At 42.1% G+C, this 288,358-nt stretch overlaps 1 pseudogene; it reads left to right on the forward strand.

Annotated features, from left to right (window-relative positions):
• The first annotated feature begins 21,445 nt into the window (after positions 1 to 21,445).
• LOC126078559 (phosphatidylinositol N-acetylglucosaminyltransferase subunit Y-like) lies at positions 21,446 to 21,659 on the forward strand (annotated as a pseudogene).
• The last annotated feature ends 266,699 nt before the right edge of the window (positions 21,660 to 288,358 follow it).

Here is a 288,358-nt window from a genome sequence, read left to right on the forward strand (position 1 = left end):
TAATCACAAGGGGCCTTAAAAGTGGAAGATGGAGATGGAGGACATTAGAGTAATGTGATGTGAGAACTCAGTCCACTGTTGCTGACTTTGAAGATGGAGGAAGGAGCCATGAGCCAAGGAATACAGGCAGACTTTGGAAGGTGGACGAAGCAAGGAAGTGAGCTCTCTCTTAGAACCTCCATTAAGGAACAGAACTCTGGCAACACCTTGATTTTAGTTCAGTGAGACTTGTGTCAGACTTCTGACCCATAGAACAGTAAGATAATAAATAAATGTGTGCCATTTTAAGCCACTAAATTTGTGGTAATTTGTTACAGCGTCAGCAGGAAACTAATACAATACTCAAGAATAGGCTGCCAAGTTCTAGAAACCCCACTCACATGCTTAGGAGACTTTGTGACTTTGTAATGACAGTAGTATTTCTGCCATCTTTGGGGCCCAACTGACTGAGGCCAAAGATGTGAATGGGGTTGCTTGGTGAATTTGTCAGATGCAGATTCCCACCCCACCTGGTGAATAATATTAATAATCATAATAGTTAAGACATACTGAGTGTTTGCAATATGCTAAGTGCTTTTCATTAACTATCTCATTTAATCATCAAAACTGTCTATGAGATGGATTCTATTAGCAACAAAATTTTACATGGGAATGTAGGCTAGCAGAGGTAACCCGCCCAAGATTGGACAAAGTAAGAATCAGAACCTGGAATTAAAGCCAGAGTCCAAACCCCTAACAGCCTGGTTCCATTCTAGGACCAATGGAGGAGCTGATATGTTATCATTAAATGTCAGGTTTGAGCCCTCTGCTGAATTTACCCATACACAAGAACATGCCTCCTGCTGACCTGGCAGCTCACAACATCTAAGGCTTCACGACAGATCCTGCTGAAGAAACCAATGGGAGAACCTTCCCTTGTGTGGTGTAGTATAGTAATTATTACTAATCACAGGAGTAATGAACCTCATTCTCCTTGAGTTATAAAAATTAAGTAATAGTCATCATAAAGCTCTGCAAGAGTATCCTGGGAGGGCGAGATGTAATAAGACAGTGCTTTTTTTTTTTTTTGGAGCCAAGCTGTGCTAAGGTTGTTAGCCTCAGGAAAAGAGAAAAGTTAGAGAATGATACAACTTTCAAGCCAGGGACAAGGGCAGTCATGCAAGTGTTCTGGAGAAGGGACAGTGCTAGCAAGTCCCAGGTTCCAAATTTTTTTCCTCCATCAACTGCTGTTATGCTGTATGACCTTGAACAAGACACTTAATCTCCCTTCACCTTGCCTGAAAATGGGACCAACTGCCCCCAACACTTCCCCATCTCACTTGGCTGCTGTGGCAATCCAATGAGGTCGTGTTTGTGAACACGCTGTGGGAATTACAAATGCAGCACACCCTTGCTGAGTCCTACGGTGGCTATTACCTAATTTTTACAACTCACAGTGAATGAGGTTCATTATTACTGTGATTACTGATAATTACTACACTATGCTGTACTAGGTACTATTCTCCCACTGGCTTCCTCAGGAAGATCTGCTATGTAAGCATTTCTGAAAAAGAAAGAAAAAAAAATCAACAAAGTTGGAATGTCCCAGCAGGCTATTGTGCAGGATGGAGTTTTCCGCACTGAGTTTAGACCAGTCCCTCCTAGACTGTCTCTTCTTGATTCTGCTACAACAAGTAATTCAGAAATTTAGGTTTAGCATCTGTTTATAACATGGCATTTCATGGAAGAGTTAACACATTAGGTCACAGTCATCTCCAGCATCTTGGGGAAAATTATTGTACCAAACTTAAATCTTTCCTTCCTTCCTTTCTTTCTTCCTTCCTTCCCTCCTTTTCTTCTTCTTTCCCATCCTTCCCTCCCTCTCTCCTTCCCTTCTTTTCTTCCATTGGTCAGTCAGTCAGTCTGCAACATTTAACTAGAACGTATTGTATACCAGATGCTGCATTGCGTACAGGTGAGCCAAGTATCCTTCTCACTCTCAAGGGGTTTGCAGACTAGCGTAGAGACTGGCATTCAAATACTTGATGCCATTTATTGGCTTCATTGTTGTCACAACCTTAAGTGCAGAGTAAAGAGGCACTAGCCAGGCCAAAGGGAGGACTTTAACAACATTGTGGAGTCAGACTCTTTGGATTCAAGTCTCATGTCTGCTCACCCACCACTTGCTATGTGACCCTCAGTGAGTAACTTGGCCTCCTGAGCCTCAGTGACCTCAACATTCAGATGAGGATGATGCCAAAGTTGTGATGCTCCCATGAAAAGCCTGATGCAGTGCTCAGCATGTTACAGTGACACCCAGATAGCACATCTTATGCTGATGCAGGTTTGAGAACAGTGTGACAGTCGATTGACTTTTGCAGCCTACACAGGCTTGCCCCAGTCATTTAATAAACCTTGTCATCATGCAGCCCCATGGTGCACTAGATTGAATATTGAAGACCTCATCACTAGAACTATCAACGGTAGCAGTAATAGTAGCTGGTAGCGAAGAGAGTAGTAACATCCCCCACCCTGCTCAGGAGCAACTTCTCCCTCAGTTGTTATGAACTTATATTTGGTGGTCAATGTCACCTGCTTCTCTGTAATTCACCAAAAAGGTGACTGGGCAAATGTTACCTTATGTATGAGTCCTTGGGTATTCAAGAACCTTGGGAAAGTCTTTAATGAGCTTGTGCATGTTTTCCACCAAGCTCTGCCTGGCAGTTTTTAGTGATTCATCAACAGAGTCCCACATCCAGTTAAAAAGAACAGATTGAACAAGGATTTCTAAAATTTTGATACCTAAAATGTGTGAGAAAATGAACATTTGCTGCACTGCTGGTGGGAGTGTGGTTGGTACAACCTCACCAGAGAGTAGTTTGACGATGCGTTTCAATAGCCTTCCCAGCGTCTGTGCGGTAAATTTAACCCAGTGATACCGCATGTAGAAATGTATCCTAATAATCACAGATGCATATAAAGATTTATCTTCAAGTATATTTATATGTATTACATGATCATTCATAATAGTGAAATGTGGAAACAGCATAAACGTACAATAATAAAGTTTCACTAAATATACCATACTAAAATTTAAAAAAAGGTACATACTTGCACACTTGCAACTGCAAAAAAATTATCTCATAGAGGAATATCTAACAACCCAAAAAGATGTTTTTGATATATTAGTGGATGAAAAAACAATTTAAAAATCAGTTTGTATAGCATATGTTAACACTGTAAATTAAACAAAAAAAATGCTATCACAGGAAACTAGACATATCTAATCCAAAACGTTGTTGCTGTTGTTAGTTGCCTTCAAGTTGGTTCCGAGTCATGTTGACCCTATATACAACAAAACAAAATGTTGTCCAGTCCTGCACCATCTTCACAATTACTGGAATGCTCAAGTCCTTTGTTGCAGCCACTGTGTACTTTGAGTAACTTCCAACCTAGGGAGCCCATCTTTCAGCGCTATATTAGACAATCTTCTGTTGTGATCCATATGGTTTTGGTTGGCTGATTTTCAGAAGTAGATCACCATATCTTTTTTTCCTACTCTGTCTTGGTCTGGAAGCTCTGCTGAAACCTGTTTACCATGGGTGACCCTGCTAGTATTTGAAATATTGGTGCATAGCTTTCAATATCATAGGAACAAGTACCACAGAGTGACAAATTCTCAGATGGGTGGTAAATCCAAAACATTAGCAGTGTTTATCTCCAAGTGGTGGGATTTCTACTGGTTTGTGTGTGTGTTTTCCTGAACTTCCCAAACTTTTTACAATGAACATATTTCTTGAGCAGTGAGAAAAGAAAAACAAAATTTGAAAACTAAGGCTGTAAATTCAGTGAGTTTGAACTCAAATTACACTTTATTATGTGTCCTAAGGAAAACCTGGTGGTGTCCTAAGGAAACCCTGGTGGTGTCCTAAGGAAACCCTGGTGGTGTAGTGGTTAAGTGCTACGGCTGCTAACCAAAAGGTCAGCAGTTCAAATCTACAAGGCGCTCCTTGGAAACTCTATGGGGCAGTTCTACTCTGTCCTATAGGGTTGCTATGAGTCGGAATCGACTCGATGGCAGTGGGTTTTTTTTTTTTTTTTTATGTGTCCTAAGATAAACTACCTAATCTTCCTGAGCCTCATATTTTTTTTTCTCTATAAAATATTGGTAATTACTCATATCTATTTTTTTTTTTTATACCTCATAGGGTTGCAGGAGGGTTTCATTAGGTAATACACCTAAGGTGGCGCGCACACAATAGAAGCTCAGTAAATTGGTGTTGCCTTCGCTTCCTCCTCCATGAATAAAAGGAGAGATGACTGAGATAACCACAGGGAGTTAAGTAAGGCTTAATGCAAGAGGTAGGACCAGGGGTTAGGCCTCAAGTTAAGCCAGGTGGGATGATAGGGGTGAGGAGTAGAGGATGGGAAAGCATAACAAAGACATGGAAACAAGCAACCTGGGACACTGTTTCCCTATTCAGCTTCTGCAACTCCTATGGACAGTTGGTATGATACCTGAATGCTAGTCCCTCATCCTTTGCAGTTCTGCAGAAAGTTTTTCTTACTGCCGTATTAATCACCTATTGCTGTGCAAGAAATTACCCAAAGAATTAGAGGCTTAAAATGGCAATCAACATGCATTACCTCACACAGTTTCTGTGGGTCAGGAATTCAAGAGTGACTAAATTGGGTAGTTCTAGCTTGGGGTCTGTCATGAGGTTGAAGTTAAACTGTCAGCCAAGGCCACTGTCATCTGAAGTCTTGACTGGGATTGACAGATCTGATTCCAAGATGGCTCACTCACACAGCTGGCGAGGGTGTACTGTCTGTTGTCAGGAGACCCCAGTCCCTGGCTATGTGGGCCTCCCCAGAGATCGGCCTGCGTGTCTTCACCACACGGTGTCTGGATTCCCCCACATCAAAATGAGAGCAAGGAGGAAGCTGTAATGTCTTTTATGATGTAGCCCTGATGTCACACTTGGTTATTTCCACCATGTTCTTTTGATTATTCAGATTAGCTCTGTTCAATGTGAAAGGTGACCACAGTGGGGCAGGGATACCAGAAGGTGAGGAGGCTATCTTTTGTGGTGAGGCTGGCTACCACAGCTACTCTTACAGTTCCCTCTCTCTGGAATATCCTTCCCCTAGATGGCAATGTGGCTTACAATCTTAATCCAGCTGTCCACTTATAGGTCATCTTACCACAGTGGCTTTTCCTGAATTTTCTCTCAAATTGGCACCCCTTCCCATGCTGTCACGCTTCTTTTACCCTGTTTTATTTTTCCTCAGAGTACTTATAACATCTAGCAGGTTACATATTTATTTGCTTATAATCTGTCCCTCCTAGTGGAATATAAGCTTCACGAAGGGCCTGTCATGCTTCCTACTGTACCCAGTAGGAGCTCAATAAATATTTGTTAAGTGAATAAATAAATGAAACATAACATCATCTGACACTTCGGATGCCTTCCATGAACTGCTATACTTACCACCCATGAACAAATTACTAATTCCCTCCATGTTGCCATAACCCTTCCTTGTAAATTCTTCTAGAATGGGTAGAACTGGTCTTCTGATCCCATTCTCTTGCCTTGAACCCCTCCTGACCCAGCCCCATCACTCCTCCTCACCTCCCCTGCTCCTCCTAGTGCTTTTCCCTCTCAATACAGTCCCTGCTGTCCAGCATTTCCTCTCTCTGGCTGCCTCAATATTGGTCCTCTGACTCCCGCACTGTCGGGACTTCCTTGTCTGGGCTCTCTTCCTAAAGGCCTAAGGAAAAGTTTGGAAACTAAGAAGCACATATGCCACCACTCCTCCCTCCCACACCCATGACAAATATCACTAAGTGATTGGCTATCTCTGCCTACATCTGGGCCAATCAATGAGCTATTGACACTTTGCTGGGAGCCTTCTGAAGATAATTTTCTGGTCTCTGTTATTTAACACACTATCAGTTCTAATAGTAGACACTGTAACAAGCCAGTAATGGAGGTATTTGTAGGGGGGAGACATGGATAAAACCATAAGGTAACATTTACTAAGCATCAGTGAAGCAATTAAGGTATGTTATCTCTAACAATTAATCTTGGTAACCATCTACAAGGAATTTACTGTTAATATACTTATTTTAGAGATGAGGAAGAGGGCATTGGTGGTTCAGTGGTAGCGTTCTTGCCCTCCATGTGGGAGACTGGGTTCGATTCCTGGCCAATATACCTAATGTGCAGGCATTACCCGTTCGTCAGTGGAGACTTGCCTGTTGCTACGATGCTGAACAGGCTTCAGTGCACAGATTAAGAAGCAAGGCCTGGGGATCTGCTTTCCAAAATCAGTCAATGAAAACTCTGTGGATCACATCCGATCATGGGGATGGTGCAGGGCCAGGCAGTGTTTTATCGGTGGTTTTAAAGAATAGAAATTTATCTTCTCACAGTTCAGGAGGCAAGAAGTCCAAATTCAGGGCACTGGCTGTAGGCAGAGGTTCTTTCTTGTCTATTTCAGCTTCTAGTAGCAGAAGTCCTTGGAGTTTGTGGGCTTATAGACTCAGCTGCCTCCACTGTCTTCAGATAGCGTCTGTCTTCCCCCTGTGTCTGCTTGCTTCTGTGTCTAACAACAACAACAAAAATCCATCATCGTTAGGACAATTCCAACTTATGGCGACCCCATGTGTTACGGAGTAGAGCTGCTCCATAGGAAGTGGAGCCCTTTGTCCCACTACTAAGCTTTAGTAGTGGAGCACAAACCTTTTGTACCACCCATGTACATGGCTGTGCTTCGTCTGCTCTCTTTATATCTTAAATTGATTATTTTAAGACACACTCTACACTGGTATGCCCTCATTAGCATACCACAGAAAGTCTTATTTTCAAATGGGACTACGTTCACAGGTATAGGGGTTAGTATTCCAACGCATATTTCGGATGCACGCAATTCAATCTACAACACATATCGAAATGGAGAAGCTGAGCAAATGATGCCTCCCAGGAAGTTCACTTCAGGAAGGGTCCTCGCTCTGAGTAATGAGTACAAGCACTCTAGTTCTGTCCCAGTAAGGTAATGAGACCCTGTATTCAAATACCACTCACCTTGGCATCCCCAAACTGAGTTTCTCCAACTCCAGGGCTTATGAATTACCTGTCTCAAGTCCTTCCAGTTGTTTTTGATAAAAGGTTTAGAGAAGCTGTGTGGGAGGCCACAAAATTGACACTGTAGCAGGAAATCACCATCAGCCTTCACCAGCCCTTTTCCAAGCAGAGGCTCTGCAGGTCTCACAAGGGCTCACAGCTTGCCAGGAGAGTTGGACAGACACAGTAATGCATTGGGAAAGCTGTGAAGGCTAAGAGGTACATTCTTTTAAAGAGTTGGAAAATCTTCCAGACTTTCTAAAAGAAGGCAGACACGAAGCATAAATGAATGTGAAATTAGTACCAACCTGTCCAGGATGGACCATCAGAAGGCATGATATGGTGTCCTTTAAGTTGACACCTACATGGAATAAAACTTGCTGTGTACTGGCGAGAAAGTGGTGTGACCTTGCATAAGCACGCCCTTTTCAGGACTTTGGTTTCTTCATTGTAAAATGAAGGGGTTGGAGCACAAGCTCCCTTACTCCCTTCTTCCTCGAATGCTTTGATGGATTTGTATACTGCCTAAGTGACCACATTCAAATGAGGTGTCAGGCTTTACTCATTATTTTTAGGGATAAAAGTTGAAATATCAACTCTATAACAAGATTTTTTTAAAAGACTGATATAATAAGTTTTATTTGTTTACTCTAACAATAGAAATGAGAGGAAGCACCCCAGTCCTACTGAGAGCCTAAAAAAGAGCCTACAGAGTGAGAATCTGTCATTTATGATGTCATTCCAATTGCAGCTTTTACCCCAGCTTAGTGTCTTTCTGCTTCAGGATGTATGTTTGATTCACCTCTGTAGGAATCTCCCATTGCACTTTGAGCAGTGCTTGGCATAAGACAGTGCTTGATAAATGAACAGTGAATTGCATTGGATTGAATTGAAATCTACTTTGAGCACACTTTCCTATCAGACATCCTACTACATTTTAGGTGGGCTCAGAATATCTTTACTGATATAACCTGGCTGTCAATTATGAGGTGGGTTAGATGGGAACAGTGAAGAGGGGCTTTGATTTCCCAGAAATATAGGAAGAAATGGAGCCTGAAGAGTGAAGTCTCTCTGGGATAAGTTGTAGGACAAAATCAAAACCAGTTCTGCTGGACTCTAGAACCTATGCTTTTTCTACTATGGAAGGGGGACACTCTTCCATAGTCATGGGAGGCCAAGTTTTCTAAGTGTAAATCAGGGCTACAGAAGCAATTTAAAGACACCCAGTGCTTGAGGCATCCTATAAATGGGTTCTCCATTTATTTGGCAATACCAAAATGATCATGGGGTACAAAGCATTGGAATCCCAAAGAATTGTTTTGGCCACGCCCAATGTGAATAAAACAGGCCAGTCATCTCCTTTACACACGTTCTACTCTTTCTCTGGTCTACCTTGTGATACAGAGAGGGAGAACAGATTGACAGGCTTCCTAATAATTATTTTTCAGGAAAGATGTCAATATGCATGTTGCTTTTCTGTAAGGGATGAAGTTCATTGGGGTAACAGGGAAGACTATTGGTGGGCTCTACCTCCCATCTGACAGTTTGTTGTACTGTGGTGGCTTGAATGTTGTTATGATGCTGGAACCTATTTCAAATACCACCAATGTCACCCGTGGTGGACAGGTTTCAATGGAACTTCCAGACTAAGACAGGCTAGAAAAAAAAGTATGTCTGATTTCCAAAAATCAGACAGTGAAATCCTTATGGATCACAACAGAACTTTGTCTGACTCACTTGCTCCAGACATGTCATCAGAAAGGACCAATCGCTGGAGCAGGACACAATGTTCAGTGAAGCAGAGGGCCAATGAAGGTGAGGAAGAACTTAGGTGAGATGAGCTGACAGGATTGCCCCAACAACAGACTCAAATATGCCAGCGATTGTGAGGATGATGCAGGACCAGGCAAGGTTTCATTCTGTTGTACATAAGGTCTCCATGATTCAGAGCTGACTCCGTGACAGCTAACAACCCTGTGTTAGAAAGTGATGGACAATGCTGGCCATGGTAAATCGGTGTGCAGTATTGGGCAAAATCAGTACGGGGGCCCTAAAGCTACATGATTCAAGTTACACATTTTGTTAGCACTGACACATGTTCTGAAGAGTGGATGTCAGTATTTTTAAAGTCACAGTATCCCTTCTAAATAAAACCTTAATGAACCCCAATATATAAAGCAGATCCAAGATCCAAGCAGATATGATTGAAACAATGATGGGGAACCTATAGCCCCATTCTCCCATCCTTTCCCTTCCTTGGAGATAGGCCTCAAGCCATTTCCTTGGAAACCTAAGGCTTCACAGAGCACAGCTTAAAAACCCCTGGTGGAAAAGTTGCAGCTCTACTCTAAAGTGAATGTTTCCATATCAAGACCTAATTCCCTCTTGACTGTCATTATAAAATTTGAGATGCATATTTTGGTAGAAAAAAAAAATATTGGTACCAATATGTAAAAATGTCATACCTAAGAATGGGCTAAGGTTTTTCATTCATGTGTTTTTTTTTTTGGAAATCATTGCAAAGTGCCTGGGGGTATTTTCTGGTGGCCAACAGTTGAAAGGTCTAGATGAGATACTGCCAGCTTGGCTGAAGCACACACACCAGGCAGCAGAGTCCCTTGGCTTCTAGCCGTCTCTCTGTCCAACAATCAACAGCAGGGCAACATAGAAAGCAATTGAGTAAAGTGTTGACAAAATTAATCAGGCTCCATTTTCAAGCTTTCTTTTTCTCCCTGGGCTAAGAAATTAGAAGCCTTTGGCTGAAGCAGCTACACTTTGAGATTTCCCCAGAAACACAGTTTTCCTGGGGAAATAAAGCTAACGGAAAATGAGGTTAACTATGTTTGATTTCCTCAAAACCCACTGCCTGATTTTATGTGAGCCATCTGATTTCTTTTAAACCTTGAGCACATGGCTTCATGAAACTGTATTGCACAGAGAAGACAGAAGAAAAACATTTGTGAGCATACCACAAAGCCATAGATGAATGAGTGTCTCCAGTGCTGCATCCTTTTTTTTTGAAACATCTCAATTGATATTCCATCAATTCCTGGAGACTCATTTTTAGCCAATGCCTTTAGTGCAGCTTGGACTTCTTCCTTCAGTACTATTGGTTTCTGATCATATGCTATCTCTTGAAATCGTTGAATGTCAACCAATTCTTTTTGGTAAAATAACTGTATATTCTTTCCATCTTCTTTTGATGCTTCCTGCATCATTTAATATTTTCTCCTACAAATCCTTCACTATTGCAACTCGAGGCTTGAATTTTTTTCTTCAGTTCTTTCAGCTTGAGAAACGCTGAGTGTGTTCTTCCCTTTTGGTTTTCTACCTCCAGCTCTTTGCACACATCATGATAACACTTTGTTTTCTCAAGCCGCCCTTTGAAATCTTCTGTTCAGTTCTTTTATTTCATCATTTCTTCCTTGTACTTTAGTTATTCAATGTTCAAGAGCAAGTTTCAGACTTTCTTCTGACATTCATTTTGGTCTTTTCTTTCTTTCCTGTCTTTTTAATGACCTTTTGCTTTCTTCATGGATGATGTCCTTGATGTCATTCCACAACTCATCTGGTCTTCCGTCATCAGTGTTCAATGCATCAGATCTATTCGTGAGATGGTCTCTAAATTCAGTTGGAATATGCTCAAGGTCGTACTTTGGCTGTTGTCAATTTGTTCCAATTTTTCTTCAGTTTCAGCTTGAACTTACATATGAGCTATTGATGGTCTGTTCCACAGTTGGCCCCTGGTCTTCTTCTGGCCGATGACATTGAGCTTCTCAATCATCTCTTTCCACAGATGTAATTGATTTGATTTCTGTGTATAGTCACATTATATGTTGGTGAAAAGAGGCATTTGCAATAAAGAAGTCCTTGGTCTTGCAAAATTCTATCATTCAATCTCCGGCATTGTTTCTATCACCAAGGCCATATTTTCCAACTACCAATCCTTCTTCTTTGTTTCCAACTTTCCTGTTCCAATCACCAGAAATTATCAATGTATCTTGACTGCATGTTTGATCAATTTCAGACTGCAGAAGCTGGTAAAAATCTTCAATTTCTTCATCTGTGGCCTTAGTGGTTGGTGCGTAAATTTGAATAACAGTCATTAACTGGTCTTCCTTCTAGGCCTACGGGTATTATCCTATCACTGACAGCGTTGTACTTCAGGATAGATCTTGAAATGTTCTTTTGGATGATGAATGCAATGCCATTCTTCTTCAAGTGTCATCCCTGGCATAGTAGACCATAAAAAAAAATTGTCCAATTTGAAATGACTGATAGCAGTCCATTTCAGCTCACTACTTCCTAGGATATCAATCTTTATGCATTCCATTTCATTTTTGATGATTTCCAATTTTGCTAATTACCATTTATTGAATTATATCTAATCCTGGTCATGATAGACAAGTCAGATATTATCCCTCAGAGAAAACTGAGCCAGTACAAGAATAGAGGGCTTGCTTATAAATGGCACATATAGATTTTGAATTCAGGACTCTTGGACTTCAAAGTCCTAAGTCTGACCGCCACTCCTAGACATAGTGCAACATTATAAAATCTCCTTGGGAGCTATGGATTTGGACTTCGCTAAAACAAATTCTCTTCAAACAAGAGGCTGAAGAAGTGTGTTGACCTTCACATTTCATTAGGGGGCAGCTGAGGCAGCTGGTGTGATCTCTTCTCAGAGATGGGGAGATAGGCTCCCTGAGAGAGGTTAAGCTGGAGAGGAGTGCAGCTAGAGTGGATTTCAATTATTGGTAATGATTCTGATGACAGCGTTAAGAGTAGATAAGATGGGGTAAATACCATTGTTGTTAGCTGCTGTCAAGTCAGCCCCCAAATCATGGTGACCCCATCCATACACAACAGAACAAAACACCGCCCTGTCCTGCACCATCCCCATGATCAGTCAAGGATTGGACCATTGTGATTCATAGGGTTCTCATTGGTTGATTTTCAGAAGCAGATCATTGGTGATTCATAGGGTTCTCATTGGTTGATTTTCAGAACCAGGCCTTAGTTCTTAGTCAGTCTTAGTCTGGAAGCTCTGCTGAAACCTGTTCAGCATCGTAGCAACACAAAAACCTCCACTGACAGACTGGTGGTGGCTGCAGATGAGGTGGCTTGGCTGGGAATTGAACCCAGGTCTCCTACATGGAAGGCAAGAATTCTACCACTAAACCACCACTTTCTCCAGGGTTGTTGTTGTGATTGTTGTTGTTAGGGGCCGTCGAGTCAGTTCTGACTCATAGCGACCCTATGTACAACAGTATGAAACACTAGAATAAGATAAACCAGTAAGGAGGCTGCTGCAATATAGTCCAGAGATGGTAAGCACTTCAGCTAAGGCAGAGGAAGTGGGGTTTAAGAAAAGAAGGTAGATTCCAGAGACAGGTGGGAAGCTGGAGTATCAGTCAAGTGAAGCAATCACCCTCAAGCTCACAACCTAGTGGTGGAGATGAGTGAGGAAATGGGTGATTATGAAACAACCTAGGGTGTCAGGGCTCCAATGAGGTAAGCAAAGATGCAGGGAAACACAAAGGAGGGTCCCCTATGCCGTCCTGGGTGGGGAGGAAAGCCAAGGGTGATACTCTCTCTGTAGGAAAGGATGTCTGAGCACAGTACTGAAAGAAAATGGGGAGTGTTGCCAAGGAAGAGAAGGCACAGGTATTCCAAACCAAGGAAGTAGAATATTTGCCCCGAGGCGAGAAAGCATGGGCCGGGCAACTCTGCAGGGAGCTTGGAGAGGCTGCATGAAGAGACTGAGGGGCAACCAGGAGGTAAGGACAGGAGGCAAGGCAAAGCCTAGGTCACAGAGTGCTTCTGAAGGAGCTTGTCTGTAATTCTAAAGGTGATAGGAAGGGACTGATGGGCTTTACAGAGGTGCGGAACTAAGGCCCAGAAAGGTTAGTAAGCAGCTTGTCGGAGAGATCTGTCTTCAATCCTGGCCGCTCAATATGTGGTCCTCACTCTGCAACACTGGCGTCGTCACCTAGGAGCTGAATACCTACTGAATCAGCAATTCATTTGAACAAGCTCTCCAGGTGATCCATTATTGTCGTTGTTGTTAGCTGCCATTGAGCTGGCCTCATGCACAACAGGATCGACTATTGTGATCCATAGGGTTTCATTAGCTGATTTTAGGAAGTAGATCTCCTGGTCTTTCTTCCTAGTCCATCTTAGTCTAGAAGATCCTCTGATAATTGTTCAGCATCATAGCAATGCACAAGACCTCGCCAACAGGGGTGGTGGCTGGGCGTGAGGTGTATCAGCGGAGAACTGAGCCCTGGTCTCCCGCATGGAAGGTGAGAATCCTACCACTGAAGCACTAGTGCCCCCCCCCACCCACCTGTCGCATTAAAGTTTGAAGAGCACGGCTCTAAAGTATGCACCCTTTCCAGAATGCTAGGCCCCTGCCTGAGGTCAAATATAGGTGTACTTGTGCTTCTTGCAAACCAAAGGGGCACAAGGCAGGTGGGAGGGAACATGGAGCCTCACTTCCGAGTGGCTGCATGAACCCTCCTACAGACTCTGCCTGCCCCCACCAACCAACCAATTATCAGCTCCCAGACAGGTGGATCGGGAGCCCCCCGATTGCCCCGCTGGTGGTACAATACAGATTTGATTAATCACCGCTTCCAGCGGAGCCTCATCAATCATCACCTCGGGGCACCCAGGAGAAAGGGGTCCTGGTAGGTGAACACTCGGGGCTGAGGACCCAGACTCCTGGACTCCGATAAGATAGGAGAGCGCAGTAGGGATGAAGAAGGCCGGACTCAGGAGCATTATACATTCACCCCGGCTTCTCTGATTGGTAATTAAGTGACTCATCTACTGGCGGACAGTCCTGCATGGTCCCCCAGGCATCTGTTAGTTCTTCGAAAACCACTCCTGACAAAATGAGGTTGGCCCTTGGTACACAGATAATGAGACTGAGCTTGACAGGTGTGGCGCGATTAGAAAATTTCTACATGAAGCTCATTCTGCTAGCCACTCCACAGTAAACAGACTCATTAGAACTTGCAGGTCCCTGGAGGCAAAGCATGTTTGACATTATTAATTGGCTTTTCTGTATAAGGAGTCAAATAGATGAAAAGGTTTATCAAGCTGAAATAATTAATTTTGCCTGAATTCGCTGACAGTTCATTTCTCCTGTAAAAGACCACTTTAAGGTCCTTTTTTTCTTGAATTTCAAAGTTCAAAAGACATAATAGTAGCAAAAGTGAAGCTTTTTAGTAAATTATAATTAAAAGGAATTTAATTAACTTAGACCTGGGGAAAGAGGAAAAAAGGAATTGCTATCTGTCTCTATACAGAGGTCTAGATGGTTGAACATATCATGACTTAATAATGCATTAATTTTAATCTAATCGGAGTATAATAAAAGAGGTAATTATATGTTTAAAAATTACCAGGCTCCAATACTGTTTTTTTTTTTTTTTAAACACTTAATACTTACCCAGCTTCTTGTTAGCAAAGTTATAATTGTTGTTCTCAGATCCCACTTATTTAAAGATGGAGGTTACAGGCAAGAGGTTAATTGAATAAATCATTGTAAGAACCCGTGTTGAAACTATGATGAACTACAAAGTTCGCATTCCCTGGATGCAAAAGATTTTTTTCATCCCTTTTTCTCTATGTCTTTCTGTGTCTCTAAAAATAGCGAATTACTTCCAGCATTCCTTTATACGCGCTACTGAAGGCTCCCACGCCCACTCTCTGCCACACAAAGCTAAAATCCAGTTCACATGAGATTCTGCAAAATTTTCCCTCATCTTCCAGAATTTACCACTTTCATCTCCGATAAGGAGTTTTGTAGTTCCACTGTGAGACTTCCCAACCTAAATCAATGGTGAACAGTGTCTCTCTCTTCGCTGAGATTGGGAGCTTGGTGAGAAGTACAGTCATAATACAATGGGATTCTGATTTCTGGCCATTTCATTGACAAAAGATTGAGACTTGTTTTGCAGCAAAGAAGCATCTTGCTGCATAGGCCAACATACTAATTTGGTAGTTCAAAGTGAGTCCAGTATTTCCCAAATCTCCCTGACCCTGGAGGAATACAGTCTGGTGAAAGAGGAGGAAGAATCGGTAGAGAAATTATGCAAAGTGGTTCTTAAATAGTATGATGCCTTGGGCAGTGGTGTTTTCCTTGATAGAATTCTTGCCTTCCATGTAAGAGATGGGTTTGATTCCTGGCCAAGGCACCTCATGTGTAGCCTCCATCCATTTGCCAGAGAGGCTTGCATGTTGCTATGATGCTGAACAGGTTTCAGTAGAGCTTCCAGACTAAGTAAGACTGAAGAGGAAGAAAGACCTGACAATCTGCTCACAAAAATCAGCCAGTGAAAACCTATGGATCAAAATGGCCTGATCCACAACTGATAACGGGGATGGTGCAGGACCTGGCAGCATTTTGTTTCACTGTGCATAAGTCTGGGCCAACTTAACAGCAGCTAATAACAATTACGTCTTGGGCCAGTTCTTCCTGACCTTCATCTTTGATCACAGCCTCAGCTCAGGCAGCCTATGTACCCCTGGGGATGACTTTTCTCCTGAAAACTTAGTGACCATGATCATTATTTTCAGTTCTCCACTGAAGCTTTAGTAATCCAGAAGAATGTATTGGCTAGGCTCAATTAAACAGCAGGATGGTTAGGGAGCCTCTTCCCAGGTTATTCTCCATCCTCAGCTAGAAGCCAGACCTGGGTTCCCAGAGACCTATTTTTATCATTCCTTCAAGCAGTGTCTTACAAAATTGACCACATTCTGGTAAAAATCAATGCAAAAAACTGTACACCGTGATTGCATTATTTTGGAAAACCCAAAGCCAAGTCTGCCCCTTGCCAAAATATCCTTAGATATGCTTTTCTGAGTGAAACGGAGAGATGCAGAAGAAGCTAATGTTTACAGAAAGCCTAACATACGGTTTTTGCATTTGAACTGTGGTGCTGGCAAAGAATATTGAATGTATCGTGGAATGCCAGAAGAATGAACAAATCAGTCTTAGAAAAAATACAACCAGAAGGCTGCTTAGAAGTGAGGACAGCAAGACTTCAGCTTGCTTACTTTGGACACATCAACAGGAAAGACCAATTCCTAGAAAAGGGCATCATGTTTGATAAAGTGGGGGGTCAGCAAAAAACAAGGGGAAGCCCTCATTGAGATGTATTGACCCAGCATCACGACAATGGCCTCGACCATAGCAACAATCATGAAGATGATGCAGGACTGGGCAAAGTCTCATTCTGCGATACAGAAGGTCGCCATGAGTTGAAGCCAACTAAATGGCAACTAGCCACAACATATGGGGCTACTTTACAGCCAGTATCCCAATTCTCAGAACAGCTAGAGGAGATTATTCCCATACCAAAGATGAAAACACTGAGGCTCAACAATGGGAAGAAAGTTACCTAATGTCACACCTCTCTCTAGCAGCAGCAAAGCTGATCTGGCTACTTCAAAGCCCATGTAATTTCAATTAGGAAGGAATAGCCCAAAAAGTAACAGACATCAAATCCCCAAGCCATAAATACTTATAACATTTACCAAAGAGTTAACATTTGGGGTAAGAAATGTCATAACCCAAAAAGCAAATATCTACTTCCTTGCACAGAACACACGAAAAGATGTATTAAAAAATATATATCCTGGGAAACTTGAGACCTTCCAGTCCTCATCTTCCTGCCCCCAACACTCACAAACTTATTGTTCATCAGATTTCCCATTCCTGTTTCCTTAGATGAGTTCCTTAATTAACTATGTATTAATCCAGGGGCCATTCAGATGAAACAGAGGGCAGGACATGACTGGGGTGGGGATGGGGAGGAGGTTATTTGTCCCAAGATTCCTGGCTTGAACTGTCATCACTCAGCAGCGTGTTTTCTTCTGAAGTCAATATGTTGTTCCATTTCAAACATGCTTAAAGAAAACAGGAATTGATTTATTTGTAATTCTGAACTACTTATCAAATGGTAATGATCATTGCCTAGTAAGATAAAAAAGGCTAGAAATATGCCACGCAATGGTTTTTTTTGTTTGTTTTTTTTTGTTTTAATGCTTAGTTATTCTGTGGATGAAACTAACCATTCTTCCCTCATCCTCTTATTCTACCCTGTCTTTCTTTCTTTCTGTAATGCTGCCTGAGACTTAGCAACCCAGAAGGGGCCTGCGTTTGTGTGGTCAGTTCCAAAGACTCCAGAGAAGTCTCACATCTACCCAGCACCTCCCTTTCATTCATGAACCCACCAGGGGCCAAGACTAATTAGATCAGCCTGCTCATTTTGAGCTGATAATTGATTTAAATAGGTTGCTCATTGAAAATAGAAGAAAAGCCTGCTAACCATTTGGTGCTTGGATCTTTTTTCTTTTTTTCTTCTTCTTACCCTGCAACTTTCAATTGCTTGTGCAATGTAGCATAAAATGTAGAGGTCTCTCTTTTCTTTTCTCTCTCTCTTTTTTTAAAGAGGCCATAAAATTAATTACAATAAGTAGGCAGTGGGCAGGGCATGGGGTTAAGTGACGGTTCTAATGAGCAGCCGAGCTTCGGGAATGCTGGGACATGCATGCTGTTTGTTGGCTGAAAGGGGATCGTGGCTTCCCAGACAGCCCGGCCTGAGATCCTCCATCCTACTGAACCTGCCATCATGGCAACCAAAGGAAAAGCTAAGCTTCAGACAAAAGGAGGCTTCCTTTCTGAAATTGTCTCATCATTAAGCTTTCAGAAAGCACTTTCAAGAGGTCATTCCATGGTGTCTTCCCTAACCCCAGGCTTTTACAGGATTTGAGAGTGGGAAAGTTAGAGGAAGACTTGGCCTCAGGCTACATTCTGAAGACCTTTCCTTTCTCGAAGGGTCTTTCAGGATCCATCTTCCACTATATTGATTTATTTCAAGTTGGATCAAAAAAGTTTCAACTAGGCTCCTCTTTGGAAATGAAATGGCCCTGCTAGTTTATGCAGTTCAGCTGACTGTATCCCTTTGCCACAATGAAAAGGAGCTTTTGTCTACAGCCTGGAGAGCAAGAAAGGGAAGCAGTACTTGTAACTTGCTCTGTAAATTCTTTTGGCAGTGTTTCTTACGGAGGGAGCGGAGGGCCCGTGAGGGTTGCTGAGGAGTGTTCAAAATCTCTAAAGATAATTAAAATGACTGGAAATGGAAAAGTTGCCCCCCAGAAAGCACATACTGTATTTTAGAAGTTCATCATTCCCAATTTTGTAAAGCAGCATGATCCACATGGGAAGAACACGGGCCTTGGAGTATTGGAGTCAGACAGACAGATCTGGGTTTTCACCCTGATACTGTCCTTACTACCTCTGTGTGAGGCAGTTCCAAACCAAACCAAACCCACTGCCATTCAGTCCATTCCATAGAGGCCCTCTAGGACAAATTAGAACTACCCAATAGGATTTCCAAAGCTGTAAATCTTTACAGGAGCAGACTGCCACATCTTTCTCCCACAGAGCAGCAGGTGGAGCTCGAACTGCTGACCTTTTGGTTAGTAGCCAAACTCTTTCACTACTGAGCCACCAGGGCTAGTGAGTCAGTTACTCTCCTTAAAAGTCAGTCTCCTTACCTATAAATGCAAAGCCCCTGGGTGGTGCAAATGGCTAATGTGCCTTTCTGCAAACCGAAAGGTTGGAGGTTCAAATCTACTCAGATGCGCCTGCTAGAAAGGCCTGGCAATCTAGTTCCGAGAGATCAGCCATCAAAAACTCTATGGAGCACGTTCTACTCTGACCCACATGGAATTGCTGTGAGTCAGAATCAACTCATTGCCAAACAGTTTTTCAAAGTTTATTCTGGGGACTAAACATAAGGATTAGAGATAATGTATGTAAAGAGCCTAGCACAGGGTCTGGCTCTAACAAGCACCCAATAAACAGTATTTACAATGTGAGACTAATTTCTTCATAGCCAGGAAGAGTGACTCATCCTTGTTGGTTGCTTATTTGCGACTGGGCAGTTGAGAAGAAGGTAATCAGTGTACTGGACACAGGGCCAGCTTCAACCTGTGCAGTCACGCATGGCCCCAGACTCACAATGGCCCACTGTCACCGTCTTGAAATTCTTAGTGTTTTGAACAGAGGCCTCTGCATTTTCATTTTGCACCAGGCCCCGCAAATTATGTAGTAGGGTCCCGATTCACATTTCTCTCTGCCATTGCTGTCTGGGCCATCCTTATCATCTTGAAGAGCCAAGTTATCTGGGGCCATGTCTGTGTTGGTGGCACAGTGCCTTCACAGCTTTAAATTCCATTCTTTCTGCTTCTCCGACAAATTCAAACCAGAGATGTAGCCTCTCAATTCCTGTGGCCCAGGGCCTGATTGCCCTGAAAAACTATTCAAGAGCACTTGCTAGTGGCTGAAGGTCAGTATCACACCTCTCCAGTCACCTCCAGGCCCTGGGAGAGTGCATGCCTTTCACGTAGGTAATGGAGGCTGCCAGGAGAGGACAAGGAGCACGGAGCACCCCTCTGTTAATCCAGCGTCCGTGTGGCAGATCATTTTCACCATTAATGACATATGAATTGAATCCCAGGTAATTTTTTTCAAAGCAACCAGTTGTGAAATGTATTGAGAAAACACTGCCAATTTCTAATCCTAATGACAGAGACACTGAAGGTAAATAAGATGAATATTTATGGGATACCTGATTGCCTAAATGAGTTCCCTAAGGTATGAATAATTGGATGTGTGCATGCTAATTAATTGGGAAAAGCAGGGAGGTAACTCCTTTTTATTTACTGTCGCCTAGTTTTATTCCATTTTTTAGAATTATTACAGTTCCCAGTTACTTCTTATGCTTCAGTAAAGTTGATTGTCACTGAGAGAATTTTTAATAGACTTCATGATTCTTAATTTCAATAAATGTATAAACCCAGGTAGAATATGTAGTGATGGTTCTTAGAACATGGTAACTCAGATTTTGCTAACGATAAAAACTATCATTCACTGATTCACTGTGTCTAATGCACACACACACACACACACAAAACAGACCCCTTGCCGTCGAGTCAATTCCAACTCATAGCCACTGTATAAGACAAAGTAGAACTGCCCCACACAGTTTCCAAGGAGCGGCTGGTGGACTAGAACTGCCAACCTTTTGGTTAGCAGGGGAGCTCATAACCACTGCCACTCTCCTCTATTTAACCCTCTCCTCCATCTATTACATCTCTTCCATTTCCTCCTGACACTCATATTATAAGGTTAGATATCATAAACTTATCTCCATTTCACAGATGAGGAAACTGAGATCCACAATAGTTAAGTGAGCTGCTCATGGTCAAAACCAGAAACCAAGTCCGTTGCCATCGAGTTGATTCTGACCCATAGCGAGCCAGTACTGCAGCAGTAATTGGCACAGATGCACATTCGGCCTGCTTAAAATTTGTAAGTCTCTCCAGAAAATGACCATTTATTCTTTGTCAACTAAGGCTGGGCAGCAGTTTCCAGTGTAGAATGTGTATATCCCATGGTGTGGACAAGACAATCACAGAGGAAAACTGGCAACCAGGGCTGGAATAAGGCATGTGAGGGCCTTACACACTGATAAACTGTGGTGCCCCTCCTCTGCTTACTCACGCATTCAAACATGATATGTGAGTTATATGTATACATGTATGTATACGTGTGTGTGTCTTAGCTATCCATGGTGGAACTTCTTTTTAAATGCAACTATATTTTTTTTATAATGTTAGCATTGAACACTAAAGTGATGTATGCCATTTTAGCAGAATGAGATGAAGCGAACTATAAAATTTTTAATGCATTCAGGGTACTGAGGTTTTTTTTTATATACCACATTTTCTGCAAACAGAATATTCCACATATTCTACAACAAAGAAAGTGTGTCAATGAACTTAGTTGTTTCAACAATCAATGTAACATTCTCTTGATCTCCCGCAATGAAAAATTGACTTTCACCAATTTTGCTTTAAACGGCTCATACTTCATTTTTGAGGCATGTTTAGTAATAAATGCTATAATTATAGATGAACAAATGAAAAGATGTCATGAAAGAAAATTTAGAGAGCAGGAGGGCAGAGGATCCACCCCCCACCTTGGACCCGGAGCTGCTGGTGTGATCGTTCCCCAAGAAGCCACTCGGATACGAAGCATCGACAGATGAATTGATTGATGAAGAGTTGGGAATAGCATTCCAGTCACTGACAGCATCCCTAATATGACACCACAGGCAGCACGGATGACACAGCAAAATAAGAAGGAAGGAGACATGGAGCAGCACTAAACCATGAAAAAATACAACAACCAAATTCTCTTAATACTATTTACCTTTTACAAAGTCAGGGTGGTGGGTAATAAGTCAGGGAGAAGAATGTTTCTGTCTCTTCCTACATTGACTGTCCTTATTTCACTGGCTTCTTGAGCAGAACGGCTGTACTCAGCCTCTGTGGAAGAAAATTCCCTCAGGGCTGCACTGACACAACCAGCCTGTGTTTTTGCAGTCTGCCGTTGCCGATTACCACACCAGTTTTTGTGTTCTTCACTCTTGGACTTGGGTGGGTATTAAACTCTTCAGACATAATTAATGCAACTAGAGCCAAGATGCTATACATAATAATGACATGTTTTGGGCTTCTTTCTCTGGAAGTTCTACTACGGTGAAACACTAGAATTCCATTTAGTTTGCAGGAAAGATACTTTGCCTTGCTTCTGTCAGAGGCTTAGGACTATGGAAGGTTTACGCAGCAGAAATTTTTATTGTACTCTTGTTCTGACCTTATTTTTTGAAGGTTCTAATTTGTAACTACAACTGCTGTATCAGAAGAAACATTGTGACAAAGTATCTTGTTGGAGATTAACAGCCACAATCATTAGCTGATAATTATATTCCTCATTCCACTCATGTAAAAGTCATTTGGTCATTTGAAATATTGCTTGCTTGTTTAGATTCAAGCTCTCTAGTCAAGTCGCATGTTAGGAATGACTGAAACAATTCCAAAGGAGCTGTGGCTAGAGTAAACAAACAAAAACATTGCCATAGGGTTGATTTTGACTCATAGCAACCCCATAGGACAGAGAGGAACTGCTCCGTAAGTCTTCCAAGGAGCGGCTGGTGGATTCCAACTGCTGACCTTTTTGGTTAGCAGACAAGCTCTTCACCACTGCGCCACCAGGGTCCCTGTGCTCTAGCATAGGGTAGGTGTAGAGAAATGCATTCAAAGAAGTGTTATATAAAACATTACAATAAAATGGAAAATTTACATTAAAAAAAGGAAGTTTAATGATCAGAAAACTAATATTATGACAAATTACTATATTTCATTTTTAGATAGACTATTCATTTCTAATATATTATAATTGAAAATGTTTCTTTCTATTTTTTGCTCTTACAGATTCTTCAATGATTTCATCACAATTAATCTGCCAAACAATGTCTACTGCTATACATAACAAGGATAATGAATCACGAGGGTTTTTGAATCTCTTTAGGGATAAAAATGAGTGTTCTGTTGTACAGTTTGTTTGTGATCATTAAAGTTAGGAATATGCATAAGGCAATTTCAACATTGGGAAATACACATTGCATTTGATCTTCTACTATGGAATCATACATGCCTGTATGAGTAAAATTTGTCTTTCCTGAATCTGTAAACTTAGGCAAGAATGAAATCGTTGTACTTCTCTGTAAGGGTTTGTATTTAAGTCATCTGGCTAAGCCGGTACAGTTTCTTGGATGCCTTCATACATTCTTCATCAGGTATACGCACATTGTTTAAGAAGGAAGATCTCTTTGAAAGAACTTCATACACTTTCACCCTTCTTTTCATGCAAGATTCAAGTGTATCAATGATGGTGTAGTATGTGGTTATATGAATTTGATCTCTTGCTTTCAGGGATAACTCTGGAGCACTTTTGTCATTTACTTGCTTCTTTCCCACTGCTTCTGTAATGATGATAATCAGTATTCTGTTATTGTTGTTGTTGCATTTCAAAATTTTCAAAATCTCTTCTTAAATAATGTAAATACCCTATTAATGACTGGTAGATATCTGTGCATGTCTTTAAATTTACTTCTGAATCTTGGAGAGCTTGACTCATCCAATAAAAATACTGCAATATATTATTGCAATAACCAACATAAATATATACTCTCGTGTTTGCATTTTGTTGATGTTTTCAGCTTATGTTTTGGTATCTCCTTTCTGTGTCTAGTCTTCAGCAATATTCTCTAAGTCACCTAGAATCTGAGTGTATGATTCAGATGGCACTCATCTCCCCAACATGCATTAGAAAGACGTTTTAATATTCAATCATTGCCTAAATATGTTTTAAGAACTGCCCATCAGTGAATAGAGGTGGAAAAAATGTTAGAGTAACTGAATGGTAGAAAAAAAACAACCGCTTCCAGACAACTATCTATTGCACTACATCCTACAAGATTAAGTGAATGTGCAGAACATGGTATGAAAATGGCATACTCATTATGTTTTAAATTTTCTGTTCCGTGCCTTTATAACACCCCGACATACTGGCAGCATTGTCATAGGACTGGTCTCTGCACTTATAAAAATCCCCTTTATAAACTTCACATAAATAGTGAAGTACTTGATTTGCAATTTCTTCACTGGTATGATATTTAAATTAGCAGATGTGATAAATTGCTCAACCGGTTTCTCATCTTTTGGAAATATGGGTCTTAAAACAATACTTAGCTGATCTGTATGAGAAAGACCCAGGAGTGGAATGTACAAACTGAAATATCGAGCTATACTTATTTCACTGAAAATAGTTGGTCTAGTTTTATCACTTATTAAGTTTATTAATTTTTCACACATTGTTTTAGACATACGGACATACCTCGCTTTATTGTGCTTTGCTTTATTGCGCTTTTCAGATATTGCATTTTTTACAAAAGGAAGCTTTGTGGCAACCCTGAGTTGAGCAAGTCTATCAGCGTCATTTTTCCAACAGCACGTGCTCACTTCGTGTCTCTGTGTCACAGTTTGGTAATTCTCATAGTATTTAAAACTTTACTACTACTATTATGTCTGTTATGACGATCCGTGATCAATGATCTTTGATGTCACATGTCCATATAAGATGGCAAACTTAATTGATAAATGTTGTGTGTTCTGACTGCTCCACTGACCAGCTGTTCCCCTGTCTCTCTCCCTCTCTCGGGCCTCCCAATTCCCCGAGACAATACTGAAATTAGGCCAATTAATAACCCTACAATGGCCTCTAAGTGTTCAAGTGAAAAGAAGAGACACATGTCTCTCACTGTAAATCAAAAAAAGCTGGAAATCATTAAGCTTAGTGAGGAAAGCATGCTGAAAGTCAAAATAGGCCAAGAGTTAGCACTCTTGTGCCAAACAGCCAAGTTGCGAATACAAAGGGAAAGTTCTTGAAGGAAATTAAAAACTCTACTCCAGTGAACACACAAATGGTAAGAAAGCAAAACAGCTTTACTGCTGATATGGAGAAACTTCTAGTTGTCTGGATAGAAGATCAAACCAGTCACAGCATTCCCTTAAGCCAAAGCCTAAGCCAGAGTAAAGCCCTAAATCTCTCCAATTCTATGAAGGCTGAGAGAGGTGAGGAAGCTATAGAAGAAAAGTTTGAAGCTAGCAGAGTTTGGTTCATGAGGTTTAAGGAAAGAACCACCTCCATAACATAAAAGTGCATAGTGAAGCAGCAAGGGCTGATGTAGATGCTGCAACAAGTTACGCAGAAGATCTAGCTGAGATCATCGACGACAGGGACTACACTCAACAACAGATTTTCAGTGTAGATGAAACAGCCTTTTATTGGAAGAAGATGCCATCTAGGACTTTCATAGCTAGAGGGGAGAAGTCAATGCCTGGCTTTAAAGCTTCAAAGGACAGGCTGACATTCTTGTTAGGGGCTAATGCAGCTGGTGACTTTAGGTGACTTTAAGTTGAAGTATTGCTCGTTTACCGTTCAGAAAATCCTAGGGCCTTGGACGGCTTCACTGCAGAGTTCTACCAAATTTTCAGAGAAGAGTTAACACCACTACTACTAAAGGTATTCCAAAGCATAGAAAATGACGGAATACTACCCAACTCATTCTATGAAGCCACCATCTCCCTGATACCAAAACCAGGTAAAGACATTACAAAAAAAGAAAATTATAGACCTATATCCCTCATGAACATAGATGCAAAAATCCTCAACAAAATTCTAGCCAATAGAATCCAACGACACATCAAAAAAATAATTCACCCTGATCAAGTGGGATTTATACCAGGTATGCAAGGCTGGTTTAATATCAGAAAAACCATTAATGTAATCCATCACATAAATAAAACAAAAGACAAAAACCACATGATCTTATCAATTGATGCAGAAAAGGCATTTGACAAAGTCCAACACCCATTCATGATAAAAACTCTTACCAAAATAGGAATTGAAGGAAAATTCCTCAACATAATAAAGGGCATCTATGCAAAGCCAACAGCCAATATCACTCTAAATGGAGAGAACCTGAAAGCATTTCCCTTGAGAACGGGAACCAGACAAGGATGCCCTTTATCACCGCTCTTATTCAACATCGTGTTGGAAGTCTTAGCCAGGGCAATCAGGCTAGACAAAGAAATAAAAGGTATCCGGATTGGCAAGGAAGAAGTAAAGCTATCACTATTTGCAGATGACATGATTATATACACAGAAAACCCTAAGGAATCCTCCAGAAAACTACTGAAACTAATAGAAGAGTTTGGCAGAGTCTCAGGTTATAAAATAAACATACAAAAATCACTTGGATTCCTCTACATCAACAAAAAGAACACCGAAGAGGAAATAACCAAATCAATACCATTCACAGTAGCCCCCAAGAAGATAAGATACTTAGGAATAAATCTTACCAAGGATGTAAAAGACCTATACAAAGAAAACTACAAAGCTCTACTACAAGAAATTCAAAAGGACATACTTAAGTGGAAAAACATACCTTGCTCATGGATAGGAAGACTTAACATAGTAAAAATGTCTATTCTACCAAAAGCCATCTATACATTTAACGCACTTCCGATCCAAATTCCAATGTCATATTTTAAGGGGATAGAGAAACAAATCACCAATTTCATATGGAAGGGAAAGAAGCCCCGGATAAGCAAAGCACTACTGAAAAAGAAGAAGAAAGTGGGAGGCCTCACCTTACCTGACTTCAGAACCTATTATACAGCCACAGTAGTCAAAACAGCCTGGTATTGGTACAACAACAGACACATAGACCAATGGAACAGAATTGAGAACCCAGACATAGATCCATCCACGTATGAGCAGCTGATATTTGACAAAGGACCAGTGTCAATTAACTGGGGAAAAGATAGCCTTTTTAACAAATGGTGCTGGCATAACTGGATATCCATTTGCAAAAAAATGAAACAGGACCCATACCTCACACCATGCACAAAAACTAACTCCAATTGGATCAAAGACCTAAACATAAAGACTAAAACGATAAAGATCATGGAAGAAAAAATTGGGACAACCCTAGGAGCCCTAATACAAGGTATAAACAGAATACAAAACATTACCAAAAATGATGAAGAGAAACCCGATAACTGGGAGCTCCTAAAAATCAAACACCTATGCTCATCTAAAGACTTCACCAAAAGAGTAAAAAGACCACCTACAGATTGGGAAAGAATTTTCAGCTATGACATCTCCGACCAGCGCCTGATCTCTAAAATCAACATGATTCTGTCAAAACTCAACCACAAAAAGACAAACAACCCAATCAAGAAGTGGGCAAAGGATATGAACACACATTTCTCTAAAGAAGATATTCAGGCAGCCAACAGATACATGAGAAAATGCTCTCGATCATTAGCCATTAGAGAAATGCAAATTAAAACTACGATGAGATTCCATCTCACACCAGCAAGGCTGGCATTAATCCAAAAAACACAAAATAATAAATGTTGGAGAGGCTGCGGAGAGATTGGAACTCTCATACACTGCTGGTGGGAATGTAAAATGGTACAACCACTTTGGAAATCTATCTGGCGTTATCTTAAACAGTTAGAAATAGAACTACCATACAACCCAGAAATCCCACTCCTCGGAATATACCCTAGAGATACAAGAGCCTTCATACAAACAGATATATGCACACCCATGTTTATTGCAGCTCTGTTTACAATAGCAAAAAGTTGGAAGCAACCAAGGTGTCCATCAACGGATGAATGGGTAAATAAATTGTGGTATATTCACACAATGGAATACTACGCATCGATAAAGAACAGTGACGAATCTCTGAAACATTTCATAACATGGAGGAACCTGGAAGGCATTATGCTGAGCGAAATGAGTCAGAGGCAAAAGGACAAATATTGTATAAGACCACTATTATAAGATCTTGAGAAATAGTAAACCTGAGAAGAACACATACTTTTGTGGTTACGACGGGGGGAGGGAGGGAGGGTGGGAGAGGGTTTTTTATTGATTAATCAGTAGATAAGAACTGCTTTAGGTGAAGGGAAAGACAACACTCAATACATGGAAGGTCAGCTCAATTGGACTGGACCAAAAGCAAAGAAGTTTCCGGGATAAAATGAATGCTTCAAAGCTCAGCGGAGCAAGCGCGGGGGTCTGGGGAACATGGTTTGCGGGGACTTCTAAGTCAATTGGCAAAATAATTCTACTATGAAATCATTCTGCATCCCACTTTGAAATGTGGCGTCTGGGGTCTTAAATGCTAACAAGCAGCCATCTAAGATGCAGCAATTGGTCTCAACCCACCTGGAGCAAAGGAAAATGAAGAACACCAAGCCCACATGACAACTAAGAGCCCAAGAGACAGAAAGGGCCACATGAACCAGAGACCTACATCATCCTGAGACCAGAAGAACTAGTTGGTGCCCGGCCACAATCGATGACTGCCCTGACAGGGAGCTCAGCAGAGGACCCCTGAGGGAGCAGGAGAGCAGTGGGATGCAGACCCCAAATTCTCATAAGAAGACCAAACTTAATGGTCTGACTGAGACTGGAGGAATCCCGGTGGCCATGCTCCCCAGACCTTCTGTTGACACAGGACAGGAACCATCCCTGAAGAAAACTCATCAGACATGAAAGGGACTGGTCAGCGGGTGGGAGAGAGACGCTGATGAAGAGTGAGCTAATTATATCAGGGGGACACTTGAGATTGTGTTGGCAACTCTTGTCTGGAGGGGGGATGGGAGGATAGAGAGAGAGGGAAGCCGGCAAAATTGTCAAGAAAGGAGAGACTGAAAGGGCTGACTCAAGACGGGGAGAGTAAGTGGGAGTAGGGAGTGAGATGTATGTAAACTTATATGTGACAGACTGATTGGATTTGTAAACGTTCACTTGAAGCTTAATAAAAGTTATTATAAAAAAAAAAAAAAAATCCTAGGGCCTTAAAGAATTATGCTACATCTAGACTTCTGACTCTGCCTGTGCTGTATAAATGGAACAACAAAGCCTGGATGACGGTACATCTGTTTACAACATGGTTTACTGAGTATTTTAAGCCCACTGTTGAGAACTAGTGCTCAGAAAAAAAAAAAAAATTCCTTTCAAAATACTATTGCTCATTGACAATGCACCTGGTCACCCAGGAGTTCTGATGGAGCTGTTCAAGCAGATTAATATTGTTTTCATGCCTGCTAACACAACATCCATTCTGCAGCCCAGGTATCAAGGAGTCATTTCAACCTTCATATCTCATAAATTAAGAAGTGTATTTCGTAAGGCTGTAGCTGAGAGAGTGATTCCTCTGATGGATCTGGGCAAAATAAATTGAAAACTTTCTGGAAAGGGCTCACCATTCTAGATGCCATTAAGAACACTCATGATCGAAATATTAACATTAATAGGCGTTTGGAAAAAGTTGATGCCAAGGAGGAGTTCAAGACTTCAGTGGAGGACATAACTGCAGATGTGGTGGAAATAGCAAGAGAACTAGACTTAGAAGTGGAGCCTGAAGATGTGGCTAAATTGCTACAATTTAATGAGAAAACTTTAATGGATAAGAAGTTGCTTTTTATGGATGAGCAAAGAAAGTGGTTTCTTGAGATGGAATCTACTCCTGGTAAGATGCTGTTAACATCGTTGAAATGACAACAGAGTATTTAGAATATTACATAAGCTTAGTTGATAAAGCAGCATAAGGGTTGGAGAGGATTGATTCCAATTTTGAAAGTTCTAATGTGAGTGTTTTAATGTGAGTAAAATGCTATCAAACAGCATTTCATGAAAGCAACAGTCAATCAACACAGCAAACTTCTTTGTTGTCTTATTTTAAGGAATTGTCACAGCCACTCCAGCCTTCAGCAACCACCACCTTGGTCAGTCAGCAGCCATCAACATCGAGGCAAGATCCTCCACCAGCAAAAACCTTATGACTCTCTGAAGGCTCAGATGATGGTTAACATTTTTTTGCAATGAAGTATTTTTTAATTAAGGTCTGTACATTGTTTTTTAGACATAATGCAATTGCACACTCAACAGATTACAGCATAGTGTAAACATAAGTTTTATACGCACTAGGAAACCAAAAAGTTCATGTGACTTGCTTTATTGTGATATTCACTTTATTGTGGTGGTCTGAAACCACACCGGCAATATCTCCAAGGTATGCCGGCATATGATAGGTTGCCCATATTTTGAGATATGAACTGCTAAAAATAGATCAAACTGAGAAAAATTTCCATTTTGTGGGGACCCAAACACCTCCTTTCTTCCTTGAAAAGGTAGTTCACTTGCAGCAGTTGTTATAATGGCAGCACAACTTGTCACAAAACAGCTTTCCAGTACTGATGTTTTTCATTAATTTGTGTTTCCAGTTCATGCGTTAAACCAAACCCATGTTTTCGGTTTAAATGTGACAACATACAATCTCTGTGAATTAAACTCTTTTCATGTTTATCAATCTATTCCAGTTGCACCAATCCCACTAAATCCAAATCGAGAATTCAATAATTTAGGACTGAATAGTTTGCAAGCAAAACAATATACAGAGCCAGGTGATGGAGAGTACAGCAGCCACTCCTTCTTACAATTTTCACCGTTAGCTTTACACCCTAGAAATACATTCTGGCTACAGAGCCTTGTTTGTTTGCCATCCAGAAAATTTACTTAAATTTAAAATTTGTAAAATAAAATTCACACTCGAATTTGGATGTCAACACAAAAATTTATATTTGAAAATTAGTAAGTAAAAAAATAGATTTGGAACACATTATTTTGTTCTTCGGGTCTGAGATAGTCAAAAGAAATAGTACTTACAAGGCACTTGGAAATAATTTTTCATCTGTCGTACAATCTTTGTTGTCAGGCTCTTTGCAGGTCTCCATGAGTGTTTTTTTGGTCTTGAAATAAGGCTTAAAAACTTGTACACTCACTTTGATGCTGCGTCTTCACATTTCATTGGACTATTGCTGATACTCGATAGGGATAACAGAGACCACAAAGAGCATGATACAAATACAAGGGTTTGCTCAATCTGAAGACATGTTTTGTCCACTTTGCATGGGATCAGGTATGTCACGCATCACGTGATTATAGTGCCGCCGGTACGGTCATACGTGGTCAATGAAAGAGAACTAAATGTGAGGTTATACCCAATTGGTTTGAAATGAAAAGGGAAGTATAATTGTTATCCTGCTTATAAAATTAAAAAAAAAAAATAGTATCTGTTTCATTTGGTGCCCTACCACTTCCTTTCTACCACGACGCTTCCTTTTCCTTTTGTTCTGTCTGCTTGGCACCTATGGGTCTTTGCTTTGGGACAACTAGTGCCCCTCCTTTGTTACTGACCTAAGCACTTGCTTACCTTCCTTATTGGATAAGCCATCCCTGCTGGCAACCATTATTTATATTCATTCACTGTATTAAACTTTTTATTCCTTGTGCATATTCTTAATGAACACATTGTCATTAGCTGCACGTTCACCAAAAACAGAGATCTAGTATTTCTTGAAAAAACTGAAGTGAGATTTCCATTGAATACTGAATGTAAGGCTTAAAAACATTTCCATTGAGTTTAAGCTGAAGTTTTTAATTACACTATTTTAAACTGAATTTTTCTACTAGTTTGACAGGCTGGGTATTTCCCAGGGTAGGAGAATACTTTCAAGTGTGTTTTCAGACTATAGTTAGCATGGCCTCAGGTTTCAAAGCACCTTCGCTTGTTCCATTTCACACATTGACCCAGCGATTACGGCTATTCCAGATGCCATTTCGAAACCAGTTTTTGAGTATGGCTGAGAGGACCTGTGTATAACTAACTGACAACTCTTATAAAGTCAGTTCTACTATTATTTCAGTTTATAGATGGCGCAACTGAAGCTTAGATAATTTAAATAACTTGTCCAATGGCCCCTCAACTAGAATTTGGCAGAAACGTGGTTCCCATTGAGGTTCAGATGCTGGAGCCTGAGCTCTTAACCATTAGATTATACTGCCTGTGAAAAAAGACCCAGACAAGTTATATATCCCTGTGCTTTGCGAGGGAGGTCCTTGTCTCCATGACCTGGAGAAAAAATACACAGTTTGGCCAAAGGAAAAACAATATGTGAACAGCAGCATCAATGCACAATGTTTAAAAGTTCAAATATACGTATTTTTCCAAAACTGCATGTAGGCAGGGCAGATGCTGCCCAAAAATCTAATTGATACATATCCTGTGTGTTTGATGGGAAATACAAAGTATTCTTGGTATAGGCAGAGAAGATTTGAATCAAGAAGACCATACTGGTACAAATATCGTTTCTCACATCATGCAGGCAGCATAAAATCTGCCAAAAAAACACCAGGGAACAAATTGATAAAACCAGTAGGAGAAAAAGTGTAATTTTGGAAACCAGTCATGGGCCTGATCCTTCAAAATGAAATAGTAGTAAATGCTATCTCCAGTGTGGCAATTGAAGTCCAGAATACTCTAAGGACAAGGATCTGAAACCTTGGGCAGGATTTTCCCTTCCTCCCTCCCTGCTTCCTTTCCTCTTTCCTTCCTTTCCCCTCTTCTTTTCTAAAATAAGAGCAGTTATAAGGATTGCATAAATAAGAGAATCAATTCAAGAACCATTGGTCAGCAATAAAGGTATTGGAGAAAGTCAAGAAATAACGTACTTTCACAAAGCACAGGAGAACTGTTTTCCTGAGATACATAGTTTATAGGTGGGCTGGTCAGAATTTTAGATTTGGACCTATTCTGGAAAACTCAGTGAAGCATGGTGATGCAGTAGGCAGTCTTCAAATGGCCTCCAGTGACCCTCACCCTCTAATATCTCCTCCCTTGTATAGTCCCCTCCCATTTTAAGACAGGGCTGGCCTGTGTGACCAACAAAATACGGGGTGATTTATAGTGAGATGTCTTAGGCCAGGTCACAAAAGCCAACGCAGCTTTTGCCTCTCTTTCTTGGATCTTTTGCTCTTGGAGAAGTCAATCACTACGCTACTAGGAGACTCAAGAAGCCCTGTAGAGCAGCCCACATGGAGAGGAACTAAGGCCTCCCACCAACAGCCAGTACCAACTTGTCATCCCCAGTCAAGCTTTCAGATGATTGCCGCCACAGTCAACATCTGACTGCAGCCTTGTGAAAGCCCAAGTCAGAACCACTTAGCCATGCCTCTCCTGATTTCTAATCCACAAAAACTGAGTAATAACAAATGATTATTGTTGTTTTAAGCCATTAATTGTTAGGATGATTTGTTATGGAGCGTTAGATAACTGATACTATCAGTAAACCTGGAATTTTGGCCAGAAATACAAAGGATCTGAAGCGACCTAGCAGAGGGGTGATTCATTGGAGAACTAAGACATATGAAATTTGTTCCTGGAGCAAGTAAATGAAGTCAAGGGTGTCCTGAAGGCTGTAGATGAAGAAATGAATGACTATATTAATGTAAAAAGAGAATTGGAAATTTTTTTTTTCCATATGCTCCTTGGAAAGTGGTAGGTTATTAGATCAGTGAAAAGATAAAGAAGGGAAAGGAGGAAAGGTAAGAAATACAGGACATCCTGGGAGCATATCAGTTTTAACAATCAAACATTTCTCGAAATCTATGAATCAGTGATAGTTCAGGGGCAGAGCTCTCATCCTCTATGCAGGAGGCCCATGTTCAGTCCCTGGCCAATACACCTCCTAGACAGCCACCTCCTGTCTGTCAGGGGAGGCTTGCATGTTGCTATAATGCTGAACAGGTTTTAGCAGAGCTTCTAGACTAAGACTAGAAAGAAATATCTGGCAATCCGCTTCCAAAAATAAACCAATGAAAACCCTTTAGATTACAACAGTTCGATCCACAAAGATCATGAGGATGTACAGGACCTGGCAGCTCTGTGTTCCAATCCGCCTGGGGTCACCATGAGTTGAGGGCCAACCCAATGGCAGCTAATGACAACAATGTGGTTTTTAGACAATACTACTAATAATAAAGACAGTTCTGTCATTCCATAAAGCAAAGATTTCTAAGGTAGGTGGAAGGCAAGTTACCTGAGGATGTCAGGATGAAATAAATGGATCTGTTGGGAAATAGATGTCTCTTTGGGGATGGGATGCAGATTTTTTCCCCCGTGGGAGAGAGACAGATTCCAAAAAGAGTTTACCAGTGTGAAGGCATTGTTAGAATTTATTTTCTTGTATGATGTGTGGTAAGGGTTTAAATTTTTCCATATGAACTACCACTTATCCCAGGATTATTTCTCAAGCAGTCCATCCTTCCTCACACCTCTTATTCAATTCAGAGAGCACAGTTTAGTTTATAAAACCTCTTGAAAAATATAAATTTCCTTTCAGAATATAAAATAACAATTAAACTATATTTTGTAAGCACTGACATGAGAGTGTGATATACTCCAGCCCAGTGGTTCTTAACCTCTCGATGGAAGAGGTAGATTTTGACTAAAACTATCGACCTCTCTTTAAAAGGAAGAAATGCACAGTCACATTTAAAATGTTGAAGGTCATTTCAAGAGTTCATAGGCCACTCGGGAAATTGAGGGAATGGTGACATATTACCCTAGGACTCACAGGTAGTATGTGGCAGAGCCATAAGGAGAATCCATGTCCCCTGTGTCTGTACCCTATACCATTCCACATGTGTATTTAAAGTACAGCCATTAGAGCAGAATAGAGAAACATTACATGCTCAAAAGAATCCCAGAATTGTTGCCAAAGCATAAAAAAGAAAAATGTAGCGTAAGTTTGATTCCTGATCCAAATCCAGTAGTTAAGGTATAGATGACCAAAGGAACCGTGTGGCTGTAAAGAATCAATTAAATTTCAGGCAAGGAATTAACTCTGATTTGTTTATTAGCTTCATTTCCCCGTTTAGCTAGAAGGCCTCTAGTATCAGGTTACTTCTAGATTGATTTATGCCTTTGGAAGCCTATAAATAATCACTAGAAGACCTAATTTGTTTGTTATATGCAAATTACCTAGGTGAGCTTATTAAAGATAAAGTTGGACCAGTATCAAATATAATTCAGGAGAAGCAAGAAGGATTAGAGTGTTTTGTGATTGATTGAGCCAAGAATTCGAAAGTCAGCAACAAGAGAGATTGATGTGTTCAGCAAGACATTTTGAATCAAGAGCCATTGCACGTGAAATGAAAAGCTCAGTTAATAAATTAACCAAGAAAAGAACGACCTGACTTTGGAGGGATGAAATGACAGGAATTTGGTCCAGGAGAGTACCAAGGTATTTTTCCCTTGACGATGGTAAACATTAAAGGCTATATAAATAAACCCAGTTGGGCAGTGATTAAGAACCAATGGTTATGACAAATCTGTTGATGGTTTTGGTGATATTGATCCAGGTATTTCTCTAACCACATAACCCTGGAGGAAAAGAGTCAAGATACTCAGCACTTGGCTCAGCCAAAGATGCTGTATCCTTAAACACCTAGCTCCCATCCAATCTGGATTGATGCGAGGCTGTGTCCTTGAGAAGGCCCTTGACCTATATGATCTCTGAAATGGTTCTCAATTATTCCAATGAACCTGATCATTGAAAGAATGCTGCTACATCTTCAGGGAAGTGCTTTTGTGGACTCAACAACCCTGTTTCTCCAAACCATCCATTAGACGTTGGATCGGGCAAGCAGCTTCTGCATTTTTTATAGGATTGAGTGGCTTTCCCTCTGATGGAAATAAATTGTATTATGTTATATTTGTGACTCTTTATCATGTTTTGATTTGTTTCCATTCCCAGCATTATGCCCATCAGGGGACGAATTTCAGCTCTCCTTCATATGTTAATTTTTTTTTTCTTTTCCAACCTTACTCCTTTCACTTTTCTTCTGCCTTTTCAGAAAATTTTCCCTCTATCCCCCTTCACCTCCACCACTTAAGAGTCCTCTTGCTCCAGAGCTTCATTGAAAATTCTGCTCAAGCCTTTTGAGTTCCACTTTGTGGCCTTTGCTACACATTGGTAGTAATAGTATTACTAATAATGGTAGTACTAGCAGTAGTAGTAATTGTTATTTTTGTAAAGTCGCAGCAGCAGTAACTTAATTTTTTTTTTAAGATGAAATTCACTTTTTTTTTTTTTAATTTATTGGGCTTTAAGTGACAAATCAAATCAGTCTCTCATACAAAAACTTATACATACCTTGCTTTGTACTCCTAGCTGCTGTCCCCCTAATGAGACAGCACACTCCTATCCACCCTGTATTCCCCATATCCATTCAACCAGCTCCTATCCTCCTCTGCTTTCTCATCTTGCCACCAGAGAGAAGTTGCCCACATAGTTTCCTGTGTCTACTTGAGCCAAGAAGCTCACTCCTCACCAGTATCATTTTCTGTCTTATCGTCCAATCCACTCTGAGTCGGAAGAATTGGCTTCGGGATTGGTTGCAGACGAGCTAACAAAAGATCCGGGGACCGTGACTTCTAGGGTCCCTCTAATCTCAGTCAGAACATTAACTCTGGTCTTTTTATCAGAATTTGAGGTCTGCATCCCACAGTTCTCCGGCTCCATCAGGGATTCTCTGTTGTGTTCCCTGTCAGGGCAGTCATCAGTGGTAGCCAGGCACCATCTAGTTCTTTCCACCTCAGGCTGATGTAGTCTCTGGTTTATGTGGCCCTTTCTGTTTCTTGGGCTCACCTTCACCTTATGTCTTTGGTGTTCTTCATTCTCCTTTCCTCCAGGTGAATTGAGACCAATTGATGTATCTTAGACCTAGATGTCCCCTGAAATCATGGTCCCAGACCCCCATCCCTGCTACTCTGGCCTTTGAAGCGTTTGGTTTATTCAGGAAACTTCTTTGCTTTTGGTTTAGTCCAGTTGTACTGATCTCTCCTGTATTGTGTGTTGTCTTTCCGGTCACCTAAAATAGTTCTTGTCTACTATCTAATTAGTGAATACCCCTCTCCCTCCCTGCCCACCCTCATAACCATCAAAGAATATTTCCTTCTGTGTTTAAACTTTTCTTGGATTCTTATAATAGTGGTCTCATACAATATTTGTCCTTTTGCAACTGGCGTAATGCCTTCCAGATTCCTCTGTGTTATGTTTCACAGATTCATCATTGTTCTTAATCCTTGTGTAGTATTTCACTGTGTGAATATACTATAATTTATTTATCAATTCATCAACCAATGGGCACTTTGGTTGCTTCCATCTTTTTGCTATTGTAAACAGTGCTGCAATGAACATGGGTGTGCATATATCTGTTCATGTGGAGACTATTATTTCTCTTGATATAGTCCAAGAAATGGAATTGTTGGATTGTATGGTATTTCTATTTCTAGGTTTTTAAGGAAGCACCAAATCAATTTTGAAAGTGGTTGTACCATTTTACATTCCCAACACCAGTACATAAGCGTTCCAGTCTCTCCACAACCTTTCCAACATTTATTATTTTGTGTTTTTTGGATTAATGCCAGTCTTGTTGTGGGGAGATGGTATCTCATTATACTTTTGATTCACATTTCTCTAATGGGTAATGATCATGAGCATTTCCTCATGTATCTCTTAGCCGCCTGAATGCCTTCTTTGGTGAAGTGTCTGTTCATATCCTTTGCCCATTTTTAACTGGGTTATTTGTCTTTTTATTGTTGAGCTTTTGCAGTATCATGTAGATTTCAGAGATCAGGCACTGATTGGAAATGTCATAGCTAAAAACTTTTTCCCAGTCTGTAGGTAACCTTTTTACTCTTTTGGTGAAGTCTTTGGATGAACATAGGTGTTTGATTTTTAGGAACTCCCAGTTATCTGGTTTCTCTTCTGGTGTTTGTGCATTGTTAGTAATGTTTTGTATACTGTTTATGCCATGTGTTAGGGCGCCTAGCGTTGTCCCTATTTTCCTTCTATGATCTTTATCATTTTAGATTTTATATTTAAGTCTCTGATCCATTTTGTGTTAGTTTTCGTGCATGGTGTTAGGTATGGGTCTTGTTTCATTTTTTTTGCAGATGGATATATAGTTATGCTAGCACCTTTGTTAAAGAGACTACCTTTTCCCCATTTAACAGACTTTGGGTCTTTGTCAAATATCAGCTGCCCATATGCGCATGGATTTATGTCTGGATTACAATTCTGTTCCATCTGTCTATGTATCTGTTCTTGTACCAGGCTGTTTTGACTACTGTGGTGGTATAATATGTTCTAAAACCACATAGTGTGAGGCCTCCCTTTTTGGTCTTCAGTAATGCTTTACCTATCTGGGGCCTCATTCTCTTCAATCTGAAGCTGGTGATTTGTTTCTCCACCTCATTAAAAAATCTCATTTGTATTTGGATCAGGATTGCATTGTATCTATAGAGTGCTTTGGGTAGAAAGGACATTTTTACAATGTTGAGTCTTCCTATCCATGAACAAGGTATGTTTTTCCACTTATGTAGGTTTTTTTTGGTTTCTTGGAGTAGTGCCTTGTAGTTTTCTTTGTGTAGGTCTTTTACATCTCTGGTTAGGTTTATTCCTAAGTATTTGATCTTCTTGGTGGCAGTTGTAAAAGGTATTGATTTGGTGATTTCCTCTTTGATGTTCTCTTTGTCGGCGTATAGGAATCCCACTGATTTTTGTATGTTTATCTTGTATCCTGATACTCTGTTGAATTCTTCTATTAGTTTCAGTAGTTTTCTTGTGGATTCTTTAGGGTTTTCTGAGTATAAGATCATGTCATCTGCACATAGAGATACTTTTACTTCTTCCTTACCAATCTGGATGCCCTTTATTTCTTTATCTAGCCTAATTGCTCTGGCTAGGACCTCCAGCCCAATGTTGAATAAGACTGGTGATAAAAGGCATACTAGTCTGGTTCCCGTTCTCAAGGGAAATGCTTTCAGACTCTCTCCATTTAGGATGGTGTTGGCTATTAGCTTTGTATAAATGCCCTTTATTATGTCGAGGAATTTTCCTTCTATTCCTATTTTGCTGAGAATTTTTTTTATCATGAATGGGTGTTGGATTTTGTCAAATGCCTTTTCTGCATCAACTGATAAGATCATGTGATTCTTGTTTTTTGTTTTATTTATATGATGGATTATATTAGTTGTTTTTCTAATGTTGAATCATCCCTGCATACCTGGTATGAATCCCACCTGGTCAGGGTGAATTATTTTTTTTTATATGTTGTTGAATTCTGTTGGCTAGAATTTTGTTGAAGATTTTTGTATCTAATTTTATGAGGGATATAGGTCTGTAATTTCCCTTTTTTGTGGTGTCTTTTTACCTGGTTTTGGTATCAGGGAAATGCTGGCTTCATAGAATGAGTTTCGGAGTATTCCATCCTTTTCTGTGCTCTGAAATACCTTTAGTAGAAGTATGGTTAAGTCTTCGCTGAAAGTTTTGTAGAATTCTCCCGTGAAACCATCAGCACCAGGGTGTTTTTTTTTTTTTTTTGGTTAGGAGTTTTCTAATTACCTTTTCAATCTCTTCTCTTGTTATGGGTTTATTTAGTTGATCTACGTTGTTTTTGTTTTTGTTTTACCTCTGTTTGTGTTACTTTAGGTAGACTGTGATTCTAGAAATTCATCCATTTCTTCTAGGTTTTCAAATGTGTTAGAGTACAATTTTTCATAGTAATCTGATATGATTCTTTTAATTTCAGTTGGGTCTATTGCAATATCGCCCATCTCATTTCTTATTCAGGTTATTTGCTTCCTCTCCTTTTTTTTTTTGTCAGTCTGGCCAATGGTTTGTTGATTTTTTTTTTTTTTTATCTTTTCAAATAACTGGCTGTTGGTCTTGTTAACTCTTTCAATTGTTTTTCTGTTCTCTATTTCATTTAATTCTACTCTAATTTTTATTATTTGTTTTCTTCTAGTGCCTGAGGGTTTTTTTTATTGTTCTCTTTCTATTTGTTCAAGTCATAGGGATAATTCTTTGATTTTGGCCCTGTCTTGTTTTTGTATGTGTGCATTTATTGCTATAAATTGACCTCTAAGGACAGCTTTAGCTGTGTCCCAAAGATTCTGATAGGAAATGTTTTCATTTGCATTTGATTCTATGAATTTCTTTATTCCACCCTTAATTTCTTCTATAACCCAGTCATTTATTGAGCAAGGTGTTGTTCAATTTCCATGTTTTTGAGTTCTTTTCCTTGTTTTTTTTGTTATTGATTTCCACTTTTATGGTTTTATGGTCAGAGAAGATGCTTTGGAATATTTTGATGCTTTGGATTTATATTAAGGCTTGCTTTATGACCTAATATGTGGTCTATTCTAAAGAATGTTCTATGTGCCCTGGAAAATAAAGTATACTTGTCTGCTGTTGGATGGAGTGTTCTCTATATGCCTATGAGGTCAAGTTGGTTGATTGTGGCATTTAGATCTTCTCTGTCTTTACTAAGCTTCTTTCTGAATGTTCTGTCCTTCACCAAAAGTGGTGTGCTGAAGTCTCCTACTATTATTGTGGAGCTGTCTATCTCACTTTTCAAGCCTGTTAGAGTTTGTTTTATGTATCTTGAAGCCCTGTCATTGGGTGCATAAATATTTAATATGGTAATATCCTCCTGGTATATTGTCCCTTTAATCATTATATAGTGTCCTTCCTTATCCTTTGTGGTGGATTTAACTTTAAAGTCTATTTTGTCAGGAATTAATATCGCCACTCCCACTCTTTTTTGATTGTTGTTTGCTTGATATATAATTTTCCATCCTTTGAGTTTTAGTCTGTTTGTATCTCTAAGGCTAAACTGTGCCTCTTATAGGCAGCATATAGATGGATCCTGTTTTCTTACCCATTCTGCCATTCTCTGTCTCCTTATTGGTGCATTTAGTCCACTTACATTCAGTGTAATTATGGATAGTTTAGTCCTGTCATTTTGATGTCTTTTTTGTGTGTTGTTGACAGTTTCTTTTTTCTACTTAGTTTTTTGGGCTGAGCAGTTTTTCGTGCTGAGCAATTTTTCTTTGTAAAACATCCTGCTTTTCTTTTTCATTGTTGATTTTGTTTTTGCTGAGTCTTTATGCTTTTCTTGTATTTTATTTTAATGTGTAGGATTGTTAGTCTCCTTTATGGTTACCTTATTATTTACTCCTATTTTTCTAAGTTTAAACCAAACTTTTATCTCTCTATATCACCTTGACTTCCTTTCCATATGAAAGATCTATGACTACATTTTTTAGTCCCTCTTTATTGATTTAATGCTGTCATCTTTTACATAATGACATTGCTATTTCCCTGTTTTGAACTTTTTTTTATCTTGATTTATTTTTGTGATTTCCCTATCTGGATTGATATCTGGTTTCTCTGTCCTGTGTTCTAGTCTTGGATTTTTATCTTATGTTATTGATTTTCAAACCAGAGTACTCCTTTTAGTATTTCTTGTAGTTTTGGTTTGTTTTTTGCAAATTCTCTAACCTTCTGTTTATCTGGAAATGTCCTAATTTTGCCTTCATATTTGAGTGACAGTTTTGCTGGATATGATTCTTGGCTGACAATTTTTTTCCTTCAAGGCTTTATATATGTCAGCCTGTTGCCTTCTTGCCTGCATGGTTTCTGATGAGTAGTCCAAGCTTATTTTTACTGACTGTCCTTTATAGGTAACTTTTTGTTTATCCCAAGCCACACTCAAAATTCTCCCTTTATCTTTGGTTTTGGCAAGTTTGATGATAATAGGTCTTGGTGACTTTCTCTTGGGATCTACCTTGTGTGGGGTCAATAAGTATCTTGGATAGATATCTTCTCATCTTTCATGATATCAGGGAAGTTTTCTGCCAATAAATATTCAACAATTCTCTCTGTATTTTCCGTGATCCCTCCCTGTTCTGGTACTCCAATCACTCATAGGTTATTTCTCTTGATAGAGCCCCACATGATTCTTAGGGTTTCTTCATTTTTTTTTTAATTCTTTTATCTAATTTTCCTTTAAATATATCAGTGCCAAGTGTTTATATTCAGTCTAACTAATTCTGACTTCCATTTCCTCAGTTCTGCTCCTCTGACTTTCTATTGAGTTGTTGAATTCTGAAATTTTACTGTTAATCTCCTGAATTTCTCTCTATGGATTCTTACAGCCTATTAAATGTTTTATTATGTTCTTGAATAACCTTTTTAATTTCTTCAGCTGCTTCATCTGTGTGTTCCTTGGCTTGTTCTGCATTTTGCCTGATCTCTTTCATGATCTCTCGAAGAATCCTGTATATTAATTTCTGTATTTTACTTCTGGTAATTCCAGGAATACCCCATTCATCTGGAAGATTCTTTGATTATTTTGGGGGGAGCTTGTTGAAGTGATCACGTTCTGCTTCTTTACGTGATTTGATATTGACTGTTGTCTCCGAGCCATCTATAAGTTATTGTATTATTTTATGTTTGCTTACTTTGTCCTAGTTTCTTGTTTTTTTTTCTTGCTTAGTTTTGTTTTGATATACCCAAATAGGCTGCTTGAGTGAGCTAGCTTGGTTATTGGTGCCTATGAAGCTCTAATGTCTTGTCACCAGATGGCTAGAGCTATTACCAGGCATATGAGCCTAGGAGTCCATTCACTTTTCTTGGATTCAGCTTAGGTGACCAGGTTGTTGGTCACCAAGTGTGTAGTGCAGGCTCTCACCTATGGTCTTAGAGGAGCAGTGGTGATTAGTGTATTTGCACAAGTTTCTGGTTGCAAAAGGGGGTCACACTCTGAGCAAGGCAGAGAGCTGACGACTGTCGCCCAAGTATCTGTGAGGAAGGCGCATCCCTGTTCTCTAGAGCGCACAGGTAAGTGGGCTCTGCAGCCCTGTCATAGGCACCCAATGCTTTTAACTGTAAGGACTGGGAGGCACCACTTATGCTTGGACCCCCATCATCAGTGGCTAGGTGGCAAGGGTGGAGCCACCAGTCCTCGAGCCCCTGATGTAGGTAGGTGAAGACCCTGCTTCATAGGCAGAGTGGTGTCAAATGTCAAAAACTTGCTTCTCCACCACACAGCTGAAACAGCTAAAGTCAGGTCTCAGACACACATACCCTTGCACTGTAACAACAAAGGCCTAGCTGCTGAAATGGGAACACATGGGTTCACGGAGGGGAGAAAGGCGTTCGAAGTCCATGGACCACTTGCACCTGGACAGGAGCTGCTTCTGCCCCAAGTACCCAGCTTAGGGGAGCCAGCAGATTATTTTTTCCCCATTTGTTAATTTGTTCCGTCTCTAAGACCAAGAGAATTCCTTAGGATGTGCAGCAGAACCTATCTCACACCCAGGAAAATCAACTGTAACTGAAGCTGGCTTGGGGCCTGGGGTAGAGGGAAGAGGGATCAGATAAATTGGAGAGAGCTCTTTCGATAGGGGTGCTTTTAGATCCATGCAGTAAATTAGACACAAGCACTTAAATTTTGCCAAGAGCACTGTTCTTCGCTGATTCTTAAGGCATGAGTAGACTCTGCTGCTCACTCTCTGTGGCTGAGAAAACCACATCCAGTATGCCTACCCCAGCCCCACCCCAGTCATGCCAGGGGATAGGGGATGTGAGGCGCTGGTTCCTACCAAGTTAGGTCTGGCAACTCCTCGCTGCTTCTGAACTGTCTCTCCCTCCACCGCCACTGAGTTTGATTTCTTAACTTAGCCTTTGAAGTTCAGGGCTCCTAGCTTGTCATACATATAATCAATTCACTTGGGTTTTTTTTTGGGGGGGGGTCTTTGTTGTAAGAGGACCACTGAAAGTGCCTGACTACTCTGCCATCTTGGCCCTACCCACTTAATGCTTTTGTATAAAGCTTTTAACACACTTTCACATTTTTACCCCATTAGATCCTCCAAAAGTTACCCTCAAATACCTTTGGAGTGTCAGTCACCAATAAATTAACAAACGCTTTATTGAGAATAAATTAAATCACAAGGAAGCCCAGAGATGTATGAACTGAGGACCACAACTCAAAAGAGCTTCCAAAGAGCCAATTAAAAAGTCAGTTGACTTAGGGCCAAATAAATGAGCAGATTAGCAATGCTGTAAAATTTTAGAGAAAGTAGAGACAATTCTCTGGAGTGGTCGGGGAGGCTTCTAGGAGATGGTGGAGTCTGGTAGGTATTAGAGATGTAAGTGGGCATTCCTGTTATGGAAAATACAGTGAGGAAAGGCATAGATATGGAAAAGATGACAGAGAAAATGAGGAATAAGTATCAACCAAAGATCCTATTAGTGAAATTACAAAAGACATGACACAAAAATCAGTTTTTTTCCTAATGTATTAAAAAAAAATTTTTTTTTATTCACAATATTTTACAGGTACAGATTTTATAGGTAATAGAGATGTAAATGTAGATATTGTTATTGTTGTTGTTAGTTGCTGTCTTGTTGATTCTGACTCATGGTGACCCCATATGTGTAGATAGATATAGCTATAGATATAATTGTGTGTGTGTGTGTGTGTGTGTGTGTGTGTGTGTGTGTGTATAAATTCAGGTGTGCCAGAAACACTATTTGGAATTCATGATAATTTTCTAACTTAAAGACTCAGGAATTCCTTTATTTCTGGAAAAAATATGCAACTTACCCCAATCACTTTATTCTCACTTCCTGGAACTCTTATTAGACCTATGTCAAAACTTCTCAGAATAGCCCCTGTATCTTTCAACTTTTCTTTTCTGCTTTCTATCTCTTTAGCTTTTTCTGCTATGCTTTGAGTGAATTCTCAGATCTGGAATCAAATTTACTAATCTTTCTTTTTTCAGATACGTGTAATCTGTTGTTGAGTAGATCCACTGAATTTTTTAAATCTCTTTTATTTTGGTTTTTTATTTCTATCATTTCTATTCAGTTTTCTTTTCAATTATGCATGTTCTTTTTCATAGTATTCCATTCTTAACTTACAGACTTAATTGCCCCTTTTTTAAAAATCTTTTTTAACATTGTAAACATATTAATTTTAAAGTCTCTTTCCTCTTTCTCTATTGTCTATAGTTTTTGGCTATGTTTTTTCCCCCATTCATTGCATGTACTGCACATCAGTACATTGGTTTTCCTCATGTGATTTGAAATTCTCATCCATCAGTATATTTCAATAGCTTTTATCTTTTTGTGGGGAGGAGCAAGAGTCATAGATATCTGGGACCAAGCTGGTGGAACTATGAGATGGTTTCACTGTTGGCTTGCCCAGAGTCCCAATGCCAGTTTTCAGGTTTTGTTTTTGTTTTTCTTTCCTGTTCAGAGACTTTGAAGCAATACAAATAGGCTGAGAATTAGGTCCCCAGATTCCTAAACTATTCATGTATGTTTGGAAATTGAAATTTTTGAGATCAGCTCTCTGACCACCCAGGGCCCAGAATTGGTGGCCAAATTTCAGGCCATGGGCTCAGACAAATGGATAGGGATTTTTTATTTGATGGATCACCTTTTTCCACCTTCTCTACTTATATACTGCACTGTGACTTTAATTCTGTTTACACCTGGGCCTTATTTTAAGTCACCATATTGGTGTATTTCAAAAAAAACATTCATCATCTCTCATGAATCATGGATCAACTGGGCTTAGCTGGTTGGTTCTTCTGTTCTAGATGGTGCCAGCTGGGTTGCAGTTATCTGGAGACTCAATCTGAGAGGACTTACTCATGTCTGATGGTGTTGTCTTAAAATCTGGGTTCTGCTGCATGGTTCTTTGATTGAACATGGTATTAGCAGAGGCTGCAGTTATCTGAAGGCTTGACTGGTTGAAACATCCTAGAAGGATCACTTACTTGGCTGGAAGTCAGTGCTGGCTATTGGCTGGGAGCACAGGTGGGACTGTTGACCAGTATTTCAGTTCTTCTCCATGTTGTCTTCCCATGTGACTTTGGCTCTTCACAGGCTGGAGGCTGGGATCTAAGAAAGGACGTTCTAAGTGGCAAGGTGGAGGCTTCAGATCTCTTAAAACTCAGTCCTGGAAGACACACTGTATTACTGTTGTCACATTCTGTTGGTCAAACAGGCCACAAGGCTAGCCCAGATTTAAGGAGAAGGGAAGTGGATACTACCTCTCTATGGGAAGAGTGGAAAAGAATTTGTGATGGTCTTTAAGCCTTCGCAGCTTATATGTTAAATATTAAAGCTGTAATAGCAAAGACTCCCAAATAATTTCTTAAAAAAGATGAGTTTGTTTTTCACTCTTATAAGGAATTGACTCAATGACACTGTTTTTTTTTTTAAAAAAATGGTAGATCCAACAAAAGGCTGTCCAGGGCTTAATGGCAGCTTCATAGTGTCCTCAGTAACTCTGAATTCTGATTATAGGGTGATTATAAAAACTCCAGCTCGGGAGGCGAGGCCAAGATGGCTGACTAGGTAGAAGCTACCTCGGATCCTTCTTGCAACAAAGACTCGGAAAAACAAGTGAATTGATCACCTACATGACAATCTACGAACCCTGACCATCAAACACAGATCTAAAGAGTTGACCAGAGTGACAGAGACTGAGAACGAACAACCACGGGGAAGCATTGACTGTTTTTGGAGCCTGGAGCCAGCGTTCCACTCAGGAAACCTTGGCGCCGGTCTTTGGACTGCGCACAGGGGAGCTGAGCATGGCATCCTGAGACGGCGTAAACATGGGACGGAGCCCTAGCCCCCAGAAGTGACCTTGGGGGAAGCCCAGCCAGTGCACACAGGCAGCGCAGCAACACGGCTGACAGGAGGAGAAGTCACCGGGAGACAGTGACTGGTTTTGGAGCCTGGAGTGCGGTGTCCCAGCCAGAAAACTTTGGCACTGGGCTTTGGACTTGGAGCAGAGGAACTGACCATGGCTTCTGAGACAGCACAAGCACAGGACAGGGGCCTGACCCTCGGGGGCAATCTCTACCCAGCCAGTGTACACAGTCAATACGCCCTCCAGGAATCTCAGATAAAACAGTCATCCCAAGCAAGATAAGTAACTTTGTCTATATTCCTGGGTGCTACTCTCTCCTATTTATCTGATCCCTCTTCTCCCCTTCCCAGGCAGCTTCATTAACATTGGAATTTCCTGAGCCAGAAAGTGAAGTGCGCTATGGTATTTCTTTCTTTCTTTTTTTTGGTCTTTTCCTAACCCATTCTCCTGGCCTGAGAGAAGCAACTACAAAAAACCCAGGGACCAAAAAGCCTTCCCTAATTGGACTAAAAACATAACCAGCTACAGCCAAACATATGTGATCCGCAGTCTTGGGCTTTCATCCCTACAGGGAACAAGGTGGCTATTATAATGCCAAGGCATTTCTGATAGGGATCTGACTGTAATTGTTTTAGTGGACTACTGGAGAGACAAGTTTCCCAGGTCTGATATCTCTGGGTATTCAACAGAGCCCTCACTGACCCACAGCAGGGAATTGAGGGCTGAAGCTTCCCCCAGACCACCTAGCCTCCAGCCTTAGGGGTCTAAGGAGGGTGATACCTACCAATCTGTAGAGGTAATTGCATTGGGGGCCTAAGGTACAGCTGCAGAGCCCACCCACAAAAGTGCTTTAGGAATAGAGACACACCTACCTCACTGGCACTTGGGGGAAGACTGTCAGCATCCTGCCCCCGCTGGAGTGTGAAACCCTGCTGCTACTAGAATCTGGTGCACACAACTATCACCACTACTTCTCTAGGTGGATAGGTGACAGTCTGCACCACATACTTGATGACTGAAAATCAGATTCTACTCAAGAATACTGAACGGACTCTTAGGCTTATATATCTGGTAACAGCCCAAACCAGATGGTAATAGGACATAAGTGATTCAAGGGCTACAACAATCAAGACAGCACAATCTGGTAGCACATCTACGTATATTGAAAGAAAACAAAACAAGATAAGACTGATTGAGAAAATATAGAATAAATCATGGCAATATCTTAGTGATGGCTTGGAGACAGCCGTCATTATCAAACCACATAAAGAAGCAGACCATGACTGCTTCTACAACTCCCCAAACAAAAGAATCAAAATCTTTCCCAAATGAAGATACAATCCTGGAATTGCCAGATGCAGAATATAAAAAACTAATTTACAGAATGCTTCAAGACATCAGGGATGACCTCAGAAATGAAATAAGGCAATCTACAGAAAAAACCAAGGAACACACTGATAAAACAGTTGAAGAACTCAAAAAGATTATTCAAGAACATAGTGGAAAAATTAATAAGCTGCAAGAATCCATAGAGAGACAGTACTCAGAAATCCAAAAGATTAACAGTAAAATTGCAGAATTGGACAACTCAATAGGAAGTCAGAGGAGCAGACTCGAGCAACTGGAATGCAGGGTGGGGGATCTGGAGAACCAGGGAATTGACACCAATATAGCTGAAAAAAAATCAGATAAAAGAATTAAATAAATGAAGAAACCCTAAGAATCATGTGCAACTCTATCAAGGAGAATAACTTGCATGTGATTGGAGTTCCAGAACAGGGATGGATAACAGAAAATACAGAGAGAATAGTTGAAGATCTGTTGGCAGAAAACTTCCCTGACATCATGAAAGACGAAAGGATATCTATCCAAGATGCTCATCGAACCCCACTTAAGATTGATCCAAAAAGAAAATCACCAAGATATATTATCATCAAACTTGCCAAAACCAAAGATAAAGAGAAAATTTTAAAAGCAACCAGGGAGAAAAGAAAGGTCTCCTACAAAGGAGAATCAATAAGTTCAGACTACTCAGCAGAAACCATGCAGTCAAGAAGGCAATGGGATGACATATATAGAGCACTGAAGGAGAAAAACTGCCAGCCAAGGATCATAAATCCAGCAAAACTCTCTCTAAAATATGAAGGTGAAATTAAAACATTTACAGATAAACACAAGTTTAGACAATTTGCAAAAACCAAACCAAAGCTACAAGAAATACTAAGGGAAATTGGTCAGAAAACCAATAATATCAGATACCAGCACAACACAAGGTCACAGAACAGGATATCCTGATATCAACTCAAATAGTGAAACCACAAAAACAAATTAAGATTAATTAAAAAAAAAAAAAAAACGCTCAAAACAGGGAATCATTGAAGTCAATATGTAAAAGATCGCAATAATCAAAAAGAGGGACTAAATACAGGTGGCATAGAACTGCCATATGGAAAGGGAAACAAGGCGATATAGGACAATACAAGTTAGGTTTTTACTTAGAAAAATAGGGGTAAATATTAAGGTAACCACAAAGAGGTATAACAGCTCCATAACTCAAAATAAAAACCAAGAAAAATAAAATGGCTCAGCAAACATAAAGTCAACTACTATGAAAATGAGGAACACACAATTTACAAAGAAAAATGTCTCAGCACAAAAAAATTAAGTGGAAAAATTAAATTGTCAACAACACACATAAAAAGACATCAAAATGACAGCACTAAACACAGACTTATCTATAATTACGCTGAATGTAAGTGGACTAAATGCACCAATAAAGAGACAGAGAGTCTCAGACTAGATATAGAAACACTATCTGTCTATATGTTGCCTACAAGAGACACACCTTAGACTTGGAGACAAAAACAAACTAAAACTCAAAGGATGGAAAAAAATATATCAAGCAAACAACAAACAAAAAAGAGCAGGAGTAGCAATATTAATTTCTGAAAAAATAGACTTTAGACTTAAATCCACCACAAAGGATAAAGAAGGACACTATATAATGATAAAAGGGACAATTGATCAGGAAGACACAACCATATTAAATATTTATGCACCCAATGACAGGGCTGCAAGATACATAAATCAAATTTTAACAGAACTGAAAAGTGAGATAGACACCTCCACAATTATAGTAGGAGACTTCAACACACCACTTTCGGAGAAGGACAGGACATCCAGTAAGAAGCTCAACAGAGACACGGAAGACCTAATTACAACAATCAACCAACTTGACCTCATTCACTTATACAGAACTCTCCACCCAACTGCTGCAAAGTATACTTTTTTTTCTAGTGCACATGGAACATTCTCTAGAATAGACCACATATTAGGTCATAAAACAAACCTTTGCAGAATCCAAACATCGAAATATTACAAAGCATCTTCTCAGACCACAAGGCAATAAAACTAGAAATCAGTAACAGAAAAACTAGGGAAAAGAAATCATATACTTGGAAACTGAACACTACCCTCCTGAAAAAAGAATGGGTTATAGAAGACATCAAGGAGGGAAGAAGGAAATTCATAGAATGCAACGAGAATGAAAATACTTCCTATCAAAACCTCTGGGACACAGCAAAAGCAGTGCTCAGAGGCCAATTTATATTGATAAATGCACACATACAAAAAGAAGAAAGAGCCAAAATCAGAGAACTGTCCCGACAATTTGAACAAATAGAAAGTGAGCAACAAAAGAATCCATCAGGCACCAGAAGAAAACAAATACTAAAAATTAGAGCTGAACTAAATGAATTAAAAATTTGAAAGAATTAAAAAAGGCAAAAGCTGGTTCTTTGAAAAAATTAACAAAATTGATAAACCATTGGCCAGACTGACTAAAGAAATACAGGAAAGGAAACAAATAACCTGAATAAGAAACGAGAAGGGCCACATCACAACAGACCCAACTGAAATTAAAAGAATCATATCAGATTATTACAAAAAACTGTACTCTAACAAATTTGCAAACCTAGAAGAAATGGATGAATTCCTGGAAAAACACTACCTACCTAAAATAACACATTCAGAAGTAGAACAACTGAAGAGACCCATAACAAAATAAGAGATTGAAACGGTAATCAAAAAACTCCCAACAAAAAAAAGCCCTGGCCTGGATGGCTTCACTGCAGAGTTCTACCAAACTTTCAGAGAAGAGTTAACACCACTACTACTAAAGGTATTTCAAAGCATAGAAAATGACAGAATACTACCCAACTCATTCTATGAAGCCACCATCTCCCTGATACCAAAACCAGGTAAAGACATTACAAAAAAAGAAAATTACAGACCTATATCCCTCATGAACATAGATGCAAAAATCCTTAACAAAATTCTAGCCAATAGAATTCAACAACATATCAAAAAAATAATTCACCACGATCAAGTGGGATTTATACCAGGTATGCAAGGCTGGTTTAATATCAGAAAAACCATTAATGTAATCCATCACATAAATAAAACAGAAGACAAAAACCACATGATCTTATCAATTGATGCAGAAAAGGCATTTGACAAAGTCCAACACCCTTTTATGATAAAAACTCTCACCAAAATAGGAATTGAAGGAAAATTCCTCAACATAATAAAGGGCATCTATGCAAAGCCAACAGCCAACATCACTCTAAATGGAGAGAACCTGAAACCATTTCCCTTGAGAACGGGAACCAGACAAGGATGCCCTTTATCACCGCTCTCATTCGACATTGTGCTAGAAGTCCTAGCCAGGGTAATTAGGCTAGACAAAGAAATAAAGGGCATCTGGATTGGCAAGGAGGAAGTAAAATTGTCTCTATTTGCAGATGACATGATCTTATACACAGAAAACCCTAAGGAATCCTCCAGAAAACTACTGAAACTAATAGAAGAGTTTGGCAGAGTCTCAGGTTATAAGATAAACATACAAAAATCACTTGCATTCCTCTACATCAACAAAAAGAACATCGAAGAGGAAATAACCAAATCAATACCATTCACAGTAGCCCCCAAGAAGATAAAATACTTAGGAATAAATCTTACCAAGGATGTAAAAGACCTATACAAAGAAAACTACAAAGCTCTACTACAAGAAATTAAAAAGGACATACTTAAGTGGAAAAACATACCTTGCTCATGGATAGGAAGACTTAACATAGTAAAAATGTCTATTCTACCAAAAGCCATCTATACATACAATGCACTTCCGATCCAAATTCCAATGTCATTTTTTAAGTTGATAGAGAAACAAATCACGAACATCATATGGAAGGGAAAGAAGCCTCGGATAAGCAAAGCATTACTGAAAAAGAAGAAGAAAGTGGGAGGCCTCACTCTACCTGATTTCAGAACCTATTATACAGCCACAGTAGTCAAAACAGCCTGGTACTGGTACAACAACAGGCACATAGACCAGTGGAACAGAATTGAGAACCCAGATATAAATCCATCCACATATAAACAGCTGATATTTGACAAAGGCCCAGTGTCAGTTAATTGGGGAAAAGATAGTCTTTTTAACAAATGGTGCTGGTATAACTGGATATTCATTTGCAAAAAAATGAAACAGGACCCATACCTCACACCAAGCACAAAAACTAACTCCAAGTGGATCAAAGACCTAAACATAAAGACTAAAACGATAAAGATCACGGAAGAAAAAATAGGGACAACCTTAGGAGCCCTAATACAAGGCATAAACAGAATACAAAACAGTACCAAAAATGACGAAGAGAAACCAGATAACTGGGAGCTCCTAAAAATCAAACACCTATGCTCATCTAAAGACTTCACCAAAAGAGTAAAAAGACCACCTACAGACTGGGAAAGAATATTCAGCTATGACATCTCCGACCAGCGCCTGATCTCTAAAATCTATAGGATTCTATCAAAACTCAACCACAAAAAGACAAACAACCCAATCAAGAAGTGGGCAAAGGATATGAACACACACTTCACTAAAGAAGATATTCAGGCAGCTACAGATACATGAGAAAATGCTCTCGAGCATTAGCCATTAGAGAAATGCAAATTAAAACTACGATGAGATTCCATCTCACTCCAACAAGGCTGGCATTAATGCAAAAAACACAAAATAATAAATGTTGGAGAGGCTGCGGAGAGATTGGAACTCTTATATACTGCTGGTGGGAATGTAAAATGGTACCACCACTTTGGAAATCTATCTGGCGTTATCTTAAACAGTTAGAAATAGAACTACCATACAACCCAGAAATCCCACTCCTCGGAATATACCCTAGAGAAACAAGAGCCTTCACACAAACAGATATATGCACACCCATGTTTATTGCAGCTCTGTTTACAATAGCAAAAACCTGGAAGCAACCAAGGTGTCCATCAACGGATGAATGGTTAAATAAATTGTGGTGTATTCACACAATGGAATACTACGCATCGATAAAGAACAGTGACGAATCTGTGAAACATTTCATAACATGGAGGAACCTGGAAGGCATTATGCTGAGTGAAATTAGTCAGAGGCAAAAGGACAAATATTGTATAATACCACTATTATAAGATCTTGAGAAATAGCAAAAACTGAGAAGAACACATATTTTTGTGGTTATGAGGGGGGGAGGGAGGGAGGGAGGGAGAGGGTTTTTTACTGATTAATTAGTAGATAAGAACTGCTTTAGGTGAAGGGAAGGACAACACTCAATACATGGAAGGTCAGCTCAACTGGACTGGACCAAAAGCAAAGAAGTTTCCGGGATTAAATGAATGCTTCAAAGGTCAGCGGAGCAAGGGCGGGGGTTTGGGAACCATGGTTTAAGGGGACTTCTTAGTCAATTGGCAAAATAATTCTATTAGGAAAACATTCTGCATCCCACTTTGAAATGTGGCATCTGGGGTCTTAAATGCTAACAAGCGGCCATCTAAGATGCATCAATTGGTCTCAACCCACCTGGATCAAAGGAGAATGAAGAACACCAAGGTCACAGGACAACTAAGAGCCCAAGAGACAGAAAGGGCCACATGAACCAGAGACCTACATCATCCTGAGACCAGAAGAACTAGTTGGTGCCCGGCCACAATCGATGACTGCCCTGACAGGGAGCACAATAGAGAACCCCTGAGGGAGCAGGAGATCAGTGGGATGCAGACCCCAAATTCTCATAAAAAGACCATACTTAATGGTCTGACTGAGACTAGAGGAATCCTGGCGGTCATGGTCCCCAAACCTTCTGTTGGTCCAGGACAGGAACCATCCCCGAAGACAACTCATCAGACATGAAAGGGACTGGACAGTGGGTAGCAGAGAGATGCTGATGAAGAGTGAGCTAATTATATCAGGTGGACACTTGAGACTGTGTTGGCATCTCCTGTCTGGAAGGGGGATGGGAGGATAGAGAGAGTTGGAAACTGGCAAAATTGTCACGAAAGGAGAGACTGGAAGGGCTGACTCATTAGGGGGAGAGCAAGTGGGAGTACGGAGTAAGATGTGTATAAACTTTTATGTGACAGACTGACTTGATTTGTAAACGTTCACTTGAAGCTCAATAAAAGTTAATAAAAAAAAAAAGAAGTGGGCAAAGGAGATGAACACACACTTCACTAAAGAAGATATTCAGGCAGCTAACAGATACATGAGAAAATGCTCTCGAGCATTAGCCATTAGAGAAATGTAAATTAAAATGACGATGAGATTCCATCTCACTCCAACAAGGCTGGCATTAATGCAAAAAACACAAAATAATAAATGTTGGAGAGGCTGCGGAGAGATTGGAACTCTTATATACTGCTGGTGGGAGTGTAAAATGGTACAACCACTTTGGAAATCTATCTGGCATTTTCTTAAAAAGTTAGAAATAGAACTACCATACAACCCAGAAATCCCACTCCTCGGAATATACCCTAGAGAAACAAGAGCCTTTACACAAACAGATATATGCACACCCATGTTTACTGCAGCTCTGTTGACAATAGCAAAAACCTGGAAGCAACCAAGGTGTCCATCAACAGATGAATCGTTAAATAAATTGTGGTATATTCACACAATGGAATACTACGCATCGATAAAGAACAGTGACGAATCTGTGAAACATTTCATAACATGGAGGAACCTGGAAGGCATTATGCTGAGCGAAATTAGTCAGAGGCAAAAGGACAAATATTGTATAAGACCACTATTATAAGATCTTGAGAAATAGTATAAACTGAGAAGAACACATACTTTTGTGGTTACGAGGGTGGGAGGGAGGGAGGGTGGGAGAGGATTATTTACTGATTAGTTAGTAGATAAGAACTACTTTAGGTGAAGGGAAGGCCAATACTCAATACGTGGAAGGTCAGCTCAACTGGACTGGACCAAAAGCAAAGAAGTTTCCAGGATAAACTGAATGCTTCAAAGGTCAGCGGAGCAAGGGCGGGGGTTTGGGTACTATGGCTTAAGGGGACTTCTAAGTCAACTGGCAAAATAATTCTATTAGGAAAACATTCTGCATCCCACTTTGAAATGTGGCATCTGGGGTCTTAAATGCTAACAAAAGTGGCCATCTAAGATGCATCAATTGGTCTCAACCCACCTGGAGCAAAGGAGAACGAAGAACACCAAGGTCACACGATAACTATGAGCCCAAGAGACAGAAAGGGCCACATGAACCAGAGACTTACATCATCCTGAGAGCAGAAGAACTAGATGGTGCCCGGCCATAACCACTGACCGCCCTGACAGGGATCACGACAGAGAACCCCTGAGGGTGCAGGAGATCAGTGGGATGCAGACCCCAAATTCTCATAAAAAGACCAGACTTAATGGTCTGACTGAGACCAGAGGAATCCCAGTGGTCATGGTCCCCAAACCTTCTGTTGGCCCAGGACAGGAACCATTCCCGAAGACAACTCATCAGACATGGAAGGGACTGGACAATGGGTTGGAGAGAGATGCTGACGAAGAGTGAGCTGCTTGTATCAGGTGGACACTTGAGACTGTGTTGGCATCTCCTGTCTGGAGGGGAGATAGGAGGGTAGAGAGGGTTAGAAACTTGCAAAATTGTCAGGAAAGGAGATACTGGAAGGAGGGAGCGGGCTGACTCATTAGGGGGAGAGTACGTGGGAGTATGGAGTAAGGTGTATATAAGCTCATATTTGACAGACTGACTTGATTTGTAAAGGTTCACTTACAGGTCAATAAAAACTATTAAAAAAAAAAAAAAAACTCCAGCTGTTACAGCTGAGTTTTAGGCAGAAATAAGGGGAGAGAGCAGAAGAGCAAAAAGAGGAAATAACAACCAATACAGCCCATTTAAAGAGTTTTCCTGAAGCCTCCCATGACTGTTGTTTATATCTATCTGTAAGGTAACCCAAAATAATAATGTCAAAAAGAAAGCACACCCTCATGGCAGAGATATTTTTAAATATTCCCTTGTTTAACATAAGGCAGATAGCTAAATGAAGTAAGGCAATGGGTCCCAAAGAAATATAATTTGGATCCCTTCCTTGCCCTCCACCACCTCTTGTTTGCACTTGGCAAGGATTCTAACAGTGGCACTGTGAGGGTGTGTTTGTGGCAGGTCGATGTTTGTGTTCTGTTGAGACAGATGTGTTTAGCATCACCATGATAACAGGGGCAGGCTTCAACCTGTAGGCAGCTGGCATGGTGGTTGCAAGGTATTATTTAGAATAGGTTTCAGTGCAACCTTATTAATAAAGGTTCATTTGGAAGCTTAATTACAACCTAGCCAAATAATAGAGTTGACTTTGCACCATTTCCTCTTTAGTTTAAACTGAAATGTTCTTTATCAGCAGGTTTGAGAGGTTAGGCAGGTTTGAGTTCAGGGCCCCTGCTGCATATTTTTATATACTTGTCGCTTCTTTTCAGGACCATTCTCCTGCCTCACCCGCTCATCCTTCAGGTTCTTTGGCTAAGGAAGGTTAAGAAGCCCTTTGAATGGAGAAACATTCACATATATATGTTACTCACTTTATCTGCTAAACTTATTGTAGAAAACTCATTTTTAAAAGAGAATACTGGTCAAGGTCATGCTGGACTCCCCACAAAATAACCCTTTCATTGTGATACGGTAGGCACCATGACTAGCCTTTGAGGTAGAGGGCTTTAAAAACCAAAAAAAAACCAAACCTGTTGCCATTGAGTCAATTCCAACTCATATGACCCTATTGAACAGAGTAGAACCATCCCATAGAGTTGCCAAGGAGTACCTGGTAAATTCAAACTGCTGACCTTTTGGTTAGCAGCCATAGCACCTAACTACTACACCACCAGGGTTTCTAACTATAGGCACCATGACTAGCCTTTTAGGCAGAGGGCTTTATAAAGGCCTTTTTCCTGTTCCACAAGTAGACAAAGTCGCCTTTCCCTATAAGCAAGGGCAGTCCCAGGCTATATGATGCAGCAATATTCTGGCTTGTTTAGAGTATGCTCCACTCCTGTTTATTAGGCATTTGCTCTATAGCAGAAGTCAGTAAACTACAGCCTGTGGCCAGCCTGGTTTTGTAAATAAAATATTATTGGAACACGGTCACACTCATTTTTTTGTGTATTATGTATGGCTGCTTTAAGGGGTGTCTTAGTTATCTAGCCCTGCTAATTAGAAATACCACAAGTAGGTAGCTTTAACAAACAGAAATGTATTTTCTTACAGTTAAAAAGAAAAAGAAAACAAACCCATTGCCTTTGAGTCGATTCCGACTCATAGCGAATCTATAGGATAGATTAGGGCCTGGTGAATTTGAACTGCTGACCTTTTGGCTAGCAGCCAAACTCCTAACCACTACACCACCAGGGTTTCCCTCTCACAGTTTAGGAGGCTAGAAGTTCAAAGTCAAGGTGCTGGCTCCAGGGGAAGGATTTCTCTCAGCTCTGGGCAAAAAAAAAAAAATTTTTTTTTTTTGGGAGAAGGTCCTTGTCTCTTCTCAGCTGTTTCCCAGTTCCTTTGTGATCTTCTCGTGGCTTGGCACCTATCTTCCCCCATCTCTGCTCGCTTGCGCTTGCTTTGTTACTTGCTCAATCTGCTCTTTTTGTATCTCAAAAGGTATTGATTTAAGACACACCCTACCCTAGTACTGCCTCATTAACATAACAAAGAAACCCCATTCCCAAGGGGGATTATAACCACAGGTATAAAAACCAAAAAAACCAAACCCATTGCCATTGAGATTCTGACTCATAGCAACTCTACAGGACAGAGTAGAACTGCCCCATAGGGTTTCCAAGGCTGTAATCTTTATGGAAGCAGACTACCACAAATTTCTCCCACTGAGCGTCTGGTGGGTTCAAACTGCTGACCTTCCAGTTAGCAGCCGAGTGCTTTAACCACTGTGCCACCATGGCTTCTAATCACAGGTATAGGGGTTAGGATTTATAATACATATTTTGGGGGGACACAATTCAATCCATAACAGGGGACAATGGCAGAGCTGAGTAGTTGAAACACAGACCACATGTCCTGCAAAGACTAAACCATTGACTATCCAGTCCTTTGCTGACCCTGTTCTGTAATGTTCAAGTCATAATTGTTCCCCCTAAGGCAGTGGTTCTCAGCAGGGGTAATTTTTCCCCCTGGGAGCAGTTGGCAATGTCTGGAGACATTGTTAGTTGTCATAATGCAAGGAGAGTTGCAACTGGCATCTAAAGAATAGTAGTCAGAGATGGTGCTAGGCATCCTACAATGCACAGGACAGCCCCCCAAAACCAAAAACTAACCAGCCAGAAATGTCAATAGTGCTCAAGTTGAGAAATCCCGTTATAAGGAAATGGGTGTTCTGTAAGACTACTATTGTTTTTTATTAATTTATTCAACAAATATTTATTGAATACACATTATATGCCAGGCATGGTGCTGAGTTCTTTATATATGTTATGCTATTTAAGCCACACAACAGATTATAAAATTGATACTATTATTGTCCCATTTCACAGATGAATAATCTAAAGTCCAAAGAGATTAATGTGCCTAAAATCATCTAATTAGTAGTTAAATGGGATTTTAATTCATTGCTTGACAAATACTCTATACTTTAATAAATATTTTTTTTTTTAATAAACATAGGCTTTAATGAAAACCCACATTCTGAAATTAGCCAAGTCTGCATTCAAATTATGGTTCTTCTGTTTTTTTAAAAAAAAAAAACCAAACCAAACCCATTGCTGTTGAGTCAATTCCAACTCACAGCAACCCTATGTGTCATAGTGGTTAAGAGCTACGGCTCCTAACCAGAAGGTCAGCAGTCCAAATCCATCGGGCGCTCCTTGGAAACCCTATAGGGCAGTTCTACTCTGTCCTATAGGGTCGCTATGAGTTCTTGCAATTACATGCATGCAAAATGGGGACAAGAATGCCTTCTCTGAAGGAGACTGTAAAGATTAAGTGAAATAATGTGCAGAAAATACTCTAAGGCTGGACCTGTAATAGTAGGTGCAACAAGGATACTAGTTCCTATTATTTTCTTTCCAGCCTTTAATATAAATGACTTTGTACATCTGGAAACCAGCTCTTCCAGCCACACGCTGATTGCTGAAATGGAGGGTGGGGGAAGAATCATTTTCTCCACCGAAATGTGAGCTAATCATTTCGGTTTTTCAGACCCATCGAGAATGTGGCTTCTTCTTCCAATGCAGGATCCCTTCTTTAAAGCAGAGTCTGGAGTAAGATGAGGTCCCTGGGTGGTACAAACGGTTTGCACTCAGCTATTCTTCAAAGAAATGGCACTTGGAACCCACCCATCGGCATCGCAGAAGAAAGGACTGGTGACCTGCGTCCATAAAGATTACAGCCAAGAAAACCCTGTAGAGCAGTTCTACTCTGTGACATAGGAGGTCGCCATGACTTGGAATCAACTTGATGGCAGTGGGTTGGATGTGCTTTTATTTGTTTTTGAGTGAGGATAAGACTTCTCCAAGAGCCTTTTCCACTCCTGTCTGTGCAGCTTCTCCCTGCAGGGCTGCTGAGGCTGGGGTTAAGCCTGCAGTGACAGACTGTCAGCCAGCAAAGCCAGCCACAAAGCCTACCCTAATTGCTGTACCTGCCCGCCCTGTTCCAGACACTCCCAATGAGCGTGAGCACCTGTCAGGAAGGCTTTCAGACCTGCCGGGAGAACACCCTCTCACATTTTCAGAGGTAAGGCATAAGTGGAAAAAGCAGCTGGAGACAGGGAGCTGGTGACACCCATGTGGGACTTCACACCCCATCAACAGTCAGGACACTCGCCCAGTCTTTAACCAGCCAGCTTTGTTTTTTAGTTCTTTTGTCTTTTTATTTCTCCTTTTGCCACAAGGCTTGACACTTTACAAAATTAAGTCTATTGCCAGAAGTGCTCCATAAAGTTTTCTTGGCTCTAATCTTTACAGAAGCAGATCACCAGGCCTCTTTTCCTTGGTGCCACTGAGTGGGTTTAAACAGCCAACCTTTAAGTTAGTAGTCCAGCACAAACAGCTTGCACCACCCAGAGACCTCCTTGGCCATATTATGTCTAGAAAAACAGAGCGCTTTGTCTCTGGGATAGCTAGAGCATCACAGTCTGGGCCCCCAGCTTTGGGAGGAAGAACTCAATGGCCTTCCGCAGCTCAGCTCACTTCTGGCATCCTCCCATCTCCCGCCTCCTCTGCTGGTCCCTTGTTTACTCACTCACTCTATGATAGTTCAGTCCGTCCTCCTAGATCACTGGATGGAGATAAGTTTGGCATCATCATCATGGGAGTATAGAAACAAAGATGAAAACAACCGTCTCTGGTCTTGGGAGATTCTGTCTAAAGGAAGAGCCCAAGATGCGAATAGACCATTACAACACTCTTCTGTGTGCCAGCGAATGTTAAAAGAGAATGGGCAGCAGTCTCTGCTCAGACTCTACAGCAGAGAGGAAAGGTGAAGCCCCCACATTTTAAAGAGGGAAGCCAGAACACCTACAAAGAACTTGCTAAAGGGTTGCTTTTATTTCCGTTAGCTGCCGTCAAATTGATTCTAACCCCATGGTGGCCCATGTATGGTAGTAGAACTGCTCCACAGCGTTTTCATGGCTATGACCTTTTGGAAGCCGATCGCCAAGCCTGTCTTCTAAGGCATCTCTGGATGTGTTTGAGCCACCAACCTCTTGGCTAGTAATCAAATGCTTAAATCAAATGTGCCACTCAGGGACTCCTTGCTAAAGAGTTGTTGTTGTTGTTGCACACTGTCAGGTTGATTTTAACTGATAGCAACCTTATAGGACAGAGTAGAACTGCCCTATAGAGTTTCTTAGGCGGTAATCCTTGCAGGAGCAGATAACCAGGTCTTTTCTCCCACAGGTAAGCTAGTAACACACACAAAAAATGTCTATCAATCCTTAGCCCATAATCCACCTCAAGACTATATAAAGGGAGGCTATAGAACTGACAACAATGGGTTTGGGCCAGTGGTGGTAGAATTCTTGCCTTCCATGCAGGACACCTTGGTTGAATTCCTAACTAACGCAACTCAAGCAACCACCTGTCTGTCAATGGAGGCTTGTGTGTTGCCATGATGCTGAACAGGTTTCAACAGAGCTTCCATTGAGATAGACTAGGAAAAAAGGCCTGGAAATCTATTTCCAAAAAGCCAATTACCCCCTCTCCCCTGCCCGGACCAGATGGCTTCACTGCAGAATTCTACCAAACGTTTAGAGAAGAATTGACACTAATCCTGTTTAAACTCTTCCAAAAGATAGAAATGGAAGGAATACTCCCTACTTCAATGTATTGAAGCAAACATAATCTGGATACCAAAACAAGACAAAGACACTACAAGAAAGGAAAACCATGGGCCAATAACTCTTATAAATCTAGAGGCAAAAATCCTCAACAAAATGCAAGCAAACAGAATCCAACAGCATATTAATAGAGTCATACACCATAACCAAGTGGAATTTATTCCAGAAATGCAAGGATATTTCAGCATTAGAAAATCAATCAACATACTACACCACGTGAAGAGAACAAAGCAAAAGGACCACATGATCATCTCTATGGATGCAGAAAAAGCATTGGATAAAATCCACCACCTTTTCTAGATGAAACCCTCAAGACGATTGAAATAGAATAAAAGTTCCTCAATATAATTAAGGACATATATGAAAAACCAGCAGCCAACATTATACTTAATAGAGTATAATGAGTGCTTTCCCCTTGAAAATGGGAGCAATGCTTCCCCTGAAATTAGGTGTCCGCTCTCACCACTTCTATTCAATATTGTATTAAAAGTCCTAGTCAGAGCAATAAGACAAGAAAAAGAAATAAAAGGTATCCAGATTGGAAAAGAAAAGGTAAAATTATCCCTATTCACAGATGACATGATCCTACATTTAGAAGATTCCAAAAATTCCACAAGAAAGCTTCTAGAGCTAATAGAGGCATTTAGCAAAGTTGCAGGGTACAAGGTCAACAAACAAAAGTCAGTTGCGTGTCTATGCAACAACAACTGAGAAATGTGAAATGGAAATTAGGGAAACAATTCCATTTACAATAGTATCTAAGAGAATAAATACCTAGGAATAAATTTAACTACGGATGTGAAAGACTTATACAATGAAAACACTACTGAAAGAGATTAAAGAAGATTTAAATAAATGGAAAGATGTTCTGTGTTCATGGATTGGAAGACTGAATATTTTTACAACGTCAGTACTACCCAAAGTGTCTATAGCTTCAATGCAATCCCAATAAAAATCCCAACAGCCTTCTTTACAGAAATAAAAATCAAACCTCAACTTTCTATGGAATGGCAAGAGGCCCCGAATAGCTAAGCAATGTTGAAAGAGAATAACAAAGTAGGAAAAGTCACATTTTCTGATTTTAAAACACATTACATAGCTACAGTAATCAAAACAGCCTAGTACTAGTATAAAAATAGACACATAGACCAATGGAATAGAATTGAGAGTCGGGAAATAAACCCACACATCTATAGTCAGCCAATTTTTGACAAGAATGCTAAGTCCATTCAATGGGGAAAGAAGAGCCTCTTTAATAAATGATGCTGGGGAAAATTGGATTTACACATGCAGAAAAATGAAATCCAATCCATGTCTCACAGTATACACAAAAACAAATTCAAAATGGATTAAAGATCCAAATGTGAAAACCAAAACCATAAAAGCCTTAGAAAAAAAATGCAGGGGAAAGTCTGTCAGGCCTAGCTTTTAACAATGGATTATCTAATATAACAACAAAAGTGCAGACAGCAAAAGACTAAATTAATAAATGAACCTCATAAAAATGAAAAACTTTTGTTCATCAAAAGACTTTACCAAAAAAGTGAAAAAACAAATGAAATAACCAAAACAAAAATAATGAGAATATTCATGCATTGTGAAGAATGTAACTAATGTCACTGAAAAACTTGTGTAGAAATTATTGAATGAGAACCTAAACTGCTGTGTACACCTTCACCAAAAACACAATAAGATATTTTTTAAAAGTGAAGATACAAGCTACCAACTGAGAGAATATCTTCAGACACGATGTATCCAACGAGAATCTAATAATCAAAATATATATAAATCTTCCACAACTTAACAACAAAAAGTCAAATAACCCAATAATAAAAATGGGCAAAGGACTTGAATAAACGTTTCCCCCAAGAGGGCATTCAAATAGCCAACAAACACGTGAAAAGATGCTCAACTTTATTAGCCATCAGAAGGGGGCAATGAGATACCATTTCACTCCTACTAGGACGATTGAGATGAAAAAAAAAAAAAAAAACCACATGCACACACACACAAACAGAAAATAACAAATGTTGTTGAGCATTTGGGGAAATTGGAACCCTTATCCATTGCTGGTGAGAATGCAAAATGGAAACAAGCTATGGTAGAAAATAGTGGGGTAGTTCCTCAAAAAAACTAAAAATAGGACTACCACATGACTCAGCAATTCCACATCTAGCTATATACCCAAAAGACTTAGACAGCTGAGACTCAAACAGATATGTGTATACCAGTGTTCATTGCAGCACTATTCACAATAGCCAAAATGAGGAAACAATCTAATTGCCCACCAACAGATGAATGGATAAACAAAATGTGGTACATACATACAATGGACTACTACTCAGCCAGTAAGAGAAATGAACCCTTGATACATGCTGCATTATGGATGGAGCTTGAAGACATTATGCTGAGTGAAATAAATAATCACAAAAGAATAAACAGTATATGACCTCACTTTTTTTTTTTTTATATGAAAAGACAAGAACACGCAAAAGTATAGTGACCAAAGTTTATTAGTGGTTACCAGTGCTGGAAAGGAGGGGGGGAAAGGGGAGGTTATTGCTTATGGAGTACTCGGTTTTAGTTTATATGTAAGGTTGATTGAAGGTAGGGTTGCACAGCCAATTAGTGTAATTGCTGTCAATAAGTCATGTTCCTGTAAACAGTTGAATTGGCAAATGTTGTGTGACAGATATATTTATACAACAACTAAATAAAAAAAGACTAGCTGCTGATGCTTCTTATATACAACCAAATACCTTATGGGATTTGGTTCCTTGATTTGGTGGTTTAAGGTCATGGTTTTACACAATATCTCAGTTAATTTGCCTAATATTGTGTTTAGTGCCTCGGTTCTATGTACTAGTTCATTTCAGTGTCTGGGGTCTTAAAAGCTTGAAACCAGCCATCTAATGTACAAAAATTGGTCTATTTGCCAGGAACATCAGATAAAGAAGGAAAGTCAAGACTAGGAGGAGGAAATGGAATGTGTAGTTAATTGCCTCTGTGAACAACTGTCTCCTTTGCAATGAGACCAGAACTTGATGGTGCCCGGCTACCATTTCCGAATGTTTTGATCGAAGATTCTATAGAAGAATCCTGATGAAAGGGAGGGAAGGGTGTAAAACAGAATCTCAAATTCTCATGGAATCCAGATTTCTGGAGCTATGGAGGCTGGATGAACTCCAGAAACTATTGCTCTGAGATAATCTTTAAACCTTAAACAAAAAGATATTTCTAAAGTCTTTTTTAACCAAATAATAGTATAGTTTAACTAGTAAATAATGTCTACCTTGAGCATTGTGCTCTTTTAAAGAACTAGCTATACGGAGTCAAAAAAGTTAGCTAGAAAGCTTGAGGAGGGGGCCAGCAGTGAGTTTATGTTAATGAGGAAGGAACAATTTGGAAAAGGAGGGTGAGAATGGTTGCACAACTTGAAGAACGTAATCAATATCACTGAACTGTACATGTAAAAACTGTCAAATTAGTGTATGTTTTGCTATATATATATATTTTCAACAACAACAAAAAGCTCTGTTCATTAAAAAAAAAAACCTATGTATCACAACAGTTTGATCTGCAATTGACCATGGGGATGGTGCAGGACCAGGCAGCATTTCATTCTATTGTGCATGGGGTCACCATTAGTCGGGGGTTAACTCAATGGCCTCTAACAACACAAAATTGACAAGGTAAGGCTGGGATAAATGGGATTCCTTTAGTGAAATCAGAGTGATGTTAATGAATAGCGTATGCAACAACTGTGCCAAAAAGCATCTTCCTTATCCCACACATGGCTGCCAACCAAAAGTTCAGCAGTTCAAATCCACAAGGTGCTCCTTGAAACTCTATGGGGCAGTTCTACTCTATCCTATAGGGTCACTATGAGTCGAAATTGACTCAACGGCAATGGGTTTTTTTTTTTTAATCCCACATCTGCAAGTGGACAGAGAGACCAGCAGAAGTAGTGTTTACCCCCAACATAAACCAGAAAACTCTTTCTAGGCTGAAGGATATACCTGTGCCAGGCCAAGGACCTCAAATGTGAGTGTTGCCATTGGAGAGTAAAGCTTTCTTAGTATTGCATTTGAAAAGTGTTAAGATTCTCCTGCCCACCACAAAAATCCCAAAGTGAAGTCTGCCATAGACCTGTCTACCTACATACCAGAGCTCCCAAACAGTGCCCTATTTGGAGGAGAGACATCTTAGAGAAACAGACCTACATGACAATAGAGGAAACTCATACCAATCACTTATACTACACACCCGTGTGCTTAATTCACAAATATGAAAAAAGGCAACCAAGGATCAGCAGACATTAGAGGAAGCCAGCAGCACAGAAAAGGACCAGAGAATATCTGACTTCAGATGAAAGAGAGATTTTAAAATTAATAATAAAACTGTGCTCAAATAAATTTAGGATAATAGTATATACAAAAACAAGAACATGCTACTACCAAAAAAAGGAGCAATAAGATAAATTTTAAAATAAATATTAGAAATTAAAAATAAGATTTAAATAAAAACAAACCCAAAGATGTAAGAAACTTATTTTTAAAACTCCTGTAAAATTTATAGCAAAAGAACAAAGAAATGGAAATATTGGGAGAAAAGAAAAACATAGAGGAACAATCCAGGAGATCAACATCTGCCTAGCAGGAGGTCCAGGTGAAAAACAAAAGAGAACATAGAAGGGAGAAAATCAGCAATGACAGAATAGAAGAAATTTTTCCAGAAGTAAAGAAAGAAAATAAATCAAGATTGACAGATTGGCAAGGCCTGGTAGAATTAATTTTTAAAAGGCTTTAATCACATCCTTGTGAACCTCAGAACACTAATAATAAAAGGAATATCTTACAAGCTTTCAGAAAAAAAAAAAAAAAGCAGTTCACCTACCAAAAAATAAATCCAATTGGCAATAGACTTTTCAGCAACAACACTGGGTGCTGGAAGACATGGAGCAATGCATTCAAAGTTCTGAAGAAAACAGCATTCAAACTAGAATTTCATACCCAGAAAAACTATTGATAAAGAGTGAAGGTAATTATTTTCATACACACAAAGCCATAAAGTTTACTTACTACATACTTCTTATGAAAAAAAAAAAATTTACTTGAGTATGTACTCAGTAAATGGAAAAAGAAATCTAGGAAAGAAGTCATGGACTATAAAAATCAAAGTAACTACCCCAGAGTGCAGTAAAAAGAAATACCAACTTGACATGAATTAGAACAAGCAGTTGGTAGGTTCCAAGAAAAATGACTTCTAATGAAATAAATTTTATTCAACAAATATTATAATATAAAACAAAACCCATTGCTGTGGAGCCAATTCCAGCACATGGAGACCCTGTAGGACAGAGTAAAACTGCCCATAGAGTTTCCAAGGGGTGGCTGATGGATTAGAACTGCTGACCTTTTAGTTAGCAGCTGAGCTCTTAGCCACTGCACCACCAGGGCTCCATTGTAGTGTAAAGTAGAAGCGAAAAGATCCAAGTATCATATTGAAAATGTCAGTATAACTACCTTTCTCAAAAAGAAAAGAAAAATTATAAGCTCTGGTGAAAATGAAAAACAAGAAAATCATGAATCAAAGGCAAATCACACTAAAAAATGGCATTAATTTAAGCATATTATGGCATTTTTTTTTAATGAAAAATATAATCTCATTGGCCTTGACAACTGGAATATTTTCTTACAAGTAGTACAAGTTTAATAAGATAAAAAAATTTTTTTTTCAATAGCAAAATGCAGGAGTGCAACAACACAAACCCAACAGTACAAGCACGTTTTAAGTCTTTGCTCATGCTTTGCCCTCTTTTAGTATCTAATTTGTCAAAACAAGTCAAGGTGTGGGAAAGTACACTGTGTCCACCATGAGACCATAGAACTAACCATGGATGGGGGAGATGAGAAAGGAGTGACTATTTCCCGAATAAAAAACTGCCTAGGTACTAGACAGATGCACCATGCCATATCCCTGCAGCAAAGACCTGAAAAACTGAGTAACACAAATACAATCATCAATCTTGGAAGCCAGAGTATCAAATGAAGAGATAAAGAACTAGATCAAACACCTAATGGAAGAAGAAAATGGCAGAAAACAGAGAATGAGGAGAGATACGGTGTGGAGGTCCTCTGCCAACTAACATGGCATAATGTCGGCGTCTTGAACAGAGCCAGCAACAAACCCCAAACAGGGAGTATGGGAAGGAAACTTCACAGAGCTCCCAGCAGGAGACAGAGCACCTGACAACCAGAGAAACACACTTTCCCACACCTCACTCCTCTGGTGAATAGAAGCAAGAACTCCCTCAACTTGGTACCCCCACTCCCAGGGTCCACAATAAAAGGCCCCCTCCCCCTGGGCCCACCTGTTCCCTCCAGCTACATGCCTTTTTTTTTTCTTCTTCTTTCTTCCTCTTCTTTCTCCTTCACCTAGCTCCATACTCCACCTCCACTTCTCTTCCTGCCAGCTCCTGCCCTGCCACCATTTTTTTTTCTTTCTTTTCTTTCTCTCTCCCATCTAGCCCCATATGCAACATCCTCTCACCACTGACCCCTGGGTCCACCCCACCCCTACTTGCTGGCCCCCACTATACTGCTATTTTTTCTCTTTCTTCTTCTTCTTCCTCCAACCTAGCCCCATATGCAACCACCCCTGCTTTCCCACTGGACCTTGCTGCACAGTTGTGTCTAGAGAGCCACTGGCCCTCCACAGCCCAAGATCCACCTCTCTCCCTCCCACTGACCCCTGCCACTCTGCCATTTTTTCTTTCTTTTCCTTCTTTTCTTTCTCCCTCTCAACTAGTTCCATATGCCACCTCACCCCATTCCTGCTGGACCCTGCCATGCCACCATGGCTAGAAAGCTACAGCCCACTTCAGCCTTGGGCCCATCTCACCCCCACCCACCAACACCTGCTGTGCCACAATTTTTTTGCTTTTTTTAAAAAAAATTTCTTTCTCCTTCCCATCTAGCTCAGTATGGCAATTCCCTTCCTTTCTCACCAACCCCTAGGACTTCCTTGCCCCCACTTATCAGCCCCCACCCTGCCATTATTTTTTTCTTTTTTTCTCTTTCTTCCCTTTCTTTCTCCTTCCCACCTAACCCCATTCACCACCTCTGCCCCCTTCCCACTGGCCCCCACTATGCTGCCATGGCTAGACAGTCACTGGTCTGCTGCCACCTTGGGTCCACCCTGCCCCAACCCATCAGCTACAGCCTTACTGCCATGTTTTTCTTTCTTTTCTTCATTTTCATTCTCTCTTCCACCTAGCCCCATACACCACCTCCACCCTTCCCACCACTCCCTACAGCATTACCATGGATACAGTGCCACTGACTCACTGGCCGACTGCTGCCCTGGGTCTGTTCCACCCCAACCTGGTGGCCCCCAATGCACAGCCATTTTTTTTTCTTTCTTTTCCTTTCTCGCATTCTTTTCTCTCTCCCTCCCACTTAGCCCAGTACAACTCCTCCCCTCCTTTCTGCTAGCCCCCAGGTCTGAGCCACCCCCATCTGCCAGCTCCCACCATGCCACTGTTTTTTGGTTTTTTCTATTTTATTTCTTTCTGTACCTTTTCTTTCTCCCTACCACCTAGCCCCATATGTCAACTTTCCGCCTCCTGCTGGCCCTTGCCATGCCCCCGGGGCTAGAGTGCACCAGGCGCTCAGTCCTTCCACACTGAGCTTGCAAAGCCCCTCTTCTCCTGCCTTTCAATCAGCTGCTGAATGGTAGGAACTGAGACAATACCGGTCTGTTTCCGACATGCCCGCCCACCTGGCGAGGGGCTGTGAATTCTCCCACACCACTGGGCCAACCTTAAGAGTCAGCACCCAGTCGGTCTGCCCCCAGCCACCTCGCCAAATCGGTGTACTACAGCAAAGTGGATTGCCTTTCTTACTGCTGCCCTGACCACAAAATAAGGTGGTGAAAGCTATCATGTGCACAGACAAGCAAGTAGCAAAGCATGCCTGGCCTGCCTGCACTGATGTATCAAAACAAAAAAGCAGTATAAAACAAATGAACATACAATCAGTAAACTAAAAAAGTAATATCTAATGTCTCAGAGAGAGCAGAGAATGTCAAAACATAAAAAAGCAAGAGAACATGACTCCATTAAGCAACGAAAATAATCAGATAGCCTTCTGATAGAAGAAAAACCATTGGAACTAACTGATATGGAATTCAAAAGACTAACATTTAGAGCTCTCACAGAGATTAGGAAAGAGATCAAGAAAAACATAGCCAAAATCAAGGAAAACACAAAGCAATACGTGAATTCAGGAAAATAATGTAAGAAAAAAATATCAAAATAAACAATTAGAAATCATACAAAAACAGCAACTAGAAACACAAAAGATAAACACCAAAATTTCAGATGTGGACAACTTAATAGAAGGTTTTAGGAGCAAATACGAAACAATGGAAGACAGAATCAGAAGGATTGAAGATGAATCCACGGGTGCCACTTTGAGGAAAAATCAGAGAAAAGAAAGAGGAAAACCTAAGAATTATGTACAATACAATCAAGAGCAAAAATCTGCATGTGATTGGAGTTCCAGAACAGGGGGAGAAAACAGAAAGCACAGAGAAGATTGTTGAAGATTTGCTGGCCGAAAATTTCCCTAATATCATGCAAGATGAAAAGCTAACCATCCAAGAACCTCAACGAACCCCATATAGGATGGACTCTAAAAGAAAGTCACAAAAACACATCATAATCACACTTGCCAAAACCAAAGACGAAGAAAGAATCCTAAAAGCAGCTCAAGAAAAATGAAAAGTCACTTACAAAGGGGAAAAAAATAAGACTAAGCTTTGATTACTTGGCAGAAACTATGCAGGCAAGAAGACAACAGGATGACATATATACAACCTTGAAAGAAAAAAATACCCACCAAGAACAATACATCCTGCAAAACTTTCTCTCAAATATGATGGTGAAATTAGGACATTCCCAGATAAACAGAATTAAGGGAATTTGTAAAAACCAAACCTAACTTACAAGAACTATTAAAGGGAGTCCTTCAGTTAGAGGACCAGCAACGTGACACAACAACTGGAGTCTATGACACAGGTCAATGGCAGCCAGATAACACTCTAGGCAAAAACTCTCAATAATAAAATGAAGCTAAAGGCCTTAAAGCAGGGAAACAAAGACATCAATCTCTAAATGATGACAACTCCAACACAATAAAAGAGAGAATGAACAGTTTAGGTATAGAACTTTCAAATGAATAGGAAGTCAAGGTGATACCAAGTAATAAAAGATTGGTTCAAACTTAGGAACAGAAGGGTAAATTTCAAGGTAACTACAAAGAAAGTTAACAAACCTACTAATAAAAATAAAAAAAAGAAGAAAAACATAAAGACTCAGTAAACACAAAATCTATAGTAACAAAAGAAATAAAAAGAAAATTCACAAACAAAAGAAAATCAAAACAGGAAAATAAGAGGAAGAAAGAAAATGAGAGCACCACAAAAAAAGCATAACAATGTGACACACACAAAAAAAACTCATACATATTGATAATGTAATGTACACTGAATGTAAGTGACTTAAATACACCAGTGGAGAGACAGAGAGTGGCAGAACGGATTTAAATAAATAAATACATGATCCATCAATATGCTGCCTACAAGAGACACACCTTAGAAACAAAGAAATATATTAAAAGTCAAAGGATGGTTAAAAAAAAAAAAAAATGTATCAAGCAAACAGTAACCAAAAAAAAAAAAAAAAGATATGAGTGCCAATACTAATCTAAGATAAAATAGACTTTAAGACAAAATCCACCATAAAAGACAGGGAAAGATATAACCTTGATAAATATCTATGTACCCAACAACAGGGCTCCAAAATACATAAAACAAATTTTAGCAACTCTGAAAAAGAGAAATTGCAGCTCCAAAATAATAGTAGAAACTTCAACACGCCACTCTCAGTAAAGGACAAAACATCTAGAAAGAAATTCAACAGAGATATAGAAGATCTAAAGGCCACAATCAACCAACTTTACTTCACAGACATATATAAAACACTCCATCCAACAGCACTAAAGTTTACATTCTTCTCCAACATACATGAAATATTCTCCAAAATAGACCACATTTTAAACCACGAACCAACCCTAAATAAAATCCAAGACATTGAAATAATACAAAGCATGCTCTCTGATCACAATGCCATAAAAGTAGAAATCAGGAACAGGAAGAGCAAGGATAAAATCAAATTCATAAAAACGGAATAACACCTTGCTTAAAAACAACTGGGTAACAGAAGATATCAAAGAGGAAATAGAAAAAAATTCCTGGAATCAAATGAGAATTGAAACACATCATACCAACACCTTTGGAACACAGGAAGGGCAGTGCTCAAAGGTTAATTTATAGCAAGAAATGCACACATCAAAAAAAAAGAACAGGCCAAAATCAAAACATTAGCCCTACATCTTGAACAAATAGAGAACAGTAAAAGAAGCACATAGCCACCCGAAGAAAGGAAATAATAAAGATTAGAGCAGAAATAAATGAAATAGAGAACAGAAAAACAATAGAAAAAAAATCACCAAGACCAAAAGTTGGTTCTTGGAAAAGATCAACAAAATCTACAAACTCTTGGCCAAGCTGACAAAAGAAACACAGGGAGGAAGCAAATAATCCAAATAAGAAATGAGACAGGGACATTACAACAGACCCAACTGAAACGAAAAGAACCATAACAGAATAATATGAAATTGTACTCCAACAAATTTGAGAATCTAGAGAACATGGAAATATTTCTAGAAACACACTACCCACCTAAACTAACACAAACTAAGATAGAAAATGTGAACAGACCCATAACAAGATGAAAGATTGAAGAGGTTAAAAAAAAATTAAAATTGTTTTAAAAACCTCCTGACCAAAACAAAGCCCCGGCCCAGACAGCTTCACTGGACAATTCTGACAAATATACAGAGAAGACCTCACACCAGTACTACGCAAACTATTTCAGAACACAGAAAAAGAATACCTCCAAATTCATTCTATGAAGCCAGCATAGCCCCTATACTAAAACCAGGCAAAGACCACAAAAAAAGCAAATTATAGACTGATATTTCTCATGACTATAGATGCAAAAATTTTCAGCAAAATTCTAGCCAATAGAATTCAGCATCGTATCAAAAAATAATAATACACCACGAATAAGTAGGATTCATACCAGGTCTACTAAAAAAAAAAAAAAAAAAATTTTTTTTCTACTAGGATGGTTCAATTTTAGAAAATCGATCAATGTAATCTACCACATAAATAAAAGAAAAGAATCACATGATCATCTCAATCAACACAGAAAAGGCAATTGACAAAGTCCAACACCCATTCCTGATAAAAATTCTCAACAAAATAAGCATAGAAAGGAAATTTCTCAACATAATAAAGGGCATCTATGCAAAACCATGACCAACATCATTCTTAATGGAGAGAGGCTGAAAACTTTCCCCTTGAGAACAGGAACAAGACAAGGATGCCCTTTATCACCAGTCCTACTTAACATTGTGCTGGAAGTCCTAGCTAGAGCAATAAGGCAAGGAAAAGAAATAAAGGGCATCCAAACTGGTAATGAAGAAGTAGAACTGTCCCTATTTGCAGACGATATGATGCTATACATAAAAAATGCAAAAGACTCCACAAGAAAACTATTGGAACTAATAGAAAGATTCAGCAGAGTATCAGGATACAAGATAAAAAAAACAAGATAAACATACAAAAATCAGTTGGATTCCTATACACCAATAAAGAGAACGGTGAAAAGGAAATCATGAAAACCAAACCTTTATAATAGCCCCTAAAAAAATAAAATGCTTGGGAATAAATCTAACCAGGGATGTAAAAGACCTGTACAAAGAAAACCACAAAACAGTACTGCAAGAAACCAAACGAGACCTACATAAATGGAAAAGCATACCACGCTCATGGATGGGTAGACTCAGCATTGTGAAAATGACAATTCTACCCAAAGTGATTTACAAATACAATGCAATCCCAATCCAAATACCAACAACATTCTTTAAAGAGATGGAAAAAATAATAATTAACTTTATATAGAAAGGGAAGAGGTCCCAGATAAGTAAAGCACTCTTGAAGAAGAAGAATAAAGTAGTAAGACTTGCACTACCTGACCTCAGAACTTACTGTATAGCTATGGCAGTCAAAACAGCCTGATACTGGTACAAGGACAGATGCGTTGACCAGTGGAACAGAATTGAGAATCCAAATGTAAATCCATCCATGTATGGTCCCCTGATCTTCAACAAGGGCCCAAAGTCCATCGAATGGGGAAAAGATAATCTTTTTAACAAATGGTGCTGACAAAACTGGATGTTGATCTGCAAAAAAATGAAACAGGACCCATCCCTCACACTGTATACTAAAACTAATTGAAAATGGATCAAAGACCAAAATGGATAAAACCTAAAACTATAAAGATCATAAAAAATCATAGAAGAAAAAATAGGGTCCATGCTAGAAGCCCTAACATACAGCATAAATAGGATATAAACCATAACTAAAAATACACAAACACCAGAAGATAAGCTAGATAATTGGGATCTTCTAAAAATTAAACACACTCAGCAAAAAATAAATAGATAAACCCACTGCTGTCAAGTGGAGATTTCAACTCATAGCTACACTATAGGTCAGAGTAGAACTGCCCCATAGGATTTCCAAGGAGCGACTGGTGGATTTGAACTGTTGACCTTTTGGTTAACAGCTGTTGCTCTTAACCACTTCATGACCAGCGCTCCAAATTAAGAACTAGTGGATTCTAGTTTAGAATTATGGTGGTAGCCAAAGAAAAAATCAAAAATCTCTAAGGAATGAGAATGGGGTAGGGGAATCATTATTTTTTCAATCATTAATATTTTGTGCTATTTTAATTATCCTTTTTCCTAGGGGTATTATTTCTATAATTTTTAATAAATAGAGAGTGACAACTAAGCAAGCACACTTCCCAAGAAGTAGAAGTGGAGAACTTTTGGATTAGTGCAAGTGTTGGATTGAATAACATAGTTGCTAACCACATATTTAATTAAAATTAAGATATTAATTTTATGGTGAGGTAATAGATAAGCCATGGTTAGGATATCAACTAGGCCCAATGGCATAGCAAGAAATAATACTGAGATTTGGAAAGTTATGTAAGACACTTTGTCCTTATCCTATGACTAGGTTATGGAACACTAGCAAACAAAAAATTATGAACCCCAAAGTTAGATAAGGATGACATAAGTTAAGTATATAATATGTGTCAGATTAAGCATTATTCTTTGCTGTTGCCATCAGCAGGCACATCAGTCTCAGTAACCTTCAAATTGTTCCCCTCCACTGATCAACTAATGTACAGATTTATAACTGGCATTTAATGCCTTCTACGAGGTCCCTTTTGCTTTCTTCATTTATGACGACCTTGATGTCATTCCACAACTCGTCCAGCCTTCAGACATTAGTGTTCAGTGCATCAAATCTATTTTTGAGATGGCCTCTAAATTCAGGTGGGATATACTCAAGATCGTACTGTGGCTCTCGTGGACTTGCTTTAATTTTCTTCATCTTCAACTTTAATTTGCATATGAGCAATTGATAGTCTGTTCTGTAGTCAGCCCCTGGCCTTGTTCTGACTGATGATAATGAGCTTTTCCATTGTCTCTTTCCACAGATGTAGTTGATTTGATTCCTGTGTATTCCATCCAGCAAGGTCCATGTGTATAGTGGCTGTTTATGTTGTTGGAAAAGGTATTTGCAATGAATAGGTCATTGTTCCTGCAATTCTATCATGCAATCTCCAGTGTCATTCCTGTCACCAAGGTCATGTTTCCCAACAACCAATCCTTCTTTTTTATTTCCAACTTTCCCATTCTGATGACCAGTAATCATCAATGCATCTTGATTGCATGTTTGATCAATTTTGGACTGCAAAAGTGGGTACAAATCAATTTCTTCATAGCAGTTGGTTTGTAAATTTGAATAGTTGTATTGACTGGTCTTCCTTGTAGGCATATGGGTATTACCCTATCACTGACAGCATTGTACTTTAGGATAGATCTTCAAATATTCTTTTTGACAATAACTGCAGTGCCCTTCCTCTTCCACGTATCATTCCATGCATAGTAGACCATATGATCATCTAATTAAAAATGGCCAATACCAGTCCATTTCAGCTCACTAATGCCTAGCATATTGATCTTTATGCATTCCACTCCATTTTTGATGACTTCCAATTTTCCTAGATTCATACTTCAGATATTTAACATTCTTATTATTGCTGAATATTTGCAGCTGTTTCTTCTCATTTTGAGTCATGCCACATCAGCAAATAAAGGTCTTGAAAGCTTTACTTCATCCACATCATTAGGGTGGACTCTACTTTCAGGAGACAGCTCTTCCCTAGTCATATTTTGAGTGCCTTCCATCCTGAGGGGCTCATCTTTTGTCATTATAACAGATGATGTTCTGCTGCTATTCATAACGTTTTCACTCGCCAACTCTTTCAGAAGGAGACTGCTAGGTCTTTCTTCCTGATCTGTCTTAGTCTGAAAGTTCTGCTGAAACCTGTCCACCATGGGTGACTCTGCTGGTATGTGAATTACTGGCGACATAGCTTCCAGCATGACCACAACAAGCAAGCCACCACAGTACAACAAACTGACTGATGAGTCATTAATGACAAGGTCATTAAAAAGAGAGAAAAGAAAAAACAAGACCAAAATGGATGTCAGAAGAGACTCTGAAACTTTCTCTTGAATGTAGAGTAGCTAAAGCAAATGAAGGAAATTATGAAACAAAAAAGATGAACAGAAGATTTCAAAGGGCAGCTTAAGAAGAAAAGTAAAGTATCATAATAAAATGTGCAAAGATCTGGAGTTAGAAAACCAAAAGGGAAGAAAACGCTCAGCATTTCTCAAGCTAAAAAAACTGAAGAAAAATTCAAGCCTTGAGTTTCAATTTTGAAGGATTCTGTGGGCAAAATAGGAAACCCTGGTGGTGTAGCAGTTAAGTGCTACAGCTGGTAACCAAGAGGCTGGCAGTTCAAATCTGCCAGGTGCTCCTTGGAAACTTTATGGGGCAGTTCTACTCAGTCCTATAGGCTCGCTATGAGTCAGAATCGACTCGATGGCAGTGGGTTTTTTGGTTTATGGGCACAATATTGAACAAGACAGGAAGGGCCAAAAGAAGATGGAAAGAATACACAGAGTCATTGTACCATGATGAGTTGATCGATGTTCAACCATTTTAGGAGGGTGCCTAAGATCAAGAACCACTGGTATTGAAGGAAGAAGTCAAAGCTGTACTGAGGGCATTGGCAAAAAAACAATTGACAGAATACCAACTGAGATGTTTCAACAGCAGATGCAACACTGGAAGCCCTCAGTTGTCTATGCCGAGAAAATTGGAAGACAGCTACCTGGCCAACTGATTGGCCAACTGAATTGAAGAGATACATATTCATGCCCACTCCAAAGAAAGGTAATTCAACAGAAAGCAGAAATTATTGAACGATATCATTAAAATCACATGCAAGTAAAATTTTGCTGAACATAAGTCAAAAACGGTTACGGCAGTACATCGACAGGGAACTGCCAGAAATTCAAGCCAAATTCAGAAGAGGGTTTCCAAGGCCATCATCTTTATGGAAACAGACTGCCACAACTTTCTCCTGTGGAGTGACTGGTGGGTTCAAACCAACAACCTCTCGGTTAGCAGCCAAGCCCTTTAACCACTGTGCCAGCCGAGTTCCCTTCCATAAAGATTATAGCCACAAAACCCTATGGAACAGTTCTACTCTGTAACACAGGGGGTTGCCATTACTCAGAATCAACTGGTTAGGGTTACAGTTTTTACGATCTGAAATCACTCAACTCCTCCAAACTCATTCCCTACGACTCTCATTTCGAGCTGGAGGTAAAACTAAACCAAAACAGCTACATCCAGAACTATTGACTATGAAAGGACACAAGTGAGATGATTCTTTCAGTATTCTCCAGTGCTCAGACTGAGGTTTTTAAATACTGCTTCCCACTAAGAGGAATCAGGGCTTCCTACAGAAATGACTGTTTCAAATTTTAGGACAGATAGTGTGAAAAAAATGAGCCAAGCACATCTTGACATGCCACATTTCTATCACACTGCAAGTCTTGCTTCCTGGTAACATTGGCATAACTTATTTGCTTTATAATATGCATTAGGTAATTTTCAAAATTATAATACCAGTATTACTTGTTGTTGTATTTGTTTATGTGTGCTGTTGATTAACTTTGACTCATAGTGACCCTATGAGGCAGAGTAGAACTGCCTATAGAGTTACCTACGCTGAAGTCTTTACAGGAGCAAACAGCCAGATCTTTTCTCTTGTGGAGCTATTGGTGAGTTCAAAGCACCAACCTTTCAGGTAGCAGCTAAACACTTAACCATTGTGCTAACAGGGCTCCTTCCAATATTACTGCTACTATAAAAACACTAAGTGGAGTCAAATCTATTTAATCCTGCATAACCATAATAAATATTTACACACCCAATGACAGGGCTCCAAAATACATAAAACAAACTCTAACAGCACTGAAAAGAGAAATCGACAGGTTCCACAATAATAGTGTAGGAGACTTCAACACACCACTCTAAGTAAAGGACAGAACATCTAGAAAGAAACTCAACAAAGATACAGAAGAGCTAAAGGGCACAATCAGCCAACTTGACCTCATAGACATATATAGAACACTCCACCCAACAGCTGCAAGGTATACATTCTTTTCCAAAGCACATGGAAGGTTCTCCAGAATAGACCACATCTTAGTCCATAGAGCAACCCTCAACAAAATCCAAAACACTGAGATAATACAAGGTATCATCTCTGACCACAATGCCATCAAGGTAGAAATTAACAACAGGAAGAGCAAGAAAAAAAAAAAAATTACATGGAAACTGAATAACACCCTGCTTAAAAACCACTGCATAATAGAAGACATCAGAGATGGAATCAAAAAATTCCTACAATCAAACAAAAATGAAAACACATCACACCAAAACCTTTGGAACACAGCAAAGGCAGTCCTCACAGGTCAATTTGTAGCAATAGATGCACACATCAAAAAAGAAGAACAGGACAAAATCAAAACATTAGCTACAAAACTTGAACAAATAAAAGAGAAAAGCAAAAGAAGCCCACAGCCACCAGAAGAAAGGAAATAATAAAGATCAGAGCAGAAATAAATGAAATAGAGAATAGAAAAACAATAGAATCAACAAAACCAAAAGTTGGTTATTTGAAAGGATCAACAAAATCGACAAACCACTGGCCAAACTGACAAAAGAAAAACAGGAGAGGATGCAAATAACCCAAATAAGAAATGAAATGGGGGACATGACAAGAGACCCAACTCGAATAAAAAGGATTGTAACAGAGTATCATGAAAAACTATACTCCAACACATTTGAAAACCTAGAGGAAATGGGCAAGTTTCTAGAAGCACACTATCTACCCAAACTAACACAAAATGATGTTGAAAATCTGAACAGACCCATAAAAAGAGAAAAGATTGAAAAGGTAACTTAAAAAAAACTCCCAACAACAACAAAAAAAGCCCTGGACCAGATGGCTTCACTGGAGAATTCTACCAAACATTCAGAGAAGAGCTTACACCAGTACTACTCAAGATATTTCAGAACAGAGAAAAGGAAGTGATACTTCCAAATTCATTCTATGAAGCCAGCATAACCTTGATACCAAAATCAGGCAAAGACACCACAAAAAAAACAAATTACAAACCGATATCTCTCATGACTATAGATGCAAAAATTTTCAACAAAATTCTAGGCAATAGAATTCAGCATCATATCAAAAAAATAATACATCACAAACAAGTAGGATTCATACCAGGTCTACAAGGATGGTTCAATTTTAGAAAATCGATCAATGTAATCCACCACATAAATAAAAGGAAAGAAAAGAATCACATAATCATCTCAATCAACACAGAAAAGGCATTTGACAAAGTCCAACACCCATTCTTGATGAAAACTCTCAGTAAAATAAGCACAGAAAGGAAATTTCTCAACATAATAAAGGGCATCTATGCAAAACCATGACCAACATCATTCTTAATGGAGAGAGGCTGAAAACATTCCCCTTGAGAACAGGAACAAGACAAGGAGGCCCTTTATCACCACTCTTATTTAACATTGTGCTGGAAGTCCTAGCTAGAGCAATAAGGCAAGAAAAAGAAATAAAGGGCATCCAAGTTGGTAATGAAAAAGTAGAACTGTCCCTATTTGCAGATGATATGATATTGTACATAGAAAATGCAAAAGACTCCACAAGAAAACTACTGGAACTAATAGAAAGATTCAGCAGAGTAACAGGATACAAGATAAACGTACAAAAATCAGTTGGATTCCTATACACAAATAAAGAGAACGGTGAAAAGGAAATCATGAAAACAATACCATTTATAATAGCCCCTGAAAAAATAAAATGCTTGGGAATAAATCTAACCAGGGATATAAAAGACCTATACAAAGAAAACTACAAAACACTACTGCAAGAAACCAAATGATATCTACATAAATGTAAATGCATACCATGCTCATGGATAGGTAGACTCAGCATTGTGAAAATGACAATTCTACACAAAGCGATTTACAAATACAATGCAATCCCGATCCAAATACCAACAACATTCTTTAAAGAGATAGAAAAAAATAATCATTAATTTTATATGGAAAGGGAAGAGGCCCTAGGTAAGTAAAGCACTACTGAAGAAGAAGAATAAAGTAGGAGGGCTCACACCACCTGACCTCAGAACCTACTATACAGCTATAGTAGTCAAAACAGCCTGGTACAATGACAGATACATTGACCAATGGAACAGAATTGAGAACCCAGATGTAAATTCACCCACCTAAGTTCACCTGGTCTTCGGCAAGGGCCCAAAATCCATCAAATGGGAAAAAGAGTCTTTTTAACAAATGGTGCTGGCAAAACTGGATGTCCACCTGCATAAAAATGAAACAGGACCCATACTTCACACCATATACAAAAGTTAATTCAAAATGGATCAAAGACCTAAATATAAAGCCAAAAACTATAAATTTCATAGCAGAAAAAATAGGATCAACACTAGAGGCCCTAACACACAGCATTGACAGGATACAAACCATAACCAGCAACAATCTCTAGAAGATAAGCTAGATAACTGGGATCTTCTAAAAATTATATACTTATGCTCATCAAGAGTCTTCACCAAAAGAGTAAAAAAAGAACCTACAGACTGGGAAAAAAAAATTTGACTATTACAAATAAGACAAAGCTCTGATCTCCAAAATCTGTAAGAAAATCCAATACCTCTACAACAAAAAGACAAGTAACCCAATTAAAAAATGGGCAAAGGAAATGAACAAACACTTCACAAAAGAAGACATTCAAGAGGCCAACAGACACATGAGGAAATGCTTGGGATCGCTAGCCATTAGAGAAATGCAAATTAAAACCACAATGAGATACCATCTCACCCTGGCATTACTGGCACGAATGAAAAAAAGCAGGAAATAACAAATGTTGGAGAGGCTGCAGGGAGATTGGAACTGCTGTCGGGAATGCAAAATGATACACCCATTTTGGAAAATGATAATGGCGCTTCCTTAGAGAGCTAGAAATAGAAATACCATATAATCCAGCAATCCCACTCCTGGAAACATACCCTACAGAAATAAGAGCCATCCCGTGAATAGGCATATGCACACCCATGTTCATCGCAGCATTGCTCACAATAGCAAAAAGATGGAAACAACCTGGATGCCCATCAACATATGAATGGATAAACAAACTATGGTACATACGCACAATGGAATATTACACAATGATAAAGAACAATGATCAAGCTGTGAAACATCTCATAACATGGATGAATCTGGAGGGCATTATGCTGAGTGAAATAAGTCAATCATGAAAAGACAAATATTGTTTGAGACTACTATCATAAAAACTCATGAAAAGGTTTACATACAAAAAGAAACAATCTTTGACGGTTAGGAGGGAGGGGAGGCATGGGGATAGAAAAATATTAAATAGTCAATAGATAAGTGGTAACTTTGGTGAAGAGTGAGACAGTGCACAATACTGGGGAAGCCAGTACAATTTGTACAAGGCAAAGTCATGGAAGCTCCACAGACACATCCAAACTCCCTGAGGGACCGAATTGCTAGGCTGAGGGCTGTGGGAACCATGGTCTCAGGGAACATCTAGCTTAATTGGCATAACATAGCCTATAAAGACAATGTTATACATTCTACTTTGGTGAGTAGAGTCTGGAGTCTTAAAAGACTGTGAGTGGCCACCTGAGATTCAACACTTGTCTCACCCCTTCAGGAGCAAGGGAGAATGAAGAAAACTAAAGATACAAGGGAAAGATTAGTCCAAAGGACTAATAGACCACGTCTACCACAGCCTCCACCAGACAATCCAGTACAACTAGATGGTACCTGGCTACCGCCACCTACTGCTCAACAGGGACCACAATAGAGGATCCCAGACAGAGCAGGAGGAAAATGTAGGACAAAATTCTAACTCACGAAAAAAGGCCAGACTTACTGGTCTGACAGAGACTGGAGAAACCCAGAGAGTATGGCCCTCAGACACTCTTTTAGCTCGGTAATGAAGTCACTCCAGAGGTTCATACTTCAGCCAAAGATTAGACAAGCCCATAAAACAAAACAAGACTAAAAGGGCACACCAGCCCAGGGGCAACGACTAGAAGACAGGAGGGAACAGGAAAGCTGGTAAAGGGAACCCAAGGTCAAGAAGGGAGAGTGTTGACATGTCATAGGGTTGTTAACCGATGTCATAAAATATGTGTACTGTTTAATGAGAACCTAGTTTGTTCTACAAGCCTTCATTTAAAATACAATAAAAAAAACTATTTGCTCTTAGAATACATACCACTATGCATGCTCAATCACAGCACTATGTTCAAAAATTACTCAGAATAATTATTTTCTTTAATTTTATATCCAATTAGATTGATTTGTTTCAGTTCATTGCCTTTCTTTAATTTGATTAAAACGGCAACAAATTCAAAAAGTCAAAATGATATAAAAAGATATACTTCCCTTCCACCTCTCTACTCTACCTTGCCTGCAAAGACAACCATTTTTATTTGTCACTTTCTGCTTTATCCTTCCAGTGTTCCTTATTCAGTAGCTAGCATGCTACTAGAAGTCCCTGGGTGGTGCAAACTGTTAAGAGTTCCATTACTAGCCAAAAGTTGGCAGTTCAAACTCACTCAAAGGTGCCTTGGAAGACAGGCCCAGTAATCTGCTTCTAAAAGCTCACAACCTTAAAAACCCTATGGAGCAGCTCTACTGTGCACACATGGGATTGCCATGAATCAGAATTGGCTCGATGGCAACTAACAACCACAAGCATACTACTATTCTGTACTTTTCTTAACTATTCTTAACAAAATATCCTGGAGGTCCATTCATATCAATTCACAGCAATCTTCAGAGATTAATTTTCAGAATCTTTTATCGAGTAATCTTAGTTTTATTAAAATAATGATAATTTTACATATATATAGCAAAATGAGCCCCTTTAAAAAAGTTGTATCCTAAGGACACATAAGGTTTTCCATTGAACCTAATTTTTCTTGGACCATAAATGAGAACTCTCCACCTTGGCCCAGCTGGTCTATTCATTCTAGGCCAAGGTGATTCTAGCCTCTACACCTATATTCACACTATTTCCCATGCTTGGGATGTGATCCTGCTTCTTCTTCTTCTTCATTTGCCCTGAATTTTCTGCAAGACCATATTCAAATCCTACCTTGTCCATGAATCTTTACTCATGTTTCCTTCCTCCAAGGGAACTGTGCCTTCGAATCCCCAGGGCCTAGAAATTATTCAATAAATGTTGAGGATGACTGAAGGGTAACATTAAAAGAACACGGGTTTGGGAGTTAGTTAAGAGCTAAGTTCAAATTCTCACTTAGCCACTTTACAACTATATTCTTTATCTTAATGCTTGGTAACAAATTACTCCCAAACATAGCAGCTTAAAACAACACACATTATTACCTCAGAGTTTCTGTGGGTCAGGAATCTGGGCATGCCTCAGCTGAAAGCCTCTGGCTTAAGGCTTCTCACAAGGTTGCAATCAAGGTATTGACTGGGGCTGTGGTTTCATCTGAAAGCATGACTGGGGAACCTGCTTCCAAGCTGACCCATGTGGTTGGTTGTTGGATAAATTCAGTTCCTTGTAGGCTATTGGACTGAGGCCTCAGTTTCTGGCTAGTTCTTTGCCAGAGGCCTGTTCTGGTTTCTTGCCACATGGGCTTCTCCATAGAGCCTCTTACAACATGTCAGCTGGCTTTATCAGAGTGAGCAAGGAAAAGGGGAAGAGAAAGTGCCAGCAAAAGAGAGGGAGTGAAAGTTACGGTGTTTTATAACCTGCTTGTGGAAGTGATACCCCATCATGTTTGCCACATTATATTCCTTAGAATCAAGTCACTGGTCTAGCCCACGCTCAAGCAGAGGGGATTACACAAAGGTGTGAATACCAGGAAGGGGTATCATTGGGAGCCATATCTGTAGCTGCCTAATACAGTAACGTTTTAACCTCATGCAAGTTATTTCATGTCTCTTTTCTTGCCTGTTATATGGTAATAATAACAGCAATGTCTTGCAGTAATATTGTGAAAAACTACAAATCATCCATGTAAAGCACTTGGCAGTAAAAGAGCCCAAAATATGGTAACCACTACAACAATAACAACAATGATGCCTCACCACTCTTCCTCTACCCAGTTTTCACTCTTTCTGTTCCTGCTCCTTTGAACCTAAATCTCTTCACTTCTTTTCCTCTCAACCTACGCAAAGGTATTTGATTCTGTGGATCGTAACAAATTATGGTTAATATTGCAAAGAATGGGAATTCCAGAACACTTAATTGTGCTCATGAGGAACTTGTACATAGATTAAGAGGCAACTGTTTGAACAGAACAAGGGGATACTGAGTGGTTTAAAGTTAGGAAAGGTGTGCGTCAGTGTTTTATCCTTCCACCATACTTCTTCAAACTGTATGCTGAGCAAATAATCTAAGAAGCTGGGCTATATGAAGAAGAATGTGGCATCAGGATTGGAAGAAGACTCATTAACAACCTGCATCATGCAGATGACAAAACCTTGCTTGTGGAAAGTAAAGGGGACTTAAAGCACTTATTGATGAAGATCAAAGACTACAGCCTTCAATATGGGTTATGCTTAAAGAAAACAAAAATTCTCACAATTGGACCAATAAGTAACATCATGATAAACAGAGAAAAGATTGAGGTTGTCATGGATTTCATTTTACTTGGATTCACAATCAACATCCATGGAAGCAACAGTCGAGAAATCAAAAGATGCATTGCATTGGGCAAATCTGCTGCAAAAGACCTCTTTAAAGTGTTAAAAATCAAAGATGTCACCTTGATGACTAAGGTGCAGCTGACCCAAACCATGGTATTTTCAATGGCCTCACATGCACGCAAAAGCTGGACTATGAATAAGGAAGACTGAAGAAGAATTGAGACCTTTGAATTGTGGTGTTGGTGAAGAATACTGAATATACCATGGACTGCCAAAAGAACAACCAAATCTGTCTTGGAAGAAGTACAATCAGAATGCTCCTTAGAAACAAGGGCAGTGAGATTACGTGTCACACGCTTTGGACATGTTATCAGGAGGGATCAGTCCCTGCAGAAGGATATTATGCTTGGGAAAGTAGAGGGTCAGTGAAAAACAGGAAGACCTTCAACAAAATGGACTGACACAGTAGCTACGACAATGGGCTGAAGCATAACAATGATTGTGAGGATGGCGCAGGACTGGGCAGTGTTTCCTTCTGTTGTGCATAGGGTCATTATAAGTCAGAACCGACTGGATGGCACCTAACAACAACAACCACAAAATTTTATTAGCAACATATCTCAAGTGACCAATGCAATGGGGGCAATTAGGAAGATAAAATGTGTTTCCACAGCTTGAATTCACCAGTTCAGTTTTATAAGACTAGTTGATGACTTTTTATCATGGCTTTTTGTCATGACTTTTTATTTGAATCCATTGTCTTCAGACAAAGACAAACTGGGTTCACTAGAACCCTGGGAAATACTGATTTGCTGACTAGGGTGGTCTTTATTTTTCATGTAAACCTACACGGCAAATTGATCAGTTATAAACCTGCTAGAGAATTCATGGTTTTGCAAGATATGTATTTCAAGATTATCAGAGATTGCTTGAGAATTTTGCTAGGTTCCCCCTCCATCCCCTACTATGGCAATAAATTTACCTGTCAAGTCTCAATAGTTTATCCTTGTTAGAATCAGGAGAAAATCTCAAAAAACACGTGCTTAAAAGAAGAAATTCTCCCAACCAAAGTTATAGGACCCTACTTCCACCATTTTAATATGTTCTGAAGCATTCAGGTTATGAAACCTAAAGGGAACAATCTCCATTTTCCTGGTCATGAACCAGAGTGTTCCTTTGGGGAGAGAGGATGTGCAGGTTTTGTCCTGGCTCTGCCACTGACCTGTGTCTGCCCACACAGCCTCTCCCAGGCCCCGTTTCCCATCTGTAAGGTGAGTCTTATGATCCTATCTTCATGCCCTGTCACCTGATTCCCATCCCAGGACAAGCAGGGCCTGGGAGAGGCTTGAGGCCCACCTGAGAGGGGCCCCTAGAGGCATGTGTGAAGAAAGAACATGCCATGTCTCTTCTAACTGTGGTAAAAGACACTGCTTTTGCTCAAGGAAGCATCAAGTTAGAAGCCAAGAGACAATCAGAATGGAATCCCTAATCTTTGGGGATGCTGGGGGAAAAAAAGGAGAATCCAGATGTAAAACCTACATGGAAGACAATGAGGAATAAATGAAAAAAAAGAAGAAAGATAAGTTAGTTCTAGGAAACTAGAATGACCTGGAACTGAAAAGGGAAGCAACTGCAATGATTTTCTCCTGTATTTTTTTGGCTCCACAGGGGCCTGCTGGAAACATTTAAAGGGAAATCCTTGAAACAGACACCTACCACCTGTGGCTATTGGAAAGCTATATATCATTTAGATACCACTGGATGAAAAAACAGAAAATGCCTTGGAAGGAAACATCTTGACTAACAGCAAGGTGCAAAATCATTTCACTCAGCTCTGCATTTTTGGAAACAATTGCCTTCATGCCTCCATAACTTCATGCTTTAAAGTCTCCATCACAGCTGTTAGAGAAATTCTTCGTGTTCTCTGTTATGACACTGGGATTTTTGCAGCCATGAATGGACACAAAAAGATGTCAATCATACTCAGTAATGAAAAGTTCATTTCTCACTCCCTATTGTGAAGGCAGTGCCTTTGTGATGTCCATTGTGTGAGACTGTGTTCCTGCTCATTTATTCTCACATAAAGAATATCATCTGTTTTATATTAAAAGTTTAGACTATAGTCACCCCAGATCACACCTAATGCACGAGAATTGTATTACCATTATCCTCTATTAAATTGGTGATGATGTTATAATATCTATGTCAGAAATAATGAAGAGATTAATGTGGAGTAAGAGATCCTCGTGTCATCTCCCTCTCCATTTCGGCATCAAATATTGTTGGCACTAAAAACCAGTCTCTGTCAGCCAGTGAGAAGTGGGATTTTGACAATGGAGAATCCATCAAGAGATGTGAGGGGAATTTTCCAAGACATGTGGAAAGCTGCTGAAGTGATAATTGAATGAAAGTGAAAGTCCTTTCTTTTTCTCCCGCTTCTAGAAAAATCTATATTTATTCCTTTAACTTCACAGAATATACCCTCCTCAGGGGGTGGTGATATATACAGAGGAGCACTAATTTGAAGTGGTTCTTCCACAGCTGGACTTACGGAGGGATGCAATAAAGACACTTAAGGAGAGGGAAAGCCAGCACTAAACAAGCTGGCTCCAGGTTGTGAAGCAGCATCGTCTCAAATGCATGGGCTAGAAGCTGTCTCCTCTACCACCGCTTTCCCTCCCTACCTGGGGGGCTCAAATGGAGGCACAGAGTGACAGAAGCAACTCATTCGTTTACTCGATATACGTGTATTAGTCAGTGGATTGTCATTCCTTACTTCATAACGCACTTTATGTTTTCTATATCGATGACATTTCATCCTTGGTGCAAAACAGGAAAGGCAAGGATTATCACTTCCATTTTACAGCTGAAGAAACCAATCTCAGGATGACTTGTGTGTATTTATACAGCTCTTAAAAAGTAGAAACAAGATAGGAACTTATACCTCAGAGCTTGATCTTCTTTCCATAATAATTCTGGGCCACTGATAGACTTAAAGTGGGAGTATATGATCAGAGTTTCATTTCAGAAGCTCACTCTTCCTATAGACTAAAGAATGAGTCTTTTAGGGAAGAAAGACAGGCACATGGAGACTAGTTTGGGGGTTACTGCGGCAATCCAGGGGAGCAGTGATGGTGGCCTGAGCTAACAAAAGATTGAAGGCGTATTTAGGGAACACTTAGTGGCTAGTAGGTCCCTGGGTGGCACAAACGGTTTATGCTGAACCACTAACCTAAGGTTGGCAGTTCAAACCCAATTGGGACCACCATGAAAGAAAGGCCTGCTCCCGTAAGAAAACCCTGTGGAGCAGCTCTACTCTGCAACACGTTGCAGTTTCCCGCATCCAATCAGACAAACCCCCCAGTGGGCTGAGCTCCCCAACAGCATGTTTTTCCTCAATATTTATCAGGCTGATTCCATAGTCCAGGTGATTCTTTACTGAACATAGTCTGTTTTCCTCCCTCATCTTCAGTGCCGGACCTCACAGCCAAAAAGCGGTGTTAGTGGGTGTTAAGGCCCCTGTGCTCACCTACTAACTGAAAGTTTGGCAGTTCAAACCCACCCAGTGGCACCGTGGGAGAAAGGCCTGGTGATCTGCTTCTGTAAAGATTATAGCTAAGAAAATCTTATGGAGCTGTTGTCTGTCACATGGGATCACCATGAGTCAGATCAGCTCCATTGCAAAGAGCAGTAGTGGGTGTTAGGGAATTATGGGCTAAATTGATTCATGGCTACATTTGGGCCTGGAAGCCACAGGTCACTGCCACCCAAGAATTTGGGACCAAAGGTCAATTTTCTAAAGAAAGATAGAAAACTAAATAGGTGAGGACTGGAAGAATCAGACTAATAGAATTCCAGGTTGTCTAATAGTAAGAATTAGGAAAATCAAGAAAGTTGAGATTCTAAGTATCAGAAACAAGACAAAGAAACTAGAAAATAGTCTAGAGACCCTGTAAAGAAACTAAGATGAACACGGGACCATAGGTTGTTCTGAGCCAGGAGTTACCTACATATTGCCGTCTCCCCACCAGGAATTTTGAACATTGGCTAGAGTTGAGCCAAGGGCAGTGTTATGGATCGAATTCCATCCCTCAAAAATACATGTTATAAATCCTAACCACTATGCCTGTGGTTATAATCCCATTTGGGAATGGGTTGTCTTTGTTATGTTAATGAGGCAGGATTACTGTCAATTTGAGTCAATCTCTTTTGAGATACAAAAGATGCCAAGCCACATGAAGATTACCCAGGAGCAGAAGCTCAAAGAGACGAGACCATCCTCCAAAGCCGACAGAGAAAGCAAGCCTTTGCCTAGAGCCAGCACCCTGGATTAGGACTTCTAACCTTCTAAACAGTGAGAAAATAAATTCTGTTTGTTAAAGCCACCCATTTATGGTATCCCTGTTACAGCAGAACTAGATAACTAAAACAGGCAGTTTCTGGCATTGGCTTTGGCTAAGGAAAGGTTCTAGTTGCAGACATTCCTGCCAGGTGATAAATTATGAGGCATACGGAGAAGAAAGAGCTGCAACTTTTGCAAACGCGATGGGTTTGTGAGGAGGCTCTAAGGCTTGCTAAAGATGGAGACAAGTCATCTTTAGTGATTCAGGGTGGGAACAATTTCCAGGCAGCACCAATCTTTCAGGAATGTCAGTATAGCCATCATAATACATAACACGTTAATCCTAACAAATAAATACATGGAGGGAGTAGTACAATGAGACTACATTTAAGAATATCAATAATCTGCTTTTGGTCCACCTTTCCAACTTTATCCTCACTATTAAATAGAAAATTTCTCCCCAGGAAACTTTATTTCTCACGGTTTCTTGATACGCCATATATATTTGAACTGACCCGCCACCTTAAAGAGCGCCATCCCTATCGTTGTCGTTACTTGCCATGGAGTCAGCTCTGACTCCTGGCAACTTTATTATGTAAAACAGAATGAAAAGTTGCCCTGTCCTGGGCCATCTTCTTCACCGTTGATATGTTTGAGTCCATTGTTTCAGCTACTGTGTCAATCCATCTCATTGAGAGTTTTCTTTGTTTTCACTGACCCTCTACTTTACCAAACATGATGTCCCTCTCTAGAAATTGGTCTTCCCTGATGACGTGTCCAAAGTAAGTGAGACAAAATCTTGCCATCCTCACTTCTAAGGAGCATTTTGGTTGTATTTCTTCCAAAAGCATCCCTATTAGAAGATATGTAATAAAGTCCTTGACTCTCCGCTCTAGTGCATTACAAAGCTTCTCCAAGTTCTAATACTTACAGCCTCTCACTTAGTCTCGCTACTTCTGGAGTTCCTCTGGTCACCTGTACTTGGTTTTCACCTCTGTGTTTGGTCTCTCCACTTAGTTTAGACCCGTGTACACACACTGTCTTTGCCTTTATCCCCAGCCACCACATTGCTCCATGCTCTGCAGCCCCTTAGGAATATTCTGCTTGCTGTGTGTCCAGCCCCAGCTCCAGGGACCCTAAAATCACATCAAACCTGTTGCCATTGAGTCAAGCCTGACTCATGGTGACCCCATGTGTTACAGAGTAGAACTGCTCCATAGGGTTTTCTAATTATGGAAGGAGATCTCCTGGTCTTTCTTCCGTGGCACCACTGGATGGGTCTGAACTTCCAACTTTTAGGTTAGTAGTCAAGCACAAACTGCTTGCACCACCCACAGACCTTCCTGGGGCCCCTAATCCCCTGCTTACCCAGGACACGATTCAAATAATATTGTACTTCCTCTCTTCCCTCTGTCTGGTCTGCTCTCCAAACCACATAGGCAGTTCCTCACAGATCTGCATTGCATAAGGGCCATTGATGTCAGGGCAGACCACGGGGCAGCTCATCCCCTAACCCAGCCTCCTTACAGACACACTGGGCAGCTGGCCAGCCTGCTTTCTCTCCACAAGAGAGAAAAGGAAGAAGTTAGTGAAAACAGAGAAGCTCTTGCCATACGGAAGCTGGCCTGGCACTCAGAGTTAGGCCACTCACTTTATTCTCCTATTAGACATAAATCGCCTCACAGAACACCAGTCTCAGGCAAGGTTGCTCAGAGACCACGAGAACATGAGAGAAAACAAGGCAACTTCACAACTGTATCTAAGCACAGACAAAACCATGGTCGCTGTTCCATTCACAAAATACCGAACATCACCTCCCCCCCCCCGCCACTCATTTACAGGCTTATCTTTGTTCTAGTCTCCCCCTCCTAGAAATAAAATTTATTGAGATACCCAGTAATAGAACTGGCCCTGCTTTCTGACAGAATCAACCCCCTACTTCCTTTGACTCTCCCCCAAATCACCCAACCAAAGCCCAAATCCTATAATGAATTCATTTGAACAGCCTCTTACCAAGACGTCCCATGTTTCCCAGGGGTATATATTCTCCCTCACTGCAATGAGTAATAAACCCCACTGGCTTAACAACAGGTTTGTTCCAGGTGGTCTTTGGGGGAAGGGCATTGACACTAACTAACATGAAATGACCCCTCCTGTGTGCCAGGCACTGTGCTGGCCACATGGTTACAGGAGTAAATATGACATGGCCTTAGTAAAATCATAGAGGTCCCTGGGTTTGCATTCAACTACTAACCTAAAGGCTGGAGGTTCAAACCTTCCAGCAGTGCCATGGAACAAAGGCCTAGAGACTTGATTCCATGAAAATTTCAGTCAAGAAAACCCTAAAGAGGAGCTTTACTCTGACATACCTGGGGTTACCGTGAGTCAGAAGCAACTCAATGAGTTTGGTTTGGGTTGGTTTAAGATTCCTTACAGAATGCTGGGAGATGAATTTCATAATCTTCACTGTACAGAGAATAAGGAGTCTCTGAGTAGTGCAAATGGTTAGGCACTGGACTGCTAACCTAAATGTTGATGGTTCGAGTGACTCAGAAGAAAGCTCTGACAATCTAACTCCAAAAAATCAGCCACTGAATACACTACGGAGCACAGCTCTATTCTGATACACACGAGGTCTCCGTAAGTCAGAGTCAACTAGATGGCAACTAGTTATATGAAAAAGAAAGTGAGATCTAAGTAATGCAACTAGGAAGGAGTAGGGTCAGGCGTCTGTGGACCTCCAGAGCTTAAGATGGGATGGCATTGTTTGATTGCTTTCCGTGCTTTGGAGATGATGCCATAACAGGAGCAGGCCTCACCCACCACTCCCAGGAGCAGCAAAGAGTAAAAGCAAACAGGGCTGCCCAGTAAAACAGAAAAGACAGGAGCAATAGTCTGGGTACAGAATGATGGCAGAGCTAGGTAAACTCGTTAAAGGCCAAGAGACACAGCTCTCATGCCAAATGGCCTAAAAGACAATGAAGAACTGAACATGACATAGAAGGCCACTATTTGCAGATAATTTGCAACATTTCAGTTAATAAAGACAAAGGAAACTCCCAAGACTATGGCCCCCGGACACCCTACTAACTCAGAACTGAAGCCACTCCTGAAGCCCACCTTTCAGCCAAAGATTAGACAGACCTATAAAACAATCACACTCACGAGGAAGGTGCTTCTTAGTTCAGTCCTGTATAAGAGACCAAATGGCAACACCGGCCCAAAAGCAAAGACGAGAACGCAGGAAGGGCCGGGAAAACTGGGCGAATGGACGCGGAGGGGGATGGAACCCGGAGGGTAAAGAGAAAGGATGAGAATGCTGACACATTGTAGGGATTGCAACTGATGTCACAAAACAATTTGTGTGTAAATCTTTGAATGAGAAACAATATGCGCTATAAGCTTTCACCTAAAGCACAATAAAATTAAAAAACAAAAACAAAGGGACTGGTGGAGTTGGCTCCTGATGAGCTAATCCAAGAAAATAAAGGTCTAATAGGGGCTACAATGTATTTAGAGCAGTAAACGGAGCAGAGGAATCCATACTCCTAGGGTAAAGAAGCAAACGAAAGGATGAGAAATGGAGAAAATAAAACCAGCAAGGAAAAAAGCCATCATTATCATCGGGCTATTGAACTGGTGCTCCCTGGGCGGGGCAGAAGCCAGTTCTTGGGTACAATTTCAGCCGCCTGGTGTATTGTCAGAGACGCCCAGGGCTGGCATTGCTGCCGCTGGGGTCGAGGAGCCTGCAGTCTGAATGTGTTTTCTCTTCGCAGAGAGGATCTGTCGGCTCCTGCAGCAGAGACGCAGAGCAGGAGAGACGGCCCTGAAAGCCTATTGCATGTCACGTTGCTCTTAAAAATCACATTTTTATGAGTGTAAATAAATCAGAAACATATGGATTAAATTTCCTGGCCTGATGTGAGCAGTCTCGTACCCCAAGCGGTGCCCTCGGAGAGGATGCTTGGAATGCAAGCTTTGTGCCAGAATCACAGGCAGAAAGATCAGGGGAAGAGACCTCCCCGCGGCCTCTTACTCCACCGCTGCGCACGTCTCCACGTGGACCTCACCAGAGAGGCCAGAGAGTTCCCCATGCCAGACCACTTCCAGTTCCCAAACTGTGCTCGTTCTCTTCCAGTAGCCAAGGTCCAGTGTGTGTGTGTGTGTCTGTGTGTGTGTGTCTGTGTGTGTGTGTCTGTGTCTGTCTGTGTGTCTGTGTGTGTGTGTCTGTGTGTGTGTGTCTGTGTCTGTGTGCCCACGTACACATACAGACTTTTTTACTCCCCGATAAATATTTGCAGCACAAAAAGCTGCAAAACAGGGATGTGGATCGCTGTTTAAATAATGAATTTTGCTACAGAAAAGTTAAGTTCTCAAAGGTAAGTAGGTGCCTTGGCTAACTGGGCAACTGCAGAAAAATTTAGACACATGGGTGCCATCAAATTTATGGATATGAACAGAAAGCATTTATTGAATTACAATTTCAAGCTCTGAGAAAAGACACCAGCCTCCCAAATTTTTGAATCTTTGTGTGGAACACCTACATTTTAGATCAGAACGAGGAAGCATAGCCAGACTGTAGTATCCCTCAAACAGGATTAACAAGTCAAAGGTTAGTACGGTTTGGATGAAAATACACCCAGATGCGTCTATGTGAACACACTGTCTGAAAATCTACACCAATACAATATGGACGGGGAAGAAAGTGTTGGTGTTAATGCTGCTGGAAAAGTATTGAAACAGTTTACCCTCTGCCAGCTGTTTGACATAGGACAAGTCACTTAACCTCTCTGAGCAGTTTCCTTATGTATAAACCGAGAGAATTAAAGCTAACATACATAACGTGCCCTGTGTATAAGTCCAAAAAATTATCATAAATCATCGGAATGAAAAGCTCCTCGTTTACATTTTACACTGGACCTTCAGAATCATCCAGCTGAACTAGTCACACACTTTTTTGAGCTCAGGTGTAGGCATGATCCATCCCAGAAGCTAGCTCAACTTTTCATTCCCTGTTCCTGAGCCCACATCCCTGACTTGGCCACCAAGTTGGGCAACTCAAAGTGGTGGCATCCAGCTGCCCCAGACACATTTGGAATTCTTGCCCTGATTTCCCTCATTGCATTAGCCCAAGTTGGGTCAACTCCTCAGCCATCTGCTCTTAACAGCCTCCAGCCTCCTGTGACTACCACCCTAAGCATACCCTTCAGCTGAATCCAGGCCCCATATTTCTGCCATTACTTCTCAAGGAACAATAAAGGTGGAAACATTTTCTACAGTTACCTGATAGTTTATGACCTGCTGGCAAACTGTGCCCTATCCAGGTTGGCCCTGCCTCAGTTCCCCTGCCCTCATATTTGGTTGTTTGCCAAATAAAATCCATGTCTTATTACAGTCTATCCCTAAGTCCCTCATCAGCCCCCCTTCCAAGATCCTTTCAACTCCAACCAAATGGGTCTACTCATCTTTCTCCAACCGCACCCAGTCCGTGGTTGGCCCATTGCCTTTCCTTGGGCTGTTTTCTCCACTTCTAACAACTTCAGGGGGCTGGCACAAATGGTTAAGCACCCCGCTACCAACTAAAAGGCTGGAGGTTCAAATCCACCCATGGGTACCTTAGAAGAAAGGTCTGGCAATCTATTTCCAAAACATCAGGCATTCAAAACCCTGATTCATTTCTATCTGACACACATGGGGTCATCATGAGTCAGAATAAACTTGACTGCAACTGGTTTGGTTTTGGTTTATCCTCTTTTGGATGTTCGTCTAAGTTCCTTCAAGGCCCAGCTCAACTCCTGTCAGCTCCATTCTCTCCCTTTCCAATACAGGCAGCATTCCTGGCCGGTCCTACCAACAGTGCCTTCCCTTCCTCTAACAACTCCGGCACATCTTCTGTCAATGCCGGTGAGGACTGAGCGTGCAGAGCCTAGCATTGCCAGTGACTTTCATGTGCATGTTCTCTCCTCGCTCTGAGTGGAAGCCCCTTGAGGGCAGGAACTATGCCTTATTGTACAGACTCTGCAATGGACACGTCTTCAATATTTTATCATCATAAAGATAGACAGAAGCTGTTGGAGATTGACTTGAAGTATAATTTTACTGATTGAAAGTTATTTACTGCTGTAATATATAATAATCTGTGCTGTAGTTCTTATTCTTTTATTCTCTATAAACAACCTGGTTCTCAGGATCCCCTAGGGGAAGGAAAAACTGTAACTCCTCCAGCTCTGATTGAAGCAGAGGACTTTAAAGAACCACGGTCCCTGTGGAGAAACATAATCAATGCCCCACCTGAAAAGAGCCTCTTCCCTTCACCTGCCCTCCCCTGCCAGACCCAGTCCAAGGTCATGCAGCAAAGCAAGCCAACGCTGAGGTGATCACTGGAGAGCTCAGGGCTTAAGGGGAGTCTCCTGGAGAAAGAGTTTGGAGCAGAATCTGGAAATAGAGAATAGCGAGGTCTTCTGGATGGAGACGATCTGTGTGAAACTCTGGTGTAAACATGTCCATTTGTGACGGGCAATAAGCAAGTTAAACTGAAATACAAATGTGAAGTGACTATTGGGACCATTCCTGGAATATCACCCAAAGCAAGTCATTTAATCTTTATAAGGCTCAATTTATCTATGAAGAAAATAATGACATCTGCCTACCTCAGAGGGGGGTTGTGAAGGTTACATACAATCAGATAAATAAAGAAAATGTGGCAGGTCCACACAATGGAATATTATTCAGTCATAGGAAAGGATGAAGTCCTGATACCCACCACAAAATGGATGATCATTAAAAACATTATGCTGAGTGAAAAAATCGAGACCCAAAAGGCTACATATTACATGATTCCATTCACGTGAAATATCCAGAATAGGAAAATTCACAGAGACTGAGAGTGGATTAGTGGTTGCCCAGTGCTTTGGGAAGAGGCAGGACGTGAAGTGGCTGCTAAAGGGAACAGGGCTTTATTTTGGGGTGATGAAAATATTTGGGAATCAGATAGTGATGATGGTTGCACAACCTTGGGAATAAACTAGAAACCACAGGTGAATTGTATGGTGTAGGAATTATATCTCAATTTTTTTTTTTTAAGTGTAAAAAAATAATACAGACAACCTGCTTGGCACAGAGCCTAGCAGGTAACAAATGCTCAGTAAATGCTATTGCGACTGGGATTAGATTATTGGAAGCCACAAAAAAAAAAAAAAAAAACCAAACCCGGCGCTGTAAAGTAGATTCCGACTCATAGCGACCCTATAGGACAGAGTAGAACTGCCGCATAGAGTTTCCAAGGCACGCCTGGCAGATTTGAACTGCCAACCCTTTGGTTAGCAGCCATAGCACTTAACCACTACGCCACGAGGGTTTCCATTGGAAGGCATGAGCTAACAGAAATTAGATGTGTGCAGAAACCCAGGTTCTTCCACTAACTAGCTGTGCTAAAGTGACCTTGGGGAAGCTATTTCACCTCTCTCTGAGTCAGCTTCTGGAAAGGTTAACGAGGAGCAATAATACACGTCCTGTCGTACTAGGTAATATATACAAAGCTCCTTTTGCACAGTGCTTGGCATATTTTTTGGCATATTATAGGTGATCAGTAAGCCATAGTCCTCTTTTTCTTTATTTTCTACTAAATTGCATCCCTTTAGCAACTCTCAGAATAAAGCTGGAGCTGGCCAGGAGTTGGGGTTCCATCCCTAGAACTAATGAGAACCCAGTGCGGGTGCTGCATGGGATCGTGCAGAGTGCTTCTCTAGAGTGCCCCAAAACAGAAAGGCCAGCATGGCCTGTGAGAATGGCAGTTCAGAAGAGGAGCCAGAGGTCAGGGTAGGAGAAGCAAGACCAAGTCAACGGAGTGAGTCAAGAGGTCAGGAGGCAAGCAAAGCAAGCACAATGTGGGAGCTAAGGAGAAGGAGGAGTGAGACAAATAATTTAGGATAAAGGCCACAGAAAAGCAATGGTGTCAGGGCCCAATGCAAGGCCAGGCCTGTTTACGCAAAAGATACTAAACCAGATTGGCCTGAAGACCTGATATGTTATCCTCGACTAGTCAGTAAATCATGCCCCCTGTTGTAGAAGTCCATGGAAAGGGGAGGGAATGGGAAGGGGGGGAAGGGCGAGTGGGTCCCAGAGAACTGGACACAATTAATCATCCCCACCTCTCCCTGGACACCGCTCTCAGAGAGCAGCAGTCGGGGGTGAGGGATGCTTTCTTGAAAATTCTTCATCTCCTTATCCCACAGCCCAACAATCCTGCCAAAAGTCCTTAAATCTATCCTGTGGCAACAAAACACAATGATTTGTTAGATGCAAAATTTCTGAGATGGGAGGCTTTTTGCTGAAGAGTTTGAATTGTTAGATTGATAAATGTTGGTGTCTACTCTGCCGGCTATGTCACGGGCTTGGGCAGAGAGGAGGAATTTGATCCCATGAAGAAATTCTTCCTAGCTGTCTCTTAATCTATTCGGTAATAAATATTAACACTGTCAAAATACTGAAACTCTTCTTCCTCGTTGTCACCTGTCTGTGTATGAATTCATTACAAAGGCCAGACCCACCCCACCTAGTAATGGGCAAGCCACACAATGCAGGGTCTGCAAGGGAAAACAAGAGCAGACGATTTTAGTGTGATCCACAGAGAAGGTATCTGGCCAGCATAATAAATGACACCAGGCACCTTGACTGCAAACAGTGGGGCTGATTCCTTTTTTCCTCCTTCATTCTTCAACAGAGATCTATTTCCTGAAAGGCCATTGGATTTCGTGGTCGAGGCATACACAGATGTTTTTGCTTAGGGCCTGCCTCGGCAGTGATGTCCAGGCTATATCTGGGGGACCTGACCAGCACAACTTAGTAGAGTTTGGGCTTGCAAGAGCAGACATTCCACATTTCAATAACTTCTTCTAGGAGAGCATATTGTACCTCAAAGCAGAGGCTGAGGGTTGGAGCCCATTGGGAATGCAACTAGAACAAAGTCTTGAAAGCCTTTGGATGCTGGGAAGACACTAGGGTTCTTGTTGGCCAGGCTCCACTTACTGATTTGCACATTCACCCACTCCCTAGCACGCATAGCCATTTACTCCTACTAATTTAGGTCCATACACACTCATATGCCTATCCATGGGCTCTCACTCTCACACACTCACACATGCAACCCCAAGTCCCCTTGTGCACACACAGTTGAAAATATACCACATGCGCATGTATAAATACATTTCCCATATGTAAGGACACCCTCATGAAAACCCACACATATATATGTGTATGCACATGCGCACACACATGCACGCGCACACACACACACCCCTTCATGCATATGAGCACGTAGTCCCTCATAACCATGGCAGGGATCCTGTGGCAATCTTGCAGCATCCAAGTTATAGCCATATCCATAGTCTTCCAGACAATTGCGCTCCACTGTAGAAATGGCATTTTTTAGGAGACATAATGAAAACGACGACAGCATTTGTCCCATCACAAGAAGCCTATAAATCACTGAGCCTTACTCCGCACCAACGAGAAAAGTAGAACATTGTTCAGAACATAACCAACACGCGACCAGATGTTAGCATGGGCTTGGAGCAGAAACATCAAGGCACCCATATTAACGGGAGCCAGCAAATACACACTGGCCACCCGTACCTTCTGAAACCGTTCTGATTTGAAGTGGATGAAGGTAATGTTCCTCTTTGTCAACCCACTCACATCTCTGTGGCTTTCCTTCCCAGGCTCCTCCCAGACTGGGGATATTATTTTCGCTAATGGCATTTTTAAGGGTCCAAATAGGCCATTTGCTTACACAAGAAACACAATGGAAAGAAGCAACATCTTTTTTGTTGCCGTTTTCCAGTTTGGCAAAACCACATCTTGGAATTAAAGCAGACATTTTGAGGTAGTTTGTCTAAGACCCCAAACTGGATTTACGGGCAACCAGATAAATCCTTTTATGGGGTTATATTTGTTCCTAGATAGTTGGCAATGGGAACTATGGTTTTCTTAAATTCGCCCCTATCTAGCACTGACTTCTTCCCTCTCTATTCCCTCCACCCCATGCCCCATCCTTCATGGGACCTCCCACCTCCACACAGCCCATCTTAACCCCTAATACACAAATCCCTCTCTTACAGGACCAGCCTCAGAGAAACATGAAGCACTGCGTGAAACACTTGTTCTTGAGTTGTGTTCACAGATGCGCTATCTAGGCCGCACGAGTGCGCTGAGAGACCTGGGAATCCAGTGGCCAGAGGGACAGGAGTGGGAGCAGGTTGGGGTGGGTGAGGAGGTGGGGGCAGGGAAGCTGCTCAACAACTTGAGTGAGAAGTCAGAGCCCACAGGGAGGCTGGAAATCCAAACTGGGGAAAAAGACCTCAGCTGCTTTCATATGGAAACCCGCCTGGAAGCCTACTTTGACTCTGGGTGGAACAGAAGCCAAGGCCAAGTTCAGTAAACCTCCGAGGAGGAGAGAAGGCAGGAAAAGGAGGGCAGAGGGTTGAAGAGCTCCACCTTTCATTTCGACTTGGTTACTGGGGTGTCGGTAAGGAGGAATTAAAGACTGGAAACAACTTCAAGGCAAAATCCTGCCTACCGGGAGGATGTGTTCAACCTGACTTTAAGGGAAAGGAAAGCAGGGAAGAGAAGGAATTAGAGGAAAGCTAGTAAGAAAGCCAGAAAGAGAAAGAAAGGAAATAAAAAAAAAAACAGAAGAAGAAGCAGACACTGATAATCTCTCAAAGCCATGATTGTCAGGTTGACAAACAAATGCAAATAAATACGATGGTAACAGAAAGAAGGAAGGAACTCGTTTACAGTCTGTCAAGATTCCCCCATCCCCTTAGATAAAGGCTTTCAGAGATACAAAGATTCTTAAAGCAGATGCTAACTGGAGTGCTGAAGGTTTACTTTTTGGCTTGTTTTTACTTTGCCTTCTTTTTATTCCATCTTCAAAGGAAAGTTAAAGAAGCACCTACTCTTTGCAAAAATAAGCTAAGATAGTCTCTTCCTAGATACTTTTTTGGGGGCCGGTTTCCTGTCTTTTGTCCTTGATTTATTAGTGCCTTTATTTGTTCTCCCTATTTAGTTCATTTTATTCTTATTTTAAAAGAACAGCTCCAAAGGCCCTTCTATTTTCATGGAAATTGCTCAGTAGTAACAATTTCAGATAGCTTCTCGAAGAATAATCATCATGCTCGTCGGTTCACCCAAGATGCTTTGCAGCGTTTCACATAACAATTTACTAATTAATGACAAATTAAATGGGGTTTGGTAAGAAGAATCAGAGGTTAGAGTACTGGTGTATATTGTGTGTAAAAAGGTATGCAAATATCTTCAGCCCATTTGTGGTTCATCAGTGGGACATAATAGCTATTCTACTTGAAAATCTCCCATACAGGAGGTCTGCTGCATAGAAGCAGAGTTTAGAAATTATGCTTCGTTTTAATTTTTTAAGAGTTTCTTAGATTAGACACTGTTCCTTCATTCTAGGGGCACAATGAACTTAGCCTTTTTGTTTTAATAACTTTAAAATCATAGAAATTCAGCTTTACTTTGCTGCTTATATTAATTAGGAAGCAAGAAGCAATTTCGGGATATCAGTGGCTGAAGTTTTCATCTTTCAAAGCAGAAAAACAGGCACTGACTCCATTCTCCTATAGCCAAACCAGTTACCGCTGAGTAAATTCCGTATCATGGCAACCCTATGCGTGTCGGAGTAGAACTGTGCTCCACAGGGCTTTCAACGGCTGATTTTTTCAGAAGCAGATAACCAGGCCTTCTTCTGAGGCACATCTGGGCGGACTTGAACCTCCAAACTTTCTGTTAGCAGCCGAGTATGTTAACCATTTATACCAACCTGGGACTTCTCTCCTAAAAAAGGGATCTCAAAACTACAGCCCGTGGGCCAAATCCAACCCATGGCCTGTTTTCGCAAATAAAGTTTTATTGGAACACAACCACGCTCATTTGTTTACATATTATCTGTGGCTGTTCTGCACTATAATGGCAGAGTTGTGACAGAGATCTTGTAACCTGCAATGCCTAAAATAGTTACTATCTGACCCTTTACAGAAAGTGTGCCAACTCCTGCCATAGAGGGTACAGCTAAAGAGAGAACACTTATCTTAAAAAGAGAATAAAAGGTTTTTACCGAGAAAATCCTAAAATTATTTTAATATTTTCTACTACTATTAAAACCCACAAGTGGTCATCCTCAGTCCAGCTGTCATAGAAATTTGCCAAATGTTCTTTCTTTCTAATATAAATTTAGGGAAGTGCTATCTTTTCCTCTGTCCCAGTTCTTTGGTGGCCCAATTAGCAGGCAGCTCACCTCAGGGAAACACTTATTGTTACTTGCTCAGTCATTTCCCACTCATGGCAACCCCATGGGTGTACAGCAGAACTGCGCCATAGGGTTTTTAAGGCTCCTTTCAGAAGGAGATCGTCAGTCCTGTCTTCTGGGGCACCTGTGGGTGGGTTTGAACCGCCAACCTTTCGGTTAGTGGTGTAACCATTGTGCCACCCAGGGATTCCTCAGCAAGACACTGATCATCACTAATAAGAAAAGGCTTTGCAAAGCACGAAATGTGTCTGCAGTATGTGGAAGTTCTGGGTGGACACAGGAGGTGGGAATGTCACATAGGTTTTGGACACCTGTCAATTAGTTTATTATTTATTGCTTCTAATTTTCAGAGTGAGATAGAATATCTTTAGCCATTTATATTTTTGTCTTCCAATTAGCTTCTTTTCAAAATACTAATGTCCAAAAGATATTTGGGGGCATGAAATTTTCTTATCACATTTAATATGTTCCCCCAGGATGCGTGGTGCTGCAACCACGGGTCAGTTCAACTCCTGAACATTCTATTTGTGCCTAGGGGCCCCATGGATGTATTTTAGAGATTCTAAGCTCCAGGAGGAGAGGGACGGAGGCTGTGCTGAGAGCAGGCTATGTGGCCTAGGAATTGACCCAACCATTTCGAGTTAGAGGAGGCAATTGTATTAATTCAAAAATGGCCAAACTTGATATCTGCACCACCTCTGAATTATTCAGTCAACAAATAGTGTTGAGCATTCCAGCACAGTGCTAGATGCTGGGTATACAGCAGAGAACAAGGTCGAAATACCCATGCTCCCGCAGAGCCTGTTGTTATATAAATGTATTGTGACAAGGGGGTGAGGCAGGGTAATTAAAAACAACACACATAAATAAATATATGGTGACAAATTATGGCAAGGGCAATGAAGGGAGATGAACAGGGAGAGTTCTACTTTAGGCAAGGAAGGTTTCTGCAGGAAAGTGACACTGAAGTTGAGACTTAAGGGATGAGCCAGCTAGAAAAGCAGCGGGAGATGGAGGAAGCGTCCCAATAGAGTGAGCAGCACGTGTGAAAGGGCTGAGACTGGAAAGAGCTTTGTACATTAGAGTAACTGAAGTTAGATCTGCACCCATGGCAGACATTACTAATCTATCACAGCCCTCTTTTCTGCTGAAAATAAACAAGGGCTCAGAATTCTCAGCACAGCACTCCAGGCAGCCACTGCCAATCCACTGGGGTTGGGGAGCAATGGAATCTATTTGCCGTCCTAGGAACAGGTGGTTCCAGAAGGCCCTCCCAGCCCTGGGATTTCTTGACTCTATAATTCTCATTTCATTCAGTATCTGAATAATAACTCTTGGTCCGCTTATGACTATTTCTTTCACCTTTATTGACTTCCTGAGAAGAGTGAACTATTTCTCTCATTCTATTCCATGCCATTCAAAGTGCTTTCCCACACCTATATTCCAAGGAATCTTCAAATATCCTTTCCCTTATGGAATCTAATCCATAGGTATCAGCTAGCTATGGTGCTGTAATCAACCACACCAAACCCTAGTGCTCAAAACGGCGCCTTATCGGTCTGTAGTTTGCCTGGTGAGTTCTCACTCATTTAGATGGCAGCTTGGGGAGCTGGGGCAGCTGAGGGAGCTGTGACAGCTAGGCCTCTCTTTTTATACAGTCTTTCTTCCCAGCTTCTTCCCAGCATGGCAGAGTAGAGTCATAAGAGGGTAAAAGCAGAAACTACAAGGCCCTTTAAGGCCTAACCTCAGAATTTACATTGTCACTCTGCCATAGTCTATTGGTCAAAGCAAGCCATGAGGGCAGTCCAGATTCAATCCCCCCTTTTCTAATGGGAAGAGCAGTAAAGACACATTTAAAGGGCTATGCAGGCAGGAAAGGGGCAAATTAGCGGCCATAAATTTTATCCCGCCCAACAAGAATGTATTACAAAATAGCTGAGGGAGAACAAACAGCTGGGCCTCCCAGTGTTCTCTCGACCATTCACCAGCCCCAAGCCTTAAGGTACGGCTGGCAGGCCTGGGGAAATCATGAAAGTTCCTATGAGCATGGCTGGCCCTGAGCCAGATGCAGATAAAGACAAACAAAAATGCTCAATTTGGAACACATCTGTCTCTTGCTCTGCTGGTACCACATCTGTGATGTTAAGGCTCTTGACTGGCCTCCCCCAGAGAGCAGGAGAGACTACTCACCTCTGAACCATTCTGGTACTTTTCCTTATGACTTAGTGATTTACCACCCTCTACCTTGTAATGCTAGCACTGATTTTTGTGGATGTCATAGTAGAAAGAGCTTTGGGCTCAGGGCAGACGGATCTGGATCCCAAATCCACCTCATTCTATCTGGGTAGCCTAGAGTCAATCTCTCTAAACTCTCTAAGCCTCAGTTTCTCCATCTAATGGGGCAAATAGTAACTTGCAAGGTTGCTGTGAGAGTTAGCAGGAACAAAAGCAAAGCCTCTAGCATAATTGCTGACAGGCAGTCGGTGATCAATAAATGCTGGCGACTACTGTTGCACCACAGCCCCCTTAGTAGTGAAGATCGCAGGTTGGTCAGGGAAGACTTCAGGTAAGAGGCAGACTTGGGCTGAGAGTTAAAGGATGAGCAGGATTCGCGGGTGGCGGGTTGCAACTTGATAGAGAAAGTTTCGGACGAAGAAACACACAGCATGGCTTATTTAGGTGCAGACGATTGGACTAGCCTGGTTGTAATGGTCTCATAAATTCTGCCTCTCTCCATAGGTTTAGGAAATAAAGTTGGAAAAAAGGCTGAGGCCAGATATGCAAGGATTTTGAATGTCTGGATAGGGATCCTGGGCTGTTGCTTGCGGACAGTTGAGGACCATAGAAGGACAGAGTAACACAACGAAAAATAAACAAACAATCCAGGATTTAGGAAGATAATCCAGTGGCCACAGTAGGGTGGCTGGACTGGAGAGAGACCAGAGGGAGGGAAACAGAATGGGAGGAAGATGGTGTATGGAGGTAAAGTACACTTGATAGTGTCATTCAAAGGAATGCTCCTCAGGTCTTCAACTGAGATATTTCGTGGTGTTAAAATATGTCCACAAATCCGTTGGCACTCCTCCTATCAAAAAATAGAGACTATTTTCCCTCCACTTCAGTAAGGGGTTGGCCTCAGTGACTGACCTCCACAGTGGAAGGCACAGCTATGGTCATGAAAGGCCATACAGCTTCTACCTGGTTCTCTTTCTCTTAGGATTCATAGGTCCCCTTGGAACCCAGCCCCTACCTAGGCTATAAAGAAGCCAAGAAGCCACTGTAGAGCAGAAATGAGCTGACCCACTGAGCCCTGCCCAAATGGCTGATTCGAGAGCAAAATAAAAGTTGTTGATATTTTAAGGCACTAAAGGGTAAGTTTTGAGGTGGTGTGTTACACAGCACTAGGTAACTGGAACTGGCTATTGTAGGCGTTGGGCTGGGTGTTACTACACAGTCACCGTTGTCACATTTGTTCGGCAGATTAAAAAATGGTGCCCCAAAATCGTATTTTTTCTGGAACATTTCCTATCATATCACCCTCTCATTTCATTTACAGCATTTGTCACAATTGGTAATTACAGTTTTTTTTTTTTCTTTGCTCATTTTTTTGTTTGCTTTCTTGGCCTCTTCCAGTAGAACAGAAGCTCTCCAGGGGCCTTGACTTGTCTGTCCTGCTCACCGCTTGTAGCCCCCACACCTAGCCCCATACCTGGCAGAAGGTGAGAAGACTGTATATAACCATAATGAATGAGTCGCTAAACACAATGATTCTCAGATATGTTCAATTCTATTACACAAACTAGAAACCACCTACAGAAGATATGTGTGCCAATATTTTAAGACAATTTAAAAATTACACATGAGTTTAGGATTTTAAATTGAGGAAATAACTTGCATTAATTGTTTTTCTTTTGTGAATTGGTAAGAAGCAGACAATGGCTAATTGTTACTACCCACACTTCAACACGGCTCACTGGCTCAACTGGTCTTTGGAAGCTTCCTCTGCAAGCCACTGACATAGCATCTCATCAAATCCTCGACGGCTACATGACACAGGTATTCTTACTCCCAATTAAGGGATGAGGAACTGAGGCTTACAGAGGTTCAGTAATGTTTCCAAGATAACGTACTAGGAAGTGAGAAGCCAGGGTACAAGCTCAGGTGTGACTCTATACCTGAATCATGCTGGGCTAGCCCAGTTCAAGTGGCCCAGGAAATCCTGAAAGGAACTCTCTCAGTGAGGACAATCCATCGATAGGCTTTATCTGTTCACAGGCAAGTCGTGAGCATCTGCAGGAGGAGGGGGTAAGAGCATCATACTAATCCTCCCTTCACTCTTTCAGTCATTCAACGAACCCTCATTGAACACCAACTATGTGTTGTCCTGTGCACTGCACGCAGGGAAATAAACAGGCTGCAGCTCCGGCCCTCAGTGAGCTCCCTGTCCCGCAGGGAGAGACGTGGGTGCAGACGCAGCAGTTCCAAGGGAGAGCGGCAAATATACACTAGGATCGGGCAGAGGGCTGGTGGGCACGCAGAAGATGGTCAGTGGCCCTGTCCGAGGGCTCCACAATAATCTCATGCATCGTCCCGGCCCCTCCAACACGGGCTCTCTCTTCTCTCCACTTTAGCCCCCTTCTGCCTGAGATGACATCTCAGCCAGAAAAGAGCCAGCCCCCCACCCCTACCTCAAAGAAGACCATTGGGGCAAAAGTCAGTCTCCGCCTCCCCAGGTACCCCACATCCCTCACCAGCTGCATCGTCCTTGTTCAAAGGCCTCCACGGCAGGACCAGCCCATCTGATGAACACACCCAACCCAATGTTTCCTACCAGTATCAGCTGCCATTGAGTCGACTTTGACTCATGGCAACACCACGTGTGGCAGACTAAAACAGTGCTCCACAGGGTTTTCAATGGCTGTGATCTTGTGGAATTAGATTGCCAGGCCTTTCTTCCCAGCACCTCTGAGTGGACTCAAACTTCCAAACTTTCAGTTAGCAGCTGAGTGTATTAACTGTTTGCATCACCCAGGGGCCCCTCCAATGTGTCCTAAACCAACCACCCACTGCCATCAAGTCAATTCCGACTCATAGCGACCCTAATGTGTCCTAAGAGGTGGCAAACACAGAGGGCCAAGGGAAGCCCACCAATGAGTCGGCTGAAATCAATTTTATTTGGATGTCATGACAGGATAAAATGTTTTTGTTGTAATATTGTCTCGATAAAAGGTATTGTAATATTTAAAATGTAGTATTGATCCCTCTGCTAGCACCATAAATCCTTACCGGACTTGAGAGCCTGACCACAGAGGATGGGCTCGCTGCCGGGAGGCTGTGAGAAATGCTTCCTTCCCAGTCTCCCTGCTACCCACCAGGGGGGAGGCTGAGCTTGGCTGGCCCTTGTCTTCCTTGGACATCAAAAGGAAGATGCCATGATCTCCGAGCCGACACAGGAGAACTTGAGAGAAACTGTTCAAACAAAAGAAATCAAAATATGAAACGAAATCACCTGCTCGTGTTTTATTGGGCCTTATCCTGAATCAACACAAGGGCCGATGGTTCCTCGTGCTGAAAGGGAATACTTTCTCATCCTAAAACGGAATCAGGCTGCTTAAATAAAACAGATGTTACCGTTCAAGGCCTTTATTCCCACCACCATCGGCTCTGCAGCTCCCCACCCACCAGCCCACCCTCTCCCCCTCGGCGGGAAAGGAGCCAACGTTGCCCCCGGAACCCAAGGCGGGTTGGAAAATTCTAAGCCTTGGAATTTCTGGATACTTCGCCCAGCAAAAGTTTTCTTTTCTGTTTACCGGGAAGGAAGGGGGGCAGGGGGCGGAGGAGCAAGCCTGTGAGCAGAGGATTTGGAGATACAGTGTCGACGTCAAAGGCAGGGAAGATTTTCATTTCCTGTGTTACCGGGTGCAAATAATATCAGTATGAAAAACCTGGCAGGGAGATTGGGAGATAGCAGTTTTTACATTGATAAGTATTTGTTCATTTCCTGACAACAAAAAAAAATATAAATCTCTTCAGACATTAAATGCCCTGGCTTGTTGGAGCACTTTTGTGGCTCTCCGTGCAAGGCTGGCTCGGTTTCTGGGGCGCCGCGGGCCCCATAATCGCCGCATCAGTCATTATCCCGGGATCGCGCGGGCGGGCCAGCCGGGCGCGCCAGGCCCAAGTCGCCCACTTTTTTGTCACTTATTTTCTCGGCGGGCCCAATTTGCATTTTAATGGAAGTAGTTTATAGACTTCTCCGCTGCCTTAGAGTGCCACAAGTGGCATCATTAAGTGAGCTAAGCCGGATTAATGCTGATAGTAAAGTCAGATAATACAATAACAGAGGCCTCCGCTCCATTTGCATGAGGTGAGGAGCGTGGGGCTGCCTGGTGCCGGGCGATAATTTGTAAGCGCGATATGTTGTACTTGAGAGGATAAGATTAAATTTAGTGGGTTTAACTGTCATCCCAGTAAGTCAATTACTTCATCTTTTCAGCCTTTGAATTTCTTTTATAAATAAAATAAATGGAATATTGAGCTGCTCCGGAGCCATTTCGAGCTCCCATGAAGAATTACACAGGCTGTTCCCAAAAAATAAAAGGCTGCGAATTCAGCTCCATAAACAAAATATAAACTCCATTCAGGTGCCAGCATGGCAGCGGCTCCGAAATATTGTCCATCTCTCATATCACAAGCATGACAGATTCCATTGTGAGTTTAGTTTCTCCATAATAGGAACTATTTATGTAGTGCCTGGCCCTTTTCTGTTTCTATCCCTCCTATTGTAGGAACCCAACACTCCAATACGCAGCCATGGTTTTCTCCAACTCCCTCCCTCCCTGGCCTCTCCTGGCCCAGCTTTAAATATTTAGTGTTGGGGGTGGATATTATGAAAGCCTCCTGACCCAACTGAGAGGCAGGGGAGGCCTCAGGTTTCAAACAGATAGAAGTAAAGAGACAACTGCTTTCCTATCCTCCTCCTCTCCCCTGCCCAGAGTTACTGACACTGAAGTTGGTTTCTCCCGCATGCAAAGTTGAGCTATCTAGCCATCAGCACATGGGGTCTTGGTAGAAGAACCCAAATGGCTTTATTTATTCCAAGAGAGGAAAGAATAGAACATCGAGCCGTTAAACCCTCACAGGTGGCCCCCATCCAATGCCAGGTCATCTCTTAGAAGACCCTAACTCTGGTGTCTTCTCTAATGACTTGTGAACACATGTTTATTTTAAATGTATGATTGGCGAGGCTATGATTCTTCATCATGAGTGGGTGGATGAAAGAATGAGAGAAGGAAGAGATTAAAAAAAAAACAATCTTTGTGGAAACACTTTAAAACTGGTGGTTAAATAGCACAGCACCAGGTGCAAATAACGCAACTATGGCGAGAACAGAGGGTCCGGCCTGATTCTGGACCGTGTGCCTGTTCTGCGTCCACATGCTATACCGGCACCTGTTGGTGTTGTGTTGACTGCGACTCATGGCGACCCCATGTATGTCAGAGTAGAACTACGCTCCATAGGATTTTCAATGGCTGATTTTTCAGAAGTAGATCCCCAAGCCGTTCTTCTGAGGCGCCTCTGGGTGAACTTGAACCTCTAACCTTTCAGTTAGCGGCTGAGTGTGTTAACCTTTTGCAATGCCCAGGGACTCCTCTGGGTGCTCTAGGGCTAAGGAAAGGCATTAGAAGACTGCCCTGGAAAGGATTAGCCAAGTAGACTTTGGAGAGACCCAGTAAAATGTTCAAGAAATGGTCACATAGGTAACAGTAAGGCATAAAAGGCTCTCGGCTTTCTGCCGTTTTCCCGCCCTCTTCTCTCACCCTCACTCATTAGGCCCCATATTTGCACAGGCGATTCCTTCTTCTCAGGGAATGCCTTTCTCTTCTTTCTTCAGTTGTTAAATCCTAGCCTTCTTCAAGACCTAAGTCATGCATTTCCTCATCTGTGAATCCTCCCAGCCTACACAAAGAGGTGATGGCTCTTTCTCTGCGCAACCCCTGATACAGTACCCCAGGTACGGTTCTGCAAACCTTTATGGACGTACTGCTTCCCCTACCAAGCGATGACCCTTGAGAACACTGTGCCTCGCTCACCTGTTCATTTATGCGTGTTTCGTCCATCAAGGACTGGGTGCGGTGGCTAAGCCCTGGGCTGAGTGCTGGGGACACAGAGTTGATCAAGATGCAGTTCTTGGCCTCAAAGAACTGAGTCTAGGAGGTGAAACAAGCCCATAAACAATTTCAATACAATGTGTAGGTAGCTGTTGCCCTGATGTTTAGCACAATGCTTGACCTGTAAGAGATAGAAAGACATTGGTTGCAGGACTGAAGTTTCAATGAGACCAACAGTGTTAGCCTGCGAGATTCTGAAAATCCTTAACACTGAAGTTGAGAGAATTCTAGTGCATCTTTCTTTGTCACCAAGCCTCCCTACCTTCACTATCACTTTCAAGCACTTCAGCAAAAGAACTAGAATAGCCTCCCCAGAAGGGACAATGGGCTTTCAGAAGGAAAAGGCCTAAAACCACCTCCGAGGAAATGAAGCTGTTCACAGACTTTCTGAGAGCTCTCTGCCTTGCCTGGCAGAGGAGTCTTGCCCAATCTAAACACATCACTCACCCCAAACAGAATCTCCCTGAAAGACATTAAATCACACTTTCAAGTCTTTCTGGGTTCCTACTATGTGCCAAGCACTATGTTAGTTAAAAATTTTAGGTGAATATAGAAATGAATCCTCTTCCGTCTGATCAGCTCAAAATTATATTTTGGTTTGGTGGTATGGAACACCAGACAAGGCTATGGTTTATTATAGGCAGTTGTAATGAAAACAACCAGTCTCCTATATTCTAATTTATTACTCCAGTCAAATGTCAAAAATCTGCAAGTAGAATATTATTAATAATAACAATTATATTTGTATATATTATACATATATTTTTTAATTTAAGTGCTTTATATGTCCTTTATCGCCTTTGTTAAGTGCCAAATGCTACCTTCCCTCACTTCTGCCCCTAAAAAGGTTACAGCCTGCTGCTAGAGGGCAATTGCTGAGGGCAACTTAGCCAGGAAGGAAAATGAGAGGTGTGTGCATGCTTGTGTGTGTGTGTGTGTCTTTCTTTGACTTCATTCCAAAGCCTAAGGTAGAAATGACTTTTAGATTGGCCCTTGTTTTGTATTATCCACGCGTCTGCCCTTCACTAGTGCAGATAATGGAGAGTTCACTGTACTGTGATTAATTATATAGCCGGGGCTGAGAGCCAGCAGTCATCAGCTATGGGAGCTTCAGGCACAGACCCGTTAAGGCTTTACACTTTAGAGGGACAAGGATGTTGTTTGTTGTTTGTTTAACTGCTTCCTTTTTATCTAAAACGTCTTGGGTGCGGACCCTGTGCCAGGCACTCTACTAAGCACTGTTATCCCTATCATTTCATCAACGCTCAGGGCAATTCTGTGTGGTAGACACTACTATTCTCCTCATTTTAGACCTGAGGAAATCCAGGGTCAGAGAAATGAAGTGACACTGCTTAGGATGGAGCCAGCCTCCCTACAAATGTTTTATATTATTAATGACTCGATCAATAACTTTGGTTTATTGTATAAGAGTCACAGCTATTCATACATAACTTCGTTTTAACCTGATTGCTCAAATAATTTCCCTTTATTTGCAGGATTCCATGTACAACTTTCATGAGACCACGAACAATGCAATGAAGTGTATTCTAGTCTTTCAGGGCCCTGCTGAAGGCATAAACCTTAGCAAGTTAGACCTGAGGCTTGTGGCCCAGCTGGCATTGTTGGTGGCAACATCTCATATTGTAAGTCCCCTTCTTTAAGTGGTCTTCCCTTTGAACAAAGGGGAAGAAGAGGCACCAGCACTTGTTCACTGCATACCACCTGGCAAGGTACCGTATGTGCACGGCCTCAGCTGGCCACGACAATCCTGAAAGGCTAACCCTACTATTCTCTTTTACGCAGAGGAACCTGGGGCCAGAGAAGTAAGGCGTGCATAGAGTCACACAGACCAAACTCAGCTTTGTTTGGCTTCAACAATCATATTCTTCCCAAGGCTCAATGTTGCAAACCCTTTGGAAGTTAAAATTGGAATCAAACTATATGATTAGCAATACAATATTGGAGAGCTTGATAAGATTTTAGCTTGCATCTATGTGATTTAACATATTTTGAGTCAAATTTTTTCACGGGCTATTATCCCCAAGAATAATGATTAGTTTCTGCTCTTCTCAGGTGAATTAGTCTCAGTTTTAGTCAAAACAAAAAAATAAACCTTTGCATTTTGTTCACTGAGGTCTAAACACGGTTCTTATCTCCAACTCTACCATTTCATTTTTTTGTCTCCTTATTCCTATTTATACTATTTCTAGTTGTGGTCTTAAAACCATTTATTGTTCCTGTTTTCAAGTGAAGCTTCTCCAGTTCCTCTGTAGAAATTTTCCCCTGCATGATCTGTGATGATCGCTTCGAGGGCCTCACTCTGCTCGTAAATTTATCTGTGCCTCCTATCCTCGGCTCTTCCTGTTACAGTTTTCTTCCCTTTTTAAACATTTATTTATTTATTTTAACAACAAATGAGAAATACTTGGTCAGCATATCCCACATTTCTATAGTCCTTTGCAGATTTGATGAGCTCACTCACAGAGCTATGTTTTACTAATTTATTTTTACATTTCAGCCAAAAAAGAATGTGCCAAAGGAAAATAGACTTCAAATAGAATTCATCATTTGAAAGCACAGCACAATTCCATAAGCAATTTGACTTCCAGTTGTTTTATTATTCCAATTAATCTCTTTAAACCTCTCTAAAGAGTTGGCATTTACATTTTTCATTTCCATCGTTAAGAACATTCTTCTAATAATAATATTTCCTAATGCCTACACTATTTCTGGGTTTGATTCTGTGATACGTGGAAGTGCTAATCAGAAACCTGAGCCTGAGTGTTCTTACAGATATCAGTGTCCTATTTTCTTTAAAATTAGCAATGTCACGCAAGCTTTCAGATGCTGTAATTACAACCGCAACGGAGCAGAAAAGCTTCCATAGCCACCCAAGCTCTGCCAGCTACGGAATCAGCCCACCCCATCTGGAAACTCAAGTGTTCCTGCCTCCCTTCCACCTCAGGCTTTCAACAACGCTCCCTTCTGTGCGGGTCCCCTGCTCTATACCCCCGGTGCAATCCAAGTTTTGTTTCCAAGCTTGCCATTATCATCTCCCTGATGTCTGTACATGTTAGCATTTGGACCGACCTTGGCTTTCTGTCAGAGGCCTCAGGTCACAGCAGGATTGGTCTTTAGGTGCACTGGCAGGAAAAAGGCCAGACCAAGTCCTGTGGGAAGCACAGGGGACAGCTGTCTGTATGGATGATATGAGCAAGGCTGAAAAGCATCCTTGCCCCCAGACATCTGGCCTATTGATCCTGCCGAGGACTCCCACATTGCTGGCTCCTTGGATCAAAGGCAGTCGAGTTAGGCTATTGTCCCTCTGCTTCCCAGAGCCTCAAGCAGTAGGTGCTCAGATAAATGTACTGCTTCTTCCCCGACTGCAGATTTCTCCTCCCATTCCGCCTCCCCTCCTAGGCAGGGAGAAATGCTGGACAGTCATTCCCTACCCTGTTACTCCTCCTTTGACAATCACGGCATGCCTTATCAGCTATATGGTCTTGACCATGACTTCCCTCCAGCCCCCCACCCCAACAAGAATGTCAGCCTCACACAAATGTAAGTCAGATGAGGCCAGACACCATGTCTTCTTCAGCACTGTACCCTAGCACCTGGCATAGAGCCTAAAATACTGTATGCACTCGTTAAATATTTGTTGACTAAATAAACGAACTTTGTAAATGAGGACAATACCTACATTACGGTGGTGATGCAGGACCAGGTAGCATTTTGTTCTGTTATGCATGGGGTCACCACAAGTCCAGGGCCAACTTAATGGCAACTAACAACAACAACGAAGAAGACACATAAGCCAGAGAGATAAGGTGAGTGAAATAAATAGAAGAGATAATGTGTCCAAATCCTCAAGAATCCAAAAAGGTCCTTGCACTAGTTTTAAACTGTCTAGAAATTCTTTGATATACTTTCCTGCAAAGGTGGATCCTAATGCCCTTCCCCTTAAGCAATCTGAGCTTAGTGACTCACTTCAAACAAATAAAATAAAGTTGAAGTGACAGTGTGTAACTTTGGAGGCTAGGTCATAAAAGGCACGGTGGCTTTCTGGTTGTTCTCTTGGATCACTCACCCTGGAGGCAGCTAGCTGTGAGGGCATTGGGAAAGGCTCTCCTGATGAGGAACTGAGGCCTCCAGCCAACAACCAGAGAGGAGCTGATTCCTTGTGCTAACAGCCACATAAGTGAGCTTGGAAGAGAATCCTCCAGCCCCACGAACACCTTCAGATGACTGTAGCCCTGTGAACATCTGGTCTACAACGTCAGACAAGACCACTAACCAGAGCCACTCAGCTAGACCACTGCTGAATTCCTGACCTAAAGATTCTGCGAGATAGTAAATGTTAGTTGTTTTAAGTCACTAAGTTTTGGAAGTAATTTCTAATGCAGAAATAGGTAATTAATACAGTCCCATTAAACTTCTTGTCAAGAGACTTGTCTAGCACTCCTGGGCTTACATTCCTTCGTTTCTTCTGGCAGGTTCAGCCCTCGGGTCTGCTGATGTGAGGACCTGGCTGGGAAACGCTCTATATTCCCTGTCACCTGCAGTCCTTCTAATGGTTTCCTGATTCTACTAGCAGCTTCGGTTTTCATTGCTATGGTGACAGTAAGCCCTAGGCAGAGATCAAAGTGCCCACAGGCCAAATAGGGCCTTCATTTGAGTTTTGTTTGATTTGCATTTTGTTTTGTTTTAAGATGCAAGTCATGATTTAAAAATTTGGTTTAACATGATGGACTGACCATATATATCTGGTATTTCTCCTATGCAGTAAAAATACCAATGAAACAAAAGAAAAAAAAAAAAAAAGGTGTCAGGCCACAAAGCCCAAAAGAACTGGAGAGGAAACAATAGCAGACAAGAGACTTCAACAGACCTTTAGAGATAGATGGAAGAGTGATAACTGACTGGGCAGAGTCAATAAAGCTCACTGTGGGTATCCACAGAGGATAGTACCAATTAAGGGTGGGCCCAATGTGCCATGCACATCCCTGGAAAGGGTCAGGACTTGCCGAATAAGAAATCTCATGAAGAAGAGATGAGGTGTAAGACTGAAAACAGAGTAATTGTTTGAATGGCTGTATATGGAATAGTTGGAACTCCTGTCCTCCAAATACTCTGAGCAACCAGGAAACTAGATTTCTTCCTCCCTGCCAAGCCCTTTGGCAGGAAATGATGGCCTTCTCTCTGGGAAAATCAAATCTGAGAATCTTCAAGACTTGGGGGCCCAAGCATAGTTTGGTGTGGGGAACTCTGAGACATAGGGCTGAAAAAAGGGAGTTGAGTGAGAATCTCTCTAGTGATGAAAGTGTGCTCAATACTTTACCCTGTCCTGTTTATAGCATGCAAGTAGCTTGGCTTATAACCATAAGACAGGAAATTGGTGAACTATTCCTGAGATAGGGGCCCTGGTGGCACAGTGGCTAAAAGCTCAGGCTGCTAACCAAAAGGATGGCAGTTCAACTCTACCAGCTGCTCCTTGAAACCCTATGGGGCAGTTTCTACCCTGTCTTATAAAATCACAATGAGTTGGAATCGGCTCAACTGCAATGGGTTTGGTTTTTTGGTGGTGATTCTTAGAAAAGACATATAAAGAGACTGTCATTAGGGACTCCACCCCCCCTCAGTGAAAATGCTGTTTAATTTCCCTACAGAGACGTCAACAAGTCTCACCTACACACACTGAGTATTCGAATTGCTTTTAGCGCCCTACTCCTGAACATGCAGCCAAGGAGCCTCAGTAATTTGATGACGATCACCAACAGAAAAGCCAGAGACCAAAACAACCAGAAGAAAGGGAGCCTGGAGGAAATCAAGAGACTACAGGAACCACGAGGAAACTGGAAAAGCTATAAATCATGACTTAGAGGGACAAGAGAAGATAGGAAACAAGACAAGGACACTGTTAACAGAAACAGCAGCAACAGCAAAGGAACAATCAAAGACAAGAGGGCACACGTGGAAATGGAAACTAGGCTAGCGAAAGCAAAAACTGAAAGAATCTCATAGGCAGGGTTTACACACGGAAGCAGAACCACTGAGTATTGTGGAATAAGACATTTTTATAGGAATTTAGACTTCACACAATTGAGAGAGGAGCTGCGGAAGGGAAGTCTCAAAAGGAGAGTTAGACAAGCTAGAAAATGTCCTAGCCACCCCTTTGGAAACTCTAGAGCAGGCAGACAAGATGGAGCTTTCAGGGACATCTGGAAGCTAGGCCCGTTCAGCTGCTGGAGTGGGACTGAAGGGTTGCTGGTGCAGAAGTCCATGGAAGGCTGTTTCCTCTTTACGGCTCCTGCTTTTCTGCATTCATAGCCACACACTGGTGGTGGGCCTGCCATTATCGCTGACCAGCAAGGCCAACTATAGGGGAAAGAGCTGGAAGCACTGAGGGGAGTATGTGGAGTATGTGGAGAAGGGACAGAGAAGACAAAGTGGTACCTACTGGCCCCTCTGTGTCCGTCTCTCACTGCCTCTAACCATGATGGCTTCCAGCATGTGATGGCTGTTGTCTCATGCCCGCCTCCCTATAATCTTACACACATTTCTCTTTGGGTCAGCTACAACTCAAGCCCATACTGGGAGGGTGATTTGTACATTGGAATATACTTCCCATGTAGCCTAGTTGACACAATACGAAATCAGCACAGTAAAGATTCCGACAAAAGTTAGCTCCAGATTAATCACACTAATGCAGTATAAAACCACCACAGAAAACAGGGAGTGGTGCAGAAAAGTTGGGAAAGCTTGAGAATTATCCCAAGAAGTCCAATATTCAAACATAGAAATTCTTTAAAAAAGAGAGCAAATAAACTAGAGAGAAGAAAATTATTTAAAAAGTGAAAAAATGTCCCAAGAGAGAAGGTCATTAGTCTCCAAACTGAAAGGACTCATTGGGTGTCCAGTGCAATGAATACAAAGAGAACTAAGACTCATAGCTGGAAAATTTCAGAATACCACGGGTAAAGATAAGATACCAAAAGTTTTCAAGGAGAAAAAGTTTTAAAAAGTAGGTCATATAAAAAAGACTGTGTTATGGATTGATGTGTATCCTCCCAAAATGTATGTTGAAACCCTAACCCCTGTACCTGTAAATATGGCCTTGTTTGAAAATGGGGTTTTCTTTTGTTATGTTAATGAGGTCATACCCGAGTAGGGTGGGCCCTAAACCTAATCACTTTTGAGTTATAGAAAGAGCAGAATAGACATAGCGACACACACAGAGGGGAAGACACCATTCAAAGACAGACACATAAAAACCAAACCCACTGCCACTGAGCAACCCTATAGGATAGAGTAAAACTGCCCCATAGAGTTTCCAAGGCTGTAATCTTTATGAAAGCAGACTACCACATCTTTCTGCCATGGAATGGCTAGTGTGTTCAAACCACGAACACTTCAGTTAGTAGCTGAGCACTTAACCGCTGTGCCACCAGGGCTTCTTGCACATTTACAAGACCAGGAAGGCCAAGAATTGCTAGTAGCTACTAGAAGTTGAAATACACATAGAAGGAACTTCTCTCTAGAGTCATACCTGATTTTGAACTGTGAGAAAATAAATTTCTGTTCTTTAAAGCCACCCACTTGTGGTATTTGTGTTAAGGCAGCCTTAGGTAACTAACGCAGACTGGGAATCAAAAACATACTAGAATTCTCAATGACAACATTGGAAAGTAAAAGACAGTGAAACAAAGCCTTCAATACTCTGAGGAAAACTATTTGATTTTTCACCGTAAAATTCTATACCTAGTCAAAATCGATCAAGTGTTAGATGGAATAAAGACATTTCCAGATATGTGAGAACTCAAAAATGTACTTCTCATGCATCATTTCTGAGAAAGCTACTGGAGTATTATTCCAGAAAAACAAAATAGGGAATAAATCAAGGGATCTAACACTTAAAAGTCACCCAGGAAAATCTAGGATGACACTTATATAAGAGGCTGAGGAGAGCTCTATCCAGACAAGAGCAGGAGAATGGGTAAGCCTTCGATAAAAAAAAGTGCAATGGATGTATTAACATATACAGAAAACATGGACAAGTGTTTGAGAGAGCTGGTGAAACATTTGGGGGAAAAAATGACCAAAAAATTACATAGAAAACCAAGGTAATGAAATCATAAGACAATTATTTATTTCAGGTAAGATTTTTCTAAGTCAATTAAAAAAGGAAATGTTATCCTAGTCAACTGAGTCCCTGAGTGGCACAAATGGTTAAGAGCTCACCTACTAACTGAAAGGTTGGCAGTTCAAATACACCCAGAGGCACCTTGGAAGAAAGACCTTGGTAATCGATTTCTGAAAGTTTACAGCCATTGAAAACCCTACGGAGTGCAATTCTATTCTGAAACGCATGGGTTTTGCCATGAGTTGGAGCTGACTCAATGGTAATTGGTTTTTTATCCTAGTAAACTACTTAGCCCACTAGTTTTTATGCACTGATTTACAAACAACTCTGACATACCAATATTGAGACTATAAGGAAGGGAAAGTGTTCAGTTCCCAGAAAAGAAAGTTAGAGATTGATAATGCTGAAAATTGATAAATCAAGAAATAAGGCAAATATCAAAACAAACAACTAAATAAGTTCCTGAGAGTGGGGAAGAGCAGTGCAAAAAGGTATTATGGTTTTATTATTAACCTTTAATACTACCAGAGTTTTTTTTTTTTTTTAAGTGTGTGCATAAATGTTAATTTAATAAAAATATTTTAATTAAAATTTTACATGAAAATCAGAACTGGCTCCATAGGGCCTGCATTCTGGAAGGCAACAATTTCTGGAGCTAAGTAAGGACATGTATCCCCCAGTTTGCCCCAGTCGTCACCACCCTTACATGTCTACTATTATGCATTAAATTATGTTCCCCCAAAATATATGTTGTAAATCCTAACCTCTATGCCTGTGGTTATAATCCATTTGGAAATGGGTTGTCTTTGTTGTGTTAACAAGGAAGGATTAGTGTAGGGCTTTTTATCTTGAGTCAATCTGTTTTGATATATAAAAGAGATTAGGACAAGCAAGCAAGCAGAGATAGAGGAAGAGAGATGCCAAGCCATGTGAAGATCACCCTGAAGATGAAGAGGCAAGGACCTTCCTTCAGAGCCAACAGAGAGAGAAAGCCTTCCCCTAGAGCTGGCGCCCTAAATTCAGACTCCTAACCTCTAAACTGTGAGAAAATAAATTTCTGTTTTGTGGTATTTCTGTTACAGCAGCACTAGATGACTAAGATATCTGCCTATTTCCTGTTCAGGCCCTCTAGTGATCATATTTGGGGACTGTTGCCCTGGAGTGTGGGGATAATCTGTAAAGTCACTTAAGAATTAAGAAGGTAGAAAAAAAAGATCTGGAGGAGTTGGGGCCACCTTAACAAGCAGGGCCAGACAGGAGAGAAAACCAGGAAATCTGGGGACTGTCAGGAATGGAAAGTAGTGCTGATGGGGGCTGGAAAGGACAGCCAAAGTGTACAAGAGAACACCAGGGGTGAAGTGCATCTGAGGAGGAAAGAGGAGTCCACACCAGAGGGCAGAACCAGGGTAAAAGGCAGGGGTAAGTGTGGGTCGTGGAGTCTCTGGGTGGCACAGATAGTTAACGCGCTTGGCTGCTAACTGAGAGGTCAGAGGTTCTAGTCCACCCAGAGGTGCCTTAGAAAAAAGTTCTGGTGATCTACTTCCAAAATATCAGTCATTAAAAACCCTACGGAGCACAGTTCTACTCTGACACACATGAGCCAGCCGAGTCAGAGTCAACTCGACAGCAACGGATCGAGGTGTGGGTCCTAGGGTGCCAAGCCAGGGGTCAGGACCAAGACGATTAGCAACAGGTCAGGAGTAGAGCTCTAGCTCAGCAAAGCCAAGGGGTCCAGGGTTCAAATTATGATGCAGACAAGGGTGCTGAGCATTTGCCCTAAATGGCTGCTGCCCCATGGCACAGGTCAGGTCAACACGCAGAATGACCAGGCTAGATAAGGATCAATTGTATCAAGAGCCTGAAACTTCTGATGGAAATGCATGCTAGCTCAGATCAGTGGTTCACTTTTATTTTTATTTAATCTTCATTTATAGAATACATTTCTTTTCACTAAGAGGTAGGAAATCAAGGAGCTGAGTAAGATCCCAGATGTCTAAAGCACGCAAGGCATTCCCCAACCTTGAGAGGTGCTTGGAAAGGGGAGGCACTGGGTGGGCCTCACAGGCCAGATGTCCAGGGAGGCCCTGTGTGAGGAGCTCCACTTCATCCAAAAGCTCCCTGGGAGCCCGGGTCTGCCTTAAAACATCCTCTCCTCCGAAAGTGATGCAGAGCCATCATTTTCTGCTCTTGGCAGCAGCACAAACCTTTCACTTAGACCTGATGTACTGTGTGAAAACAGGAGTGTGCAGGCCATTCATCCCCAGGCCTGTCAGCCAGGAGAGCGGCATTCCCTCAGGAACCATCAGGAGGGAAGTCGTACATTCAGTTCACCAAATAGTACCAAGTCCCTAGCTCTGAATTCTGTAGCTCCCCACTTGACCTCTTCTGACTGGGGGTGGTGCGTTCCCTCTTTGAGACTGGTTGGTGTGTTCTTCTTCCCTTAACATAACTAAATCCACAGAGGTTGATACCTCCCTGTGATACATGGAGATACTGGACCTAATGATCTAGAGAATCTCCTGCCTTGTTTTAGTATGAGAGGGACTAACCAAGCTGCCAGAAAGACAGGCCTCAACAGGCCTGAAGACAATGGCGAGGAGGGGAGGTGAAGGGTTACCAGCCTGCTTCTGGGTACTTAGCATGCTGAGTACTTTCACAGAGTTTTGGGGGGAAGACATTGCTCAGAAAATACTGCAATCCATATTTTTTCCAGATGTGAGGGTAAGCTGGTTCCAACATCTGCCACCCAATACATATTTGTAATGCTTTATGACACTTTTTGTTTACAAATCTGGCCTTCCCCATTGGATGGTCAGGCCCTCATGGGCCGAGGCCATGTCTTATGCTGAGCATATGGTAAGCAAGTAAAACCTTGCAGAATAAATGGACCGTGCTTACTAATTGATTTATTAAGTGCAGCAAGGGTCAGGGCTTCCAAGGAAAAGAACTCAGTGTGCATCTAGAGGACCTGGGATATTGTGGTAGGATGCTGGGCTCCTCTTCCCCTGTTCACTGTTGGCCTCCTGGGAAAAGTAATGGAGGGTTTGATGATGCACAATTTAGATTCCAAGACTTTGAGATTTGGTTGAAATTTGAAAAACAAGGAGAGATGAGAATGGAAGGAGACAAAATGTTTGAGTGCCTACTGAATGCCAGGCCTTACACTGGGCACTTTTGTTCTCATGAAATCTGTCATTGTTTCTGTTTACAGATGAAGAGAGTGAGGCTCAGAAAGGAAGTTCTCTTTAATGAAAGGGGCAGCAGTACTGATTAGCATTGGTCTTTTCTTGCCAGTGGCAAGCTCAGTATTAGTCTCTTCTTTTTGCCAATTATGCTGGCCATAGAGACACAGGGTGGGACCACGATAGGAGGAAAAAGGACAGAAAGATAGATGCTAACTAGAGGAACCATCTATGAATGGGTGTGTGACATACTTGAAGAATTTGGAGAAGACTAAAGAAAGAGCTAGCTAGCTAGCTAAATAGATAGAGGCCCTTGGGTTGACTCTGACTTATGACGACCTCATGTACAAGAGAAGGGAACGTTGCCCAGTCTTGCATCATCTTCACGATTGTCAGCATGTCTGACTCCATCCTTGTGGCTAATGTGCTAATCCATCTCATGGAAGGTCTCCCTCATTAGCTCCCCACGTCACCAAACACGGAGTTCTCTAGTGTTTGATCCCTCCTGATGATGTGTCCAAAGCAGGTCAGTAGGACAATATTCTCTTGTGATTAGTAAGATTTTCATTGGCTAATTTTCAGAAGTAGATTGCCAAGCTTTTCTTACTAGTCTGTCTTAGTCTGGAAGCTCCACCAAAACCTGTCCACCACAGGTAACCCTGCTGGCATTTGAAATACCGGTGGCATAGCTTCCAGCATTGCAGCAACATTAAAAAAAAAAAAAATAGTTTTTTTCTTTTTTTTTGCGTTGCAGCAACATGCAAACCACTAAATAGGAAAAACTGACAGGTGGAGAAAAGAAAGCCTCAGACTCCCCGTAAGACACAGGTTCGAGCACCTTAAGTCAAAAACATGGGATTATTACCCACACGTATGCAGCATTTGGGACACATATAACCAAAACCCCAGTGCCGTTGAGTCGATTCCAACTCAAAGCGATCCTACAGGACAGAGTAGAGATGCCCCATAGAGTTTCCAAGGAGCAGCTGGTGGATTTGAACTGCCAACCTTTGGGTTAGCAGCCGAACTCTTAACCACTGCACCACCGGGTCTCCAAACAGCTCTAGGAAGGAGGAAGGCAGGGCTGGTTAGCCTGATTTTACATAGGGAGAAATTGATTTCAAGAGGCTAAATGATTTGCTCAAGATTGCACAGCTTAGAACTGATAAACCCATACTTTGAACCCAGATTTTCTAGCTCCAAAGCCAAAATGCTTTCCACCGTATCACATTACCTCTATAAATATGAAATGCAACTACATTCACCAGGCAGAGACTTTTACACAAGTTATGGAGAATCACATGTGTAAACAGAGGTACAGTCCACACGCTTGGTAATTACCCTTCCTGACTACGGACATCAGCCGACCCTTGGTCCTTGGCTATGACAGCACTGGGACAAAGGGGATCATTCCTGTACATATTTTGTACTCTTTGTCTTTCTATATAAAAGACAATCATTTTAACATTCAATCAGCTTCAGATACATTTATTTCCAACAGTTGGCTCAGCGAGAAACCAAGAAACCAAAGGCAGAGTCTGAATTTGGGCTTCAAAATCTGTTTCCAAGTATTAATTTTGAGTGGAAACAATTTTGGTTGAATTTGGGGATTATAAATATCCCCCTAGAGTTTTTTCAGCTCTTGGCTGCCTGTCTCTAAATTTCACTGGATTCAACCTAGGGGGTTGTTAGATTAGAAGTAGACAGCTTTGGCATGTGGTTACTCCAAACGCCTGTAACCGTCTTTAAAACATGATCTAGAAATGTTGATATTATAAATGACTATTTTTCCAAAATAAAGTTTGCAGGAGTTGAAAGTGGAGTCAGATGCCAGAAAGCCTTCGAAGGGGGATTTCCATTCAGTGAGATCTGGTTACCTATTTCATAACAAAGAAGAAAGAAAAAATCTTGGGGCTGCAATTCATACACTTTTGGACCTCAAACAATGGGCTCAGTGGGGACACTCGATTTATAACTCTTTGGAGGCACTAACTTTACCCACCAGTGCAGGAGCCGTGGATAATTTTAGACAGACAGGCACTGAAAAAAATTCCTGCGATATTAAGGGGCACCAGAAGTCATTTTACAGTGGGGTGGTGTTTCATTTGGAATAAATAACACAACAAGAGAAGAAGTGCCTACAAAACCCAATGGTAATCTTATACCAAGAGGGTGATTTATTTAAGGAAAAATCAAAGTACATCTTTAAGTCAGTTATGACCCTCTAAGCCAAGGTTTCAAATTCAAGCCCATCATCATGAAAATATTATTACTTAAAAACCACGATTTTTTGCATTTTCCTTAAGAGGACACTAGGCTTTGAGAACAGGTCTGTGTATATAAATTCAACCAGCATCTGCAAGGAAATGGCTCTAATACTGTTTTGTAAAGTCCATAATTTCATGGTTACTGTGCCCTGGTCTTACAGTGCTTTCCTCCTAAGGTTTGCAGGAGCCTTGCCACTGTAAGGTGAGGTGATTGCTGAAGTCAGTTACTCAGGATTGAATGAGAAGGAAAGGCAAACGCTGAGGTTTAATCTTGGTAACTGAGGGTAGAATGGAAGCCAGAATTGGTAGGAGCAAAGGCTGAAGCCCAGGAAGCTTGAAGCCATCATGTTATCCAAATGAGGAGAGTGAAACTAGTAGAGGAGACAGAGTCAAACAATCAGAAATTGACAGAAAGCTAAAGGAATGGAGTATAAGAGCAAAGACATGATCACTATAAAGTGTTACCAGTTGATAGCTGCAAATATAGCAGGAACCTTAGATCAAGTTCCCTGAGTAACAGGCTCTGAGATGGCAATTTGCATACAGGGATTTGAATGAGGAGTGAAGGAAGCAGATTGGGCAGAGGGAGGAGGAGAACTGCAATGGGGTCCCAACAGAGGCCTCAGCAGATCCCAGGCATTTCTGGAGCTAGGATGGCCCTTCAGAGTTGTCCCGACTTGATGCAAGGGACCAATCATTTATAACCCCCACTGACCAACCACTGGGTATGGGCTGCCCCAGGAGGAGATGTGACCTTGGGTGAAATGGCTCTCTTTGGTTGAGGGCTATTAGCTGCTATCCCTTCAGAGCAACTGGTGAAATGAGTGCCTCTGTTATAAACAGGGGATCTGGGTGACCCGCCATGTTGTTGCTCTTGTTGTTAGGTGACATCGAATAGGCTCCAACTCATAGCAACCCTATGTACAACAGAACAAAACACTGCCAGGTCCTGCCCCATCCTCAGCATCATCGCTATGCTTGAGCCCATTATTGAAGCCACTGTGTTAATCCATCTCCTCAAGAATCTTCCCCTTTTGCACTGACCCTCCATTTTACTAAGTATAACGTACTTCTCCAGGGATCGGTGCCTCCTGATAACATGTCCAAAGTACATGAGATAAAGTCTCACAATCCTTGCTTCTAAGGAGCATTCTCTCTGTACTTCTTCCATGACAGATTCGTTCATTTTTCTGGCAATCCATTGTATATTCAATATTCTTTGCCAACATCATTATTCAAATGCATCAATTCTTCTTCGGTCTTCCTTATTCATTGTCCAACTTTCGCATGTATATGAGATGATTGAGAATACCATGGCTTGGGTCAGGCACACCTTAGTCCTCAGGGTGACATCTTTGATTTTTAACACTTTAAAGAGGTCTTGCAGCAGGTTTGCCCAATGCAATATATCATTTGATTTCTTGACTGCTGCTTCTTGGGCTGTGGATCCAAGTAAAATGAAATTCTTGACAACCTCAATCCACCACTCGTGTGTTAGTTTATTGTACTGTGACGGATTGCATGTTGCTATGATGCCAGCAGTGGTGCCACCAGTATTTCAAATACCAGAAGGGTCACTCATGGTGGACAGGCTTCAGCAGAGCTTACAGACTAAGACAGGCTAGGAAGAAGGACTTGGTGATCGATTTTTAAAAATTCGGCCAGTGAAAACCTTATGAATAGCAGTAAAACATTGTACCATCTGGTATGGAAAATGAGCCCCTCCGATTGGAAAGTACTCAAAATACAACTGGGGAAGAGTTGCCTCCTCAAAGTAGAGTCGACCTTAACGACGTGGTTGGATTCAAGCTTCTGGGACCTTCATTTGCTAATGTGGCACAAATCAAAATGAGAAGAAATAGCTGCAAATGTCCATTAATAATCAGAACGTACAAAGTATGAATCTAGGAAAACTGAAAGTTGTCAAAAACGAAATGGAACACTTGAAGATAGATATCCTAGATATCAGTGAGCTGCAATGGACTGGTGGTATTGGCCATTTTGAATTGGACAGTCATATGGTCTACTATGCTGGAATGACAAAAAACTGACCAGCCATAGCATCCACCATAGGAGGCTACATCCTGGGTCTGCTTTTGCTGGCCACCAGTGGCACACTTCTTTGTGTCTGGTTGAAGGGCACAGGGCAATGTGAACATTCCAGGCGGAAATGGAAAATTCCACCAAAAGACTGAACCTTCCATGTACTTTTTTGGGTGTGTGCATAGTCTCTAATGCTTTCTTTTGGGATCCCTAAATCATCATTTCCTCTAAAGAAATCCAGCTAAACTGTCTTAGCTAAATATAATCAGGTAAAAACAATTCTAAATATTTCATTCTAGTTAAAACTATTGATTAATATACAAAGTAGAAGAGAATGATTAATAAAATAATGAATCAAGAACCTCTTCTTAGTCTAGATTTTAGATTTAAGCTCTAGGAAATTAACAGCTGAGAACAGACCCCTTCAGGGTCTGTTTATCAAAATTTCCACTTAGTCATGGAAATACAAATTGGTCGCATATTCTCACGGCAACAGGTCTTAACTAAGCAGAATGTTTTATTTAAATAAATGTTTTAAATATTTTGACAACAAAAGTATGATTGTTTTTAAAATTGTAAACCCAGTCTCTTCTCTCTTCTTACTCATCTCCTTCATTCTGCTCTATTTTCCTTTTTACCTTAGCATTTATCTCCTTCTAGCGTACTGTTGTTGTTTTTGTAGCTGCTATTGTTTTTTATTGAGTGAACCCCAGGCTCTTGGCAATCCCATGCACAAGGGAATGAAATGCTACCCAGTCCTGTGCCATCCCCATGATCAGTTGCAGATTGGGCTATGTGATCCACAGGGTTTTTGTTGGCTGATTTTTTTAAGTAGATTGCCAGGCCTTTTTTCCTAGTCTGTCTTAGCCTGGGAGCTCCCCTGAAACCTGTTGAGCCTCATAGCAACATTCAAACCTCCACTGACAGATGAGTGGCAGCTGTGAAGGAGGTGCACTGGCTGGGAATCGAACCTGGATCTCCTGCACGGAAGTTGAGAATTCTACCATTGCCTACTATATTGTTCAGTTATTTTTTATGTTTTGTCCCTCTAGAACTATAAGCTTCATGAAAGCAGGGATGTGTGTCTGTTTGTTCATTGACGTATCCCAAGTACCAAGAACACTGCCTGACACACAGTTGGTGCTCAGTTAATGTTTATTGAACAATTTCAAAAAATGAACTCTTTGCAAATTGTTCAGCCATGCTCAGGATGTCATTGTTGTGTCTTCCCTCGGACATTTCATTGGTCTCAGCCCAATCTAATTGGTTCCTAAAGATACGGTTCATCACATTTTCTCCAGCTCATCTTCATGGAAGAGGGGTCTGGAAATGCCTGTCCTAATGCTGACAACACACCATTAGGACCACCTGGCACAGCTCCGATGAGCCTCATCCATCCATCAAAGTCCTGCTCTCTCATGGCCATTGTATTCCAACCCCCAGCTTTAAGTACTTGCTCAGCCACAGTACGATCTGAAAGGGAGGCGTGGTCCCCTTCTGGGCCGGCAGTAGGGAGATTGATGTCTTCCATATGTGCTGCCTCCTCAGACTTCTCACTCCCACTGTTATGACTATGTCTCTAATTTTGGATCAGTCAAAGCTACCAGATCTCCTTGCCCTGGCCTCGGAGATTCCACTGAATGAGAGGTGCTCCTCTGCATTCTCTTGAGCAATGGTGGAAAATCTCCTCAGAGACTCCACGATCAATACGTATTCTTTCTCATCAAATGTCTCCACAGGAGCATTCTATACTTTTTTTTTTTAGGAAAAGAAAATTCAAGAGCTCTCCAAACCAGCTGGTAAATTATGAAAACAGAACACCTATGAGCCAGTGCAGAAGCCCTGGGTGGTACAAACAGTTAACACACTGGCTGCTAACCAAAAGGCTGGTAGTTCGAGTCCACCCAGAGGCACCTCAGAAGAAAGGCCTTGCGATCTACTTTCAAAAAATCAGCCATTGAAAACTCCATGGAACACCAAACCAGTTGCCATCGAGCTGACTCCAACTCTGGCTCATGGTGACCCTATGTGTGTCGGAGTAGGGCTCTGCTCCATAGGGTTTTCAAGTTTTTTTGTTTTTGACTTTCCTTGACTTGGCAGATCCACCAACTTAAAATGAAAGAGAACCCCAGGCATTGTAGGTAGAATAATATTTCAGGCATAATCCGAAACGAAACTGGTTTAGAGGTATTTAAAAGCATGGAAGCATAATTTGAGAACTCATGAGTACACTGGGGTTTACGATTCTAGGACAAAAGATAAATATTTGTTTAAATCAACCTGTGTGCCTAGTGTGGAGATATGAGTCTGGGGAAAACATTGACAACGCAAAGAAAGCCAAAAGGTGGGGAATTGAAGCACATTATCACTCACTGTCAGATGCTAATGACTCACATCAAGGTGGATGAGATTGGTTGAAACACAAAAACGATTATCCTTGGCAAGAGAAACGCCAAGTGAGACCTTAGCCAATTATCTGGGCTCTTGTTTTTCCTGACAATACTCTTCATTAGTTTTTGGCTGTGATGTACCTGTAAGAAGGGAGACTCATGTGCCCCCTATAGATGAATGCAGACCAAGCAACACTTCTAACCAAGCATACATGTTTCCCAATATATCTAAACATAGGAAACCCTGGTGGCCTAGTGGTTAAGAGCTAAGGCTGCTAACCGAAAGGTCTGCAGTTTGAATCCACCAGGCCCAACAAGGAAAGTGAAACACATAGTAGAAACTTCCTGACCCCGTGGCAACAGATAAGTCCAAAAACTTACCAAGAGGTAGTTAAATGGGTAAGTCATTTAGAAAAGATTCTCTGGAAATCTCTTACATTTTCTTAAAAAAAAAAAAAAAAGAAAGGATAAAGAGGGTTAAACCAATTTACTCCTAGTATTTATCTACGGAGTTGTTCAAATCAGGAGTACAATAAAATTGAATGTACTGTCATCTTCAGTGGGATGAAGGTTACATTCACAAGCTCTGCTTGTTTTAATAGGTTTATTGTACAGTTGTAGACATGTGTTATGCACTGGATGGATATGCTTTGAATATTTTTATAATTGTGGCTAGTATAAAAGTCATTTTCTGTTAGATTGCACAAATCCATTACATTAGGAGAAGGATACATTATTGTAACAGGATTAATGTGCAACACGTAAACATGATCAGTAATATTCTGTTTGATAAATTATCTCATTTTAATCGGAATGTAAAGAGATTTTGGGATAGTTCCTCCTTTGATTTGCATAATTGTATTACAGACAGGCAAACTGCATTATATTCTTCATTAACAATAGATGGCTTGTATAACTATTGTATTTTTGAAGGCACTGCTCTTACCTTCATCCTGCAATTTGTCATTTTCTGACATTGCTGGGGAGCTTAGTTGGGAGAGAATAGAACCTAAAAAGATTACTTGATTTTCGCTGAGTCCAGTAATATCCTGGCATCCAATCACACTCTGGTTATGCTATTGTTTGTCTTAACAAATTGCAACCCAGCGACAAAGAACTTCTTTTAAAAATCTTCTAATTTGAGGACAATTCAGCCCTTATAGATTTTCACAACGGAATGTCAGCCCCTCTAACGAACTCCACGTATAAAAATATGAATTAAAATTAAATTAGAACCGTACAATTGATTTTATGTTTTCACTATGGCAAATACTCTCCCTGAAATAACTTCCCTTGCCCGCCCCAGCCTGGCAACAGCTAACAAGTTGCCTGATGTTCTGGGTTCTCTTCAGGGACCCACCGTGTTTACAGTCGCTCGGCGAGGACCATAAGCTCCCTTCCGGACGCTCAGCTAACGATGGCTGTAACAATGGTTGTCAACAGGCCCTAAACAGCGCAGGGCAGAGCGCGCCGCCTTCCGGTGGGCCCAGAAGCCAAGGATTGCAGGGCCCGGAAGTGACTCGCCCTTTCCTACGACGTCCTCCTAGGCCGGCCCCCACCCCCAAGTCCCATGGTGACGCTGAGAGGGGTTCCTCGAGTGGGCTCTCACATTCACCCCACAGCTCCCTACCTAGCCCACGGCCTGTCACAGCAGAAGCAACAGGCGTTTGTGGAATGAATGAATGAATGAATAAATGGATAGATGAGAGGACAGATGGATTCCATCAACACTGCCAACATCTCTGGATGAAAAACTGATAAAAGAAACACTTTCGCACTCCAAGCAAATTTTATTTCCTACCACTTCCTCCAAAAGAAAAAAAACTGAACCCACTGTCTTCATGTCAATTCTGACTCATAGTGACCCTTTCTATAGGACAGAGGAAAACTGCCCCATAGGGCTTCCAAGGCTGCCATATCTTTGGCCCTGCAGTGGCTGCTGGGTTCCAACTGCAGACTTTTGGGTTAGCACCACTTCCTCCACTAAATGGAAAATGGGATATCCAGTTCTACTCTGCACACATGGGGTCACCATGAGTCCAAATCAACTCAATGGCAACTAACAACGACAATATTACACCCCCTTAATGATTCCCTTTTGGTTTACATTTGCTCGGCATTTTCAGTTTTCCAAAGCATCTTGATCTTCATTTCACTTGAATCTCACAACAGCCTGGTGACACCAGCAGAAGCAAATAATCTCCATCTAAGAAGTAAAGGTCGAAGGGTTCTTGTTCTGCAGGGCAGGGCAAGAGAAAGGGATTACAAAGTGGCTTCCTTACTGCCCTCCACGCTTCCTGCTGCTCCGACCTGACCTCAGGCCATCTCCACCCCACCTTTGGACCCCTGCCTGCTAATGGAGGCCCACCGCTCCAGCCTTTGGGTACCCCTCTCTCTCCTTCTAGTATATTCTGTTCTTTTAGAGGAAGAATCACAACCTACTTGCCTGGGTCCCTTGCATTTATTTGTTTATTTATTTAAATTCACAGGCCTTTTGTTCCTGTGCATAATAAACACCAACAAGGTGGGTGGTCAGGGTAAGTTCAAGAGACTGCTGCTCTCTGTCCCAGGAACCAGGGCTCCCCTCCAGCCCTCAGGTTCTGAGGCTCAGAGACAGCTCCTGAACCAGACTCCTACTTCCCCCATGGTGGGTTCCATTCCAAGACCCTGCCGGCTCCTCTGCAGTTTAACTTCTAGTTACATTCTCTCCCCACCTCTCTGACATGTATGGACTATTCTAGTTCTTTCCAGGGGATTCCCCAACCCCCATGCAATTAATTCCACAGGTTCAATGATGCTGGAGGGAAGAGAATGTGTCACTCCACAGACCCAGTAGTGGATACTTCCTTCAACTCAACTTTCCTTCCTCTATTGTTAGTGTCAAATATTCATAATCTGTGCAGACACCTTGCCTGTGAGCTTTGGAAACTGCTCATCTGAGCTCTCAGCTGCAGCCTCAGTTAGGTAGTCTGCAGGGATTCAAGCATTAATAGATATATGCATGGGGAACATGCTTGGTAGAGGGTCAGCGAAAAAGAGGAAGACCCTCAACGGGATCGATTGACACAGTGGCTGCAACAGCTCAAGCGTAACAGCGATTATAGGGTGGCGCAGGACGAGGCAGTGTTTCCCTCTATTATACACAGGGTTGCTGTGAGTTGGAACTGACTCAATGGCACTTAACAACAACAATGGGGAACTTGGAGGCTTGATCACAGGCACACCTGGAAGAAAAGAAGAAACAGAGAGGTGCTCATGTCCTATACCAATCCTGGGGGAAGGAGAGCTGGAGGTAAAAGGCAAAGAAGATGCTCTCGTGATCAGCAAGGCCACAGCAGGGCTGAGGGGGCTCAGAGAACAGAGGTGGTCCAAGCAGGAACACCCTTTCCGCACTGGCCATGGGGGTTTTCTGGGGCAGTGTGGGCTGGAGGGAATGCAGAACAGTTCTGGCACCTCAGATTTTAGAGCTTGGAAGTCCCAGGAAATAGCTGTATTCCAGGCAGGAGATCAATGTTTCCATGAAGGCACAATATCAGTGCCAGAGTCAAGATTCCATCCTCAGGGGGCTCTGAAGGCAGTGGCCCCAAGTGAAAAATAAGAGAGAGAAAGAGTCATTAATGAACACCTGTGAAGTACCTGGAGATGCCCAGAAACAATGCGAGGGCAGGCCACCAAGGACAGAGTCGAGCTTGGACTGTTGGTTGTAACATAGCAGCTTCCACACCCAACAGCTGTTTAGAAGATGGGAGAGAATTCAATTTCGTTCATTGATCACTCTGTTGAATTAGAAATTGTGTGTAGTACATTAGAAAAATTAGGGCTCTCTTGGCCAGTTCTGGTCTTGGAAATCCTTGCCAGAAGGTTCTTCTCAAAGAACATCCTCCTCACTAGTGGAATAAAACTACAAAGGAGACCGTGAGCTCTCTCAACACCCATCAAACATGCAGTAAGGCTGGAATTTTTGACATGTCTATTTTCTTTTCCCCGTATCAGCCTTGCATTAAGAGACCCGCCCTCAGGTGGCTCACAAGCAGACAGAGGAAGAATCTGGGTCACGTAACAATTAGACACTGGATGCAAAGGCCCATGTATGGAAGGATTAAACTGGGTGGTAACAATAGTTTCAATATAGCTGGTGCCTCCCAGGGGCTATGCTCTGCATTTACCCCATTCTAAGAAAAACAAAAAAACATTGCTCTCAAGTCAATTCCAACTCATAGCGACCCTATAGGTCAGAGTAAAACTGCCCCATAGGGTTTCCAAGGAGCGGCTGATGGATTTGAACTGCCGACCTTTTGCTGAGCAGCCTAACACTTAACCATCTCACCAGCAGGGCTGGTGCATTCTACAGATGCACAAATGGAGGTACAGAGAGGCGCGGGGATGCAAGGTGGAGAAGGTAGAGGAGCCAGGATTTGGACCCAGGCAGCCTGCCCTTAGCATCTTGCTCTACAACCTGCCCTCAAATGCTTAGTATTGTGCTGATTCAGGGAGAGGCATTAGGCTAACTGGAGGAGTCCAGGAAGGCTTTGGGAAGAGGTGGGGCTGGGTAGCAAAGGCCAGAGGGAGGGAATAGGCATGTTGCCTTTTAGAGACCATCCCACAAGCACCCCGGGGTCAAGGACTGAAGCCTGTCTCACTTAAATTTTCTAAGGTTGCACAGCAAGTTGGAGGAGGAATCCTGACTCCTGGTGCAGGTGGGATTTACCCCAAATCAGATCAGAGCCATTTCCTGCCCATTGCCTCCATCTGATACTTCGACATCACTGATGTGATAGAATCATAGAAACTCATGTCCCTGGAAAGAGTTGGATCATCTCATCCATTCTCCCATTTTAGAGGTTCCCCAGTGCACCTGTGCTGGCACACGTGCACCTTCTGTTTGCTTTGCTTTGAATGCTTTGAGTGCTGTCTCTCTCCCTGCGTTCTACCCACCTGATGAGGAAAACCTCATCAATCAAGAACTGACTCAAGTGACTCACTGCTCTGCGACTCCTTCCCTCATCGGTCACCAGAAGCAATGGGCCCTCCTGTTCCTCTGTGGTCCTCTTTGTGGCGGATGGCATACTGCACTCACACGGCAGGTGTTCATCCACCACCCCTTCTCTCTACCTCCAGTGTCTGGTGCGTGAACTGGTACAGAGCAGACGCTGGCAAGCACATGCTGAGAGGAGGAACGAAGGAATGAATGGGCCCCCGATTCTCTCTTGTGGGTGTTGTTGTTGTTGTCAGGTGCCATCGAGTCGGTTCCGACTCATAGTGACCCTATGCACAACAGAACGAAACACTGCCCGGTCCTGCGCCATCCTCACAATTGTTGTTATGCTTGAGCTCATTGTTGCAGCCACTGTGTCAATCCACCTCGTTGAGGGTCTTCCTCTTTTCCACTGACCGTGTACTCTGCCAAGCGTGATGTCCTTCTCCAGGGACTGATCCCTCCTGACAACATGTCCAAAGTATGTAAGATGCAGTCTTGCCATCCTTGCCTCTAAGGAGCATTCTGGCTGCACTTCCTCCAAGACAAATTTGTTCTTCCTTTTGGCAGTCCGTGGTATATTCAATATCCTTCGCCAACACCACAATTCAAAGGCGTCAACTCTTCTTCGGTCTTCCTTATTCATTGTCCAGCTTTTACATGCATGTGATGCAATTGAAAATACCATGGCTTGGGGCAGGCGCACCTTAGTCTTCAGGGTGGGGAAAAAGAAATAGAACACCATGGTAGGTATGACTAATAGCCCCCAAAGATATCCAGGTCCTAAATCTCTGGGACCTGTAAATTTCACCTTATATGGCAAAAGAGACATTACCAAAACCCCAAACCAAACCCATTGCCACGGAGTCAATTCTGACTCATAGCGACCCTATAGAACAGAGTAGAACTGCCCCATAGAGTTTCCAGGGAGCGCCTGATAGATTCAAACTGTCGACCTTTTGGTTAGCAACTGTGGCACTTAACCACCACGCTACCAGGGTTTCCCCTATAGTTACAGATGTTATTAAATTAAGGATCTTGAGATGCGGAGATTACCCTAGAGGACCCAGGTGGACCCTCCAAGCAAATCCAAGTGTCTTTATAAGAGAAAGTCGGAGGAAGTTTTGGAGTTGAAGAGGAAGAATGCCCTATAGCAATGGAAGCAGAGGGAGAAAGGCAATGTAATTCAGAGTGGCTGGCCAGGGAACACGCACAGCCCCCAGAAGCCGGAAAACGCAGGGAAGTGGATTCTCCCTAGAGCCTCCTGAGGGAGCGCAGCCCTGCTGACACCTTGAGTTTAGATCCCTTTCGGACTCCATGAGTCGAAATCGACTCCACAGCACTGGGTTTTTTAGGTTTGGTTTCGGACTCTTGGCCTCCAAAACTATAAGAGAATAAAGATATGTTGTTTTAAACCACCAAGTTTGTGGCAATTTGTTACAGAAGCCATAGGAATCGAATACAGCCTTTTTAAATAGCACGCTGTGCATGGTCAGCCCTGGCTTTCTGTGTGCACATGTGCTGAAGGAATGTAGGTGGGGCTGCACCCACTTCCTACCTCTGCCTGCAAAGCCGGAGCCCCTCCCGTCCCCTCCTTCACAACACACATGCGCGTGCACACACACACACATGCACCGCACATGCGCACACACACGCACACGCACACACATGCACACACACACGGATGCACACACACGCACACACACTCTGGGTCACCTTAGGCATATTCATACACAGCCACCATGCCCTGCCCAGCAAATTCTAAAGGACTGATTTTTTCTAGGACCCACACAGGAGCTGATGTCTCCCCTGGGGCTACTTTTGGAACCCTGTCCAGAGCCAGCTAATGAGAAGCAGGCTGCTCACTGCCCCTCCTCTCCCCAGTAGGAATGCAAACCTCAAAGCTTGTGGCTGAGGCTCCCGGGGCTATCCGAGAGTGTAGCTGGTGACCACAGGCATTTCTGCACGGGGTGCAGAACGAGGTCAATAGCCAATGAATAAAAGAGCAGCGTTCCTGCTATTACAAGACTTACCCTGTAAGGACAGAATCTAAGCAGGAGAGGTAGTATGAAGGCTTCAAGAAATCCCTAATGCTTCCAGTTCCTTCACCAACCAACTTCTCACTGTGGCTGAAATGCCACCTTTAGGTCATTCATGCAACATACATTTACTGAGCACCTTCTGGGGATTAGGCGCTAGGCAAAATTTCTTTGTAAACAAAGAAATGGAATCCCTCAGTGGAGCAAATGGTTAACGTGCTTGGCTGTTAACCAAAAGGTTGGAAGTTCAAGTCCACCCAGAGGTGCCTTGGAAGAAAGGCCTGGCAATCTAATTCCAAAACATTGGCCATTGAAAATTCTGTGGAGCACAGTTTTATTCTGACACACATGGGGTTGCCATGACCCAGAATCAACTCAACAGCAACGGTAAACAAAACACAGAGAGACAGATAAACACACACACACAACGGCCTAAGTCTTTACAGGACGAAGGTATTAGTGCCACTAAAGCACAGAGTAGGGAGAGGCTGGTGATGACCACAGAGCAGAGGGCATTTCAGTCAAATATTAAGGGATGAATACCACTTTCAAGCTGGAGTCCTGGTGGCGCAGCGGTGGGCAAGAGAACCCATCCACGGCAGGGGAGGAACATGTGCAAAGGCACAGGGATGCCATGTTTTCAGGAAAGGGCGTGTAGTTTTGTGTGGCTGGGTTTACAAAGCTCAGGAATGAGGAGGCCTGAGAGAAAGAATGGCACCCAATATTCAAGGCCTTCGAAACTGGCATCAAATCCCAGCTTTGTCGTTTACTAGTGTTATAACTCTGGGCATGTTTCTTAAATCTCGCTATACCTCAGTTTCTGTGTCTATAAATGAGCATTAACAGATATTAAATATTACCTCCCTCACATGGTGTTGTGAGGTTAAAATGAGTTAATACTCGTCAAGTGCTTAGCACAAGGCCTGGTAAGTAGAAAGTGATTCTCGTGTCCCTGGGTGGTACGAACGGTTAATGTGTTCAGCTGCTAACTGAAAGGTTGGAGGTTTGAATCTGCTCACAGGTGCCTTGGAAGAAAGGTCTGGCTATCTACTTCCAGAAAATCAGTCATTGAAAAACTCTCGAGTACAGTTCTACGCTGACATTCGTGGGGTAGCCACGTGTCAGAATCAGCTCAATGGCATCTGGTTATTCCCTAAAGGTTCTTGTACGTTGTAATGACAGAGATAACAATTGCTGATTCTAGAGCTCTGTTATATACAGCTCTCCTGGGTTTCTTAAAAAGGGCATTTAATCTTCATTATGACTCCAAAGAAGGATCCCTGGTGGGGCAGTGGTGAAGCACTCAGATGCCAGCGGAAAGGTTGGTGGTTCAAATCCACCAGCCGCTCTGCAGGAGAAAGATGCGGCAGTCTGCTTCCGTAAAGATGACAGCCTTGGAAACCCTATGGGACAGTTCTACTCTGTCCTACAGGGTCACTATGAGTTGGAATCGACTTGACAGCAACAGGTTTGGTGTTTTGTTTTGATTCATGATCTAGTAGGTTGGTGTTGTTTTTTCCATTTTTGTAGATGAGGAAATTAAGGCTAAAAGAGATCAAGGGACTTGTCCAAGGGCACGCGGATGTTACAAGCAAAACTGTGGCTAGGAAGCATTTCTCTGGCTCAAATCTGTGTGAACTATCCTCAGAACAAGAGAAACAAGTCAAGAATCACATCTTTTTTGGGAAGTCCAGTTGAGTGAAACTATATATGAGACTGAATACACGTTTCCTCACCTCTTCAGTTTCTTCTTTGGCACTTCAACTATCAGATAAATTATCCTTCATTGCGGCACTCCTTGCTAAAAAATCTCTGAAGTCTTCAGGGATTTTTCACTCCTTTCAAGATCAGTCTAGACTTCTTAGCCTGGTATTTGAGCCTCTAGTTGACAATAAACCTTAAAATTATAATAAAAATAGCTGGCACTCACGGCAGCGTCTCTCATGTGCCAGGCACTTTACGGCGATTATCTTATGTAATGTTATCCTCACAACAACCCCAGGAAGAAGGTTTTATGATCCCTATTCTGAAAAGGGGAGCTCTGGTGGCACAGTGGTTAAGAGCTATGGCTGCTAACCAAACGGTCGGCAGTTCAAATCCACCAGGTGCTCCTTGGAAACCCTATGGGGCAGCTCTACTCTGTCCAAAAGGGTCGCTATGAGTTGGAGTCGACTCAACAGCAACAGGTTTGGTTTGGTTTGATATTCTACAAAGAGAGAAACAGAACTTGCGTGGAAAATAACCTGACCTCTCATAAGTGGCGGGAGCTGGGTTCAAACCTGGATTAGTCTGTTCCAGAATCTTCCTTCTTAACCTCTTGGCTATGGGTTTGGGCAGTTCAGTCAAGGGGCGAGGCAAGAGGAGTGGGAGTGACAATCAGGGATAATCAGGAAAGACCTTATTTCTCCATCAGCCAGGACAGAGAACAATGCAAGTGAAATGTCGTCTCATTTTTTCATGCAATGAGCATAATTAGGGAACAATGAGGAATGACAACTAATAACGAACCTCTTTTCATCCTAATTAAAATTTAACGACTGTATTTCTTCAATTATTGCCCAGAGCATCAGTGTACGGTGTGTGTTAGCAAGGCCAACTCGACAATGATCCTGCCTGACTTCACATGTGGCTCCACGCTGCCCTGCCCCAGCATGCCAAGGGTGGGCCCACAGCACAGGGCCTGCCACCTGCCCTCACTACCCAGCGGCACAGGCAAGGAGGGGGTCAGATTGGGGAGTTTTCCTGTAATAAACAATTGAAACGTATTTTAATTCCACTGAAGGCCACGGGAAAAGGAAGGCTTTGGAGTCAGTCAAAACTCAGTTCAAACACATACTCAGGCAGCTGCTTGCTGAGTGATTTTGGCCAAGTGCATTAGCCTGTATGAGCAGTTTCTACATCTGTGAGTGGGAAGCAAATGCCTCTAGTCGCATTGTTGGGAGCCATAAATGATGGAAAAGACACAGGGCACCAGACACTCAGCAGAGTGAGCAGGGAGGGCTGTAGACCGGTCATTTGTAGCCGCCCCAAACCTTTACGTTCTAATCATTCACTTTGGTATAAAACCGCCTTCTCATCGGGGATTCTTCAAAATGATGTTTTCATATTCCACTGCCATTAGGATGCAAACACGCTATCTAATGTTATTGATCAGATGTTCTTTCTTGGACTGGCTTTGATTTGGAACAGAGTTCTAGATTGCTGGTACAGAGTGTGGCAAGGCCAGTGTGGCTACAGAGGGGACAGCTAATGTGGCAACTTTCTGGCAATGACAGAGTGGCAGCTCCTTCGGCAGGCCAGTTCTGCAGTAGGATGCTGGGAATCTCTCCAGAAGGCCCAGTCTAGAATCTGTTCCTTCGGTCCTCCCAAATGCATGTTCTCTACCCCTACGTATATCACTTTCTGCTTAAGCAGGTTGAAGTGGATTGTGTTATCTGCCATTTAGAACCTTGACTGAGAGAGTGGCGTGATGAAAACATCTGGGGCTACTGGCAGCAGTGGGGAAAGTGATGGGAAGAAGACTGCTGAGACATTGCTACAACAATCCACGTTGGAGGGATGAGGGCCCACACCAGGGGAATCAAAAACCTGCTAAGGATGCCTCTTAAATCCTCCTACTTCTCTACATCCCACTGCCAGCCCCTTACCCATCACCTCTCACCAAGATAACCACAATAACCCCCTGCATGCCTCTCGAATTATACCCCAAACAGCAGCCAAGAAGATCTTTAAAAATGACAGTACTCTCACTTCTCTGTTTAAAAGTTTTCAGTGGCTTCATTTGTCTTTAGGACAAAGTCAGAATTTATTATTGTGGTCTACAAGAAACTTCATGATCCCCAACCTCTCCCCCACCCCCCGTCACACCCAGTTCTTCCTCTGAGTCTACCAGTTGCCTTCAAGTCAATACCAACTCATGCCAATTCCATGAGTGTCAGAGTAGAACTGTGTTCCACGGGATGTTTTAGAAGAAGAACACCAGGTCTTTCGTCCAAGGCACCTCTGGGTGGCCTCAAGCCTCTAACCTTCTGGTTAGCAGCTGAGCTCATTACTCACTTCTCTCTGCTCTTTACCTCCTCCTACCACCAAAACCTTCAAAAATGTTCAGCCAGTAACTCTGCCTTCCCACTTCCTACCCTATTGCACCTGGTTAAATTCCTATTTGCAACCTCAGGGAGGCCTTCCTTGTCCCCAGGTAGGTCAGGTCTGCTCTAGCACTCTGATCCTCCTCTTTCACAGCACCCAGCGCTCGTCAACGGAATTACCTGTTTAATGTCTATCCCCAGCGGACTTCTGCCCCCCTTCCAACACGCTGTGCTGTTCCCAGGAAGTGGCTGTGCAGCAGGGACTACATTTCCCAGAACCCTGAGTCTAGCTGGGGATGTGGGCTCGTCACTACCAGTGGAAGGCTAGCAGAAGTAATGAGCGTCACTTCAGAGCTAAAGTGGTCAAGTGGAAGCAAAGAAGAGAGAGCAACCTTTAGGGGCTGACAGGGCCTTGGGTGGAAGGAGCTTGGGTTCCTGAATTCCCGTGTTGAAGGCTGTCTGTCAAATACCCACAGGGTATAAATACATACCATCGGTCATGAAGATGGCGCAGGATTAGGCAATGTTTCATTCCATTATACATAACCTCGCCATGAGTCAGAGCCAGCTTAATGGCAACTAACAACAACGGCAACAAAGCTCAAAATACACTTTTATTATGTTAAGCCACCGGGAATTCTGGTAGTCAGCTTTACCCTAACACCCTTGTGCTAGACTATTGAGGGAGACCACTGGGTCTATGCTTTTCATGGCTGTATACCCAGCACTTAGCCCTATTCCTGGCACATGTAAGGGCTCCGTAAGCGTTTATTGCATGAACGTAAGGGAAGGAAATTAACAGGCAAAGGAACAGATAGCAGTTGGGGGGTGCAGGCATAGGGAAAGTCAACCCAACTCAAATATCAGGAGTTAAAGAACAGCTGTGCTTGAGAGCGGTAGAGACTTCTGTCAGAGGGGCCCATCAAATACTTTGAGAGGGCAGCCCTGTTGGCATTTTGGAAAGACAGGACCAGAAAGGATACTCAATTTATCTCATTTTTTGTACAGCCATCATTCACTAGTTAAATTCTCATGTCTTTTTCCCAACGTGAGCCTTCCAACCGAGCACAGCTTCAGGCATAAACCTTCGGAGAAAGGAAAACAGCGCACATATTTTTCTTTCCATCATAAATACCTGAGTGACTTGATAGCTCAATTGAAAGCACTGAGGTGTAGGGACAATTTCCTCTTTCAATCCCTGTGTGTACATACGCTTGTGTGTATATTTATAATGTGCACACGTATGTATAGAATGAACCTCGGTTCAGTAAAAACTAACCTGACCTCAAATATACAATGTGGGCACATTTCCTGGGAGGGAAAAAAAATAAATTCTTCTCAGGGTTATAAAATTTTAGAACTGGAAGAAACCTTAGAAACTATCCAATGCAAACTCCCTGTTTCATGGCTGGGGAAACTGAAGCCAGAACAGCCAAGAGACTTGCCCCAGGTCCAACAGTTGCTTGGTACAGACTCATGACTGGTCTCTAAACTCCCACTCCTGTTCCCTTTTTTGCTGTCTAGGAGTTTAGGATTTTATTTATATAGGCTAAGGAAGATGAATAAGACAACGCCACTATTTTTTTGCCCATTGGCCAAGGCACTAGACTTTAAGGACATCTGTGGGAGTAATCTGAGGACCCAGCCATAGCAGGGTTCTATCCTTGATGGCTATTAGGGTGTCCAGCAGCCACACTTACTGACTTTGGGCCCAGAAAGCTCTTTACTCTATGTCCTTCCTCAGAGCTCATCTAAATCTATTTTAATCCTACTGGACACCCTTAGAAGCCCTGGTGGCATAGTGGTTAAGAGCTCAGCTGTTGACCAAAAGGCCTGCAATTCAAATCCACTAACCACTCCTTGGAAACCCTATGGGGTTTATATACCCAAAACCAAACCCATTGCCGTTGATTCCAACTCATAGTGACTGTATAGGACAAAGTAGAACTGCCCCATAGAGTTTCCAAGACTGTGATCTTAATCTTTAAGAAACCAGACTGCCACATCTTTCTTCCGTGGAGCAGCTGGTGGGTTCAAACTGCTGGCCTTTCAGTTAGCAGCCAGGTGATTAACCACTGTTCCACCAAGGCTCCTATATATATTATGGATGTCAATATATATTATATAGTATTTTATATATACCTTGTATGTGTGTGTGCTGTTGTTAGGTGCCACCAAGTAGGCTCCAACCCCTAATGACCCTATGCGTAATAGAACAAAACATTGCCTATTTCTGTACCATTCTCACAATCATTGCTATGTTCGAGCCCATTGTTGCAACCACTGTGTCAATCCATCTTGTCTTTCTCTTTTTCACTGACTCCAGAAAAAAGTAATTTCTAAAAATGCTATCTGTGGACTGGAAAAGTAGCTCTCTTTCTCTGCTGGCTCTCATCCCACCTTGAGTTTTGGTTCCTTGTAGTGTGTGGGCTTGAGCCCAGGGACAGCTTTGTCTTCTCTAGCACCATAAGTTTGGCTGCCCTGAAAGCTTTGGTCCCTTGGGCAATGTCCCTTCTCCCATAGATTCTCCAAAAACCCAGTACATTGAAGTAAGGCCAACCCCCTCATTCAACCTTCTGTACTCTCAACTGGTCCAACTCTTCTGGTTTCCCAGATCTCTGATAAGTGATATTTGCATCTGCCAGAACTGGGATTTTGGCAAGCTTCTAAATAGCTTCCAGAGACCTCTGGGTTGCAAAAATATCATTTGGTCGGTAAAATGTTTTCCAGAGTCCTCTCCGTTCCCCATACCCCATCACTACCCCCTTCTCTTTTCTTCACCTCACTAGACCCGATGACATTCAGCATCAGACTGAAAAAGGGGTCTTTCAGAACGAGTATGCAGAGTTCTTTCTCTCTTTCACACACACACAAAATGATTTCCATGCAAACCCACACCAGTGGAGAAGCACATGGACCCCATATCGTTTACTGAAAGGTGGATGTCTGCCTTTCGGTTGCCTTACCATCATCTCTTTTTGGGGGGCCCAGGTAAAAGACACCAGAGGTGTATTGAATGGTCAGCCTTGACTCTTTAGCTAAGGACGGCAGTAAGCTTTTTAACCACAGTCAAGTTCTTGTGGGTTTCATAGGCATGTATCTCACTGGGTGAGAATCTGTGTTGGAATCCTCAGAAGGTGTTTGGGAGGGATGAAATGAAGCAGGTGGGAAATACCTGGCACACCTGATTGGATGAATATTAGTGCCTGCAGTAATATCACAGGTCCATCACAAGCAAGCTCCAGACTTCAAGTTTGACTTATCCAGAGAGGACACTTAACACAGGGAAATCTGTCCCTATCTTGGAGAAATATCTCAGAGACAAGAAATGCACACTGATATCCTGAAAGCGCTTTAATGCTTGACGCCTACACCAGACAGCCATGCTTTGTTGTGCACTGTTTGCCCTGTGCGAGGCAATGTGCGAGGTACTTCGTGTATGTTATTTCTAAGCTTCACAACATTATAAAGTAAGCACCCTCACCCTTGTATCATATTACTGGAGTACCTGGGTGGTGCAAATGGTTAACATACTTGGTACCTAACCCAAAGGTTGGAGGTTCAAGTCTACCCAGAGGTGCCTTGGGAGAAAGGCCTGGCAATCTACTTTCAAAAAAAAAGCAGCCGATGAAAACCTTATGGAGCATATTTCTACTCTGACTCATATGACATTGCCATAAGTTGAAATTGACTTGACAACAACTGGTTTATAATATTCCTAGTGAAATAACTGAGATTCAAAGAGGTTAAAAAAAAGAAGTGCCCCACGTCTTGAAAACTCATTGCCTTCAAGTCAATTCTGACTCATAGTGACCCTATAGGACAGAGTAGAACTGCCTCATAGGGCTTCCAAGGAACAGCTAGTGGGTTCAAACTGCCAACTTTCCAGTTAACAGCCAAGCTCTTAACCACTGCACCATCAGGGCTCCAAAGATCTTGAAGGTGGGATTCAAATGTAGGTGGTTAGGCTCCAAAATTCCATTCTTTCCCCTACAGTTTTAAATCATTACCTTCCCTTAAATGACAAAGTTTACCATTGTAGCTGGAGACCAACCTGCCCATAAAGTTAACCAGTCTCGTTGGCATATGACTAGAGAGAAAAGTCATTCTTTCATGTATTCAACTGGTCTTTGTTGGGCTCTTTGGAAATTTAAAGAAAGAGAAGTCCTTTCCCACAAGGGGATTATTATCACTTAAATTACACAAAAACAATGAAAACTGTCACACATTCCTAGACCTACAAAGGCAGTTATCGGGTTTTCTGTAAGCCCCTGATTTAAAGATGAAGCAACTGAGAGACAGAGAGAGAAAGTGCTATGCCCAAAGTCAACAGAATGTTGAAGGCAGATCATAGAAACCCTGGTGTCTGACACCTGGTCCTACGCAATCTTCACCAGAAAGGTTTATAGAAAGGCAGTCTTGCAAAGCAGTGCAAGAGGAGTAAGCTGTTGCCCTGATGAGGGATAAATGGCCAGTACCTCTGGATTTTCCTGTGAATGGAGGGCCCCTGACTGCTGTGAGCATGAATGAATTACGAGAACAGAGAGCACGGTACTATGGCCACGTATGCCTTCTTGACCACACACAGCCTACTGTGAGAGGTCTCTGGGGAGACCAGGGGAAGGTAGATATTTCTATATTAAAAAATAAATAAAAAACAGACACCCTCCTCACATTGTAAATGTCATATCATGTTGGCACCTAATCAACACTTTGAAAGCATTAGCATTGTTTTAATCATTTTCCTATTGGAAAACAAATGTTGCATGTATAATTACACTGCCGCATTGTACTGTACAAATAACCATGTAATGACATTGTTGGAATTTCTTGGTTCTTCATGGTAATGCCAAGTATAATTACCATGTAATCTGCCGAGAGCAAACAAGGTTGTAATTATTCCATAATCCAATCTAATTATGGGGCAACTGGATTGTTATTTGTGTTCAGGAGGAAAATATACATGCAAAGAGAATAAAAATAAATACATTCGCCCCAACTGTGGGTATGACAAGTCAGAGAGTTTGGAGTTAGTGGTCAGTAATGCTAACCTCTGCTTAGATGATGAAGAATATTGAATGGTCCAGGCTCGGGGCCCACGATCCTCAGTGCTGATTCTGTATTTATCAGGTGAAGGGTAAGGGCAAGGGCAAGGCAGAAGAGAGAATAGAAGCAGATGAGGGCACGTGAAGGCAGGCACTTGAGGAGTAGACTTCAGAGGAAGCAGAGAGGCCGGCCCTTATAATAGCGTCTCTTCTTAGGCTCTCCTGTGCCTCCGGCACACACCTGGAACAGAAAGGCACAAATCACCATGGATACCTTTCCATTTGGTTCAGTTCAATCAGTTGTTGTTGTCAGAAGCTGTCCAGTCAGCTCCGACTCATGGCGACCCTGCGTACAATAGAATGAAACACTGCCCAGTCCTGCGTCATCCTCACAATCATTGCTATGTTTGAGCCCATTGTTGCAGCCACTGTGTCAATCCATCTCACTGAGCGTGTACATCTTTTTCACTGACCCTCTACTTTACCAAGAATGTTGTCCTTCTCCAAGGACTGGTTCCTCCTAACATGTCCAAAGTATGTGAGACGAAGTATCACCATTCTCCCTTCTAATGAGCATTCAGGCTGTACTTCTTCCAAGACAGATTTGTTCATTCTTTTGGCAGTCCATGGTATATTCAATATTCTTCGCCAACACCACAATTCAAAGGCATCAATTCTTCTTCTGTCTTCCTTATTCATTGTCCAGCTTTCGCATGCATATGAGGTAACTGAAAACACCATGGCTTGGGTCAGGTGTACTTTAGTCCTTAAAGTGACATCTTTGCTTTTTAACATTTTAAAGAGCTCAATTTACCAATCATGTATTGTTTCTCCTACTGTGTGCCATTTATAGTAGATGCATGACTAAGTCTGGACCTTACAGAAGATCCAGGCAAAGAAGAAAGGGAAGAAAGGAACGGACGAAAATGGGAGCAGGCATGGGCTGTGTGCTGTGTTGGTTAGCTAGGGAACTTTGATTTACGTGTTTACTTGGCGCACACTTGTTAAGCATCAACCATGTGTCTGGTGGAGTCCTGGGTAATGTAAACAGTTAATGTACTACCCAGACCTAGGCTGCTAATAAAAAGTTGGGGGGTTAGAGTCCACTCTGAGGTACCTCTGAAGAAAGACCTGGTGATCCCCTTCTGAAAAATCAGCCATTGAAAATTCTACGGAGTACAGTTTTACTCTGATAACGGGGTTTGCCATTGGTTGGAATCTACTCAACAGCAACTATTTGTTCTGTTTTGAGTATATCTTGATATGTGATAGGTGCTCATTTTTTTTTTTAATTGAACACTACTGTGTGCTTCACAGGCATCATCTCATTTAAGTCTTCTGCGATTTTATGTAGTTGGTATTATTGTCATTCTCATCTGACCTATGAGGAGACTGAGGCTAAGACCTCAGTTGACTCTTGAGGTCAAGCTGGAATCTGAGCTCAGGCAGTCAGACGGCATGGATGGCACCTGAAGGTAGCCCTTTGCCCAGGATAGAGGACAGGCTGTTATCCCAGAAGCGTTGCACTGCAGACAAGGTGGTTTCTAGAAATGAGCACCTGGTAAGAGAGTCAGAATTGGACGATGGAGAGTGTTAAGCTGGACAACAGGGAACCAGCTGTTCTCTTCATCATGAGGGAGTTCATTAGAGTCCACCAGATGCTTCCTCCCCATCTGGAACTGTTTCCTGGGTCGCCACTATGCACGGAGCCTTTTTCCCTGGGCTGTCTTAAAGAACTGCTTAGCTCCTGCCAGGCCCCTTTGGAGATGGAGCTCACCGCTGTCTTGTCCCTCCATGGTCAAGATGCCTAATTGTGGCCCCTCTCATGGCACCCATGGGGAAAAGGTCTGCCCACCCGCTGCTTTTCCTTCCCCACTCCAAGGCCTACCTGGGAGCCATATGGCCCCCTGGCCTGAGAAACTTGCTTCCTCTCTCAAGGTACTGAAAGCTTTCGGAAGAAGCTACAGTTCTATAGTCTTAAAACAGATTGTAAATTCTTGCTTTGGGGGCTAATCTTGTCAGGCTGGTCAACCCTGGTGTTGACTGCTTTTCTAACCTGACATCAGTTAATTCCCACTGCTCAGAAGTGAATTCCTTTGAGAACAAGATGAAAAGTGGCTTTGTGAGGCCATATTTAAAAGCCTACAAACAATAACACGCCTTTGCCTCTGCTCCTGCAATTTCTATTTCTGGACAGGGTTCAAAAGCCTGTTTGTGTGAATGGATGTGAAGAACTTTTTATGGCTGGTCTGGCGAGATGATACTTTTGATGAATAATGTAGAAGTGTTTATGTTCTAAGGCAGAAGGCACATGGCGTAAGTCTATGGGTTTATCAAATATGGCACGGGCGAAGGGCAGACAGCATGAGAAATTCAAACGCCGCAGAACTGCGGGAAGAGAATCTCTCATTGTGAAATGTCAGGGGAAGGTAGTAGAAAGAGGCCTTCATGGAAGTTCTCAGAAGAAACTGATATTTATTATCAGCCTTTGACTCACCATGAACCGTACCACGGGAATTGATGGGAAATATATCCCCTCACATTGTTCAAACTCACAACTACCCACCGTGGTGTTAATAGACTTATTTTACAGAAAAGGAAGCTGAGTATCAGAGAAGTTAAGTAACTTACTGAAAGTCACAGAGTTGCTAAGCAGTAGAGGTGAAAATTCAAATCCAGATGGGATTTCAAACAAGGGTCTTCCACTGCCTCCTTAAAGCCAAATATTTGCAGAGAAGGGATACATGCTATACACTCGACGCCTAGAATGGCTGTCTTTTTTGTTGTTTCCAAGTGACCTGTGTTTCTTCCACCTGCCAGAGTTCAGTTCAGAACCCTCACTTCCAGGAAGGCTTCCTAGACTAGGTAAAACAAAAGAATGAACTCTTAGAATTAAAATGTCAAAGCTCATATAAATCCTATAGGTCATCTAGTTCATTCACTTTCAACTGTGTTTTGAGGGGCACCTGAGGTTCCAAATGTGCTTAGGACCCATTGAGGAGGTGGCTACAAATGCATGAAGAGGTGCCCAGTAGTTGGGGGTTCAGACACCCCACCCCAGTGCTTCAGCCTTTTACAGGCTATTGTTATTTGCTTACACTTGGCATATTAGGCTTCTTTCATAAAAGTTCCTTTGAAAAAAGTTTCTGTAGCTAAGCTAATAATGATAATGAAGATACATTAAAGTTTGAAGTGCATCGGTATCGTCCACTATCCTCTTTTTATAGATAGGAAAACAAATGCAGAGAGAGTAAGTGCTTTGCTCAAGGTCCCAGAACCAGTTAATAGGAAAACTAAAACTAGAACCTTGGTCTCTGAGCTCCAATGCAATATCCTTTGCCAATAATTCATTTTTCTCCCTGATTCTCAGACTCAAGTAAATCCTGACACTTCATGATATAAATAGATATATGCATGTGTATATAGATACATGACACAAAAAAATCCAGGCATAACTCAGAGACATTGTGGGTTCAAGTCCACACGACCGCAATAAAGCATGTATCACAATAAAGCAAGTCACATGAACCTTTTGGTCTCCCAGTGTGTATAAAAGTTATGTTTACACTATATTGTAGTCTATCAACTGTGCAGTAGCATTATGTCTAAAAAAAAAAATACATACCTTAGTTAAAAAATACTTTCTGCTAAAAAATACTAACCATCATCTGAGCCTTCGCCATTCTTTCTGTTGGTGGAGGGTCTTGCCTCAATGTTGAAGCTACTGACTGATCAGGGTGGTGGTTGCTGAAGGTTGGGGTGGCTGTGACAATTTCTTAAAATAAGATGACAGTGAAGATTGCCACATCGACTGACTCTTCTTTTCACGAAAGATTTCTCTGTAGAATATGATGCTGTTTGATAGCATTTTACCCACAGTAGAACTTCTTTCAAAGTTGAAGTCAACCCCTAAACCCTGCCACTGCTTTATCAACTAAGTTTATGTAATATTCTAAATGCTTTATTGTCATTTCAACAATGTTCACAGCGTCTTCACCTGGAGTAGGCTCCATCTCAAGAAACCACTTTCTTTCCTCATCCATGAGAAGCAACTATTCATCCTTTAAAGTTTTGGCAAGAAATTGCAGTAATTCACTCACATCTTCAAGATCCACTTCTAATGCTAGTTCTCTTGCTATTTCCACCACACCTGCAGTTACTTCATTCACTGAAGTCTTGAACCCATCAAAGTCATCCATGATGGTTGGAATCCACTTCTTCCAAACTCCTGTTGATTTTGATTATTTTGACCTCCTCCCATGAATCACAAATATTCTTAATGGCATTTAGAATGGTGAACCCTTTCCAGGAGGTTTTCAATTTATTTTTGTCCAGATCCATCAGAGGAGTCACTATCAATGGCAACTATAGGCTTATGAAATGTATTTCTTAAATAATAAGACTTGAAGGTCAAAATGACTCCTTGATACATGGGCTGCAGAATGGATGCTGTGTTAGCAGGCATGAAAACAACACTAATCTCCATCAGAGCTCTTGGGTGACCAAGTGCATTGTCAATGAGCAGTAGTAATATTTTGAAAGAAACCTTTTTTTTTTTTTTTTTCCTGAGCAGTAGGTCTCAACAGCAGGCTTAAAATATTCAGTAAACCATGTTGTAAACAGATGTGCTGTCATCCAGGCTTTGTTGTTCCATTTTTAGAACACAGGCAAAGTAGATTTAGCGTAATTCTTAAGGGCTCTAGGATTTTTTGAATGGTAAATGAGCACTGGCTTTGACTTAAAGTCATCAGCTTCATTACCCCCTAACGAGAGTCAGCCTGTCCTTCGAAGCTTTGAAGCCAGGCGTGGACTTCTCCTCTCTAGCTATGAAAGTCCTAGATGGCATATTCTTCCAACATAAGGCTGTTTATCTACGATGAAAATCTCTTGTTGAGTGTAGCCCCTTCATCGATTATCTTAGCTGGACCTTCTGGAGAACTTGTTGCAGCTTCTACATCCACGCTTGCTGCTTCAGCTTGCACTTTCATGTTATGGAGGCAGCTTCTTTCCTTAAAACTTATGAAACAACCTGTGCTAGCTTTAAACTTTTCATCTGCAGTTTTCTCATCTCTCTCAGCCTTCATAGAAATGAAGAGAGTTAGGGCCTTACTCTCGATTAGGGTTTGGCTTAAGGAAATGTTGTGGCTGGTTTGATCTTCTATCCAGACCACCAAAACTTTCTCCATATCAGCAATAAGCCTGTTTCATTTTTCTATCACTCATATGCCCACTGCAATAGCACTTTTAATTTCCCTCAAGAACTTTTCCCTTACATTCACAACTTGGATGTTTGGCACAAGAGGCCTAACTTCCGGCCCATCTCAGCTTTCAGCATGCCTTCCTCGCTAAGCTTAATCATTTCTAGCTTTTGATTTAAAGTGAGAGACGTGCTACTTTTCCTTTCATTTGAACACTTACAGGCCATTGTAGGGTAATTAATTGTCCTAACTTCAATATTGTCATGTCTCAGGAAATAGGAAGGCCTGAGGCGAAGGAGAGAGAGGAGAATGGCCAGTCAATGGAGAAGTAAGAGCACACACAACATTTGTTTATGAAGTTTGCCATATTATGTGGATGTGGCTCATGGCACCCCAAAGAAGTTACAGTAGTTACATCAAAGATCACAGATCAGCATAACAGATATAATGAAAAAGTTTGCAATATTGCAAGAATTACCAAAATGTGACACAGAGACGAGCACATGCTGTTGGAAAAATGGCACCGATAGACTTGCTCTACACAGGGTTGCCACAAACCTTCAATTTGTAAAAACCTCAATATCTGCAAAGTGCAATAAAGTGAAGCACAATAAAATGAGGCATGCCTGTGCATAGAAAGGGGAAAGTATTGACTCTTCAACAGATGGTGCTGGGATATCTGGATAGCTAGGTTCAAAGGAATGAAGTTGGACCCCTACTTCACACTATATACAAAAATTATCTCAAAATGGAGCAAAGACCTAATAATCCACTGCTTTCAAGTTGATTCCAACTCACAGTGACCCTAAAGGACAGAGTAGAAATGTTCCATAGAGTTTCCAAGTCTGTAAATTTTTACAGAAGCAGACTGCCACATCTTTCTCTCCTGGAGCAGCTGGTGGATTCAAACTGCCGGCCTTTAGGTTCGCAGCTGAGCACTTTAACCACTGCTCCACTAAGGCTTTTTCAAAGACCTAATATAAGAGCTAAAACTGTAACAATCGTAGATGAAAACATAGGGGTAAATCTTCACTACCTTGAATTTTTTAGGTATGACGTCAAAAATACAAGCAACAAAAGAAAAAAAATAGCTAAATTGGACTTCATCAAGCCAAAAAATTTTGTGCAACAAAGAACACTATCGAGAAAGTAAAAAGACAATCACAGAATAGGAGAAACTATTTGTAAATTATGTATCCAATAAGGGTCTGTTGCTGTCATCAGTTGTTGTCAAGTCTATTCCAACTCATGGCAACCCTTTGTGTACAGAGCAGAACTGCCCCATAGGGTTTTCAAGGCTGTGACCTTTCAGAAGGAGATAGCCAGGCCTGTCTTCCGAGGTGCCTCCGGGTGGATTCGAATTGCCAACCTTTTGGCTAGTAGTCAAGTGCTTAATAACCATTTGCACCAGGGATACTGATAAAGTTCTAATATCCAGAACATATAAAGAACTCTTACAGTGCAACCAACAGCAAAAAGACAAACAACTAAATATTTAAAAATTGGCAAAGGGCTTGAATAAACATTTTTCCAAAGGAGATCTATAAATGGTCAACGAGCATATGAAAAAAATGTTCAATATAATTAGCCATTAAGGAGATGCAAATCAAAACCACAGTGAAATGCCACTTCGCACCCACTAGGATGGCTGTAATAAAAAACACGACAAAGAACAAGTGTTGGTGTGAATGTAGAAAAATTGGAACCCTCATTCATTTCTGATGAGAATGTAAAATGGTGCAGCTGTGTGAAAAACAGTTTGGGGATTCCTCAATAAGTTAAAAATAGAATTACCTCATGATCTGGGTATATACCAAAAATAATTGAAAGCAGGTGTTCTAACAAAAACCTGTACATGAATGTGCAGACCAGTACTATTCACAGTGCCAAAAGGTGGAGAGAGCTCAAATGTCCATCAACTGATGAATGGGTACACAAAGTGTTGTATAGCCATACAATGGAATACTATTCAGCCATAAGAAGGAATAAAGTATTAATATATGCTATAACATAGATGAACCCTGAAAACATGATGCTAAGTGAAAGAAGCCAGACACAAAAGACCACACACTGCTTGATTCCATTCATATGAAATATCCAGAATAGACACGTTTACAGATACAGAAAGTAGACTAGTGGTTTCCAGGGGCTGGGAGAGGGAAAAATGAGAAATGACTGCTTAAAGGGTATGAGGTTTCCTTTTAGAGTAATGAACATGTTCTGGAACTAGATAGTGGTTACAGTTGCACAATATTGTGAATGTACTAAATATCACTGAATCGTACACTTAAAAATGGTTATAATGGTAAATTTTATGTCATGCGAATTTTACCACAATTAAAAAAAAAATACATAGATATATTATAGAGTTGTGTGCATTTAACTAGCTCCTGGGAACTAGACTGTAATTTAACCGAGGGTCTGGGTCACGTCATTTCTAGAGTTTACAATTCCCACAGCATATAAGCTTCTTGGCTGGACTAGGATAACAATCCTCTCATGTGGATCTTTATGTTCTCAGTGCCTAGGAGAATGTATGGTGTATGGTGGGTGTCTAAGATTGCTGGTAGGAGGAGAGACTGACTGTAAAGAGAACTGTTCTATATCTTTATTATGGTGGTGTTTACATGGATGCATACATTTATAAAAAGTCATTGAACTGTCCACTTAAGTGGGGTACATTTTGTTGTACATAAATTACACCTCTTTAAAGTTAATTAAAAAAAAAAACTGACAATACCAAGTGTTGGGGAGGACATGGAGTAACTGGAACACTCACACAATGCTGGTGGAAGTATAAAATGGCACAATCACTTCCAAAAGTAGTTTGGCTTTTTTAAAAATGAGGTTAAATATATCTTTACCCTCTGACCCAGCAATTCCACTCCCAAGTATTTATCCAAGAGGATCAAAAATATACCAAAAAAACAAAAAACCAAACCGATTGCCGTCGAGTTGATTCCGCTTCATAGCGATCCTGTAGACAGAGTAGAACTGCCCCACAGAGTTTCCAAGGAGCGCCTGATAGATCCAAACTGCTGACATTTTGGCTAGCAACTGTAGTAATTAACCACTATGCCACCAGGGTTTCCATCAAAAATGTACACCCTCAAAAACACTTGTGCGAAAGTGTTAATAGCAGCTGTACTCATAATAGCCCATAACTAGTAATAATTCAGATGTCTATCAACAGATGAATAGATGAACAAAACGTGGTAAATTCATTCAATATGATACTACCCAGCAATAATAATGAGCAAATACACACAATCATAAATTAATTTCACAATGTTGAGTGAAAGAAGAATACACAGTATATAATTTAATTTATATAATGTTTTAGAACTGACAAGAAATTTATTGTGATAAAATCAGATTAGTGGTTGCCTGGGACAGGACAGAGGGATAGTAAATGCAAGCGGGCCCAGGGAACTTTCTGGGATAAGAGAAATGTTCTAGATCTTGATTGCAGTGATGACTGTCGTTAGTTGCCATTGAGTTGGCACCAGCCTTCAGAGATCTTATGTAAAACTGTATAAAACGTTGCCTGGTCCTATGCCATCTCCATGATCACTGGTGTGTTTGAGTTACAGAGATGTATTCATTTGTCAAAATTATATGCAAAATCTGTGCATTTTATTGTTGCAAATTATGCCTCAAAAAGGTTGAATAAATATATTGGAAAATAGGAAAAAACTGTCATTATTTGAAAATGCTATGAAAACACAAAAGAATCTATAGACAGATGATTAGAAATGATAGAAAATACTAACAAGGTGGCTGGATATTAGCTCAATTTTCAAAAGTTAATTCCATTTCTATACACCTGAAACAAATAATTGGAAAATATAGTTTTTTTTTTTTTTTAAAAAAAAGAACTTTTATAATAGCAACAAACAAGACCTATGAAACATCTGGGAATTGTCTTAACCAAAGATGTACAGGGCCTGTATTCAGAAAATCACCAAACTTTACAGCAAGGTGATATTAAAGAAGATCTAAATAAAAGGAAACCATTCCTATGTTTACTAATAGGAAGATTTAACTTCATAAAGATCTCAAATCTTCCCCAGCTGATAGATTCAATGCAATTCCAATGAAAATCCAAACAGAAATGTTAGTGGAACTTGACATAATGACTCTAAAATGAAGGAATGAAAGGACCTGAAAAAGAATAAATGTGTGTGGCTTCTTGCCTTAAGAAATACCAAGACTCTTATAAAAAAAAAAAAAAACTTATAAAGATACAATAATTGGAAGTGTGGTATTGACAAAGAATAGACTAACTGACCTGTGGGACAGAAGAGAGCCCTGAAGCAAATCCGCACCTATATAAAAATATGTGGGACTCTGATATTTCATGAAGTGGCAGCACAGCTCAGTGGAGAATTGAAAGTATTCAATGAAACGGAACTGGGAAAAGTGGCCATCCACATGATGAAAAAGAAATCAAATCCCTACCTCATACCACTCACGGAAATCAGCTCCAGATGATTTAAGAACTTACATGTCAAAAGTGATTTCAAACTTTTAAATAGGTGACTATCTTCCTGACTTTGAAGGTAGAAGAAGGGTTTCTTGGACAAGACACAAAAATCACAAGCATTAAAAGGAAAGATTGACGTAGCCCCCAAGAAGATAAAATACTTAGGAATAAATCTTACCGAGGATGTAAAAGACCTACACAAAGAAAACTACAAAGCTCTACTACAAGAAATTAAAAAGGACATACTTAAGTGGAAAAACATACCTTGCTCATGGATAGGAAGACTTAACATAGTAAAAATGTCTATTCTACCAAAAGCCACCTATACATACAATGCACTTCCGATCCAAATTCCAATGTCATTTTTTAAGGTGATAGAGAAACAAATCACCAACTTCATATGGAAGGGAAAGAAGCCTCGGATAAGCAAAGCATTACTGAAAAAGAAGGAGAAAGTGCGAGGCCTCACTCTACCTGATTTCAGAACCTATTATACAGCCACAGTAGTCAAAACAGCCTGGTATTGGTACAACAACAGGCACATAGACCAGTGGAACAGAATTGAGAACCCACATATAAATCCATCCACATATGAGCAGCTGATATTTGACAAAGGCCCAGTGTCAGTTAATTGGGGAAAAGATAGTCTTTTTAACAAATGGTGCTGGCATAATTGGATATGCATTTGCAAAAAAATGAAACAGGACCCATACCTCACACCATGCACAAAAACTAACTCCAAGTGGATCGAAGACCTGAACATAAAGACTAAAATGATAAAGATCATGGAAGAAAAAATTGGGACAACCCTAGGAGCCCTAATACAAGGCATAAACAGAATACAAAACATTACCAAAAATGACGAAGAGAAACCAGATAACTGGGAGCTCCTAAAAATCAAACACCTATGCTCATCTAAAGACTTCGCCAAAAGAGTAAAAAGACCACCTACAGACTGGGAAAGAATTTTCAGCTATGACATCTCCGTCCAGTGCCTGATCTCTAAAATCTACATGATTCTGTCAAAACTCAACCACAAAAAGACAAACAACCCAATCAAGAAGTGGGCAAAGGAAATGAACACACACTTCACTAAAGAAGATATTCAGGCAGCTAACAGACACATGAGAAAATGTTCTTGATCATTAGCCATTAGAGAAATGCAAATTAAAACTACGATGAGATTCCATCTCACACCAACAAGGCTGGCATTAATCCAAAAAACACAAAATAATAAATGTTGGAGAGGCTGCGGAGAGATTGGAATTCTTATACACTGCTGGTGGGAATGTAAAATAGTGCAACCACTTTGGAAATCTATCTGGCGTTATCTTAAACAGTTAGAAATAGAACTACCATACAACCCAGAAATCCCACTCCTCGGAATATACCCTAGAGAAACAAGAGCCTTCACACGAACAGATATATGCACACCCATGTTTATTGCAGCTCTGTTTACAATAGCAAAAAGCTGGAAGCAACCAAGGTGTCCATCAACGGATGAACGGGTAAATAAATTGTGGTATATTCACACAATGGAGTACTACGCATCAATAAAGAACAGTGACGAATCTGTGAAACATTTCATAACATGGAGGAACCTGGAAGGCATTATGCTGAGCGAAATCAGTCAGAGGCAAAAGGACAAATATTGTATAAGACCACTATTATAAGATCTTGAGAAATAGTATAAACTGAGAAGAACACATACTTTTGTGGTTACGGGGCGGGGAGGGAGGGAGGGAGAGGGTTTTTTACTGATTAATTAGTAGATAAGAACTGCTTTAGGTGAAGGGAAGGACAACACTCAATACATGGAAGGTCAGCCCGATTGGACTGGACCAAAAGCAAAGAAGTTTCCAGGATAAAATGAATGCTTCAAAGGTCAGCGGAGCAAGGGCGGGGGTTTGGGAACCATGCTCCAAGGGGACTTCTAAGTCAATTGGCACAATAATTCTGTTATGAAAACATTCTGCACCCCACTTTGAAATGTGGCGTCTGGGGTCTTAAATGCTAACAAGCGGCCATCTAAGATGCATCAATTGGTCTCAACCCACCTGGAACAAAGGCGATTGAAGAACACCAAGGTCACATGACAACTAAGAGCCCAAGAGACAGAAAGCACCACATGAACCAGAGACCTACATTATCCTGAGACCAGAAGAACTAGTTGGTGCCCGGCCACAATCGATGACTGCCCTGACAGGGAGCACATAGAGAACCCCTGAGGGAGCAGGAGATCAGTGGGATGCAGACCCCAAATTCTCATAAAAAGACCATACTTAATGGGCTGACTGAGACTAGAGGAATCCCGGCGGTCATGGTCCCCAAACCTTCTGTTGGCACAGGACAGGAACCATCCCTGAAGAGAACTCATCAGACATGAAAGGGACTGGACAGTGGGTAGGAAAGAGATGCTGAAGAAGAGTGAGCTAATTATATCAAGTGGACACTTGAGACTGTGTTGGCATCTCCTGTCTGGAGGCGGGATGGGAGGATAGAGAGAGTTGGAAGCTGGCAAAATTGTCACGAAAGGAGAGACTGGAAGGGCTGACTCATTAGGGGGAGAGCAAGTGGGAGTAAGGAGTAAGATGTATATAAACTTATATGTGACAGACTGACTTGATTTGTAAACGTTCACTTGAAGCTCAATAAAAGTTAATAATAATAAAAAAATCCTGGAAATATTTAAACTAGGCAGGTGACCACTTCCTTTCTCTCTCATAAGCACTCCAGTTTCGATAATAAAGTATATGTTCACCGTTAAAAAAAAAAAAAAGGAAAGATCGATAAATGTGACCACACTAAAAGAAAAAATTTCAATTTATTAAAAAAAAAAAACACTTTTAAAAAAGTGAAAAGATAAACCACAAACTGAGAGAAGACATTTGCAGCATATTTAATCTATGAAGGATTACTGCCCAGAATACATAAAGAATTATAAAAGGGTACCAAAAAGACAAATAATCCCACAGAAAATTGGGCAAAATACAAGCATTTCATTGGGAAAAAAAAAAAATACAGGTGGACAATCAACATATGAAGAGATAGTCAATTTCATCTGCAGCCAGGACGACGACTGGCGAATCAAGATCATGATTACTAAAAATTAAGACTGAAGATAACATTGGTTAAATCAATAGGATTTTTAAAACACTGCAGATGGAAGTGGAAGTTGGAATTATCTTGTAAAATTGAATATTCTCATAGCTTATGAGCCAGAAATGTCCACAAAAAAACTCATACATTAATATTCATAGCAGCACCTGCTTATAATAGCAAAAAACTGAAAAGAACCCAAATAGGGAATGATATAACGAGGGAAATGAACTACAGCTCCATGTGACAGTATGGATGAATATCTCTAACCAAATGTTGAGTGACAAAATAAGTTCAAAAACACTGCATTGAGTATGATACCCTTCTTATAAAACTCAGAAACAAGTATGATGAAGCAATGTTCTGTTTGGCATGTATATAAGACATTTCATATATATAAAATGATACAAAAGAAAGCAAGCAAATGATAAACACAATATTCAGGATAGTAGGTACCTTGATTGGAGGAGGCACAAATTGGGAGACGGATGAGCACATAGGTTGTGTTCTAGGTCTTGGATTGGATGATTGTAGTAGCAAGAATAATCCCTCCCTAAAGATGTCCACGTTCTAATCCCTAGAACCTGTGAGTATGTTACCTTACATATCAAAAGAAACTTTGCAGATGGGTTGAGGTTAAAGATTTTGAGGAGGGGAGATTACCCTGGATTACGCAGATAGATCTACTGTTATCCACAATGGTTCTTATGAGTGAAAGAGGACGGCAGGAGAGTCAATATCAGAGTGATGCAATGTGAGAAAGACTTGACTGTCCATTGTTGGTTTTGAAGATTGAACGGGGGCCACAAGCCAAAGAATGCAGACAGTCTTTAGAAGATAGAAATTGCAGGAAGACTGATTCTCTCCTACATTCTTCAAAAAGGAACAGAGCCGTGCTGACATCTTGATTTTACATCAGTAAGACCCATTTTTAATTTCTGACTTCCAGATAATAAATCTGTATTGTTTTAAACCAATAAATTTGTGGTAATTTGCTACAGAAGCAAGAGGAAACTAATCCAATGATCACTATATTGTTAAACTAAACAAGTAAATGATAATCAAATAAATAAAAGAGAACCATTAAGGGAGTAATGGTGATGGAGCACTATAAACCAAGGAGTATGATTAGTCCAATTCTGTCTATCCTAAAGTTCAAAAATATTTTAAATTAATGTTTTTAACATTTAAATATTTAATTTTAAACTTAGAAAAGAGATGTCTATTGGAGAAGTCAGCACAACTTGACCAAGACAAAGTCATAGAAGCTTTATAGATACATCCAAACTCCCTGAGGGACCAAATTACTAGGCTGAGAGCTGGGGATCATGGTCTTGGGAGGGCACCTAGCAAAAATGACATAATATAGTACATAAAGAATATGTTCTACATCCTACTTTGGTGAGAAGAATCTCGGGTCTTAAAACCTTGTGAGCACTACACCAACAAAAAGAACATCGAAGAGGAAATCACCAAATCAATGCCATTTACAGTAGTCACCAAGAAGATAAAATACTTAGGAATAAATCTTACCAGAGATGTAAAAGACTTATACAAAGAAAACTACAGTACACTTCTACAAGAAACTGAAAGAGACTTACATAAGTGGAAGAACATACCTTGCTCGTGGATAGGAAGATTTAACATTATAAAAATGTCTATTCTACCAAAAGAGATCTATACATTTAATGCAATTCTGATTCAAATCCCAATGGCATTCTTTAATGAGATGGAGAAACAAATCACCAACTTCATATGGAAGGGAGAGAGGCCCCAGAAAAATAAGGTATTACTGAAAAAGAAGAACAAAGTGGGAGGCCTTACTTTACCTGATTTTAGAACCTATTATACTGCCACAGTTGTCAAAACAGCCTGGTACTGGTACAACAACAGATACATGAACCAATGGAACAGAATTGAAAATCCAAACATAAATCCACCCACCGTATGAGCAGTTGATATTTGACAAAGGCCCCAAAACAGTTCAGTGGGGGAAAAGACAGTGTTTTTAACAAATGGTGCTGGCATAACTGGATATCCATCCACAAAAAAATGAAACAAGACCCATACCTCACTCCATGCACAAAAACAAACTCAAAATGGATCAAAGACCTAAATATAAAATCTAAAATGATAAAGTTCATGGAAGAAAAAATAGGGACAACGTTAGGAGCCCTAACACATGACATAAACAGTATACAAAACATTATAAAGAATGTAGAGGAAAAACCAGATAACTGGGCTCTCCTAAAAATCAAACACCTATGCTTATCCAAAGACTTCACCAAAAGAGTAAAAAGGCTACCTACAGACTGAGAAAAAGTTTTTAGCTATGACATTTCTGATCAGCGCCTGGTCTCTAAAATCTACATGATACTGCAAAAACTCGACTACAAAAAGACAAATAACCCAGTTAAAAAATGGGCAAAAGATATGAATAGAGACTTCACTAAAGAAGACATTCAGGTAGCTAACAGATATATGAGGAAATGTTCATGATCATTAGCCATTAGAGAAATGCAGATCAAAACTACAATGAGATTTCATCTCACGCCAACAAGGCTGGCATTAATCCAAAAAACACAAAATAATAAATGTTGGAGAAGCTGTGGAGAGATTGAAACACTTATACACTGCTGGTGGGAATGTAAAATGGTACAAACACTTTGGAAATTGATTTGGCGCTTCCTTAAAAAGCTAGAAATAGAACTACCATATGATCCAGCAATCCCACTCCTCGGAAAAATATCCTAGAGAAATAAGAGGCTTTACACGAACAGATATATAAACACCCATGTTTATTGCAGCACTGTTTACAATAGCAAAAAGATGGAAGCAACCAAGATGCCCCTCAAAGGATAAATAAATTATGGTATGTTCACACAATGGAATACTATGCATCGATAAAGAACAGTGAGGAATCTGTGAAACATTTCATAACATGGAGGAAGCTGGAAGGCATTATGCTGAGTGAAATCAGTCAGTTGCAAAAGGAGAAATAGTGTATAAGACCGCTATAATAAGAACTTGAGAAATAGTTTAAACTGAGAAGAAAACATTCTTTTGTGGTTATGAGAGAGGGGAGGGAGGGAGGTGGGAGAGGGGCATTCACTAATTAGATAGTAGATAAGAACTACTTTAGGTGAAGGGAAAGACAGCACACAACACAGGGGAGGTCTGCACAATCGGACTAAACCAAAAGCAAAGAAGTTTCCTGAATAAATTGAATGCTTCGAAGGCCAGTGTAGCAGGGGCAGGGGTCCGGGGATCATGGTTTCAGGGGACATCTAAGTCAACTGGCATAATAAAATCTATTAACAAAACATTCTCCATCCAACTTTGAAGAGTGGCATCTGGGGTCTTAAATGCTACCAAGCAGCCATCTAAAAAAAAAAAAAAATTTATTTTATTTTATTTTATTTTTGGTCTCAACCCACCTGGATCAAAGGAGAATGAAGAACACCAAGGACACAAGGTGATAGGAGCCCAAGAGACAGAAAGGGCCACATGAACCAGAGACTACATCAGCCTGAGACCAGAAGAACTAGATGGTGCCCGGCTACAATTGATGACTGCCCTGACAGGGAGCACAAGAGAGAACCCCTGAGGAAGCAGGAGAGCAGTGGGATGCAGACCCCAAATTCTCATAAAAAGACCAGACTTAATGGTCTGATTGAGACTAAGAAGGACCCCGGTGGTCACAGCCCCCAGACCTTCTATTGGCCCAGGACAGGAACCATTCCCAAAGCCAACTCTTCAAACATGGCTTGGACTGGACAGTGGGTTGGAGAGGGATGCTGGTGAGGAGAAAGCTTCCTGAATCAGGTGGACACTTGAGATTATGTTGGCATCTCCTGCCTGGAGGGGAGATGAGAGGGTGGAGGGGGTTAGAAGCTGGCGAAATGGACACGAAAAGTGAGAGTGGAGCGAGAGAGAGGGCTGCCTCATTAGGGGGAGAGTAATTGGAAGTGCGTAGCAAGGTGTATATGGGTTTTTGTGTGAGAGACTGACTTGATTCGTAAACTTTCCCTTAAAGCACAATAAAAATTATTAAAAAAAAAAAAAAAGTTTTTGAGCAGCCATTGAAGATATTTCACTGGTCCCACCCCATCTGGAACAAGGGAGAATGAAGAACACCAAAGACACAAGGGAAAGGTTAGTCCAAAGGACTAATGGACCACAACTACCACAGCCTCCACCAGACTGAGTCCAGCACAACTAGATGGTGCCTGGCTACCACCACCAACTGCTCTGACAGGGATCACAATAGGGAGTCTCAGACAGAGCTGGAGAAATATGTAGAACAAAATTCAAACTCACAAAAAAGGACCAGACTTACTGGTCTGACGGAGACTGGAGAAACCCTGAGAATATGGCCCACTAACACCTTTTTAACTCAGTACAGAAGTCATTCCTGAGGTTCACCCTTCAGCCAAAGATTAGTCAGTCCCATAAAACAAACAATAATACACGTAGCTCAACCATGTATTGGAGGTAAATGTGCACACCAGCCCAGAGGCAAAGATGAGAAGGCAGGAGAGGACAGGAAAGCTGGACGAATGGAAATGGGGAAACCAAGGTCAAGAAGGGGAGAGTGTTGACCAGTCGAAAGGTTGGCAACCAATGTCACAAAACAGTATGTTTATTAATCGGTTAATGAGAAAGTAATTTGATCTGTAAGCCTTGATCTAAAGCACAAGATAAAAAGAAAGAAAGAAAAGTGATGTGTACCAAACACCCATAACTTCTCTAAGGAATCTTTCCCAGGGGGATGTCAGTTGACAGCCCCCAAACCCATCAGGACTTGTGACAGTTGCCCCCAAGGATGGCCAAGTAGGAAAGGGGCTCAGCAAGAGACTTGGGATTCTTTTAGTTCTCTTTGAACCATTACTTCTGGACAAGGTCCCACTGTCAAGATGGTTAGACAAAATTGGTGGTTTCCAAACATGCTTGGCAGAAAAATCTTCTTCTCAAAAGTAACCACAAGCGGAAGGCTGTGATAAAAGTTACTCTTCTTGCAGTGTACAGGGTCGGGGAGCTGGACCTTCCCAGGAGTCACAACAAAAGTCAGCCTGGAAAAGCAGCTGGAGGGGCAGCTGTGGGGAAGGGAGTGATTCCCGAATGAATGGAAGGGGCTGAGAGAGTAGACCAGGGGAAGTGGTGCTTCGGTGCTTAGTTGTCTATGCAGGAGACACAGGCTCAGTTTCCTGCCTATGCGTCTCTTACACAGCCACCACCCATCAGTCGGTGGAGGCCGTGTATTGCTCTGATGCTGAACAGGTTTCAGCAGAGCTTCCAGGCTAAGATGGACTAGGAAGAAAGGCCTGGCGGTCTACTTCTGAAAATGGACCAATGAAAATCCAAAGGATCACAATGGGTCCATCCGGGGGATGGTGCAGGACTAGGTAGCTTTTCATTCCAGTGTGCATGGAGTTGACATGAGTTGGAGGCCAACTTGACAGTAGCTAACAACAACAAGGGAGTGGACCAGGCTTCTAGGGCTGACACTTGAAGGGCAGGGCCAGTTCCCATACTCACTGTCAGTATTTTTTTGTTTTTGTTAACAACCTCAAAATCCTAGTAGCATACAACAATTGCTCTCTATTCGCCTAAAGCAGCAGAATAAGAAGGAGACCCAGGGATCAGAGAAGAAAATGGACTGCAGGTCTAATTGCCTCAATGAACTACGATCTCCTTCACCACGAAACCAGAAGAAATAGATGGTGCCCAGCTACCATTACAGAAGATTTTGATCAAGGACACAACAGATGGATCCTGAACAAAAGAAGAAAAATCATGGAGCAGAACCTCAAATTAATATGGAAACCAGACTTACGTGGATCCATTGAGACTGGAGCAACCCCTGAATCTATTGCCCAGAAATAATTTTTAAACCTTGAACCGAAACTATCTCATGAAGCCATTGTTAAACCAAACAGCCCGTTAGCTCGATTAATAAAGAATGTTTGCCTTGAGCATGGAGCTCTTATAAAGAATTATCTACGTGAGTTCGAGCTGATAACCGTTAATCTAAAGCACATATGAGAACTTTAGAGGTGGTGTCTACATTAATGGTGGTCAAACAATATAGGTAGAATTAGTGAGAATGGTGACAAAATGTGAAGCACATAACCAATGTCATTGAACTGTACACGTAGAAATTGTTGAATGGATGTATATTTGATTGTGTATATTGCCACCAAAAAAAAAAAGAAATAGCAAACAAAAGTTCAGTGCCTTAAAACAACAAACATTTATTTTTCTTACTCATGGGGTTGTAGGTCAGCTCATCCAGCTAGGCTTCAAGCTGTAGGTCAGGTACCAATCTGTTCCACATGTCATTATTCTGGGCCTATGCTGTTCTCCTGGTAGACCAGAGGAGCGCAGGTATGCACCTATAGCCTCTGCTTACGTCATATCTGCTCCTCTGGCCAAAGCAAGTCACCTGGCCAAGCCCCACATCCCTACAGCAGAGAGGTGTACTTTGCTCACCCTGGTAGGAACAGTAGTACAATCTACGACACTGTCCAAAGGACTCAGCTAGAGAAGGGTCCAGGCTGTGCTGTGGAGCAGGGCAGAAGCTTCTGGCAGTATCCTCCCCGCTACTATGTAGCTGCTGTATAGGAAAATGAATTAGTGTCTTTAAAGTGTGCCTCCAGAACCCAAATCCATTAAAACTTCTTTTTCCATTTCTTTGTTTTTTTTTTAATGAGTTCCTCACTGGGTATAGCAGCTGTCCCAGAACAATGGCTGACCTCTGGGCCACCCCCTTCCTGCTGGTAATCGTCCACTGTGGGCAAAAGAATGTCTTTTGAGGCTGGGTTCCTTCTGTCTCACAACAGACCTATCCTTGGGGATTCTTGTGAGTTTATAAAGAGGTATCCTTGCCCCCTCCCACCTTACCTACCAGGTGGAATTTTATTCTTATGTACACAATGGCAGTCATGCCTGGTCAGGGTCAGCGAATACAGCAATTGAGCCTCTGAAGCCGTCTCTGGCCGTTAATATCCCCTTACCTTCTTGTCTCTAGCCTTTCAGTTCCTGAATCTCTCCATCTGGTTGATTCCAACACTTACTTCCCTCTTCACTCCATCCCTCAGACGCCAAAGTTGAGATATTAGACATGTCTAAGCTACCTGTCTTGGATAGTCTGGCATCATCATAGACTCCTGGTTCTAACTCGTCTCAGGTACCAGCCTTGCTCATCCTCCTGCCTGCGTGGTTGTGCACCCATCGTCCTGTTTATATCACTACCATCCGCCAACACTAAAGCTGTCCTTAAAGAGAGACTAGAGGCTGGCAGAGAGGAGAAAGCCAGAAAGAAAAGGCCAGGCAGGCTTTTGATTGTCTATTTTGACAAGTAAGTGACCCCTGTTCTCCAAAAGCCGGGTGCATGGGAAGCCTTTGTTCCCATCTGCAGCCATGTGCTCACCTAGCCTTAGGGGAGCAAATGCAGGGTGAGCCCACCAGAGCCCTGCCTGACGCCTGGGAAACCAGGATGTTCGGACCCCAGCTTCCCCTGCTCCCTTTGCCCATTAAGCCTGAAGACTAGAGGGTTCTGACATCCCTGTCCTCTGAGTTAAACTCCCCACAAATGACAATTTTAGCACAAAGAAGGGGAGACAGCAGAGATGAGAGACAGGAAAGCCATGAGTTGCCTGAATTCTCTTGATCTGAATTGCTTTTCAGGTCCCTACACTGAGATTACTCCTTTGTTTTTGAGCCTTTGGACTTGAATGGAGCGCTCTCCTGCAGCTCACAGGGGACCCAGAGAGGGAAGAATGAAGCAGACATCAATGGCACGGTTGATAATCCTACAACCATTGACTTGAAGAGACGGCCAGCAGGGCCCGCCTGGCTAATCTGCCATGTCAATGCACACTATTAGGCCCCTGAATTGATGGGTTATTGACAGAGAGAGCAGGGCTGAGTGCTGATAGTCTGCAGCCTGAGTGCCTATTTAGGGAGATTTCATCTGCAATTATAGACAGGGTCCAATGTAAAGGCCCCTCCAAAGCCATTATCTGGAGTTGGGTCGGGGCCAGGAGAACCACCCTCCAAAGGTTGGCTCCAAACTCCAGCTCTCATCTTACCACAGTGGTTCAAGGCTTCCGAGGCTGGGTGTCTCAGGCTCCTTCCCAGACCTGCCCTCAGCCCCCAGCTCATGCTTCGCTCATACCTACATCTTGAAAACTGGATGAACCTTTTATATCCTAACTTCTACTACTATTGGGTGAGGGGGTGCATAGAGAAGAGACAGTCTTGGAGGGGTGGGGTGGAGGGGAAATCTAACTCTGACCCTGGCTTATGGCGACCACGCGTATGTTGTTAGCTGCCATTGAGTCATCCCCAACTCATTGCACGCCATGCACAACAGAACAAAATGCTGCCTGGTCCTGCACTATCCCTATGGTTGGCTGAGAACCAGACCTCTGTGATCCATAAGACTTTCATTAGCTAATTTTCAGAAGTAGATCGCCAGGCCTCTCTTCCTAGTCTGTCCTAGTCTGGAAGCTTTGCTGAAACCTGTTCAACATCATAGAAACACATAAGCCTCCGCTGACAGACAAGCGGTGGCTATATATCAGGTGCGGGCTGGGAATCAGACCCAGGTCTCCTGCATGGAAGGTGAGAAGTCATCCTACCACTGAACCACCAAAGCCTCAATATTGTAATCACTGTTGGTTAATCTCATGAGGTGCAGGGGCATGACTCTGGCTAAGGGCCAGGCCTGGTGAGAAATCGAGTAGACGTCCCTTTTAGCCTGTGCCCACGACGCGGCCTGGAGTCCTTCTGGGCAGACTCAGCCTGTCTGCAGAGCGACTCTGGCCCCACGTTCACATGGCCTGGCTCTGGGGGCCCAGGAAAAGCAAGAAAGCGCGCGAAGCAGATTCTGCAGGAAGAAACGCAGGAAAGAACCCGCTTTACTGATGGGTAGAGTGAAATATGCCTCAGAGGAACTCTGGGTTCCAGCCACAGATGGACACTCCTAAAAGGAAGGGCTGATGGGGTAATGTGCCACATTTATAAGTGGCTGGGAACTGAGGAAACCCAGGTGGCATAACGGTTATGTGCTACGGCTGCTAAACAGAAGGTGGGCAGTTCGAATGCACTCCTTGGACACTTGGGGGGCAGATCTACTGTGTCCTATAGGGTCACTCTGAGTTGGAATTGACTCGATGGCAACGAGTTTGGTTTTTGGTTTTATGAAAACTGAGGGAGAGAAAATTCCGTATCATTGTATCATTGTCAAATGACCTGCACACAGCCTGATGAGATCTTCTCTCAGGGCACTTTTTAGTTGTTTAGGTGCTCAGATCTTCCTCCCCCAGTCCTACGCTGTCAGTGGGCAAAGGTCTGCCACTTCCTCTGAGTCCCTCAGGGTTTAACACAGCACAGAGCTGGCTCCATAGGAGCTGTTACACCTCATGAGAGACTAGCTTCCTATTTCTCTCACCAGCGGCTGTCAAGCCGACTCCAACTCATGGCAACCCCACGTGGGTCAGAGCAGAACTGTGCTACGGGAGATTGCCAGGACTTTCTTCTGAGGCACAACTGGGTGGAGTTGAACCTCCAGCCTTTCAGTTAGCAGTCAAGTGTATTAACCATTTGTACCACCAAGGAACTCCTTTCCAGTTCTAGGCATCAGCAAAGCAGAGCCTTTGTCACCCAGATTAAAAGACCTTTACACAGAGGTGGAGATTCATGGAATAGGAATTAAAGCATAAACTTAAAAACTGTTTCCCGGGGGGAAGAAAACAGAAGGGCTGGGGTCAAGGAAGGCAGTAAGGGTTAGCGTTCCTCCTTCCTGCAGATGGAGTAGGGCTTGTGCTGGCCAAGGGGCAGAAGAATGGGCATTGTCCATACAGCCAGGCTCTCAGAGTGCTGAGTCCTCTTTCGACCAGTCGAGGAAGGACAGGACAGCCATCAGAGGACCTGCCACTCCGACAGCAGCACTGGCCAGATGAGTCTGCTCCCTTGGGTTCTCCTGCTGGGTCTTTGTTCCTATGGAGTCAGCAGGACGTGACTCTTTGTGTGAAGGGGGCTAATTGCATCCAGGGTGACCACAGTCCAGGGTTGGCTCCCTCAAGTACATCAGGGTGGTCAGACACTCAGGGAGTAAAACATATCAACCCTTTCAAAACACACAGCTAATATCAATTTCTATTTCAAACAACATGGCACCTAGCCTCAGTCTGCTGCCTTGCCTGCCTTTGTTTTTAGCCAATTTTGTAGCTAGCGCCTGCAAGCTTTACCTGCTCTGCAAAGACAGTATGGTGGCTACAGAGAGCCTTTTTAGGATGTGATGTTCACTTGGAAGGGCGGAGGATAGGGATTGCTCCAGTTATACATAACCGAGGGATTAATTTCCACTTGGTGGGAGAGAAGGAAACAAATGTGTTCCGGCACCTATTTGCTAAGCACTGTGCTGGGGTTTTAATTGCTGTTGTTTTTGGCATTAGCTGCTGTGGAGTCTCCACCTCGTGGTGACCTCGTGTACAACAGAAGGAAACATTGCTCAGGCCTGCGCCATCTTCAGGACCTCTGCTGTGCTCAAGTCCACTGCTGCAACCATTGTGTCTTTGGAGTGCCCTCCAACCTAGTGGACTCATCTTCCCACACTATCTGAAACAGTATTCTGTTGTGATCCATAGGGTTTCCATTAGCTAATTTTCAGAAGTAGATCACCAGGCCTTTCTTTCTAGTCTGTCTTCTTCTTGAAGTTCCACTGAAACCTGTCCACCATGGGTGACCCTGATGGTATTTGAAACCTTGGTGACATAGCATCCAGCATCGTGGCAACACACAAGCCACCACAAACTGACAGATGGGTGGTGGTGAGGTTTTAACTACAGGACCTTATCTTACTTTTTCCCCTGCTCTATAAAAAAATCCTGAGAGGTTGGCACCATTCTCCCCACTTAACAGATGAGGTGACCAAGTCTTAAATAAGTCCAGTAATTTGTTCAAGGCTACAGAGCTAAGTAGCGGTAGGACAAAGACTCAAATGGCAGGCTTTGTCTCTGAAACCTCCCATTCTTCCATGGTGCCATGTTCCCTCTCAAGCCACATTAGAATGCCAGTGTCATTTCTTGTCGTCATACGAGTCATTAGCCCCCAGCAGAAAGCACTGTGATAGACAGTGTTACTCGTATGCCAAGCCCTGAGCAAGACACCATAGGGAATGCCAAGACATATGATGCAGGCTCTCTGCCCTCTAGCCTGGGTGACAGGCTGGTGGTAAATGACATCTACTGAACGTGGCTGCTATGATCTAGACTGAGGGGTCGACATTTCCCACTCCCTGTCTTTCAATTGTTCTTAAAGGGGCGACCTTCACCTAGAGGATTCCAGAGGCTTGCACGGCACCACGTGAAAATCTGTGGCACTGCCATGGCCCTCAGCTTTCATCATCTCTCCCCTTCCATCCCTGCAATTCAATTCTGGCTGGGGGCTGGGTGTGGGGCAGAATTAAACCCTTTCCATGTCTGCATGTTGAAGTCCAATGCAAAAATAATTACATCTCCACCCGTTTATCTTCCATCTCTAAATCCAACCTATTGTTCTGAGAATGGTTTGAACAGGGCACTTTTCCCCCTGCTGCGCAATTTTAAATTGCGTTCACACTTTGTTAACTTTTTACCGTTAAGAATGTTTCTGCAGCACGTACTTCAGCATCCTCACAAGGACAGTTCTCATTTGGAGCTCAAACAGAGAGATGGAGCTGGTATTGCTGGAATGTCAGCCGAGTTCCCGGTTTAATGGCTGCATGGTGGCTGAGCAGTTGCAGATGTGAGCCAGAGCGCTAAGACTTGAAGGCCTCCAGCCCTGGCTCTTCAAATTGGGCGCATCTAGACAAAACTGCGATATAAAATTTCCTTCTCAAAGCTACTTTTCGTCGTCAAAGCCACTCCTTGATATACAATGTAGTAGCTCTAATGAATCTATTCAATCTAATCTTCATCATCGTGGCATCTCTAAGGTAGAAAATTAATTGGATGAAGTTAAATATCCCCTTTTCATGTCAACAAAATTGGTTTTTCTAGGGATTAAAGGATTAACTTGGCGTTAAGTCCCTAAAGAGGTTAAAATACTTTATTATTCATTACAAAACACAAAGATTGGGCTGTTATTTTTTTCTTATGTCACTGCCCCTCATTTTGTTAAAGTAAATCACCAAGGAGAGCTGTTAATGACAATTTCAGAAGCTCTTAATGCTCTTCAAAATGCGTGTCTTCCCTGCTTACAAACTCCTTCTGGGGAAAGTAGCCTGAAATATATGGAATTATAGCCTATTTTCAGAGCCAAGTGACCAATGGGCAGGGTCGAGCTTTCAGTTAAGCCTTCAAAGTTGGAAAATGCAGCTTTTCATATTGATGTTCTCTCGGCTTTGCATCAAAAGAGCACAACTTCCAGGCAACTACTGAGAAGATAGCTCCAGTCTAGGTGAAAGGACAGAGAAAGCTGGCCTGTACCATGACACCATGTGAAGCTGGGACAGATATTTTCAAATTATTATATTGATTAATTGTATTTGTTTTATACTATAAATAACATATATTTATAAGCAGCTGCCATCAAGTCAATTCTGACTCATGGCAACCTCATTTGTGTTAGAGTAGAACTGTGCCTTACAGGGTTTTCAATGGCTGCAACCTCTCAGAAGTAGATCTATCTCCAGGCCTTTCTTCAGGGCATCCCTGGGTAAATTTGGATGGCCATCCTTTCAGTTAGCACCTGAACACTTAGCCATTTGTGCCACCCCAGGACTCCAATATATATACATATTATAGTTCTTATTACAGTACAATATCCCATATAAAAATGAGTGATTTCCACTGCATTTCCTTCATAACTTGTACAATTTCGAGTTGGGAAAATTTCTAAATCCAGTGTCAGTCTTTTGCACCTGGGGAAACTGAGGCTCAGATTTACAATGTCACACACTCTCAGTTACTCCACAGTAAGTAGCAGGGTGGCCCTGAAACCCCAGTTTTCTGACCCTGAAGCCTCTTTTTTCCCTATTACATGTCCCCCAGCCTTCTGCATCCTCCTAAAGATACATAGCTCTGTGACCAAGGGCCCATGCTTAAAAGAGGATTTGGAGTCAAGACCCAGACTGAGGACAGGGTACATGGCCAAGTTCACTGGGTACATGGTGACCAGACATGACCTCAGCCTCGTGAGGTACAGGTTCTCAACTAACTAGGCACACAGTCACCAGTCTTAGCAAACCTGGCTCTCCTTCCAGTCAAATCCATCCTGGGTGGCTCCTGGTCCTCTTCAGGGAGACATAAAGGCAAAGGGACTGCAAAGTAATCAGTTACAACATCATCAGCAGGTCCTCATTATACATAAAGCTCTGTGATGGGGTTGGAGGTGTGAAGATAATAATATAAAGTAACCATCACAAAAGCAGAGTGAGATAATATAAAAGCCATGAGGGGTAATAGAATGCCATGAAGAGTCAAAAGAGAGAGGTCTCTTCAAGCTGGAGAATCCAGAAATGATTCATACATAAGAAAGTGGCATTTGAATGAGTCTTGAAGGAAGTATGAATGTCAAGAGGTGTAGGTAAGACAATAAAGTTTCATCTAGAAGGAAAAACAAGAAGAGAAAGGCAGAGAGAGCTGTTGAGGACTTGGTACATGATGATTTTCTTCCAGGCGAGTTCACAGGTCTTCCCCTCCTAGAAGCCCTTCCTGATTGTTCAGGGCTGGTTAGGTGCCCTCTGTCTTGGTCATCTAGTGCTACTATAACAGAAATACCACAAATGGATGGCTTTAACAAACAGAAATGTGGCCTCTCATGGTCTAGGAAGCTAGAAGTCTGAATTCAGGGCACTAGCTCTAAGGGAAAACTTTCTCTGTCAGCTCTGGAGGAAGGTCCTTGTCATCAATCTTCCTCCTGTTCTAGGAGCTTCTCGGCGCAGGGACCCTGGGTCCAAAGGATGCACTCTGCTCCCGGCACTCCTTTCTTGGCAGCAGGAGGCTCCTCTCTGCTTGATTCTCTCTTTTATATCTCAAAAGACATTGACTCAAGACGCAACCTAATCCTGTAGGTTGAGTCCTGCCTCATTAGCATAACTGCCTCTAATCCTGCCTCATTAACATCATAGAGCTTAGGGTTCACAACACACAGGAAAATCACATCAGATCACAAAATGGTGGACAATCTCAAAATACTGGGAATCATAGACTAGCTCAGTTGACACACATTTTTAGGGGACACAATTCAACCCATAACACCCTCTCCTCACTGCTCTTCAAGCACCATTAGGCATATCTGGCCAACCACCACCCCGCAACACTCAGCACAGAATATTGCCATTACATGTCTCCCCCACTAACCATGAGTAACTTCAAGCCACTTCAAGCCACTTTTTAACTTTTTTGCTGTGACTCCAGGACAATGCCTAGTATATGCTACATTTCCAAAAACATTTATTAAATATTTCAAGAGCTTAGTTTAGATGACTGAAGAAGAACTGCAGAGAAAAATAAAAAAAAGGAAATTTGGGCCTATTTGAGGAGGGTCTTAGTTGCCACCCAGTGGTACCATGGAAGAAAGGCCTGGAGATCTGCTTCAGTAAAGACTGCAGCCAAGAAAACCGTATGGAGCACAGTTTTACCCTGTAACACATGGGGCTGCTATGAGTCAGAATCCACTGGACAGCAGCAGATTCGGTTTTTGTTTTAGACTGGGTTTAGCTTAACGGGGTACTGGCCATAAGGTAAGTGAAGACCTCTTTCTTGGGGTAGGTAGGAGAAGGGAATACTGATTAAGTGGCTCCCCTTCAACAAATGAAGACCATTAACCCCTTCCTGTCCAGGGCACTGAGGTAATGGAAAGGGAGAAGCAAGTCAATGAAGATGGCTGCACAATTTACCAAGTGAATGGCTTTGGCCAGATTACCCAAACCTCCTGAGCCTCAGTTTCCTTATTTGCAAAATGGAGGCAATAACAATACCTACCTCAATGGCTTTTTTCAAGGATTGAGTAAGATAATATACGTATTGTATAAAATACAAAAAACCAAACCCGTTGCTGTCAGGATGATTCCGTCTCATAGCGCCTCTACAGGATAGAGTAGAAATGCCGCACAGAGTTTTCAAAGAGGGGCTGGTGGATTCTAACTGCCGACCTTTTGGTTAACAGCTGAATGCTTAACCACTGTACCATCAGGGCTCCTATATATAGCATATATTTATATATATAACATAATATATAGTACACTACATATTACTAATAAGTGTTAAATGTATCAATTTCAGTGTTTACTTTAAAAGGGACTGTCTTGTATACTGAAATGAAAAGGAGAGCTTAGTAGAGCTAAGACATGGATTTTTCTGACCAGCAGCAGAGGGAGCTGGGCAGCACCTGTGGGGCAGGGAAACAGAAAAAAAGAGCCTTAGCCTCTAATATACACAAAACCAGCAGCAAGCTACCTGGAGAGAAGGCAGAGAGTAGAGTGACTTGCCTGGTATGTGCCTAAGCGTTGGGGTCAGACACATTGAGTGCAAAACCTAGAGAGACATAAAATGAGAGATAGGAATTGGCAGATGGAGACTGTTGAGGAGGAGAGATGGAAAAATAGAAGTTACTTGTTACATTAGGAATGGGCTTCCATGATAAGCCTGGCACTAATGACCACTGGTGACTCTGGAAATGACAGCAGATTGTTTTTACAGGTAATATTTGAAAACCACTAATTATTAACAGTAACACCAACTTACATTCCTACCTAGCCCTTTGGCTTTCCCAGTGCCCCTTCATGCTCTGAGTCCTCCCTTTCATCTCACTACAACCCAGTAAGGCTGCAGATTTATCATGTTCTGTGCATCATAAAGATGAGAAACCTGAGGGCAAAGAGGTTCTATGATTTGTCCAAAGTCACGTATGCAGTCTGGGGCACACGTGGCTTTGCATTTGCGATGAGGCAGTCTTCTTGTGGCGTTGTATTCCTGGGCAGTGCAAACAGTTAACACACTTGACTGCTAACAGAAAGACTGGAAATTTGAATCCACCCAGAAGTGCCACAGAATAAAGGCCCGACCATCTACTTCCTCCCCCACGTGCAAAGAGCTGGAGATGGAAAACCGAAAGGGAAGAGCACGCTCGGCATTTCTCAAGCTGAAAGAACTGAAGAAAAACTTCAAGCCTCGAGTTGCAATAGTGAAGGATTCCATGGGGAAAATATTAAACGACACAGGAAGCATCAAAAGAAGATGGAAGGAATACACAGAGTCATTATACCAGAAAGAATTAGTCGATGTTCAACCATTTCAAGAGGTGGCATATGATCAGGAACCGATGGTGCTGAAAAAAGAAGTCCAAGGTATTCTGAAGGCAGTGGCGAAAAACAAGGCTCCAGGAATTGATGGAATATCATTTGAGATGTTTCAACAAACAGATGCAGCGCTGGAGGTGCTCACTCATCTATGCCAAGAAATATGGAAGAGAGCTTCCTGGCCAACTGACTGGAAGAGATCCATATTTATGCCCATTCCCAAGAAAGGTGATCCAACCAAATGTGGGAATTATAGAACAATATCATTAATATCACACACAAGCAAAATTCTGCTGAAGATCATTCAAAAACAGCTGCAGCAGTATATCGACAGGGAACTGCCAGAAATTCAGGCCGTTTTCAGAAGAGGACGTAGAACCGGGGATGTCATTGCTGATGTCAGATGGATCCTGGCTGAAAACAGAGAATACCAGAAGGATGTTTACCTGTGTTTTATGGACTATGCAAAGGCATTCGACTGTGTGGATCATAACAAATTATGGATAACATTGTGAAGAATGGGAATTCCAGAACACTTCATTGTGCTCATGAGGAACCTTTACATAGATCAAGAGGCAGTTGTTCAGACAGAACAAGGGGATACTGATTGGTTTAAAGTCAAGAAAGGTGTGTGTCAGGGTTGTATTCTTTCACCATACCTACTCAATTTGTATGCTGAGCAAATAATCTGAGAAGCTGGACTATATGAAGAAGAACAAGACATGAGGATTGGAGGAAGACTCATTAACAACCTGCATCATGCAGATGACACAACCTTGCTTGCTGAAAGTGAAGAGGACTTGAAGTACTTACTAATGAAGATCAAAGATCACAGCCTTCAGTATGGGTTGCACCTCTACATAAAGAAAACAAAAATCCTCACAACTGGACCAATGAGCAACATCATGATAAATGGAGAAAAGATTGAAGTTGTCAAGGATTTCATTTTACTTGGATCCACAATCAACAGCTGTGGAAGCAACAGTCAAGAAATCAAGAGACACATTGCATTGGGCAAATCTGCTGCAAAGGACCTCTGTAAAGTGTTGAAGAGCAAAGATGTCACCTTGAAGACTAAGGTGCGCCTGACCCAAGCCATAGTATTTTCAATCGCATCACACACATGTGAAAGCTGAGCAATGAATAAGGAAGGCCGAAGAAGAATTGACGCCTTTGAATTGTGGTGTTGGTGAAGAATATTGAATATACCATAGACTGCCAAAAGAACGAACAAATCTGTCTTGGAAAAAGTGTGGCCAGAATGCTCCTTAGAGGCAAGGAGGGCCTTTGGACATGTTGTCAGGAGGGCTCAGTCCCTGGAGAAGGACATCATGCTTGGGGTCAGCAGAAAAGAGGAAGACCCTCAACAAGGTGGATTGATACAGTGGCTGCAACAATGAGCTCAAGCATAACAACGATTGTAAGGATGGCTCAGGACTGGGCAGTGTTTCGTTCTGTTGTGCCTAGGGTCGCTATGAGTCAGAGCCTACTTGATGACACCTAACAACAACACCTATTTTGTAAAATCGCCATGGAAGGCCCTATGGAGCGCAGCTCTACTCTGACAAACATGAGGTCACCATGACTTAGAGTTGACTTAACGACAACTGCTTTTTTGTTTTGTTTTGTTTTCATTTTGGATGCTATCTAGCTTTTCTCTGGATTCTATTGAATAATCCTGAAGGGTCAGGCCCATCTCTTCTATTTTTTTTTTTACATCCTTTGTGTTCCTTCTCCCAACTCCTTTCCTTGAAACACACTCCAGTACCCAGATGCTTTATCCAGCAGGCACCCAAACAAACCTGTGAAGGATGGGCTACATGGCCTTCATGCTGGGAACACTTGCTCCAAACATTCACAATCCAGAAGGTGTTCAGGGTTAATCTCAAGTCCCTAAGAGCTGTCTGAGAGTCAGACAAGTTCTGGGGATAAGCCAAGGTAACGTGAGGGCTATGACACACTGGACGGGTGGAGCTGCTGACCAAATGAGGATGATGCTAAGCAGCAATTGGCCATGCCCCAGACCAGCCACACCGCGAGGAAGCTACTGCTGGTGGTGGGAAAATGTGGTAGCCCTGGACACTGTACCTCATGGGACCATTCTTCAAGTTGTTGTTAGGTGCCCTTTTGGTTAGCAGCCAAATGCTTAACCACTGGCACCACCAGGGCTCCAATCAATCCATGTCGCTGTTAGGTGCCATTGAGTCGATTCCAACTCATAGTGACCCTATGCATCACAGACCGAAACACTGCCTGGTTCTGTGCCATCTTTACAATCGTTGTTATGCTTGAGCCCATTGTTGCAGCCACTTTGTCAATCCATCCTGTTGAGGGCCTTCTCTTTTCTGCTGATCCTGTACTTTACCAAGCATGATGTTGTTCTCCAGGGACTGATCCCTCCTGATAAAATGTCCAAAGTATGTAAGACGCAATCTGGCCATCCTTGCTTCTAAGGGGCATTCTGGTTGTATACAAATACAACCAGAATTCTTCAAGTAGCTCCCTAGTTATTCTTTGGCCAGAGAAAGCTTCTTATGACAGTGTTTCATATCCTGGCTTCAGGAAATGGGGGAAGGAAGCAAGCCAGTTGTACAGCTTCCCTTACCCTAGAATAAACCAAGTTCTGAGCTGACTGCAACGGATTTCTGAGAGGGAGAGACCTTTCTGGTATGAAGATTAAATTCCCCAGAACCAGGGCTCTCTGGAGACATATGAATTTTGAAAGATAGAGCCTAGTAGCCAGTCAGTCAGCCCTCCCTCCCTGTTCTCTGGGCTCTCTTCCCTGGTCATCAGAATTTAATGTAGCTGGACATTATTATCTTAGTTTACCACAGAAAAGCCTGCACTGAATAAGATTTAATGTTATGCCGTTAGCCTTTATAAAGGGTCGATAGGAGAAACATTTGAAGAGCATTTCTCTGCCTTTGTAGAAATCTATTGGAAAACTCTGTCCATTATGTTACCCTCAGCCTTACACAGTCTTGACGCAATAAATCCTCTTTCTACACAATGCCAGGGAAGGTCTATCCCTTCCAAATTGTATTCCCACTTCCTACTCTCTTCAGACTGGATAACCAAGTATGCATTCCTTCTTTTTTCTTTCTTTTTTTGCCTTAGCTTCTAAGAAACTCAGCCCTAAACTCACTGTTCACCTGTAATAAAGGATTCAGCCCCAGTCGCTGCCACCATCTGTTTCCCTCAGGTTTGAACCTGTTTGTTCCGGGATGAACCTCTGCTGAGAATTCGCATTTCTAACAAGTTCCCTGCTGAGAATTTTCATTTCCACCCCAGATATACTGAATCACAATCTACGTTTTAACAAGACCCCCCAGGGGATTCTTATGCACAACTTTCCCGGAACTTATTAGAAATGCGAATTCTCAGCAGGGGTTCAAACCAGAACAAACTGGTTCAAAGCCCTGGTTGCCCTGCACTTTCTTTATCTCTGCTTTTATTTTTCATTGTCATTTTATGTGTGGCTAATTTTGTACCCTCCCAAATCCTGTCCCCCATTCCAGAAAAGAAGAAATAGTAGGTAATTGGTAGGTAGAGGACAGGTAGGTAGGAGAGAGAATAAGTTAGCTTTGGGTACATGGATAGAGGAATGGATGGACGGACGGACGGACAGGTGGGTGGGTGGACTGATCTGAAGTTTCATCATTTCATCCACACAGTTAGCCCAAAATGGAATCAGGAACCCAAAGTCGGCCTTGTGACTGGCTGCAGAGTTTCATTCAATTCAGTTTGACAAAAATTTATAGAATATCTGCAACTGGAACACAAATTTCTGCAAAATACAATTCATGTTTCATTCATATTTATATCCAACACAGCTCTGCCATATAGTAGGTACTCACAAAACGTTTGAGGTGAATTGAATTTAATTGAACTAGAAAAGAAACGTACTCCACCAGGTGAAATACACAATGCTCAGCGTCCATCCACCATCTTCTTGGGGATATGAAATTCATAGATCCAAATAGATAACAGTGACCATATAATCAATATACCCTTCCTAATCCAGACAGGGTGACTCCTCAGACCCCGTTCATGTGTCCCCATCTGCAAAGCCCTCCTCCTGCCATCCACTTCACCAGCTCCTACCAGCCTTGGAGGCTTAAATCAAGCCTCACAACCATAAAACTTCTTTCCACTTCCAGACAGCCCACATTGATTTCCCTTCCCTGATCATTTGCTGCACATGAGCCTCCTCTGATGATATCTCCACCTGCCTGTCACTTGCCCACCCAGACATGTCACAGGTACCTCAAGTTCAGCCTTCCAAAATGGAACCTTCTCCCACTCCCTAAGTTACCTGAGTCGTTAAGTGTGCAGGTCCTGTGGTGAAACTACCTGAGATCAGATCGTGGCTGCACCACTGTATCCATCAGGGTGCAGTCAAAGGAGCAGGACCACTAGGAGACACATACACACATACAGTATATACAATCAATGTGTATTTAAGACATCTATATGTATTTTTTTATATGTATAGGAAACATGTATCATATACATGATTGACTAATAGGTAGGTAGACAGACAGATAGATATAGGTATAGGTATAGCTACAGCTATAGGTATATTGTTGTGTTGTTAGGTACTGTTAAGTCGGTTTTGACTCACAGCAACCCTATGTACAACTGAACAAAACACTGCCCAGTCCTGTGCCATCCTTACAATTGTTGTTATGCTTGAGCCTATTGTTACAGCCACTGTGTCGATCTATCTCGTTTAGGGTCTTTCTCTTTTTAGCTATAGGTATAGCTATAGCTATAGATGGATTTGTTATAGCTGTAGTGGTTAAGAGCTACAACTGCTAGCCAAAAGTTCAGCAATTGGAATCCACCAGCCACTCCTTGGAAACTCTATGGGGCAGTTCTACTCTGTCCTGTAGGATTGTTACGAGTCCGAATCGACTCAATGGCAACAGGTTTGGGTTTTTTCATTTTTTATAGTTATAGATAGATTTGTTACAGGAATTTGACCATCATAGATAGATAGATGATAGGTTTGTTACTGGCATTTCACCATACGCAATTGTGGGAGATGGCTAAAAAGTCTCTGTAAGACTTAACTTTGAGTCTGATGCTGGATCTTGAAGTCTCCAGGGTAGGCGGTTTGGAAGGGGGAATGGAGACCAAGAACAAACTGAAACCCACAAGCACATGCTAGAGCCCAGGAGGATGGGCTAAACCCTTGTCAGTTCCCGTTGCCTCTGCTGCTAGAGTTGTGGGTATTCTGCAGAAGACAGTCCTTCCTGACAGAGTTAAATACACACACCTGTCCCAGCAGTCAGGCAAGCTGAGGGAGGCTTCAGGGCAGGGCAAAATGGTTGCAGGCTCAAGCAACTGCTGCTTCATGCCAACCAGGCAAGCTAACAGATCATCTTCAACGTGTGTGAGCTACAAAACAGCTGCTACTCCCCTCCTGCCATCTGTGTCTTCCATGAGAATCTCTCTTGTGGCCCACCCTAACCAGAAACATACAGGAAAGAAAATTCTGGGGAATTCAGCTTAGCCTTGCCAAGTTAACATATTTCAAAGCCACCACAACCATGTATGATCTTTGTGGCCTTGCACTTAACTTTCAAAGTCTCAGTTTTTCCATCTGCAAAATGGAAATTATAGACCAAAGCACTCTCAGGAGAATGAAGTAGAATTAGGCCTGTTGAATTCTTAGCACAGTGACTGGTACATAGCTGCCAGTAGGAGTACCAGTACCAGTTGTCATGGAGTCAATTCTGACTCATGGTGACCCCACATGAGTCAGAGTAGAACTATGCTCCACAGGGTTTTCAATGGCTGATTTTTTTGAAGCAGACAACCAGGCCTTTCTTCCAGGTGCTTAATTAGTATCAGTTATGATTAATCTAGCCTCTCCTCCTATTCTCCTAGTTCAGTTGGTGGCCCTAAAACCCACCCTTGACCACAGCTGATAACCTGGGAGTCAGTCTTGAACTCTACCCACTCTTGGACTTCTCACATCCAGTCAATTACAACGTCCTGCCAATTATCCTCCTGTTTTGATCTCAAGTCAGTCTCCCTCCTTCCATCCCTATGACCACTGCACTTAGGTCGAAGCCTACATCCTCCTTACCCAACCCATTTCAAAACTTCTTAATTTCAGTCTTGTCCCTCCAACTATACTCTTACATGGCTATGGAAATAAGCTATCTCAAAATAAAAAATAAAAGAAAGAAACAAAGAAAAGCAAATATAACATGTCAATCCCTAGTTTGTCACCGGCTCCTGCATTGTTCTCAAGGCCACAGCCTAGTTTCTTACTATATCCCTGGGGGTCTCTATGGCCTAGACCCTGCTCCCTGTCTAGACTATCCTCATAGACACCCTTACTCCTGCCATGTGAATTTGCAGCTGCCAGAAAGCGTTGGGCTCTTTTTTTTTTTTTTTTTTAGCTTCAGTGCACAGAATAAGATTATTCATGATTCCTGGTTCATGTCACAATCTCAGCATTGGTCCATTCATGCCTTTTTTTTTTTTTTTTAAATGATAGCTCACCACCCATGCAAGAACTAACACTTATAATAATGTGCCTATATGTTCCTCTCCATTGCACTTCCCTCCTCTCTCAACTACAAGTGACCAGCATTAAAACACTTGAGTAACATGATTCTAGATTTTCAGGCAAAAGGGCTTGCTGAGCTTCCCTGCCCAGCTTGTGCCTACCACCTGAGTTTTGGGGAACAGTCCACAAGAGGAAGAGTTACCCATAATTGTTGCCTCAAGAAAGCAATGTGAAGAGAGAAGAAAGAGATGAAATCCTGATTCAATGTACTGGGTGGGCACTGTGCTCCATGCTGTGGCTAGAACTCAGCAGTCACGTTGTAGAGCTCATTGTCTGGGCTCATAGAGATTATGAATTTCATTTCAAATTATAAGGCCAGGAAAAGATAAGCCAGGACTCAAGTCCTGAGTCTCTTAATTCCTAGCCCTGTTTTTTTCAACAGCATCCACCGTAAAATGCAATCCAAAATCTAATCCATCACCATCACTACCACTCAGTCCCCACATCACCGGGCAGGAGTGTGCCTCCTTTGTTTTATGTCCCAAACACATGTCAACATCATCGCTTTCTGAGATCCATTTGTTGGCCATTTTAATTGCCAGGCCAGCACTCCATAAGATGGGCTGTGGTACCTCAGGGAATTTCTTCCTATGTTAACATGGGTTCCTAGGATGCCTAGGGAACCTCTGTTAAAAGCCCTGTCCCATGGAAAGGCAGTCACAAAGTGCCTTCATGAGTATTTCCCCAGCAGGCCAATGTGTAGGATTTTTTCTATTTGGCCTATTGTGTTGAAGATAAGGTGACTCATTAGGATATTCAGACAAAGTATTCCTTCCCACCTTCCCACTCAGGTGTGTAGACCTGAGCAGTGCCCACGCAAAATTGCAGCAAGACCTCTGGATGGGTGTCAGAGACCTGAGTTCCAGGTGGACTCGACCGCCAGGAGCTGACCGGCTCGGGTAGGCGAGCCACTTCCTTCTGAGCCTCCCTCTGCCCATTTATAACATGAAGGGGTGCAAGAAGATAAGTGGCCTTCCAGCTCTTCTTTCAATCCCAGAGTGCTTTCTTCAAAAGGAAACAATTCCAAGAAGAATAAACAAATAGAGCAAATAACAGCAGAGCTCCTCTGGTTGAAAAGGGCATGAGCCATGAGGAAGGCTCCCAAGTCCACCCTCTTCAGCCAGAGAACCCTTAAACTGGCTCCATGGCACCCCCGGTACTCCAAACACAGTTTGAAAAGCACTAGCCTAGGAGATCTCTAACAACTCTTCCCTCCTTGACATTCTCAAGTCCAATTACAAAGCCCCAGCCTGTTATTCGGAACCCTGTGGCACAGTGGTTAAGATCTCGGCTGCTAACCAAAAGGTCGGTAGTTCAAATCCACCACCTGCTCCTTGGAAATCCTATGGGGCAGTTCTACTCTGTCCTATAGGGTTGCTCTCCGTCAGAACCGACTCCGTGGCAAAGGGTTTGGTTTGTTTTTACCTGTTATTCAGTCTTCATTCTCACTTGGCTTTTAACTTGTTACTCATCTACTTAATTCTAATGACAGGAATAAAGGTCCATTTGTTCAGGAAGCAGCGTGGGACATTACGCTCTTACTTCTTGTCTGCAGGATTTTAATTGAGGGATGTCTAAACCCACTGCTGTCGGGTCAATTCTGACTCATAGCGGCCCTACAAGACAGGGTAGAACTGCCCTGTAGGGTTTTCAAGGCTGTAAGTCTTTACAGAAGCAGAATGCTACATCTTTTTCCCGAGGAGCAGCTGGTGGGTTTGAACTACCGACTCTTCAGTTAGCAGCTGAGCACTTTAACCACTATGGCACCAGAACTCCTTGAAAGAGACGTCTAGTGTGCCCATTTGGAACATACCTCGCTACAGTGCACAACTGTACACAGCACAGGTCACTTTGTTTCCCTCCCTGAACTCAGCTGTACACGCCCAGTCTCCTGGCATGGGCACTGGATGGGTCCTCTCCACATTAGCCTTGAACATGGGCCTCCTGCAGTTTCTCTGTTCCTAGGGCAAGTGCTAGCTGGGCAACCTTCTCCAGCAGTAGTCATGCTCTGTCTTAGCATCCGTACTTGGTTTCTGAATGTCCCAGATTGCACTCTCTGCATGTAAGCCTGCCATCACCCATCTCTTTTGTAAGCCAAAGACCGAGTCAGACTCATGGCAACCCATGTGTGACAGAGTAGAACTGCCCCATCAGGTTTTCTTGGCTGTATTCTTTATGGAAGTAGCTTGCCAGGCTTTTCTTCTACTGTGCCTCTGGGTGTGTTCAAACTGCCAACCATTAGGTTCACAGCCCATTGGAAATTCTGTGTGTCTGTCACCCAGGAACCTAATCTCTCCCATTGCCTGTCAAAAACACTTCTCTACGTTGAATTCTTTGTTTCAATTACTAGATATTTCTATTTTAGTAATAGGATGAGCTAGCTAAAATCAGTAATTTGTTCTCTAACCAATAACAAAACAAAATTTGGCATTCCCTTCTATTCTGGAAAACACAAATACCTACAGGAACCAGGCAGGTTTTGGAAACAAACAGACAAACATGAATGACTGAGTCCCATCCCTGTAGACTCTGAGTCAGTAGGTTGGGGTGGACCCTGATGTCTATTGTAGTGCACACTAAGTCTAAAAATCATAGCAGTTTACGAGTCAGCTTAAGTGTCCCCTCCTCCAAGAAGCCCTCCTGACCCCTCACTATTGCCTGAACACCCAGAGAGCCAGAAGTGATTGTTCGGGGTCCACATCCCCCTGGGCAGACCTTAGCCTGTGACCACTGGGTGCTGAGTGTGAAAGCCCAGCATCCCTACCTCTGTTTGGGATGAATTCTGAGACATAATCTACTCCCAGGCATCTCTGTGGCATGAGGCAGTAGCTACCCCTTGCAGAATTTCTCCCAAAATTGCACCTTTGCTTAACTTCTTCGCCTTCTCTTTGCTGCTTTTCATACTCCATTCCCTAATAAATTAAAACCAGTTGCTGCTGAGTCCATTCAGATTCATGGCAACCTCATATATGTCACAATAGAACTGGCTGATTTTTAATGGCTGATTTTTCTAATGTAGATTGCCTTTCTTCTGAGGCACCTCTGGGTGGGCTTAAGCCTCCAACCTTTGGTCAGCAGCTCATTGTATTAACCATTTGCACAAACCAGAGATTCTCTGAATAAATTACTTACCCACAAATCTTCATCTCAGAGCCTGCTTCTAGAGAACCTGGCCCTGGGCTCTCAGCTCCTGCCTGGCACATAGAATCTTAGAATCTCAAGCTATTAGAGTCAGAAAGAGGCCCTGGCAAGTACCTAAGTTTGTCCTTCTAAGGAGGACACCACTGAACACTGAGGTCTGTCCAGTGGAAACAGACCTCTGAGCCCAAAAGATCTGGATTTGAAATGCAAACTTAGACATTTACTAGCTGTGTGTCCTTAGGAAGGCTGCTGAACTTCTCTGAGACTCAGATTTCTCATCTAAAATTAGGTGCTGAGGAGGGGGTCGGAAATAGCAATACCTCCCCTGCAGGTTCATTGTGAGGTTTGAGTAAAAACAATGCATTTAAGAGTGTCTGAAAAAGTCAGAGCAGGTGCATAGTGGGCGCCAGGGCTGGGTTAAGGTGAGAGCCATAAACACTGATACTCTACAGTGTTTCCTCTTCTGCTTACTCATGCCTTTGAATGGGATATGTAAGTTATATATATATACGTGTGTGTATATATACATATACACACATTGAATCCACAATCAACAGCCATGGAAGCAGCAGTCAAGAAATCAAAAGACGCATTGCACTGGGAAAATCTGCTGCAAAAGACCTCTTTAAAGTATTGGAAAGCAAAGATGTCGTGTTGAAAACTAAGGTGTACCTGACCCAAGCCATGCTATTTTCAATCGCATTATATGCATGTGAAAGCTGGACAATGAATAAGGAAGACCAAAGAAGAATTGATGCCTTTAAATTGTGGTGTTGGTGAAGAATATTGAATATACCATGGACTGCCAAAAGAACGAACAAATCTGCTTTGGAAGAAGTACAGCCAGAATGTTCCTTAGAAGCAAGGATGGTGATACTACGTCTTACATACTTTGGACATGTTGTCAGGAAGGATCAGTCCCTGGAGAAGGACATTATGCTTGGTAAAGTACAGGGTCAGCGGAAAAGAGGCAGACCTTCAATGAGATGGATTGACACAGTGGCTGCAACAATGGGCTCAAGCATAACAACCATGGTGAGGATGAAGCAGGATCAGGCATTATTTCATTCTGTAGTACACAGGGTCGCTTTGAGTTGGAACCAACTCGATGGTACTTAACAACAACAGCTATATATTTATATATACAAAAAAAAAAAAACATTGCTGTCAAGTCAATTCTGACTCATAGTGACCCTATTCGAAAGAGTATAACTGCCCCATAGGGTTTCCAAGGAGCGTCTGGTGGATTCGAACTGCCAACCTTTTGGTTAACAGCCATAGTGCACTGTAGCTCTTAACTGCTATGCCACCAGAGCTAATACACATGTAAATTGTTGACCCTCCTGGCTGCAGTTGCTGGATCAACAGACATGGATGTACAAGATGGTTCTTTCAAAATGGATCAGAGGCCTGTTATCTATTAATATAATCCATCCTTGCCTAGTAACTGGTCATGTTGGATCCAGTTGCATACTGGGTGAATGTAGCAAAAGTTAGACTTGACAGCCCACTCCCAACTTTTGTTTATTAAAAAGAAATAGTATACTCCCAATAGACTCACCGAGATAAGGAGTTTCAATTACATAGGAAGAGACTGTAGAAGACAGATATCAATGAAAGTGTTGAAGTGGTAGGGGCCTCATAGCTTAAATAATCTTGCATATGGGCGCCTTTGTGACCCTTCGTGACCTTATTTTTGGCTGCTACATTCTCACATACTGGAGCTGGTATCGGTTTCATTTTGTGCCCTGCCAGTCCCCTTCCACTGCAGTGATCACTTTTCCTTGTGTTCTGTCTGCTTGGCATCTATGGGTCTTTTGCTTTGGACAACTGGTACCCCTGTTTTGTTGATGCCCTAAGCACATACTTATCTTACTTATTGGGTAATCCATCCCTGATAGGAGCTCAATAAATATAATGAACATCCCCCCAAATCTGCCAGCATTCTGCATGTCTCTTACGGGACTTATCACATATGGCTTTTCTAATATAATTCTGAACATTTGTGTGTGCATGTATTCCCCACACTGGAATGTCTTGTTTTTTTTTTTTTTTTTTTTTGATCTTCATATTCACAGTGCCCAGCACAGTACCTAAACAAAAAAAACCCATTGTCATCAAGTGAATTCCAACTCATAGCGACCCTGTTGGACAGAGTAGAACTGCCCCATAGGGTTTCTAAGGAGCAGCTGGTGGATTCAAACTGCACACCTTTTGGTTAGCAGCCAAGCTTTTAACCACTGCCCCACCAGGGCTCTAGCATAGTACCTAAAAATATATATATATATATACTAAATGCCTGTAGAATGAATGAAAACCCCACCCTTTTATAAAAGAGAAAACTAAGGCTGGAGAAGTGAAATGATTTAGCCCAGGACAATCAGCTAGTCAGTGACTGAGCCAAGGGAAAACATCCCAGGAATCTGGGCTCCCTGTCCTGTGCTCACCTCTCCCTATGCCATATCTCCCAGCCCCTACAGCAGGAATAGTCAGAAACAAAAGGTTTTAGTTCAAGGAAGTGACCACTTTAACGTACTGTCTTCCCATTCTCTTTTGGGGCTAAGAAGTCACTTCTTTGGGTTCTATAAACACAAGGACATCTTTTCGGGCTCACCAAAGACAGCTAAAATAAAAGCAGGTACAACTACTGCCATCCGGTGGCTTACAATTAAGCCAATATCATTCATGCCAGCAACCATTGGAATCATTCTGGTAAGCAAATACCTTGCTTAAAATTCTATGCCAAGTTCCCCATTCCCTGGGGCACAGGGTGCTCCGTTGAATGTACTTCTTACCCTCACTTTGAGCTCCGAATCCTGGTGGCACTAATGTTGGCAGGACAAGGGGCCAACAAAGCAGCCAGCGAACCAAGAATTATCGTTTGGAAGTTATTCCTGGCACGGGGTTAGGGTGGAGGTTGAAAACTAGCAGCCTACACTCCAAAACATTTTTAAAGAGTCCTTACCTTTTAGAGATGCATACTCATGTATTACAGATGAAATGTGATGTTTGGATATAATGTCTGATAGAAAAGGAAAAAATATTGCCAAATTCATTCTATGAAGTCAGCATAACCCTGATACTAAAACGAGGCAAAGACACCACAAGAAAAGAAAGTTACAGACCAATATCTTTCATGAATATAGATGCAAAAATTGTCAACAAAATTCTAGCCAATAGAATTCAACATCATAAAAAAAAGTAATAATAATACTTTGGGACCAAGTGGGATTCATACCAGGTATGCAAGGATGGTTCAACATTAGAATATCAATCCCAATGTAATCCACCACATATATAAAACAAAAGAATCACACAATCATTTCAATTGGCACAGAAAAAGCACCCAATAAAGTTCAATACCCATTGCTGAAGAGAACTCTCAAAAATAGGAGTAGAAGGGAAATTCCTCAACATAATAAAGGACACCTATACAAAACCAACAACCAACATCTTCTCAACAGAGAGAGGCTGAAAACATTCCCCCTGAGAACAGGAAGAAGACAAGGATGCCCTTTATCACCACTCCTATTTAACATTGTGCTGGAAGTCCTAGCTAGAGCAAAAAGGCAACAAAAAGAAATAAAGAGCATTCAAATGACTAAGGAAGAAGTAAAAATTTCCCTATTCTTGGATAATATGACACTATACATAGAGAACCCAAAAGACTTCACAAGAAAACTACTGGAACTAATAGAAAGATTCAACAGAGTAGCAGGATACAAGATAAACATATAAAAATCAGTTGGATTCCTACATACCAATAAAGAGAACTACAAAAAGGAGATCAGAAAAACAATGCCATTTATAACAGTCTTAAAAAAAAATGAAATACTAAGGAATTAAGCTAACCAGGGATGTGAAAGGCCTATACAAAGAAAACTACAAAGAAACCAAGTGACCCACACAAATGGAAAAACGAACCACACTCAAGGATAGGTAGACTCAATACTGTGAAAAAGTCAATTCTACTCAAAGCAATCTACAAATACAATGTAATCCCAATCCAAATACCAAAGCATTCTTTAAAGAGATGGAAAAACTAATCGTTAACTTTATATGGAAACGAAAGAGGCCCCAGATAAGCAAACCATTACTGAAGAAGAACAAAGTAGGAGGCCTCACACTACCTGACCTCAGAACCTTCTATACAGCTATGGTAGTCAAAACAGCCTAGCACTGGTACAAGGACAGATACATTGGCCAGTGGAACAGAATCAAGAACCCAGATGTAAATCCATCCTCCTAGGGTCACTAGGAGCCCTGCTGATGCACTGGCTAAAAGCTCAGATGCTAACCAAAATGTTAGCAGTTCGAATCCACCAACCACTCCTTGGAAACCTTATAGTGCAGTTCTATTCTGTCCTGTAGTGTTGCTGAGTCAGAATCAACCCAATACCAACAACAAAGGGTCACTGAATCTTCAACAAATGCCCAAAGTCCATTAAAGGGGGGAAAATTCAGTCTTCTTAACAAACGATGCTGGCAAAACTGGATGTCCATCTGCGAAAACATGAAACAGGCCCCACACCTCACACCATACACAAAAACTAATTCAAAATGGATCAAAGACCTAAATATAAAACCCAAAACTATAAAGCTCATGAAAGAAAAAATAGGGTCTATACTAGAGGCCCTAACATACAGCATAAGTGGTATTTAAGCCCTAACTAGCAATACGCAAACTCTAGAAGATACGCTAGATAACTGGGATCTTCTAAAAATTAAACACCCTCATCAAAAAAAATAAAAATAAAAAATCTACTGCTGTTGAGTAGATTCTAACTCATAGGGACACAGAGTAGAACTGCCCCATAGGGTTTCCCAGGAGCAGCTGGTAAATTCAAACTGCTGACCTTTTGGTTAGCAGCCAAACACTTAGTCACTGTGCCACCAGGGCTCCTTCAAAAGACTTCACCAAAAGGGTAAAAAGTGAACTTACAGACTAGGAAATAAAATTTGGCTATGACGTAGCTGACAAAGGTCTAATCTCTAAAATCTATGGGAAAATGCAACACGTGTACAACAAAAAGACAAATAATCCAATTAAAAAATGGACAAAGGATATGAATAGACACTTCACCAAAGAAGACACTCAGGCAGCTAACAGACATATGAGGAAATGCTTGGGATCACTAGCCATTAGAGAAATGCAAATCAAAACTACTATGAGATATCATCTCACCCCAACATTACTGGCACAAACCAAAAAAATGGAAAATAACAAATGCTGGAGAGGCTGCAGGGAGATTGGAACTCTTATGCACTGCTGGTGGGAATGCAAAATAGTACAGCCATTTTGGAAAACAATTTGGTGCTTCCTTAAAAAGCTAGAAATAGAAATCCCATACAGTCCAGCTATCCCACTCCTAGGAATACATCCTAGAGAAATGAGTCGCCACATGACTACACATATGCACACCCATGTTCATTGCAGCATTAGTCACAATAGCAAAAAGATGAAAACAACCTAAGTGCCCGGCAACAGATGAGTGGATAAACAAACTATGTTACATACACACGATGGAATACTTCGCAAGGATGAAGACCAATGATGAGTCTATGAAACATCTCACCACGTGGATGAGTCTGGAGGGCATTATACTGAGTGAAATAAGCCAATCACAGAAGGACAAATACTGTATGAGACCACTATTATAAAAACTTATGAAAAAGTTTACACACAGAAAGAAACAATCTGATAGTTATGAGGGAGGGGAGGGGCAGGGATGGAAAAACACCAAATAGACAATAGATAAGTGATAACTTTGGTGAAGGGTAAGTCAGTACACAATACTGGGGAAGCCAGCACAGCTTGACCAAGGCAAAGTAACAGAAGCTTCATAAACTCCCCTGGGGGCTGAGTTATTGGGCTGAGGGCTGGGGACCATGGTCTTGGGGGATGTCTAGCTCAATTGGCATAACAGTATATATAAAAAAAGTTCTATATCTTACTTTGGTGAGTAACATCTGGGGTCTTAAAAACTTGTGAGCCGCAATCTAAGATACACCACTGGTTCCACCCTGTCTGGAGCAAGGAAGAATGAAGAAAACGAAAGACACAAGGGAAAGATTAGTCCAGAGGACTAATGGACCACAACCGCCACAGCTTCCACCAGACAGAGTCAAGCACAACTAGATGGTTCCCGGCTACCACCACCAACCGCTCTGACAGGGATCACAATAGAGGGTCCCAGACAGAGCTGGAGAAAAACGTAGAACAAAATTCAAACTCACAACGAAGGACCAGACTTACTGGTCTCACAGAGACTGGAGAAACCCTGAGAGTATGGCCCCCTAACACCCTTTTAATGCAGTACCGAAGTCACTCCTAAGGTTCACCCTTCAGCCAAAGCTTAGAGAGTAGCTCAACCATGTGTTGGGAACTAAACGGTCACACCAGCCCAGGGGCACGGACTAGAAGGCAGGAGGGGACAGGAAAGCTGGACGAATGGAAAATAGGGAACCCAAGGTCAAGAAGGGGAGAGTGTTGACACATTGTGGGGTTGGCAGCCAATGTCAGGAAATAATGTGTGTATTAATTGTTTAATGAGAAACTAATTTGCTCTTTAAACCTTCACCTAAAGCATAACACACACACAAAAAAAAGGAAATATGTTTTGCTTCAAAATAATTCAGGGTGGGATGGGAAGTGGGTGAGAGCACAGATAAATCAATACCGGTGTGTGTTAATTGTTTCAGATAAGTGATGGGTACATGGGAGTTCATGATATGATTTTCTTTTTTTTTTTTGTATATATATGTGTGTGTTTATGTATAAACATATAAATGTTAGACATTTTCTCTAATAAAAGGTTAATTTTGTTTTACTTAGTGCAGAAGAGTTACTATAGGAGGCCTGAGACTGCTGTTCTTCAAAAGGCCTGTTTGCAAAGTTGGCCCTTGACTGGCAAACAGTCCCTACACTGATATAAAACTTTCCCTAAGTGATAAGAGTGGCTCACTGTGCCTAGACTGTACAAGCAATACGGTTTATGCTGGACACCTGCTTTCCTCCTGGGAGTCTGGGATTTCAGTAGGTGGCAGACAGTGGGTATCACACGTCTGTGAGTTTGTCATACTGTGGTGGCTTGCATGTTGCTATGATGCTGGAAGCTTGTGTCACCAGCATTTCAAACATCAGCCGGATCACCCACAGTGGTGGAAGCGTTTCAGTGGAGCTGCAGGCTAAGACAGATTAGAAAGAAAGACCTAGTGATTTCGTTCCGAGAATTATCCAATGAAAGCCTTTGGATTACAAAAACATTGTCTAACTCATCTTAGGGAAGCATCAATTGCTGGAGAAGTTCTGGTGAGATAAAAGGGGTAGTGAGGGTGAGGAAGATCCTTGGTGAAATGGGTTGGCCAAACAGCCACAACAATGGACTCGAACGTGTTAACAATTACGAGGATGATGCAGGACTGGGCGGTGTTTCTTTCCGTTTGTTGTACATAAGTTCACCGTGAGAGTCAGAACCAACTCAATGGCAGCTAACAACAGCAGAGTGGTGAACCCCCGGTAAAAACTTTGGGTGCTGGGTCTGTAATGCACAGATATTGCTGTATTTTGTTACTGGGAGGAGACTGTTCTGTGCGGCCCTCCTGGGAGGGAGAGAGCATGAGGAAGTCTGTGCTGGGATCCCTCCACACTCGGCCTGAGTCTTTCAGCTTATGACCGTGCTGTGTATGCTTACAACCTCGTCGGAGTGAAACTCAGCCATGAGCACAACAATACACTGAGCCCTGAGAGTCCTAGTGAATCTCCAGATGAGGGGTGATCTTGGGGACCCCCAAAACAGCAACCAAAATTTTAAATTAAGGAGATTTTGCATACAAATTTGAATTTCTAAATTCTCTTGGAAAAGCAGCCCTGAATTTTCCACTGGACTTGAAAGTGGCCTCTCCAGTTCAGCAGGTCCCACCCAGACTGCTTCAATTGCTTGTATAACCTAACTGGCCCCTGTGAGCATTTGGGTTTTAGAACCCTGAGCTAGAGAAGGGGGTTTTAACAGCTGGCTCGGAAGCACAGGTTCCCGAGACTATAATCACTGAGAGGAATTAACCCACTTTGCATTAAAGGACCCCTCAGAGCCCTTCAGTGCAACATATTCAGCAAACATTGCAAAGTGCTTAGAATTTGCTAGTCCTTGTGCCAATGATATAAGCGACAATAATAATACTTACGACTTATTTGCTCTGTGCCAGGTTTTACTGACGTCATTTCTAATGACACAACCTGGAAGGTAGATCTTACTATTGCCATTTCACACAGTCATTCATTCTGTGATCCTGAGGCCTCTATATCAGGGCCAGGCACTGTCCCAGGCAGCAGTAAGCAGGGGTGTCTTATTCATCCAGTGCTGCTGTAACAGAAATAGCACAGGTGGATGGCTTTAACAAAGAGAAATTTATTTTCTCACGGTTTTTTTTAGTAGGCTAGAAGTTCAAATTCAGGGCATCAGCTCCAGGGGAAGGCTTTCTCTGTTGGCTCTGGAGAAAGGCCCTTGTCCTCAATCTTCCCCTGGACTGGCAGCTTCTCAGGCGCCGGAACCCTGGGTCCAAAGGACATGCTCTGCTCCTGGTGTTGCTTTCTTGGTGGTATGAGGTCCCCAACTCTCTGCTGCTTCCCTTTCCTTTTATCTTTTGTAAAAAGGTGGTACAGGCCACACTCCAGGGAAACTCCCTTTACACTGGATCAGGGATGTGACCTGAGCAAAGGTGTTACATCACACCCTAATCCTCTTTAATCACAGGCAGAGATTATGACTTATAACACATAGAAAAATCACAAAATGGAGGACAACCACACAATACTGGGACTCATAGCCTAACCAAGTAGACACATATTTTGGGGGCACACGATTCAATCCATGACAAGGGGTAAAAGAGGCAAAGCCCCTGCTCACATGGCCTTACATTTTTATCAGCAAAGACAGACAATGAATTAATCAACAAAGTAATAAATATTATATGTGCCAGGCAATGGTAAATATTGTTGTCATTAGCTGTGATCGAGCCTACCCCTGACACATGGTGACCCCATGCACAGTGGCACAAAGTGCTGCCTAGCCTTGAGCCATCCCCGTGATCAGTTATGGATCGGATCTTTATGGTCCTTAGGGTTTTCACTGGCTTATTTTTTCAAGTAAATTGCCAGGCCTTTCTTCTTAGTTTATCTTAGTCTGGAAGCTTTGTTGGAACCTCTTCAGCATCACGGCAACATGTAAGCCTCCACTGACGGGGGTGGGGGCTGTACCTGAGGTGGCCGCATATGAGGTACGTTGGCCCAGATCTCCCACATGGAAGGGAAGAATTCTACCACTGAACCACCATTGCCCCAATGATGAGTAAAATTAAGCCAGCGGGAGGGACATACAGGTCAGGAAAGACCTCTGCGAGGAGTTCAGATTTAGCAAGGACCTGAATGAGGTAAGAGTGGGAGCTGCACAAAGGTCTAGGGGAAGAGCTTCCCAGGCAGAGCGCAGAGTGCACGCAGAGTCGTGAGCAGAAGGGAACTTGGTTCACTGGCAGACCTTGGCAAGCTAGAGCACGAGAGCTCAGCAGCAGCCAGTTGATGAGGGTCCTCTAGGCTGTGGTGAAGCCTTTAAATATTATTGTGGGTGAGAGCAGAAAATATCAGCGGGTTTTGAGCAGGGGTGTGGAAGCATTTGTGGAAACTGAGACTCAGAGACAGTAATAAACTCAGTAGCAGAGTCAGAATTCAACCCCACATCCATTTGACTCCACAGAGTCCCGTCCATGCCATTGCAAAGGCTTTCCATGGGAATATTTCTCTTCTTGGAAAATTCTCTCAGGCCTGAAAAACCCACCAAATTCCTGCTTTCCCTTTGCTCTGGGACCCACCCTCATAATATCATGGTGCACGGGAACTTCCTAGCCTGAGAAGGGAACATCTATTACTTTCAGCCTTTTGGCCAAGGTCAGGTGGAAGTGGGTATACCTTAAGAGTCATTAGATATTAGTAACACAAGTTCCGTGAATCCATTCATGACGACTTGTGGAAAAATCCAATTTTTGTCAATTAAAGCACTTGAATACTACTGACATGCTTGCTGTTTAAAAGAACCTGAGAAAAGCCCTTTAATTAAGAAAAAAATCTGGTAGTACAAATAACGATTCCCTATTTCTCTTTTTTCTCCAGGATTATGGTTTCTGTATATTGGGTCTTCTCAAATTAATGAATGCCTGAATTATAACCATCAGCATCATTGCAATATGTCATCATTATTAAGATATTTAACATTAGATATCGTGTGCTAAGAGTCCCCGGGTGGCGCAGACAGTTAAGGGCTCATCTATTAACCAAAAGGCTAGTGGTTCGAATCCACCCAGAGGCACCTTTCAAGAAAGGCCTGTTGATTTACTTCTGAAATGTCACAGCCATTGAAAACCTTGTGGAGCATAGTTCCACTTTGAAACACATGAGGTCACCATGAGTCAGAACTGACTCAATGGCAACTGCTTTTTGTTTTGTTTTACAGCACACCAAAGTTTGCATGTAATTAAATATCCCCTCTTGGTGGAGAAGGGTCTATACCTAATGGAACTGGCCTATCAAATCCTGAGTTTATACAATCTCTTTAGGATTTCAGTCCTCTTCTTTCTGTCATATTCGAACAGTCCCCTGAAACCTGGGACACTGGAATTTTTTTGGTCTATATCTGAATTTTATTTGGCCAAACAGAACAGCCCTTCGTTCCCCAGAGGACTCTCTCAGGAAGCAAAGGTAGTCGTGTTCTGAGCCTGCTGGTGATCAAAGAGAGAAACCAACTTTTGTGCCAGCAACTCTTGATTATTCAGGGACGGATGATCCAATTTGTGGATTAGCAGGGCCTCTTGGCCTCCCCTGATTTTACTGATCATTAGCCCATGGCCCCCTCGGGCCAGGAAGATAAAAGGAGTGCAGGGCAAAGCGGTCCAGTGGCTTCTTGGCCCATCCAGTAAAAAGACCGGTAGGGAGGCAGTCATATGCAATGGAGAAAATGAGGTTTGGGGATAATCCGGATTTCAATGAGCTGGTTTCTCTGTAGCGCCCTGGCCCCCCACCTAAGTCCCTAAGTCTGGATAGTCTATCTTGGATGGGGGTGGGGCACAGAAACAGAGCCCTGTGAGTCCCCAGTGGGATAGTGCTAGTGCCGGGGGGGCGTGGGGTGTGAAGCTGCCCTGATGGGTGATCCTAAGAGCTTCCAACTCCTCGCCCCACCAGGCAGCGGGGTGTGTGTCAGGGCTGGGGTCAGGGAGGGGTGGGGGGGTGCAGAACGGTTCTCTGCAGCACGAAACAGCAATGCTTTTAACCCTGGGATGAGAGTCCAGCCTTTTATACAACATTTTCTGGGATTCCAGAAGCTTCTGAAAAGGAGAGGAAAGAGAGAAAATAGGGGAAGGAAGAAATGAAGGGCAAGAGGAGGAAGAAAGAAAAGAGGAAGGGCAAGAAAGAGAGTGAGAAACCTGCAGCTACCTGAGAGGGTTTCTCTTTCCAAAAACAGTCCCTCCCCATAACCAGAGCACACTGCTGAGCAAGCACGCTGGAGATCATAAACCTAGTCACTGGGCATCAGGAAAGGCGGCCACATGGAATTCGGCAGAAGCAGAGAGGCAAGTCTTCAAGGCAAGATGTACCACTTACCTACCAACTCTGTCTTTGGGAGAGTTACTCTCGAAGCCTCAATTTCCTGGTACTAAATAGGATAAACCAAACCAAACCAAACCCAACCCACTGCCGTCGAGTCAATTTCGACTCACAGCGACCCTATAGGACAGAGTAGAACTGCCCCATAGAGTTTCCAAGGAGTGTCTGGTGGATTTGAACTGCAGGCCTCTAGGTTAGCAGCTGTAGCACTTAACCACTACGCCACCAGGGTTTCCACTAAATAGGATAGTAGGAAAAAAAAAAAATCCTCTGTCTTAGAATCGATTCTGACTCATAGCGATGCTATAGGACAGAGTAGAACTGCCCTACAGGGTTTCCAAGGAGCAGCTGGTGAATTTGAACTGCCGATCTTTTGGTTAGCAGTCACGCTTAACCACTGCGCCACCAGGGCTCCAAATAGGATATTAAGAGTGCAAATTTCATCGGACCACTGACGGAAATAACTGAGGTTCCCAAGCGTGGTACCCAGGCCAGTAAGTGGCATGCAGAAAGCACTAGATGAAGCCAAGTGAGTGGAGTTCCAGAAGAGGTGGGGAAGCCCCAGCCCCCTGCAGAGACACCACATCACCCAGCACAGGGTTTCTGCCACCTGGGCAGCTGTGTCTGAGCTCTTCGTGGTAATAAAGCATCCAGGACACCCCCGGGCTCATTTATAGATTTTCGCAGACACACAATCTAGTGATAAAGAGTCTGGTCTATGGGATTTGAGATCCAGGTTCTAGCCCAGTCTATCCTTGCCTGGTTCTATGATGTCAGGAAGTCATACGGATTATCTTACTCTGTGTTTCTTGTCCTTAAATGGGGGTCGAAGAGTAAAAAAATAAATGAAAGGAGGATATGGGAATGAGAAACTAATATTTTTTTTTTATGTTACTCAAAAGGACTTCCTAATTTTCAAAATTGTTAGCAAATATTCAGAGGCTCTGAATCTGGCCAAGAGCAGAGCAAAAGGACTCCACGGGGCTAGATACCCCAGAGGAGCCTCAGGAGCCCCTCCTTGCCCTCAAGGATACAGAGGAACAGGCTCTCTTCATTCAACACACTTACCCAACACTTACAGCAAGCTTAGCTCAGTGCCGAAAGCCAAGGATGCAGAGATAAATATGCCCTCCCTACCCAGACCCCCAGACATAGAAGGGTTGACAGCAGCAGTTCTTCAACTTTTTTATCTCAGGGACCCTTCACGCTCTGAAATATTATTAAACATCTTTAAGAGTTTAGTTTATGCAGCCTATATCTACTTATATGGCTCATATTAGAAATTAAATTTTTTAAATACAAGAATATACAAGCACACATTCCATTCGCCAGTAGAGGAGACCTGAAAATCTCCACTGCACACACAAGAGGGAATGGAGGGAAAACAGCAAATAAAGTCTTAATATTATTTTCAAAATAGTTTCAACCTCTCAGACCCCCTGAAAGTGTCATGGGGACCTCCAGCAGTCTTGGGGACCGCCCTTGAGAACCGCTGCTCTGGGCAGTGCTATGCAAACCTTAATATGCCCACAGAGCACATGGGCGTATTGTTAAACTATAGATTCGGGTTCAGTGGAGCTGAGGTGAGGACCATGATTCTGCATTTCTAAGAAGCTCCCACGTGGTACTGATGCTCCTGGCACTTGAACCACACTTTTAGTAGCAAGACCCTGGAGATCAGAGGAAGAAAATCTCCCGTTTGGCTACAGTGACCATACATTGGGCCTTACAAGTTGGCCAATTTAATCTCAAAGAGCAGAGATGAGTGGGAAGGGCATTCCAAGTAGTGGAGGTGACAAAAATAAAGGCGCAGAGGCAAGAAAATGCAAGTTTGACCAAAGTGTAGATTCCATACCACCCCCAAACTGCCCACCACCCCAACCCATAGGCTATAGCACTATGTATAGCTTCTGGTCCCGGCAAAAAAGGCACTGGTCTTAGCAACTCAGTCCAACGGGTATCAGACCCACTCCCACCCATCACCATCATCAACAAGCATTTATTTCATATCTGCAAGAAACAAGGGACTCCAGCTGACAGCTGCTAGCCTTGCCTTTCCTTCATCCCTCCCCACCTCAGTTTTCCTTGGGAGATAATTATTTTCCCACACTCAGTCTAAGTAGTTTGGGTGGGGTTGACCCAAGGGAAGTACATGATCCCAGCCTAGTCAATCAGTGCATGGTCCTCTGGTCACAGTGATTGGTTCAGGAATGAGCACTGGACCCAAGCCCGGCCACTGAGAGCTTCCCCAGGAATTCTACTGGTATTAGAGAGAAACCACGTGGAAGACCACATACAGACAGAGGTGCCTCAGGAGCTCCAGCTGCTCCGACCCCAGCTGTTTGAATCTTCCCAGCCCAGGCTCAAGAAGCTTTCAAGACAACCCCAGCTCCAGCACCATTTGACTACAATTGCCTGAGAGATCCCAAGCAAGAACTGCCTAGCTGAGCCCAGTCAACCCTCAGATTCATAAGCAAAATAAATGAGTGTTGCTTTTAGCCACTGTTTGGCCGGGGTTTGTTATGCTGCAGTAGATAACCAGAACTGCGTCTGTTTGGTTTACCTATTTATTCCAGGGCTAAAATACCAGGAAATGAGTCAAAACCTAGGACAAGAAAGGCGCTGGAAAAATAGTGAATTTCGCAACTGTCTTCACTCTCAACCAAAGTGAATTTAATTAGCCTGTTCTCACTGTATAGATGTTTCTGGTAACTGTCATTTTCTGAGTGTCTGCCATGGGGCCAGTCATCCTGTTAGACACTTCATGTGCAGCATTTTAGTTAAGTCTGAACATTATCCATTATCCCTACTTACTCATGGGAAAACAGAGGTCTACAGGGATTAAGCTCAGCTGGTAAATAAATGACCAGTCAAGACTTAAACCTGGTCTTCAGACCCAGGGTCTCTTTTCTCAAAATTCCAAGCTGCCTGCCCAAAGATTTCTTCTCTCCCCTGTGGTACTTTTAGTATTTCCCACAAAACTAGCACTTACCATTGTGAGGTAGAGGCTTTGGTGGCTCAGTGGTAGAATTCTTGCCTTCCCTGCAGGAGATCCGGGTTCAATTCCCGGCCAATGCATCTCACACACAGCCACCACCTGTCGGTAGAGGCCTGTGTGTTCCTGTGATGCTAAACTGGTTTTAATGGATCTTCTAGACTAAGACAGACTGGGGAGAAAGGTCTGGCAATCAGCTTCTCAAATCAGCCAGTGAAACCCTTTGTGCTGATGGCACAGGACCGGGCAGCGTTCTCTTGTGCGTGGGGTCACCACGAATGGGACTGACTTGATGGCAGCGAACAACATTGTGAGGCAAAACTATAAACAATGCGACTCTTTTCTGTTCGACATGTGGAAGGTGGTCTCATCGCACCCCCAGACACTCACCCTCCCACTTTCAGACGGTTTGTGCAGCCTGGCTTGACTTATGTGAGGCTTTGTGGTCAGAGGCCCTGTGTTCAAATTCTGGCTTTGCCACTTGCCAGCAACGAGACCTCAGTACAGTGGCTGAAATACCCTGTCTGTACATCTTTCCTCATCCTGCAAAAAGAATTAGAGAGTGATGGCTATGCTGCCAATGGGCGAGCAGGGTGAACGTTGCTTAGACCTTGGCTGTCGCCATTAGTACAGGGAAGACGGCCTGTTCACTGGTGTTTACCGGCTCAGTTAGTTTCTTCACCTCAGACTGTAAAATCCTGGGGAATGAGACATATCTGATATTTATTTAGGGCCCTGAAACTCCATGGTAGAGTGCAGGGCATGGGTCTGATGCTTGATAAGTATTTGTCAGCAGCTTGCCTGATTTACACATTGGTTAAGAGCTTGGTTGCTAACCAAAATGGCTGGCAGTTCGAATCCTCCAGCTGCTCCTTGGAAACCCTATGGGGCAGTTCCACTCTGTCCTGCAGGGTCTCTATGAGTTGAAATTGACTCAACAGCAACAAGTTTGGTTTGGCTTTTTGCCTGATTTAAATCTCAGGCATTATATTTCACATGGGAAGACCAGGGGAGTCCACAAGGCCCTGGCAGGCCACACTGGTTAACAGTTTCCTTCTATAATACAGATGCTAAAAGCACCCAAGAGATACCAGGTAGGAGAGCGTGGCAGCTGGCAACCCTCGTATGACTTTCCCAGGCCTTAGAGAGCATGGGTTAGGAGATGACAGATTTGGGTTCAACTCCTGACTCAGTGAGTCCCTATCCCTGTGAGTCTCAGCTTTCTTACCTGTAAATTGGGGACAAACAAGACCGACAAGTTTGTGGGATCTAATTTTAAATGAGCCATTGAATACAAAGCATATGAGGTATGGGCAGGCCCTCCATGAAAGGAAACAATTATCATTAGCTGTACATTTGGGGATAAAATCTCTGGGCTTACTCACTTTGCATGGCAGTTCTGCAGATTAAATGAGAATGGATGTGACGATGCTTTGAAAATATTTATAAAGTTCAATGCAAATGAAGTTATTAAAGACCAAAGTCTAAATCATCTGATACACATACCGCTTTCTGTTTGCACATGCAAAGCAGACCACAGAGCATAAGAAAGAAACTGTTTGGAAATCCAGAGAAAGAGTTACTTCAGCATCAATGATCCAGTCGCCTAAAGCTAGAAAGAACCTTCAAGATCATCCAACTCACATCATTTTTCAGGTGTGGAAACTCAGCCCAGTGTGTGGCCAGTCATCCAAATTTAAAAGGCAGAAACAGGACTGGAATTCTAGACCCAGATGTCCTGTCTAGTGCCCTATTCTCTCCTTGCCATCCTTCTGGCCTGCATCCACTGTGTGATTTTCCAGGTATCTGCCTCCAGAATATTCTCAAGCAAACACTGGCTGCAACTAAGAATAAATAAATAAGTGCCAGGTCAGTCTTATCTTGTGAACATTTTGCCATCGACTAGGAGTTGCAGAGAAAATAACTTTTTTGGATCTCTTTCTCTATCGTCCTTTCTCAATAACGGTATAAAAATGGAAATGGGTGCTAAGGAGGAAAAAGGTGCGTTGGGGGGAAAATACCTTTCCTACAGACTGCTTTCCTGTCCAGCCCTCGAAGCGACTGAACTCTGAAATTCTGAGACTCTAGACCAAAAAAAAAAAAAAAAAAAAGTCTCGTTGAGATGCAGAAACGTAGCCAAGTGTCCAGCTTTGACAAAGAAAGCTCTTGGATGCTGGAAGGAAACTTGTCCACATCAGTGTCCGAGTTTCTCTGTTTTCTGACGTTTTCAGTGTCTTAAATCTGTATGTAATGGTGGATTTAAATGTTTTTGTTTTTTAATTATTTGTACATAACCCTTTTTTTCTGGTCATCCCAGCTCAAAGGCATGTATCACCTCTAACCTTCCTCCCTGCTTCCCTACTTCCATCGGTCACCAGTGCCGGCCAAATCTTTTTTTCTGTTCCTATGACACTGGTCTGCAGCAGCCCTCATGCTTCACACCTGCCACCCTCCCCACTGGGATCTGGGATTCCATGCCATCTTCAGAGCCCAAGCCCTGCCTTCGCATCAGCCCCAGGTTCACCCTCCACAAATGCCCCAGGCTGCTGTAGCGTCCACAAACTGAAGTCCTAAACTTTTAGCCTGACATTTCAAACTCTGCCCTCTTTTATTCCTGTCTTGTCTCCCTTGATCCCCCAGAAAAAATGAATTTGCTGTTCCCTCATGTTTGCATGCCATTCACTGCATATTCAGTGCCCTTCTTCCATCTCTACTTATCAAAATCTCAGCCAGCCCTCATGTCTCAGGCAAATGCTACTGCTTTGACAAAGTCCCTGCTGGTGACTCCAGACAGAAATTATGTGTTTCCCTGTCACAGCTCCCTCCCATAACCTCAGACCAAGCCGCTGCGTTGTCATGTCCATGACTTCCTGGTACCTATGTCCTTGTTTGGAAACCCTGGTGGTGTAGTTGTTAAGAGCTATGGCTGCTAACCAAACGGTCTGCAGTTGGAACCCACCAGGCCCTCCTTGAAAACCTTATGGGGCAGTTCTACTCTGTCCTAGAGGGCTGCTATCAGTCGGAATGGACTCCACTGCGACAGATTTGGTTTAGGTTTGGTTTTATGTCCTTGTTTGGAGTCCCTGGGTGGCACAAACGTTAACGCGCTTTGCTGCAGTTTGAGCCCTTTGAGCCCACCCAGACCACCTCAGAAGATAGAGCTGGCAGTCTATTTGCAAATAATCAGTCGTTGAAAACTCTATGGAGCATAGTTCTACTCTGGCACATTTGGGGTCACCATGAGTCAGAGTTGACTCAGTAGCAACTGGTTGGGTTTTTTGGTAAGCCCTTCTTTGTCACAGTGTCCCTCTCAGGAGATACGTTGCCTTGGGGTAAGGACTGGATTTCCTTCTTTGCTCCTCGACAACACAAAGCACTTTGTCTTCCACATTCTAGAAGTTCAACAATCATTTGCTGATTGAATAAAAGAAAAATATTTGTTTCCTTTTTTTTTTTTTTTAGTAGAGTGCCTTTCAAGACATCCAGGCGAATCCAGTGTGCTGAGGATTGTATTCACCAATTCTGATTCTTCCCTGAATATCAATTTGAAAGTACCTTGGCCCCCCTTTTGCCTCAGTTTCTCCATATATGACCACATGTCAGGACACTTCTTAACCTACCTCAACAGGCTACTTATTTTCACCTAAAAGGTGGGCAAGTCATGCTTGTGTTATTTTGTTTTGTTTCTTGTTTTTAAGAGGACTAATCCCTGGTGGCGCAGTGGTTAAGAGCTAGGCTGCTAACCGAAATAAAAGGTCGGGAGTTGGAATCCACCAGCCGCTCCTTGGAAACCCTATAGGGCAGTTCTGCTCTGCCCTAGACGGTCACTACAAGGCAGAGTTGACTGGAGGGCAATGAGTTCAAGTACACAGAGACCTGGAGGATTCTGTTTGTAAAATCAAGCCCCCGGTGCCGCTGTTCAGAGTTCACTGCTGGCCCACAGGAGAGAGACAGGTTCTCTCACCAACCAGAAAGGAAACAGCTGTAGTGACAGATGTTGGTGGTGCTGATTATTCCGGGGCTGTTTGCATTCAGATTTCCCAGGCAGTCTCGATTTTTTGAAGTCAGTCTCTTTGACGGGTTTCCCCTGGATTGGGGGTGAGCACAACTCTCCCTCGGCCCCCTGAGTTTTCAGTTATTCCCTCTCTGCGCTCCACAGACGCACAGATAAAGGACACTCACGCACCACGCACACTCCTCGCTCCCCGGTAACTTCCCGTTTCATTTCACTCCTTGTTAGGTTGCTTTGTGTTTTGCTAGGTGTGTGCCGGTGGGGGAGGAGTCCGGCTAAACCACATCCAATGCCGGTTTCCCCAAAAGATGTGCAAACTTCTGATCCCACCCGGGACTTCCACTGAATACCAAAGAGGGGTGTCTTTGTTCCCTCTAAACGGAGTATTTACTTTGAGCTGGTAAAATGAATTCATGAAAGGAAAGGACACCTTCAGCTGCTGGGGGAGGGATGGTAAGAGAAGTCTCCAGGGAGGGGAGAGTCCCCTCCTGCCCCCGAAATAAAGAGGAGGAGGCTGGCCCCCGAAGGAGGATCCCACAGGGTTTTCTAAAATAGGCCCTGCTAGAAAACAGGCTCCTCTTCTCTGGGATTAAAAGTTGCCTCATAATACTGTAAGGCCCATGTATATGCAAGCAGTTGATAGTTATTACAGGCCTAAAATAGGAAACCATTCGCTTGATCTTTTGGTTCAATCCTATTAGGGGCCCCCTGGAGCTCGAGAGAGATACCAGCCTGTCATGTCCCCGTTGCTGTGACGACCCTGTCTTTATGGGACAAGAAAGAGAAATGGTAGTGATTGGCAGACCTTGCTTGCCCCCGTATGTAACACAAAGGGCGACAAAACGAAGAGGAAGTGAGGCCCTTCTCAGAGGTCTGACGCTTCTTAACCCCACACCACCTTCCACCTGGCCCAAGTCGCCATCCCCTCCCCACCCTGCCACCCTGCTCCGGCCTCCCCACAAAGGGAAGGGAGGGCGCCATTGGCTATTAAATGTGGATGCCCCAAGATCACTAAGTATTTTTTGTTTAATTGCTAGTAATATCATTTAAAAAAAAGAAGAAAAAGAAAAAACTCGTCTTCCATCAGCTTCATCTGGAGAAAAAATATGGGTGAGGGCCTGCGGCCTGGAAGGAGCCGCCGAGGCGTTCCCCGCCCGCGGGCTGCGCGGGCGCCATTGTCAGCGGGCGCTGTTTGCCCGACGTGGGGGGCGGGGGGCTGGGAGGCGGCCGGGCCCGAGAAATCCCACCAGATGGTGCCAGACCCCGGCTCGCCGGCCATAAATAACGGCCTCCCTCTTCGGGTTTGCTCGTCTGGCTCCTCTGATTGCAGCTAGTGGCAGAAAAGTACAAAATGCTATTTGGGCTCATTTCCTCGCTGTCTGCGCGGCCAGGAGAAGCCGCGGCCCGGGGAGGCCGGAGGGGGGGGGGGTGCCCGGGACACGGGCCCAAACAGGGCGCGGTCCCCAGGCGCCCGCGGGGTGGCCCCGGAGAGCGGCGCTGACAAAGGCCCGGAGCCGGCCGAAGTCTCTGCTAGTCACCCCGTCCCATCAGGGCCCGTTTGTTGCAAAAGTCCAAATCAACTGCTATCAGAAGCCCAGGCATCCTGTCCCTGGTCTGTCCCTTCTTAGAAGCCGGTGGCCCTGCGACCCACCGCGTTCGGGGCGAAAGCACCGCCGTGCGCCAGGCGGGCGCCGCGCCCAGCACCCGGAGAGCCGGCGCTTTGGCACCTTTTACCCCGGACAGTCGCCTCACTTTGGCTTGCAACTCGTCCCCGGGTGGCTCAGTAGCTCACTGGGGCCAAAAACCAGTTTGCAGCCTCACCAGACAAAACCAAACCTACAACTGCGGGCGAGGCCCGGCGTAGCCCAGATATTTACAACCACCAGGAGTTCAGTGATTTCCGTGGAGCAGGGGGAAGCTCTGGGTCGTGCGCTTTGCTCCCTGGCCCTTGGCGGGGCGGGGGGCGGTTAAAAGAAAAGTTTCTTTCGGGAGAAGCAGTGAAACAGGACAAGATGATCCGCTCTGTAGTTTAGCTGAAAGGCAGCGCTGTCTAAGCCTGACACGAATCGCATTTAAAATAAAACTCTTTTATCTCCATGCGTGCCGAGACCCCCAAACATTGTTCGGACGCCGACGAGGGAAAAGACGTCATAAAACGAGAATTTGTTTCATTGTGAGTCGCTCTACCAGCGCGGGGCTCCTTAAAGGCACGCCAAACAAAGCGGGTGCCAGAAGGGGGACTTTCCAGGTGAGCGGGCGAAGGGGATCATCTCCCTTCCAGTGCAGGAAAACGCCCGGGAGTAAGTTGTTGAATCAAACGGGCCCATTCTCCTCCTAACACCCCCTCCCCACAGCTTCCTTTCCTAGACTCGTTCTTCTCCCCAACAAATGACAAGTAGCTTTGCCAAGCTCCTCTGGCTTCCCAATGAGCCCCGCCGATTTTAAGAAAAGACATTTGGGAAGTTTGGGGATGGGGTGAGCGGGGCGTTGTTGACTCACCGTCGTTCCGGGTTCACTGTTGTTGGTTCTTTACCAGCCAGGCGTGATAAAGAAAAATGTTTTAACTGCAAACAACAAGCTTGCTTTTTTATTCTTTTTATTTACTTTGTTTATTTCTACCTTCCCCCCCCCCCCCCCTTCTTCTAAGAAGCGGATCAAGAAAACTAATTACAAGGCACGGCACAGAAGTTAAATGAAATGTAATCCTGCAATACGGGAGCAAATTAATTTTTTAAAAGATAGATTTTAGTTAGGGGGAAAAAAAATACATTGTTCTCTCCGGTCACATTTGTTCAAACTATGCTCGGTCTCGCGCTGAAAAATCCGTCCTAACCTAGAACTCTCAGGTCACGATCTTGCTGCCCTTTCTTTGGAAATTCTGTTTCCCAAATGTTGAAGCCCCCTTCTGGGGCTCTGTTTTGTTTTCTTCATAAAAAAGGTTTGGGGTTTTTGTTTGTCTGCTGAGTTTTGTTTTGTTTTTATTTAAAAGGACTCCTCTCTGTTCAGATCAAGTAGTCTTGAAAACCCAGAGGGTTTAGGGAAAAAAAAATTTTTTTAAATGCCCTAATTGATATTTTAATAAAATAATTATGTAAAAAAAAAAAATACTTTCTTCCTTCTTCCAGGTGGATGTCCCACCTCTAAAAATGCTCTTCTCTTGGAAAAATTGGCTCCAGAACACACAGCAGGCGAATTGCTGTAAGCCAGTGCTTGCCTTCTCTTGCAGCTCATACATCGAATGAGAAGGTTTTTGTTGTTAATGGTGGGTTTTTGTTTGCTTGTTAAACAATCACGTTGAGGCTTCTACGTCCTGTATCATCTTCCTGAGGGAAGGTTTAATTTTGCATTTTAAAAATGCACAAGCTGACATATATAAGTAAAGTCACAGTGCTCCATCCTAAAGATATTTTTTTTAATGTCCAAACGTATTTTTTCTATAATGACCATTTAAAAATGAAATGAAGCATATTTGTTTAGCCATTCCTTTGCTATTTTTTAGAAGCGCAAACATAGGCCATTTCCCTAATATATGGTTTGTCTGAAGCCATTAGAAGACCCATCTTGTTAAGTTTCTTACATTAAGATATTAAAAATTATCTTCCTCAAATCTTCTGTCTGGCCTCCCTCAGTAGCTTGACCCACATACCTGAGTTCGTTAAGAAATAAGTTGACATGTTACAAAACATGAAAAGGAGTTATTTTTTAAAAGAGAAGATCTTACTGTTTGCTTAATTTATTTTTAAATATGAGAGTTTTTGTTTTTCTGTTTCACTGTACTTGCAAAGGACAGGGCTCAGGAAAAGCAGTCCTCCTTTACTGTATCGACAGTGAATTTGCGCCACCTTCTGGTAGGTGGAAGAATAACCAAAACACCCGCTGTTAGCGTAAAAGAATTCTGTCATTCACCCTGCTTCTGTGAATATTGTCCTATTTGTATCTGAACTTAGAGCACCACTTAGCTCCTTGGAGAACTCACAGCAGATCTCCTGAAGCCTGATTTTATGAAGATTTTTTTGAACCGGGAAACCTTTTCTTTATCACATCCTTGAAAGACCTCACAAAACCCCGAAGTGGTGTCTGCATGATAATTTACTGACATGTGTGGCAAGACAGTAAAGGATGGCTATAAAATAGCCGTTTCCTATTCTGTGTTGGCTCTCCTCTGTAGAGTGCTTGAAAACAAATCCGAGGCTGTAACTGTAGCAGCAGAGAAACAAACGTTTCTCTTTCTTGGGTTCATAAGCCCCTCATTACCCACAATTAATCATAATGACGTGCTGTATTCAGGCTCCTTGCTGGGGTCTGACGAGGAGCACACAGATGTGGCTTTCTGTAGATTTCAATCCCCCCTGCAATATGGATTTCGGGATACAGAGCTCGTTAGTACACATCACCAGCTCCCTGGGTCTGCTGTTCCTCTGAAAAGTGCTGGTCAGCACTAGGGTGCCAAGGGTTTTTCTTGTCTTTAAACGGGGAGCGTTTTTTCATGTCCTTTGTGCCTGGTGACAAGGACCACAGAGTCCAAAGGTTGATACTTTTTTCCTCAATGCCATGTTAGATTTTTAAAAGTAGAATATCATTTAAGATACGTATGTATGTGTGTGTGTTGTATCTACCTTCTTACGGGAAGGTCTCATTCAAGGAGAAAAATAACTTGATGAAATGCTTTAAAAAGTGTGTGGAAAATTCAGCCCAGGCTCCAGTAACACAGGGCCCAGAATGCCTCACCTGCATAACTGAGCTCCTAGAGAGAAAGGTGCTCAATGGGGTTAAATTAGTGACATTGTGTGTTGAGTTATTCATTCTACGTTAGCCAACAAGCATTTACTGAGTCCCTGGTACATGCCGGGTGTGTGAAGCTGGAACAGCCAAGCTGGCTGTCTTGGTTTAGTTCCACAGCAGGTAAACTTGTCTACCCCTGGATTCGCAGGGGCTTTCCAGCAGAATTGTGTTAGAGGCATCTAAAACCCAAACCAGTTGCCATCAAGTTGACTGTAACTTATGGCAACCCCATGGATGTCAGAGTAGAGCTCTGCTCTGTAGGTTTTTCAGTGGCTGATTTTTTGGAAGTAGATCTCCAGGCCTTTCTTCCAAGGTGCTTCTGGGTAGCTTAAAATACCAACTTTTGAGTTAGTAGCCAAGTGCTTAGTCTTTTGCACCACCCAGGAACTCTAGACGGATTTTCCCCTGACAGAAAAGGCTATTTAGTTACTTCCATGATGTTAAGACAATCCCATCAAGGAGACCAACAATTATTTTGTCATCAGCATAATCTAAGATCTTTGTCACAAACTTAAGATTGTGAAGAAAGCACATGGAGAGAAAATGACAAACTTCCTTGGGGGATATTTCAAAATAAGACTTGAATAATGAAGAAAAATTCAATAATGGAGGCCATGTTCCAGAATCCAAACTTAATGCTGTGACGATTTCAATTCTCCTTGAATTAGTAAAGAAATACCAATCAAACAAACAGGATATGGGTGAGGAGGGTGAGCATTGGAAGGTAATATGACAAAGTGATTCTAAGCTTCACCTGAGAAAATGAAACAATGAGAATACACAAGACATTTTTGGAAAAAGAATAAAACTTTGCCAGAATTGTAATATCCATAAAGCTACAACTTTAACAACTGCGAATCGAAAATATTCAGGAAAAAAAAAAAAAACAGAAAGTTCCAAGCACTATGCTGAATCCAGACAAATGAAGTGATATATAGGCATACCCGGCTGTAGCCTCCCACCATTTTATAGATCTTCAGTCTCTCTCCAGCCCTTGTTGTTCACTTCACATCTTGTCAGCATTCCCTAAACTACACAGTATAACAACTATTTACATAGATTTACATTTTTTTTTACATTGTATTAGGTATTCTAGGTAATCTAGAGATGATTTAAAGTGTACAAGAGGACGTGCATAGATTATATGCAAATTCTACGTCTTTTTATATAAGAGTTGAACATCCTCACATTTTGGTACGGGGGGGCGGGCCCTGGAACCAACCCCCTGGGAATACCGAGGGACAACGTTTGTACGAAAATAGATCAACAATGAAACCAAATAAAAAGTAAAGAAAGAATTTTCTTTATTTAAAAAGACTACAGGTTTGTTATGAGTCAGAATTGACTTGACGGCACACAACAACATGGTAGTTTCACGTTTAGTTTTTTAAGAAACTGACAAATTGTTTTCCAGAGTGGTTGCACCATTTCACATTCCCACCAACAATATATGAAGGACTCACTTTCTCCCCATCTTCACCAGCATTTGATGAGTGGTATCTCATTGTGGTTTTAATTTGTGTTTAACCCAAGGCTAATGACGTTGAGGAAACCCTGGTGGCATAGTAGTTAAGAGCTATAGCTGCTAACCGAAAGGTCGGCAGTTCTAATCCACCAGGTGCCCCTTGGAAACTCTACGGGGCAGTTCTACTCCGTCCTATAGCATTGCTATGAATTGGAATCTACTCGACGGCAATGGGTTTAATGATGTTGAACATCTTTTCATGTGCTTGTTCACCACCTGTATATGTCTTTTTTGGTGAAATGTCTTTTCATGTCTTTCACTCATTTTTAAATGAATTTTTTTTTACTGTTGTTATTTGGGAGTTCTTTATATATTCTGCATTTTAGTCTTTTGTTGAATACGTGCTTCACATGTATTTTTTTTCTTACTCCGTAGCTTGTCTTCTCATACTCTTAACAGGGTCTTTCACTGAAAAATAAGTTTTTAATTTTCATGAAGAACAATTTATCAATTTTCCATTTTCATGTGTTATGTATATAATAAGTCCACATTCAATTTTGAGTTAAATTTTTATATAAGATGTGAGACATAAGTTGAGGTTCTTTTTTTTCTTTTTTCTTTTTCAAAGATTATCTCAGGGCAATAGTTTCAGAGGTACATCCAGCCTCCATGGCTCCAGAAAGTCTAAAGTCCAAGAGAATTTGAAATTCTGTTCTGCATTTTCCCCCTTTGATCAGGAATCTTCTACAGAATCCACCAACATTTTAAATGCACCTGTATTTTGTCCTGGGATTTTCAAAGTTATGATGCATCCTTTGGATAAAGTTGCACAAGTTCACAAAGATATACAAACAAAAATGTTTATTTGTAAGTGCAAATATCTGGAAATAGCCTCACTGCCTGTTAATACAGGGTTGGCTAGATAAAACATGGTGCGGGAGTCCATGTCTGAGTTCTCAAAGTTGGGTTCAGGAAGCCAATGTGATCATAAGATGAAAATATTCACTATGTAACTGACCACTTATAAGAGTATTTCCTACTCAAACATTCAACACTGCGTGAAATTAGGTTTGAGGTTCATTTTTGTGCATATGGATATACAATTTTTCCAACATCATTTGTTGAAAAGGCTATCCTCTCTCCATTGAAATACTTTTGCACTTTCTCAAAAATAAAATGGCATACTTACCTTTTATTTCCTTTTCTTGCCTCATTGCACTGGATGGAACGTCTATCACTATGTAGAATAAGAGTGATGAAAGTGGACATTCTTGCCTTGTTCTCAGTCTTAGGGGTTAAGCATTAAGCCTTTCATAATTAAGCATAATATTATTTGTAGGTTTTTGTAGATGCTGTTTATCAAGCCAAGGAAGTTTCTCTTCTATTTCTATCTTTTCTGAGAATTTTTATCACAAATGGGTGTTGAATTTTGTCAAATGCCTTTTTGTATCAAGTCATATGATCATATGTCTCCCTCTCCATTGTTACTACCAGTGTAGGTGAGAGCCCAGATCCCCCACTCAGTTAACATAACATGGTGAATTACAGAGACTGATTTTCAAACTCTGAACCAACCTAAAACCCAGTGCTGTCGAGTCGATTCTGACTCATAGCGACCCTACAGGACAGGGTAGAACTGCCCCATACAATTTCCAAGGAGCGCCTGGTGGATTCGAACTGCTGACCCTTTGGTTAGCAGCTGTAGCACTTAACCACTTGCATCACTGGAATAAAACCCATTTGATCATGATGTGTGTATCAGTTTATATATTGCTATTTCTATTAAAATTTTTTTTTTATTTCTATTGCTAGTATTTTGATAAGGATTTTTGCTCCTATATTCCTGAGGGATATTGGTGCATAATTTTCTTTTCTGTACTCTTTCTCTGGTTTTGGTATCAAGGTGATATTAGTTTAATAAAATGATTTGTAAAGTGTTCTTTTCTATTTTCTGGAAGAGATTATGTAGAATTTGTGTTAATTCTTCTTTAAACGCTTGGTAGAGTTCTCCAGTGAGACCATGGGCCTGTAGACTTCCTTTTTAGGAGTTTTTTAAATTACAAATTCAATTTCCTTGATAGTTATAGGGGTATTCAAATTATCTCTTTCATATTGAGTGAGTTTTTGTAGTTTATATTTTTTGAGGAAGTGATTTTTTTTTAAGTTCTCAAATTTATGTGTATAGAGTCATCCATACCTAAAAAAAAAAAAAGACCCATTGCTATCAAGTCAATTCTGACTCATAGCAACCCAATAGGACAGAGAAGAACAGCCCCATGGGGCTTCCAAGGAGCAGCTGGTGGATTCAAACTGCTGACCTTTTGGGTAGTAGCCAAACTCTTAACCATTGCACAGAGTTGTTCGTAGTATTTCATTATTATTCTTTCAATGCCTACAAGGTCTGTGGTAACTTGCCGAGTTTCATTTCTGACATGGGTAATTTGTGTCTTCTTTCTTTGTCAGTCTTACTACAGATTTGTTAACTTTATCGATTTTTTTCAAAGAACCAGCTCTTTGTTTCATTGATTTTCTCTATTTTTTTTTTTTTTCTGTTTTCAATTTCATTGATTTCTGTTCTTATCTTTATTATTTCTTTACCCCTGCTTTCTTTGGGTTTATTTTGCTGTCTTTTTTTTTTTTTTTTAACTGATGTGGAAGCTTACATTACTTATTTGAAACTTCCTGAAAAATATTTTCCCTGGGTTTAGGATTCTGGGCTGAGAAGTCTTTTTTTTTTTTTTTTTCAGCATCAGAAAAAAAAAATTGCCCTTTACTTCTGACCTCCATGGTTTCTGATATCAAATCCGCTGTTTTTCTAATTTTTTCTCCCTGTAGGAAAGACACCATTTTTCTCTGGCTGCTTTCAAGATTTTTTCTTTGTCTTTTGTTTTCAGAACTTATGACACGTCTTGGCATAGATTCTTTGGGTTTGTTCTGTTTAGGGTTCACTCAGCTTCTTGATCTGTAGGTTTATTTTTCTTGTCAAATTTGGGAAGGTTTCAGTCACTACTTCTTTGAGTTTTTTTGTTTGTTTTTGTTTTTTTTTAGTTCCACTCTTTTTTTTCTCTCTCTCTCCTCTGAGACTCCAGTGATATGAATGCAGGTCCGAAGGCTCTGATGACTTTTTTCTGAAATAGGCTGTTCAGATATCTGTTGTTCAAATTTGGTAATTTCTTTGTTCTTTCTTCTAGTATACTGAATCTTTACTCTGCCCTCTCCATCACACTGTTGAATTGTTCAACTTCTTTTTATTTTCCATTATTGGATTTTTTGGTTTTAAATTTTTCATTTGGTTCTTCTTTATATCTTCTATTTCTTTGTTGAGGCTTTCTATTTTATTCATTTTTTTCTAACATGTTCATAATTGCTCACTGAAGCATTTTTTTATGATGGCTGCTTTAAAATCGTAATCAGATAATTCTGACACCTCTGCCATTTTGGGATTTCCATCTATCAATTGTCTTTTTTCATTCACTTTGAGATTTTCCTGGTTCTTGGCATGATAAGTGATTTTCTATTGAAACCTGGATATTTTTGTATTAAGAACCTCTGGTCTTATTTAAACCTTCCTTTAGTTAGCTTTCTCTGACAGCACTCATAGAGGGAGAGAAGGATTCTCCATTGTTACTACCAGTATAGGTAAAAGTCCAGGCTCCCTGCTCGGCTTTCATTTAAACCTAAGGTGGTGGTGGGGCTCTTCTTTCTTGCTGGGGTAGGGAAGGTGGAAGTCTCCACCAATATTGAAGTGGAGGTAGTCTCACTTTTGGTCAATGATGAAAGTCCGACTTTCTAGGCCTTGTCTGATACCACCCCAGTAAAGAGAGAGGATTTTCTTGTTAATGCCAAATAATTTCCTGCATGGTATCCATTGATACTCCAGGGAGTGGGTGGACTTGTTTGTTACCAGATGGCGGAGACAAAAATCCTAGCCCTCTACTTGGATTTCTCTAACACCACTCCAGCAAAAGAGCTGGAGTATCTTGTTATGGCCTTGTGAAGGTGGCATTCTAGGCTCCCCACTTGGCTTTAGCTGTGTGGGTGGGGATGAGATCACTGCCCTCTTATGTGGTGTTAGGCTAGAGTAGAGAAGTTATTGTCTAAGAGTTTTCTGTCTCAGTAGGCTACTCTTTTCCTGGTCCTTTGGCTAGAGAGAGCAGACTTTTGATGGGGCTTTTTTGTGTGTGTGTGCCCATTGGCATTTCTAGTTTACTTGATTCTTCAGCTCTAACTCTGGTATATATGGAGCAAAAAGAAAACCCAGGGAATTTACCACAGTGCTATTCCTCAGGTGAAGCCCCCAGCCAGTATGCCTTTTTGTCTCCACCATTCAGGATATTCTTACATGTGCTTTATTTCTAATGTTCAGGGTCTTTAGCTGTACATAAGAGGAGCAATGGGGAAAAGTGAATCAGCTACATTTTTCCAGAAGTGGAAGAATTTTGCAGTCCTTCTAAGTGATGTAAAAAAGTATAATTACCAACATGGAAATTTCTTCACAATATGTTGTTTTCAATTAAAAGATAGGTTGCAAAACAATTGTATTATTACAAGTATAATATACGCATTATACTAACTAGCCGATATATGGAGCCCTGGTGGTGCAGTGATTAAGAACTTGGGTGCTAACCAAGAGGTCAGCAGTTCAAATCCACAAGCTAATTCTTGGAAACCCTATGGGCAGGTCTACCCTATCCTATAGGGTCACTATGAGTTGCAAAGTACTCAGTGCCTCAGGTTTGGTTTTTGGTGAGTCAATATATACATCAGGAAAAGTCTAGAAGAGTGTCTAAAGTTGGTATCCATAATTAACCTCCAAATGTAAGGTTTATAAGCAATTTTTCTTTTTTTATCTGCATTTCTGATTTTTCAACATGAAGTTTACTTGAATAAATTAATAAAGTATGAAAGGTAATTCTGAGGCATTTGAATGTAGTAGGAATAATAATAGGGAGCCCTGGTGGCACAGTGGTTAAGCACACAGCTGCTAGCCAAAAGGTCAGCAGTTTGAACCCACCAGCCACACTGCGGGAAAAAGATGTGGCAGTCTGCTTCCGTAAAGATTATAGCCTTGGAAATCCTATGGGGGCGGTTCTTCTCTGACCTGTAGGGTTGGTATGAGTTGGAGTCAACTCATGGAGATGGGTATGAATAATAGTTATAATAGCTATTATGTATTCAGCAGCACTATAATGTCAGATAAAATATCAGGTGCATTATGTGCTCTGTCTCATTTGATCCTTATACCTATCAGGTCGGTTTTATTTTTCCCATTTTGCAGGTGGGGAAACAAGTTCAGAGAGGTTAAACCATTTGACTACATTTACAAAGCTAGTAAAAATTGGGATGCTAACATAGGCCTGTCTGGCTTCTTGCTACCCCCAACAATCACTGACATATTTGTTGTGCTTTGTGGCTTACAAAGCGCTTTTCACATGTGTTCACATTTAGTTCTCCCAGTCACCCTGAGGCAAAGTTGAAAAGGGCACTGAAACTTGACCTCACAGGATTTGGTTTTAGTCTGTGGCTTCAATGAGCTGTAAGAACATCACAAAATGAGTTTAGACTATATGACTTCTATCCAACTTATCTTGTCCAACACTCCCTCAGGGATTCCCTGTGGAATCTTACCATCCAAGGTTACCCACAGTGAACTTGGACAATCCATAGTCATGGAACCTCCCCTAGGTATGACAAAGCCAGCTCAGCAGGTAGAATCAGAAAAAAACAAAACCCAAAGGGCAAGTGGGCAGCAGTGTTACTGGGCGATGGGAGGGGTGCGGGCTTCATCCCTACCCTGGCAAAACACACTGCTCACCATCTAGACTCAGCCTTATGCCTCCTTCCTTTTTATTTTCTGACCCTAACCTCCAGAAGGAGAAGTCCTGTATCATCCCTAAGAGGAAGAGCTGGAAAAAATGGCAACATTTTTTAAACTAAGCTATGTTGGTTTTCTGAGTTCTCCCACTTTGTTTTTGGTTTTGTTTTTTTGTTCATTTTATTCTTCCACCTGCTCACCTTTGTGTCTTCTTCTGAATTTATTATACTCAGGTAGGCTTCTGACTGCCCAGTGTACTCCCCCACCTCTCAGCCCCATCCAGAGCCCAGGCAGGACTTCCTTCCCCTTCCTGAATTTGACACTCTAAGTTAAAAGTACCAAACTGTTCACTCACGTTTTGTTTGGTTTGCATGATGTTAGTTAAATAATTGGGTTTTATTTGTCTAGTTCATTTAATATGAATTGATGGACAACATTTAAAAATCAAAAAACCCAGTTTCTAGCTTCTCTTCGTTAAGTTGGAAAATTTGGCAATATTGAACCATATTGCATCATGGCACAAAGAGGCTAGAGCTGAATCGTGCCCACCTCCTTTAATGGAGCACACTCTCTCCAGTTTGCCACAGTCCCCACCACTCCCTCTTATTGACAGTGAGGGTTCACTGGTTACTTCACCTACCAAGTCCCTTTGGGTTTCTGAGTATCCTGCCATAAATTAACTGTCCCTCTATTCCTTGCCTCCTAAAACACCATTTCATATTAGACTGACCTCTGCTCTTCAAAAAGGGAGCAATCTGACTAAACTTTACAAGAAACTTCTAACCAAACTGTGTTCCCCAGACTAGCAGCACAGGCATCACCTGGGAACTTTCTAGAAATGCAGAGTCTGAGGCCCCACCTTAGACCTGATGAAACAGAATCTGCATTTTAAACAAGATCTCTGGGTCATTCATATGAACATTAAAGTTTGAAAAGTGCTATAGAGTGATTGTCCATGAGGCCCTTTGCTCCTCATCTCACCCAGGGGTGAGTGAATTTTAAGAGAAAGGCTTATAACACTAATCACTGAGATTTTAATGTGAATAAGTGAAACTGAAGAAGCTTAATGGGAGATATTTTCAGATTTACTGCCTCTTCAATCTGGAAGAGACCCTGACAATCTTTAAAGATTAAGAGTCCAGCTCTCATTTTGTGACTAAAGACTCGGAAGTTCAGGGAGTGGAACTGTTCTTGTCCAAAGTAAAAAACTAGCATCAGAGCTAAGAGGAAAGGAGAGGCCTCCTCACAATACTGACACATTTCCTGGGTTAAAGGCCTCAGAATATTTTGGAGGGTTTGCAGACAACCTGTGTTTACCTCCGGTCCTACTTAGTCTAGAACAGTGGTTCTCAAACTGGAGTGTACAGCAGAATCGCCGGGAGGGCTTGATAAGCAGATTGCTGGACCTTGTGTACATGCGTAAGGAGCCCTGGTGGTGCAGTGGGTTAAGTACTTACTGCCAACTGAAAGGTCAGCAGTTTGGACCTACCAGTCGCTCCCCGGGAGGAAGATGTGACAGTCTGCTTCCTTAAAGATTTACAGCCTTGGGAACCCTTTGGGGCAGTTCTACTCTGTCCCAGAGGGTGTGTATGAGTCAGAATCGACTCACCGCCAATGGGTTGGGTGCACATACGTGCGAACACCTCAAGCCTCTTGTTAAGTTCCTTCTGTACCTCTCATAAACACCCTGGCCAATGCTAGAGCCTAGAATGAGCACCTGGGTGGCACAGCCCACCCTCGGAGGGTGGTCCAGAAGGAAGGCCCATGCAGGTCCTCCGAGTGGGCTAAGAGCTTTCAGGCTAAGAACTCCAGGGGCCCAGGCACCAGAGTGTAATCAAGAAGATGGGGGGCAGGGCCGCCACATTAGCACTACCCTTTGGCCCAATGGACTGCTTATCCCATGGGTAAAGGCCAGAGCAAGGCCTCTGAGCAACTCACGGCAACCCCATGGGTATCAGAGTAGAACTGTTCTCCATAGGGTTTTCAATGGCTGTGATCTCTTGGAAGTAGATAGCCAGGCCTTTCTTCCAAGGTGCCTTTTGGTGGATTTGAACTGCCAACCTTTAGGTTAGTAACCATGTGCTTAACTGTGCCACCCAAGGGCTCCAATTCTACTTTACATAGAGTAAAGTTGTGGAATGCATTATTCCAAAAGCATCATAGGGGAACCCATACGAGCATTAAAACACATTATACAAACATAGATTCATATGTATGTCTATATACATGTATGTGTATATTTCTACAGATGTATATATCCATATGATGTGTACATATATGTATGTATGCATGTATATATAAAGGGTTCTCTTTATCTCTCTGTCTACCAGAAGAAAATGAGTCAGCCATGTTGATTTCCTGAGGGTGGGTTAGGGTTTGGGGGCATGTTCAGAGACACCACTAGGGAGGACATGCAGCATGTCACACCCAGGGACATATGCAGCTGGGTGTTCCATTGGACTGCCCTGGTGCTTTTTCCTAAGTTAGTTCTTGCATTTCTTTTCTGAAGCAAGTTCACCCTAGAAGGAAAAGGTTAAACCTCCTAATCCCTCCCTCTGCAGAATGAAGGGATTTGGGGCCCCTGAACATAAGGCTTGTAGCCTTCTTTGGATTTATTGAATTGCTTGATTACAACCAGGAGAAAAACGTGTGCAGTACTTGGGAGATGAGTAGCTTGAATAGAAACTAAGACATGAATAATTAATGGGATGAAGAGAGAGGAGTACCTACGTTTATTTTAAGGTGCCCCTGACAGCTCACAGAGGCTTTAAAAATCCTCAAGACTTTAAGGATGCCCTGTCTTTGCGGAAAGTAACACCAGCTTTTCATGTATTAGTTCAACTCCAAAAGTTCTGATATAACTGTCAACAAGTCTGACTTCTAGGGAAAAAATGCAAGTGCTGAACCTTTGTCTGGCCTTTTGGATATGCTGTTGAGGACCTATTGCAGAAAAATATATCAGAGCCACAGGCTACCTCAGATAAGCAGCTTTTATGGAAATGGCAGAAACCAGGAATATAATCCAGGCCTTGCCGCTAACGAGAATGTGACCAGGGGCAAGTCCTTTCCTCTCTGCGGTTTGCACTCTCCTGTGTTTACAGTAGGAAGGTTGGGTCAGAGGAATCTCAGGTTCCCCGTAGTGCTGACTGTCTGACTCCACTCAGTCACGGCTTGGTAAGCTGAATAGCAACTCCAAAGATACCCATGTCTTAATCACTAAACCTGTGAATGTTAACTTACATGGCAAGAGGGACTTTGCTGATGTGATCAAAGTAAAGATCTTGAGATGGGAGATTATCCTGGATTACCTGGGTGGGCCTTAAATGTTGTTATGGATTGAACTGTGTCACCCAAAAATCTGTGTCAACTTGGCTGGGCCATGAGTCCCAGTATTGTGTGATTGTCCACCTTTTTGTTAATCTGATGTGATTTTCTTATGTGTTGTAAATCCTACCTCTGTGATGTTAATGAAGCAGGATTAGAAGCAGTTATGTTAAGGAGGCAGGACTCAATCTACAAGATTACATTGTATCTTAAGTCAATCTTTTTTGAAATATAAAAGAGAGAAGGGAGCAGAGAGGAAAGGGACTATACCACCAAAAAAGTAGTGCCAGGAGCAGAATGTGTCCTTTGGACCCTGGGTCCCTGTGCCAAGAAGCTCCTAGACCAGGGAAGATTGATGACAAGGACCTTCCCCTAGAACTGACAGAGATAGAAAGCCTTCCCCTGGAGCTGGTGCCCTGAATTCAGACTTCTAGCCTACTAGTCTGTCAGAGAATAAACTTCTGTTTGTTAAAGCCATCCACTTGTGGTATTTATGTTATAGAAGCACTAGATGACTAAGACAAATGTAATCACAAGTATCCTTATAAGAGGGAAACTGAGGGACATTTGATGCAAAAGAGGAAAAAGCAATGTGACTGCAGAGGCAGAGACAGGAGTAAAGTGGCCACAAGCCAAGGAGTGCTGGCAGCCACCAGAAACTGAAAAAAGCAAGGAAAGGATTCTCCCCACCAGCCTCCTGCTGATGCTTTGATTTGAGCCCTGTAAGACTGAGTTTGGACTTCGGACCTCCAGAGCTATAAGAGAATTAATTTCTGTTGTTTTGAGCCATTACGTTTGTGGCCATTTGTTATAGCAGCAATAGGAAACTAATACACATGGAGACACTAGTTTTCCAAGGGCTTTTGTGTATGTGACCGAGAAATCACAATCTCTACCCTCGGAAACACCCTCAGTGAGAGCCTTGGTGGTTTTCTCCTGAGCATTTTGTCTTGTTAACAGCAGAATTGGGGACAAATGTCTTTCCCATGCTCTCATACTTTGGTCTCTACATGCCTTGGTGCATGCCAGTGTTGATGGGAGCACTGTCAGATGTTGAGGGGTTGATTAATTTGAGTCAGTCTGTAATTGGAAATTGCAGCTGATTGAAAAACAAATAAAATATGTTCTCTTATCACCCTGACCCTCTGAAACTAGCCTAGGGGTCAGATTATGATAACAAGAAATTTAAGAAGATAGGCCCTACTTTTAAATCAATAGAGTGTCCTCTACTGGTCTCTGTTTGAAAGTCTACCCTTGTCTTCCCGTCTGGAAAGCTGAGAGCTATCTGAGAACCTGGCCAGTCTAGGTGGCCATCTTGAAAATTGGTATCTAAGTGGACAAATGTGGCAGTTTCTCCCATGGGGGCTTCTCTGCCCTGCAACATAGTTTCTTAAGAATCATTAGGAACAGGTCAAAGTCAAGAATTTCCTGCTATGGCTGGGAGGGCTCAGGATCATCACAGGCAATTATGAAATCCCACCCTCCCAGGACTCTCTTTCCACAGCCCAGCATCCATATTTGGAAAGTTCCGACTACAAAGTACTGTTATAGATTGAATTTTTACCCTTAAAATATGTATTGAAATCCTAATTCCTGTATCTGTAAATATGACCTGTTTGGAAATAGGGGCTTTCTTCATTATGTTGTGAGGCTGTACCAGAGTAGGGTGGGTCCTAAACCTAATCACTTCTGAGTTATAAAAAGAGAAGAATAGACACAGAAACACACACAGGTGAAGATGTCAGGTGAAGACAGACACATATGGGTGGTGGATCTACAAGCCTAGGAAAGCCTACAACTGTCAGCTACTGGAAGCTGAAAGGAACTTTCTCTACAGACACGCCCTGATCTGGACTTCTAACTTCCCGAACTGTGAGAAAATAAATTTTTGTTCTCTACAGCTACCCACTTGTGGGATTTTTTGCTTGTTTTTGTTACAGCAGCACTAGGTAACTAAGACAAGTGCTATGTCAGGATCCTTATATGTACCTATTGCACAGGAGTCAGTGCTCCTTTCAGATTGAGTGAAGGCAGAAAACCTCTAAGGAGCCAGGGAAACAATTGGCTGACTTCAGCCAAAAGACCTAGATCACATGTTTGTTCTGAGAGGCCACGACTCAACTCCTTGTGTCTCTTTTTCTCTCCTAGTGGCCTGGGTCTAGGCTGGCCCAAAGCCCTGCCTTCCACTTTGGCTTGTTCCTGTTCTCTGGCAGCTGGACCCAGCCAGTCCAGCTCCTCTGCTGACCTGTCTCAAGGCCTCAGTTGACCTGGCAGAGGACAACTCCTCTTTGCTGCCCCAACCAATCACCATGGACCTGCTCCGGGCACCAGCCAGCCCATTTCACCTTCCTTCTGCAAGTGTCTGCTTGGTAGGGTTGCCAGATTTAGAGTAGATAATGCAATCTTTGGGATATATTTATACTAAAAAAGTATCCATTGTTTACCTGAAATTCAACTTTAACTGGGTCTCCCGAATTTTATCTAGTACTCCTACCTCTTGGGTTTAAGTTTATAGTTCTCAAACTAACTCATGATGGAGCTGGAAGTCATTGCTTTCTGGAAGACTACGCCATGTTAGTAGATTCAACTCCATTGCAATGAAACAAAACATTATTATTATCAGTCTATGTTTAAGTGACTTAGAAATGCCTGCTTTAATTAAATGTGATAGTTGTGCAACAATATAAAATCACACTGGTGACACCCACATCCATGCAACAAGCTTCTACATCCAGGGTGAGCAGCTTTTGTCTCTGAGTTCCCTCATTCAGGCCCTTTCGCTTCTCATTTATTTGCTTTGCCACTTGCATGTGAAAAACTGAGCTATAAAGGAGCCTAGGTTTTTTAAAAAAATAGAGAAAAACAAAACTAAGAAAATTCTTTTCATTAAACAAAATTATTTTGTATACTTGAAAAATATCTTCTTTTTTTATTTGAGGACAGGACCTTAATTTGCATCAAAATGCTGTTTCGTAAAACATCTGACTCAAAGCATTGAGAGCTCATTATCTGGTGGGGGCAGAGAAGGTGATGTAACACTTTAAACAAGGACTAAATTGCCCAGAACTGGTCTGTAGCCAGCCAGACCTGCTGAATCCAAACTCCGAGGCTGGTCCAGGAATCCAGATTTTAACAATGGCCTCCAGGGGACATTCATGTGCACTTAAGTTTGAGATGCACTTAAACATTTTATCCGTCCTCCTTGTTGCCAAGTCAGGAAGCATTTCAGAGTGAAAAGCTGTCCATCCCCAGGGTAGTCATGTTTTATTTGACTCCCACAGTATTTGAACATTTTAAGCAGGGCACTCACTCTCTAGCTTTGCCACAGTCCTCACCCTTCCCTACTGTATTCTATATTACCTGCTTCAGGCAATAATGTTACCTGCTTGACCCTGAATGCATTAGAGTTGGCAAAGCCTGTAACTCCTCAACCAGCAAAATTTTGATGCTGTCGTCACCCATTTATTTTTTCATTTATTCAGCCAGTGTTCATTGAGTACCTGTAGGCCAGGCACTCTGCACGTACTGAGGATGTAAGAATGGACAAAACACATCTCTACCCTCAAGAGATCACAGTCCAAGAGAGACACAGGCATGAGAGTACTGGGATTGTGGAAGGAGTAGGGAGGTGGAGAGGAAGGGTCTTCCACTGCTGAGAACCACAAAGGGGCTTTGAGGGGGGCAGTTGAAGAATCCTCGGTGCCAGAGGGAGGCTAGAATGGGAAGTGGAAATACACCAGGGCATTTGCCCACATCACTGCTCATGGCCATGGGAGGACAACAAATCTTAGTCCAGGCCCTTCCAGTCTCCTCACTGATCCCAGCCACCACCCGCTGCCTTCCATGACTATGCCAGGACAGAACACTCAGGATAATGCACCAGCCAAAGCTTTCTCAGAATGCTGTCTCTTGGTGGGTTCAATTAGTGTTTTTCAAACTGACAGTCATGACCCATCAGGGGGATGTGAAATCAATTTAGTAGGTTACAACCAGCTTTTTGAAAAGCTGGATGGAGTTTAGTGGCAAATATTAGAGTGTACTGCACATTGTAATTGAAGATAACGTTTTGGAAAAGATTAGCTTCGGAAGTATGTGTATGTGTGTGGGTGTCGGCAGTTCAAATCCACCAGATGCTCCTTGGAAACTCTATGGGGTCTTTTAGTAGGTGTGGGTGTCTATATACTGGGTCATGATGTGTGCTTGTCACTATGGGTCTTGGGCAAAACAGTTCAAGAACCACTGGTTTAATTATTTCAAAATGAGACAAGCTGCCTAGTCCTTTCTGGGAAAGGATGGGCAAATGGTGGTAAATAAATGCCTGTTGTTGTTAGTTGCCAGCAAGTTGATTCCAACTCATGGTAACCCCATTGGTGCCGAGTAGAACTGCTCCATAAGGTTTTTAAGGCTGTGGCCTTTTGGAAGCTGATCACCAGGCCTGTCTTCCAAGGTGCCTCTGGGTGGACTCAATCATCCAACCTTCTAGCTAGTTGAGCACTTAACCATTTTCACCATCCAGACACTCCAAAATAATGAAATAACAAGCAACTACAACTGAGCTTATACAAGCATCCTTCAACCCAATATTCACTTGCTGTGCTCCTTATTGTGTATACAGCACTATACTGGGCAGCCCAGGGGGTGCAATAACAACACCAGGACTCGGAGCTTCCAGCAGCTCTCAGGAGAGATGAGGCACACACATTCTTAATGCTGTTTACAGGCAAAATGTGGAAAAAGTAACAAAGGTGCCTTGAAGACTTCCAGGCTCAGAAATTGTAGAAATCCTCATGGGCAAGATACTTTTGAGATGGCTCTTAAACTTGGGTTAGTTTTTCATTAGGTGAGATGTGGAAAAGGCATTCAGGAAGAAGCAGCAGCCTAGGCAGGGAGCCAGGAGAGTACAGAGCCTCTCTAAGAAGCTGGTAAACCCAGGTAGCAGACTTAAATCCTGATAATGGTAAGTGAGCTTCTGTGCAAGGTAACACTACATAGATTAGTTGGAAATTTCTGAAAGCCACTGGCCATCTTTGACCATCAAGTTGTTCTTCTACTCAATTGTTGCAGGTTGAATTATGCCCTCCAAAATATGTTTTGAAATCTTGACTCATGTACCTATAAATATGACCCTGTTTGGAAATAGGGTTTTCTCTTGTTATATTGCCGTGCTATAGATTGCTTTTATATGGCCTTTTTCACCATGATCTTGTAACTCCCACCCAAGTGATTGAGTGGGATTATGCTAATAAGGTATACGGAACCCTAACAAGGGGACTGGTCAGTTTTGCCATTCTTCCAGGCTTGAAATGAGCCATCCTGGAGTGGAAAAGAGAGGATCTCACCACCACCAAGAGAAAAGCCAAGAGAGGAGTGCCTCCTTTGGACCCTAGATCCCTGTGCTATAAAGCTCCTGGAACCAGGACACTGAGAGAGAGAGCTGTAACACTGGAGACAGCGAGAAGCCACGGCAGGAGAGACCAGCAGAAGACTGGCAGAAGATCAGTAGGAGATGGCCCGGTCCATGGGGCAAGAAAGCTGAGTGACTTTGGGCAGAAGGTTTGCTAGTGGAGTAAGGTGCCTCCGAGCACTTGGTGGAGCTAGGTTTGCCGACTCATGGAGCCAGAGCTGAGACTTACTGGCAGAGTGGGGTACCTCAGGGCACTTATTGGCAGAGCTAAAAGAGCTTTGTAACACTTCCCTGAGCAGGTCAAAGGCCAAGGGCCAGGGAGAGACACACCTGTGACACGGCTGAGAACAGGCTGTCCTGATGGAAGAACTGTATCTTGAACCTTCCTGAACTTGAATTGTAACCTGTTACTTCCCTAATAAAACCCATAATTGTGAGTATTGTCTGTGAGTTCTGTATGGCCACTGCAATGAATTATCAAACTTAGCAGAGAAATAGAGTGCCGTGGAAGGGATGGTTGAAGTCAGAATTGGTAAAGATGGCGGAGAGAAGAGGCATACCCGACCTTTACCTCATAGGAATCAGCCTTGGGCTTTTGATCTTGAGTCTCCTTCCTCCTTGTAAAGTTAGAGGTGGTCGGACGACATGCCATTTTTATATATGTTAAGGAAGTCATACCAAGGAAGAGTGGGTCCTAAACCTAATCACTTCTGAGTTATAAAAATTGTTGAATAGACACACACACAGGCAAGAGGAAGACAGACTGCAGAGACAGGTGTGTCTACAAGCCTAGGAAGGCCCAGAATTACTGGCAGTTACTAGAAGCTGAAATGAACAAGGAAAGATCTCCCCCTAGAGCCACAGCCTGAATTTGGACTTTTATCCTCCTTAACTGTGATAAAATAAATTTCTGTTATTTAAAGCCACTGACTTGTAGTATTTGTGTTACAGCAACACTAGGTAACTAGGACGCTAATGAAGTTACTTACCCTACTCACTTACCTGGGTGGCACTGAATATAAAAAGAGAGAAAGAATGGGAAGATGCATTGAACAATATCCAGTTCCATATCGCCCTGTTCATCCACTCACTCAGCAAATGTCCCTGAGCCCCTGCTGTGTGGTCAGAGCTGGTCTATAATATGACAGTGGACAAAATGCACCTGGGCCTATGGTGAACGCAAGAACTTAGGGAACAGCTCATGCGCTGTGCCTCAAGAAGTCAGAAAATGTCACTAAGGGCAGAATGCTTAGGCTGAGTCTGGACAGATGAGTTGGAATTCGCAGACAGGGAGACAGGAACATCTCCAGGCAGAAGACATGACACAACCAGAGATTATGACATGCTGTGAAAGGGCTGGCGTATTCAGAGGATGGTGAGAGAGAACGTACGGCTGGAGCACACGGGGTGTAGACAAGGCTGACCTGTACAACTGTCCAGGTTGTCCCCTGCACAGGGATGACTGGCTGAAGGCACCAGGAGAAGCTGAACTTCAGTTAGTATCGGGCTGATCAAGCAATAAAACCAAAACCAAACCTATTGCCACCGAGTCGATTCTGACTCATAGAGACCCCATAGGACAGAGTAGAACCGCCTCATAGGATTTCCAAGGGGCAGCTGGTGGATTCAAACACTTAACCACTGGCACCACCAGGGCTCCAATCAAGCCATGTTGTTGTTAGGTGCCATCGAGTTCATTCCAACTCATAGAGACCCTATATGCACAACAGAACAAAATACTGCCCAGTCCTGTGCCACACTCACAATTGTTGCTATGCTTGAGTCCATTTTTGCAGCCACTGCGTCAGTCCATCTCATTGAGAGTCTTCCTCTTTTTCACTGACCCTCTATTTTACCAAGCATAATGTCTTTCTCCAGGGACTGATCACTTCTGATAACATGTCCAAAGTATGTGAGACATAGTCTCACCATCCTTGCTTCTAACGAGTATTCTGGTTGTACTTCTTCTAAGACAGTTTTGTTGGTTCTTTTGGTAGTCCGTGGTATATTCAATATTCTTTTCCAACACCACAGTACAAAGGCATCAATTCTTCTTCGGTCTTCCTGATGCGTTGTCCAGCTTTCACATGCAGATGAGGTGATTGAAAATACTATGGCTTGGGTCAAGCACACCTTAGTCCTCAAGGTGACATCTTTGCTTTTCAACACTTTAAAGAGATATTTTGAAGTCAGTTTGCCCAATGCAATGCATCTTTTGATTTCTTGACTGCTGCTTCCACGGCTGTTGATAGAGAATCCAAGTAAAATAAAATCCTTGACAACTTCAATCTTTTCTCCTTATACATGATGTTACTTATTGGTCCATTTGTGAGGCTTTTTGTTTTCTTTATGTTGAGGTGTAATCCGTACTGAAGGCTGTGGTCCTTGATCTTCATCAGTAAATGCTTCAAGCCCTCTTCAGTTTCAGCAAGTAAGGTTGTATCATCTGCATATCACAGGTTGTTAATCAGTCTTCCTTCAACCTGATACCCCATTCTTCTCCATATAGTCCAGTTTCTCAGATTATTTGCTCAGCATACAAAATGAATAAATATGGTGAAGGGATAAAACCCTGATGCTCACTTTTCCTGACTTTAAACCATGCACTATTTCCTTGTTCTGTTCAAACAACTGCCTCTTGATCCATGTACAGATTCCTCATAAGCACAATTAAGTGTTCAGGAATTCCCATCCTCTACTTTTTTTTTTTTTTTTTACTATGTTAACCATAATTTGTTATATCCACACAGTCAAACGCCTTAGTATAGTCAATAAAACAAGGTAAACATCTTTCTGGTATTCTCTGTTTTCAGCCAGTATCCATCTGACATCACCAACGATATCCCTGTTTCCACGTCTTCTTCTAAATCTGGCTTGAATTTCTGGCAGTTACCTGCAGCTGCTTTTGAGTGATTTTCAGCAAAATTTTGCTTGCATGTGATATTTATGATGTTGTTTGATAATTTCCACATTCGGTTGGATCACCTTTCTTAGGAATAGGCAAAAATATGGATCTCTTCCAGTTGGTTTGCCAGGTAGCTGTCTTCCAAATTTCTTGGCATAGATGAGTGAGCACTTCCAGAGCTGCATCTGTTTGTTGAAACGTCTCACTTGGTGTTTTGTCAATTCCTGGAGCCTTGTTTTTTGCCAATGCTTTCAGTATCATCGGTTCCTGATCATGTTACCTCTTGAAACGGTTGTACATTGACCAATTCTATTTGGTATAGCGGCTCTGTGTATTCCTTCCACCTTATTTGATGCTTCTTGCGTGTCATTGTTGTTAGGTGCCATCGAGTCTGTTCTGACTCATAGTGACCCTATGCACAACAGAACAAAACACTGCCCGGTCCTGAGCCATCGTTACAATCGTTGTTATGCTTGGGCTCATTGTTGCAGCCACTGTGTCAATACACCTCATTGAGGGTCTTGCTCTCTTCCACTGGCCCTGTACTCTGCCAAGCATGATGTCCTTCTCCAGGGACTGATCCCTTCTGACAACATGTCCAGTGTATGTAAGACACATACTTGCTTCTAAGGAGCATTCTGGTTGTACTTCTTCTAAGGCAGATTTGTTTGTTCTTTTGGCAGTCCACGGTATATTCAATATTCTTCACCAACGCCACAATTCAAAGGTCTCAATTCTTCTACAGTCTTCCTTATTCTTTGTCCAGCTTTCACATGCATATAATGCAATTGAAAATACCATGACTTGGGTCAGGTGCACCTTAGTCTTCAGGGTGACCTCTTTGCTCTTCAACACTTTGAAGAGGTCCTTTGCAGCAGATTTACCCAATGCAATGCGTCTTTTGATTTCTTGACTGCTGCTTCCATGGCCGTTGATTGTGGATCCAAGCAAAATGAAATCCTTGACAACTTCAATCTTCTCTCCATTTATCATGATATTGCTCATTGGTCCATATGTGAGGATTTTTGTTTCCTTTTTGTTGATGTGCAATGCATACTGAAGGCTGTGGTCTTTGATCTTCATTAGTAAGTGCTTCAAGTGCTCTTCACCTTCAGCAAACAAGGTTGTGTCATCTGCATAACTCAGGTTGTTAACCAATCTTCCTCCAATCCTGATGCCCCATTTTTCTTCATATAGTCCAGCTCCTTGGATTATTTGCTCAGCATACAGATTGAATAGGTATGGTGAAAGAATACAACCCTGACGCACACCTTTCCTGACTTTAAAACTCTCAGTATCCCCTTGTTCTGTCTGAACAACTGCCTCTTGATCTACATAAAGGTTCCTCATAAGCACAATTAAGTGTTCTGGAATTCCCATTCTTCACAGTGTTATCCATAGTTTGTTATGATCCACACAGTCGAATGCCTTTGCATAGTCAATAAAACACAGGAAACATCCTTCTGATATTCTCTGCTTTCAGCCAGGATCCATCTGACATTAGCAATGACATCCCTGGTTCCACGTCCTCTTCTGAAACCAGCCTGAATTTCTGGGAGCTCCCTGTCGATTTACTGCTGCAGCCATTTTTGAATGATCTTCAGCAGAATTTTGCTTGCATGTAATATTAATGATATTCTTCTATAATTTCCACATTCGGTTGGATCACCTTTCTTGGGAATGGGCATAAATATGGATCTCTTCCAGTCAGTTGGCCAGGAAGCTGTCTTCCGTATTTCTTGGCATAGACAGTGAGCACCTCCAGCGCTGCATCTGTTTGTTGGAACATCTCAATTGATAGTCCATCAATTCCTGGAGCCTCGTTTTTCACCAATGCCTTCAGAGTACCTTGGACTTCTTCTTTCAGTACCATTGGTTCCTGATCATATGCCACCTCTTGAAATGGTTGAACATCGACTAATTCTTTTTGGTATAATGACTCTGTGTATTCCTTCCATCTTCTTTTGACGCTTCCTGCATCGTTTAATATTTTCCGCATGGAATCCTTCACTATTGCAACTCGAGGCTTGAATTTTTTCTTCAGTTCTTTCAGCTTGAGAAATGCAGAGCTTGTTCTTCCCTTTTGGTTTTCCATCTCCAGCTTTTTGCACATGTCATTATAATACTTTACTTTGTCTTCTCGAGCCACCCTCTGAAATCTTCTGTTCAGTTCTTTCACTTCATCAATTCTTCCTTTTGCTTTAGCTGCTCAACCCTCAAGAGGAAGTTTCAGAGTCTCCTCTGACATCCATCTTGGTCTTTGCTTTCTTTCCTGTCTTTTCAATGACCTCTTGCTTTCTTCATGTATGATGTCTTTGATGTCATTCCACAACTTGTCTGGTCTTCGGTCACTAGTGTTCAGTGCATCAAATCTATTCTTCAGACAGTCTCTAAATTCAGGTGGGATATACTCAAGGTCATATTTTGGCTCTCATGGACTTGCTCTGATTTTCTTCAGTTTCAGCTTGAACTTGCATATGAGCAATTGATGGTCTGTTCCACAGTCGGCCCCTGGCCTTGTTCTGACTGATGATATTGAGGTTTTCCATCATCTCTTTCCACAGATGTAGTCAATTTGATTTCTGTGTGTTCCATCTAGTGAGGTCCATGTGTATAGTCACCGTTTATGTTGGCAAAAGACGGTATTTGCCATGAAGTAGTCGTTGGTCTTGCAAAATTCTATCATTCGATCTCCAGCATTGTTTCTATCACCAAGGCCATATTTTCCAACTACCAAGCCGTCTTCTTTGTTTCCAACTTTTGCATTCTAATCACCAATAATTATCAATGCATCTTGATTGCATGTTCAATCAATTTCAGACTGCAGCAGCTGATAAAAATCTTCTTTTCTTCATCTTTGGTCCTAGTGGTTGGTGCGTAAATTTGAATAATAGTCGTATTAACTGGTCCTCCTTGTAAGCGTATGGATATCATCCTATCACTGACAGCACTGTACTTCAGGATAGATCTTGAAACGTTCTTTTTGACGATGAATGCAACACCATTCCTCTTTGAGTTGTCACTCCCAGCGTAGTAGACTATATGATTGTCCGATTCAAAATGGCCAATACCAGTCCATTTCAGCTCACTAATGCCTAGGATATCAATGTTTATATGTTCCATTTCATTTTTGATGATTTCCAATTTTCCTAGATTCATACTTCATACATTCCAGGTTCCAATTATTAATGGATGTTTGCAGCTGTTTCTTCTCATTTTGAGCCATGCCACATCACCAAATGAAGGTCCTGAAAGCTTTACTCTATCCATGTCATCAAGGCCTACTCTGCTTTGATGATGCAGCTCTTCCGCAGTCATCTTTTGAGTGCCTTCCAACCTGGGGGGCTCATCTTCCAGCACTATATCAGACAATGTTCCACTGCTATTCATAAGGTTTTCACTGGCTAACACTTTTCAGAAGTAGACAGCTGGGTCCTTTTTCCTAGTCTGTCTTAGTCTGGAAGCTCAGCTGAAACCTGTCCTCCGTGGGCGATCCTGCTGGTATCTGAATACTGGTGGCGTAGCTTCCAGCACAGCAACACACAAGCCCCCACAGTACGACAAACTGACAAACTGCATCGTTTAATATTTTCCCCATAGAATCCTTCACTATTGCCACTCAAGGCTTGAATTTTTCTTCAGTTCTTTCAGCCTGAGAAATGTTGAGTGTGTTCTTCCCTTTTGGTTGTCTATCTCCAGGTCTTTGCACATGTCATCATAGTACTTTGTCTTCACAAGCTGCCAGAAGTTGTGGCTTTTCCAGTTCACACAGAAGTGCCATCTGCTGGTCAAGATGTGCGCCTGCCGGGCTGTGTCAGCCTAGATGGAACATTTTTCTAACTTCCACCAAAGTTCTGTATGGCCTGCAAAGACAGAACTGACTAGCAAAGCAGATGCGAGCTGGAAGGCAAACGAAATTCACTTGGGCAGCAGGGGGAATATAAGCAGTTTCTCCATCAATCCTCCATGTAGAGCCTTAGCTCTAGCTCCAATGCTTAACCTTCTCATTTCTGGGACCACTCCCTCCCATTGTCTTCCTCCAGCTGTGGCCTACTGCTCACCTTCATCAGGACTCCTCCGCCCTGCCTCCATCCAGTCCTTCTCCTGCTCCAGCAGGTCTCCGCTCATGCAATGTGCCCCCTGCTCCTCTCCCCAATCAGGACTCCTCCTTGCCTCCACCCAGTCCTTCTGTCCCAGCAGGTCTCCGCTCACGCAATGCGTCACTAGTGCAGGAGGCAAGCACATCCCTGTGCTTCATCCATTTCTGTTCCTATATCCACTCAGCCTGTTGTCCTCACGGAGGCGCCTTTGTCAGGGATAGGTCAACTGCCCCTTCGCAATGGCTGCAGTGACCCACAGAGAGCTGTTTCTGATTCATTGGAAAGGGAAGGAACCTCTGGTCGCATAGTCACAGGTGACAAAACAACCACACACAGAAGACCTCTCTCGGGGGGCATTTCCGCCGCCCCGCCACTTCAGCCCTCACCATCATTTACCTCCACAGGGACAGAGCCTTCAGAGGCCACACGGAGAGTGTAAGACCCCAAGACTTCTAGCCACATAAGGCGGCAAAGAGCTGACAGCCTCTCTTTCTCAAGAGCAGGTTTAGATACAGGACAGGAAGATGAGGACATGAAGTACCTGAGAGGAGAAACGGCGCTGTTGACAGGGAGCCGAAGACAAGAAGCAGGACAGGGGAAAGGAGAGGGGAGGAGGAGGAGGAGGACAACAACAAGCCTAACTCAGCACTCAAGGCTACAGAACCACAGCCTAAGGGTGAGCTGGGTGCATCTCTCCTTGCCGCTGTTCCTCCACCTTTGAGGTCCACACTCCTCTGTCAAAAGGTCATTTCTTCTTCCAGACACCAGCCATTCCTGCCAGTACCTTGTTAACCTCCTGGCTATCAGTTAGCAACTTCAGACTTTGCCTGGGGGAGAAGGAAGTTCTGGGAGAAGACAGGATGGGAACTGGCTGGGTCTTGGATTAAGAAAGGAGCCCAGAAGCAGAGGCCAGGGTGATGAAAGCCAACTTGCTGGGTAAGGCACGGAGCAGAGGCTAACGGAAAGAGCAAAGCCTTAGTGGCCAGACAGAGCTGGACTCAACACATGTTGCTGCCTCTCCTGGAAGAATGTTTAGGCAGAAAGACACAGCGCGCACACACACACACACACACACACGCACATGCATGCAGCACAGAGTAAAGGTCAGCAATGTTCGACATCTAGTGGGAACCTGGAACTGCTGTGGGCACTGGGGCTACACAAATATATATTGAGAGTAGATTAAATAAGCAAGGTCCTTGTCCTAGAGAGCTCACTGGGGAGGCTACTAAGGATTTAGAGCTAATCACAGCTCCAAGCAGATTATAACTTCTATAATAAAACTATAAATAATATAAGGTGGGAATAAGGAGAAGAGCTAGATTGTGTAGAACCTTGACTAGCATGGTAAGGCCTGCGGTCTGTAGGAGTCTGAAAGCTTCTGAGCAGGGGCATGACATGATCAACCATTTAAGAAAGATCTATCATTTAAGCTTAGTTGGAGGGCAGAGATGGCTCTGGAGGACCAGTTAGAAAAATAATCACACTGACACATAGTAATTCCTAACCTTTATTAAGCACTTCCTTTTTGCCAGGCCCTGCTCTAAGTGCTTGATGTATATAGCACATTTCCACCTACAACATCAGCGTTACCATCCCAGTTTAGAGAAGTGGAAGCTGAAACCCAAGAGGTCAACTTGCCCAAGGTCACACTGAGCCAGCAGGTGGTGGGGCCTGGAGTTGATGGAGGCAGCCTCACCCCAGAGCCCACACACTCAACCTCTGCATGATTCCAGCAGTGCGCAAGCTGCGATTGAGACTTCTCTACTCAAAACTGCCGTTGTTCTCCTTCTAGTGTGGTGCCTCTCCTCAGCCTACAGGAGCACCTCCCTCCGAGCCCCTCAGTACTGATGGTCACCCCACACACAGGGCCTGAGTCTGTATTTAGCTCACCGTTCATCTGCCTCACACAGGTGGCTCCTCTCTCCAAGAAACTAGGAGATTTCTTGAGAGCTGGGAATGTATGTTTTGCCTTTCTTCTGTCTCGTAAGAATAAAAACAAAGTTAATGACAATATTAATAATAAGATGATGGTGATGATTGTTGCCCTGTTCTGAGCATCTCACACACATTAGCTCATCTAATCTCGATAACCACTTTGAGAAGTATGATTGTGTCCAGTTTGCTAGTGTGAAAACGACTTGCTCAAGGCACTCCAGGAATATCAGTTTGGAATCTGAGGGTCTCTGGCTCAGAACGCACGTGCTGATGTACCAACTGCTCCTGCCTGCCAAAGCTTACCGAGGTGCTGAGTGCTTCATCCTTGCTGCACACGTCATGACCGCTGCTCAAACGTCTTCCATTTGTGACTCATCTTTGCACTTGTGTCTGGTTCATTTCTGTATTTCCCGTGCCTGGTATAGTGGTGGGCAGACACAGAGCAGGTGTTTCATACTTGAGTGGATGAATGGAGATGTTCTAAAAGGGAGGCTGCCCCAGGCCTTGCAGCCATTCACTGGTCTGTTTATCCATCCATTGTCCCAGCCCCAGCCCTCAAGCACATCACACACCCATAAGGCTATTAGAACAAGTTAAGGAAGACCCCAAACTAAAAAAAATAATAATAAACCCCTTACTGCTGTGTTGATTCCAACTCATGGAAAGCCCACATGCCACAGAGTAGAACTGCTCCACAGGTTTTTTTTTTTTTTTTTTGGCTGTAATCTTTATGGAATCAGATATCCAGGCCTTCCTTTCGCAGTGCCGCTGGATGGGTTCAAACCGCCAACCGTTAGGTTAGTAGTCTTGCACAATCCATTTGCAACACCCAAGGGCCTTAAGGAAGACTCCACTCACTTTAAATTATCTTCTCAAATGGTGTTTACCTGGCACCTTCTCTGGACACAGCCTTGCATAAGTAATTTATCTTTCACATTCCATGTCAGCATATTTTAGGACTTCTCTTTTTAATTTTGTTGTTGTTGTTACTATTGAGAATATACGCAGCAGAACATACATCAATTTGATAATTTCTACAAGTACAATTCAGTAACATTCTCCAAGTTTTGCAACCATTTCCACTCTATTAACACAAGCTCACTGCCCCCTAAATTTTTAATCTAATCTTTGGAGCTGCTGTTGCCAGTTTGATCCTACACAGATAGTTCTTAAAAAAGCACAATGCTCAAGGCAGACATTCTTTACAAATTAAGCTAACCTATTTTTTTTTTTTTTTTTATTGGTGGCACCATGGTTAAACAGCTCAACTGCTAACTGTAAAGGCTGCCAGTTCGAATCTACCAGCCACTCCTTGGATACCTTGTAGGATAGTTCTACTCTGTCCTGTAGGGTCACTATGAGTTGGAATCGACTCAACGGCAACTGGTTTTTGTTTGTTTTGTTTTTTATTGTTTGATTTAAAGAAGACTTCAGGGGATATTTTGGTTTAAGGTTTAACGATTATCTTAGGGCAATAATATTGGAGTTTATCCAGCCTCCATGGCTCCACATAGTCTGGATTCCATGAGACTTTGAAATTCTGTCCTGCCTTTTTCCCCTTTTGATCACGATTCTTCTACAGAATCTTTGATCAAAGCATTCAGTGATGGTAGCCGGCATCATCCAGTTCTTCTGGTCTCATGGCAAAGGAGGCAGTTTTTCATGGTGGCAATTAGCCACACATTCCGTTTCCTCCTCCTATTCTTAATTTTCCTTCTTCCTCTGTTGCTCCCAGTGAATAGAGATCAATTGTTGTGCCTTGGATGGCTACTTGCAAGCTTTTAAGATTCCAGGCACTACACAATGAACTAGGAGAGAGAGCAGAAGCACTAAACACGATATTTGGCCAATCAACTGGGATGTCTCATGAAACCATGATCTCAAACCTCCAAACCATAAAATCGAATTCCATGAGGTGTTTAGCTGTACATAAGCAGCCTCAACAGCTGCTCTTTTGTTGTTGTAAATATATCTATCACACAAAATTTGCCAATTCAATTTTTTACAGGTGTACAACTTATTGACAACAATTACATTAATTGGCAGTACAACCCTACCCTCAATGTGATTTTTCCATCACCATAAACTGAAACTCAGTGCTCCATAAGCACTCCCTCCCACCCCTGGTCTGTATACATTTTCCTGTTTTTGTCTTTTACTCCATGTGAGGTCATATAATATTTGTTCTTTTATAACTTCTTAATATACTCTGGGCAGCTAAATAATTTACATATCTGACAGAACAAAATGCACATTTATACAGCAATTTCTAGAGAAAACTTGCCAAAAATAATCTTCAATTACTTTCCCGCTAAGTCATTCCACTTTTCAGTGGAACCACAGGAGTCAGGTCCTTCCCCTTCTATCACCAACGCCACAGCCTCATTATAGTTCAGTCTCCACCTTTTCAAGAGTCTCACAGTGCAGCGCTTGTCAAACTTTAATGTTAGTGCAAATCACCCAAAATCTCATTAAAGTGCAAATTCTGATCCAGTGGGTCTGGGATGAGGATCAAATTCTGCATTTCTAACAATTTCCCAGGTGATGAAGATAGTGCTGGTCTGTGGAGCACATTTTGAGAAGTGAGGCCCTCACAAACTCCCTGCTTCAAAGGGACCACCCCTCTCCCAAATCCATTCTCCATCGCCCCAGCAATTCAGCACACAAACCCACTCACTTCATTTTCCCACTTACAGCCCAAGCTCCTGCCAAGCATCTAGTGGCAACCAGAAGGAAATTCAAAAAATCACTTTTATACTATCCTTGGCACGTGCCTTATAAGGAATGGAAAGAAGAAGCAATTTATCATTTAGCCAAGCACAGTGCAAAGTGCTCTGCACATTGGGGCAGAGGCAGTTTGACCCCCAAAGTTGATACTTCCATAAATAATAGAATTTTTAGCAGGTCACATGGACCGACAATAAAGAAACATTCACTGGACTCCCTTGCAGCTAGGTGTGGCCCCGAGACCCAGTTCTGGCCAACAGGGTATAAGTGGAAGTCCACTGTGTTCGTCTTGGACCGCAGCCTGTCTTTCTGTTTCTCCACCTTCACTTCCCCCATCAAACTACCTGCTGCTCCCCAACGTGCACAGGGATCCTTCCTCTTCTGTGCCATTGCACATGTGTTCATCCATGTCGCTCCACAAAACCTTAACCTGAGTCAGAAACGACTCGATGGCAACAGGTTTTTATGGGACCTCCCTTTTCTTCCTTTACACTCCTCAAACCTGGTGAGTGGCCTCTCCCCCTCCTCCCTAATACCCTCTATATGCCTACACCAAATCACGTATGTAAGATTTTTTGATCCAGGTTGGTTTCCGCACCAAACAGAGAGTTCTTTGAGAGTAGGGACCAACTGGGTCTTGTTCATCTTTACATCCTTTGAGCCTGAACAAATATGAAGTGAATGGAGAAGAGCCTCTTTTGAAAGCAGTCTTTCACACAATGAAGGAAGGTGATAGGATTTTTAAAGAACAACTGCTACTTTGTTATTAAGAGTCCAAGTCACTGCTATGTGTATAATGTAACATTTCCAGGCTAATTAGATATTTACTTATCTTAGTGTATTTGATTTTATCAGTTGCTTTGCAAAGTGCAGGTAAAGACTCTGTATGTTGACTGGCATTAAACTTCTTTTGAGGGTAGACTGAGAAAATATACTTAGTCCACAATCTGCACAATGGATAATGCTCATTGAAATGGCTGCAGGATGGTTTTTGTTCAGTGCTGAAGTCATTGCTTTTTGAAGAATCATCTTAGAAGATTTTCATGGAAATCTCTAGGAACATTTGACACAAGAGAAAGGTATAGATGGAAGATAGGTAGAAAAAAGATGGATGATGGATGGATGGATGGGTGGATGGATGGATGGATGGATGGATGGATGGATGGATGGATGGATGGATGGATGGATGGATAGGTAGATACAGACAGATACCTTTCACACAACATTACAAATAAAAATTGTTTATCGGACATACTCAATACCAGGCACAGGTCTAATTCTTTTCATCTATAATCTCAACGTCTTCTTCAGCACAACCTTGTGAGATAAGCACCAGTATCCCCATTCTACCAATGGAAATACTGAGGCTCAAATGGGTTGAACAACTCATCAATGGTCTTGCACACTTAGTGTCAGAGGCAGGGCGGGGATCCAGCTTTTGCTGCTTGTAACCACTAAGCAAAACTGTATCTTGCCAAATGTTTACAGTGGTCATTTGTGGCTAAAAGACAAGGGGGTCAAGTGCCCATGTATAGGGCATGGAATACAAAGAAACTGGAATAGAAGCTCCATTCTCTGTGAGTGGCCAGCTTAGAGACAAATGCAACACCTTAATCCCAGGATGTTCACGTTAACAGGAGAGCTACCAAGCAAAGGTATACCTGGTGGAGGACACTTACAATGGGGAGCATGTGACAAGCCCACCTAAAAATAATAATAATAATTAAGCATAGAACCAGTAACAGCATGGAGCAGTTACAGCTGCATAGAGCTAAATCAAATCACTGCTGTATAGAGGCAGCCTACAGTAAGGAGCAAGGTAGATAGAATGACTCGAAGGAGACCCAAAAACCAAACTTGCTGCTGTCAAGTTGATTCTGACTCATGGTGACCCTGTGCGTTAAAGAGCAGAACTGCTCCATAGGGTTTTCTTGGCTGTAATCTTTATGCAAGGAAATTGCCAGGTCTTTGTTCCACAGCACCACAGGGTGGGCTCAAACTGCCAACCTTTAGGCTTGCATTTGAGCACAAACCAACTGAGAGGAAGGAAGGAAGGTAGGAAATATCCAGGGAAAGTCCAATATGAGTCAGATTTTGCCCTATCCTCTTCACAAATGTGATTTCATTAAGTCCTCAAGGTGTCCCAGGCATGCAGATATCATTGTCACCATTCTACAGATGCAAAAACCAAGGATCAGAGGGATTAAAAAAAATTGCCGAACAAGTAACAGCTAACTTCTGAACTCGGGTCTGTCCTGTGTTTTCTGTATAGATTTGTGGGGTATTCTCACCTTCTCCTACTCTCAGCTCTACAAGGAAGCCGTTCCTAGTAGATTTTTTAAGTTATCTAAGAAGCACCTTGCCAGCAAACTGACAGAGCTCAGCCCAAGGCTGTGGCAGGCACCAGCCCTCCAAGGATGAGAGAGCCAAAGTTTCAGGAAATCATGGAAAAATTAGTAATTTGAGATCATTGAGACGTATCTTAAGGGCAGGAGGTAAAGAAAAAAAAAGTCATTTTAGTATTGGAAACTTGAAGAGATGAAACATATGACCTTTCCTGCCTTCCCCGCTTTTACAAAGTGACAAAAGTGTTTCATATTCCTACGAACTATATTAGCAGAAGTGCCTTCAAATGCGCTTGACCTCCTAGGAAGCTCTAAGTTTCAATTTCTCTTTTTTGTTCTTGTTCTCTGGTAAGGAGAAGAGAGATGTTTTCCAGCAGGGGAGTGTCCCTGTGGTTTTGATACGGCCCAGGCTCTAGCTAAACCAAGCTGCAACCCAGCCATTCCCTCAGACCGTATCTCCCACCTAACTCAGGGATACCACTTCCAGTCCAACCTCTGAGTCCCTCCAAGAGGTCTTGCAGGTACTAAACAGAATCCTCAGATCAGAGATCTCAGAGCTCAGGCTCCATCCTTAGGGAAGAGAAAAACCATGCTGGAAAGCATCTCCCACCAATTCTCCTCTTCTCTGAGCTTTAATTTCCACATATGTGAAATAGGGAGACTTTTACCCATTTCATGGAGAGTTGTGATACGTGGTATTACACGTGTAGTATAAGCGCCTGATACGTTGCTGTCATTGTCATTCACTGCCACTGAGTTGGCCCCCAACTCATGACGACCCCATGCACAACAGAACAAAATGCTGTGTCATCCCCGTTGGTTGCATGTTGATCCTTTGTGACCCACGGGGTTTTCATTGGCTTATTTTTAGAACACCAGGCCTCTCTTCCTAGTCTGTCTTAGTCTAGAAGCTCCGCAGAAGCCTGTTCTGTGTCACAACACACAAGCATCCACTGACGGACGGGTGGTGGCTGCCTATAAGGTGCATTGGCGGGGAATCAAACCTGGGTCTCCTACACGGAATGTAAGAATTCTACCACTGAACCACCACTGCCCTGCCTGATACATAGCAGACACATAATAGTATCTTTGTCCACAATCATCTCAAGGGAAATAGTAAAGCAGAAAGTCATCCAATAAGGGCAGCCTTCAGGGCACTTCCATTTCAGGGACGTCTGTGGCCAGGTAGATGCCCGCGTTGGTGTGAGTACACAGGCAGCTCTGTCTCACGGCACAGCAGCTACCCACACCTCACGGAAGCGCTGTGAGGAACAGCTACATGACCTTGCAGCAGGCTCGCAGCAGGGATTTCTCCAGAAGCAGGATCTGGTCCACTGCAAGAGGCAACATGACTTAGACCCAGGCAGTCTACGTCTGCCTCCCAGCTACGTTGACAGCCTAACTCCTACAGCTGTGCAGGGTACTGAGCCAAGGAGGCAAATGGGATCTAAACCCAGCCCACGCTCCACTGGGCTCCACTGGGCTCCACTCAGCAAGCCAGGCCTCCTAGCCTCCCATCCAGGCTGCATCTGCCTGGAGCCTCTTTGAATTTGCATAAAGGTGTGCATGGGCTAGTGGTGGTTACATGCATTCTCTGGGGTCCATAAGCCTAACCTTGACTCATGAAGACAGTTTCCTCTTTCCTTCCTTCCTCCCTCCCTCCCACCTTTCCTTCCTTCCTATTCCTCCCTCCCTCCCTCCAACCTTGACCAAATCTCCCCTACTTGCTAGCTCACTAAATCACAGCCACTGCCACAAAGGGCCCAGGGTCTGATGGAAGCAGGCATGAAGTAAATAACTACAGAATAGGACAATGCAACCTCCACAGGTGCTCCTGGGATACGAGAAGGAGCACCTGCGTGGAGAGGTAATAACTGGCCCAAGATCACAGGACTCATTAGAGGCAGAGCCCAGATGAGAAAGCCAGGTATCCTGATCTCTACCACCTAATAAGAGGATAAAGAAGTGCAGCCACGTGAAAAGAGGGAACTAGAAGGGGAACGGAAATGCAGAATGAGGAAGGGAATGAAAGGAATATTAAGGAAAAGATGAGATGGAAGTGGAAAGAATGAAGAGAAGCCTGGCTAGGATGAAGAAGTTTGTGTGTGTGTGTGTGTGTACACGCAAGCGCGCTTACATCAGAGACACACGGGGGTTAGGTGCATTCTGGGCCAGGCACTGAGGAAGTTCACTTTCCAAACATGGTTTCATTGAATCCTTGTGGCACCCCTACAAGGTGATCTTTAGTATTCCCATTTTTCAGATTAGGAACCTGGAACTCAGGTAGAGGAAATAACTGGCCCCAGAAGACCCAGCAGTATATAGTGAAGCCCATGCTGTTTCAATGGACCTAACAGAAGCAGGGCTGTCCTGTGCCACTGGTGACTCAGTCCCTGCAATCTCCCCCTGTGTCCTCCCCCAGCCAGCTCTGGGTGAGGTGAAGGTTGCTGGCAAGGAACCAAGGCTGCCATTAGCTCAGTGTCCACAGAGCGTTTGGGGAGCTGTCTGGCCCTTTCAGCGCAGATATACCAGGCCTCTCACTTAAGTAATGAAACAAATCTAATCATGCAAATGAACTGACCCACGTGATGGGCATAGGGTTCAGCCTCAAGTTCCTGGTAATTGTCAGAAAATCCAATTAAGATAGAGCTGAGCCTACCATGCTTCCTACAGATAATTGGGGGCAAGGACAGGGGCTAACGGGAAGTGAAGAAAGGAAATCACATCTTAATAGCCATTAAATCAACCTCGTGCTTAAGCAGTATCCTCTGTGCCAGGGTCTAAGGTGAATGTGGAAGAGAATTAAATGGAAACCCAGTACCAGTCTAGTCTCCCTTTTAACATTTTCCTGAGGTTGGGGGGGCATGTGGCAGGCACAGATGAAGACATACAGGTCTATGTGTTACCTTGAGGCCCCGGGCCAGGAATGAGGAGGCCCAGGTTCAGGTGTGGTCTGAGTTCCATCACCAGTGAGCCGTTTGACCTTTGTCATTGTCCTGTCTGAGCCTTACTAAAACAGAATGCAAGTACTGGAGAGACCAAAGCTACCTCACAGTGCGGCTGCAGAGACCCCATGAGATAATGAAGGAATTTGAGAAAGCAAAATCTTCTATCAAGCTCATCATAAAGTGTTTCAGTACAGTGAAACCGCAAACCAAGGATGTCTGAATAAATGGTGCTGGGTTGCTCAAGACAGTGGGAAAGATTTATTCTTTCTCTCATTCATCCGCTCAAATTTGTTGAGCATCTATATGTTCCAGGTTTCAGAAATAAATACAGCATGGTCCCTTATCCGGAAAGGATCCCTCACAGGCCATGACAGGAGGAACTGTGTCTGTTTTGCTTCCCATTGCAACCCCAGTCCTTAACAATAGGTTCGTACTTAACATACTAGATGCTCAACAAATATTGGTTGATTAAATGAATGAACTGCCAATCTGAATGCGGATCGAGACAAGTAAATAAACATTGTTGAGAAAACTATGAGAGGTAAAGGAACCCTGGCAACTCAAATGAGGGGTACCTCACCTTCTGGGGAATTGAGGGGCACGAGCATGGGGAAAGTCTCTGGGAACAGCAGCTGCCCGAACGGCCCGCTGGAGGTAGAGAAGTCTGTGGATAAAGGATGGGGAAAGGCACGAGACTGAAGTAGGACTCTCGGCCCAAGGCACTCCAGGAGCATGACCCATGAACCATTCCGTATCAGGAAGGAGGACCCACGGATAGGGAAGTCACCTGCTCCTTACAGAGATATTCTGCAGGGGTCTAGCCACTTAGGAAAGCAGAGGAGTGAAGGGAAGCAGGGGTCAGGGAGACTGGGTGTAGACGAAGAACGCGCTCCGCACTGCGAGCCCTAAGGGGCCAGGCAGGGCCGGGAGCCTGAGAACGCTGGGTAAATGGGACGCGCTGGGACCAGAGAAGGAACGGGGTACACCGGTGGCGGCGGGGAGCGCCTGCGCATGCGCCTGTGTGCGTTCCCGCGCATGCGCGCGCAGGTAGGCCTCCCGCTGATGAACCGACAAAGGGGGGAGGGCAGAGCCGCCGCCTGTGGTGCCCGACGCGGGGGGAGGGAGAGAGAGAAACGGGGCGCCGCGCAGAGCCGAACCCAAGCAAGAACAAAGCCATCGCTCCGAAACGAAAATAAGGCCGACGTGGCCGGGGAAAGCCACGTATTTGTGAGCTGAGGTGCACAAAGGGGAAAAGGCAGTTCCGGGAAGCTCGAGTGGCTGGCTGGCGCCTTCAGCGGCTCGGACCCCTGGGTACTTTTTAAGAACGTCCTTTGCCCTGCTCTCTCCCCGAAGAAAAATAAACCCCTGGAAAAATGAGACTTGAGGGAAGAAAAGAAGAACGTCGCCAGATTGTCCCAGTTGCCGTTGGCTGGGCGGGCCACCAGTGCCGAGTTGGTCGCCGCACTGCGGCCGTAATACGGGACTGTCACCCCGAAAATGCTCGCCACGGCCCGGGGTGCCCGGAAAGGGGCCCTCAGCCGAGTCGGGGCAGGTGCGGGGCCACGGAAGCCTTTGTTTTCCTCCCTAGCGCGTGCTGCCAACCAGGAATACAGCTCCTGGCTATTCCTGCCTTACAAGGTTGCTCCTTGTTCCCCACCCCGATCCTGGGCCCCTCAGCCCCACTCCCCACACCTCTCCGAGTCACTTCTTCTCCTCTCCCTTCTTTAAACCGCAGCATCACTCAAGGCCGTCTTGCAGTTATCCATAAATGCAGAGAAAGGCGGAGCCACCGATACCTGTTTGAGGAGATGGCGTTTTAATTAGCGCGCTCCAGCTGCGGTGAACACCGGGCGCGGGACCCACCCCTCCTCCCCCTCCCGGTGCCCTCTCCCAACCTCCCTACGCGCCCCCATCCATGTGAAAAAGCCAGAGCGCCTTTCTCCAATCGCCTTCTCGAAGTTTATGCAACCCCCAGAACACAGGTTGATTGGAAAGGTTTCTCTCCTGGATAACAACAATTCAATGTGCCTTGACATTTTAATAGCCTGCCGTCCTGGTGAACACAATCGAGCAAGGCAGTGGAGCAAAAATCATTAGGTAAGCAAGATAATCTAAGCGGAATCTGTCTCCTGCACTCACATCTGGGCCAGGGTGTACAGCTGGGGCAGTTCACACAGCTGGGTACATGGCCCCTGCAAGCGCCTTTGTATGTGTGGGATAAACACTGCCTGAGATAAACACTCAAGCAAGGACAGACCCAATGAGGCCCCGATGTGAAATAGCTGGAGAGTACATTAATTTACATTGAAACAAAATGCCCACCACACCTACCAAACCACCACCAAAAAACCTACTGCCTCACGGTGCAGGCTTGTATATGACAGAGAACAAGGAAATATTTGTCAGGGTCCCTAATGCCAACCCTACAAAGGCTTGTGTACGTTTACATATTTATTTATATAAAGATTTGTAATATAATGCCACAGCTAAATGTATAATTTAAATGTAGATACATAATATAACAATTGTACTTAATGAATACCAGGAGCCCTGGTGGTGTAATGGTTAAGTGCTACAGCTGCTAACCAAAAAAATCAGCAGTTTGAACCCACCAGGTGATCCTTGGAAACCTTTTGGGGCAATTCTACTCTGTCCTATAGGGTCACTATGAGTTGGAATTGACTTGATGACAATGGATTTTTTGTTTGTTCGTTGTAAACCAAGCACCATTATAAATGCTCACATCCACTAACTCATTTAATCCTCAAAACATAGGCATTATTATTATTCCCATTTTACAGATGAGGTAACTGAGACGCAGAGTTTTAAGGAACTTGCTCAAGGTCATCCTCTAGTAAGTGATTGAACAGAATTTGGACCCAAGTAAATCATTAAAAAAATTTTTTTTTAATAATATAAATGAATACCAAATGTGTTACATGTCTTTATAAGGTTAGTGCATTCTTTTATGAATGCATATATTCACACATAATACACATCTATTCATGTGAACACTCAAAAGTTGGCCTGCAAAGCAGAACAGCTGATTTCTTTTTAACACAAACACCTGCACTTAACTATTCAGCCATATTCATATACTGAGTGTCTTGGGAGTCCCAAAGCCATGTTCTGGGGCACCGAGGATGCAACGATTAATTAGATGCCGCCATCCCTCCAGAAGCTCATAGCCTACGGGGAAGTCAAACAGGCAAATGGATGCTTAACCTTGTGGGCGAGGGGTTAGAGGCTGACACAGAGCTACAAAGGCCTGGAGGTAGCCCCATATCTGCCAGACATTCCCCTCCCAGTCTTCTTGGGAAGCCACACACTTACTCCCATGAGGTTGCCATCCCTCAGAGCACATTGGGGAGCTCCACTGGGGAGTCTCCTTTAAAACCATTTTGTAAGCTGCCCCAGGAAATTGAGTCCTGTTTCTTGATAATTACGCATAACACACACACACACTCACACCCCCTTCTGAGCAAGGAGGCAGGACTGACATCATAGAGCTGGGGGCGGGGAGGGGGGGCAACTGTGGATGACAGAAAAGTCTCCTGTTGGATTCCAGCCCTCCCCAGCTGCTCCATGCCCCTCCCTCTCTCCCTGGGTGCTGACTTGGCAAGCTATTCACTTTATGAATATGACCCTCAGAGGGGAGAGCCCCTCTCAGCAGCCCCGAACTATGTTATCACCATTATTAAGGAGCTTAAAGAGGAGCTGGGAGGACGAGACACCACTGGAATTGCAGCCTGATTGTGATTGATGTGTTCCTATTAGCGCGCACTGTTATCTCTCTGGATGGCAAGAACAGCCAGTGGCTTGTAACACAACAGATTACCTGAGTCCTCAGCCTTAGAAGGATGTTTAAATAAAATATAGTCCCTTTTAGCAAGAGGCTCATTTTCTCCACGAAGCTCCCAGACTATTTCATGTCAGCTCTGATTCGCTGCGAGTCTCCTCAGTAAACATGTCTTATCATTAATAATTCTTTACAAGCACAGTCTCCAGGAGTCCTCTTTCTCTCTCTCTCTTTCTCTAGGCGGCTGGGCGCAGACACGTCATGCTCCGGTTTGGGTTCCAAGGTGCTTCTCCCCGATTTTCACCTGCCTTGCCAAAAATGATTGATTACGCCAGGCCGACCGGGTGTCCGGCAATACCCAACAAATGACTTTGGCCCCTAACAGCAGGCCTTGGCCGGATAGAAATCAATATTTCACCATTAAAATCTATCAAAGAAGAGTTAAGGCACCATCTGTCCCTGCCGTCTCTCTCTGGTGTGTGAACATTAAATCCGACACTTGTACTACATAGGTAATCAATATATAGTGGTTCACAGATCATTTGTGGTTCCCTTTTAGCAGTGATGGATGTCTGGAATCATTGTGATTCATTTTGTCAGACCATTAAACAAGATTCTGTCCAGTTCCTTCCTGATTTCATTTAAAGGATCATTCTTCACAGTTCATAAGAGGGAAACGATTTTACCAATCTGCTTCTATTTCAATAAGTCACTTTATAGAGATTTTGTGTCCTCCAGACTGTAAAAATTCTGGAGAGACAGTACAAACAGACCTCTGAAACTATTCACTGCATGACATATGCATAAAGTGTGAAGAGAGGAATGTAAATATGTTTACCTCTTTATCTGCAAATGTTGGTTTTAACCTGCTCCTGCCTGGGGAGCTGGCATACGAGGGAGGGCTCGTCAGGGGCCATGCCTGCCACAGCAGGAGGGAAGGAAAGAGGTTGGTGGCTGGAGGCTCATTTACAGGGGCAGCGGAAATCCCCTGAATCCCTTCTCCTGTGGTTAAAAGCAAATAGGAATGGCTTTTCCAGAGGTTGCATTTCAGGGACTTTGATCCACAGTCAAGCTGATCTTGCCCCTCCCACAAATGATTGTCAAATGGCCCTTTGTGCTACCATCCAGCATGCCAACCAGAAGAGACACCAACCACGACCTTGAGGGCAGAGATGTGAACGAACACGAAGGGCCATTTGTGGAGCGCCAACCTGTACCAGGCATAGTGCAGCTGTACCTCTCGGCCTCAGCCATCCTGAGGTTGCTCCTCGCAGCCTCGCTTTCCAGTGAGCAAACTGAGGCTAAGAGAAGTTAAGCAACCTCCTTAAGAGGATACGAGAGTCAGGGGCCAGACCCTGGTGTGTCTGACCACAGAGCTCCCACCAACTTTGGCTGTCATTGGCTGATGACCATTATTCTGCTGATGATTTTGTAAATTTCCTTCAAGGCTCCTGGGCTGCCTGCTTTCACCAACTAATCAGGATGCTGTTAGAAAATTTTATTTTATTTTATTTTATTATTATTTTAAGTAAATCTGCAGAGAGGTCACTAAATAACACACTCCAACAATTAACTTTAAACTATTTTCGGTTCTGGGGTTATTGAACAAGTACCATTTCTGATATTAAAGTAGATAAGGAGAAGTTGGTTTAAGTATTAATGTAAGTATTAACATAAGTACATTTACATACATATGTCATTTGTGTATAATTTTATTTACTATATGGAGTCTCTGGGTGGTGCAAACAGTTAACATGCTCGGAATCAACTCGACGGCACTGGGTTTCCTGGGTTGATACTAACCAAAAGGTTGGAAGTTCAAGAGGCACCTCAGAAGAAAGGCTTGGCAAGCTACTTCTGAAAAATCAGCCATTGGAAACCTCATGGAGCACAATTCTACTCTGACACGTAAGAGTCACCATGTGTGAATTAACTCCAACTGTCTATATATATACGCATATATTTGTATATATCAAATATGTATAATTTGAAAGGACTTAGAGGTGATTCCACTTTTTCTTCTTCCCGTTCCTTTTATAAATAAAGCAACCAAGGCTCAGAGAGAATAAAAACTATACCAGGAACTCAATCTCGTTTCCTGACTTCCATGTCAAAATACCATACCAGGAGATTATAGGTAGTAGAGTGTCACTCGATTACCATTTTGGGGTGGTAAATTTGCGGATGAGCCCTAGTGGAGCAGTCATGAAAGAGCTTGGCTGCGAACCAAAAGGTCAGCAGTTCAAATCCATCAGCCACTCCTTGGAAACCCTATAGGATTGTTCTACTCTGTCCTTTAGGTCGCTATGAGTTGGAATTGACTTGATGTCAGCAAGTTTGGTTTTTTATTGTTGTTGTTGAAGGGACAAGTGGGAGAGAGTCGCACCCATATTGCCGTTGGGCAGAATGGAAACACATCCAGTGCATTTTTACTTCTACTCCGTTTCACTAACCACTATGACCTCCTGCCCTGGGGTACCAAACCAAAAAACCAAACAGTGCCATTGAGTCTATTCCGACTCATAGTGACCCTACAGGACAGAGTAGAACTGCCCCAGAGTTTCCAAGGAGCACCTGGCAGATTTAAACTGCTGACCCTTTGGTTAGCAGCTGTAGCACATAACCACTACGCCACCAGGGTTTCCGCCCTGAGGTAAGCATTCCTTCAATCACAGGAGAAAGTATGGTAGGTCACAGCACTTCAGATGCAAGGTCCCACTGGAGAGAGCTGTATTGGAGAGCAGTACCCAGGAAAATACCAGGGAACGGCCCATTTGGGAGGTGTTATGACATGGCAGAAGAGCTTGGACTTCAGACCAAACCAAAACCCATTGCCATCAAGATGATTCTGACTCATAGTGACCCTATAGAACAGAGTAGAATTGCCCCATAGGGTTTCCAAGGGGCTCCTGGTTGATTCAAACTGCCGACATTTTGGTTAGCAGCCATAGCTCTTAACCATTACACCACCAGGTTTTCCATGGACTTGAGACAGTCTAGACAAAAACCTGTCTGTGCTACTAACTAGCTGTATCACTCAGAAAAGTCACTTGGCCTCTCTGGGCATCTTTTTCCTCATCTGTACAAATGAAGCTGGTCACACCTACCTCACTGGTCTATTGTGAGGATTAGATGAGGCCACATAAACATAACACAACTCCTAGCACAATACATGTTAGTGTCCTTTTTGTCCCTTTCTGCTTTCCTTCCTCCATCCCCAATATAGTTCCACAAATTTGTATTATACTTTATTTCTGGCTCCCAATAAGAGCCTGTAATGTGGTCCGCCACATAAGAATTTATCTAGGTCCTTCTTGATAATAGAAACTAAAACCCAGGAATTCAAGAGAGAATTGAGAGGTCTCCTGGTCCAACCATTGTTCCAATGCAGGAATCACTTTCATGGCCTGCCTGCCAGGTTATTTTCAATGACCAGGAGCTCAAGATGTCAAGAGAAGGTCTGCCTCCTTGCTGATCAGTCTTCTAATGATAAATTTCCTCCTAAATCTGCTTCCATGTAAATTTCATCCATTCGTTCCAGTAATAATTCCATTCCATAACCACCTCATGTTCCATATAATTATTGAACAGAATGAAAAGAAATGTTCCTTTTAATTTGTGTTAAAACTGCCTTCTTGAAGCATTTTCAAGAGATTTAAAACTGCACACAAGTTTGCTTTGTACGTGTCTTCCTGTCTTAGCTTTGATCACGTATCAGCTCATATTGAATGTGTTGAAGAGTTTTGTTTTTTTTTTTTTTTTAATGAGCCCCCTCTCCCCCTTTGGTCCTTGTCACTCTCTGGCATATGCAGGTGCAGTTCCAGTCTTGACGGTAAAATTCACAGCTGCACGGAGCCCTTCTGATTCAATTTTATATTTGGGTTTCCTCTATATCCTTTTCTTCTTTTCCCTTTGCTTCTTCATTCCTCTTATCCATTTCTCCTCCATCTATCTGTCCTTCTATCCACTTATCTTTCCATCTCAGGTATCCCAGGCAAAGCAGGAATGCCATTGTGCCCCCTGTGTCTGAACAATGCCCCTTACTAATGGAATGAAATGAAGGCCAACCCTGACAGCATTGACAGCCTCAGTAACTGCTGAGCGAGCTATTGTCCACCTCACCAATGGTCCCAGATATGAGCATAAGTTCTAGGTGGGCAGGCGAGTGCCATGCCAGGAAGCCCGGGCATGGATTTGTTTTTCAATCATTCCCACCATTCACAATTGTATAGTGAATACTCCTAAAAAAGCCACACTGGGCTCTCGTGGTCCATCCAGGTCATTCCAGTTAAAGGGGTCGTTACACAGGCAACCAGAGCTTTGCTCAGCACAGTTGTCCAGTTGTACTGTTAAAAATGTCTCACAGCAGTTAATCTCCTGGGCCCCACTCACCTCCCCCACCTCCCCCATCATACACACAATCTTACTTGGTTGTTTTAGTTTCTTAGTGGTGTTGTAAAAGAAATACCACAAGTGGGTGGCTTTCTCACAGTTTAGGAGGCTAGAAATTCTAACTCAAGGTGCCAGCTATAGGGAAAGCCTCTTTGAGATTCTTTCAGTTCTTGGGGTAGATCTTTGTCTCAGCTTCTGTAGCCCCAGCATTCCTAGGTTCCTTGGTGAGTTTCACGTGGCATCTACCTACCTGTGAAGGTTAGGACATACCTTACACTGATAAGATCTCATTTACATAACAAAGAAAATCCTATTCCTAGATGAGATTACATCCAGAGGTATAGGGGTTAGAATTCCAGCACATATGTGGGGAACACAATTCAGTCCATAATACTTGGTATTTCAATCTGTGTTGCCCAAATCCATCAGAGGTATTCTACAAACAGTTGATTTCAAGTTATCCCCATGCACACTACATTCACATTATATATTATATTATATATTATATAACACTGGAAACTGGTTAAGTGCTGCAGCTGCTAACCAAAGGTCAGCAGTTCGAACCCATCAGGCACTCCTTGGAAACTCTGTGGGGCAGTTCTACTCTGCCCTATAGGGTCACTATGAGTCAGAATCAACTCAACGGCAGTGGGCTGGTGGGTTTATACAACACTAGATTACATATATATAAAACCATTGCTGTTGAGTTGATTCCAACTTATAGTGACCCTATAGGACAGAGAAGAACTGCCTCCTAGGGTTTCCAAGGAGTGCCTGGTGGATTTGAACTGCTGACCTTATGGTTAGCAGCTGTAGCTCTTAACTACCAGGCCACCAGGTTTTCCATATGTTTATATATAAACATATCTCACTCACTAATGTATCCTGTTCAATATGCTAAAGTCTTAAAATGTTTTTTGTTGGCAAGTTGTTTGTCAGTGTGCAGACCTCTGACTCCAGTGTCTCCTGCCGAAAGTGGGCATATACAATTAATCTTTGTCATTGTGGCCCTATTAGTAAAAGGAACCTCTGCACTGGTTCTTTAAAAGATCAGACCTGTACATATCCATTCCAGTAAGATTGCACAAGCACATCCTTGACAGGGGGTACTCAGGCCGTACTCAATTAAAGCCCAACCAAGGTGCAAGCATGCCTGCCTGACACATGCCCAAGCCCATCATATGTGCAATGGCAGGTAAGTGTATGGCCCATCATGGTAAATCAATGGCATGCAAGCTCAGATATAAGCAGCCCCCACAGAGCAAGGAAGGAAACTTTGGGCAAAATTGGGGACAACACATAACCCCAAAGGGGGCTCACTGAGTGTGAGTTTTCTGACATGATTGCAGAAACAGAGAAGGGAAGGGAGTAAAAACCAGAGAGAGGAGACTATACCCTCCAGTGGAAAGATTGATTAATACACAATATCTTGCCTGACTGGTGGTCCCTGCTGATGAACAGACTGATCACAGTGTTCTCAGGTGTGTTTAGGGGAGGCTGAAAGTTGAAAAATGAAATCTGGAAATTTTGAATGCCAAATAAAGCAGAGAGAAAAACCAAGGTATCACAGAGAGGGGGAGAAAATGATAAACAAAGGCTGAAGTCTCTGCCCATCTAAGAGTTTTTTGCAGAAAGTAGCGTGGGCAAAAAAACAAATATTGGGGAAAACTGAGGAAGTTAACACCCTCAGAAGTTCCAGTTCCCCAACAAAAAATCACAAGACACACAAAGTGCAGAGAAATAATAGCCCATCCAAATGAACATGACAAAGGGATTGAAAGTACATCTAGGGATGACCAAATAATGGGGGGAAAAAAATGGGAGAATATAGTACTACAACATTAAACATAATTAAAGAACTAAGGGAAAACAAAGACAAAGAGCTAAAAGAAATATGGAAAACAATGCAAGAACAAGATGAGGATCTAAAAAAAAGAGATGTTGCAACTGAAAGGACAATAACTAAAATGAGAAACACAATAGAAGGACTTACCAGCAGTTTTAATCAGGCAGAAGAAAGAATCAGTGAATTAGAGGATAAGATAGTTAAAATTACAGATGCTCAAGAGCAAGAAGAATGGAGGCTCAAGAAACCTGAGCACAGTTTAATAAAATTATGGGACAACAATAGACCTAATATGTGCATCATGGGAATTCCAGAAGAAGATGAGAGAGAAAGGGACAGAAAGCATGTTTGAAGAAATAATGACAGAAAATTTCCCCAATCTAATGAAGGATATGGAAACCCTGGTGGCATAGTGGTTAAGTGCTATAGCTGCAAACGAAAGGGTCGACAGTTTGAATCCACCAAGCACGCCTTGCAAACTCTATAGGGGCAGTTATACTCTGTCCTATAGGGTCACTATGAGTCAGAATCTACTCGATGGCAATGGTTTTAATGAAGGATATGCATCTACACATCCAAGAAACTCAAAGAACCCCAAGCAGAGATAGACACCACAACACATCATAGTTAGGCTTTCCAAAATTAAAGAGAGAATCCTGAAAGCAGTGAGATACAAGCAAAGAATCACCTACAAAGAATCCCCAATTAGATTTAGAATTATATATTTAAAATGCTGAAAGAAAAAAACTGTCACCCAAGAATACTATAACCAGGTAAACCATCCTTTAAGAATGAAGGTGAAATTAAGACATTCCTAGACAAACAGAAGCTGAGACAGTTCATATCCACCAGAGAGCGGTACAAAGAATACTAATGGGAGTTCTGTAGATAGAAGGGAAAAGACACTAGAAAGTAATTCAAAGCTATACATAAAAAGAAAGATCCCTAAGAAAGGGAAATGCATGAACAAATATGAGGGCTAGTAATAAGGTTCATACTTGATAATTCTAATTGTTTTGTCCTTCATTTTTTAATAACAAATATAGAAAAGGCAAGGATAAAATTATGGCACATGAAATATAAAGACATAATTAGTGATAACAGTAACAACAAGTGGGGGAAGAGGAATGGTATAGATATAGAATTTCTTGTATGTTACTAAGGTTAAGTTTGAACGAACTTGCTGTAGAATGTGATAAATACAAGCTGTTAAATGTAATATTCATAGTAACCACTAAGAAAATATGTAAAAAACACACACAAAAGAAAAGGAAAAGGGAACCCAAACGGCTCACTGAAATAAACCAGCAAAACACAAAAACAAGCAGTACTAAAGGACAAAGACAAAGAAGGCTTGAGACACACAAAAAACAAGAAAATGGCAGAAGTAAGTCACTTCTTATCAGTACAGTGAATGTAAATAGACTAAATGCTCCAATCAAAAGGCAGAGAGTGGCAAAATGGATAAAAAGCTTGATCCAACTATGTGCGGTTTGCAAGAGACACACCTTAAACTCAAGAATACAAATAGGTTGAAAGTAAAAGGATGGAAAAAAATACTCTGCACAAATAATAACCAAAAGACAACTGGGATGGCAATATTAATATCAGACAAGTAGACTTTAAGACAAAATCTGTTAGAAGAGATAAAGATGTTAGAAGAGATAAAGTGATTAAAAAAAAAATGTTGCCATCAAGTCAATTCTGACTCATAGTAACCCTATAGGACAGAGTAGAACTGCCCCATTGGGTTTCTAAGGAGAGACTGGTGGATTCAAACTGCTGACCTTTTGATTAGCAGCCAAGTTCTTAACCTCTGTGTAACCAGGGTTCCCTCTTAGTGATAAAAGGGTCTATTAATCAAGAAGTTTTAATAATCATAAATACATATGCACCCAACATCGGGGCACCTAAATATATAAAGCAAACACTGATAGAATTGAAAGGATAAATAGATGGTACTACAGTAATAGCTGGAGACTTCAATATACCACTTTCAGTATTGGACAGAACACCTAGAAAGAGGATCAACGAGGAAACAGACGACCTGAATGACAGTATAAACCAACTAGACTTAACAGACATATATAGAACACTCCACCCCACAACAGCACTATATACATTTTACTACAGTGCTCATGGATTATTCTTCAGGAAGGATCACCTACTACGTCACAAAGCAAGTCTTAGTAAGTTTATAAAGGTTGAAATCATACAAAGTATTTTCTCTGACCACAACAGAGTGAAGCTAGAAGTCCATAACAGCAGGGAAAAAAAAAAAAACCTGGAAAATACACAGACATATGGAAATTAACACACTATTAAACTACCAATGGGTCAAGGAAAAAATCAAAAATTTTTAAGAGGAAAATGAAAACACAACATGCCAAAGCTTATGGGATGCAGCGAAGGCAGTACTCAGAGGGAAACTTACAGCAATAACTGCCTACATAAAAAAAGAAGGATCTTAACAACTTAACTCAACAGCTTAACTCAACAACTCCAGGAACTAGAAAGAGGAGAGCAAACTAAGCCTAAACCTACCAGAAGAAAGGAAATAACAAAAATCAGAGCATAAATAAAACTGAAAACAGAAAAACAATAGACAGAATCAACAAAACCAGAAGTAGGTTCTTTGAAAAGACCAATACAATTAGCAAACCTTTAGGTAGACTGACAAAGAAAAGAAGAGAAAAGATGCAAATAACCAAAATAAAAAAATGAAAGAGGGAATATTACAACTGACTTAATACAAATAAAGAAAATTATGACAGGAGATTGTGTACAACTGTATGGCAACAAACTAGACCAACCTAGATTAAAAAAAAAAAAGTCATTGCCGTTGAGTTGATTCCAACTCCTAGCAACCCTATAGGATAGGATAGAATAGAATAGGCGGCTGGTGGATTCAAACTGCCAACCTTTGGTCAGCAGCCAAGCTCTTAACCACTGCACCACCAGGGCTTCTGGATAATCTAGATGAAATGGACAAATTCTTAGAAGCACACAACCTACCCAAACTGACTCAAGGGCAAATACAAAGTCTCAGCAGACCCATAACAAATGAAGAGATCAAATCAGTGATCAAAATCTACCCCCCTCCCCAAAAAAGTCCTAGACCAGATGGGGGAATCCCTGGGGGAATTCTACCAAACATTTAGAGAAGAATTGACACAAATACTGTTTAAATCCTTCCAAAAGATAGAGAAGGAATACTCCCTAATTCATTCTATGAAGCAAACATAATCCTGATACCAAAACTAGAAAAGACCACAAGAAAAGAAAACTACAGGCCAATATGTCTTATGAATAAAAAAAAAACCAGTATAGATGCAAAAATACTCAACAAAATACTAGCAAACAAAAATCCAACAGCATAGTAAAAGAGCCATACATCATGACCAAGTGGCATTTATTCCAGGAATGCAGGGATGGTTCAGCATTAGAAAATCAATTAAGGTAATACACCACATAAATAGAACAAAGGAAAAGAACCACATGATCATCTGTATGGATGCAGAAAAAGTATTTGATAAAATCCAACGCTCTTTCTTGATTAAAACTCTAAAGAAGATTGGAATAGAAGGAAATTTCTCAATATGGTTAAACACACACACACACCAAACCCATTGTCAGTTCCAGTTCATAGCAACCCTATAGGGCAGAGTAGAACTGCCCCATAGGGTTTCCAAGGAGCAGCTGCTGGATTTGAACAGTCAGCCACTTGGTTAGCAACCCAGCTCTCAACCACTGTGCCACCAGGATAGATTAAATAGATAGATTAGATAGATAGATAGATAGATAGATAGATAGATAGATAGATAGATAGATAGATAGATAGATAGATAGATAGATAGATAGATAGATAGATAGATAGATAGATAGATAGATAGATAGATAGATAGATAGATAGATAGATAGATAGATAGATAGATAGATAGATAGATAGATAGATAGATAGATAGATAGATAGATAGATAGATAGATAGATAGATAGATAGATAGATAGATAGATAGATAGATAGATAGATAGATAGATAGATAGATAGATAGATATGAAGCCAACAGTCAATATTATACTTAACAGAGAAAGAGTGAGAGCTTTCCCCTTGAAATTGGGGACAAGGGTGCCTGCTCTCACCATTTCTCTTCAATATTGTATTAGAAAGCCTAGCCAGGGCAATAAGAAAATAAAAAGAAATAAAAGGTACTCAGACTGGAAAAGAAGAATTAAAATGATCTCTATTCATGGATGACATGATTCTATATATAGAAAATCCCAAAAGTCCACAAGAAAACTTTTAGAGCCAATAGAGGAATTTCGTAAAGTTGCAGGTTCAAGGTCAACAAACAAAAGTCAGTTGGGTTTCTCTACACCAGCTATAAGAAATCTGATAGGGAAATCAGGGAAACAATTCCATTTATAATAGCATCTAAAAGAATAAAATACCTAGGAATAAATCTAACCACGGAGGTGCAGTACTTATACAATGAAAACTATGAAACACTGCTGAAAGAGATTAAAGAAGACTTAAATAAATGGAAAGATGTTTCATGTTCATGGATTGGAAGACTTGATATCATTAAAATGTTAATATTACCCAAAGCGATCTATAAATCTCATTCAAAATTCCAACTGCCTTCTTTACAGAAATAAAAAAAAACAATCCTCAACTTTATATGGAATGGCAAGAGGCCCTGAATAGCTAAAACTATGTTGAAAGAGAAGAACAAAGTAGGAGAACTCACGCTACCTGATTTTAAAACAACAAAATAAATACAATTTAGAAGAAAAAATAAATCAATGGTGTACAGTCTGAGGTTTGAAAACCACTAACCAAACCCAACACAACCTTAGTATAAGTCCTTCATGTCCCAGGTTAGATTTATTCCTGAGTATTTTATTCTTTTAGATGCTATTATAAATGGAAGTGTTTCCCTTTGAGATTTCTCATTGCTGGTGTAGAGATCTGTCTTAGTCATCTAGTGCTGCCATAACAGAAATATCACAGGTGGATGTCTGTAACCAAGAGAAGTTTATTTTCCCACAGTCTGGTAGGTTACAAGTCCAAATTCAGGGCATTGGCTCCAGGAGAAGGCTTTCTCTCTGTGTGGGCTCAGGAGGAATGTCCTTGTCCTCAACCTTCCCCTGGTCAAAGAGCTTCTCAGATGCAGGGACCCCGTGTCCAAAGGATGCGTTCTGCTCCCGGTACTGCTTTCTTGGTGGTATGAGGTCCCCCACACTCTGCTTGCTTCCCTTTCCTTTTATCTCTTGAGAGATAAAAGGTGGTGCAGTCCCCACCCAAGGGAAACTCCCTTTACACTGGATCAGGGAGGTGACCTGAGTAAGGGTGGTATTACAATTCCCCCCTAATCCTCTTTAGCATAATATTATAATCACAGAATGGAGGGCACAATACTGGGAATCATGGCCTAACCAAGTTTATACACCCATTTTTGGGGGGACAATCTATGACAAGACTGAAAAATTTGTTTGTTGACCTTGTACCCTGGAACTTTGCTAAATTCCTCTATTCTTCTTCCTTTGTCTTGTCAGGCCTGTTATGGATTGAACTGTGTTCTCCAAAAGATATATTGAAGTCCTAACAGGTACCTATTCACAGTACCTGCGGTCCCTGTGAATGTCATCTTGTTTGGAAACGTCATTAGCTGCAGTCTAGTTGGCCCCAACTCACAGCAACCCCATGCACACATGAACGGAATGCTGGCCAGCCCTGCACAGTCCCCATGATCAGTCATGGATCAGAACTTTGCGATCCATAGAATCCATAGGGTTTTCTTTGGCTGATTTTCAAAAGTAGATCACCAGGCTTTTCTTCCTAGTCTGTTTTAGTCTGGAAGTTCCCTGAAACCTGTCCAGCATCATAGCAAGCCTCCACTGACAGAGGAGTAGCTACCCATGAGATGCGTTAGCCAGGAATCAAACCCAGCTTTCCTGTATGAAGGTGAGAATCCTACCCCTGAACCACCACTACCCTATGTTTGGAAATAGGATGCTAGAAAATGTTATTAGTTAACATGAGATCATACTGGTGCAGGGTGGGCCTTAATCCAAAATGACTAGCACCCTTATAAAAAGAGAAGGAGCACAGCGGGAAGTTAGCTACATGATGACGGAGACAGAGATTAGAGTGTGGCATCTACAAGGCAAGGAACACCGAGGGTTGCCAGGAGCCACCAGAAACTAGGGAGAGGCAAGGCAGGATCCTCCCTCAGAGCCTTCCGAGGGGCCTTCTGTCTTCCTGGTGAGACCCTGATTTCTGACTTCTAGCCTCCAGAACTGAGAGAAGAAAGTTATGTTGTTTGAAGCCACCCCGTTTGTGGTACTTTGTCACATCAACCCCAGGAAACCACTACTAGGCTGAAGCAGTCCTATTTCCAAAGGGATAAGTCATATGTCCCTGAAGATTTCCAGGAATTCCAGAAGTTCTCTTACTCTTTGACCCAAGGTAAAACAACATATGCCCCTAGGACTTTACCCCCCCGCCCCCCGGAGCTAATCTCAGCCCACTTGGCTGTAACTGAAGCCCGTTCTCTTTTATTCAGTAGGCTTATGGATTCTTGCCTCTTCATAACTACGCATCTTCCTGCTAAAAGAATGATCAGTTGCACCCTCACCATATACCAGGCATCCTATTAATTGCTTTGTATCATTATTTCATTTAACTCCCACAGCCACCCTCTGTATCATAGGTTTTAGTTTCAGGTGAGGAACTGAGGCTGAGAGGTTTAGTAATTCACATAATTTCATACAGAGGATAAATGACAGAACTAGGATTCACAGCCAAGCCAGGCTCTCATCTTGCAACTGTGGTGGAATTTACATGCAGAGTTCTGAAAGCAGAGTCTAGGCCTGAATAGAAACTTTTATAGCTGTTAAATACATCTGCTTTCCAAAAAAGAAAACCAAACCCATCACTGTTGAGTCGATTCCAACTCATAGCAACCCTATAGGACAGAGTAGAACTGCCCCATAAGGTTTCCAAGGCTGTATGTAATCTTTATGACGCAGACTGCCGCATCTTTCTCCCGTGGAGAGGCTCATGGGTTTGAACCTTTGACCTTTCAGTTAGCTGCTGAGCGCTTAACCACTGCACCACCAGGGCTTACCCCCAAACTCTTGCCCTGGTAACCAAATTTTACCAATACATTTTTTCAAATTTTACTTTAAATTCCTGATCAAAGGGGCCAGCCAGCCTGTACGATACTGTGCAGAAGGGACACAGGACTGAAATCCCCACTTTCAACTTAGAGCCCCACAGGGACAGAGCGTTAAGTAAAAGGATGGGGTATTTAACCTCTTCCCACCCACATAGCTCCTTAGCCAGCACCTGCTGAAATCAGCTGCGCAGTGATGAGGAGGGCAAGGAGGTGGCTATTCCTGTCCTGGAAGCCTGGGTAGCGGACTGTCTGCTCCACACCAGTGTCTTGCTCATGGGGGACCTCCCTGGACTTGTGGGTAAGGACTCATGGCTCCCCCACACTCTGGCTAAGGGTGCCAGTGAAGAAAATTAAACCAGTTGCCATTGAGTCGATTGTGTCAGAGCAGAACTGTTCTCCAGAGAGTTTTCAATGGCTGATTTCTCAAAAGCAGACTGCCAGGCTATTCTTCCGAGGCACCTCCAGGTGAGCTGGAACTGCCAACCTTTCAGTTAGAAGCCCAGCGTGTTAACTCTTTGCACCGCCCAAATAAGGAATGTCAGAGTTGTTGAACTCAGCCAGTGGTCCTCAACTGGCATGTGAATGTATGAGGGGGTGTAGTATCTCTCTGGGGATGCTCAGAAATGTGACAGTGCGTGGTCACGATGACTGACGGTGCCGTGGGCAATTAGTGGGCAGGGCAGGTTATGCTAAATGGTCTGCACTATCAAGACAGTCCCACACAATGACAAATTACCTGTTCAAAATGCCAGAGGCGCCCCACTGACTGAGTCTGACTTTCTGATTTTACAAATGAGAAAGGATTTGAATGATTTCCCCAAAAAAGACCTAGAGAAATTTTTTTTTTCCTGTTCAGTGGTGTCATTTTAAATTCAGCTCCCCCCGGGGGGTTGGGGGGAGGGAGGAATTGTAAAGGTGGTTCTTTTCCCTTAAACCTTTCAGTAGGGCCACAGATCCCAGAAATGGAAAAAGAAGTGATATTCACTGAAAGGTACAAATCCTGCATTAAGAACTTAACGTGTTATTATTGTTAGTTGCTATCCAGTCAACTCCAACTCATGACAACCCCACGCACAACAGAAGGAAATGTTGTCCAGTCCTGTGCCATCTTCATGATAGTCGGTATGTTTCCATCTATTGCCGGAGCTATTGTGTCAATCCATCTCATTGAGGGGTTTTCTCATTTTTGTTGGCCCTCTTAATTATCTCATTTCCTCTCTGCAAAAAGCCCTGTGAATCTGGAGGCATTCTAGGAAAAGAAACAGAGACTCAGAGTGGTTGAATAATCTGACCGAGGTCATTCAGTTCATCCATGGCAGACACAAGATTCAAACTCAGCTCTCCCAGAGAGCCAATCACACAGTCCTTCTGCTGAGCCCCACTAGAGCAGCAAGCGCCCTTTGGGCACCCCAAAGCACGTCACAGGTCTTTGAAAATCTCCACCAACCTGGAGCAAAACTGAGAGGCAAAGTTCATCTAGATTTCCCTCCTACTCCTGAGATCAACTCAGTGCCTCCCTCAACCTCATCCCTTCACCACCCAAGTTAGCCAGTAGAAGCTAGTTATGGATTATTGTCAGGAATTGTTTCCTTTTATGGCGTAGTGGTTAAGAGCTACAGCTGCTAACCAAAAGGTCAGCAGTTCAAATCCACCAGGAGCTCCTTGGAAACTCTATGCGGCAGTTCAACTCTGTCCTGTGGGGTCGCTATGAACCGGAATCGACTCAACAGCAACAGATTTGGGTTTTTTTTTTTTGGTATGTTGTTGTTGTTAGGTGCCATGGAGTCGGTTCTGACTCACAGCAACTCCATGCACAACAGAACAAATCACTGCCCGGTCCTGCTCCATCCTCACAATCATTGTTATGCTTCAACTCATTGTTGCAGCCACTGTGTCAATCCACCTCGTTGAGGGTCTTCCTCTTTTCCGCTGACCCTGTACTCTGCCAAGCATGATGTCCTTCTCCAGGGACTGATCCCTCCGGATAACATGTCCAAAGTATGTAAGACGCAGTCTCACCATCCTTGCTTCTAAGGAGCCTTCTGGTTGTACTTCTTCTAAGACAGATTTGTTTGTTCTTTTGGCAGTCCATGGTATATTCAATATTCTTAGCCAACACCACAATTCAAAGGCATTAATTCTTCTTCAGTCTCCCTTATTCATTGTCCAGCTTTCACATGCATATGATGCAATTGAAAATATCATGGCTTGGGTCAGGTGCACCTTAGTCTTCAAGGTGACATCTTTGCTCTTCAACACTTTAAAGAGGTCCTTTGCAGCAGATTTCCCCAATGCAATGCATCTTTTGATTTCTTGACTGCTGCTTCCATGGCTGTTGATTGTGGATCCAAGTAAAATGAAATCCTTGACAACTTCAATCTTTTCTCCATTTATCATGATGTTGCTCATTGGTCCAGTTGTGAGGATTTTTGTTTTCCTTATGTAGAGGTGCAATCCATACTGAAGGCTGTGGTTTTTGATCTTCATTAGTAAGAGCTTCAAGTCCTCTTCACTGTCAGGAAGCAAGGTTGTGTCATCTGCATAACGCAGGCTGTTAATGAGTCTTCCTCCAATCCTGATGCCCTGTTCTTCTTCATATAGCTCAGCTACTCGTATTATTTGTTCAGCATACAGATTGAATAGGTATGGTGAAAGAATACAACCCTGACACACACCTTTCCTGACTTTAAACCAATCCGTGTCCCCTTGTTCTGCCTGAACAACCGCCTCTTGATCTATATAAAGTTTCCTCATGAGCACAATTAAGTGTTCTGGAATTCCCATTCTTCACAATGTTATCCATAGTTTGTTATGATCCACACAGTCAAATGCCTTTGCATAATCAATAAAACACAGGCAGACATCCTTCTAGTATTCTCTGCTTTCAGCCAGGATCCATCTGACATCAGCAATGATATCCCTGGTTCCACGCCCTCTTCTGAAACCAGCCTGAATTTCTGGCAGTTCCCTGTCGATACACTGCTGCAACCATTTTTTAATGATATGCTCTGTGAAAAATATGCAAATACATGAAAGGATACTCCATTGTAGAATGGGAATTGGAAGTTGTATTACTGCTGGGGAAAAGTAAAAAATATTTCTAGAACTGTTATCATTTCACAGCCTTAACTGGGCATGGCTTGGCACTTCAGACCAATTCTGAGAATTTCCATTTTCTTTTTAATTGGCCTTGAACCATTCAGAAAAGAGAGGAGGAGGATTTATAATGTAGAAAGATGCAGAGAAGGTGGAGAAAATGGCTCTTCAGTTTAATTTATAAGAACTGCAGAGAAATTAAAACCCGTTGCTGTCAAGTCGATTCCGACTCATAGCAACTCTTTAGGACAGAGTAGAACTACCCTTTAGGGTTTCCAAGGCTGTAGTCTTTACAGAGAGCCCTGGTGGGGCAGTGGTTAAGAGCTCGGCTGCTAACCAAAAGGTTGGCAGTTCAAATCCACCAGTTGCTCCTTAGAAACCCTATGGGGCAGTTCTACTCTGTCCTATAGGGTCACTATGAGTTGGAATTGACTTAACAGCAATGGGTTTGGTTTTGGGGGGGTTGGTTACTTTTTACAGAAACAGACTGCCACATCTTTCTCCTATGCAGTGGCTGGTGGGTTTGAACCTTCAGCCTTTCAGTTAGCAGCCAAGTGTGCCACCATGGCTCCAACAAAGAAATAGGAAAGTGGAAAATAACATCTGTGATAATAATATAATGGCCCATCTCAGCAATTTTTAAAAATCTTTTATGTATTTTTTCAGACAGTAGCCAGACTGGAATCTCCGTTCTTTCATTTTCTAGCTTATGACTTTGGGTAAATGGCTTAACATTTCTGAACCTCAATGGTATGGATTGAATGGTGTCCCCCCCCTCCATGTGTGTTGAAATCATAATCCCTGTACCTGTAAATATAACCCTGTTTGGAAATAGAGGTTTTCTTTTGTTACATTAATGAGATCATATCTATAGTTCTGATTAACATATCAGTAGGGTGGGTCCCAAACCTAATGACTTCTGAGCTATAAAAAAAGAGCAGAATAGACCCAAAGACATGGGGCTGGAGGAGAAACGGAAGACAAATGAAGGAAACCAATACACCTGCAAGTCCAGAGAACACTGCCAAAGATTGCTGGCAGCTACTAGAAGCTGAAATAAACAAAGAAGGACCTCCCTCTAGAGCCACACCCTGAACTTGAACTTCTAGCCCCTTGAACTTCTAGCCCCCTGAACTTCGAGAAAATTAAGTTCTGTTCTTTAAAGCCACCCACTTATAGTATTTATGTTACAGCAGCAGTAGGTAACTAAGTCATTCAATTTCTGCTTTTGTAAACAAAGGGTAGTAAGTTCTGCCTCTTGGTGGTAACTTTAAGAATGAACGCTGAAATAAAGCACAAGCACATAGTAGGCACGCAAGCTGCTACAAGTGGTTCACTCAAGAATAAAGTGCATGTCATTGGGAGGGTATTAATGGGGGAAGAGATATAAAGAGTGCGCCACCTCCAAAGCTCTGACTCTCCGGTTGTCTATCTCTTTTTCTCTCAAAGAGTGGGCGGGGGAGAGCAAGGAGGGGAGTTTTTAGGGTAACAAGACTAATCAGGATTTTACCATCAAAGCAAATATATCCAATTAACAGCTATTAAAGAAGCATTTTCTGGCACTGTGCACAGTGAAGGCCATTCTATCTAGTGGAAATTAATCTTAATTATTGGTACCTGCATACATAACTTGCAAAGGGAAGCAACTCACATTAATCTACATTAAACTTAATAGCAGTCTGTGTATTATCTATTCTGAGTCAAAATTGACTGCTGGCCCCTGCATAGATATCTGCAGTGCTAACTCAAGTAATTACAGTGCAGTGGGTCTCAAAGACACAATTTGTTACCTATATAATAAATCAGCTGCTAGAAGCTTTTTATAATTAAAAACCAAGAGGAAAAAAAAAAATAGACCTGTATAGGCAAATATCATTTTCTTCTAAGTGAAATTAGGAAAAAGGGAAGTATATCTTTTTGCTGCCTCTTCTGAAAGGAGAATGAATGAAATAGCCATCTCTGGTGGGTTCATATACAGAGAGATAGTTTTCCAGAACTACGGAAAAGAATATTTCTAGAACCTCAAATTTAGGTTTCTAAGCAGCCTTAACTTCATTTCCAAGGAGACCAATAAGACTACCTGCAATAGATGCTTTATATCAAAAGGAGCTTTCAATAGTATGGGTCAGGTTAGAAGGCCAAGTTGATTCTATTAAATTCCACTTAAGTGGAGCCCCTCTCCACTAACCACAAGAAAAAGGGAGATGATGACTATGTTCACTTCCTCTCTGCTGCCCACAGCCCTTCATATCAGGTCATCATGTATTTGTTCAATAAATCCACTTTCAGAGATTGCCCTATCTTCCACACATCACCTTCACCCTTGTCATCTCTGTCTCCAGAAACCATGGGCCTTCCGTGCACCTCAATCTCTCTGGTTAGTTAAGGCTTTTCATAGTTGCCTAGAATCATACCCCTGTAGTGCTCAACGTGACCTCCAAGGCCATCTTGTCCAACTTACCTCCCCAGTGGAGTGTACTCTGTCCACCACCACTGGAATGGGGATGCGCATATACAGTACACTTTCATTTGCTGGGGGCTGACCAGCAAGCACCCCATTGTCACGTCACACCTTGGCAAGACAACCCAAACAGCCTACTGCAATCAGGACACAAGCTCACCCAAGCCTGATTTTCCCATACTGGTCACCCATCCCCAACTCCCAGGCCTCCGCTTACCCCAACGCAGAGCATTTCCTAAGCTTCTACTCCCTCTCTGCCCATTTTTCAAGTCTTCTCTGGATTTCCCTGAGCCTACCCTCACTCAGCCTAGGCAGTGCCCCTCCTGCCTCTGAACCAGACCACCACGTACAGCTTTTCAGGTTGTGCATGTAACTACAAAGTAAAAGGTACCTCTTGGAATTGTGCAACTCAGTGGTCCTGACAAACCCCTGATGACTCTGATGCTAGCATCTCACCCGAATCTTTCCCCTTTGCCCTGTGCCTCCTCCAGCTTCCATGGTCCAGGTCCTCAGGCACTAACCTGCTCTCAGTCTCCAGGACGCCTTCTCTAGACAAAGGCCTCCCTTCCTCATCAACCCATCACTGGAGGACATCTATGTCAGACTCTGTCCTCCACACTAACCCCTAGTTTTAATTCATTCCCCCTACCAGTTGAAAAAGACCTGGCCCCTCCCTCAATACTCTAGTTAGCAATATAAATGAATTCACAAGAAAAGTTAAACAATGCTGTAAATTAAATGACTCTATAAAGCAGTTATGCAAGATCACTGTGACGGAATGACACAGGGCTTAGGGAAAAGCATTCAAGTTCTGCCTCTGCCATTTTTCATCTGTGTGACCTCTAGAAATGTACTTAACCTCTCTGAACCTTATCTCTACAATGAAAGTAATAGTGCTGCTTAACATTTGTTAATTTTTTTTTCCAAATTTTATTTATTTTGGTGGTAGTGTTGAGAATATACAGAGAAAAACATACCAATTCAACAGTTTCTACACATACACTTTAGTGACATTGATTACATTCTTCAAGTTGTACAAACATTCTCACCCTGTCTTTCTGAGTTGTTTCTCCCTCACTAGCATAAACTCTCTGCACCCTAATTTTCAAGTTGTCCTTGCCAACCTGATTCCACATAGATAGTTCTTAAAAGCATAATGCTCAAGATAGACATTTTTTACTAGTTAAGCTAAACTATTATTTGGTTTTAAGAAGACTTCAGGGGATATTTTTGGTTTGAAGTTTAAAGATAATTGCCGGGAAATAGTTTCAGAGGTTCATCAACCCTCCACGGCTCCAGAATGCTTGCAGTCCATGAGACTTTGAAATTCTATTCTGCATTTTCCCTTTTTTGATCAGGATTCTTCTATGGAATCTTTGATTAAAATGTTCCGTAATGGTAGCTGGGCACCTCCCAGTTCTTCAGTTCTCATGACAAAGAAGGCAGGTATTCAAGGAGGCAATTAGCCACACATTCCATATCTTCCTCCTGTTGCTAACTCTCCTTCTTTCTCTGTTGCTCCAGATGAATACAGAACAATTGTTGTGCCTCAGATGGCCACTTGCAAGCTTTTAAGACCACAGGCACTACGCAACAACCTAAGAGATAGGACAGATGCACTCAACACGTTATTAGACCAATTAACTGGGATGTCCTATGAAACCATAACCCTAGACCCCCAAACCAAGAAACCATATCCTCTGAGGTGTTTGTTTGTACATAAGTAGTCTCAGGAGATACTCCTTTTTTGTGTGTCCTTGTTGTAAATATAACTATCAAACAACTTTTTCCAATTCAATTTTTTTTAATTTTATTGTGCTGTAATGAAATTTACATTCATTACAGCACAATAAAATTCTCCTCTCCCTTTCCACCCCAGGCCCCTTGTGTCCATACGTCCAGTTTTCCTCATGCTCATCTTTGCTTTTGGGCAAGTACTGCCCATTTGGTCTTGTATATGTGATTGAACTAAGAAGCACATTCCTAACACATGTTATTGTTTGTTTTATAGGCCTATCTAATCTTTGGCTGAAAGGTGAACTTCAGGAGTGGTTTCAGTTCTAAGTTAGCAGAGTATCTGGCGGCCATAGTCTCTGTCAGACCAGAAGAAGGATCTTTTTTTTTTTTAATTTGAATTTTGTTCTACATTTTTCTCCCACTCTGTCTGGAACTCTCTATTGTGATCCCTGTCAGAAAGGTTGGTGGTGGTAGCTGAGTACCACCTAGTTCTTATGGGCTCAGGCTGATGGACGCTGTGGTTCATGTTGTGCATTAGTCCTTTGGACTAATTTTTCCTTATTTTTTTTTTCATTCTTCTTTGCTCCAGATGGGAGGGGACCAATAGATGGCCATTCACAAGCTTTAAGACCCCAGACACTACTTGCCAAAGTAGAATGTAGAACATTTTCTGTGAGAACTATGTTATGTCAGTTGACCTAGAAGTCCTCTGAGATGTCCCCAGCCCTCAGCCCCAGTAACTTGGTTCCTTGAGGTGTTTAGATGTGTCTAGGAAGCTTCTATGACTTTGCTTTGGTCAAGTTATGCTAACTTCCCCTATATTGTATGTTGTCTTTCCCATCGCCAAAGCTGACACTTGTCTACTATCTAGTTATTGATTTCCCCTTGCCATGAAAGACTTCTTTTTCTGTGTGTAAACCTTTTCTTAGGTTTTTATAATAGTGGCCTCTTACAATGTTTGTCCTTTTGTGATTGACTTGTAATGAGCATAATGCCCCGCAGGTTCATCCACGCTGTGAGATGATTCATTCATTGCTCTTTACCTTTATGTAGTCTATGTATGTCTCATTGTGTGTATGTATCATAATTTGTTTATCCATTCATCTGTTGATGGGCACTTAGGTTGTTTCCATCTTTTTGCTATTGTAAATGATGCTGCAATGAACGTGGGTGAGCATATGTAAAAGCCAATTAAACTTTTTACTGGTGTTCAACTTATTGACAGTAATTACAATAACCAGCTCTAAAATCCTACCCTCAATCAATGTGATTTTTCTATCACTGTTAATCCCCCATTGCACTCTCCCTCCTATCCTTGGTAACCACTAGTAAACTTTGGTCTGTATACGTTTGCTTTTTCTTTCTTTTTTTTTTTTAATGTAAGTGAGGTCGTACAGTATTTGCCATCTTGTGATTGATTTATTTCCCTCAGCACAATGTCTTCAAGCTCCACCCATATTGTAGCATGTATCAAGACTTCATTTCTCCTACTGGCAGAATAGTATTCCATTGTATGTACATACCACATTTTGTTAATTCATTCATCTGATGATGGGTGTTTAGGTTGTTTCCACCTTTTGGCTATTGTGAGTAGTGCTGCAATGAATCTTGGTGTACAAGTATCCATTTGCGTCTCTGCTTTCAAGTCTTTTCGATATATACCTAAGAACAAAAAGCATCAATAACAAAAGACAAAATAAATAAACAAGAACTCATCAAAAAAAGATGAGATGACTCAAACAAGTGAGTAAAAAAAGGGGAAAGGGACAGAAAACCTTCCTGAGGAAGAAATGGTAACAGAACTCCCTGATAAGGAATTCAAAAGATTTGTATATAGAATCCTCAAAGAGATCAAAGAAAACACATATAAATTCCTAGAAAAATTCAGGAAAACAAAACAAGAACAAAATGACAAAATAGACAATTAGAAACCATACAAAAACAGCTAGAAATCCAGAAGATTAACAATAAAAAAATATATATATATATCAGAAATCGGTAGCTCAATGGAAGGACATAGAAGTAGAATTGAATCAATGGAAGAAAGAATCAGTGAAAGAGAGATAAATCCCTTGATATTAATTTGTTAGAGGAAAAATCAGAAAAAAAAATGAAGAAAGCCTAATAGTTATGTGAGACACTATCAAGAGGAATAATTTACATGTAATAGGAATTCCAGAAGAAGAGCAGAAAGAAAAAAAAAAGTGCAGAGAGAATTTTTGAAGATTTATTGGAAGAAAAATTGCCCATCATGAGAGACAAGAGCGTTTCAATCCAAGGAGCTCAAGGAACCCTCACAAGGTAGACCCAAAAATAAACTCACTAAGACATATCATAATCAAACCTTCCAAAATCAAAGACAAAGAATTCTGAGAGAAGCTCATGAAAAACAAAATATCACCTACAAGGGCACCAATAAGACTAAGCACTGATTTCTTGACAGAAACCATGCAGACAAGAAGGCACTGGGATGACATATATAAAATGCTGAAAGAAAAGAATTGCCAACCAAGAATTATATATCCAGCAAAACTGTCTTTCAGATATTATGGCAAAACTAGGACATTCCCAGATAAAACAGATATTAAGGGAATTTGTAAACACTAGAACAACCTTACAAAAAATATTAAAGGGAGTCCTTTGGACAGAGAATCAGCAACATCAGACAACAACCTGAGACAAAATTACCCAGATACCAACTTAGACAAAGAATTCTCAAAAGTAAAATAAAGCAGCAAAACTAAAAACAGGGAGCCAGAGATGTCAATCTGTAAATGATGACAAGTTAAAACAAATAGGGGAAATAAAGTTATAGTTTTAGAACTTCTATATGGAAAGGAAATCGAGGTGATATCAAGATATAACCAACTGTTTTAAATTTAGGAAGATAAAAGTAAATTTCAGAGCAAACACAAATAATGTTACTAAATCTCAACAAAATAAAGAAGAAAGAAATCAAAATGACTCAATAAACATAAAGTCAACAACAATGAAGAATATAAAAAGAGAACCCAGAAATAGAAAGAATTCAGCACAGAAAATTAAGTGGAATAAAGAAACCGTTAACACCACCAAAAAAAAAAAAAGAAAGAAAGAAAGCGTAACAAAATGGCAGCAGTAAACTTCATACCTATGGATAATCACACTGAATGTAAATGGTTTAAACGCACCCTTCAAGAGACAGAAAGTGGTAGAATGGATTAAAAAAAAAAAAAAAAAACCATGACCCATCAGTATGTTGCCTACAAGAGACACACCTTAGATACAAAGACATAAATAGGTTAAAAATCAAAGGATGGAAAAAATATATGAAGCAAACAGTAACCAAAAGAGAGCAGATGTAGCAATAATAATCTCTGATAAAATAGGCTTTAATTCAAAATCCATTATGAGGCACAAAGAAGGGCATTATACAGCATTTAAAGGGTCAATCCACAAAGAAGACATAAATATTATCTACACACCCAATGACAGAGCTAAAAAACACATAAAAAAAAAAAACTATAACAGAATTGAAAAGAAAAACAGTTCCATAGCAACAGTAGATATTAACACAACATTTTCGATGATGGATAGAACAATTAGAAAGAAAATAAAGATATAGAAGATCTAAATAACACAAACAACTCAACTTCATAGAACAAACCACCCAACAGTAGCATGGTGCACATTCTGCTCCAATGCACATGGATCATTCTCCAGAATAGATCATATTTTAGGCCACAAAGCAAACCTCTACTTTGAGGAGGCAGCTCTTCCCCAGCCGTCTTTTGAGTGCCTTTCAACCTGGGGGGCTCATCTTTCAGCACTATATCAGACGATGTTCCGCTGCTATTCATAAGGTTTTCACTGGCTAATGCTTTTCAGAAGTAGACTGTCGGGTCCTTCTTCCTAGTCTGTCTTAGTCTGGAAGCTCAGCTGAAACCTGTCCTCCCTGGGTGACCATGCTGGTATCTGAATACCGGTGGCATAGCTTCCAGCATCACAGCAACACACAAGCCCCCAGAGTAGGACAAACTGACAGACAAGTGGGAAGAGAGCTGCCTTCTCAAAGTAGAGTTGACCTTAATGACGTGTAAAGAATAAAGCTTTCGGGACCTTTATTTGCTGATGTGGCACGACTCAAAATGAGAAGAAACAGCTGCAAACATCCATTAATAATCGGAACCTGGAATGTACGAAGTATGAATCTAGAAAAATTGGAAATCATCAAAAATGAAATGGCATGCATAAACTTCGGTATCCTAGGCATTAGTGAGCTGAAATGGACTGGAATTCACCATTTTGAATAGGACAATCATATAGTCTACTATGCTGGGAATGACAACTTGAAGAGGAATGGTGTTGCATCCATCGTCAAAAGAACGTTTCAAGATCTATCCTGAAGTACAACGCTGTCAGTGATAGGATAATATCCATACACCTACAAGGAAGACCAGTTCATTCGACTATTATTCAAATTTACACACCAACCACTAGGGCCAAAGATGAAGAAATAGAAGATTGTTTCAGCTGCTGCAGTCGGAAATTGATCGAACATGCAATCAAGATGGATTGATAATTACTGGTGATTGGAATGCGAAAGTTGGAAATGAAGAAGGATCAGTAGTTGGAAAATATGGCCTTGGTGATAGAAACAATGCCGGAGATCAAATGACAGAATTTCGCAAAACCAAAGACTTCTTCACTGCAGATACCTTCCTTCACCAACATAAACAGCAACTATACACATGGACCTTGCCAGATGGAACACACAGAAATCAAATTGACTACATCTGTGGAAAGAGATGATGGAAAAGCTCAATATCATCAGTCAGAACAAGGTCAGGGGCTGACTGTGGAACAGAGCATCAATTGCTCATATGCAAGTTCAAGGTGAAACTGAAGAAAATCAGAACAAGTCCACGAGATCCAAAATATGACCTTGAGTATATCCCACCTGAATTTAGAGACTGTCTGAAGAATAGATTTGATGCATTGAACACTAGTGACCGAAGACCAGATGAGTTGTGGAATGACATCAAGGACATCATCCAAGAAGAAAGCAAGAGGTCACTGAAAAGACAGGAAAGAAAGAAAAGACCAAGGTGGATGTCAGGGGAGACTCTGAAACTTGCTCTTGAGCATTGAGCGGCTAAACCAAAAGGAAGGATTGATGAAGTAAAAGAACTGAACAGAAGATTTCAAAGGACGGCTTGAGAAGAAAAAATAAAGTATTATAATGACATGTGCAAAGAGCTGGAGATGGAAAACCAAAAGGGAAGAACAAGCTCGGCGTTTCTCAAGCTGAAAGAACTGAAGAAAAAATTCAAACCTCGAGTTGCCAATAGTGAAGGATTCCATGGGGAAAATATTAAATGATGCAAGAAGCATCAAAGAAGATGGAAGGAATACATGGAGTCATTATACCAAAAAGAATTAGTCGATATTCAACCATTTCAAAAGGTGGCACATAAACAGGAACCAATGGTACTGAAAGAAGAAGTCCAAGGTACTCTGAAGGCATTGGCGAAAAACAAGGCTCCAGGAATTGATGGAATATCAATTGAGATGTTTCAACAAACAGATGCAGCGCTGGAGGTGCTCACTCATCTATGCCAAGAAATATGGAAGACAGCTTCCTGGCCAACTGATTGGAAGAGATCCATATTTATGCCTATGCCCAAGAAAGGTGATCCAACTGAATGTGGAAATTATAGAACAATATCATTAATATCACATGCAAGCAAAATTCTACTGAAGATCATTCAAAAAACGGCTGCAGCAGTATATTGACAGGGAACTGCCAGAAATTCAGGCCGGTTTCAGAAGAAGATGTGGAACCAGGGATATCATTGCTGATGTCAGATGGATCCTGGCTGAAAACAGAGAATACCAGAAGGATGTTTACCTGTGTTTTATGGACTATGCAAAGGCATTTGACTGTGCGTCATAACAAACTATGGATAACACTGTGAAGAATGGGAATTCCAGAACAATTAATTGTGCTCATGAGGAAACTTTGCATAGATCAAGAGGCAGTTGTTCGGACAGAACAAGGGGGTACTGATTGGTTTAAAGTCAGGAAAGGTGTGTGTCAGGGTTGTATTCTTTCACCATACCTATTTAATCTGTATGCCGAACAAATAATATGAGAAGCTGGACTATATGAAGAAGAATGGGGCATCAAGATTGGAGGAAGGCTCATTAACAACCTGCGTTATGCAGATGACACAACCTTGCTTTCTGAAAGTGAAGAAGACTTGAAGCACTTACTAATGAAGATCCAAGACCACAGCCTTCAGTATGGATTGCACCTCAACATAAAGAAAACAAAAATCCTCACAACTGGACCAATGAGCAACATCATGATAAATGGAGAAAAGATTGAAGTTGTCAAGGATTTCATTTTACTTGGATCCACAATCAACAGCCATGGAAGCAGCAGTCAAGAAATCAAAAGATGCATTGCATTGGGGAAATCTGCTGCAAAGGACCTCTTTAAAGTGTTGAAGAGCAAAGATGTCACCTTGAAGACTAAGGTGCACCTGAACCAAGTCATGGTATTTTGAATCACATCATATGCACGTGAAAGCTGCACAATGAATAAGGAAGACCGAAGAAGAATTGATGCCTTTGAATTGTGGTGCTGGAGAAGAGTATGAAATATACCATGGACTGCCAAAAGAATGAACAAATCTGTCTGAGAAGAAGTACAACCAGAATGCTCCTTAGAAGTAAGGATGGCGAGACTGTATCTTACACACTTTGGACATGTTGTCAGGAGGGATCAGTCCCTGGAGAAGGACATCATGCTTGGCAAAGTACAGGGTCAGCGGAAACGAGGAAGACCCTCAACAGGGTGGATTGACACAGTGGCTGCAACAATGAACTCGAGTATAACAATGATTGTAAGGATGGCTCAGGACCGGGCAGTGTTTTGTTCTGTTGTGCATAGGGTCGCTATGAGTCGGAACCAACTCGACGGCACCTAACAACAACAAATAACAACAAGCAAACCTCACTAAATTAAAAAACACTGAAATAATACAAAGCATCTTCTCTGACAATAATGCTGGAAAACTAGAAATCAACAACAGAAGGTACAAGGAAAAAAATTAAAATTATGGAAACTGAATAACACCATACTTAAAAACTATTGGGTAGTAGAAGAAATTAAAAAATTTCTAGGATCAAATGATAATGAAAATACAACATACCAAAACCTTTGGGACACACCAAACACAGCAGTCAGAGGAGAATTTATAGCAATAAATGCACACATCAATAAAGATAGGTAGTTTAACCCTACAATTTGAACAAATAGAAAAGAAGCAGAAAAAGAAACCCACAGTCACCAGAAGAAAGGAAATAACAAAGATCAGAGTAGAAATAAATGAAATAGAAAACAGAAAAACAATAGTAGGAATCAACAAGACTAGAAGTTGGTTCTCTGAGAGGATCAATAAAATTGATACACCACTGGCCAAGCTGACAAGGGAAAAAAAATGAGAAGGTGCAAATAACCAAAATAAGAAATTAAACGAGTGACATTACAACAGAACCAACTGAGACAAAAAGGATCATAACAGAATATTACAAAAAATTACACTTCAACAAATTTGAAAGCCTAGAAGAAATGGATATATTTCTAGAAACACACTACCTATCTAAACTAACATAGAGGTAGAAAATTTGAACGTAACAAAAGAGGAAATTGAAGATGTCACAAAACATCTTCCTCCCCCACAAAAGAAAAAAAAAAAAAAGCCGCAGCCCAGAGTGCTTAACTGGAGAATTCTACCAAACATTCAAAGAAGAGTTGACACCAATTCTACTCAAGCTATTCCAGAATATAGAAAAGGAAGAAATACTCCCTAATTCTTTCTATGAAGTCAGCATAACCCTTATACTGTAACCTGACCCTAAGAATGCCAGTAAATTTCCATTAGTCAGAAAGGACTGCTTTAAAGTAGCCCAAGTCAGATTTGGACCACAGTATGTGCAGAAGGGCCAGCTGTGACCGTTAATTGACCTCAGCAGAGAACAGAGCAACAGGTGGAAGGAAAATTTTCATCCAGACCCCATTCCAAAGTGAGGGGTCTGACAAGAACCACTTCACCTCCTCTTTCCTGGCCACCATAATTCCTGCAGTGTCTTTCTTCTAGAATTTTCCCTCTCCAGTACGCCTGTGCAGCCTCCATCTTGCTGCCCAAATCACGTATAAGCCCCGCTTCTCCATAGCTCGCGGAATTGGATCTGAGGAACTTTCTCCCGGCTCGTTGCAATAAAGTTATTTTCTCTTTCTGAAAGGACAGTGTCCAGGTTACTGGCAGGTCTGAGTGCACCAGGCAGAACCTACCTTCTAGGGTTCGGCAACAATACCAAACCCAAGCAAAGACACCACTGAAAAAGAAAATTGCATGAACGAACATAGATGCAAAAATTCTCAACAAAGTTTTAGCCAACAGAATTCAACAGCATATCAAAAAAATAATACTTCATGATCAAGTAGGATTCATACCAGGAATGCAAGGATGGTTCAACATTAGAAAATCAGTGAACATAATTCATCACATAAATAAAACAAAGGAAAAGAATCACATGATCATCTCAATAGATGCAGAAAAGGCACTTGATAAAATCTGACACATTTTCTTGATAAAAACTCTCAGCAAAATAAGAATAAACAAAAAAAAATTCTTGACAATTTCAGCCTTTTCTCTGTTTGTTATGATGTTGCTCATGGTTCCAGTTGTGAGGATTTTTTTTTTCTTCATGTTGAGGTGTAATCCATACCAAAGGGTCAAAATTAGGAGACCAAATTTTTGGCATAAATAGCCTACCAAACAAAACTAAAAGCAACAGAATATAAAGTAGATAACTGAGACCTCCTAAAAAATAAATACCTGAGATGGAGCCAAGATGGCGGAATAGACAGATGCTTCTGAAGAGCCCTCTTTACAACAAAGACCAAAAAAAAGTGAAACGAGTATATTTGTGACAACCTGGGAGCCCTGAGCTTCAAAGGCAAGCTTAGAAAATGCTATGAGGGGCTTAGGGGGATGAAGAGACTGTTCAGAAGTGTAGAGGAGTTACCAGACCTGAATCATGGATAGCCCTCTGGCACAATTCCTGGAGCGGTGGCAGCGGGATGGTACCAGCGTTTGGCCGCAGTTTCCTTAGGGAGAAGCAGCCAGCCACACAGCCTACTCAAACTTCCAGAACCTGAGAAGAAAGGCGCTCACAACAAAAGCTAAATACTTGCGTATATTTCAATGTGCCCCCCTCCCCCCGCCCCCGCCACCTGCAAACTGGCTTCAGCGGCTGAATTCCCTGGGCCTGAGATAGGCCCTGTTTAGCACCTAGAGCCATCCTCCCAGCCTTGGGGAAGAAAAGAATTTGCATTTGAGGGAAGAGATAATTTGCTAGCTCCACTAACCAGGGGAACACAGGACAGAAGCAGCTCCTGTCCAGGCATAATCCGTCCATGGACTTTGAGCACCATTCCCTTCTGCATGGACCTGTGTGCCTATTTTGGGAGAATAGGCCCTTGCTGGCAAATTCCAACCATTTCAGTGGTGCGGTGGAGAGGTGGGTGTTTGATGTTTGACATTCCTTTGCCTATTATACAAGGTCCTCACCTACCCACATCAGGCACCTAAGGACTGTTAGCTCCACTCAGGTTACCCAGCCACCTGTGACAGGGGTCCAAACATAACTGGTACCTCCCAGTCCTTACAACCAAAAACTTTGGTTGTCCATGGTCCATCTGCAGAACCCACCCACCTGCACGCTCTAGGGAACAGGGACACACTATCCTCAGAGACACTTGGGGGTTGGTTCTCAGCCCCTTGCCTTGTTCAGAGTGTGACCTCCTGCTGCAATCAGATACCAGTATGTACGCCAATCACCCCAGCCCCTCTAAGACTGTAGGAAAGAGCCTGTACCACATACTTGATGATCAGCTACCTGGAAACCTGAGCTGAATTCATATAAGAAAACTGAATGGACTCCTAGACTGATATACCTGGTAACAGCTCTAGCCATCTGGGGACAGGACATCAGAGCTCCAAAGGTGAAAATAATCAAGGTAGCTCACTCAAGCAACCCATAGGGGTGTACCAAAACAAAACAAAGCAAGAAGCTACGACACAGTAAGCAAGCATAAACTAATATAATAACTTATTGATGGCTTGGAGACAACAGTCAATATCAAGTCACATAAAGAAACAGACCATGATCACCTCAACAGGTTCTCAAAACAAAGAATCCAGGGATCTTCTAGATGAAAGCGCATTCCTGGAATTACCAGAGTCACAATACAAAAGTTTAATATAAAGAACCCTCCAAGACATCAGGAAGGAAATGAGGCAATATGCAGAACAAGCCAAGGAACACACAGAGAAAGTAATTGAAGAAATTGAAAGATTATTCAGGAACATATTGAAAAGTTTAATAAGCTGTAAAATCCATAGACAGCAATCAGAAAGTCAGAAGATGAACAATAAAATTACGGAATTAGACAACTCAAAAGAAAGTCAGAGGAGCAGAATTGAGCAAGTAGAAGCTAGAATTTCTGAACTTGAAGATAAATCACTTGGCACTAATATATTTGAAGAAAAATCAGATAAAAGAATTAAAAAAAATGAAGAAACCTTAAGAATCATGTGGGACTCTATCAAGAGAAATAACCTACGAGTGATTGGAATACAAGGACAGGGAGGGATAACAGAAAATACAGAGAGAATTCTTGAAGATTTGTTGGCAGAAAGCTTCCCTGGTATCGTGAAAGATGAGAAGATATCTATCCAAGATGCTCATCGAACTCCACATAAGGTAGATGATGAAAGAAAGTCACCAAGACATATTATAATCAAACTTGCCAAAACCAAAGATAAAGAGAATTATAAGAACAGTGAGGGATAAATGAAAAGCCACCTACAAGGGAGAGCCAATAAGAATAAGCTCGGACTACTCAGCAGAAACCATGCAGGCAAGAAGGCAATGCGATGACATATTTAAAAAATTGAAGGAAAAAAAATTGCCTGCCAAGAATCATATATCCATCAAAACTGTCTCTTAAATATGAAGGTGAAATTAGAACATTTCCAGATAAACAAAAGTTTAGGGAATTTGTAAAAACCAAACCAAAACTACAAGAAATATTAAAGGGAGCTCTTTGGTTAGAAAATCAATAATATCAGGTATCAACCCAGCACTAGAGCACTGGGCAGAGCAACCAGAAGTCAACCCAGACAGGGAAATCCAAAAAAACAAAGCAAGACTATTAAAAAAAAAGCTCAAAACAGGGTAACAGCAATGTTATTATATATAAGAAGACAACATTAGAATAATAAAGAGGGACTACGAAATGTATGTAATCATACACCTTCCATATGGAGAGGAAGATACAGTGATACAAAGAAATAAAAGTTAGCTTTAAATTTAGAAAAATAGGGGTAAATGAAAAAAGGTAACCACAAAGGAGACAAGCTATCCTACTCATCAAAATAAAATACAAGAAAAAAATACTAATTCAGCAGAAACAAAATCCACAACAACAAATATGAGGAAAGGACGGTATATAAAGATAATCTACTCAGCACATAAAATTAAGTGGGAAAAAGAAACTGTCAACAACGCACAAAAAAAGACATCAAAATGATAGCACTAAATTCGTACCTATCCATAATGTAAATGGACTAAATGCACCAACAAAGAGACAGGGAGTGGCAGAATGGATTAAAAAACAAGATCCGTCTATATGCTGCCTACAAGAGACACACTTTAGACTTAGAGACACAAACAAACTAAAACCCAAAGGATGGAAAAAAATATATCAAGCAAAGAACAATCAAAAAAGAGCACAAGTGGCAATATTAATTTCTGACAAAATAGACTTTAAAGTTAAATCCATCATAAAGGATAAGGAAGGACACTATATAATGATTAAAGGAACAATACACCAAGAAAATACAACCATATTAAATATTTATGCACCCAGTGACAGGGCTGCAGGATACATAAACTCTACCAGCACTGAAAAGTGAGATAGACAGCTCCACAATAATAGTAGGAGGCTTCAACACACCACTTTCGGTGAAGGACAGGACATTCAGAAAGAAGCTCAATAAAGACACAGAAGATCTAAATGCCACAATCAACCAACTTGACCTCATAGACATATACAGAACACTCCACCCAACACCAACCAAGTATACCTTCTTTTCTAGTGCACATGGAACATTCTCTAGAATAGACCACATATTAGGTCATAAAGCAAGCCTTAGAAGAATCCAAAACATTGAAATATTACAAAGCATATTCTCTGACCAAAAGTGGAGATCAATAACAGGAAAAGTAGGGCAAATATATCAAACATTTGGAAACAGAACAATACCCTGCTCAGAAAAGACTGGATTATAGAAGACATTAAGGATGGAATAAAGAAATTCAGAGAATCCAATGAGAATGAAAACACTTCCTATCAGAACCTTTGGGACACGGCAAAAGCGGTGCTCAGAGACCAATTTATATCAGTAAATGCACACATACAAAAAGATGAAAGGGCCAAAATCAAAAAATTATCCTTACAACTTGAAAAAATAGAAAGAGAGCAACAAAAGAAACCCACAGGCACCAGAAGAAAACAAATAATAAAAATTAGAGTTGAACTAAATGAAATAGAAGACAGACAGAAAAACAATTGAAAGAATTAACACCACCAAAAGCTGATTTTTTGAAAAAATTAACAAAATTGATAAACCATTGGCCAAACTGACAAATTAAAAAAAAGGAGAGGAAGCAAATAACCCAAATAAGAAATGAGATGGGTGATATTACAACAGGCCGAACTGAAATGAAAAGACTCATATCAGGTTACTACAAAAAATTGTACTCTAACAAATGTGAGAACCTAGAAGAAATGGATGAATTCCTAGAAACACACTACCTACCTGAACTAACACAAACAGAGGTAGAACAACTAAATAGACCATAACAAAAGAAGAGATTGAAAAAGCAATAAAAAAACTCCCAACAAAAAAAAAGCCCTGGTCCTGATGACTTCACTGCAGAGTTCTACCAAACTTTCAGAGAAGTGCTAACACCATCACTACTAAAGGTATAGAAAAGGATGGAATACTACCAAACTCATTTTATGAAGCCACCATATCCCTGATACCAAAACCAGGTAAAGACACCACAAGAAGAGAAAATTATAAACCTGTATCCGTTACGAACGTAGATGCAAAAGTCCTCAAGAAAATTCTAGCTAATAGAATTCAACAACATATTAAAAAAATAATTCACCATGACCAAGTAGGATTCATACCAGGTATGCAGGCAGGGATGCTTCAACATTATAAAAACAATTCATGTAATCCACCACATAAATAAAACAAAAGACAAGAATCACATGATTTTATCAATTGATGCAGAAAAGGCATTTGACAAAGTTCAACACCCATTCATGATAAAAACTCTCAGCAAAATAGGAATAGAAGGAAAATTCCTCAGCATAATAAAGGGCATTTATACAAAGCCAACAGCCAACATCACCTTAAATGGAGAGAGCCTGAAAGCATTCCTTTTGAGATTGGGAACCAGGCAAGGATGCCCTTTATCACCACTCTTACTCAACATTGTGTTGGAGGTCCTAGCCAGAGCAATTAAGCTAGATAAAGAAATAAAGCACATCCAGATTGGCAAGGAAGAAGTCAAAGTATCTCTATTTGCAGATGACATGATCATATACGCAGAAAACCCTAAGGAATCCTCCAGAAAACTACGGAAACTAATAGAAGAGTTCCGCAGAGTATCGGGATACAAGATAAACATACAAAAATCAGTCGGATTCCTCTACACCAACAAAAAGAACATTGAAGAGGAAATCACCAAATCAATGCCATTTATAGTAGCCCCCAAGAAAATAAAATACTTAGGAATAAACCTTACCAGAGATGTAAAAGACTTACACAAAGAAAACTACAGCACACTTCTACAAGAAACCAAAAGAGACTTGCATAAGTGGAAAAAACATACCTTGCTCATGGACAGGAAGAATTAACATTATAAAAATGTCTGTTCAACCAAAAGTGATCTATTTGTTTAATGCAATTCTGATCCAAATCCCAACGACATTCTTTAACGAGATGGAGAAACATATCACCAATTTCATATGGAAGGGAAAGAGGCCCCGGATAAATAAGGCATTACTGAAAAAGAAGAACAAAGTGGGAGGCCTTACTTTACCTGAATTTAGAACCCATTATACTGCCACAGTAGTCAAAGCAGCCTGGTACTGGTACAACAGATACATAGACCAATGGAACAGAATTGAGAAAAAAAAAAAGAATTGAGAATCCAGACATAAATCCATCCACATATGAGCAGTTGATATTTGACAAAGGCCCCAAATCAGTTAAATATGGAAAAGACAGTCTTTTTAACAAATGGTGCTGGCATAACTGGATGTCTTCTGTAAAAAAATGAAATAAGACCCATACCTCACTCCATGCACAAAAACGAGCTCAAAATGGATCAAAGGCCTAAATATAAAATCTAAAACAATACAGATCATGGAAGAAAAAATAGGGACAACGTTAGGAGCCCTAATACATGGCATAAACAGTATACAAAACATTACTAAGAATGCAGAAGAAAAACTAGATAACTGGGAGCTCCTAAAAATCAAACACCTATTCTCATCCAAAGACTTCACCGAAAGAGTAAAAAGATTACGTAAAGACTGGGAAAAGTTTTGAGCTATGACGTTTCCGGTCAGTGTCCGATCTCTAAAATCTACATGACACTGCAAAAACTCAGCTACAAAAGGACAGATAATCCAGTTAAAAAATGGTCAAAAGATATGAATAGACTCTTCACTAAAGGAGATGTTCAGGTAGCTAACAGATACATGAGGAAATATTCACCATCATTAGCCATTAGAGAAATGCAGATGAAAACTACAATGAGATTTCATCTCACTCCAACAAGACTGGCATTAATCCAAAAAACACAAAACAATAAATGTTGGAGAGACTGTGGAGAGATTGGAACACTTCTAAACTGCTGGTGGGACTGTCAAATGGTACAACCACTTTGGAAATTGATTTGGTGCTTCCTTAAAAAGCTAGAAATAGAACTACCATACCATCCAGCAATCCCACTCCTTGGGATATATCCTAGAGAAATAAGAGCCTTTACGCGAACAGATATATGCACACCCATGTTCATTGCAGCACTGTTTACAATAGCAAAAAGCTGGAAGCAATCAAGGTGCCCATCAACGGATGAATGGATCAATAAATTATGGTATATTCACACAATGGAATACTATGCATTAGTAAAGAACAGTGAGGAATCCGTGAAACATTTCATAACATGGAGAAGCCTGGAAGGCATTATGCTGAGTGAAATTATTCAGATGCAAAAGGAGAAATATTGTATAAGACCACTATTATAAGAACTTGAGAAACAGCTTAAACTGAAAAGAAAACATTCCTTTGTGGTTACGAGAGAAGGGAGGGAGGGAGGGAGAGTGGGAGAAGGGTATTCACTAATTAGATAGTAGATAAGAACTACTTCAGGTGAAGGGAAAGACAGCACATAATACAGGGGAGGTCAGCACCATTGGACTAAACCAAAAGCAAAGATGTTTCCTGAATAAACTGAATGCTTCAAAGGCCAGTGTAGTGGGGGCAGGGGTTTGGTGACCATGGTTTCAGGGGACATCTAAGTCAATTGGCATAATAAAATCTATTAACAAAATTTCTGCATCCCACTTTGAAGAGTGGCGTCTGGGGTCTTAAACGCTAGCAAGCAGCCATGAAGATGAATCAATTGGTCTCAACCCACCTCGATCAAAGGAGAATGAAGAACATCAAAGATACAAGGTGATAGGAACCCAAGAGACAGAAAGGGCCACATGAACCAGAGATGCATCATCCTGAGACCAGAAGAACTAGATGGTGCCTGGCTACAAACGATGACTGCCCTGACAGGGAACACAACAGAGAACTCCTGAGGGAGCAGGAGAACAGTGGAATACAGACCCCAAATTCTCATAAAAAGACCAGACTTAATGGTCTGACTGAGACTGGAAGGACACCTGTGGTCATGGCCCCCAGACCTACTGCTGGCCCAGGACAGGAACCATTCCCAAAGCCAACTCTTCAGACATGGATTGGACTGGACAATGTGTTGGAGAGGGATGCTGGTGAGGAGTGAGCTTCTTGGATCAGGTGGACACTTGAGACTATGTTGGCATCTCCTGCCTGGAGGGTAGATGAGAGGGTAGAGAGGGTTAGAAGCTGGCAAGATGGACATGAAAAGAGAGAGTGGAAGGAGACAGTGGGCTGTCTCATTAGGGGCAGAATAATTGGGAGTATGTAGCAAGGTGTATATAAGTTTTTATGTGAGAGACTGACTTGATTTGTAAACTTGCACTTAAAGCACAGTAAAAATTAAATAAATAAATACCTATGTTCATCAAAAGACTTTACCAAGGAAGTAAAAAGAGAACCTATAGACTGGGAAAAAATCTTTGGTAACAACATATCTGATAAGAGTCTAATCTTCAAAATATATAGAAAACTGTAGCATCTCAACAACAAAAAGAGAAAGTATCCAATTAAAAAATGGGCAAAGGAAATGAAAAAACACTTTATCAAAAAGAACTTTCAGGCATCCAACAAATACATGAAAAGATGTTTGAAAGCATTAGAGAAATGCAAATAAAAATGACAATGAGATATCATCTCACCCGTGCAAAAATGGCAATGATCAAAAGAAAAAAAAACAGAAAACAACTAATGCTGGCAAGGTTGTGGGGGAATTGGAACTTTTACACATTGCTGGTGGGATTCTAAAATGGTATAGTCACTATAGAAAACACTATGGTGCTTCCTTGAGAAGCTAGAAATAGAAATACCTATGATCCAGCAATCCCACTTCTAGATACATGTCCTACAGATGTAAGAGCAGCAACATGAATAGACACATGCACACCTATGTTCATTGCAGCATTATTCACAATAGAAAAAAGATGGGAACAACCTAAGTGCCCACCAGTGGATGAATGGATAAACAAATTGAGATACATACGTACAATGGAATACTACTCAACTATAAAGAATTATGAGGACTTTGTGAACCATAACATGAATGAATATGGAGAACATTATGTTGAGTTAAGTAAGTCAGTCACAAAAAGACAAATATTTTATGGTCCCATTATTACAAAAAAGGCAAGAACAGATATACACACAGTAAAGCAAGGATCTTTGATGGTTACGAGGGATCAGAGGGAGAGGGAGGGGGAATCACTTTCTAGGTAGTAGACTCTCGTTACTTTTGGTGTTGAGAAAGGCAATCCCAGATATGGGTGAAGTCAGCACAACTTGACCAAGGTAAATAAAGACACTAAGAAGTATACAACAGAAGTACAATTTTAATAAATGCTGTAATATATACAATTTTGCAACAACAATAAAAATAACCAAAAATGTGTGTGATTATGTAAGTAGATATGGATGCATGTATGTGTACAGGAAGACATATGTGAGTAGATGCACACACATGTATAGGTGCATCTGTAGGCACATGTATGTACACGTTTGTGTGTGCTGCATATATATTCACTTGTATAACAAACCACATGGGAGCAGAGTTACGGAAGCTTCCTAGACATATCCATTCAACCCACAGGATTGGCTTACTGGGTCAAAAGTCTTGGGACTATAGTCTCGGGGGAACAACTTAGTCAGTTGGCATAACATAGCTCACAAAGGTAATGTTCTACATCTTAGCTTGGTGAGTAGCACCTTGGGTCTTAAAAGCTAGTGAGTGGCCTTCTAAGATACAACAATTGATTTCTATTTGTATGGAGCAAAAGAGAACGATTGAAATCAAAGGCTCAGAGAAGAAATTAGTCCACAGGACTAAGAGCCCACACGAACCACAGCCTCTTCTGACCTGAGACCAGTGGAAATAGATGGTGCCTGGCTACCACTACTGATCATTCTGACACAATGGAAGGTCCTGGATAGAATGGGAGAACAATGTAGACCAAAACTCAAATTTCTAAAAAAGGCCAGACCTACTGGACCAATAGAAACTAGGGGAATCCCTGAGCCTGTCGCCCGAAGATACTCTTTGAACTTAGAATTGAAGTTATTCCTGCAGGCCACCTTTCAGTCAGATAATAGGTTAGCTTATAAAATAAACAATACCACCCAAGAGTAAAGTGCTCCACTAAACAATTAAGCATGTGATACCAAACAGTCAATATTTACCCAAAAGCAAAGATGAGAAGGCAAGGAGGGAAAGGGAAGCAATACCAATGGAAACAGAACAAACAGAAAGGAAACAATGAGAAGGATGACTCTTTGTAAAAATTGTAACCAATGGCAGGGAACAGTTTGTATAAAAATTGTTAAAGGGGAGCCTGATCTGCTGTGTAAACTTTCACCTAAAACACTATAAAATAGTATTTAAAACACAAACTCACAATGAGATACCACTTCACTCCCACTAGAATGGCTAAGATAGAAAAAGAAAATAACAGATGTTAGTGAAAAGGATATGGGGAAATTGGAAGCCTTATCGATTGCTGGTGTGTATGCAAAATGATAAACCATTGTGTGTGGCAGTTCCTCAAAAAACTAAAAATAGACCTACCATATTGTAAATGAAATTGGATTAAATAATATACAAAAAGATGGGCAAAAAATGCTTGTGGAATTTAGAAGGTGCTGGATTGGAAGTAGGACATAGTAAAGAAGAAAAGTGCAGAAAGAGGAAGTAGGTCTGCTGGGACAGAGGGAGAGGTAACCTGTGTGGTGTGATGGAAGGCCCTTGATGTGTCCATAACTGCTCGTTCATCCTGTTATTCTTGTCACTTCTCAAATATTAAACAAGCATCTACAAATGGTGAACAAGTTAGACACTATCACTGCCTTCATGGAGCTTATGGTCTAACAGGGATACACACAGATAAAGAAACAACTTGAGTTTAGTGTGTTCAGGGCTAAGAGAGGGAAAGGACAGGTAGGACACGGGAGGAGCTCCCAACCCAGGCAAGTTGGTAAGGAGAGAGTAAGAGGCAGGTGACATCTGTTTTCAGAAGTGAGTGAACAAGGAAAATATTAGCCCAAGAGACAAAAGGACCACATAAACCAGGGACTCCATCAGCCTGAGACCAGAAGAACTAGATGGTGTCCGGCTACCACCAATGACCACCCTAACAGGGAACACAACAGAGAATCCCTGATGGAGCAGGGGAAAAGTGGGGTGCAGAACTCAAATCCACATGAAAAGACCAGACAATGGTCTGACTGAGATCAGAGGAATCCTCAAAGACATGGCCCCTGGAAGCTCTGTTAACCCAGAACTAAAACCATTCCCGAAGCCAACTCTTCAAAAATTAGACTGGACTATAAGGCATAAAATAATACTCTTGAAGAGTGTGCTTCTTAGTTCAAGCAGATATGTGAGACTAAATGGGCAGCTCCTGTCTGGAGGCAGGACAAGAAGGGAGAAAGGGACAGCAGCTGGTTGGATGGACACAGGAAACCTGGGTTGGAAAGGAGGAATGTGCCGTCACATTATAGGGATTGCAACTAGTGTTGTATAACCATATGTGTATAAATTTTGTATGAGAAATTAACTCGAGCTGCAAACTTTCACCTAAAGTGCAATTTAAAAAAAAGAAGTGAGTGGAATCAGCCAGGCTGAGGTGGGTTGAAGGTACAGGGATTGGGTAAAGCATCCCAGAAAGGGTTGAGGCTGCCAACACTCCCCAGTGGAGGGCCTGAGGGAGGCTTTGGACAGTGCGAGGGAAGAAGTGACCAGAATACAGAGCCTCATAAGCCACAGTAATGAGTGTGGACCATATCCTAAGAGCCACCACGCATTTTTTTTTTTCATTTAAAAAAATTTATTGTGGTTGTATATATATATATACATATAACAAAATATTTTGCCATCTTAACAATTTTTAAGTGTATAATTCAGTGGCATTAATTGCATTCACCATGTTTACAACCATCACCACTCTCCATTTCCAAAATTTTTAATACATTTTATTTTTAGAGTAGTTTTAGGTTTATAGAAAAGTTGTACAGAAAGTACAAAGAGTTCCTATATATCCCTCCCCTCTGTGCATCATTTCTCCTATTAACTAACATCTTGCATTCCTGTGGTACGTTTCCTACAAATGATGAGGCGATGTTGATACATTATTATTAACTAATATCTATAATTTACATTAGGATTCACTTTTTATGTCGTACAGTCTAATGGGTTTTGACAAATGCATCATGTCCTATACCCAACATTATAGTTTTATATGGGATAGTTTCATTGCCATAAAAATGCCCTGTTAGCAGGAGAGAGTGGCATACATGATCAAATTTGTATTTTAGAAAGCAGAATTGGTTGGAGCAGGCCACAGTGGAGACAGGGAGATAAGTTAGGAGAGAGTTTCCAGAAATAAACTAAGGAAAAGATTATCAGGAACATGGGGAAGCAGAGAGATGTTTAAAGGATCATGAAAGATTGTAGTAAAGTTGAGACAGAGGAAGAAGTCATCTGTGGTTTCCAGGTGTCTGGCTTAGGTAAAAGGTGATACTATTGACTGACAAGTGGTTTTGAGGGAAGATATTGAATTTAGCTTTGGATATGTCAAGATTGGGGTTGTTGAGAGATACCCAAGTAGCGTTGTGCAAGAGCGGATGGATATGTGCACCCCAAATCAGGAAAGTTCTGGACTGGAGTCAGAAATTGGAAGGCAACAGCATATGGATGATAAATTATTGCTGGGCTGTGAATGGGATTTTCCAAGGAGTAGGTATAGACAAGAGGAGAAAAGAAGCAAGCAGAAAACCCTCTATGAGGTGGGCAGAAGAAAGAGACTCAGTACAAGAGACTGAAATCAGCTGGGGTGGTGGGAGGACAGCCCACAGACAGTATAGCGTCATGGACACCAAGGGAAGGGAAGGTGTCAACAGCAAGGAGTTGCTCCATTGTGCTAAGTATGACAATAAATAGTACTTGAGAAGTACTTACTGGTTGGAGCAAAGTGGAAGTGTTGGTGCCCTTGGCAAGTTTCATTGGAGTGGCAGGGATGCAATTCAGATAGCCAAGGTTGAGGAGCAAGTGTGAGGTGAGGAGAAGAAGACAGCAAGTGCAGACAACACTTACCAGGAATTGACTATGACAGGTGAAAGATAGGGAAGTACCTGGAAGGGATGAGTACAGGAAGCTTTTTTTGAATTTTTTGTTGTTGTTTATTTTGTTAAGATAGGAGAGGCTAAGCATGCCTTAATATTCCCAGGAAGCAGCCAATAGAAAGGAAAAGGTTAAAAATACATAGAAGAGAGGAAGTAAACGGATGGAGGAAAGTCCCTGGGGAGATGGATGGGAATAGAATCTAGGAGGTATTACATTGGAACAAGAATCAAAGGAGATGCTGTATCTGTTTAAAAACTCTCAGGCTCAAGTAACAGTATACCCTCCAGGATTGTGACTTGAACTCAAATTTTGGAAGTCAGGAAGTAGCTTTTTGCTAGCATTAGTTAAGCAGCTGAACGTCAGCAGGACTCAATTAACAACTCTATGATTTGTTTCATCTTTGCCTCATGGTTGCAAGTCAGTTGCAGCAGCTCCAAGTTTCACACCATTACTCCACCAATTCATAGTCAGGAAGCATCTGTTTGTGCTGAGCAGAGAGTTTTTCCTCATGTACTACCCTCTTAGAAGAAAGAAAAATATTTTTCAGAAGCCCTCCAGCAAACTTCTTGATATATCATAATACCTAAAATTGGGACTGAACAATAACCCCTAGACCAAGGCTGGGTCCACTTCTCTGAGACGAAGGCATCTTCTCCAAACAACCAAACAAAATTGGAGCTCCACTGGCAAAAAAGACTGACTTTGGGATGGAAACATAAGTGTCTGCCTTAAAGGTATGGATGAAGTAGGTCAGTGGGCTTGGGAGCAGAAAGCTGAGTGCATTCTCATCGTTTCTGTTTTTTCTGTAAGCTTGACTTTCAAGATTGAGAGGAAGGACGTAGTGGGATATGAGGCTTGACACAATGACCAAAAACTAAGCCCATTGCTGTCAAGTCATTCCAACTCACAGTGACCCTATAGGACAGAGTAGAACTGCCCCATAGGGTTTCCGAGGAGTGGCTGGTGGATTCCAAAAGCCAACATTTTGGTTAATAGCCTAGCTCTTAACTACTGTGCCACCACTGGGAAGAATGAGAGAGTGAACTAACTGAGGAAATACCTAAAATTTCAATACATTCCTCAGCAGGAAGAATGCTTGGGGAAGAAATCATAGACTAAAGAAAGAGGTCCGCTAAGTAACAACTCTGTGGCAAGTGGCCATGTACACCAGGGTTTCCCAACCTTGGTGCTAATGCCATTCTGTGCAGATTACTTCTTTGCTGTGGGCCTGCCCTTTGCATTGAAGGTGTTTAACAACATTCTTAGCTTCTACCCACTAGATGCCAATAGCACCTCCGCCTCAGCTGTGACAACCAAGATGCCTCCAAACCAAAAAACCAAGCTAGTTGCCCTTGAGTGAATTCCAACTCAAGCGGACCTCATGTGTTATAGAGTTTAACTGCTCCATAGAGTTTTCTTGGCTGTAATCTTTACTGAAGCAGGTCACCAGGGGTTTCATGTGGGTGTGTTTGAACCACCAACCTTTAGGTTAGTAGTCAAGCAAAAACCCTTTGCTCCACCCAGGGACCTCCAGACATTGCCAGATGTTCCCTGGGGAGCAAAATCATCCCAGTTGAGAACCAATGAAGCACCCTATGTTGTTTAATCCTGCAGAGCAGGAGTTGTGGTCCCACTTTCAGGGATGAAATTAAATGCCCAAGGACATACGACCAGAATTCAAATGAGTCTGCTGGAGACCACATTCTTCTCTGTGGCCCCAGGCTCCACAGCCTGCAGCACACCACCAGCACCACCATTAAAGGGAACTCAGACCCTTGGCCCTGGCCTTGGCACCCACCTCTAAATCCCCTCCCCCATCAGCCTTCTTCATAGGGTTCTACATTCCACAGCATTACTTGGAGCATAATATTTTTTTCCGGAAAGAATTAGAGAACTCATAAAAATTAAATCTTTATAGGAGCTCTACATATCCTTTTCAAGGAAGGTAATCATTCCTGTAAAAAAAATGTGACAAAATTTTCCCAAGAACGTGGAGAAAGAAACCACCCTCCAGAAAGGAAAAGCTCTTGACTTGGAATGCGCTCTAGGCTGCCTCTTTAAATGAAAAATGTTATATGCCTGGGAAACATTATATATGCCAAAGCAATATGAGGGTCTTGCTGTAATAATGATAGCGTCAACTCCACGCTGCTTTCATCCCCGAGACTCCAAGCCGGGCCTTAAAACTGAAATTTTATACAACTGCACACAAACACACACGATGTTTAGAAAATTCACACATATATCACTTTGCCCACCTCTCTAATGAAGGCGGAATGCAGTGGCAGATGTTGCACAGCTGCCCAGCAGTCACCCTGCAGCAGTGTAGGACAGGAAGCTGAGGACACCCGATCCAGGAGAAATCGCAAGGGGAGTCCAGGGAGGTAAAATCTAATCCAGCAAATTGGGATTCGGCCAAATGCCCGGGGTATCCTCTACGCCATTGCCTCATCCCTTACTCCAAGAGACTGAATGAAAACAAATGGCAGGCGTCTCTCTGTGTCAGAGAGGCCAAGCCCTCCCCACAACAAATGCTGGAGTTGAAAAATTCCCTGACACTAGAGCATACATGCTGCACATGCAGCCTGCAGCCTGGCCCAATAAAGTCACAGTTATAGGTTTAGTCCCCAGGCCAGTTAGATATCTTTATTTAACAGGCAAGATTGCATCCCTATTGCGTAGATGGTTGCCCACCCCATTGTGTTTGTGTGTGTTTTGATAGTGAGTCATTTCTGACCCATGATGACTTCATGTGTGCATAGTAGAACTGCTCCATAGGGTTTTCAATGGCTACGACCTTTCAGAAGTGTATCGCCAGGTCTTGCTTCCCAAGGCACCTCTGGGTAGCTTTGAACCAACAACCTTTCGGTTAGTAGTCGAGGGCTTAACAGTTTGCACCACCCAGGGACTCTACCCACCCCGTTACCTCATTACAAGATGGTTATTAGCTGCTGGTTGGGTGGGCCCCTGACTCATGGAGACCCCATGTACAACAGAATGAAATGTTGCCCCATCCAATGCCACCCCGATAATCAGGTGTAGACTGGACTTTGCAATCCATAGGGTATTTAATGGCTGATTTTTAGAAGTAGATAGCCAGGCCTTTCTTTCCATTACAGGACAAATTCTTTCTGGAGGAATGCCTCACAGATGCATGTGGGTGTTGGGGGGGAAGAGGCTAGATGGGGTTACATCTTTTCTTACTAGGTCAGACAGTGCATAGAGAGCCACGAAATGGAAAGGAACTAATATTTGTGGAGTATCTAGCTCATGTCAGGCCCCGAGGCTAGGAGCTTTTTCGATGTCATTTCAGTAATCCTCCCTGGGTCTTATCTAGTGATGCAGTGGTTAAGAGCTCCACTGTAAGCTGAAAGGTCAGCGGTTTGAATCTACCAGCCACTCCTTGGAAACCCTATGAAGTTCCACTCTGCCCTATAGAGTCGCTGAGTCAGAATAGACTTGAAGGTAGGTTTTGTTATTTTGGTATCTGAATTTTTGGTATCTGAATGAGGAAACCGACACTAGGGGCGGTTGAGTAATTTGTTGGGTTTATACTCCCAGTGAGTCAGGATTCACTCTCAGGTCTGCCAACACCAAAGTAAACAATCTTGCGTTACCACCAGATCAGGACGTGAGAGTATTATTAGCATCCCAGAAATCTCTGTGCCTGTCCAAGTAATTATTCACCTCCCCCAGGTAACTGCTCTTGCTTCTATTACTATTACGTTTTGCCCGTTTTTGAACTATGCGTAAGTGCAATCAGATAATATGTATTCATTGGTATCTGATTTATTTTGCTTAATAATTTGTGAGATTCATCCAAGTTGTTGTGCACAACACAGCAATTGTTTATTCCCATTACTACATAAGATTCTATTGTATAAATGTATTACAATTTGTTTATCCATTCTACTGTTGATGGACATTTGAATTGTTCCATTGAGGGATATTATGAACAAGCCTGCTACAAGCTTTCTGCCCTCTCTTTTGGAGCCACATGTTGGCCCATATATCTAGGAGTCCCTGGGCTGCACGAATGGTTAAGTGTTTGATTACAGGCTGAAAGGCTGGTGGTTGGAATCCACCAGAGGCGCCCTGGAATACAGGCCCCACGATCTGCTTCCAAAAGGTCGCAGTTTTGAAAACCGTACGGGGCACAGTTCTACTCTTTACACATCGGGTCTCTGTAAGTCAGAACTGACTTGATGTCAAACAATAACAACAAGGTTGCTGAATTATAGGACATATATTTGTTCACTTGTAGTAGCTAATACCAGTTTTCAAAAGTGTTACACTAATTAGC

Source organism: Elephas maximus, chromosome 6 (genome assembly GCF_024166365.1).
Source record: "Elephas maximus indicus isolate mEleMax1 chromosome 6, mEleMax1 primary haplotype, whole genome shotgun sequence".
Taxonomy (NCBI): Eukaryota; Metazoa; Chordata; class Mammalia; order Proboscidea; family Elephantidae; genus Elephas; species Elephas maximus.